The sequence below is a fragment of the Martes martes genome, assembly GCF_963455335.1.
Source record: "Martes martes genome assembly, chromosome: 16".
NCBI classification, from domain to species: domain Eukaryota; kingdom Metazoa; phylum Chordata; class Mammalia; order Carnivora; family Mustelidae; genus Martes; species Martes martes.
Window position 1 is genome coordinate 43,039,563 of NC_137904.1, and position 220,373 is coordinate 43,259,935.

The 220,373-nt window shown below is 45.2% G+C and overlaps 9 protein-coding genes across 13 annotated transcripts; 4 read left to right on the forward strand and 5 right to left on the reverse strand.

The window, feature by feature from the left end:
- Positions 1-7,744: 7,744 nt before the first annotated feature.
- ERBB2 (erb-b2 receptor tyrosine kinase 2) lies at positions 7,745-32,105 on the forward strand. The gene is made up of 27 exons (XM_080826429.1): positions 7,745-7,999; positions 14,423-14,574; positions 15,432-15,645; positions 16,433-16,567; positions 16,858-16,926; positions 17,105-17,220; positions 17,367-17,508; positions 18,889-19,008; positions 19,317-19,443; positions 21,050-21,123; positions 21,212-21,302; positions 21,493-21,692; positions 22,075-22,207; positions 22,296-22,386; positions 23,059-23,219; positions 25,625-25,672; positions 27,367-27,505; positions 27,589-27,711; positions 27,994-28,092; positions 28,374-28,559; positions 28,693-28,848; positions 28,963-29,038; positions 29,364-29,510; positions 29,920-30,017; positions 30,219-30,407; positions 30,685-30,937; positions 31,069-32,105. Exons 1-27 carry the CDS (start codon positions 7,927-7,929, stop codon positions 31,437-31,439), a joined length of 3,783 nt encoding a protein of 1,260 aa, XP_080682555.1. The 5' UTR covers positions 7,745-7,926; the 3' UTR covers positions 31,440-32,105.
- A 428-nt stretch (positions 32,106-32,533) lies between these two features.
- MIEN1 (migration and invasion enhancer 1) lies at positions 32,534-33,946 on the reverse strand. 2 transcript variants are annotated; one of them, XR_013968164.1, is made up of 5 exons: positions 33,792-33,917; positions 33,592-33,689; positions 33,072-33,148; positions 32,804-32,992; positions 32,534-32,669 (listed from the first exon to the last, which is right to left on the reverse strand). XR_013968164.1 is itself a non-coding variant. In XM_080826430.1 (4 exons), the coding sequence occupies exons 1-4, from the start codon at positions 33,878-33,880 to the stop codon at positions 32,909-32,911; spliced, it is 348 nt and encodes a 115-aa protein (XP_080682556.1). In that variant the 5' UTR covers positions 33,881-33,946; the 3' UTR covers positions 32,534-32,908. The 2 variants fall into 2 exon arrangements, 1 of the variants encoding a protein (XP_080682556.1); XM_080826430.1 differs by having other exon boundaries at positions 32,534-32,992; positions 33,792-33,946.
- A 5,533-nt stretch (positions 33,947-39,479) lies between these two features.
- GRB7 (growth factor receptor bound protein 7) lies at positions 39,480-48,183 on the forward strand. The gene is made up of 15 exons (XM_080826532.1): positions 39,480-39,649; positions 43,757-43,910; positions 44,034-44,187; positions 44,370-44,526; positions 44,639-44,760; positions 44,852-44,929; positions 45,247-45,384; positions 45,716-45,826; positions 46,010-46,108; positions 46,358-46,438; positions 46,540-46,656; positions 47,049-47,103; positions 47,234-47,321; positions 47,427-47,520; positions 47,669-48,183. Exons 2-15 carry the CDS (start codon positions 43,762-43,764, stop codon positions 47,813-47,815), a joined length of 1,590 nt encoding a protein of 529 aa, XP_080682658.1. The 5' UTR covers positions 39,480-39,649; positions 43,757-43,761; the 3' UTR covers positions 47,816-48,183.
- A 14,467-nt stretch (positions 48,184-62,650) lies between these two features.
- IKZF3 (IKAROS family zinc finger 3) lies at positions 62,651-146,895 on the reverse strand (the record flags this gene model as incomplete). The annotated part of the gene is given in 11 exon segments (XM_080826858.1): positions 62,651-64,021; positions 76,094-76,210; positions 85,394-85,510; positions 87,371-87,538; positions 88,723-88,983; positions 119,854-119,955; positions 122,331-122,384; positions 146,563-146,593; positions 146,596-146,715; positions 146,717-146,874; positions 146,877-146,895. Coding segments are annotated over 11 exon segments (1,851 nt in total). The 3' UTR covers positions 62,651-63,317.
- LOC308357053 (ATP synthase subunit ATP5MJ, mitochondrial-like) lies at positions 136,359-136,541 on the reverse strand (the record flags this gene model as incomplete). The annotated part of the gene is made up of 1 exon (XM_080826533.1): positions 136,359-136,541. One exon carries the CDS (start codon positions 136,539-136,541, stop codon positions 136,359-136,361), a length of 183 nt encoding a protein of 60 aa, XP_080682659.1.
- A 2,509-nt stretch (positions 146,896-149,404) lies between the features above and the next one.
- LOC308357025 (ubiquitin-conjugating enzyme E2 variant 2-like) lies at positions 149,405-149,892 on the reverse strand (the record flags this gene model as incomplete). Its single annotated transcript, XM_080826498.1, has 2 exons — positions 149,405-149,600; positions 149,688-149,892. The coding sequence occupies 2 exons, from the start codon at positions 149,890-149,892 to the stop codon at positions 149,455-149,457; spliced, it is 351 nt and encodes a 116-aa protein (XP_080682624.1). The 3' UTR covers positions 149,405-149,454.
- A 2,250-nt stretch (positions 149,893-152,142) lies between these two features.
- ZPBP2 (zona pellucida binding protein 2) lies at positions 152,143-159,699 on the forward strand (the record flags this gene model as incomplete). The annotated part of the gene is made up of 8 exons (XM_080826581.1): positions 152,143-152,191; positions 152,348-152,413; positions 153,512-153,637; positions 154,676-154,837; positions 156,748-156,966; positions 157,810-157,892; positions 158,844-159,024; positions 159,605-159,699. 8 exons carry the CDS (start codon positions 152,143-152,145, stop codon positions 159,697-159,699), a joined length of 981 nt encoding a protein of 326 aa, XP_080682707.1.
- A 35,619-nt stretch (positions 159,700-195,318) lies between these two features.
- Positions 195,319-201,817, reverse strand: ORMDL3 (ORMDL sphingolipid biosynthesis regulator 3). 4 transcript variants are annotated; one of them, XM_080826431.1, is made up of 4 exons: positions 201,661-201,817; positions 198,211-198,410; positions 197,365-197,516; positions 195,319-196,941 (listed from the first exon to the last, which is right to left on the reverse strand). In XM_080826431.1, exons 2-4 carry the CDS (start codon positions 198,382-198,384, stop codon positions 196,806-196,808), a joined length of 462 nt encoding a protein of 153 aa, XP_080682557.1. In that variant the 5' UTR covers positions 198,385-198,410; positions 201,661-201,817; the 3' UTR covers positions 195,319-196,805. The 4 variants fall into 4 exon arrangements, with proteins under 4 accessions (XP_080682557.1, XP_080682560.1, XP_080682559.1 ...); XM_080826434.1 differs by having other exon boundaries at positions 198,211-198,405; positions 201,661-201,765; XM_080826433.1 differs by lacking the exon at positions 201,661-201,817 and adding an exon at positions 201,253-201,289.
- Positions 201,818-212,009: 10,192 nt separating this feature from the next.
- On the forward strand, positions 212,010-212,834 carry LRRC3C (leucine rich repeat containing 3C; the record flags this gene model as incomplete). The annotated part of the gene is made up of 1 exon (XM_080827428.1): positions 212,010-212,834. The coding sequence occupies one exon, from the start codon at positions 212,010-212,012 to the stop codon at positions 212,832-212,834; it is 825 nt and encodes a 274-aa protein (XP_080683554.1).
- Positions 212,835-220,373: the final 7,539 nt, after the last annotated feature.

The window sequence follows — 220,373 nt, forward strand, 5'->3', positions numbered from 1 at the left end:
GCACAGACATACCCATCTCATTGAAGCATTGAAGCCTTGTAGCTAGATGCCTAATTAGTGTGTGTAGATTAATGACAGCCTTTCCTCCTCTCCCACTCTCCAACCGGGTCAACTTTTCCTTTTTATATTGAGAAGTGGAATGAACCAGAAGTAAAATTGGATTCCATTTACTTACTCATTTAGCAAACATTTCCTGAGTACTTAGCTCTAGCACCATGCTAGGCAAGACACAACTCCAGGAGGCACCATTCATATTGTATTTTCTGTGAATAGCGCTCAGGGGTGCACCATCCACACTGTATTTTTTGTGAATGGTTCCTTTTCAAGTTAAGTATAACTTGAATAGTATCCCCTGGAGTTGAACACCCAGTTGATAATGATTGGGAAGCTGAAAGGAACAAAACAACCACTCAGCCCTCCAGGAACTGACCAGAAGCAATCTAGTGCTAATACTACTTTGCATCTGATAGATCAGTCCTTTTCTACTACATTATTTCATTTTGTCCTTACTATAATGCTGGGTTCACATTTTTAAAAAGATTTTTATTTATTTATTTATTTGACAGAGAGGTAGAGAGGCACAAGTAGGGAGAGCGAGAGGTAGAAGCAGGCTCTCTGCTGAGCAGGGAGCCCCATGCGGGGCTCAATTCCAGGACTCTGGGATCATGACCTGAGCTGAAGGCAGAGGCTTTAACCCACTGAGCCACCCAGGTGCCCCGGGATCAAATTTTTAATGCGCATCCTCATTTTTAAAAAAGATTTAATTAATTAATTGATTAATTTGAGAGAGAGAGAGAAAGAGAGCATGAGCACAAGCCAGGGAGTGGGGGGAAGCAGAAGGGAGAAGCAGACTCCCTACTGAGCAGGGAGCCGCTGCTCATGACGGGAGCTGAAGACAGATGTTCAACGGACTAAGCCACCCAGAAACCCCATTGAGAATTTTCATTTAAAGATGAGGAAATTTAAGGGTGCCTGGCTGGCTCAGTCGGTACAGTTCAAGACTCTCTCTCTCTATTAAAGATCTTATTTTATTATTTTTAAAATATTTTATTATTTATCTATTTGACAAAGAGATAGGGAGAGAGGGAACACAAGCACAGGGGAGCTGGAGAGGGAGAAGCAGGTTCCCCGCTGAGCAGGGAGCCAGATGCAGGGCTGGATCCCAGGACCCTGGGATCATGACCTGAACCGAAGGCAGCCACTTAATCAACTGAGTCACCCAGGTGCCTCGAAGATTTTATTCTTAAGTAATCTCTACACCCAACATTGGTCTTGAACTCACAACTGAGATCAGAAGTTACAGGCTTGATCTCTGGGTTATAAGTTTGAGATCCACTTTGGGTATAGAGATTACTTAAAAATAATTTTTTAAAAAGATTTTATTTGTTTATTTCAGAGAGAGAGAGAGAGAGAGAGAGGGCAAGCAAGCAAGGGGAATGGCAGAGGGAGAAGCAGACTCCCTGCTGAGCAGGGAGCCAGACATCGGGCTCAATCCCAGGCCCATGCGATCATGACCTGAGCAGAAGGCAGAGGCTTAACTGACTGAGCCACACAGGCACCCCCAAAATAAAATCTTTCTAAAAAAATGAAGAAATTTAGAATAAAAGAGGATAAAATCCTAACAAAACAGATTCTCCCTTTGAGAGAACTCTGGAGTAGAGATAGGGCTCTTTTAAAACCTTTAAATTTCTGATTTCGGAGGCTTCATCCTATATTACATATTACATCAAACATTAAAAAGGGAGGGAAGGGGCCTCTGGGTAGCTTAGTCTGCCTTAGAGACTCAGCTCATGATCCCAGGGGCCTGGGATTAAGCCTGGAATCCAGCTCCTTGCTCAGCAGGGAGCCTGCTTCTCCCTCTCCAACTCCCCCTCTTTTTTTTTTTTTTTTTTTTTAAGATTTCACAGACAGAGATCACAAGTAGGCAGAGAGGCAGGCAGAGAGAGAGGGGAAAGCAGGCTCCCTGCTGATCATGACCTGAGCCGAAGGCAGAGGCTTTAACCCACTGAGCCACCCAGGCACCCCTCCCACTCCCCCTGGTTGTGTTCCCTCTCTCGCTGTCTCTCTCTCTGTCAAATAAATAAATAAAATCTTAAAAAAATAAAAAGGAACGGGAAATGTAAAAAGAACAATTTCAGGTAGTCACACATGTGGAGTTATATAATTGGATAATGTAAATAGGGAGAGGGGGTAAGGGAATGGAAAGGGAGGAGAAGGCTACTTTGGATTGGGTGGTCTGAGAAGGCCTTTTTGAGAATGTGACATTTGAGCTGAAACCTATGTGACCAAAAGGAACCAGTCCTGTGAACACCTGGGGGCAGATTGTTCTAGGCTGAAGGAACAGTCCTTGCAAAGGCCCTAAGGCAGGAACAAATATGACATCTTTGGAAAACAGAAAAGAAGCTTGTGTGTTTGGAAGGCTATGAGCTTGAAGTGAGAGCCAGAGACTAGATTCTGTCAGGTCTCAGGTCACAGTTAAGAGTTTAGGGCGCCTGGGTGGCTCAGTGGGTTAAGCCTCTGCCTTCAGCTCAGGTCATGATCTCAGGGTCCTGGGATCGAGCCCCGCATCGGGCTCTCTGCTCAGCAGGGAGCCTGCTTCTCCCACCCCCTGCCTGCCTCTCTGCCTACTTGTGATCTCTGTCCGTCAAATAAATAAAATCTTGGGAAAAAAAAAAAAAGAGTTTAGGCAATGGGAAGTCATTGTGAGATATTTTAGGACTCGAACAAATAAAACTTATGTTTCAAACATTTACTTTGGGACACCTGGCTCAGTTGGTTAAGCGTCTGCCTTTGGCTCAGGTCATGATCTCAGGGTCCTGGGATGGAGACCTACATGGGGGGGAGGGTCCCTGCTCAGTGGGGAGTCTGCTTCTCCCTCTCTCTCTGCCTCTGTGTTCTTTCTCTGTCTGTCTGTCTCTCAAATAAATAAATAAAATCCTTAAAAACAACAATAACAACAAAACATTTACTTTGGCTGTTTTAGGAAAAGAAGGGGTGTAGGATTGAAAGAGGGCAAGAGCGACACGTAGGAGATCAGAGGGAAGTGCTTTCACCCAGAGAAGACCTGATAGAGGCTTGGATGGGCTGGCGGTAGAGGGAGGAAAAGCACAGATGTATCAGAAGAGGAATCGGTAGATCTGAGAATGACTAGATGTAAAAGGCCAGAAGAAGAATCATTAACATGGATCCCGTGAATGAAACCATCTGAAACTGGAATTGTCTCCCCAAATCAGGACTTTGTGATTGCCACAGTTTTATGCTTCTGGAAACTTCCTAGCCTTCTCCTCCCCAGATTAAAAGCCAGAGGCAAGAGTGTCCTCATTCACATCCCAGGAGTCTGCATCTTCAGCAGCAAGCCAGGGGAGTCTGGAATCCTGAGGGCTGAGTAGAGCAGGAAAACTCAGTGTTTGTGAAACAGAGACTCTGGAATCTGGCAGAGGGATGGCTCAGTGGGGCTTTCAAAGGATAAGCCTGGGTTTGAAGGAGTCACTGCTCCCACACTTAAGTCTAAAACAGCGACCAGGAACTATTCAGTTCTTTCATATTTCAGTCAGCAAAATGAAGCCTTGTTCAAGGTCACAGAACCCAGCTACTGTCTGAGGAGAGATCCCTAGATAAACTGAGGGTGCGTGTTAAATGGCTAGCCTAAACACTCAGCACCGGACACAGGAACACAGACCATGACAGTCTTGCATGTACGGGCCAGGAGGGAAGCCCTGTGTACTTCATGCGTTAAAGCCAGGTAAGGCTGGAAATGCTTTTTGTCTTGGCAAAGCAGCCTAGAGAGGGAAAGAGATAGACAAAACTCCCTAAGCCTTGGGTCTGCATTCCTGAGATGGGGTGAGAAGGGCTGAGGGAAGTGATCATCAGGCCTGGGGTCAGCATGTCTGGTATGTTGGCTTGGGCTCTGCTCTTTGCTACCCAGGGACTAAGCCAACCACCCCCCTGCCCAGAGAGCAGCCTCCTGTTGGCTGGGTAGCAAGTGTCCTTAAAAGGCCACCTTCAGAAGAACAGATTTTCTTTCTTTCTTTTTCTTTCTCTCTTTCTTTGTTTTTCAAATTTTATTTATTTATTTGACAGAAAGAAAGAACTGCACAAGCAGGGGGAGCAGCAGAGGGAGAGGGAGCAGCAGGTTCTCCACCAAGCAGAGAGCCTGATGCGGGCCTCGTTCCCAGAACCCCGAGATTATGACCTGAGCAGAAGGCAGATGCTTAACCACCTGAGCCACCCAGGCGCTCCTAGAAAGGCGGATTTTCTGCTCAGAAGCTTCCAAATTCTACTCTCCTATGGCTCCAGGGAGGCGTTGTACAAGCCTACTCTTGGGGGACTCCTTCCATGTAACTAATTCGCACAGATCCTTCCCCAGCAACTACTGCCCCAGACTCAAGGCCCTGTGGAGTAGGCCCCAGTCTGTGGCCCGGACCTCGGACTGTGGACCGTCTCCTCCCTTTATCTGTTTGCTTTCAGTCCTCTGACCCCAGGTTGGCTGGTGAGGTAGGCAGAAGTGAGGAGACAAACGCGCGCGCACACACACACACACACACACACACACACACACACACACACGTGGTCTCCTGTGTCCCCTAGTCTGAAAGGCTGGTCAATGATTGACTGGCATTTCACAGGCTGCTGGTTTCAGACTCCAGCCTGTTGACCCTCAGAGGTCACCTCCTTAAGCCAGAGCCCTGTCCTGCCTCTTCAGTACCAGTGGTCTGGCCCTACACCTCCAGCACTCACAGGCCCAGTACCTCCTCAGGGGGATCTCAGGCATCTGCCCTCTGTCCCTCCTTGGCTCTCCTCTCCCCTGCAGTTGCCCCTCTCCTCCTGCCTCCCTCTCCACAGGCCCCTCACCGGACCCTTCTGGCAAACTCTCAGGCTCCTCCTCCCTCCCCCCCTGAGGCCCCCTCAACCACTGTCCCTTAGACATCCTCTTTCCTTGGCTCTCCTGCCAGGCCCTGCTGGAGAGGCAGTGGAGGGGAGAAACGAATCAGCAGCGTCCACCCCTGCCCCCCTTCCTCTCCTCTTGTCAAACACCAGACAAGGTTTTCCCCTTCCTTCCCGGCTCTGAATGGGCTCATTCTCTTTGGCAGACTGGCCCCTCTCGAGCCTCCTCCCCGGGCTTGAGTTCTGACCCCGCTCCTCCCCCATCCCCACTCCGGCCGCCCCGCTCCTGCTGGCCCCGCCTTCTCTGGGCAGCCCACTGGGACTGAGCATTGTCTCCAGTCCGGGGTGGTGGGGGTGGGGGGGCGCGGTTCCTGGGATCTGGGTTGCGGAGAGGGTGTGCTTGTTGCCTGGGTGGGGGTTAGGCAGGAGGACATAGGATCTTTGTGGAGGAAGGAGTGGTAGTTACCAGGATACCTTGGAGAGCCCTTCTCAAGCTCCACTATGGGGGGGAGGAGTATTGGGGGAGGGTGGGTTCATGGTACCCTCGACTGGGGACTCTGGAGCAGAACGCATGAAGCTAAAGCCTTCTGGTTCAGTTTCCCTTAGTTCCCTTGGAATTTCAAGGCTCCTTTTATGCAAAGTGGGAAAAGATACCAGGCGCCTCATTTGACATCCCAGGACTCAGCGTGATGAGAGGAGCGTGGCTCCTAGGACAGCTGGGGGCGTGGAGGATGGGCCCAGTAAAGGACGTTCCACAGCAGCTTTCCTGGCTGGACAGACCCTCCTAACACCAGAGCAGGGGAGTGTAGGACCTGGGGAGAGAAGGGACATCTCTAACACTGACCCTAACACCACCCCATGAAGAGTGACACTCGAGTGTGAGCGTGATCAGCAAGTGACTCTTGGAGCTAGGTCCAGTGCCTCCTCTCCCTCAGGGCTGAGAGACACCTTGACTAGGTCCCTGGGTTTGGGTTTATGATGGCTGAGGGTGAGGGACTGGTTTGGGCTAGCTGTTCCCCTTTTCCCTCATTAGCCCTGAGACAGATGCTCCTGGGGAAACTGGTTAACTCATGTGAGCATCTTTTCCTTGACCCCATCCTCACACTAATTAACTCCAACTCTAAGGACAAAGAAAATAGGGGTGTTGATGCCCATCCTGAAGGACGGCCATGGTGTCCCCCCACCCCAGCAATATTTCTTGAACGTGTGTGACTACTATCCAAGGAATAAATCCGTTGTGTATCATCACCCAGGATATACACAACCTTACCCACACTAACATGTGATGAGCACAATCATTGCTATTCCATTCTATTTCTTACCAATAATTAAAAAAAAAAGACTTGTATTGATCATCTAAATTGGCTCAATGACTGACCTTCCAAGAGAACCTAACCTGCAGTTTGCACATTGCTAGTTCAAGCCAGAGGCGGACTGTTCCTGTGGTGTTAAAGAAGGGTAAGCCCCAGGCCCCTTATTTGTATACACGTATATAATGTATATAATTTTGTGCTCACAACTTTGTATTCCTTATCTTGAAGGGAGCCCCCCAAATTTCAAATTTCAGGCACCGCAAAACCTGCATCTTTCCCAGTATAAGTAAACCTGCGACTTTAGTGAGCAATTACCTTGTGCTCCATACTGTTTTGAGCGCTTCGCGAACACTGTCTCCTTTAATCCCTGGGACAGTATGCCAGATGCTGTTTTACGAGTGAGCAAACTTGGTCACTTGCCTAAGGTCATACCGCTAATATGTGGCCGATCTGGAGATTTGAACCCAGGTGGTTCTGATCCCAACCCCCACTCTCACCCCCACACCTGCCTATAACGCTGCTAGGAATATGAAAACAGTTTAAGAAATGCTGGTGTCCTTCATTCTCCAGTCCTCACTAGATGCCTCTGATCCCCTCTTGACCAGCACAGGCATGCTCTGCTCTTGGCGGAGGCATTCCAACTAGAGTTGCCAGACATAGGAAGTAAAAAATAAGGATGCCCCGTTAAATTTAAATTTGAATTTCAGCTAAACAACGATTAATGTGTTAATTAATTATGTCCCATGCATTTTTGGTTGGAATTTCCAACGGAAACACACCTTCCTTCTGTCAACCCATCCTATCCCCCACTGGGCCTTAAGAGCAGGATCTGGGGCTCCAGATGGAATACAGAGTGGGGAGGCAGAATTGGACACACTAGTAAAATGCAAGGGACAGAAAAAGAACTTTGCATGAATTGGGTGCAAAATTAGTGCATGAGTTAGTGTCCCCCTAAAACCAACAGAGGGATGTTCTTCGAAAGATTAAGTTGGATGCGCCTCCAATTGGACTCTCCTCAAAACTTGTAGACCCCGTATTAAAACTGTGCTTTTCAGTCTGGAAGAGATGCCCAAAAGATTCGAGAAGGTATGCCAGAGAGTGCCGGAGGCCACGAGTTAAACACAACCCACCCATCCCCTTTACTATCAATTTGATTTGAGGATGTGGTGGGAGAACCATTACTGGATATATTTTTTTAAAAATAGGCACAGGATGGAGTAGGATGCGAACTAGCCGGGAACGTCTGCGGTGAAACCTGCGACTTCAAGGAACGTTAAGGATAGCAGGCTGAAGCATTTGCCCTGGACTCTCCCCGGGGTGTGTGTGTCGTGGGAGGTGGGGGCGGCGATTGCCGTCCCCCGCTTTAGGGTTCTCCGTGGGAACGCGCGAGAAGTGCGCAGGCGACCCCGGCGTCCAGGCGCCGGGAGGGGCGCACCCCAGGCCTGCGCGCCGAGGGAGAAAGTGAAGCTGGGAGTTGCCACTCCCAGGGACTCGCTGGAATGCGGTGGCGGGGGTGGGGGGGGCGAGCCGGGAGCGCGCTCGCTCCCAATCACGGGAGGCGGAGGAGGTGGAGGAGGAGGGCTGCCTTGAGGAAGTACAAGAATGAAGTTGTGGAGCTGAGAGTGCCCTGCGTCGAGCCCCGGGAGCCGAGCAGAGCCCCCAGGCAGCCGCCCGGCCCTTCGCCGCCCGGTCCAGCCCGAGCCATGGGGCCGGAGCCGCAGTGAGCACCATGGAGCTGGCGGCCTGGTGCCGCTGGGGGCTCCTGCTCGCCCTCCTGCCCTCCGGAGTCGTGGGCACCCAAGGTGGGTCTGGTGAGGGGAGGGCGCGGAGCGGAGACGCGACCCTGCAGCCCGGGGCTCCACGCCGAAGTCTCCGGGCAGAGGGGGGCCACGCGAGCTCGCCGATCGGCGGTTTCGGACGGTCCCGGCGCGGCGGGCAGCCGGCCGGGGCGGGGAGGGGGGCCCCGGGGAAGGTGGGGCAGGGGGCGAGGACGCCCGAGGGGCGTCCCGGTCCAGAGACTGGCGCTTTCCAGACTCCGCCAAGGCTCTGGGAACTTGTCAGAAAAGTTCTCTGAAATTGTTCAGAAAGTTTGCCCTCAAAGGGTTGTACTGCATGGGGCGTGCGTGTGTGTGTTTTTCCCCTTTCTGGAGCCCCTTCAAACTTTCTCAAAGCCTTTCCAGTTGGCAGCCTCCGCCTCCAGACTGGACTGGGCTGGATTCCTCGGGGGTCCCTGCGGCTGCCCCTCCCCCTGCCCCCTCCCCGCCCCCCGCCCCCTGCCCGCAGCGGGTAGGGTTTAGTTGCTCCAGCTTCAGGCAGGATCGGGGTGTGGAGGGGGGGGGGTGGTGGGGAAAACAACCTGTCCGGCCGGAGCCGGGCCGGAGAGGGTGGCCGGTCCGACTGCAGGGTTGCCTCACGCTGGAGTCTGAGGTGGGGGGAGGGGGAGACGTTTGTTTGGAGCGAGTTTCTTTAGGGCCAGCTCGGGGACTGTGCGCTTTGTGACTTTTGGAGAGCATGGACCACGGAGAGGTGGTGGTGGGTTTCCTGGTCTGGGGCATAAGAGTGCCAGAGTTCCAAGCGAGGGATTCCTGGGCAGTTGTGGGGGGTGGGGTGGAGAAGGAAAGTTGAAGAAATCCAGCCAGACGCGGTTAAGCCCGGCGCTCGGTCGTCCTTCATGCTGCGTGTGGGGAAGGGCGGTGGTGGGGGCTGTGTGGGTTTTGCCCCACTCTGTCCGTCTAGATGCACTGACAGGTAAAGCTAAGGTGGGCTGGAAAGACATTTTATGCCAGGCGTGGTGCATGGCGGTTGGCGTGCATTCCTTCCTTGAAATCGTCAGAGCGACCCTACAAGAGGAGACCTGCTGGTATTCCGGTTTCCAGGTGAAAACCCGGGCTTAAAGAGGTTAAATAGCATCAAGGAAGTGGCGGATCCAAGACTGGATCCCAGACAGTGTGACCCGCAAGCATGCATCGGAAGTCCCTGTATGGGTCAACCTTGAACAATGGTGGAGACTGCTCCCTGCATCCCTGGGTTGCAGCAGGCAAAACAAAATGAGAGTGTTCTGGGAGTAGTGGGTGGTCTCCATTGGTCAGGGAGTCTGGAGAAGGGGTGGGTGTCATCCTGTCTGTGTGTTGCCCCGGGGCGCTGAGCACTGCTGTGTTATCTGAGGGGTTTAGTCCCAGGGTGTTCGTGAGTTGTGTGGCCTGTGTGTTTGTGTGTCTGGGCTTTTGTGTTGCCAAACAGTAGCCTCCCTGCTGGCTTGGGGACTTAGCTGAACTCTGCCCTCACGAGGAACTCCCTCAAGGTGCTGGGCCAGATCTGCTGTAAACAAGGGGAGGTGGCCCCACACCTTCTCTCTCAGGAAGGAGGCTCCGCTTTCCTGGGAGCCCATCCTTCTCCCTGTTTCCCAGGCTGGTGTCTTCAAGCCCTGACCTTCTGCTGGGATGGGTGAGGCCGGGCTGCGTGGTCAGACCGAGCTGCTGCCTCCCTCCCCTGGGCCTGTGCGTTGAGCACGTGGGGGTGGCCTGGGTTGCTGCCGATCTGAGGGCTCGGTTCTCCCACGGACGACTGGGGCCTCCTCAGGTCGATCTCACCCCTCCATCTGCGCTGCTGGGTGCAAAGACAGATGTTGGGCGTGTCGGGCAGAAAATGGTGGCAGCAGCAGCGCTATGCCCAGCTGCCTTCTGTTGTATGGCAGGGCTGAGGGCTAGGGCAGGAATTTGAAGGAAAGGAGATGGAGAGGACCAGAGGGTCAGGATTTTGCTGGGATACATTTCTAAATATTTATTTCTGAGAAAGTGGGGGAGAGGGAGAGGCAGAGGGAGAGAGAGAGAGAGAGAGAGACTCTCAAGCAGACGCCCCGCTGAGTGCCATCCCCCCCCCTCACCCCCATGTGGAGGCTCAGTCTGACAACCCTGAGATCATGACCTGAGCCGAAATCAAGAGTCAGGCACTTGACTGACTGACTGAGCCATCCAGGTGCCCGTAGGATCCATTCTTAGAGGTCAAAGTTTTGTCAAGTGTAGTAAACACATACTTCTTTTCTTGCAGAGCTCGTATTTTTAATTCCCAAACGATTCTTCCGGCAACTTCCTTTTTACTATACTTGGGGAAAGTAACTTCATTTTAATATTCAAGGAGGAAAAAAAAACCCAAAAGCTAGAATGAAGCGGGAAAGGGGAAAATACAGGGCGATCAAATACAAAGGCACCTTTTATTTTCTCTTGGTTTGGAATTACCCATACTCCTGCTATATGAACTTCTCTTGCCTTAAATTAAAAAAAAAGAAAAAGGAAAAGTGCAGTGTGCTACCTCTGTGCCAGGTTCTTTTCCATGGATGGTTTCATTTCATCTCTGCAACAATCCCATGAAGTGGGTACACATGGTTCAAAAAAAAATTGAAGTGACTTATCCATGGCTTCTGAGAGACCCAGACATGTCTAGACCCAATAATAATGTCTAACGAGGAAGCATTAAGAGTTGGGTGAAGTTTTATCCTATTCCACAGGAATGGGGTGAGTAAAGCCTCAGGGGCTGCCGGGTAGCCAGACTAGGGTAGAGGTGCTACTCTGTAATTCAGGCGAATGACCTCCTTTATCTAGGCTATAGAAAGGGGACTGAGCTGGGCCCCACCGAGGTCTTCTCCCTCCCTGTCCTGCCCACGCCTGCCTTCCTCTCGCGCCCCCCAGGCATGGCAAGGGGCTGAGAGCAGGGACAGGGCAGAAGCCGGGGGGCCCGCAGGGTTATGGGACAGCTGGAGTGGAAGCATGAGGAGCCAGTAGGGGGCTAGAGTGGGGGGCTGGAGGAGGGCCCAGGTAGTTGTGCGTACCCCTGGGTGCTGAAATGATCTGGAAAGATATTCCCGCCCCCCCCCCCCACACTGTCTCTGCCGGTGGGAAGACCTCCTTCTCTTGTTGGAGCCACCTTTCTTTCCCACCCCTGGGCACGAGGGGAGTGTGCTCTCCAGGAGTGGGAGAATTATGATAGCCAATGTTTGTGTTGTCTCAGTTCTGTTTACAAAGCCTTGTTGTGTTTACAGACTGCTTTTTGATTCATTATCTCATTTAACTCTTCATTTAACTTCTCTGCAGAGAGTTGTTATTGTTTTATTATCCCAAACTTACAGCCAAGTTCAGGTCACTAAATATTCATTGAGAGTGCCTGCAAAGTCACAGGCACTGCTGGGCCTAGAGATGAACCTGATGTGGACTCTGCCCCAGAGGTCCAGGGACTTGCTCGCCCCAGAGGTCCAGGGACTTGCTCAGGGTCACACATGGGTGGCCCAGCTAGGGTTCTGGTTTAATGACCCTGAGCCCAGGCCCTCGTCTGATACCGGCCTTGATACACCAGGTGTGTCTGGTGGGTGAGTTCTGGGCATCTGTAGAATGGGCTCTTACCCTTTGGGTCTGGGGGAGGTGAGCTTTGGGGGTGCAGGTAGTGTCATGGAAACCAAAGGAAGCTTCTCTTGCTGGTGAGCAAGAGAAGCATCTGGGGCTGAAGTGTGGTGGAGAGGAAAGAAACCTCTTGAGAGCATCCCCACAGTGCAGACCGAACCTTGACACTGAGGTCCAGCCGGAGGGGATATGAAGGACCCTGAACGGCCTTTGAGCAGAGGGATGGACACCACTGCTTCAACTGATCCTTTTGGTTTGGAAGTTCTTGATTGGATTCCTTCCTTCCATCCATCCATCCATCGTCCATCCAGCAAACTCTAACCTGGTGTTGGGCTGGTCCTGCCTCATTGTGCTGCACCAGAGAGCTGGAGATCGGGGCTCCTGAAGGTCAGGTGTCCTGGAGACACAGAGCCCCTCTGTAGAACAGGACTTCCCACCCCCTCCTCCAGAAAGTCAGTGGAGGCTGGGTGGATATGGGGACTGGTGAGGACTGGAGAGGAGGAGATTGGTGAGGAGAAGGGGAGTGGGTGGGAGGGGCTGAGCTTCCTGGTGAAGGGGAAGGAGTCAGAGAGGTAGGGGAGGTGACAAGAGGCCCTTCTTGGCTTCATGTCAGCTTGGTGGGGGAATTTGCCCGCCAGCCTCCAGCTCCCTGGGAGAGTAGGTCTCTGTACCAATTTTACCACCTGTTGCAAACACTTAAAGAATCTTAGACTCAAATCAGCCACAAACAAACTCACTGGCGGGGCGGGGCTACCACTCTTTGGTCCTCAGCTCAGCCCAGCCCCCCTTCTCTTCCCAGAGCCTATCGTGTTTATCAGTGGCATCAACTGAATTGGTGTGTCTTTCCCTTTGCACCAGGCATTGGGGGGGGGGGGGTTTGTCCGTGTCCAGTGAAGAATGTAGGATCTAAAGTCAGACTCAAGTTCAAATCCTGCCTATATTGCTTACAAGCTTGATGATCTCAGGAGAGTTAGCCCTGTCTGCCTCAGCTTTCTTTGGGAGATAGAGTTTGCAGTCCCAGCCTCTGGAGGACGTTATGAAACTCCGCCCAGAGGGCCTGCCCGCATACAGTAGGTGCTCAGTTAATGTCCCTGCCCTGGGTGTTCCCATTGTTGATGTTTTCCTATTGCCTGGTTGCCACAGCTGGTGTCCCTCAGAGGTGGCAGAGGGCCTCAGAGGGTGGAGACAGCCTCTGCCCCAGCTCTGTTTGTCCCTGTCCCGGGCTTGGGCCAGAGCTTTGGGGTCTGGGCCTAAAGACAGCTGTGCCTACAGAGCAGCTGAGGCTGCTGAGGCCGCGGGAGGTCCTCGCAGCGGGCGTTATTTTGGGCCTGTTCTGCCATCCCCAGCTCCTGTTTCTCTTAGGAGTCTGGAGGGAGGGACCCTTGAGTTCTATTTCTGGGCCCTCCCCTTCCTCCTCCTTCTGCTTCCTTCCCTCTCCGTCCCAGGGGTGGGAGAAGAGACCACACTGGCTTTTACTGGTAGACTGTCGGCTCATAGCCCGCAGGCCCAGGCGGGAACCCCAGGGGCTTGCCCCACCAGCCTCTTCCCAGCTTTTGGGAGGCAGAGGGATCTTTTGTTATGCCCAGGTCCCCAGGACTGGACTTCAGGCTCCACGTTGCTGGGAGAGCAGGAGCCCTGCTGTCAGACCTTGGAGTCCGCCACCACTGTCCCCTGTAGGCTGGGGGAGGTGGGGTGGCAGCCCACAGGAATTGAGGTGGCTCAGGCACCTGTGGGCTGTGTCTCTGAGGGTGCCCTCCGCCCACCCCCCCCCCCAACCAGGCACACCCTCCTGGGCAAGACGAGCTAGGTGATTCATCTTCTCACCAGAGCAGAAAAACGAGTTCAACTGGGCACTTTACTCTCCCCCCTGCTGGCAGGCACGGAGCCAGCTGTTGTCCACAGTAGCCCCTCACCAGGGGTGGCTTTCCTTCTAGATCCCTGGGCTTCGTAGGCCCTCCTGGGCTCAGGGACACCCTGTGGGGGGCCCAGGGGGGCTGGGGAGGCAGTTCGGCTGGATGCCCCTTGGCTGGTGGCTGGCACCGGGCAGGTAGGCAGGGCTGACGTAGTGCCCTTGCGGCAGGCGTTTCGTGGCATAGACTCTGCCAGCTGGTTCTGGAGCCTTGCCCTGAGGAGGTGGCAAGGATGAAGTGCCAGCACGGGAGCCGTCAGAGGAAACCTCGTCCAGGCCCAAGGTCTGTGGCCTGGGTCCGGATGCCCATTGTTGGGGGTCTGATACTCCTTTTTGTTTGCCTGGGGGAATTCCAGAGGTCCCTGCAGTGACCAGGCCCCTAGGGGTCCCCATGCCCCAGCTGTGACTCTACCCGACTTCCTGGGTGGCATTGTGGGGGTGGATATCCCTTGCCAAGAGGTTGGCATGTGGGTGGTATTGGAATGGGGTGCGGAGAGTGCCCTGAGTTTGTTTGCTTGGGAGAGGGGCAGGGGGTACCCAGAAGATGCATGATTCATCATGGCCTCTCTAGGGGGATTTTTACCCCTTGGCCATGGGTCGGGCCTTTGGGACAAAGGGAGGCTTTCTTTGCCAGCCACCACCCTGGATCAGGCAGGAGGCTCCCCAGGCCTGGCACAGTGGGGGCCCCCTCTGGATGGGCCACATTAGAAGGGGCCTCTCCTTGGATTTCCCTCCTCTTCCCAAACTTGCAAACCTTCTTTTGCATTTGTGCCTCCTGCAGGTGCAAAGGACATGGGAAAGAGGGGTCCTTCGCTCGTGCTTTCTCACCGTCCGAGATGGCACAACTGGGGGTGGGTATAGAGGAGGGGCCAGGCCGCAGAAGGCCCTGGGCAGCGCCCTCTGACCCATGCCCTCCCTCCTGCCAGTGTGCACCGGCACAGACATGAAGCTGCGGCTCCCAGCCAGTCCCGAGACCCACCTGGATATGCTCCGCCATCTCTACCAGGCCTGTCAAGTGGTGCAGGGTAACCTGGAGCTCACCTACCTGCCTGCCAATGCCAGCCTGTCCTTCCTGCAGGTGAGGCCCCTGGGTGACCCAGCCAGGCCCTGCCTCCAGCTGAGCGGAGCCCTATGCCAATAAGTGGCTGGGAGAAGAGGGTGCGTCTGTTTCCGTTCTCGTTGAGGTTCCTCAACTGGGAAGTCCTTTCTGATGTCTGCCCCCTGTCTCTTCTGCTGCAAGACTGGTTGTTGACTCCCTCTCTATGACGTGGCAGGCCACGGACATCTCGGGGTGGAATGGACTCGCTTCTGTGCTAAATTTTTTTTGCTCTCTTGCCAGTATGATCCCTTCCCCCTGTTCCCCCTGCCCCAGCCACTGTCCCTGCCCTGCCTGGAGTGGCGAGCGGGCAGCTGGGAGATGTGGGTTCTAGGTCCCTGTTCTGCTACTGACAAGCTATGCAAGTGTGGTCTTGGCCCTTGGCTTTGGAAGCAGTAAGAGGAGTAGACTCCCCTTTGGGAAACCATCAAATGGGAAATGTGTGTGAAAGCGTCACGAACAGGGGAGAGAGCGGGAACCAGCCTGCTGGGTTGTGGGCAGTGTGACCTGGAGTGGGGCCATGTGCGTGATGCGGGATCAAATCACAGTCATCCTCTCACGCAGTCTTTTCCTTTCATGGCTGAGGAAGCTGAGATGCGGAGAGGGTGGGACGCTTGCTCTCAATTCAAAAGTGCTCCACCCACCATCTTGACCAGAGAATCTGACTTGGGGGGGTGGAGAGGGGCCTTGGTCTTTATGCTTGAGAGAGCTGGACTTCTGAGTGGAGGGGGGCTTGGCCCCAGATCCCAAGCCCTTGGTAACCCTGGGGGGGTCTTGGGGGACTGGTAGTGTTCCAGGGCCAAGGCCTGCCTCAGCCCCGAGACCCTCTTCCCTCCCAGGATATCCAGGAGGTGCAGGGCTACGTGCTCATCGCTCACAGCCAAGTGAGACAGGTCCCGCTGCAGAGGCTCCGAATCGTGCGAGGCACCCAGCTCTTTGAGGACCACTACGCCCTGGCCGTGCTGGACAATGGAGAGCCGCCCGAGGGGGGCACCTCTGTGGCAGGGGCTGCCCCAGGAGGGCTGCGGGAGCTGCAGCTTCGAAGCCTCACAGGTGGTCATCACTGTCACCAACACCTTCTCCTCGCTGTTGGGAGCTGGCGGGGGCCACCGCTAGCCATGGGAGCCTGTGGGTGAATTAGAACTTGAATCCCTTCAGGATGGATGCAGGTAGAGCTAAGGAAGGTGCCTTGGTGAAGATTAGGAAAAGGTTTCCCTTCTTCCCGGGAAGCACGGCTTGTACGAGGCTGCACAGTTTGGTAATGAGGATACAGGCTAGGGTTTCACCACTTCTTGGCCAAGTACCCACATGCAGTGAACAACCTGTGTAACTGTATGTGGCAGCCTTGGAGCTGACAGTATCCCAGACTCTGTGGCTGGGATATTTTGCAAGCAGGATCCCATCTTGGTGCTATCATCTTGTAAGGAAGCATCAATATTAGGCTCTTTTTACAGATGAGAAAACAGAAAGGTTTACAGTGGATGAGTGACTTGCTCAAGGTTACATAGCTAGTTAGTGATGAGGCTGGTTTTCAGGCTCCAGAGTCTCTCTTAACCATGATGCAGTGTGCCCAGGGTGTAGAGGCGGGAGGATAGGAGAGAGTGACATGGACATCTGGACCAGGTCGTGGACAGCTCACCCCTCCCTGGATCTCGGGTTGTTCATGTGTATGCGGAGCAGGGGTGGGGTGGGGTGCTGGTAGAGCTAGAGGATGCTGGTGTCTTCTCTGTGGGGCGGGTTTAAGATGCGTGCTCCCCTCTAAAGAAGCCAGGAGGGCCCCTCCGGAAGGCAGAAGGTGGCCAGCAGGAAAGGAAGGTGCTAATTATTGCTCACCCTGCAGAGATCCTGAAGGGCGGGGTCTTGATTCAGCGGAACCCACAGCTCTGCCACCAGGACACGATCCTGTGGAAGGACATCTTCCACAAGAACAACCAGCTGGCCCTCACGATGATAGACACCAACCGCTCTCGGGCCTGTAAGCCATGTTCCTCCCTCCCTGCCTGCCACTTCCGCTCTTTCTCGGGCAGCCCGGAGACCCCAGACTCCTGGCTTGCACCCCACCATCTGAGCCCTGCACTAACACTGCCCATTTCCTCTTTCTGCCCCATTCCCCTCTTACCGTCTCTCCGTGTCTCTTCGTCTCTGTGGCCCTCTGTCCTGCCTCCCTCTGCTTTTAGAGTGCGCCTCGGGTCCTTGATTCCTGCCGAGTCTTCCCTTGTTGTGTATTTTACCTTCTGATCTCTGTCTCTCTGTTTCTCTCCCTAGGCCAGCCCTGTTCTCCAGCTTGTAAAGACCCCCACTGCTGGGGAGCAAGTTCGGGGGACTGTCAGAGCTGTGAGTCTTAGGCCCAGAATCTGGGGGGCAGGGGGCTGAGTGGAGTAAAGGGGACATGGGGCGGGGTGGGGGTTACCAGGCCTCGGTGTCTTCCCTGGAGTGGGAGGTCGTGATGCCGGGGAGGGTTTGGTGCCCGGGGTGGGACTGCCCAGGCTTCATCCTGCCCCTTGTCTGACAGTGACACGAACTGTCTGTGCTGGCGGCTGTGCCCGCTGCAAGGGCCCCAAACCCACGGACTGCTGCCACGAGCAGTGTGCGGCTGGCTGCACAGGCCCCAAGCACTCGGACTGCCTGGTACGTGCCCGGGGACCCCAGGGTGGGCACAAGGCAAGGGGCGCCCCAGCGGTTACAGCCCTGTTGCCCCTTGAACACCAGGGAAGAGCAGCCCAGTGACCACCAGCTGCCTGTCCCTCTTGTCCCCCCACCCCCAACCCCTCCAGGCATGCCTTCACTTCAACCACAGTGGCATCTGTGAACTGCACTGTCCAGCCCTGGTCACCTACAACACAGACACCTTCGAATCCATGCCCAACCCTGAGGGCCGGTATACCTTTGGAGCCAGCTGTGTGACCGCCTGTCCCTGTGAGTGCCAGGGAGAAATGTCATTTCATAATTTTGCTGGGAGGGGGGCTGGTTTATATAAATGGGAGCTCAGGTGCAACCAAGAGCCCAGGCTGAGGAGCCGGGCCGCTAGGGTTTAAAACCTGGCTCTCCTGTATTCTAGTCATGTGACCTGCCCGCCGAACCTTCATGTTCTCATCTGTGAAATGGGAACGATAGCCCCACCCTCGTAAGGTGGTTATAATGTTTGGATGAGTTCTTATATTTTTATTATTTTTTTATTTTTTTTAAAGATTTTATTTATTTATTTGACAGAGATCACAAGTTAGGCAGAGAGGCAGGCAGAGAGAGGAGGAAGCAGACTCCCTGCTGAGCAGAGAGCCCGATGTGGGGCTCGATCCCAGAACCCTGGGATCATGACCTGAGCCGAAGGCAGAGGCTCCAACCCACTGAGCCACCCAGGCGCCCCATTTTTATTATTTTTTTAAAAGATTTTATTTTTATTTATTTATTTGACAGAGCGAGAGAGAGCACAAGTAGGCAGAGAGACAGAAAGAGGGGGAGGGGGAAGCAGGCTCCCTGCTGAGCAGGGAGCCCGATGCGGGGCCCGATCCTAGGACCCTGAGATCATGACCCGAGCCAAAGGCAGAGGCCTAACCCACTGAGCCACCCAGACGCCCATTTCTTGTATTTTTAAAAGATTCATTTATTTATTTTTAGAGAGAGCACGCACAAGGGGAGGGGCAGAGGGAGAGAATCTCAAGCGGACTCCTTACTGAGTGCAGAGCCTAATGAGGGCTGATCTCAGGACCCAGAGATCATGACCTGAGCAGAAATGAAGAGTTGGACGCTTAACCGACTGAGCCACCCCGGTGCCCCTGAATAAGTTAATATTTATAAAGCTCTTACAACAGGGCCTGGCACATACTAAGCACTCCTAAATCCTGATTTTTATTCAATAGTCTAGATTGGTCAGAGTTTCTTTTAACAGCTCGCCTATTTATTGGCGTGCATTCAGGGACTGACCTTGGACATAGGGCCCTCTTTCTTCCCATCATGGGCGACAGGAGTGGGCTCTCGGGTCCTGGTCGTGCCCTCCCCGTGGTAGGTCAGAGTGAATGCAGAGCCGGACTATGCTCAAGTCATGGCTTCTCCACTTAATAGCACGAAGACCTTGAGTAATTTATATAAAACTCTTTTGGTTCCCTCTTGGCAAAAGGGGAGTCTAAGTACCCATCACATTGGGTTGCTGTGAGGTGTAAATGAAGGTCAAGTGCACAGACACATAGTAAGGGCATTTCAGTATTGGTCGATCCTGTTTACTCTGTGGGCACGGGGACATTGCTCATGGTGCGGCGTGAAGGGCCAGGGCACCTGGACCCATGGTCTCCTTCTCCTCAGACAATTACCTGTCTACGGACGTGGGATCCTGCACCCTGGTCTGTCCCCTGAACAACCAAGAGGTGACGGCTGAGGACGGAACGCAGCGGTGTGAGAAATGCAGCAAGCCCTGTGCCCGAGGTGACTGCTGGCCATACCCTGAGCCAGGCTGCGCTTCCTGTCCTGCACACCCAGCTTGGTGTCACCCGCCATCCCGACCCTCTTCAGACCCTCCTGGGACCCAGTCCTTTCCTTCTACTGCTTCTGTCCTGGCCCTCCCTGGATCAGTCCCACACGTTCCCCCATATCTCCTGTCAGTGTGTGAGGGGTATATGGCCCCAGGGCCAGGGGGTGGGGTGCAGACTATGGGCGGGGCCCTGCAGGTGGAGGCCCTGATGCTCTGTGTGGGGGCCAAGATGGCCCCCCCTCACCCTTGCCCCTCCCCACAGTGTGCTACGGCCTGGGCATGGAGCACCTGCGGGAGGTGAGGGCGGTCACCAGCGCCAACATCCAAGAGTTTGCTGGCTGCAAGAAGATCTTTGGGAGCCTGGCGTTTCTGCCAGAGAGCTTTGAGGGGTAAGGATCTGCGAAGTGCAGGGCGGGCACAGTGGTCTGAGGACGGTCACCAAATCCTGAGTGCCCAGAAGTGGCAGCCTCTCTGGGAGATGCTGGGAGACAGAGGCGGGAGGCCAGAGGGTGCGGGGACTGGGCGGCGGTGGTGGGGGGTGGGGAGGCTTGTTCTCATCCGTGACATGTCTTCCACGAACATGCACTTGTATGGCGGTCCAGCCATTCAAAGTAAAATTCTCCCTGAGTTCATAGTGGCTTTAGTCATATAGCCCCCAGCTGGGAATAATGCAAATGGCTCTCAGAAGGTGAAGAAGTCAGTAGATGGTGGTATAGCTAAACACTGGAATTCTCAGCGATAAAAAGAGACAAACCACACACTGGTAGATATGACAGCATGGACGGACCTCAGGACCCTTATGTCCCACGAAATAAGTCAGGCAAAAGAGAGGCCCCACGGCACAATTCCTCCACGTGAGGCTCTAGAATACGCAGAACCGCCCTGTGATGATAGAAATCAGAACAGTGGTCGTCCCCGGGGCCGAGAGGGGGCCCTGGAAAGGGAACACGAGAGAAATTTCTGGGGTGATGGCAGCATTCCATGTATCTGTTGGGGTCATGGATACATGAGTGAATGCACTTGTCGGAACTTCTCCAAGTGTACATTAAAATTGTGCATTTTACTGCGTGTGAATGAGACCTCCTTAAGAGTATGTGTTAAAAAAAGAGAAAAAAAAATTCCCTTTAACCTTTCCTGCAGCTCTGTTCCCCGTTCCAGAGGAAACCACTGCTGACAGCTTGCGTGGGTTCTCCTAGACCAATCCATCTGTGGACACACGCAGAGGAACATAGCTGTAGTAATTTTGTTGAGGAGGTTGACTTAAAGTGGGAGCTCACTGTGGGCCTTGTCTGCCTCTTGCCCTGGAGAGTTGGCTGTGGCCCTTCGTGTCTGGCTGCCTCATGCTTTCGATACCTGGGGAGCAGGCGCAGGCGAGAGCCTAGGCTGGGCGAGAGCCAAGTGGCCTGGGTTTGGAACCTGGCTCTCCCGTAGTCTGGTCATATGACCTGTCTGCTGTACCTCATGTTCTCATCTGTAAAATGGGGGCAAGGATAGCCCCACCCTTGTAAGGTGGTTATAACGTGTGAATGAGTTAGTAATATTCATGTGCTATTAGAACAGTACCTGGCAGATACTAAGTGCTTTTTTTTTTTTAAGTGCTTTTAAATGTTAGTTTTCGTCTCTAGTCAGGGTGGATGGGGTTTATATTTAACAGCTCCCCTATTTCCTGATGAGTATTTAGGTCGTTTTCAGTTTTGGCTCTTACAAACAGTTCTCTGCTGTACGTGTCTCTGGAACAGGAGCCAATGTCTGTCTAGGCCACATTCCTAGAAGTAGGATTTCTAGATCAAAGCATATAAATACTGTTTTGACAGACCCTGCCAAACTAGGGCCTGGGCTTTGAAACTCGGGATGAAAACAGCCGGGCTTGATGGGCAAAGGGTTTAAGTGAAGTCATTAATGGAGGGAGGTAGGGGAGGGGGGCTGGGCCAGCTCCGGGGGTCATGCCCACCCACTTCCTGGCCATGCTGACTCCTCTCCTAATCCTCCTTCTAGAGACCCAGCCTCCAACACTGCCCCCCTCCAGCCTGAGCAGCTCAGAGTGTTTGAGGCTCTGGAGGAGATCACAGGTGGGCTTTGCCTCTCGGCATGCTGCTCGGATGGGGTTGGGGGTCCTCCTCCTGTCCCCACACCCCTAGCCTCCCCCTGTGCCTGCAGGTTACCTGTACATCTCAGCGTGGCCAGACAGCCTGCCTGACCTCAGTGTCTTCCAGAACCTGCGAGTCATCCGGGGACGAGTTCTGCATGAGTGAGCACCGGGGAAGCAGGGCTCCGAGGAGAGGCTTGGGTGTGGTGGGCACTCCCATTCCCCAGGGGACTCCAGCAGTAAAGCTTCCACGGGAGTTTGTCGAGTGTGCTGGGGACGGGAGGGAGGTGAGGGCCACCCTTGCTGACGAGGGAGGGTCAGTGGTTGGTACAGCCAAACTGTCCTCCCACAGCGGCGCCTACTCGCTGACCCTGCGAGGGCTCGGCATCAGCTCGCTGGGGCTGCGCTCGCTGCGGGAACTGGGCAGCGGGCTGGCCCTCATCCACCGCAACGCCCACTTGTGCTTCATACACACGGTGCCCTGGGACCAGCTCTTCCGGAACCCGCACCAGGCCCTGCTCCACAGCGCCAACCGGCCAGAGGCCGAGTGTGGTAAGACAGGGAGCCTGGCACCGTGCGCTCCCCGTCTGCCAGCACCCAAGGGTGACCTGGCGGGTGGGGGGAGCCTAGCAGCACCAATCTCGGGCTCATGCAGATTGCCTGTCCCTGCTGCACCATTCCTGACCGGCTCTGGCTGGCTTGACCTCTGGGCATGGCTTCTGGCTGGGTCCTGCCACACCACCTTGGTGTCCCTGCCTTTCCTCTCTGGTCCTGGAACCTCCGCTCTTTGTGTCCCCTCACCACCCCCTGCATTTCCCAGTACCTGTCCCCACCACTCCGGGCCACGGCCACCACCCCCAGCCTCCTCCCCTGGGTCACTTGGACCTGGAACCTCCCTTGAGCGTCACCTCTGACCCCTTCCTCCTCACTGCAGTGGGCGAGGGCCTAGCCTGCTACCCGCTGTGCGCCCATGGGCACTGCTGGGGTCCGGGGCCCACCCAGTGCGTCAACTGCAGCCAATTCCTTCGGGGCCAGGAGTGCGTGGAGGAATGCCGAGTACTGCAGGGGTATGCGGGGTGGGGCAGGGGGGCGGCCAGGGAGAGGGCACAGGGGCTCCTTCCAGACACCCCCCTCATCAGCCACCCCCTCTGTCAGGCTACCCCGGGAGTATGTGAAGGACAGGTACTGTCTCCCGTGCCACTCCGAGTGTCGGCCCCAGAACGGCTCAGTGACCTGCCTTGGGTCGGTGAGTTGCCAGTGGGCTTGAGCTGGTGGGGAGGGAAGTGAGGACAGGAGGGAAGCAAGGCCAAGTCTGCTCAATTGTCCCAGGAGAGGGCTCGGAGTTCAGACCTGGATGGGGGGAGGGTGGAAAAGTGGGAGGATGGAGGGGACTGGGGACGCTGGGGACTGCAGGAGTTGTGTGGCAGACCCTGTGACCCTTCGGACCACGTAGGGGGCCTAGGGAGGCCCATGTGCTTGGCTGTGGTTGTGCCATGGCAGTCAGACCCATGTGCTTAGGCATGAGACTATCTGGATTCAAATCCAGGCCCTGCTTCCAGCCTTGGTTTTTTCATTTGTAAGATGAGTATCACTTGAGGAGCTACCTCCCTGGAAAATAGTAGGCATGAATTTAAAATAGGGCTTGGTGCCCTGCTCAAGCGCCAGAAGGATTTGCTACATATTAGTTACTGTTACTTGATGTTTTATCTCAGTAATAGGCTCTTCTATGGGGCTGAAGCCTGGGACCTGGGGTGGGAGACCCAGCAGGTCTGCAGCAGGTCTGGGCTGTCCCAGGAGCGGGGGGTGGGGGGGGGCACATGCTGTTGAGTGGGAAACGTGAAGGGGACACACGGGCCAGGTCCTGCTGCCCTGGGAGGTGTTGGTGCCAGCCCCCTACAAATCCTTCCTCCCCTCCCAGGAAGCTGACCAGTGTGTGGCCTGTGCCCACTATAAGGACACTCCCTTCTGCGTGGCTCGCTGCCCCAGTGGCGTGAAACCCGACCTCTCCTTCATGCCCATTTGGAAGTTCGCCGATGAGGAGGGCACGTGCCAGCCGTGCCCCATCAACTGCACCCACTCGTGAGTCTGAGGCCCTTCCTGCAGGAAGGAGCACTTTGTCCCAGGAGCCTTTCTGGGGGGCTCTTATTGTAAAAGGGGGATAACTCTGCCTTTGCTTATCCTGAGACTCTTAGTTTGTTTTGTTCTCTTCTAATCCCCAAAGTAACACTTGTAAAAAAAAAATTTTTTTTTAATATTTTATTTATTTATTTGACAGAGAGAGAGCACAATTAAGCAGAGCAGCAGGCAGAGGGAGAGAGAGAATAGGCTCTCTGCTAAGCAGGGAGCCTGATGCGGGGCTCGATCCCAGGACCCTGCAATCATGACCTGAGCCGAAAGCAGCCGCTTAACCAGCTAAGCCACCCAGGCTACCCTCCCCCCCAAATTTTTTTTTAAGATTTTATTTACTCATTTGAGAGAGACAGACAGAGCGAGAGGAGAGTACTAGCAGGGGGGAGAGGCAGAGGGAGAAGGAGACTCCCTGCAGATCTAGGAATGCGATGCGGGGCTCTATCCCAGGACCCCGGGTTGTGACCTGAGCTGAAGGCAGACTGACTGGGCCACCCGGGCGCCCCTGTTAAAAATTTTTTAATGAGGGGCGCCTGGGTGGCTCAGTGCATTAAAGCCTCTGCCTTCGGCTCAGGTCATGATCCACAGGTCCTGGGATCGAACCCCGCATCAGGCTCTCTGCTCAGCAGGGAGCCTGCTTCCCTTCCTCTCTCTCTATGCCTGCCTCTCTGCCTACTTGTGATCTCTGACTGTCAAATAAATGAATAAAATCTTTAAAAAAATTTTTTTAATGAAAGCATGAAATATAAATGAATGTTGTTGGCAGTTGTATCCCCACTGTTAATAATTTGTAATATTTTTTCTCCAGTTTTTACCTGTGCACATGCTAACATAATTATTATTATAACATGTAAAATGAGTTTGAATATATATAATTACTCTTAGTTGTTTTTATCTATTCACATTCTAACATGTTATTATAATAGATAAACTGTTAATATACATTATTATTCTCTTACTGTTTTATCTGTGCACATTCTAACATACTATTTTTTACCAAAATGGGATCATAGACCATACATATTGTTTGCAAATTGCTTTCCTTTCTTTTTCTTTTTTAAGATTTTTATTTATTTTATTTTTGAGAGAGAGAGCAGATGCAGGAAGGACAGAGGGAGAGGGAGAAGCACGCTTTCTGCGGAGCAGGGAGCCCGATGCGGGGCTCAATCCTAGGACCCTGGGATCATGATGTGAGCTGAAGGCAGATGCTTAACTGACTGAGCCACCCAGGCGCCCCTGCTTTTTTTTTTCCTCACTTAACAGAATCTTGCAATGTTTTTCCATGTCCTAACATGGTGATTTACCCTATTCTATTTTTTTTTTTCATTTAGTTCTTTAGTTACACGTGAGACCCATAAATACATCCTTATGTTGAACGTGTTCGGCAATATAAATGTATAAATACTGCAAAGCAAATGTGCCCTTTTGTTCTACTACCCCGGGAAGAACCATCAGATTCACTCCAGTTTGTCATCCTTCCAGGCTTTTCCCTACACATTCACGGAAACGTGTATTACATTTATAGTAGGTTGAGTCCTGTAAGAGTGCTGTTTTTGTAGGTCAGAAATGGTCAAGGAACCGCAGTTTCGTATAGTTCCTCTGCTACACCGTCAGGTTTGTGTGCACGCATCTGTTAATGCAAATGGAGTCATGCTCTATACACTGTTCTGTACTTTGCTTCCCTCCTGCCTACCTCCCCCCCAGTTTATGTATCTTGGGGTCCGTTCGTGTGAAATGCACACAGATCTACCCCCCATTTTTTTTTTTTACTGCATCTGCAGCACAGATGTAGTAGTAGTTAACTATGTTCGTGTTGGGAGGGATATTGTTGTTTTTTTTTTTTTCTTTCTTTTTCTTGCTCGCTCTTTTCTTTTTCTTTCTATTGTAGTTCATTACACTTGAGTTCCGTGTACTGGTGAGCATCTTGTACGTGCCCCCTGGCGTACAGGTGTTGGCATATTTAGGGTCTCTCCCGAGAAGTGGAACCACTGGGTCACAAACAGGATTTCCTAGGTGTCGCCAAACTGTCCCCTGCAGAAGTTGGGCCAGTTTACTCCCCTGGCATTCTTTGGCAGAAGAAGTGGCCGTACTTTCGGACTTGATGCTCCTTGGGGTGCCCCTCAATTCCTGCCCTCCCAATTCCAGGGAGGTGGAGGGGAGCAGGAAGTTCGAGTTCAAGGCCGGAGAAAGAATCAACTTGTGGGGTGGTAGGAACAGCACTGGTGACCTTGAGTCCAGTTTCTGCCTTCGTCAGATGGGTTAATAGCCCAGCCACTGCCGTCCCAAGATGGTTGTGAGACTGGAGTGAGCACAGGAGGTGGTGTCCAGCCTGGCTGATAGAACTGTCTTTCCTGCAGCTGTGCGGATCTGGACGAGAGGGGCTGCCCCGCCGAGCAGAGAGCCAGGTCAGCCCAGTCCCCGGGACCTGCCCTATGCTGCCCCTCAACCCCTTACCAGTCCATGGGTGGTTGCTGCTTGGGGGGGGGGTCTCCTGACTTGACACCTGTCCCTTCCTAGCCTAGTCTCCCACTGTTGATTCCCCTTTCAGTTTGTTTCAACGAGTGGATGGAGGACCTCCTTAGGATGCCTAGGGGGCGGGGAACAGGAAAAGATGGCGAAGAGCCCCCAGTGTATCCTTACCCTTGAGTAGCTAGATGTCTCGTAAGGGACACAGGCAGCATTCAACCCCCTGGGATAAAAGGTAGATTGAGAAGAGAGTGTAGCTGCCCTGGAGCGGATGATGAAGTCTTAACCGGGTTGTGGGAGGCTTCAAGGAGAAGGTGGCATTCGAGCCAGGCCTTGAAACAGGGGCAGGTAGGTCACTTGCATTAGGCAGAAGGCAATCAGGTGTCACGGTGGGGGAGGGGCCAGGAACATCTAGGATGTGTTCAGTTCGAAGGTTCTGGTATGGTGGGCCACTGAGTGAGCACAGAGAAGGGAGGAAGGGATGAAGTCGAGTCGGGTTAGGGCGTAGACCCTCCTTCACTACTGGGCCACAGGGTTGGACTTGATTTCTGGGCAGTGGGGAGCTTTGGGAAAGACTCTGGGGACAAAAACAGATCGGAGTGTGTCCTCAGCGATTGTTTGTCCGTGAAACAAGCGTTCACGAGAGGTCTGTGATGTGCCAGGCTTTGGCCAAGCAAGGGAGGGGGGCACGCATGGCGATGGTGTGGGGTCTACCCCCAGGAGCTTCATCTGTCCCAGGATGAGCTGAGTCTGGAACGATGACCCTATGGAGAGATGGTGGTCCAGGCAGAAGTAATGGAATGCACCAAGGCTGGGGGGATGTGGAAAATCATGACCTATGGGTGAAAAATTTGGCTCAAACACCAGAATCACTGGGTGTGCATTCCTGGGCCTCGCCCCATACCACAGTCAGAGTTGCCGGGAGTGGGGCTCCAGACTTGGGCACATTAACCAGCTCCCTGGTGATTTTTGTCAGGAAGTTTCAGAGTCCTAGGCTAGAGCCATGGGCAGGCACATAGTTTGGAGATGGGGTTAAAGAGGGCTAGCAGTGTCCACCACTCCAAGGTGGTTGGAGCCAAGGGAGGTTTTTGAGTGAGAAAGAGAGGATGGAGTCCATGGGTCGTCCCTCCAAAACCCCCCCACTTTTTAATTTTTAATTTATTTTTTAAAGGTTTTTATTTATTTGACAGATCACAAGTAGGCAGAGAGGCAGGCAGAGAGAGAGAGGGAAGCAGGCTCCTGCTGAGGAGAGAGCCTGATGCGGGGCTCGATCCAGGACCCTGAGATCATGACCTGAGCTGAAGGCAGAGGCTTAACCCACTGAGCCCCCCAGGCCCACCCCAGCACCCCCAGCCTTTTTAAAAGATTTTCATTTATTTGAGAGGGAGAGAATGAGCAGAAGAGATGTAGAAGAACAAGCTGATTCCTGACATTGGGCTTGGAGCCCGGCAGGGGGCTTGGTCCCAGGACCCTGAGACCATGACCTGAGCCACCCTGGTGCCCCCCAGCTTCCCTTTCTAAAAACAGTGACCTGCATCTCCTTCACCCCTCCTTGAAGAATGCCCCTCCATCATCCCTGCACGGCCCAGCCTATTCCTCGCTCCCTAACACTATCCTTGGCTTCCGCCCCCAGTCCTGTGACGTCCATTATTGCCGCTGTGGTGGGCATTCTGCTGGCCGTGCTTGTGGGGCTGGTCCTCGGCATCCTAATCAAGCGAAGGCGGCAGAAGATCCGCAAGTACACGATGCGGAGGCTGCTGCAGGAAACCGAGGTGAGGCTGGCTGAGGGCCTCCCTGTTGGCTTGGGGTCTGCGGTCCAGCCTCTGTCACTGACGCGCCACCCCCCTCACCCCAGCTGGTGGAGCCGCTGACGCCTAGCGGAGCCATGCCCAACCAGGCTCAGATGCGTATCCTGAAAGAGACAGAACTGAGGAAGGTGAAAGTGCTTGGATCCGGAGCCTTTGGCACTGTCTACAAGGTCAGGGGTGGGGCCAAAGTTCCGAGGGGGCGGTCCCAGAGGTGGGCGGTCCCAGCGGCTATGTGGGGGGTGTGGCCAGGAGAGCGGGGAGCAGGGTGGAGGAGGGGTGCTGTTTGGTAGGAGGCTGGAACAAGGGGAAAGGGAGTGCGGAGCGGGATTTAAGTCGTGGGGTTGGCCCCAGGGTGGAGAGGGCATTGGGAACACAAGTAAGGACCTTCTGGATGACTGCAGGTTGGATCTGGTGTGCCCTCTTCCTTCTCACATCCTCCTCTCTCTGCGCAGGGCATCTGGATCCCTGATGGGGAAAATGTGAAGATCCCAGTGGCCATTAAAGTGTTGAGGGAAAACACATCTCCCAAAGCCAACAAAGAAATCTTGGACGTAAGCCCCTCCACCCTCTCCAGCCGGGAATACAGGAGGGAACCCCAGGCTGCAGGTCTGGGCTCTGGTCTCTCTCTCTTCACTGGGGTTTGGGGAAACATGTTGTGGTCATCCAAACCTCGACTCTTAACCTCCTGCCTGTGGGCCACGGTTCTGGTTTGTGACAGATGGGGCTGGATTGACTGAGGGTCCCCAGTGATGCCTTGGCCCTCAAGAGGGGTGTGTGGTTGTTGGGGGGTTCTGGTCTCCCACCCCCTCTCAGTGTGTATCCTTGCCACCAGGAAGCATATGTGATGGCTGGCGTGGGCTCCCCATATGTGTCCCGCCTTCTGGGCATCTGCCTGACATCCACGGTGCAGCTGGTGACACAGCTTATGCCCTATGGCTGCCTCTTAGACCACGTCCGAGAGCACCGTGGGCGCCTGGGCTCCCAGGACCTGCTGAACTGGTGTGTGCAGATCGCCAAGGTACGTGCTTAGAGGGCCTGGGCTCTGCGGGCGTCTTTGAGAGCAAGCCTCTCTCTCCATGCAGGGCCAGGATGGGAGGTTTCTTGGGAGAATATAGCCAAAGCGGGGTCCACAGCGATGTCTCTGATCTCAGGGGATGAGCTACTTGGAGGACGTTCGGCTGGTGCACAGGGACCTGGCTGCCCGGAACGTGCTGGTCAAGAGTCCCAACCATGTCAAGATAACAGACTTTGGGCTGGCTCGGTTGCTGGACATTGACGAGACCGAGTACCACGCGGATGGGGGCAAGGTTAGAGGAGGGAGCAGAGTGAGGCAAGGTGGGGTGGGGTCTGGCCCCTGGGAGAACTCTAAGAATAGCCATGTCCCCACCACACCTAGTTTGAGAACTTCTTTGCTCTCCCAGGTGCCCATCAAGTGGATGGCGCTGGAGTCCATTCTCCGCCGGCGGTTTACCCACCAGAGTGACGTGTGGAGCTACGGTGTGTGGCCGGGAGGGTTGGGAGGAGAGGTGGACAAGGATCCATGGACCTGGGGTGGAGGGCACGGAGGGAGGAAGAGAGCACCAATGGGAGAATGAATGGAGACATCTTAGCATGAATGTGGGAGGGAAGAAAGGGATTGCCAGGGTCTATGCACTTCCCTGAGACTAGGGAAAGGCTGGGTGGCTTCTGCCCCTTGGCAGTACCCCCCTCCCTTCTTTCCCCCGTGGTGCCAGGCTCTTGGGTAAAGCCTCTGGGGCTCAGTGCACTGAAGGGCTCTCCTGCCCCCCCCCCATCTCTAACCCTACCCCCATCTCTGCCCCAGGTGTGACTGTGTGGGAACTGATGACTTTTGGGGCCAAACCTTACGATGGGATCCCAGCCCGGGAGATCCCTGACCTGCTGGAAAAGGGGGAACGGCTGCCCCAGCCCCCCATCTGCACCATTGACGTCTACATGATCATGGTCAAATGTGCGTGGTTGAGCTGTGCCAGCTGCCTGGAGGAGGGATGAGAGGTCCTGGGTGGAGGGGCCTCCAAGGGGAATGGGGGGGGGGACCAAGTGCAGGGTCCCTAGTATGGTTAAAGGAGCCCTTGGAAGGGTCTCACTTCTCTTTTATAGTACCAGGCCAGAGGAGCTCTAGAAGACCAGCTAGTTAGAGACTTACATGCAACATAGAAAGGGGAAACTAGTAGAGATTCTCAGAGGATCTAGTTCAGGACCTGAGTCTGAGACCTCTTCTCTACCACCCGAGGGCTCAGCCTCTAAGGGGGTGGGGTGGTGGTGGTGTGTCTAGATCAGACTGGAGAGGGAAGGAGTGGGGCTGGGCCACACACAGGCTGCAGCCAGCACTGAGATGCTGACCCCCGTGCTGTCTCCAGGTTGGATGATAGACTCTGAATGTCGACCACGGTTCCGGGAGTTGGTGGCCGAATTCTCCCGCATGGCCAGGGACCCCCAGCGCTTCGTGGTCATCCAGGTACTGGGCCTTTCCCCTTGGTCCCTGCCTGTGAGTGAAGAGCATTCACCCGCAGAGGGTGGGAAGGGAGAGGATTCCGGTCCCAGGCCTCCGAGCCCAGCCCTTGCTGGATCTGTCAGACCTTGTCCTCCCCCAGCCTTCCCGGGGAGGCTGTGCACGGGGTTGGGGAGAGGCCGCCACACTGTCTCTCTCCCTCCCCAGAATGAAGACTTGGGCCCCGCCAGCCCGCTGGACAGCACCTTCTACCGCTCGCTGCTGGAAGATGATGACATGGGGGACCTGGTGGATGCTGAGGAGTACCTGGTGCCCCAGCAGGGGTTCTTCTGCCCAGACCCTGCCCCAGGTGCTGGGGGCCCGGCCTACCGCAGGCACCGCAGCTCGTCCACGAGGGTCAGTGCGCTCGGTCACACTGTGGTGGGTGGGTGTACTTACCTCCCCCACGGACTAGGGTCCCTTTCTCCTGTGTCACCCCCCATCACCTCTCATGGAGACCCCACCATTCCTGAGGACTCCTACTGCCTTCCAGCCCTTGACCTCTTCCTCTCCACGGTGACTGTTTCAAACTCCAGTGGTGACCTGTTTATCTCCTGTGACCTTTTATCACTTCCCTTGGAGTCTCCATTCCAGGTCCATGAATAACCCCATCACAACCCCCTCTCATCTCCAGAGTGGCGGTGGTGAGCTGACACTGGGACTGGAGCCCTCCGAGGAGGAGCCCCCCAAGTCTCCACGGGCACCCTCAGAGGGGGCTGGCTCTGACGTGTTTGATGGTGACTTGGGAATGGGGGCAGCCAAGGGGCTGCAGAGCCTTCCCCCACAGGACCCCAGCCCTCTACAGCGGTACAGCGAGGACCCTACTGCACCCCTGCCCTCAGAGACTGATGGCTATGTTGCCCCCCTGACCTGCAGCCCCCAGCCTGGTATGGAATCCAGGCCCAACCTGAGAGATTGGGAGGGAAGTGCGGGAGGAAGTTGGGAGTGTGGCTGTCAGTGGTAGCAACGGGGACTCATGGGTTCCTTCCCCTAACAAGCCCCCCCCTTGCCCTTTCAGAATACGTGAACCAGCCAGAGGTTTGGCCACAGCCCCCCTCGCCCCTAGAAGGCCCTTTGCCGCCTCCTCGACCTGCCGGTGCCACTCTGGAAAGGCCCAAGACTCTGTCCCCCAAGACTCTCTCCCCTGGCAAGAATGGGGTTGTCAAAGATGTTTTTGCCTTTGGGAGTGCTGTGGAGAACCCTGAGTACTTGGTACCCCGGGGCAGGGCTGCCCCTCAGCCCCACCCTCCTCCAGCCTTCAGTCCAGCATTTGACAACCTCTATTACTGGGACCAGGACCCATCAGAGCGGGGCTCTCCACCCAGCACCTTTGAAGGGACTCCTACAGCAGAGAACCCTGAGTACCTGGGCCTGGATGTGCCAGTGTGAGCCAGAAGTCCAAGTCTGCCGAGGCCCTGCTGAACCCTCAGGGAGTAGGGAAGGCCTGACTTCTGGCCCGAGTTGGGGTGAGATAGGAAATGGGCCCTTGGCCCTGGATCCAGGGCATCCTGCTGCACTGGGAACCAACCTTCCTCCTCCAAATCTCAGAGAGGGTCTCAGCTTGGTTGGTCGAGGGGACAGCACTGGGGAGTCTTGAGCGACGTTGGAGCCCTGCCCGGCCAACTCTTTGGTCCCGTGGATGCCACAGCCAGTTTCCTCACCTGAGGGAGCAGCTCGCTTATTCCAGATCTTTGACATTGAAGGACATGGGGAAGCTGGGCCTAGAAGGGGAGGAGGCTCTGAGGGAGAGTCTTAAGCAAGAGCAGCCCATTCAGAGACTGTCCCTGAGACCTAGCTCTGCGCCCTGGAAGACGGGAGCAGCAAAGCCGCCAGATCGGTCCTTGTACAGAGTGCTTTTCTTGTTTTGTTTTTACATTTTTTTAAAAAGATGAAATAAGGACTCCAGGAGAGCGGGTGTTGTGGAGAGGGGTGGGACCCTGGGGTGGGGGTAAGAGGGTCCTTTCTCCACACCCACTTTCTCCATTTGCAAATATATTTTGGAAAACAGCTGGGCATCAGCCTATGTCTGGGGTGGCTCTGTGCCAACCCTTGCCCCCCACCTAACTTACACTCAAGTCGTCTTTTCTGGAGGGAGTGGCTAGGAATCCAGAAAGCTTGAATGAGGAGCCTATCCTCCTGTTTCTTGGCTTTTGGGTTGGGGGGGATGGGATCTTCAAGTTGGGATTTTGATCTGAGAGCCCTTTGACAACCAGATCATTCTGGTTTAGAAATAATGAATTCCTAAGGCCACTCACGGGAATGGGGGTTATTTCCTCCCCTTGGGGGTGGGGGGGAAGAGGCAATGTGTACTGTGTGACTCATTTTCCTTGCCTTGGCTATGAGTGAGGAAATCATTGAACTAGAAGTAACTACCCCAAAAAAGTGCACCCACTCAGCAGAGCCCCCCTGGTGGTATAAAGGCTGGGCTGGTCTCTATGCTACCAACGCCCCCCCCCCCAACAAACAAAAACACACACTAGTTTGGTACAGGTGTTTGCAGTGCCACTTTATTGCCAATAGCTGACATTGCCCAGGGCTAGTGGAAGGTAGAGTTAGAACTGTGGTGGCATTTGACTGGTACAGCTGAGCTGGAGTGGGGAGCAGACTTGGGCACTGATCCTGGGAAGGGGGTATAAGGCGGCTGTGGAAATGTCCATGGAGGAGGTCTCTCTCCCATCCCCAAGACCACCGCAGCTTCTATTCCCTCTTGGTACCCAAAGGGACAAAGTGGAGGCCAGAGTCTTTTAGCTTACCAGGACCCAGGTGAGGGGAAAGAGGCAGTGGGGAGCCCTCAGCAGGACCAGACAGGAGACCAAGGCTTGGGTCCCAAAACAGCAGGAACCCAGAATCACGTGTAGTTACAGGATGACGCAGGGAGGACGGCTGTTGGTGATCTTTTCTAGGGGTTCTCCATTACTGGCTCTTCGGATGGCCTCAATGAGCTAGAGGGCAGAGGTGGAATGGAATGATCCATTGCAGGGGAAGGGTGAACCGGGGCATCCCGACATTGTAAATACTCACATCTTTCTCATAAGGGAAGCCCCCGTTCTCCAGCTTGGAGAACACCAGCTGTCCATTGATTTCGATCTCAAAGGCCCCTGGTATTAAATAAATCAAAGAATGAACTGTATGCTGACAACAGGCAAGTAAGGAGAGGCTCTCACACTCCTTGGACTCTTCGCAGGCTCCTGTCTCCACCGACCCCACTAGAGACTAGTTCTCTGAACCATTTCCCAAACCCGGCTCAAGCCAAAGGAACCCCAGGGAGGAGTTACCTGTGTGTCCTCTGAACTCTGGGTTCATAATTCAAAGAAGGGCTCCCTCCCCTCCAACCCTACACTTCTGCAGTCTCACCCGTTTTTCCCTATAGGCTTCATCTGTGTCCCCCGCCCTCACCTTTGGAAGGGGCCTCGAGTTGGCTGAACGTTTTACTCTGTGCCAGACACTGCTGGACACTATATAAAACAGCCAGTTCCAGGGCTAGAAAGTGGTAGAGTTGAGATTTAGAACACTGACTCAGCAGGTGTTCTGCGGGCCTCACCTGTGCCCCCCAGGCGCGACTCGATCTCAATGCCAGGATACTGCTCCTTCACGGCACTCGCCAGCTCCAGGTAGGTCGCCTCAAAACCGCAGGGTTCACTAGGGACAAGATGCTTGGGCTCTGCCTGGGTTTCGGAGGAGGGGCCTCCCGTGGACCCACCCCCGTTCGGTCCGGACACCCCACGGGCTGGAGACGCTCACCAGTACTCCACCACGATGCGTACCCCACTACCCGGTTCAATTTCCCCGGGAGGGGGCGCTTCAGACGTCGGCCCCGGCTCCCCGCTCATTGCTCCCGACTCTGCTTCAGCCGCTGCTTCCGGGTGTGACGCGACGCCGCGAGCACGTGACGGGGCGGGGCCTCTGGGCGGAGCGGGCCGCGCGTTACGTCCGGGCGCCCCCTGCAGGCCGCGATTGCTGCTGCGTTTTGACCCTATCCCCAGTCAGAGGGCTGTGGGCTGGGTGGACTGACTGGTCCTGACCACCTTACCCGGCCAGGGTTCTCAGAGCGCCGGACTTGCCCGGCATCTCGTGTCTGCTGGACGTCACGGCTTCATATAATCTCATGAAATATCTTAGACTGCAAGTGCTTTCCAGTTTACAAAAGGAAGCGAAAGTGATGGGTCAAGTGGATCCAGGGCCTGGGGTTGGCTGGTGTTATGGGATAGTTGCTGTTTCTTGCTAACATACTGATGGCGTTTTAAACCACCCCATAGTTCAACACTCAGGTGCTCCAGACTCGAGCTCCAAAGTTGTAGGTACAATCGGGGGCAGTGACTGCTTCTCCCCTGCAGTCTGGAAGCTAAGGCTTTGGGGCTCCCACTCCTTAGGCTCTGCACTCCTGTCACACTTGCCCGGTTTCTGCACCTCCCCCATCTCATCCTGGCCTGGGCTAGCATTTTTCTCTTTCGGAACTCTGAAAATGGAGGCTGTCTTGCTGCCTTTTTTCTCCCAGGAGTGCCTGGGATATACCATAATATCCTAACAGGTCACCTACATTATTACCATCCCTTCAAATCATGCATTTTTGGGGGCTCCTGGGTGGCACAGTCAGTTCAGCTACCAACTCTTGCTTTCCTCTCAGGTTGTGATCTCAGGGCCCTGAGATCTGGGTCTTGAGATCGAGCCCCTCGGCAGGACCCGTGCTCTGCGAGGAGTCTGCTTAAGACTCTCTCTCTCTCTGCCCCTCCCCACCTAAAATAAATAAATAATTTTTTTAAAAAATGCAATTCTTTAAAAATTCAGTGATTTCCAGAGTTGTGCCACCATCACTACAGTCAGTTCCGGAACTTTTGCATCAGTCTAGAAAGGTCCCTCCTGCTTGTTTGCAGTCCAGCCTCCAACTCCAACCCTAGGCAGCCATTGGTCTGCTTTCTGTCTATAAATTTGCCTTTTCTGGACATTTTTTAAAAAATTTTATTTATTTATTTGACAGACAGAGATCACAAGTAGGCAGAGGGACAGGCAGAGAGAAAGGCAGAGAGAGTGGAAGGGAAGCAGGCTCCCAGCCAAGCAGAGAGCCCAATGCGGGGCTCACTCCCAGGACCCTAGGATCATGACCTGAGCCGAAGGCAGAGGCTTTAACCCACTGAGCCACCCAGGCGCCCCATTTCTGGACATTTTATATAAATGCTATAATATGTGGTCTTTCGCTTCTGGCTTTTTTCATTCATTCTAAACCTTTTGAGGTTCATCCATGCTGTAGCAATGGGGCTGTTTGCTCCCTTTGGTTGCTGAACAGTATCCCATTGTACAGATATACCATCTTTTTTCTGATCTATTCAATACCAGCTGATGGTCATTTGTGTTTCCAGTTCTTAGCTATTTCGGATAATGCTGCTATGAATGTTCATGTAAGTGTCTTTGTATGTTATGTGTGTTGTCATTTCTCTAGGAGTAGAATTGCTAGGTTGTATGGTAAGTTTATGTTTAACTTTTTGAGAAACGGCCAAACTGTTATTCCAAAATGTCTGTACCATTTTACATTCCCACCAGCAATATATGAGGATTTGTTTACCCATATCCCTGTCAACACTTATTGTCTGTCTCTGATTATAGCTATCCTGGTGGGTGTGAGGTGGTATATCATTGTGGTTTTAATTTGCATTTCTCTAATGACTAATGATGTTGAGCATCTTTTCGTATGCTTATTAGCCATCCATGGCTCTCATTTAGAAAAACATCTATTCAAATCTTTTGCCCATTTTTAAACATTTTTTTTAAACATTTTCTTTATTAGGTGCCTGGGTGGCTCAGTTGGTTAAGCAACTGCCTTCGGCTCAGGTCATGATCCTGGAGTCCTGGGATGGAGTCCTGCATCAGGCTCCCTGCTCAGCAGGAAGTCTGCTTCTCCCTCTGACCCTGCCCCTTCTCATGCTCTCTCTCTCTCTGTCTCTCTCATTCAAATAAATAAGTAAAATCTTAAAAAAATTTTTTTCTTTATTTATTTGAGAGAGAAAGAGTGAGAGAGAGCATGAGAGTGGAGAAACAGACTCCCCATGGAGCTGGGGGCCCAACACAGGACTCGATCCAGGGACTCTGGGATCATCATGTGAGCTGAAGGCAGTTGCTTAATCAACTGAGCCACCCAGGCGCCCTCTTTTGCCATTTTTAAAAAGATTTTTATTTATTTATTTGAGAAAGAGAGTGCGTAGGAGAGAGAGGGAGAGATCACGAGCAGGGGAGATGTGCAGATGGAGAAGCAGACTCCACGCTGAGTGGGGAGCCCCATACAGAACTCAATCCCAGAACCCCGGGATCATGACCTGAGCGGAAGTCAGACATTTAACCAACTGAGCCCCCCAGGCATCCCAACAAGTTGTGTGTGGTTTTTTTTTTTTTAAATTAATTTTCTTAGTGATGTCTTTTGAAGTGCAAAAAACTTAAATTTTGATGACGTCCAATTTGCTGATTTTTTTGTCAGTTGTGTTTTTGCTGTTGTATCTAAGATCGCTGCCTAACTTAAGGTCAAGAAGATTTTTTTCCCATAGTTTCTTCAGACGTTTCATTTTTGCTCTTACATTTAAGTCTATGATCTATCTTGAGTTAATCTTTGTAGATTGTGAGGTAAAGATCTAAGCTCATCTTCTGGCACGTGGAGAGTTGATTGTCCCAGAACCATTTATTGAAAAGACTAATCTGGGGTGACTGGGTGGCTCAGTTGTTGGGCGTCTGCCTTCGGCTCAGGTCATGACCCCGGGGTCCTGGGATTTGAGTCCCACATGGGGCTCCCTGCTCAGCGGGTTGTCTGCTTTTCTCTCAAACCCTGCCCCCCGCACCCCCCCCCTTGTGATCTTTCTCTCTCATGCTCTCTCTCTCTCTCAAAAAAATAAATAAAATCTTTTTAAAAGTTCAGATATAACTTATACACAGTAAAATTTGCCCTCTTGAATGTACCTTTCTGTGAGTCCTAACCGAGTTGTATACCCACCACCACGACCAAGATATAGAACAGCTCCATTACCTCCTCACAAGTCCCCTTCCCCTTTGCTGTCAACCCGTCTCCCTCCTTCCTGACCCCAGATCTCTCTTCTGTCCTTATAGTCCCACCCCCTCCCAAAAGCCATATAAATAGAATCCTACAGCGCTCAGCCTTCTGAGTCCGGCTTCCCTCTCTAACCCTGTCCTTCAACATCCAGCGTGATCTTTTCAAAATATAAGTCTGCCAGCTTTTCTGTGCCTGGAGAGCCACTGCAGGGTCTGGCCTCGACCCACAGTTCCTGCCGGTCTGGACAGACAGGATGTATGGCTCTTAAACCTGGTTTAACCACCTGAGGGCTTGTCAATACCACACATTCCTGGGCTTTGGCCCTGGAGACTGAGATTCAGTAGATGGGGAGGGGCCCAGGGATCTGTTTTTTACACAAGCCCAAGGAGATGTGGAGGCAGGTGGTCCCTGGCCACACTTTGAGAAACACAGCTGAGTCCAAAGCACTTGCCTTTCTCCTCCCCAGCCCAAGCTCAGCTGTGTGGCCTCCTCTCTTTCCTTCTCCTCAACCCCACTGTGCCTTTTCATGCCATGTCCCCTCCCGATAAGGGCTTTGGCACTTGTTTCCTCATGGTGAATGGAACACCCCCCGTTCCCACCCACCCTGCTCCCTGCTCCAGTTTCCCCTCTGCTTGCTTGTCACTTCCACAGACAAGGCTTCCCCAACTCATCAGGTGAGTCATTCTCCCAGCATACTGGTCACCTGTCATTTCTTATTTGTGTGTGATTTTTTTTTTTTTTAGAGAGGGGGAAGGGCAGAAGGAAAGGGAGAATGAGAGAATTTTTTTTTTTGAAGATTTTATTTATTTATTTGACAGAGAGAGACACAGTGAGAGAGGGAGAACAAGATTCCCTTAGAGCGGGGAGCTCGACGTGGGGCTTGATCCCAGGACCCTGGGACCTTGACCCAAGCTGAAGGCAAACGCTTATCAACTGAGCTACCCAGGCGTCCCGAGAATGAGAGGATCTTAAGCAGGCTCCACACCCAGCATGGAGCCCAACACAGGGCTTGATCTCACAACTCTTGAGATCATGACCTGAGTCGGTCATTTCAAGAATCGGTCACGTAACTGACTGAATCACCCAGGAGCCCCTTATGGAATTTTTCTATTAACATCAGTCTCCCCAACTGGGCTGCACGAGGATAAGGGCAGGGTCTGTTTTTGCTGATTCCCGCTTTTTCCCCAGTACCATGCCTGGGGTTTGCCTATAGTAGGTACTTAGCAAATATTATTGAATGAAGGAAGGAATCTTTGAGTGAGTGGTCTACTGTGCTTTGCACAAGCTGCTGCTCCAAGGCCCAGGTGACCTCGCCCCCTCCCCCACTTCTTTGCTTAGTCCACTCATACTGGTTTTTCTAGGAAAACCCCATTTGGGGAAAGTTGAGGCTCGAGCCACTCCTTGATGGTACCTCAGGGCAGACTGCTTATCACTCTTAGGACTGTTTGTTTACCCAGCTGTCACCCACTTGAGGCTGGGAGGTGGCCACTGCCTTTGATCTGCGCCCTTCCAGGCCCTCTCCCTGACCCTTCTGTTTGCCTAATGCTGGAGGAGAGAGCTAAAGTGATCGCTCAAAGGGGAGTCCCCTGGCACCTGGCCAGAGCTTTCCCTAGATCATTCCTCCTACCATGAGACCCTGTATAACCCCTTGGATTTCGGAAGAAGCTGAGACCCTGGACTTCGCAAAGAAGGGAGAACTTCAGGGCACCTGGGTGGCTCAGTTGTTAAGCGTGTGCCTTCGGCTAGGGTCGTGGACCCAGGGTCCTGGGATCGGGCCCCACATCAGGCTCTCTGCTTGGCGGGAAGCCTGCTTCTCCCTCTCCCACTCCCCCCTGCTTGTGTTCACTCTCTCGCTGTGTTTCTCTCTGTAAAAAAAAAAAAAAAAAAAAGTCAAGAAGGGAGAACATCTCCCTGGGTGCCTCTGAGGGCCAGGGTGCAGGCTGGGTGGCCAGACTGTGGTTGGAGGTCAAGGAGCAGCCCCTGTTCCTGGACACCCTTCTGGCAGGCTTCGCTCTTTGGCTGAGTGCTCTTTGCCCCATCAGGTGGGACCCAGAGGCCCAGACAGGCCCCCTGGCTTGGCCAATGAGCAGACCTGATTTGGTGAGGGGTATGGGGAAGGGTGAGCGCCGTTTCCCCTACCCTCCAGCCCCCAGTCCCTCCCTCCCACATCACGAGGACTCTGGATCTTCACTCTGAGGCTGCTCAGCTCCACCGTCTTCCCCGCTTCTCCCCTGGCACCTGCCGCCACCGGGCTAAGAAGGGCAAAAACAATCCCGGCCAGCGTGGAGTGTCAGGGAGTCCCGCCCCTCCTCCTCTGGTTCCTCCTCCCGTGATTCTTCCCCAGGCCCCGCCCCCACCTGCCCAAGATAATTTTAGTTTCCTTGGGCCAGGAGCTTGGACACACAGGGCTCTCCCTATCCCCCAACGTTCACTCTACGTCCAAAGTCGGGACACCCTCCTGCCACCTGTAGAGAAGAAGGAGTGGACTTGAAAGCAAGTCCAGGTGTCTGGGGTCCCAAGACAGAACCGGACTTTGTACCCGTGTCCTGCTGCTTCTGCTGGGGCCCTCCAGGTAAGGTGACCAAAATCGGTCCCAGGCGACAACCTGCTCCCACCCCCGGCCGCCCCAGCGTCCCAGGCTGTGACCGTGCCAGGGTCAGGAGCTGGCAGGTTGCCCAGGTGGGCGGTCGGGCGGCCGCCTGATTCCCCCCACCCTTTCCCCCCATCAATGATGTCAGGCCAAGGGCGGGGGCAGGAGGGGGACAGGTAGTTAAGGGCCTGGCGTCTCCCTCCCTAAACCGGTGGCCCCAGCCAAGTGTTCCGACGCCCAGGGTCCAGGTAAGGACCCAGCGGGCACTTCGTCTTGAGGGTGGGAGCAGCGGCAGGTCCGAGGTCAATGTTTAAAGATTCAGCCTCCTGCTGTGTTGCTCTGGCCGCCTCGCTTTCTCTTTTTCTCCAATCGCCCATATCCCGCCCCTTCCTCACCATCTGCCCTCAATCTTTCCCTATTCTCATTTCCTGTCCTCCTTATTCCTTCCCTTCCTCCCTGTAGCCCGCCTCTGTCCGGCGCCCGGACAAAGCAGCTGATGGGGATAGGGAAGAAAGATCTCCGATCCTCTCCTCGGGGAGACGCGGCTTTCCCGCTGAAACTAGTCCCTCCCCCACCTTCCCAGAAAAAGAGCTAGGAAGGGGCCTGAGCACCCAGGGCTGCCTAGAGGCATTCCTGGCTCAGCCTGAGGTTACCCGTTTGAGGTTTTCCCAAGACTCTACCAAAGATTGACGTCTCCGCGCAGGGGCGGGGGGCACCCTCCAATTTGGAGGGCGGCCGAGGAGAGGGATCTCCTAAATTGTTAGAGCTCGGTCTCGGGATTGTTTGCCTGCTCAGAGTACAGGGTCCTGCCCTAGGAAGGGGAGGTGGGGGCGGGGCAGGCCCCGGGGTCCTTCCTGGCGTCGGAATGAAGGCTGGAAGGCTAGAGGTCTGGATGCTGGGGGTCTGCGGCGGAGCGGGGACTAGGGAAAGTGTGTGTGTGCGTGTTTGGGGGCAGGGGGCAGTGTTTGGAGAAAGACCCGAGTCTGGATCTCCCTGATACGGCGGGGGTGGAGAATGCACCTGTCCGCCCTTGGAAGGCCTCCCAACCTTACTGCCCCTCAAGAATGGCCCCTCTTGGTCGGCCTGTCCTAGACTGCTTTCCCTTCTCCGCCCCCTCCGCTCTCGGATCGTGCTGGGGGAGCCCTCCAAGAAGGCAAGCAGCCTGTAATGATTAACTCAACAGACACAATCTAGCATTCTTCCCAAATTAAACTTTAAGAAAGTTTACCTCCCGTCCCCCCCCCCCCCCGCCTTTCCCATTGGGCGTTTTTTTCCAGAGTTAGGGAGTGGGCGGGGCCTCAGGGTCCTGGGCCCTCCTCCCAACTCCGGGTCATCTAGGGGTTTCCCGCCTCCTGACCTGGGCCCTGCAAACTCAGAACTCCCGCAAGGTTGGACCTTCCAACCACCCCCCCGCCTCCATAAATCCCGGTGGGGGCGGACGTGGAGTGCTGGGCTGGACCGGGGCCTTCCCGCCACCTGCTGGTCCCCCGCCTAGGCCTCGGCCCTGCCAGCCCCTCCCCCCTCCCCTGGCTAGCGACGGAGGTGGCCTTGTTTTCCAAGGGCTCTTAATACTGGGCCCCGCCGCCCGCCCTTGGGGCCAGCCAGGTGGGGCGAGATTCAGGAAGTAAACAAGGCGGCAGGAGGCTGGGAGGGCGGGAAAGAGGGTGGGGCTGGAGCCGCGGGGCAGGAGAGGCCGTTGGGGAAGCCAGGACTTGGAGTCCTAGTGTTGAGGGGACTGAGATCTTGGGGGTCGGTTCCTTCCACAGAAGCTTTCCTAGGGCCCCCGTTTGAAAGGTTCAGGTCTCTTGGGAGAGTGTCCCCCGGGCCCCAGAGCCAGGACCAGGTTCTCCTCCCATCCCATCTGTTTGGTTCTAACTGCCCCACTCTTCTCTTGCCTTAGAAGGGTCTGGAAGGCAAGGTGGGATCAAAAGGCCAAACCCAAGTCTTCAGTGGCCCTCCAGCCCTCGGAGGCCAGATTCTAATCTGATTCTGATTTAAATCTCCCATTTCCCTGCCCAAACACTGCCCTGATTCCTTTTCCCTCTGGGATGGAGTAGGACCCCACTTTTGGTCTCTGGGTTCCTCTCTGGCTTCCCTGCAGCCCCCAGTCTCCCTGGAGCGAAGTTACCAGGGCTGGTGACCCCAGGGTAGAGGGGATGAGAGCTGGGACATTGTGCCTTGATGTCCTGGAGACTTGTTGATGTTTGCTGATGGGTGTGTCTTGCATCCCCCCCCCCCCCCGCAGGACCCTGAGCCCCCTAAGCCCCCTCCCTGCCTCACCTTGCTGGCCTTTTCCTCATCTGCCTGTCTGTGTCTGTCTCTTGGGTGTCTTGCTACTTCTTCTCGGGTAGTACCCCTCTGGCTGGGACATCCCAGAGAGTGTAATGGGAGGACCTCACCCCACCCACGGTTGATGTAGATGAGTCCTCTGGGCCCACTTGTGGCCTGGGTGCTAGGAGTGGGCGGCAGCAGAATGAAAGCCTGGTAGGCCCCAGACAGGATAGGGAGCACTAAAAGGCTTCTTTGGGTGAGTGAGGGCATCACTGGGAGGTTGGCTCTGCTCCAGCTGGGCCTTTGAATCCAGGCCAGGCCTTTTTTCTCTCCTTGGGTGAGGGGGCTCCCGGTCTGGGAGGTGACTTGGTGACTATGGGACCCTGAAAGGCAGATTGCAGGTCCCACCTGGACGGGAGGTGGGCCAGGGCTGGGGAGGCAAAAACGATGTCAGAGGAGCTGCAGGGCCCACCATCCTCCTCCTCCTCCTCCTTCCCTAGCCCATCCCTGCCTTGCGCCTTCCCCTCCCCCCCCTGTTCTTTCCAGCCTGGTCGGTTGGGGGTGGGAGGGGATAGTGGTGGGTAGAGAGGCAGGGCTGTTTGTGTTTCTCCTAAGTCAGGAAGTCGTGCAGATGAGTCAAGGTTGAATAGAGAGCCCCAGGCAGTGGTGTCCCGCCCCACCCTGACTCACCTGTCCCCCAAATCCCCTCACTTAATGGTCAGGGGCCTGCCCCGTCCTGGAGGGTCAGTGCCAGGTGCTGCAGGCAGCCTAACAGCCCTGGCCTAGGTCTCCAGTTCTTCCAGGTCCTCCCAGGTTCTAGCCAGGCAGAGGGGTCCTGCTTCCTGTGGAGGAGGGGCCTGTGCTGCCTCTGTCCCCAGTGGGCATCTTTGTCCCAGCACTCCTGTCCTTACTTGTTGTAGGTGCCTGTGCAGTACCTGTGGGCGATAGGATGTGGGTAGGACCCCGGCCCTGCCTGGGGGTGCTGGGTGGCTCCAGACCAGTGGGGTGGATAAGACAGGTGCATGGAATTGGCGCGGAGGCCCCAGGGCAGTATAGAGCGGGAGCCCTTCCGTCTGGAAGTGGAAAATCCAGGAAGGCTGCTTGGAGGAGGTGGCCTTGGCATTGGGGCTTTAAGAAAACTGGGCAGGAGGAATCTGGAGAGGGTACCCAAAGTTTGGGGGCTGCTGGGAGACGGCCCCCCCAGGCTAGTCCTGTCCTTCTCCCTGCAGCTGAGCCTGCCTCCTGCGCTCCTGATTCCTGTCCTTTCCCACCTCCTTCTCCCCTTCTGCGCATCACTCAGCACTTGGGCAGGCGTTGCCACAACAGGCTCTGGCAGCTAGGTCTGGCAACGAAGCACTGGAAAAACCCGGGGCAGAGCCCAGAGGAGTGAATGCCCCATGCTTAGGGCATGCTCGGAGACTGAGAGTCACACAGTTTGTGGCACATGGAGTCTGTTGCCGCTGCTGGGCTTGCGGTGGGTGGACCCTCTTAGCTCTTCCCCTGGGCAATGTGGCACTGACAGAAGAGCACTGGACTCGGAGTCCAAACACCGAGTTTCATTCCCTGACTCACCTGTGACGGGGGGCAAGAATGCTTCCTTCTCAGGAACTTGGTGTCCCCTTTTGCAAATGGGCTCACGCTACCCTTCCCCAAAAGCTCCAGGGAAATTCCAATTAGAGGGGGAGCGATAAGGTGCTGTGTCAGCTCCGAGGGGCACCTTGGCAGCTGTGTGAAGTCAGGACATCTGGGTCCTCTTGGCCCCTCTCTGTGGGACAAGGGCACAGGCGCGGCTGCTTTCAGCCCCCTCTTCTCCCTCAGATGTTATGGAGCTGGGTCTGTCTCCACCTCAGCTCAGCAGCTCCCCAGAAGACCTGTACCTGGCCCCTGGGACCCCTCCTGGGACTCCCCCGCCTCCCGATGCCCCTCTTCCTGGGGAGGTGAAGAGGTCCCAGCCTCTGCCCATTCCGACCAGGTACAATGGGTGGATGGAGCTGAGGAGGGGCTGGTGGTGGTCGGGGTTGGGGGGGGTGGTCAGTGCTGGGTAAGGCAGAAGCTTGCAGTCTGCAAATTCTCTACCCGCTTCCTTGGGCCCCAGGAATCTTCTTCGCGAGGAGGAGCTGCGGGCAACCTCTCTGCCCTCCATCCCCAACCCCTTCCCTGAGCTCTGCAGTCCTCCTTCACAGACCCCCATTCTTGGGGGGTCCTCCAGTGCAAGGGGGCTGCCCCCTCGAGACGCCAGCTGCCCCCATGTGAGTTGTCTTGGGGGAGAGAAGGCAGGGATATGGGGGTGCTGTGGGACTGGGGTGGATACGGTGCCACTCCCATAGAGGTGGGCGGATTTGGTCAGGGGTCCCTGTGGGTATAGCAGGCAGGGGAAGGGAAGGAACCACCCTCGCCCTTCCTCGAGTCGTTGGCGATTCCTGGGTTGCAGGTAGTAAAGGTGTACAGCGAGGATGGGGCCTGCCGGTCTGTGGAGGTGGCGGCGGGTGCTACAGCCCGCTACGTCTGTGAGATGCTGGTGCAGCGAGCTCGTGCCCTGAGTGATGAAAACTGGGGGCTGGTGGAGTGCCACCCCCACCTAGCACTGGGTGAGCTGGGGTGCCAGGGGCTGTCTGGACAGGGAGGCGATGCTTCGTACCTTGGGCTAGGCAGGTGCCCGCCTGGTCTCCGCCGACCCCTGCTGTTTGCCCTTGACCCCAGAGCGGGGCTTGGAGGACCATGAGTCCGTGGTGGAAGTGCAAGCTGCCTGGCCCATTGGTGGAGATAGCCGCTTTGTTTTCCGGAAGAACTTCGCCAAGTATGAACTGTTCAAGAGCTCTCCAGTGAGTGTGTGGGAGGGGGCTCTGGGCACTGGGACACCCTGATCCCCACCCTGGTTCCTCGACCCCTGACTCCTGACTCCTTTCCCCCCAGCACACCCTGTTCCCAGAAAAGATGGTCTCCAGCTGTGTGGATGCACACACAGGCATATCCCACGAAGACCTCATCCAGGTAAAGGGACACCCCCATCCCGTGGCATACTCATGATTGCCCAGGACCCTCTATTGGTTTTTTGGCCCTTAAGCATTTTGCCTCCCCTTTGTGTGGTGGAGAGTCTAGCGCAGTGCTCAGTGACTGGACAAGTCACTTTTTTCCTGGGTGACCGTCAGTTTCTTTGTCCGTGAAATGGGACAATAAATGTATGTGGCACAGCTTCTCTCCTGAAGGCCTGTGCGTGTGTGTGCGTGTGCACGTGTGTCCGTGTGCATGTGTGTGTCCCTCTTGGCCTTTAACCCTCTCACCCTCTTCCTGCTCTCTTCCGGCCCCAGAACTTCCTGAATGCAGGCAGCTTCCCAGAGATCCAGGGCTTCCTGCAGCTCCGGGGATCAGGACGGAAGCTTTGGAAACGCTTCTTCTGCTTCCTGCGCCGGTCTGGCCTCTACTACTCCACCAAGGGCACCTCCAAGGTGAAGTCTTGAGGGTTGACAGCCTCAGCCCCTGGGATAATATCCATTCCCGGTCCTTCTAGGAGCTGTCTCTTTCCTTACTGGAACACCTAGATCTTTCTCCCCCTGCGCCCCGAGACCCTCCGCTGCTCCTCTTTGCTCACCTACCCCAGGAGGTAGTAGTGGGAAAGGCAGGTGAAGACTGAGTTTGAATCCTGGCTCTCCTTCTGTTTGCTGTGTGACCTGGGGTACTTCTCTGCTCCTCTCAGAAATCTCCCCAGCTGGCTTACGGGGACAGCAATAGGGGGACAGGGGCTGCCTGTAACAGGTCCCGCCTACCCATGCTGCTTAGGATCCAAGGCACCTGCAGTATATAGCAGATGTGAACGAGTCCAACGTGTATGTGGTGACCCAGGGCCGCAAGCTCTATGGGATGCCCACTGACTTCGGCTTCTGTATCAAGGTAAAGACCCCAGCCGGGCCTTGGAGGGAATGGGAGCTGCTCAGGCCCCAGGATCCCACCTAGGGCTTCTGAGCTCCATCTGGGACACCCAGACGCCTCTCCCTGCACCCTGCCCTGCCCCTCGGAGACAGACATCTGGTCCTAATGGCAGATACGGGACCGGCTGGTTTCCCCTTCCTACAGCCCAACAAGCTTCGAAATGGCCACAAGGGGCTTCGGGTCTTCTGCAGTGAGGATGAGCAGAGCCGTGGCTGCTGGTTAGCAGCTTTCCGCCTCTTCAAGGTGGGCCTCACTCTCCGGATCCCCCTGCACGAGTATCTCTGCCCTCGGGGACGAGGGAGCGCTGTAGCCTTTTTCTCTCAGTATTCCCCGGGCCAGGGCCGAATCCTGGCTCTGGCCTCAGAAAGCTCCTAATACACGGCAGAGATAGTCTTGCTCTTGGGGCATTCTGGTGGCAGGGGGGTGGGTGTTCACAGCCCGGTCCCCAGCACCTGCTTGACCTCAAGCTCTTTTTCTCCCTCTGCCCCGCAGTATGGGGCACAGCTGTATAAGAATTACCAGCAGACCCAGTCCCGCCACCTGCGCCCGTCCTGTGTGGGTTCTCCACCTTTGGTGAGTGTGCATGGGGGCATTAGCTGGGCCTGGGCACCCAGGCCCATCCTGGGGAGACATGGGCGCTCTTCTGACTCCTCCACATCCTGTCCCATCTACAGAGGAGTGTCTCTGATAACACCCTGGTGGCCATGGACTTCTCTGGCCATGCTGGGCGTGTCATCGAGAACCCCCGGGAAGCTCTGAGTGCAGCCCTGGAGGAGGCCCAGGCCTGGAGGGTGAGGGGCCCACAGCCATCTGCATGTTTGTCCTGGGGACCGTGTGTGTGTGTGTGTGTGTGTGTGTGTGTGTGTGTGTGTGTGTTTAAGAAGGGGGAGGGGCAGAGGAAGCAGGAGAGAGAGAGACTCTTAAGCAAGCTCTATACTCCGCATGGAGCCCAACTCGGGGCTCGATCTCACCACCCTGAGATCATGACCTGAGCTGAAATTAAGAGTCGGATGCTGAACTGGCTGAGCCACCCAGGGGCCCCTCTCCTTGTGGGTTTCCATGGCATGGGAGGAAGAAGGGCGTAAGGGAGTTCCCCAGGTGCGGATAGGGTCTCTGTATTCTCGAGGTGCCAGGTAATACCTCAGTCACGCCCTGATCCCCTGTGTTCCCCACTGCTCTACAGAAGAACCACCGTCTCAGCCTGCCCACCCCAGGCTCGGGCACGAGCCTCAGTGCAGGTGGGTGAGCACCCAGTGTCCTCAGGGGCGGGGGCTGCCGTGGCTTCTTTGAGCATTCCTGATGGGGGTGGCTAAAGTGGGGGGGGTCTCCTCCCCAGAGTGACTGCCCTTCTGCGTTCCCCAACTCCAGCCATCCACCGCACCCAGCCCTGGTTCCACGGACGCATTTCCCGAGAGGAGAGCCAGCGGCTCATCGGGCAGCAGGGCCTGGTAGACGGGTAAGGGGCAGGGCTGAGCAGGAAAACAGACCTAGGGATAGGAGGGACCCTGTATCGGGGTGGCAGCTCTGGGTCTTCGGGTGACATTGCCCTGTCTCCTGGCAGCCTGTTCCTGGTCCGAGAGAGTCAGCGGAACCCACAGGGCTTTGTCCTCTCCTTGTGCCACCTGCAAAAGGTCAAACATTATCTTATCCTCCCGGTGAGTCATCCCCATCCTCCTCCTCAAGCCCCTGGAGCAGCTCCCCAGCTCCTCCCCCCCGCCCCCACCGTGTGTCTGGGGTCTCTCAGGGAGATGCCTGCGCCCCCGCGCCTCCCCCGACCTGCTGTCCCCTCTGGCTGTCCCCCAGAGCGAGGAGGAGGGCCGCCTCTACTTCAGCATGGACGACGGCCAGACTCGCTTCACCGACCTGCTGCAGCTTGTGGAGTTCCACCAGCTGAACCGCGGCATCCTGCCCTGCGTGCTCCGCCACTGCTGCACCCGCGTGGCGCTGTGACCCGGCTCTGGCCCCCCGGGTGCGCGTGGAGCGGACTCCAGGGCACAGGAGCTCAAGCTCGGGCTCCCAGAGCTCGGGAGGGTTCCCCTCCCCCGGAGAGCACCGTCTGCCTTGCTCCGCCTTGCTCCGTTGCCTCTCCCTCAGGCAGCAAGCACCCCCGCCTCACCCCCCACCTCTCTTCTCAAGAAAAGGCACTGGGGGTGGGGGCTCCCCTCCAAGGAGCTCCTGGGTGCGGCCCTGGGGCTGGGCGTTATGGGAGAAATGGGGGCAGCCCAGGTGGTCTTAGGCCCCCCACACTTTGTACAGACTGAGAGGCCAGTTGATCTGCTTTGTTTTATATGAGTGACAATAAAGCTTATTTTTTGATACACCCGTGAGTTCTGTCCGGCAAGACCTGGCTAGTGGAGTGGAGCAGGGGAGTGGGAGAGGCGGGCACCAGGTCTTGGCAAATGTGTCGGATGGCTGGGGCCACGCGTCCTCCAGCCTGGACGTTTCTTGAGAGCAGGGTGGTCTTGGTCATCGGAGTCTCCAGTGAGTGAAAGCATGTATGAGGGACTGTCATCCAGGTGCCATCTCCTGACAGGCCCTAAAGCAAGTCCTGTGGGCTGACTGTTCAGATGAGTCCTGACAAACACGCAGTTAGGAATCTCTCACCCCCATCCGGATATGTGGCCCAACACTTCTCCCAAGTCCTCATGACCCCCACTGTCAACCCCTCTCCCTCCTGCTTTCTTTTCTTTTTTTTTTTTTTTTTTCAAAGATTTTATTTTTTTAATTAGAGCATGAGAGCGGGGTGAGGGGAAGAGGGAGAAGCAGACTCAGCTGAGCCAGGAGCCCAATGTGGGGCTCGATCCTGGGACTCAAGAGATCATGACCAGAGCTAAAGGCAGATGCTTAACTGACAGAGCCACCCAGGTGCCCCTCCCTCCTACTTTCTGTCCTTATAGTTTGCTCCCTCTAGAAGGCCATATAAATGGGACCCCACAACACTCAGTCCTCTAAGTCTCGCTTCCCTCTCCAACCCACCCTCCAGCATCCAGAGATCTTTCCAAAATACAAGCCCAGATGGACCCTGTAGGGTCTGGACTCTCCCCACTGCCCATGTTGGTCTGTTACGATCTAAAGAGTTTTGTCAAAACATTTTACAGGTTTTGCTTTTAGGTGACAAGAGAGCTTTAAAATGACTCCAACTGGCAACACCTGGACCTGCCATTTGATCTTTAAGTCACAGAGGAAGACCTCTCCAGACACGTGAACTCCAACTAGGCATTATTTTTGCCAAGAAATAGAACCTCAGTCTCATCCCTTGGCTCTAGCGGCTAGTTTACCAGAAATACAGGGGGGAGAGGAACATGTGAAATGACACACAGGGATACGATTACCCAAATCCAGACTAGGAAACTACAGAGCAGAGAACCCAGCTTTGACAACAAAATTACAAGAAAAGATGGGGAATCTCTAGATCTCAAGAAATTCAGCCATACGTGTAATGTGTCGACCTTGTTTGATTCAAATCTGAACTAGCTAACTGTAAAAAACATTTATGAGCAATTGGGGGAAATTTGAACTCTGATGAGATATTTGATGATATTAAGGAATTATGGTTAACTTTTCAAGGGGTGATAATGGTATTTGTGTGTGCATGTGTATGTGTTTAAGTCTTCATCCTTGAGAGATTGATTCTGAGGTATTTATAGGTGAAATGATGTCTTTGCTTTGCTTTTAAAATAACCCCAAGATTAGGAATGCGAGTATGGTCATAGGCTGGCCGTAAGTTGATAATGGTTGAAGCTGGGTGATGGGTACATAGGGATTCGTTAAATTCTTTAAATTTGTGTCAGCTTGAAAATTCTATAATACAAAAAATTTTTAATGGAGACATCTCTCCCCAAATCTTTGAGATTGGGCATGAGGTGGTGGGATCCTGTTTTGTTGGTGAGGAAAATGATGGCTCAGCGAGACCTGCCCCAAATTACGGTTAGTGGGAGAGCCAGGATTTCAACCCAGGTCTGAATACAGGTCTGGGCTGTTCTGCTGCCCCTGCATGGCTGACTTCCAGGTGGAATTCCTAAGTGGCCTGCAGGGGTGGGGATGGGGAGGAGGGGTGGGGGTGTTTTCCCTTGGAGAGCCCCTCCCTTCTCTGCAGCCCTGGTCTCTGGCTGGGGGGGAGGGGGTTGTCCCGAGGTGACCCTGAGAAGGACCAGCCACCACAGCCAGCCCTTGGGCCAGGCTTGTCACCCCCAACATTTGGGGCTGGGGAGCCAGGCCTGTCAGACAGAGGGGGGAAGATAGGCCTCGTCCACTCTCTAGCTTAGAACCTTCTGGGGACTTACCCTGAAGAAATTACTGCAGCCAGGCATGAGAGAGGTACAGGTTTTGTTTCTTGTTAGCAGGACTCCCTCAGGCAGCAGGGACCAGAGCAACCTGTTGCCTGCTGCCTGCCACGGTTTCCAGAACCATCCCATCACCAGCTTCTCCTTGGGCCTGAGCTGACTGGTGCTGGCTATGTGACTGGCCAGGGATGCCCAGGTCCCCTTTTAAGGTGTGGGTGCTAGGGGTCCATGCTGGGGTGGGAGAAAAGGGGCCAGAATGAGTCATGTCCAGGGATTTAAGCTGTATAAAAACAGAGCCCAGTGTCTCCCCATAGCCTGAGGCACCAGTCAGGGGACAATGGCCTTCTATGTCAATCAGCTAATTAGAGTATGTGGCACAGATATCGTTTTCACTTCATGCACAGGAAACTGAGGCTCAAAAAGAGTGACCCACCAGAGGTCTTATATGGAGTTAGAGGCAGAGGTCAGGCTCTGCCCAGCTTTAGGTGGTAGAACGTAGCCCTTCTCTGCCCTTCATTCTCTGCCCCCTCTGTTCTTTTTTTTTTTTTTTTTTTAAGATTTTATTTATTTATTTGACAGAGAGATCACAAGTAGGCAGAGAGGCAGGGAGAGAGAGAGGGGGAAGCAGGCTCCCTGCTGAGCAGAGAGCCAGATGCGGGGCTCGATCCCAGGAACCTGAAATCATGACCTGAGCCAAAGGCAGAGGCTTAGCCCCACCGAGCCACCCAGGTGCCCCTACCACCTCTGTTCTTAGTGCTGGCTACTGTGAAGGACCTGGACCACTGGGGACCCTTTGAGGAGGCAGCTGGCTTGACCCTGAGCAGCATACTGACAATCAACAGATGAACGTCCTCGCTGGGTGGCTGAGATCTCTGACTTCTTGGAGGAGAGGCAGCCGCTGAGAATGTGGGGGACAAGGACCCCTCAAGATCAGCTTGCAGAGGGACCCAGGACAAGACTCCCCAGCTCTGAAGACATGGGAAGGCTGCTGTTCTACTGCCGAAGAGGCTGAAGCATGACCCACAGAGGCCAGACGGCAGAAGGGACTTCCAAGGACAGCTGCAGTGTGGCCAGTGGAGGCTTGTGGTTATGATGGAATCTGGGCTGCCGGGAGGGCAGCAGGGGCCTTGTGGAGAACGTACAGACCAGCACCCAACAAACTGTCTTTTCAGTATCAAGTTATTAGGTTCGATTATTAAAAGTATATGTATTTTTTTTTTTTTTAAGATTTTAGTTGAGGGGTGCCTGGGTGGCTCAGTGGGTTAAAGCCTCTGCCTTCCGCTCAGGTCATGATCCCAGGGTCCTGGGATCGAGCCCCGCATCAGGCTCTCTGCTCAGCGGGGAGCCTGCTTCCCTTCCTCTCTCTCTTGGCGTGCCTCTCTGCCTACTTGTGATCTCTGTCTGTCAAATAAATAAACAAAATCTTAAAAAAAAAAGAAAAAAGAAAAGGATTTTATTTGAAAGAGAGAGCAGGGGGAGGAGCAGCGGGAGAGGGAGAGAGAGAATCTCAAGAAGACTCAGCCCAGAGTTCAGAGCCTGCCTAATGTGGGGCTTGATCTCACGACCCTGAGATCATGACCTGAGCCAAAATCAAGAGTCAAATGCTTAACCCACTGAGCCACCCCAGCACCCGAAAAGTATATGTACTTATTAAAGAACATTTCAGAAATCAGAAAAAGACTTTGGAAAAGAAAAAAGAAGATTCCCTGTCATCTCCCTGAGGGGGAGCCAGGCTTTGACAGGGGGTGACACAGGGCCCCTATCCAGGGGCCAGCCCGAAATGGTCTGTAGCACATCCTGGACACCAGCTCTTAGGGCTATTATGACTGGTGTGAGCCTGGAGCTGGGGTATGTGGCTCACCCCGGGCCTGTAGGAAGACGCGGCCACAGGACTGACTTCCCTGCCTGGTCAAGTGTGGAGGGCAGGGAGGGCTGCTGGCAACTTTCTGGACTTTGAGAACAGGTGAGCATGATTCTAGGGAAGCCCACCTCCCCCAGGATGCCCTAGGTGGGACATCCAGACAGGCAAAGCTCTGGACAATTGATGCTTTCACTGATCCCCAGATATCATGTTCAGTGAAATCTACACAGACTCCAAGTTCATGGGTGGAGGGCATCCTGGTGCCAGCGGTGGGTTCAACATTGGGTCAGTGATCCTGCCTGGCTTCTCCCCTGTGCCCAGTGCCAGGCACCCTGAGGAGGGAGGGAGGAAAGAAGAAAAGGAGATAGGCAAGAGAGACCAAGCCTATTCAGAAGGATCCTTTCTTCCAAAACGTCTACATAAGCAGTTTTCTACTGCCTTTCTGCAGTCCAAGGGTTCCAGCAGGAGTTGGGAGGCAGGTTGGGGTGGGGATGGGGAGAGCACTGCCTTTGTATATAGTAGTTCGGCTTCATGGTATAGTTGGAAAAAAGGCTTCCATGACTATAGGACTGGTCTGGTCTAGCAGACAGAAAAGAGGGCCCAATTGCACAGAGGTGGGTCTGTGGCAGAGTCTGCTTTCCTGTCCCATGCTGTTGGCAGAACCTTAGCTTTGGGGCTTGGGAGTGAGGTGCACAGTGTGGCTTCTTAGGACAGAGGATTCTCAGCTTCCAGCTGGGGCAGGGAGTTGAGCAAGGAGAGAAAAGACATCAGGATCTTGAGGAAGTTGGTGTTGCAGACTGGAGTCTAGAGCCACAGAATGGGTGTCCCTGGGGGCTGAGGCTGGTCCCCAGGGGTCCTCCATGATCTCCATATGGGTAGGGGTGTTAGGAAGTGGGGGTACTATCTGGGCTGAGATGGATTGTGCCCTACCGGGCCTTAAGGAAGTCTGAAATTCAGTCCCTTGTGGGGTGAGCTGTGATGGTAGCTAGCGCCCTATGGGAGGGCTGCATCTGGTCCCAGGAAGAGGCAGGTTTTTCTTTGCTGGGTACCTGGAGTGGTGTTAGCTGGAGCTGCGTTTTCATGGTGGGAAGTTTGTTTTTATTTGGATCAGGTTTATCTTGGAGTGGTTTAGGGGAGATTGAGGGAGACGGGGAGGTCGCCTGCACCTCCACAGAACTGCCGCCAAGACCGTATTCCTCTACGTTTACCTGCACACCCCGGGCCCCGAGGTAGACCCAGGACGTGATAGAAGTTGGTATTCCTACCAGACACGAGCGCGATTTTTCCAAGGATGCCAGGGCATCTCCTCTCTCCCAGCCCTCTTAGACCCATCAGTCCCGATACAGGTTCCCACCTTTTGGTTTTCTTCTTCCCAGCTCAGCTACCACGTCCCACAACAGCTAAGGAATGAGCTGGCGGTGGTGATGGGAAGGGCAGCGGCACGAGTAAGGCGAGACCTGAGTCGGACGAGGCCGGAGTCGGAGTGGGGATCCCGCCGTCGCTCTGATCCCCCAGCACGTGCGGAACTGGCCCTGCCCCTGCTGCCCGCCCCTGGGCTCCCTGCTCCCCGCGGCCTGCACGCGGTTGCTGGACGGAAGGGCGCCGAGCGTCTAGGGGCTGGGGGCGCTGGGTAAGTCCCGCCCGCTTCTCCAGGGGGCGCGCTCGGGGGCCGCAGAGTACGCGCTTCGGTCCCCGGTCCCCAAGGAAGGAGGCTCGCGTGGCGCCACAGCCGTGGGCCGGTTCGTCGCGGGTCACGGAGTTAGGTTGTTCTTCACTCGAGTTGGTGGGCTGAGTGGGGGCCTCCGGACGCCAGGCGGGGAGGGAAGCCTGAGCGCCTCAGCCAAGCATCACGGGGCCTCAACGGCGAAGGCCGGGCAGGAGCTGGTGGGCGCCGCGGGCCGGGCGCTCTGGTTCCCCGGGACCCGCGCCCCCGCCTCCTGACGGCGCCCGAGCCTCTCAGCCGCGCGGCGGCAGTGACACCCAGTGGCCGTGGCGGGAAGTGCAGGCGCCTCCCCTTGGCTCCCGCTGCGCAGGTCGACGCCTCTCGAGGTTCCCACTCGTGGTTACGCGCGGGCACCCCCAGGAGAGAAGGCCGCGCTCTGCAGACTGCCCCGCGGGGCACTTCCCCTTCCCCTCCCCCAGTTTCCTCCCCAGCAGTCGCCCGAGCCCTGGGAGATCCTGCGGGGCTGCAGTGCCCGGAAGGGCGGGGCGGGGCGCAGCGGCGGCGCTGGGCTGTGACCCGGAGCAGTTTCACTTCTGGATCCTACCCCGGTGTGAAGGGACAGCATCTGGGGTGGGGGTGGAGGTGGGGGGGGACACACAGGCGTGCGGAGGGCTGGCGCTCAGGACCCCGGAGGAGGGATGGCTTTTTACCCCCCGGGTGTCACGCGCCCCATGCCTCCCTGCATTTTCCACCCCCACCCTCCAACGCCACGGGTTCCACCACGCTGTCCCCGGAGCTGCCGCTCCTCCCCAGCAGCCGCCTCCGCGGGGGCTGTCGACCCCCGGAGAGGCCCCGAGCGGCGTGGGCGGCAGGAGGAGCGAGCTGTGAAGCCGCAGGCAGGGGGTTAGGCTGCGGGCTGCTGAGACGCCGAGCTGTTTCTCAGAAGTGCAGCTGCCCCTCCCCTCACACCCCCCTCAGCTCCCACCTCGCACCGCACCCCTTCCCCCTCCGCCTGGCCTTCTCTATCCTCGCCTGGGCACTCCGACCCAGGAATCTGGTGTCTGAGTCCATGCAGAATTCAGAGAACCTGAGAGAGGCCAGAGCCGGGAGTTCAGACCCAGGCTCCGCGCCCATATTCGGAGGCCACAATTCCAGTGTCACCTCCCCGTCCCCCACACTCCTGTGGGCCAGGATTGGAATTTCATAGAATGGTTTAGAACGTGGCCACTTGGGGAGATCATAGGCCGCCATAACCCTTGCTTCCAGGGCCTCACCTCCCTCAGTGCCTGAGTGTGATGGGGAGAGAAGGAAGAGGGCACAGGACCCTCTTTCTCTTCTTTCTGGAGTTAGAGGAAAGGCCTGGCTGGAGCCTTGGGGTTGAGGCTAGGCTTAGTCTCCGTTGGAAGGAACTTCAGAGATCCAGTTCCAGGGAAAAATTAAGGCCGGGAGAGGGAAATGGAAGCGTCCAGGGTCACCGAGAGAGTGCCAAGGCTGGGGTTGGAAGCCAGGAGTCCAGACACTGAGCTGGAGTCTGCACCAGGTTGTCATTTGCTTTATTCGTTGACCCTCTCCGTACCCTTCTGCCCAACCCCAAGAATCTAGGGACAGTGGCCAGGGCCTGTGAGTGACAGGGAGGTCGAGGTGCTGAGACTAATCCAGTGGGGGTGGGATGGGGATTGACCTGGTGGAAGGACAAGCCTGGGGAGGAGGTGGCATCTGCCCCCCTAGTTCCCACCAGCCGCCCCCAGGGCTGTGGTTTATTTGACTAGGCAGCTCTTCTAGGGGGCCTGAGGGGTGGGGCGGTGATGGGAAAGACTGCTGGAGGGCTTCCTGCCCCATCAGTCCTGGGGAAGGGGGGCAGCCTACATCACCCACAGGTCCTCTAACCTCCATACTTTCCACTGCAGTGCTCTTTCCTTGGGTAAATTCATGTTCTTCTGGGGGAAAATCTGTTATTTGGGGGGCAGGGAGGCAGCTGCCTACTTCACAGGTCAGGACAGAGTTAAAAACAAAACCGCAGCAAATTCAACACCCCGTGTCCTTCAGGGACTTTCCATGACACCTTCCTTCCCCCTCTCCCCCAAGCCAGGGAGTACCTCCCCAGAGGGCCTCCCCACCCCAGGTGCAGTGGCTTTTGGCTTTTATGCAAACAACTGTCTGACCGGGAATGCTCGCAGCCAGAACTGGTATCCCCAGCCCCGCTCACTCCCCCACCAGCCCTCAGCATTCCTGGCCTTCCCTGAGCTCTCTTCTCCACTTTTCCTCAAACTCTGGGCGCTAGGGAATGGGAGGTGAGGGAAGGGACAGAGGTCCTTGTCCCCCTGCTTGCCCTTGGATGGCAGTTGCCTGCAGGTGGAGGTTTGGGCCCCGCAGCCTGTGTGATTGGCCTGGTTGTGTTGAGGGATGGGGGAGGGGGAGGAAGAATGTGCAGGTGTCGGGTGGCCTCCCCTGCCAGGCCCACTACCCTCTGAAGTGTCACATGAGTTCCCAAGAATTAGGAAAGGAAACTGTCCTTAGGCTGGAAGCCCAGCCAGCCCCAGAGCTGTCTCCATTGCTCACTGGCAACTAGGATCAGGTCTCCTGGTCTCCCTTACTCTTGGAGCTGCTTTTGCTTTGGAAAGGGAGTGGGGAGGAGGAGGGCCACATAGCACTCTCTCTAAGGCTGGGACTTAGCCACCCATAGGCCACTCCGCAATGTATTTAGTGTTACACTAAAAAGGCAGGCGATGGCACAATTCCTCTCTCCCTGCCCTGAGCGCTGGGACTGCAAAACCTGCTGGAGGGCCTCCCAACAATCTGGCCCTGTGGGAGGGAGGCGGTGCTGACCCCACCTTTGTTAATCCTAAACTTCAGAAATGGCTTCTTCCTGCCTCGCTCACAAAGTAGGGGAAAGGGAAGATGTTTTGGAAGAGGCTGAGCTGAAGGCCAGATCATCTCCTAGACTCTTTACTGACATGTTCTAAGAGAGAACAGAAGACGGCAAGTCAGGGAGAAAGCTGAATAATTTCTATGTCATTCTCCTAGGACTTTGTCTTCAGCGCCTTAGGTTTGGGCCTCCAAGTATCTTAAGAGTATATTTAAATGCAGCTGGGGCCCCTGGCTGGCTCATTCAGTAGAGCATGTGACTCCTGATCTTGGGGTTGTAAGTTTGAGCCCCACATTGGGTGTAGAGATTACTTAAAATCTTCTTAAAAAAAAAAAAAAAGTAAAAAGGCAAGTGTGGCTGAGTTTAGTGATGGCACTTGAATTTTCCAAATTCCCAAGAAATTTGGATGTTTCTGAGACCCCAGAGATGAAAAAGCCAGGACTTGTCTGTCTTCTAGAAACAGCCTCTGCTGGGAGCAAGGGCAGAGCTGTGTCTTGGAACTGGGAGACACTGCAGTGTTGATCCTGCCAAATCCAGTTCCCAAATTTCTCGGGCCCCCTTAGAGAGCTAAGGGCCCGTGGAACCAGTACCCCACTCTGGGGGGCTGGGAGCCAGCAACAGGATGCCAATGGCAGGCTCAGCAAGGCTTCGGAACAGATGCCTTATTTTGGTGGTAATTTGTTTACCTTGGTACTTGGACTAAGAAAAAGCCAGAGGGGCTAAATTAAGAAAATAGTCCTAGGGGTGCCTGGGTGGCTCAGTAATTAAGCATCTGCCTTTGGCTCAGTTCATGATCCCAGGGTCCTGGGATAGAGCCCTGCATCCGGCCAAGCACCTGCTTGGCAGGAAGCTTGCTTCTCCCTCTCCTGCTCCCCTGCTTGTGTTCCTGCTCTCGCTGTCTCTGTCAAATAAATAAATAAATAAATAAAATCTTAAAAAAAAAAAAAAGTCTTAGAGGCAAAATTAAACCCTTCCATTTTCTGACAACTACAAATGATAGGCATGCACGATGACTAATTTTAAACACACCAGTATTTTTTATTTCTCAGTGTAAAAATCAAACATGATACAGAAACCTTGAAAACTATCAGCAGGGTTTTTTTTTTTTTTCTTTTTTTTTAATGTGACGATGCACTCATTATGGTTCTGGCAAGGTTAGTTAGCATTGCTACATTTCAGAAGCTGACTTTCTTTAATCAGTCTTTACAGAGGAGTAGGACACCTTATAGTGCTCCCAGTGGTTGGACTCTGGGTAAAACTCAAGAGGAGGTAAGAGGGAAGGTCACTGCTGGGCAGGGAGGGCATTTCTGAGAAACCCAGATGAGAATGTTATGAGCACAGGCCGTGTCAAAACCACTCGGCAAGGCCTCCCTCCCTTCCTCCTGGCGGAAGGCCACCCTGAGCCCCTTTGAACCCCCAAACCAGGTTCCCTTCTTCCTCCGTCATTCTGCAGACAAGGGTCATCCACAGACCACACGTGTGGTGGCTTTGGCAACCAGAAATTAAAAATAACCTATGGTTTTTCCAGTAGCCAAAATGATCCCTCACCAAAGCTCATAGACTGAGAACCTGAACATGCAAAACCACAGTCTGGGTGAAGAGATGTCTGCTTTTCAAATGACCTGCTAATTCTTTGCAACCCACAGTAATTTGGTTTCTGTGAACCCACAGAAGCAGGCCCACCAAAAAGGGTTTTTGTTTGCTAACCTGGAAAAGTCCTTGTGTAAATGAATCACTGGCAGTGGGATCATTTTTAAGGCTGCCCCATTTTCCTAAAGTGTTAAAATGTCTGTTCTCAGTCTTTTTAGGAGAGGAAGAAGCAAAGTAACTTCAGAAGCTAGGTCCCACAGGCTTGAGAGGAGGTGGGTGACATTTTGGGATGCTCTCCAGGCTTTCTAGAGTAGGGTCAACAGGGAGATGGAGAATGAGGACCATTTGAGGAAACTCTAAGTTACTTGGAGAGTTGATAGTCGAGAGCTCATGAGACAGGGAGGGAGCAAAGCCATTCTACTTCCCTGGCTACAATGTCATGAAGTATCTTTAGCATGAAGTTCACTTACATGGGTTCTAATTGTCAGCATATTCTTTACTCTCACACATTAAAATAACATGAAGGAAACTCTGTGTTAGAGATTAAAGGCCTCCACTGGCTACTGAATTACTGAATTATGGTCCTAGTATGGCCTTTGAATATCTCCATGTCTTTCAATTCACATACAGTGCATACAGTAGAAAACTTGTAACCATCCCAAACAGCCCCCCACCCAGTAACATCATTCCCTAGACAAAATTACTAAGAGCTCATAACATCCTCGGGAGGTAGATACTACGTCCTTACATTTTTTAATCAAAACATTAACATTCCATTTTCAAATGTCATCTCAATCAGCATCCATGTATACAATAGTCCAGTCTTGTAATATTCAGAGGAAACTTGCATTCAGCTTTTTCAAAGTGCAAAGACCTGGTTATCATGTTGACGGCATGGTGGGGTACACACTATCTACAGCTTGGGTGAATGGAGCTACAGTCTTGTGTTCTGAGCTCACGCAAGTCTGAAGCCTACACTTCTCTTGAGGGCTCTTCTGAGTCCACCGTCCTTAGAGACAGCAGTGTCCAGCCCTGGCTTCGCGGATCATTCGCAGAACCATTCAGTTCTTCAGCTTTAGAGAACAGAATCCTTTTCCTAGGGTGGCCCAGGTCTAGCATTTGGTTTCAGGCCAAAATCTTTACAGGCACTTAAGTCCCAAATCCATTGTTTTTCTGAACTCTGCCTACAGAGAGAAGTTTTCTGATCTATACTCTCTGAGCATAAAAATAGCTCCCAATTCTTTAAAAGAGAAGCGACATCATTGTGGATCTCTTATCTTCCTCTGCAAAGCCTGATGGTATTTTCTAGGACAAAATTTTCCTCACTCCACTTTCTTTTTATTTTTTATTTTTTAAGATATTTATTTATTTATTTGACAGACAGAGATCACAAGTAGGCAGAGAGGCAGGCAGAGAGAGAGGAAGGGGAAGCAGGCTTCCCTGCTGAGCAGAGAGCCCAATGCAGGGCTCAATCCCAGGACCTGGGATCATGACCTGAGCTGAAGGCAGAGGTTTCAACCCAAAGAGCCACGCAGGTGCCCTATTCACTCCACTTTCTTTTCTTGAGCTTATGAATCTCAATTCCAAGTTATTGTGAAAGAGCTTGGCTGTCTCTGAAGGTTCAAATCTTGAGAGGTCTGGAGTTTCTAGATCTCCACTAGAGACCAATGGACCTGTTATCTGTAGGGTACACTTTAAAGTTAGGACACTAACCATTTAATATTTCCATTACGGTCTTACTGCCTGTGTTGGGCTTTTTCCTTTAAAACATGCTAAACCTCACATTTGGCAGAGGGGAAAAAGCAGAGGAGGAGAGTAAGAACAGTGATACAGAGACTACTTGGAAAAATTTTATGTTGGTGTGAGATTTGTTCATAACACAGTGTTTCAACTAAGCAAAATTTTGTGCTTTTTTTCTTTGCAAAAGAAATCTGAGGTCACTTTATATCTGGGCCACTGTGAATATGGGCCTAGCAAAATGTTAAGCACTGCATTTAAAAGGTGAGGAATGTTGTCACTGACAAAGTCAGAAGCTGAGTCAGGAACAGCTCAGAATGGGTAATAAGGCAAAAGATTAGTTAGCTTATCTGTGTCAAGGCAAGTATCTTTTAGGGAGAATGACTTAAGGAATCTAAAGGCTGGTGGAGTTATCTATATCTTTTTTCCCCCTGGTAGTGGTGGTGGAAGGTAATGGGGAAGACACTTCTGTTTAGTTCTTGCCAGTAGGAAGTACCTGTGCAACAATTCAAGAGGGGTGACGAGGAACATCTGGAGAGCCAGTTCCCTTCCCTCCCCCCCCCCCCCATCCAGTTCTGTCACGTTGGCTGCAAGGGAACTTTTCGTGTGGTTGGTTGTTCCCTGGATTGTGGCCCCCTGGGTGTGTGGTGGGAAGTGACGGACAGCTCAGATCTACAGGGCGCATGTCAGAGGGACTCTGAGAAAGGAAAGGTACTATCTGAAGCTGCTGCAGGACCTCACTGTCTAATGTGGTTGGATGTGAATCCTGACTCTGCCCTTCTCTCTAAGTGACCATGCTAAGATTGTCCTTCACCCTCTCCCCCACCCCCAGCATGGGGAAAGGGCATTTATTGGTATAAGCGGTGCCTACAGAAGGACATGTTTACCAGTGTGGTGATAGCCACTACATACTACCTGGTTCAACTTGATGGTTTACAAACGTGGAGTTTGCAAATACAAATTTTCTCTGCGCTCGGTGTGCCCCAGCTAGGCCCAGAATGCTACAGTGAAAGTAGCATTTGTGAGTGGTCACCGCACTTAGAAAACTGACCTCAGAAGAATGGAAATCATTCAGAAAATCTGTTAGTCACAGGGAAAATGAGGCATGTCTTCAAAAAAAAAGTCCCCAGCTTAGCGGGATGGGCCTCTTTCACTATCTTAAGGGGCCAACACTGGTTTCTTCAGAAAGACTTTCCCACTAATCTGTTGGAAATGCTTGCTTTCCCCAGTTTTCTCTCTGACCAATTCTTGCTTCCAATTTCTCTTTCTTTTGTCCCCTGAAGAGTCAACAGGACGTGTGGCATTTCAAGAGTATAACAAGCAGCTCTTCCGCCACAACACGTGTCAATAACCTGGCGTAGCTTGGAGTCTAGGATTACGGAAATACAGTGAAATGCTGAGGACTACGAACTGAAATACATCCAGTCTTTTAGCCGAAATCTCAAACATGTTGGGACTGTTACCATGGAATTTCACAAAATCTGTTTTCCTGAGACAGACACCATGCTACAAAGAAGGCTAAGCCATTTGTGCAGTCTGAGGTGGAACATTTTAATTACTGGCAGCACATAAGTTAGTTGAGTTTGAGTCTAATGCCTAAGCCCTTTTGAAATACCAAGGCAGATACGTAAAATGCAAATCTAACAGGAATTGGGGATTCTTGACTCTGGTAGAAGTGTGCACAAAACTACTCTCAATTTGTAAATAGATTCCATGAAGTTGTCCCTGGAAGCAGAATTTATTCTAACACCAGTTCTTAAAAAAGGAAAAAAAAAAAAAAAAGGCTTTGGCAAGCAGCTGCAGGTGCCACTTTGTGTGTACACTTTGGGGCAAGATCAAAATACCTTCCTGTTTTTTGTTCCTCCCCACCATCCTCTTCACATTCACAACTCAGTAGTTAAAGGAAAAATTTAACACTACCATTTTCACACCAAAGAAATGTGAAACAGGTATTCATATACATATTCTCCTGCTTAATACCCATACATGAAAAGGTTTAAAAGATAACTGGGATTACAGCATAATCACATAAATTTAAAGCTGGAAGGGACCTTAGAGAGCATCTAAGCCCAACTCTTATTTTATTGTTGAAGAAACTTAGTTTCAAGAGTTTAGTGATTTGCCCAAAGTCATATAGCTAATTAGCAGCCAATATGGAACTTGCAACAGATTTTGGGACCTCTACTGCAGTACTAATTTTACAATTATCCCTGCACTTTTCCTTGATAGCATATCTCTCATATAATTAACGACAAAGCTGGCCAATAGATCTGCAGAACCAAGAGCAGACTTTCAGGAATCTTCCTGGCATACAGCAGCTTAAAACAGGGAGAAAACCCTATCCGCCTTGACGAAGGAGAACCTGCCAGCAGAGGTACGCTTCTCTTCACTTCTTCAGGAAGCTTAGCACTGAACCAATAACACTCATGATATCTGTCCCTGATTCCTCTCCTGTGGGGAGGGGGAGACTAAGTCATGCTTTTTGGATTGTCTGTTTTCTGTCAAAAAAAAAAAAAAATCATCGGCAAGTTTGCCTTAGGTCTGTATACTAATGCTCCATGAAGGAGACCAAGAACGTTCACATAGCTGCCCCCCTCCTCCTGGGGTGCTGCTAAACTATTTCCCCCTCAGAGTCCAGTTCTGCCAATCTCGATCACAGGAAATGGATGCCTTAACAGAGAACTTCGTGAAGTTTCAATGATAGTCTATGTTTAAAACCATTAGTTCTTCCGGTATAGCATTTCTCTTATACAGGACTGGTTTAACCCAAAGCAGCTTTTTAATTGGTATGGGAGGGCAGAAGCAGAAGTATCATCAAATAACTTGATTTTTTCTTCCCCTGTGTGATAAGAAATGGGTCTGCTGCTTGGAGACTGGGGTCTTCAGTAACTGGTAACAGATACTTATTTTATCGCTGTTCTTTTCCTTACTATTAGACTCTAATTTGGGATGAGGAGATTATATCCTAGACTTTCAGCCTCTGTTAAGTGCAGAAGGGCATGTCTTCCCACCGAGGTTAGCTGGTGAGCTCTTCTTGTGGACCTGGGTGTATGACTTTTCCACGTATGGCATTGTATCTCAGAAAGAACATCTCATGCAGCACAGCTGGGGGACTCTTCTGACTGGCAACAAACTCCAAGGACTGCTTGTTCTATTGCTGCAAAAGGTAATGACCAAATACTTCACTGGCTTTTAAATGTCATAAAAACTCAAGGCCCCGATGAGAAAACAAAGGTCTCACAAGAATGATAACATGATATATCTGCCAACAATTTCTGAATGAAGACAGCATTTCTCTGTTGCCCATGTGAACTTGACCCTTTGGACACTAAAAGTGGTATGGAAAGGGGTTTGGAACTGAGTTTGTTTGGAGAATAACTTGTTAGGCGGGGTGTCGGTTTTTACAAATGATGTCGAATGCTCAGGCATAAATCATCTCTGGGACCAGATGTTCACTTTAGCATGGCTCTGTGCTCTCCTCTGGCTATGTGAGACGAGAACTCATACCGATCATGGCTTCGGTATCCGCACATGTTACACTCAAAAGGGTCACGAAAGCCGTGGCAACCCATGTGAATAGTGAACATCACGTAATCCAGGAAGAGGACTCGACAGTGGTCACACCGATACACATCCATCACCTCCCCTTCTTTGCTGATCACTTTGATGGAGTCTCTCGGACAGATGGGTGGGGGCTTGAGGAGTTCATAAGAGCGGGGGACCTCCTTCAGAAGTGGTATCCCATTGCGGGCCCTAGGGGGGACCATGTGATTTTGCTGGTAGATGTGATTCTGGCGTTCTTCGTGGTTGCTGTCAGTGTCCGTGGAGTCATGGCCACTATTGTTGGGGGAGAGGCCTCTTTCAGAGGGCAAGCTCTTCTCTGGCAGGTGGATATTCTTCTTTTCTAGGTCTTGGGGGGCACCATTTGGCATTTCGGCACGGGTGAGGGCTATGGGATACATACTGCTAATAACTGGAACCATCTCTGAGGTGGGAGCAGGTGGGGTCTGGACCAAGGGGCGCAGGGCTTCGGCACCAAGGTAGCTGATGGCATTATTGATGGCTTGGTCCATCATCCGGGTCTGGATTATCTCACTCTCTTTCTCGTACATATAGCTAGGATTATAGTTGACGTCAAAGCAGTGGCGCTTCTCACCTAGAAGTGAAAGAAAGAATTACAAGAGGAAGAACACAAAGGCTGAGTTTGTTAAATAATCTTCCAGAGTCCTTGAAAAGGGAGGAAAGACGTGCGGCTTGCTTAAGAACACCCAGCCCAGGCAGGATGCTTCCATTCGGAGCTGGGGACAATCTCAAGGGACAGTGGCCGACAGCACACATTTGGATAGTCAAAATAAACTAAGCCAGTAGGCAAAAGGGGGAGTCAGACATGTTGTTAAGCTGAAGCTACAATGTGAGCTGTTTCTACCGCTCACATCAGAGGAGAGTGCTGGAGAAAAGCAGAGAAAAAGAAACAAGAGGACAACAGGGCAGGGTGCCAGGGAGCCAGGGAGCTGCCCCTGTGCAGGAGCGTGGCCACCTGTGCACCCTGACTGTCCATGGCCTCTCAGCACCCAGTCAATTCCCAAACTATTATTGTGCTTGTTATTTTCTGCTTGTAATACAAGGGAGCTCGGGGGACGGAAGTGCTGCAAGAAGTGGAGACACTCAGCAACTGGCCTCTGCAGCTTTTTAAATAGCTATAGAGGCAGAAAAAATAGCCCCCAAACCTCCAACTTATCACTCCCCAAACACATCGTCACCAGACTGAGATTTAAGAAAAAGAACTTCAAATGTAGAAAGTTTTAGAAAAGTTTTCTTGAAAGATCATGGTCTTTGTCCCTTTCATAAAGTATATTATTCTTTTGCTTAAAGAAACGGTATCATTGATACACATGTGATCATTAGGGCCCATCTCACATTTAACTGAAAAATTTATTTGTGGTCACCCTCTCCTACTGCTCATGTCAAACTGCTGAGAAATTCTGAAAACAGAGTTTAGCCACCTTTGGGGCGTGTGGGTGTTGTGTGTTAGAAAACAGAGGCTCTCTGGCCACAGGGAAGGCAGGAGCAGGGTCTGCCGTGATGGCAGATGTGCTCGGTGGTGAGTGGCTGGTAGAAGGCAGAGAAAGCAGGGAGGATGTGTCAGGTACTGAAAGTGAGGCTACTGTATCGCTGATGCTTTTCCATTCTGCAGACACTAGATTCTGGAGAGATTTGCTGAACCATATCCTCTCTTCTGCAACACTCCCTAGGCATGTTACGGTTCCCAGACCTGTCACTGCCACACAGTAAAGGGTCCAATAATGAAAGAACACAAGAAAACAAAATAATTGGAAAAACCAATTCCTGTTCTTGAGGAATCTCCAACTTAGTGGGAGAGAAATAAGACCTGTATCCATGGAATTGGAAAAAAATAAATGTTAGAAGTTGTGAAAGAGTTGTCCTGCTCTGTGGGTGCCTTTGATTTTATTCATTTTTTAAAAGACTTTATTTATTTATTTTGAGAGGCGGGGAGGAGAGCACTCATGTGTGCAAGCGGGGAGAGGGACAGAGGAAGAGAGAGAATCTCAAGCAGACTCCACACTGAGGGCAGAGCCTGACAAGGGGCTCAATCTCATGACCCTGAGGATCACAGCCTGAGCCGAAATCAAGAGTTGGACCCTCAACCAACTGAGCCACCCAGGAACCCCTGATTTTATTCTAAATGCCATGTTTGAGGCACTTAAGCAGGGGAGTAACATGTCTTCTGTAAAAAGAATTATAAGGTAAGATTACACCAGGATGGTGTAAATTGCATATTTAAGTGTTAAGGAAGGGCAAAAAATTCAGGAGTACCTGGGACAGGGAAAGCATTTCTTAGAAAACCCAGATTTTGAGAAGAGTCCTTATGTACTGGTACATACTTAGATTTTCAGAGAGGTACAACTTAGATTTTCAGAGAGGTCGACAAGACATCCAAATTGAGGGAGGAGCATGACTGAAGGCAGGGAAGTGGGACTACACAGGACATGACCAGGGAAGAGTAAGAGAGTCTGGCTGTAGCTGTATCCGGAAGTATGAAATACAGAATTTTCAAACTTCACTTATTCCTTCTCATTCTGCAATACTGACACCTCAGGGTAGTGTGGTGGTTGAATGCCTGGGTTCTTGGATCACGTGGACTGGATCTGACATTGGCTCATCAGTTACTCATTGGATGACCTTGGGCTAGTTATTTGACATGTCTGTGGCTCCGCGTCCTCATGTGTAATGGTATAATAACTGTATCTACCTCCCACGGTCACTGGGAAGTGCGTGGAACAATGCCTGACACATAGAGAGCACCTGGTAAATGTGACGGTGTTTTGTTTTGTTGCAGTGAGCTCACATTTTTTATTTCTTTCTTTCCTTCTTTCTCTTTCTTTTTTCTTCTTCCTTCCTTCCTTTCTTCCTTTCTTCCTTCCTCTCTTTCTGCCCCTCTCTCTTCCTTCCTTCCTTCCTTTCTTTCTGGCTAAAATGAATTTGCTTTTTTTAAAAAACATTTTAAAATTTATTTTTGAGAGGGAGCACGTGTGAGATCACAAACAGCGGGGAGGGGCAGAGGGAGAAACAGACTTCCTGCTGAGCAGGGTTCCTGATGTAGGACTTGACCTCTGGACTCTCAGACCATGACCTGAGCTGAAGGCAGACGCTTAACCAACTGAGCCACCCAGGAGCCCAAAATAAATAAAATCTTTTTTTTAAATTTTATTTATTTATTTTGACAGAGAGAGATCACAAGTAGGCAGAGAGGCAGGTAGAGAGAGAAGGGGAAGCAGACTCCCTGCCGAGCAGAGAGCCCGATGCAGGGCTCGATCCCAGGATCCTGAGACCACGACCCGAGCTGAAGGCAGAGGCTTTAACCCACTGAGCCACCCAGGTGCCCCTAAATAAAATCTTAAAAAAAAAAAAAAAAAGAAAAAAGAAAGGCAAGGAAACAGAGAGATTTATTTAAGTTTTGATCATATATTGTGAATACCTGGACACAAAGAACCCCTCTCCTTGTTAAAAACAGAGATTACCAATTGTGAGATTAGTTTGAAAGAAGACTAACATCAAATTAAGTCTAAATCTTTTTCCTTGGTATAATCAGGGAGATTGAGAGAGAACTTAAAAACAAAATAATTTTCTTGCCCTGTGGGCTTCCTGGCACTTTGCATCCCAGATTTAGGGAGATATTGAAAAAAGTTAACACGTGGTAGAACCAAAAGATGGGCATTCTGAATGACCAACCATATGATTTAGATTTGAACAAAGAGCAAACTGCTTCACGCCCTTAAGCAAGGTAGGCTTGCGTCAAAATGTTATTTTCAGAATATTACTGGAAGAGCCAAGTGTAAGACCAGAACAATGAGGAACTGGAGCCAGAAAGAACAGCTAAAAGATCGAATCAAATAAGATGGATTTGTCCTGTGTCCACACTACCTTAAGGCCAACCTGACAGTTTCTAGAGAAATACCTGAGAGAAAAAATCTGCAAAGAAAAACACCCTGCCTTAGCAACTCAATGAAAAACAACAGGAAAGTAGACCTTTTCCAAGGTCATCAGTGGTTCCTATTTTCAATTTCCAGATTGCATATATCTTTGATCAAAAGTGTTTGAAAGAGTGAGGCTGAGGGGCGCCTGGGTGGCTCAGTGGGTTAAGTCGCTGCCTTCGGCCCAGGTCATGATCTCAGGGTCCTGGAATTGAGTCCCACATCAGGCTCTCTGCTCAGTGGGGAGCCTGCTTTCCTCTCTCTCTCTCTCTGCCTGCCTCTCTGCCTACTTGTGATCTCTGTCAAATAAATAAAATCTTAAATAAATAAATAAATAAATAAATAAGATAAAAAAAAAAAAAAAGAAAGAGTGAGGCTGAGAACATGAAAGCCTGCTAAGGTCACAAATATTCATTCCCCTGAAAGTGACAAGAAATAATGAACTTTGGTTTCTTGGCCTTTTCGAGGTCATTGATGATTTCCCAGTGTGGCTGGCTCTACTCTGCTCTTCAAATACCAGGGTCCCTGAGAATCTTTTTATCTTTTTGTCTAACGGAGAGGTTCCAGAAAGTTTCCGGGGTGGGGCAGGCACATCACAAACTCTGCTTTTATCCTTTCTCCCAAGAGTTTGCTTTACTGAACTAGACCTACAGTTTCACAGTCTCTCCCACCTGCAGCACATGTCAGAAGACAGCTGAGTGCTCAAGTTGTAAGAGGCAAAACAGTAAGAGGAAAATACACCCCTGGATGAGTGGAAATATGTGACTGAGTTCTGTGGTTAAGGCAGACCATTGTTCATTGTGAAGACAGGAGAGCCTCAGATCTTCACGTGCATGCAACCTGCAATCATCAGATCCCCTCATCTCCGAGTTACGGTAACTTGAGTAGTGCAGATGATTATCAGTCACCTGTAGACACGATGACTCAATGTGTATGAAACCCAGAAGGGGTAAGCTACAGTAATTGAAAAGCCAACAGCTCACGTTTCTTTAGTAACACACTCATAAAAAAGGTTAGTCAAACCACAAGAGTGTAACTTCTCCCAAACCTGCACAGAGCCTCTAGTCCAGCTTGTAGTCAGAATCATACCACACCTTTGAATGATTAATGATCGCAGCTTCAGGCTGAATTAGAGGTTTCCTTCTGATCAAAGCACAACTGGCAACAGCAAGTCCTGACTTTAAGAACCAGGACCATTCCTTACCTGTGCTATTTTTTTTTTTTAAGGTGTCCATCCCTACCATCTAGGCTTTAGTAAAGATTTAAAAGATTTTATTTATTTATTTGACAGACAGAGATCACAAGTAGGCAGAGAGGCAGGCAAAGAGAGAGGGGGAAGCAGGCTCCCCGCTGAGCAGAGAACCCAATATGGGGCCTAACCAGGACCCTGGGATCATGACCTGAGCCGAAGGCAGAGGCTTTAACCCATTGAGCCACCCAGGCGCCCCACCTCTGGTTTTTATACTTCACGCTATCTAGCACTCTGCCTTATGTATACTACTACCAAGAATAGCTATGATTTATTGAGCATTTACTATATATCCAGTATTGTCCTAGGTACTTTTTGCATATTCTCTCATTTGCCTAAGATGAATTAGCATCTCTTAGTCAGATGAAGAGCCTAACCTACAAACAGATTAAATTGCCAAGGTCACTTAGTCGGTAAATGGAGAACTAGGATGCAGCCTAAGGGCCCATATATATAATCTGTCTGTGTCTGACCACTTTTATTAAGATTTAACTTAATTTATTTTATTTTTTTTGGAGGGGAAAGGGAGAGGAGCACAGGGAGAGGGAGAGAGAGGATCTTAAGCAGGTTCCATGCCCAGTGTGGAGCCCGACGTGGGGCTCGATCTCACATCTCTTGAGATCATGACCTGAACAGAAATCAAGAGTCAGATGCTTAACTGACTGAGCCACCTGGGCGCCCCTGTGTTTGAGCTTTAAGTGATGTTTCCTGGCTGCTACCATGGCTGCACAATCTCATCACTGGCAGTGGCTTCAGATTCTCTGCTGGGATCGTCCCATAAGCAGTGGACAAGCAATTGTGCTTTGTTCCATGTGAACCAGCACCGAGCATTCAAGAAATATCTATGACACACAGAGTTGCTGTGGTGTTTTTAAGTGCTTAACAGAGTGCCTGGCATATGTAAGCACTCAGTAAGTGCTAGATCTTTTATTATTACTATTGTTATTATTAGCCTCACACCATGTTAGGTGCTTTGAGGAGTACAAACAGAATTGCAGTCCAACAGGAGATACAGCATTTACACAATTTCATTACAAATTGGTACCCCTAAAACTATGTGGTGGAACAAAGTATAGAGTAGTCAACAAAGTGAAGAGAGAAAAATACAGCTTCTCAAATATGCCAAGTAATGTGGGACAAATATTACGCCTATTTTTAAAAGTCTCCTTGTAATCTGAGGAGGTGGCAGTGGTGGTGGTGGAGACAGTTCTGTATATCACAACAAGCTGTTAAACTCATCCTGAGTACAGTGGGAGAACAGAGCAGAAAGAGAACTCAGGAGACTATGGGAATGTAGACCACGTGCACTTTTTTTTTTTTTTTTAAGATTTTAGATTTTATTTATTTATTTGTCAGAGAGAGTGAGCACAGGCAGAGTGGCAGGCAGAGGCAGAGGGAGAAGCAGGCTCCCTGCTGAGCAAGGAGCCCCATGTGGGACTCAATCCCAGGACGCTGGGATCATGACCTGAGCCAAAGGCAGCCACTTAACCAACTGAGCCACCTAGGCATCCTTTTTTTTTTTTAAAGAGATTTGGGATGTCTGGGTGGCTCAGTCGGTTAAGCCACTGCGCTTGGTTCCAGTCCTCCATGGGGCTCCTTGCTCAGTGGGGAGCCTGCTTCTCTCTCTGCCCATGCCTGCCACTCTACCTGCTTATTCTCTCTCTCTCTCACAAATAAATAAATAAAATCTTTAAAAAAAGATTTATTTATTGGGACTCCTGGGTGGCTCAGTCAGCTAAAGGTCTGCTTTCAGTTCAGGTCATGATCTCAGGGCCCTGGGATTGAGCCCCATGTCGAGCTCCCTGCTCAGTGGGGAGTCTGCCTCTGCCTCTGCCCCTCCCCCTGCTCTCTCTCTCTCTCAAAATAAATAAAATCTTTTAAAAAAGAAAACAAATAAAGATTTATTTATTTGTTTTAGAGAGAGAGAAAAAGAGCAGGGGGGAGGGGCAGAGGGAGAAGGAGAGAGAGTCCCAGGCAGACTTGTCACCAAGCGTGGAGCCTCAAGCAGGGCTCGATCGATCCCAGGACCCAAGATCACCACCTAAGCCGAAACCAAGAGCTGGATGCCTAACAGGCACTCCAACCACATGTACTTTTTTTTTCTTTTTTTCCATGTGTACTTTTAAGGGGAGATGGGAGGGAGGGCATTCCAGACAGACAGCCTGGACAGAACCATTACATACAAAAGGGAAAGTATTACACAGAAGTGCAAGTAGTTCACTGTGGCTGAATTAAAAGATTAGTTGGATGAAATGATAAATTTATAAAAGGTAACTTGGAAACAGATTATGCAAGGCTCAGAACACCTGGGTGGTTCAGATTTTATTCCAATGGGAAGCCATTGAAAGGTTTTTTGAAGGGGAGGGGGATGATTTGAACTTTAGAAATATAACACATTCCCACTATTATAGGCACCATGAGGGATGATGGGAAATACTCGGGTTTTCTTTTTAAGTTTCTTCAAGTCACTGAACTGTACCTTCTTTTTCTTTTTCTTTCTTTTTAAAGATTTTATTTATTTATTTGACAGAGAGAGAGATCACAAGTAGACAGAGGCAGGCAGGGGGGCGGGGATCAGGCTCCCCGCCAAGCAGAGAGCCTGACACAGGGCTCGCTCCCAGGACCCTGAGACCATGACCCGAGCTGAAGGCAGGGGGCCTTAACCCACTGAGCCACACAGGCACCCCTGAACTGTACCTTCATACCATATCCCATGTGCATTATTGCTTACTCTTACTATAAGCTCATGCCCCAAAAGAGTTGGGGGCCAGGCAGGAGGGTAAATGGAATATCTGTGAGGTGATGGCTCTACTCTCAAGCTAAATGAGAGTAAAGTGACTAACATTTCTTCCAGGAGGAGGAAAGTAGAGGGGAGCCACAGAATAGGCAGGAAGGAGAGCAAACACAGAGAGAGCTGTGGGGTGGGGGGTGAGGAAAACTGAGGTGAAGACCATGTTCTGTTGCGGCAAAAGCCTTGTCCTCTGTGAGACGAGCTATTTGGATGTCCCTGGTCCCGACGGAGTCACCAGGGGAAAACTATTTTTCTCAAGAAAACACACCCTCTGGGCGGGAAATGACCGCCCTTCTTCAGGGGCTTTTTCTTCCACCAGCTTTCAGTGACTACATTCCTCTCTGTCCAGAGCCTTGACACACACTGCTCAGGGTGACCTCCCAGGGAAGGAAGGCCTTGAACTGTAGCACGTCGTGGGCCTTGGTCCTTGCCCTGCTCTGTCACCCACTAGCTGCATCTCTCCATCTCTTCAATCCTCCCTCCTTCCCTGGGAAAAGACCTCTGCTGGGTGTTCCTGGTATCCCTTCAAGCTCTAAAACGTTATATGATTCTGTAGTACTTATAGGATTATAATTGCAGCCCTTCGGGAAGGAGTAGTAGAAGATACTTTTTGCTGTTAGAAACGGGTATTCAAACTGCTTCCTGTTGCTCTGTTAACCAAAGCAGACAATTTCTCATTAGTTACTTCACAGGGAGAATCGATGGTGTTTGTTGAAGTGTCAAAACCTCACTAACATGTTTACCGCGGGTGAGTGAGATCTTTTTTCATGTTCTTTTCAACATGAAAACTTCCTTTAATAAAATAATACATAAAATTAAAAATAATAAGGAGATGCTATGGTAACCACTTTGGTCGGAATAACACATCTGTTTTTGGAGAAAGAATGAAAATCAGAAAAAGAAATATGCAGAAATGTAGTCATTTTCCTCCTCCCTCCAGGAGAGAAATCTGGCCTCTATTTTGAGCCAAGTATTTGAAGATGGCCTAGTTAGAAGTCTAGTCAAACAAGTTTATAACAGGAGAATAAGATGCAGAGAAAGGACAACTCTTAAAAAGGTTAGGTGCTAAAAGTGAGCCATTGTGTCCTTCGAAAAGAGCAATGAATAATTATTTTGATAATGTAAAGATGCTGATTTCTAATGAAGGTATGTCAATTCATGTCCTAAACACAGAGAATGAAACAAAATTTCTTGGAGAATTAGGAAAGAAAGGATTTTATTTTTTGTCTACATGGGCAATTTAATTTTACTTTTACTCTTCAATAGAGGCGTGTTTTTGTGTTTCTAAATGCACTTAGACTTAACCCAATCTGTCTCTCTTCCTCAGTTCACTTCTAACGCGTGAAAAATGCTACCTACTGGTAATTCTCTTGAGCTTGCTGAAAAAGTAGCAGGCTGCCCTGAAGGCATAATTTCACCTTTACCCTCACAGTTCAAGAGGTCAGGGAAGCCAAGGTTGGTCTGAATGCTGTGCAACTGTCAGCAAGGATTAAAGGGAGTGACTCATTCTTCCTTCACACTTTACTTTTTGCCATTTCTCTGGCAGCTGAATCTTTTCAGAAGACGGCACCGTGGAGAGGAAATACAGGAGACAGATGAGAAGAGGAGTGAAAACGTTAGCGCTGTATGCTCTGCAGCTCTTCATCCCATTCAGGGTCAAAATGCTCCTCTCTCCCCAGTATTACTGTTTTCTATCAAAAAGGTTGATTCTATTAAATGACTCAAGGGGTTTCCTTTATTTGGAAATGAACTCTAAAAGGAAGGTTCAGGTTATAAGCTAATTCCAAAAGATTAGAACAGGGCTCAGGAACAAGAACATCGTGGATATGGCAGGAGTGCTGTCGCCACTTCCTGAAGGGAATGAATGGGTGGGTGAGAGAGCAAATGAACAAGCAGTAATGCCCTCAGTAAAACAGATGAATGTTGGGCTAATGCAGCTGTTTTATAGATTCCCAGATTTAACCACACCTTCCTAAAAAAAAAAAAAACCAAAAACAAAAACCCCAAACCTAAAGTATATGACATGGTTCATAACATAAACATCTTGCCTGTATAACCTTGAGAAAACAGTTACCTGAATCTACACATACGGGCTTAGAAACACAAAATGGTATTCATAATTGCAGCCTTTGCTAATTCATCTTGCAGACTTGTAGAATGATAGAGCTGGGAGGGACCTTCCCGATCACCTCATCACCTATTCGGTCTCCTCATTTCACAGATGAGTAAACAGAGGCCCAGAAAGGTTATGTGATTTGTCTAAACACACACAGTTAAGAAATGACTGAGCTAGAATCGGAACCTGGGTCATTTGGCTTCAAATCCAGTGTTCTTCCTACTGTGCAATACCACAATTTACCAAACAAAATTTCCCCTGGTTACTCAGGGCCCTGAAGCCCTGAAGTTGCTACCTCAGCTTAAATCAAGAGCTAACTCTTACTGAGTTTCCTGATTCCAGCATAGAGAGAACATAATGATTCTGAAGATGAGAGACATCAGTACCTGTAAGCATCTCTCCTGAGTCTGGAAATGAAGGAGTAAAAATCCTCTGGTTACAAGGGTAACAAATAGAACAGATCCCTGATGCAACAAGCAGAATGACATGGACTTGGACATAGGAAATGTGTTTTCTTAAACCCATGAAAATACCGCACAGCAACTTTTATTATATTAAGAAGCTTTCAGCTCAACTATAGGTTAGGACAGGGGCATCTGGGTGGCTCAGGTGGTTAAATGTCTGCCTTTGGCTCAAGTCATGATCTCTTTCCCTCTGCCTGCTGCTCCCCCTGCTTGTGCTCTCTATCAAATAAATAGATATATCTTAAAGCAAAACAAAACAAAACAGGGGTGCCTGGGTGGCTTAGTTGTTAAGTGTCTGCCTTCCGCTCAGGTCATGATCCCCGGGTCCTGGGATGGAGCCCCACACTGGGCTCCCTGCTCAGCGGGAAGCCTGCTTCTCCCTCTCCCACTTCCCCTGCTTGTGTTCCCTCTCTCGCTGCATCTCTGTCAAGTAAATAAAATCTTTAAAAAACAAAACAACAACAACAACAACAAAGCAACTATAGGTGTAGGACAGCTACAGGAACCAAGCATCTTCTTTCATATGTTAGTTCTCTTAGACCAAAGAGCCTTGACCATAATTCCATTGAAATTGAGTCACTTCACATTTTTTTTCCTTGCCCATGTCTCCCCACGTCCCTCTCCACATCAAATACAGCCATTTCTAGAGTCAAAACTTTCCCCAAATCAAATTACAAAGTAAATTACACTCATAGAGTAAAAACCTCTACTTTCCTTTGTTCTAACTCCAGTCAGAACCTCTTCACAGAAGTGGAAATCAAAAGATGTATGAGCAATGTCTTAAGATCATGTCTTGGAATCACAATTGACCCACTTGATCCACTGCTCCTAAACCCCAAGTGAAGGTCACTACACGCCCCCTGACATGCCTTACAAAGGAGAGGGAAGATGGTAACAGGGTGGGGGGTGGAGGGATGTGTCTCTCTAAACTGAAATGCACCAACTTTATTTAGTCTGACACAATTCTTTAAGTGATTAAAAGGATACAAAACTCCCCAGCTAATCACAATAAAATAAATAAGGCATAAGCACTTAAATAAGCATAAATATTTACCTAGGTAATTTAAAAATATATTAGTTCTTTCAATATGTCTCTATAATGCATATAAAATATCTGCCTGTAAAAAAAAAGATCTAGACCAGAATAAAATTTAACCAGATTTAAAAACTAGGCAGGTACTTAGTATCTATAAAAGCTACTGAAAAGAATTAAGCACAAAAGGACTGTAGTAAGACATCAACAGCACCAAATAGCTTTGGAAAAAGAGATTGACAGGTTTCTAAAATTCTGGTTTTGAGGGAGATCTATTTTCGTGTGATAACTATTTTTGTTCGATATCACCAAATTTCAATTTATAGCAAAACTGATACATTCAATTCAGCTGCCCCCTTCACAAATACAAATCTATTTTAAATACCATGGTCACATTTATGTAAACATCTGGGAGAGCTGGGCAAAACATCTCTGCCGTTCAGCAGCCCGAACACTTTAAAGAATATAATTCTTTCTTTGCCATTTCATTCTGCTGTATTGTTTGACAATGTGAAAACCGGTGGCAAAAAAATTAACTCCAGTGAGACAAATGATTGAATCCAGACTTGTTATTTAAATCTATGTCTTCCCAACTTTCTCTTAAAGCCAATCCTCAATTAAATTCAAGAAAGTATGAAAAAAAAAAAAAGGAAAGTATGGCAATTAGTTTTAGAACATGAAAAAAGTTGGGGCATGATTACGGAACCCACTTGTAAAATATAATTACAAAAGATTACAAAAATGCTATCTCAAACATCTTACTGGTGTCAATTGCCTAAACTCTCTCATGCAACATATGTCATTCAGAATAAAGAGGAAGGAACAGCATTTTTAACACCAACTCCATTTAGGAAATTGGATGTCAAATAATCCTACCATCAGGAGTTAAGATTATTCAGTTAAAATATTTTGTTCTATTTGCCCTAGTTATCAAAATGAAGCACGAAGAGTAAATGTGTACAATGGAAAACCGATTATCTTATTTTAACAGAGATTAAGGGCCTGTGTAGTATATAAGCATCCTACGTTATCTCATTTAAACTATCTACTAACAACAGCAGGAAAAAGGGTCGTATTCTTACCAATGAATTTCTGAGGCATTGAGCTTTTTCGTTTTGCCACATTGCTTGCTAATCTGTCCAGAACGAGAGCTCTTTCACTTCCCATCTCTGCTTTGATGTGTCTTGCCTCCGCACTTGCTGGTTTGGAAAAATGTAAAAAGAAGAGGGAAAAGAACACGGTGGTAAATGAGGGAGAAAAAGGAAATAAACTGGAAGGAAAAGTGTCAGAGGTCTGATGCACACTCTGTTGTTACCTGTTATTACTGCTCAGATTCTTGCCTGGGGTACCTGCTGTGGTCAGTGAAGCCAGCACCAGGGCACGTTCAAATCTTGCAGTCTTATGCTGAGATGGGAAAGCCCGACCCATCCCCAACGAGTATCTTCATTAGCAAGAGGAAGTATTAAATAAACAGCCTGGACGTGGTTGGTTGCAAAAAGATAGATAGATGGAGATCTTCTAACCCCCGATCAGCCTTCTTTCTGATTCTGAGTAACTGCGTGTGACACCTGCAGACTGATATAATTCTTCTTAACAACTTAAAAAAAAAAAAAGTATGGTGCCCCAGATTTACTGCTCTGTTTATGTTAATAGCACTTTTGAAAATAGATACACTTACCCAGACAGCAAGAAATCTACTCAGTGATTTGTGTATTGAGATTCTGAGTGGTTTTTTTCTTTTCTTTTCTTTTTTTCCGGCATGTTCCTTTCAGTTCCTATCTTTTAAATTCTATTTCTCTGGGCTCTGCATTATCTGTTTCATATGCTCCTCACATTTCAAAGTTGTCTCAGCTAAAATTTCCCTGAGCAACACTTCTGTTTTGAAATTAGAGAGCAATTTGTATAATTCATCTTTATTATATTTCTAATGAACAATGTGAATAAAAACTGCCTAAGAATATGGTCTAGTTGTTAATCCATGAATAGACCCTTAAGTGGTTTAGGCCTGTGGTTCTCAGACCTGCTTGAACATTAGAATCAATCTTTCTGAAGAGAATGTAGGAAAACACCTATGCCCAGGTTCTCCTTCAAATCCTGAAATCAGGATCTCTGGGGTAGGCGCCTAGGCAACAGTATTTTTAAAGCTCTCCAGATGACTTTAAAATGCAGCCAAAATTGGAAACCACTAGATTATATAAATAGTACTAACATCTAGTCAACTAAATAGTACACTAGAATAAATAGAGTATAATTTACCCTGGTACAGCAGGCAGTAGTCCATAAGAGTCCAAGCCTAAAGTTCAAAGAGATACCAGCAGCTCTAAATGTTAAGGCTTTAAACTTGAACACATGATGCCAGCCCAAGCTGCAGATCTGCAAACTTTTCTGTAAAGGGCCAGATAGTAAATATTTTAAATTTTGTGGGACACATATAGTCTCTGTTCCATATTCTTTGGTTTTTCCCCCAACCCACTACCCTTTAAAAATGTAAAAACCTCTGTACACTGTCTGCTGGCTACATTTGGCCCAAGGGTCACAGTTTGCTCACTCCTGTCCTACACATTCATATTGTGTTACTACAAACATTTTTTTCTGTTTTAACATAAACATTTCAGCAGAACCAAACTAAAATGATGTATCCATACATTTCTAACATCTCTAAGGAGGAAGAAATTGAAATTAGCTTAAGAGACCAGAATAAAAAGAAGTGATAGTTGCAGAACAGATTTTTCCCCCCAAACATATGCACAGATTTAGGAATGGTCAGTGATCATTCTGTAGTTGAAGAGTTTGCTGTGTGAAGAGATTTTAGTATACAGAAATAATGTCACGAATTCTATGGTCCTCTCAGACATTCAGTACCACAAACTGACATGTCCAGAGAGAAAAAAAAAACAGTCACCTCTGCAAGTAAACAAGCGAAAACCCTCCAGGGCAAGACTGTCAAGTAAAAAAACTGTCAGGGAAAGAAAACTAAAACCAAATTAAAGAAAGAGAATTCAAAATATTAAATATGTTTCATTTTATTATTAGCATGTTTTTGTTTGTGTTGCCAGTCATTGCACAATAAATTAAAAAGCTGATGGTTTTTAAATTCAGGAATAAAATGAAATCTGGCTCCAAAAAGGATTAAAAGGACAATGACCATATTTCCTAGACTTTGGGAGTTTCTTGTCAAACGTAATTATATGCTTCAAAGAAATAAGTCCCAGGTTCCGGGTTCAGTTACTAACAATACTATTTGTGTAGATGAAAACAATAAAGGTTAGAATAGGGGGCCTGGGCAGCTTTGGGGCTGGTGGTAAAGCACTATCACTTTGGCTGACCCGCTGTTGCAAATAATGGGCACTTTAGAGACAGGACATTTTGTTACTGAATGAAGTGGGTCAAATTCTGTCCAGCACAGGGATAGGTTTAAATGACCAAACAGGAAACTATTATATATATATTATTTCCTTTCACACAAACCACCACCAGATGTGGCACTACCCAGAGCCCCAAGAGCAGAGAGATGAAAGACAAAGGCCTGGGATTTGAAATCAGTTCCTGAGGCTGTTACAAAGACACTTTTTCTTAGAATCATCTGAGAGGGAGTTAAGTGGTGCTTTGACTGAGAACAGTCATTCTGGTTTGAGCAACTTCAAGGGGACTAAATCCAGGTTAGCCCCACTTTCCCCCTCCCACCTCCCCTTCCAACCCTGTATTATTATCAGAAAGCTTTACAGCGAAACAAGAATGAAAAACAGTCCTGTGGGAATTTTTAAGTCCACCCCCATTTTACCACTATTCATACTGGTGTCTTTAGTCACTCCTCTAATGGGCTAATCATCCCCCAGAAATCTGTCCCTTCAAGCCCCAGGACTCACCCCAAGCATTATGTCACCAGCCTACTTTTCCTGTTCAGCTCTCCGCAGTCACTGTCTACATTTTACCAAGTCACTATCAATTACCACTAGCAGCTTTCTGAGGACACATACTCAATATCTTCTATATTCGGGAGGATGCTAGAGCGGGGATGCATGACCTAAATAACATAATGAGGGCATGTCACTAAATGGCAGCCTTCCGAGATAACATCACCTTTTATCCCTGGTTACTCACCAAGCTTGTCTTGACAAGTCATTTCTAGATAAATCTTACTCTGTAGAACAGTGGCCAAATGCCTGACATTTAAAAAGATAACATTCTGAAGTGTTTGGATGGACAGATAATTGGGGGCATGGGTGGAGACTTTCCCATCTCCACAACTCTGATTAGAGCCAACAAAGCCCTCCGAGGTGAATTGAGAGGGCTTCCCCCCATCCCACCCCCACTCCCTGGTTTGTTCACTCAAAATATCAACTCCAAGATCCCAACTGTCACTGAACATGTAAACACACTCTAGAGATTAAGTTCATCTTTACCAAGTTAACTGTTTTCTAATTGGCAAGTTAGGCAAAGGTTCCAACTTTAACAGAATGTGCTGCACTCTTTTTTTTCCCCCGAACTGCTGGTCTTTTGCCTTGCAGTCGGTTGGACAGCTTGCTGTGTACTACTACTACTTGGGCACGCTTTAAAACAAAAGGAAATGCTCTGGAATTAGAGGATTTTTTGGGATTATAAGCTTAGGTGGTACTCTTTTCAGCAAACGAAGAGGACCACTGCCTTTTGGTCCTCTGCTTCCACTTGAAGACCCAACTGTCTATTTATATAGTCTAGACTTGTTATCTTGCCACATCATGTCTCAAAAATGTAAGTGGAGGGAAACCAGTTTGGCAAGATAGTAAGGGAACAAGATAATGGGTTTAAATGATGAAATAGGAAATCCGTTCCTGGGTGGTGTTTGGCAGTTTAATGTTGCAAGGGGTGGGTGTGGAATACATATAGTGGCAAGGAGCACAATTTACATAGTTGGTTCGTGAGAGCCTTGGAGGAGGGTTGTAATTCTGGATCAATTCCCCCTCATGTCACTTGCCTACTACATAGTGGATGTACCAATTTTCATTAGCAAAATGATTTTAAACACACATTGAAGATATAAATAATAAAACTAATATGAAGCCATAATTACAGAACCGGTTTCTATCTTTCATCTCCACATAAGTCTTAATTGTCTGGTTTTCAGTTAACTATTTCCATGATGCAATTCCTATCTCAAAGTGACTGCAGATTTAACCATGTAATTGGTTGTGTTTTTGTGTTTGTTCAGAATCTTTCATTTGATCTTGAAGTGTTAAATGGAGCTCAACTAAGAGGCATTGCTTCCTGTCTCTTCTCTGGTGTGGTCAGTAGGTAGCTGATGGACAGTGGAACAAAGGGGTGTTATTGTGTAACAAGAATTGTCTAACAAGATTGCTATCAAAGATTGAGGCAGGTTTGAACAAAAAAGTTACATAAAATTGTTGCCTTTTTGAGCAAGTAGAATAAATACTACCTGTCAGATGGTAGCACTTTTTAAGAAGAAAAATCAGTTGGGAAAATCAACTTTTAAAACATTTAAAAGTTTTTCATTGGTCTCTTACTGCGCAAAAAATGTAAGTTTATTTGAAAATTCTCATGCTTGTATTGGCTCAGCTGAAAAAATGAGCATGAAGATAAGAGGCTGTGACTCAAAGATTCATAAAGAAATATAATTATTCCATTACTTTAAAAAATCTTTTTTTTAAAGATTTTATTTATTTATTTATTTGACAGAGAGAGAGAGAGATCACAAGTAGGCAGAGAGGCAGGCAGAGAGAGAAGGGTAAGCAGGCTCCCCGCTGAGCAGAGATCCCTATGTGGGGCTTGATCCCAGGACCCTGAGATCATGACCTGAGCCGAAGGCAGAGGCCTAACCCACTGAGCCACCGAGGCGCCCCAATTACTTAAAAAAATCTTGTTATTGCTAGAACTCACTGTCAAAAAACGTCCCACTCCAAGTACTCATAATTTGTGTGAAATGAGGCTAAATGAATCTCTATTCCAGTCCCTTTCTGGAATAAGAATCAAGCTAATGAGAAAATGAAATTCATGCTCATCTCTATTTATTCTTCTTTTCGTATGTACTCCATTAAGACCGCAGAATTGGAGTATCTTGATGACATCATCCGTGAGGTCTGGAGTAGAAACTTGGACCGACGTAGCAATATCACATGTGCCTCTACTAGACCTTTGTAGTTTATTAACAGATCAAGCACCCATTGCCTTGTTGGATTGTGAGTTGTCCAAGGGCAGGGGCTAAACTTTCACTCATTTTTTTTTCTTTCACTCATTTTTATGAACAGCTCTGGCACACAGAGAATCCAACAACTGCTATCTGAATGAAATAAAAATTATTAGGAAGGCCAGAAGTCCTGTTACCTAACACAGCATTCTTTTGTAGACTGGTGTCCAGTCCAGGGCTTTTTTTCTGTTTTGCTTCCATAAAGACCTGCTTACTCAAAGCTAGGGATTTATACTAGGCTGCACTTCAATTGACAATAAGCACTTGATGAATAAAGTGCCATAGCCACAAGTAGCTATGGAGTATCATCTCTTTAAAAGCAAGGGAGGAAGGGGTAAGATGTACCACTGGTCAGGTTGGTCAGGTTCAGAATGGAACATGATATCCAGACTGGGATTCCCAATTTAAAGAAGAAAACAGAAATGAAAACCACATAGGGAGTAGTGGCAATAATGAAAGGATTGGCTTGTGTGAATTGAACATTCTTTACATTTTAGGGGCACCTGGCTGGCTCACTCAGAAGAGCCCATGACTCTTGGTCTTGGAGTCATGGGTTGGAGCCCCACGTTGGGTGTAGAGATGACTAAAAAAAATAATAAACTAAAAAAAACACATTCTTTACGTTTTAGATTTCAGGAAAAATCATGGGAACTATCTGAAATACAAAAGAGTAATACATTGACTGACATGCTGTTTTTATTATACTTGATTAAACTGTGACTTTATACATTTTATAATATGAAACCAACATTACAAAATATTTGTTTTAAACAAAGAAATCAAAACTTGCTGACTTAGTTAACCCTTTATTTTTTGCTGAGACTTAAAGAATGTTGCACGCATCCATCAAACCACCCTATGAAATGCAAATTAACTCAACCTCTGTATTTCAGCATTTCCTGAATCACCGTAAACCACTGAAGATAGCTAAAATATTTCTTTGATACTTTCCTAATTTGACATTCCTAAAAAAAACCAAAAACGTTATGGGGATGGGAAATAAGGTGGTAACCTTACTTTAAAATCAGTATTTTGAACTTACTACTCATAGAGGATAGTATACTGGTTTTCTCCCTAACTCCAAGAGACTCAAGATACACATACACGCATATGTGTGTGTCTACTAGTGTGTGTGCTTCTATATTTCTTTCACAAACTAGATAATATATAACCTTAAAAAACAGCTAATCAAGCCATATTTTCCCAAAGTGGAAAAAACCCCAGATGTGTATTTTTTTAAAGATTTTATTTATTTAGGGATGCTTGGGTGGCTTAGTTGGTTAAGCCACTGCTTTCGGTTCAGATCATGATCCCAGGGTCCTGGGATCGAGTCCCACCTGGGGCTCCTTGCTCAGTGGGGAGCCTGCTTCTCTCTCTGCCTCTGCCTGCCTCTCTGACTGCTTGTGCTCTCTCTCTCTCTCTCTCTGATAAATAAATAAATAAATAAATAAATAAAATCTTTTAAAAAATTGTCAAAAGAAAGATTTTATTTATTTATTTGACAGAGAGAGACAGCAAGAGAGGGAATACAAACAGAGGGAGAGAGAGGGAGAAACAGGCTTCCTGCTGAGTGGGGAGCCCCATATGGGGCTCGATCCCAGGTCCCTGGGATCATGACCTGAGCCAAAGGCAGACACTTAACGACTGAGCCACCCAGGTACCCCCCAGATGTCTGTTAACTGATGTACAGATTTTTTAAAACAATACAGTAATCCATACAATGGAATATTATTAGGCCATAAAAAATAATGAAGTGCTTATATGGGATACAACATGGATGACCTTGAAAACATTATGCTAAGTAAAAGAAGCCAAACATAAAAGGCCATGTATTGTATGATTCTATGTACGTGAAATGTTCAGAATAAGTAAATCCACAGAGACAGAGAGTAGATCAGTGGCTGCCAGGGGCTAAAGAGAGGGGGAATGGAGAATGACTGCTAATGGGTACAAGGTTTCTTTTGAGGGTGATGAAAATGTTGTGGAATTAGTGGTGATAGTTGTATAACTTTGTGGATATATTAAAAACTACTGAATTATACACTTTTTAAAAAGGTGAATGTTATGGTAAGTGCATTATATTGCAGTGAATTTTTTTTAAAGATTTTATTTATTTATTTGACAGAGAGAGAGATCACAAGTAGGCAGAGAGGCAGGCAGAGAGAGGGGGAGAAGCAGGCTCCCTGCTGGGCAGAGAGCCCGATGCGGGGCTCCATCCCAGGACTCTGAGATCATGACCTGAGCCGAAAACAGAGGCTTTAACCCACTGAGCCACCCAGGTGCCCCTTGCAGTGAATTTTTGAAAATAAATAGAGCTAACCATGAAAAAAACAAAACTTCCAGTGATTTTGAAGCAAGTCACTCAATTTTTTATGAGTTTCAATTTCCTCACCTCTAAAATGAGGTGGTAGGATTAGATGCTGTCTTTAACCTTCTAGCTTTAAACATTAATAATTCTATTTGGAATATAATAGATTTTTATAACCTGGGAATGTCTCACAGAAAGAGCTCTGTCCGTTGCAAACATTTCTCTTTAGAAATAAGGAGGAAATCCAACTCTTTGATAAAACCCAAGATGCCATCAGGATAAAAAGCAGAAGCAGTGCAAACAACAGAATTCAGTTGGCCAGCTCCTAACACCGTAAAATAGGCTTTATCTAAAACAAAAGTTTCCTCTCACTCAAAATAAGTACAGCTAGGCTACTAATGATTTCCACTCCATTTTCCCTGAGTTTCACATTATTTCTTTCATATTTTTGTAATCTTTCTGCTTTACAATATTCAAACCATTCAACGGCACCTACTGCTGGCAAACACCACATCCCGTAAGGATTCAATACTCGGAATACACAACTTGTCCAATTAACCAAATAAAAATGTCAGGCAACCCAATCTATGGAACCAGAATAATGGTCACCTGCATGGGACAAAGGACAACTGCAAAGATGTGACACAAAGACGTTTCGTGCTGTTTCAACTGTAGAGTGAGAAGGAAATAAAACCACAATTGATATATGAAAAGCATCTAGTGTTTCAACCAATTGCCCCTAGGCATATAATTCAAAACACTGAATAAAATATGATATTCCTGAAGCCAAAGACAGACATCACAATAAATCATATGAGTAGACAAGTATATGATTTGAGGGCTTTGGGCAAAGAAAATCCTTGTAGTGTTGTTGTTGTCAGTTTTTAAAGATATTTATTTATTTATTTATTTATGAGAGAGATGGGGGAGGGGGAAAACAGGTGCTTGGGGAGGGTCAGAGGGAGAGGGAGGAGACTCCCTGCTGAGCAGGGAGCCCAATGTGGGGCTTGATCCCAGGACCCCAAAATCATGACCTGAGCCAAAGGTGGACACTTAGCTGACTGAGCCACCCAGGCATCCTGAAAATCCTTGTAGTTTTAACTGACTCTGCCTTAGCCAGCCCTCAACCTGCTCTACTCTTAATTGCTCTTTCAGGGAATGGCAACTGCATTCTTCATCACATCCTGCAACAATCTGTTAGGAAATCCTGTCGGCTCTACCTTTAAAATGTTTAGAGAATTAGAACATTTCTCATCACCTCTACCACTACCCCAGACACAGTCTTCTCCCACTTGAATTACTGTAATGGCTTTCTAACTAGACTCTCCAAATCCCAATCTTGCTGCAAATAAAAATATCTTCTCAATAGCAAGTAGAGTGATTCTTCTAAAATGAAAAGCCAATCATGTTACCTCTCAATTCAAAACCCTTTGAAGATCTTCAGTTTCACTCAGTAAAAGCCACCCTTTATAATGGCCAACAAGGCTTGATAAGATCTGGTTTCCCATTTCCTTTCTGGCCTCATGTTCCCTTCCCCACTCTGCTCCAGCCACACAGGACTACTTATACTTCTTCAAACTCAAGCCGCAGGGCCTTTGCACTTGCTATTTCCTAGTTCTCTGCAGGGTTTTCTCCTCATCCCTTTAAGTCTGTTCAAATGTCGCCTCCCTGACTTACCTTCTTGCCCCCCGGGACGTACTTCATTTTGCTTAATAGTACTTACTACCTTCTAATATACTGTATATGTTACTTATTTACTTTGCTTATGGTCTGCCTTTCCCCATTAAAATATAAACTGCAAGGACAGACTTTTTTTGTTTGTTTGTTTACTACGTCTCCCACCACCTAGAAGAGTAGATGCTCACTACATGTGTGTAGAACGAATGAACTCACCAGTCTCACCCAGGTCCGTGCTCTGAAGAAATGTACGGCAGCGCTCCTTATGCTCCTCGAGGGAACTTCTCTGCTTGTAACTCCTTCCACAAAACTCACATTTATAGGGTTTCTCAACTATAAGGAGAGCACAAGGGGGCACTCAGTTACCCTTAGGGGTTACAGAACAAGTGGTGTCGTGGGGCTCTGTGCAAACTGTCCTTTAGGAATGAGGCTGCCGAAAGAAGCCAGGGTATTTGGATACTTATGCAGATATATTATTTTTAAATTTAGTAAACTGAAATAAGGTGATAATCTTCGATTGACTGTTATATTTAAGTTTTCTTTAAAAGAATATCCTCCTTTCACATGTGGAAGGATTTGGATTTAATGATTATCACTGAGCACAGTGTTTTGGTTCCAGATGAAACGTTATTTCTTTAGGAAAAAATATAAGGCTGTTTTTTTTTTTTTCCCCTCAAGGAGGTTAGTGTGGCTTAAAAATGAAAGAGAAAGAGATCCCTTATTTTGTGACATCCATCTGGTTGTAAGGAAAGAATGCTGGGAGTTAGACATTCAGCCAGAAACTGATGGATTTTTCAGAGTTCTGACATATTTGGATAAATTTAGTTTATCCTTGCTAAGTGGTTATAGTGAAGTCTGGGCTTGGAAAAAACTGAGCTAATTATAAGTAATAACTTCAACTCTGTGTCCAGGGCTGGCCTTTCTGATTTGTTGATAAATATACCCTATGAATATGTCAGAGTTTTAGGAACTGAGATTTTTATTTCCTAATCCTGCTGCTCTGGTTAAAAAAGAGTTTTGGGACTTAAAGTACTAAAAGATCCCTCTCGAATCCCAAATTAAAATAAATGCAGGTTTGCTAGGGCTAAAAATGTTGTTATCTGCATAGTGGGGTCCTCGAGAATCTACCTAAAAAGTGACCACTATGTTTGGATCTTACTTGAAAAAGCAACAGAAGAGAACTATTCTAATTTTTTGGACTAAATTCATCCTTAATTCATTACTTTGAACAATAAACTATAAAAGAAACCTTTCTCTTACCACTTATGGTCTCTCGTGGTGGGTTTTGCTGGGGCTGACTTGTTTAATCCTTAGTCTCTGAATTGTGACCAGTTGTGGGTTTGGGGCTGGGTTTTAGTCAAAGCAGTACGTGGATTGACATAAAAACAAACCTTTTTTTTTTTCTTCAATTAAAAACTTTGTCAGATAACATCAAGAACATGAGGTCCCAAATTTGAAAATAAACTCAGTTTTATTTTTCTATGAGGGAAATTCTAAATGTCGAGAAAAAATTTATTATCTTGCTTGGTTAAAATAAAGAGTGAAAACATCAAAACAGAACATAGTTGGGTTTTTTTTTATGAATTCTTTTGCTGCTCATCTTCTAGAGATTAAAAATAAATAGGCTGATCAAGAAGAAAGTCAGGTTTAAGAGTTGCACACCTAAAACCAATACAATGTTATACTGTCAATTATATCCCAGTTTAAAAATTTTTATCCCAGAATGGCCAAAAGGAACCCTCTGACAATGATTTATACTCCATTTACACTTTTATGTAACTTACAGACTGTATGTACATCATTTGCTTGTCCAGACTTCTGAATGAAAAGTGTGTCTGTGTGTTTTTTAGGAAAGTAATCTCTTAATAAAGTTTACCATAAGAAAATACTGATGACCATAATTTTTTCACAAAAATTTAAAAGGCATTTTTATAGAGCAGACTTTTCCTGTCTCACTGTCTTGTTCTCTAGGGGAGCAAGGATGGTAAGGAGATGATCATCCCCATTGAGCCAGACGGAGAGCAATTAATGCCTTAATGGAAGTGTAATTAGCCCTAGAGGTCTCTGCTGTTGTAACCCTTCAGAACAGGAATGACAGATTAAAACCTCCATACTTAACTCTTTCTAGTTTCCTCAATGGGCACCAAGGAACACATATTTACTAGATATGGAACGCTCATTGCTCTCACTTACCAGAATGTGTCCTAAGATGACCTGTGAGTGCGTCTCTTCTCTGGCATGCATAGTTGCAGAGGTGACACTTAAAAGGTTTTTCCCCTGTGTGCAGTTTAATGTGGCGGAGGAGGTTACCTTTCTGAGTAAAAGATGCCCCACACTGATTACACTGGAATGGGCGTTCACCTTTAAAAAGGACAAGAAGGAGACTTCTGATCACCCAGCAAGCAAGTGGCAAAGCATATGCACAGATTAGACGCCTATGGCAAAAGCTCATCTTTTAGATAGTATCTGTTCATATCATATTGGGATCAGCTGGAGCTATATTTCAAGGCAAGTGTACAACTTACTTCTGGAGTCTTCCCCGTAGGAGAGAAAAAGCATTCCCCTTCTTCAGTCCTCCATTCCCAAATAGCAAGGCTATTTTACTTATTGTCTTGGATTAGAGCAAAAAAAAAAAAAAAAAGGAAAGAAAGAAAGAAACAACATCCACCCCCCTCAAAAAAACAAGAGTAGCTCTGGAAGTGATTTCCAGATGTGTTTGTAACACTACTTACCATTCTTTTTTTTTTTTTTTTAAGATTTATTTATTTATTTATTTGACAGAGATCACAAGTAGGCAGAGAGGCAGGCAGAGAGAGAGGAGGAAGCAGGCTCCCTGCTGAGCAGAGAGCCTCTGCGGGGCTCCATCCCAGGACCCTGGGATCATGACCTGAGCTGAAGGCAGAGGCTTTAACCCACTGAGCCACCCAGGCGCCCCTTACCATAATTTTTTAATATAATCTCAATCTGAGAAAAAAAGAATCACAGACTCAAATCTTAATAAGGTGTGGAGGGCCAGAAGTGCTTCTTTTTTAAAGTTTCCATATCAGATGTCAGATGGAGTCTATTGGGCTCAGTGGGACTGTTGTGTTTGTATGCATTTCTACAGGCTGGCTGTTTATTGTCTGAAGATAAAATTTTTAAACTGGTAATAAAAACTATATCCTTTCATCTATCAAATTTGAACCCAATATAATAAGGAGGTCTGCTTTTTAAAAAGTTATGCAAAAATGTATGAATGATGCTTAAGAAGCATATCCACACAATTCAACTTCTACTTATTAAGTGAAGAAAAATATTTGGCTGACCTAGAACACTCCGCTTACTACAGTATTTTTATTCATGACATTTGCAATGTTTGCCAAAGGGATAGTAAAGCAGGAATAAAAATCACTGGGTAAATGAAAAGGCAGAGAGGGAGCAATACATCAGAATTACAGCAAAAATCAATGAAAGTAATCAAAAGTCATCCCAAATTCCACCATTTCATTTCTCACATGGTTGCATTAGGACAGTTTTCAGAAGAATGGATAAAGAAAACTATTTACCAGTATGGCTCCGCTTGTGAACCATTAAGACATTGAAGCTAATGCAGGATAATCCACACACATCGCAGTTCATCTTGCCACTGGTTGGCCTGCTACTATCATATGAGACAACATGTCTTTCCAACTTAATGTTTTCATATTCATTATATTCTCTTGAATAGCTGTATGGAATTTCAGGCTCTTCCACATTTCCCATGGGCTCTGGCTTTAAAATATTCTCATCCCTTTCAGTGTATTCATCTTTCACTTTCATGGAATCATCTGCAGGGAAGAAAATGCAAGAAATGAACAATGATTGTATTTGGAGTTATCAAAGCGGCTCAAAGAGAGAGACCCACAACTGACAATTAAATACCAAATGAAGCTAATATAATATTGTATATCTACAAAACAAGAAACCACCATTAGGATGAGCATTCATTATTTGAATTCATTATTCATTATCTGAATTCAGAACGACAGTAGGTGGAAAACACACACACACACACACACACACACACACACACAAATAGATAAGAGTTTTAGATCATCCAGAAAATGAGAGAGAATGGATTTAGCTGTCACTGCTTAAAGCGACCATGAAAAAAACATTCTGAGCAACTCTTCTCCAGTACTGGGGGAGAAGAAAGGTTCTCAGATTTAGTACCTTTTCTGGTGGCTGCAGTTAAAAGGCAAGGTGGTGGAGCTCTTCAGTTTCAAGAAGAAAATACTGTTTTAATCCTTCAAATGCATTCAATTTAAGCAACTAAGAGTGAGATTTGAATAGTTAAAATGGTTTTTCTGATTTTAAGAGCCATGCTTTGCCTCTTCCCCTTCCATGTATATGCACTGCTAAAATGAGTCTTATCTCTCTGTTTCTCTTGGAACTGATAATGAGACAACCTTGTATATAGAGGAAGCTGCTGTACTAGTGAAATACTGTTGAGAAATATAAAAAGAGAAGTAATTCTTTAACATGCTCTTCTAAGGAGTCACTTTCATTGACATAGGTAAATGGAGCTCAGCCTAAGCAAGGGGAAGCACACCTACACCCATGGTAGGGCGGGTGGAACTCAAAATCCTAGAACTGTAGGACTAGACAGGAGAGGAGGGCCTGGCCCGCGTGATTCAGCTGACCAGGCACTGTCTTACAAAGAGTTGCAACACTCTTAAGCTGAAGAATAAGAAGTGAAGAAGGCAAATTTATGTAGTGACACTAATAACACCTAAGTAATTGCCTGATAAAATCATAATAAATACTTGCCAGGGATTTTCATATATAAAATAAGCTGTATAAATGCTTACTTTTCCCAACATTTATTCTTAGAAATTGGAAGTTATGCTTCCTCATGAGGAATCATAAATCAGTGGAATCTTAGGGCTGGAAGGGATCATCTAATCCAACCCTTTGGTGTTTCAGGTAAGAAAATCTGGCACTAGAGATCTTTTCAGTGACTTGCCCAAGGTTACACAGTCAGTTAACAGCCAGTGTGTGATTAGAATGCTCAACTTGGATCTGACCTCACACACTAGATGTAGAAAGACTAGGTGGCTTCTTACTAACATATTCCACTCTCCCATCAGTGGTGTAGACATTAAAAACCAAAACACTCTGAAGAAAAGATACTTTAAAAAACTGCATCCCTTCCAAAAAACACCAGTAAGTGCAGCTCCTGTTGCCACATAGGAGGAAGTACAACTGCAGCTGTGCCTGGCTTGCTACCTTCAACTCAAGTTTCAATTTTCACTTCTATCAAGGTTACCTTTTATCTATATTAACTGTGTTTGCTTAATAGAGCAAGACAGGGCCTAACCACCAACCGAGGAGCCATTGCTGCAACACTGTTCCTCTGCTTCTCACCACGGTTCATGGTTCATAGCCTTTCACTCTTTGATTAGAAGAGATGTAGGGCTGTAGGATCAATCCAGTATGTTTAAAATTTGCCCATTTAATGCATCTGGGTCACATATGAATTCATATCCATTTCCTACATGGAAAGAGGTTCATTCCCTTCTTTTTCTGGATAGGTCTCGCCTGCTTTCAGATAGAATTTGTTTGCTTAAGAGGTTTTGTTTAAGAAAAAAAATTTAAGAGAAGGATGCACCTGAGGCTTGTACCCTCCTCCCTTCCTTCATCACTCCAGCTGTGGGTGATATCCCACCAAAGCTTGAGTGCTCTTCAGTTTGCATGTAGGCGTTTAAAAGAACCTCAACGGAAAACTTCAGCTACTGAAAACCAAAAACAGCAGATAGGGGCCAGCAGAAAGAAAATCCTTTTCATTTTGGTTATAAAATGTTAATATGAACAGACCCAGGCCAATCCATGGACAATGACAATTAAAAACTAGGAAGATAAATGTGTGAGGTCTTTCTGAAAACACAGGACAAAAGAGAGTTGCTCCTTCCCTCAGGATTTGGTATTTAATGGGTTTGACATCAAATTGAAATACTACACCAACCCGGCTCAAGAGAAAATCTTGGATTTTGTCCCTTAGGATTTAGCTGTAGAACAAAAAAGATGGTATTTGAGACACAGACCTCTGAGGGAAAGATAAGAGACACATGGATATGATATAGGAAAAGTCCCTTGTACTTAATGGACCAAGAGTTCTTCGGACAGTTGTTGGTTTGTCTTTGGAATTGTACTACTTTTAGATGAAAGAACTGAATGGCCTCTCTGTATGGTTACTGGAGATGAACAATTCATCATGCTTTACCATGTAGAGATACACAGAATTGAATATTAGAATACATTAGTACTGAGATACAAATGAGATTACTGCGTTTAGCACTTAGCCTCCAAATAGAGCCCACCAAAAAGATCAGCAAAGATACTAATCTTCTCTTGGGAAGAAGATTTATTGGAACGAAAGGGGAGCATTCTACTACTTAGTATCCCTTGAAAATATTAAAAGTATGTCTAAAATCAAACATGTCATCTTTGAACCCAAGCTTGTTTCTAATTTATGACTTCATTATATTTCCAAGTGGCATCTTCCTTCTTCCAGTTCCAAGTCTTAAAAGTGGAATCCTTTTCCTTTAAATCTCCACATCAAATCAGTCTTCAAAACCTATAGATTCAGGGTGCCTGAGTGGCTCAGTTGTTAAGCATCTGCCTTCGGCTGGGGTCATGATCCCGGGGTGCTGGGGTCGTGATCCTGGGGTCCTGGGATCGAGCCCCGTGTTGGGCTCTCTGTTCTGAGGCAGAAAGCCACTTCTCCCTCTCCCACTCCCCGTGCTTGTGCTCCTCTCTCACTGTGTCTCTGTCAAATAAATAAATAAAATCTTAAAAAAAAAAGACCTATAAATTCTATTTCCTCAGGCTCTCTGGTGACAATTCCTCTTTTCTATTTCCTATTGCAGTTTGGTCTAGCCTCTCATCCCATCATACCCAAACTCATCCAGTCTCAACACTCCTTTCCAGACAGATCTACTACAAAAGTAAGCTATGCTTTCTACATCTATATCCTCAAATCTCATGTAAAATTCCCTCTAACTGGGCTCCCACTTCCACAATTCACTGAATTTACTGAATCTGCTCCCCTGAAGATCATCAGTCATCTCCCGATTCCTAAATCCAATGGCCTTTTGTGTGCTATTCTCCCCAACTTCTCTGTAGCCCTTTATACTACTGACCATCATTCCTTCCTCTTCTATACTCCTATTTGTTCAGTGAAACTGTAACTTCTTTCCTTACCTCTCTGATTGCTTCTTTCTAGCTCTTTTTCCTCCATCTGCCTCCTAAACACTACCTGTAATGCTCTTTTTCCTTCCCTTGACATCTTATCCCCTGTGACAATTTCATCTACTCTTCAGGCTTCAACTACTGTTATATGATTAATATAACATATATAATATATATGATTAATTCCTAAATGTGTGTGTGTGTGTATACACATACACACACACACATCCAGAGATATATATATATATATATATATATATATATATATACACACACACACACACACACACACACACACACACACATATACAGGTGTAATCTCTCTCCCCTTCTTCAGTCCTCCATTCCCAAAGGACTCCTTAGGTATCTCCCCAGTTACTCAGGCTAGACTCCTTACAAGAATCTTTCCTTCATCTTATTTTTGCCCCCCACTTAATCACCCATTGGTTCTATTTTTGTATCCTCTCTCCAATCTGTTTCTCCTCCCCACTACTTTGTATTCCCAGTATCCTGAATCTCAGGCCCTGATTACCCTCCACATTGTTCTCCCTGCTTCCTTTCTCTCTCCTTCCCAGTTCATCCTATACTGTACCACCACACTATCCTTCCTCTACCATAGCTCTGGTCGTATCATGACCCTGTCAGAATTCTTCAGTATTCTCTATTGCCAACAAAATAAAGTCTGAACTCAGAAAGAAGGAATTTAAAAGGCCTTTCAGCATCTGGCCCCAACCTGTCTTTGTAATGTTTATTTTGAATACTCATATATCTTTAACCAAACTAAACAACTTCTAAATATTCTTGCTTTTATTTATTTATTTAAGATTTTATTTATTTATGACAGAGACGGTAAGAGAGGGAATACAAGCAAGGGGGAGTGGGAGAGGGAGAAGCAGGCTGTCCACTGAGCAGGGAGCCCAGATCCCAAGCACTGGGATCATGACCACAGGCAGACGCTTAATGACTGAGCCACCCAGGGGCCCCTATTCTTGCTTTTATTATTTCCACTGCCTATAAGGTCTTTCCCCAATGTTGCCACAGGTGGGTCCAAAACCTACAGATTCTTTAAAGCCAATACTAGTATGTTACTTCCTCCCCACCCCCATCCCCTCCAGGTGCAAAATAATCTGTTTCTTGTTTCTCTGAGTTACTCATAAATTCACCTCATCTCCCATATGATCATATAAGCTATCTGAGGTCAGAAGCTACACAGGTTGGTTTTTTTTTTTTTTAAACTCAGTATCCCCTGTGACACTACTTGACCTGTATCTGTAGAGACCAGAGGCTTTGTGGTTTGAAGATAGAAATGTGGGGGGTCTCATCATAGACCTACTAATTTGGATGTGGAGACTGGAATTATGCATTAAAATTATGCTCTGTAGGTAAATCTTAGGCACAATGGACTTTAAGAACTGCCACTCCAGGGGGATGGGATGGGGGCAGAAAAAAGTACAGCCACTCTACAGTTTGAGGCAGTGCTCTGTATAAACTACACACACAGTAAATACTTAGTACGTGAATATACCACTGCATTAGCCTCCTAACTGGCCCACAGTGTATGTGACCTCTACTTTATACTACATTTTATTTCCAGATTAATCATCCTGTAACACTAAAAGTCCTTTTCAGAAACTTTCAATGATTTCATTTTGCTTATAGAACAAAATCCAAACTCCTCAGCAAGACCTTCAAGGGCCTGTCCAGAACCTGCCCTGTGCCTACCCAGCCATCTCATTCCTCCTCAATCAACCTTTTCTCTATACTAGAACCTTGCTACTCGAAATGGGGGCCTTGGATCAGCAGTTCCAGCATCCCCTGGGAGCTTGTTAGAAACACAGACTCTCAAGTCTCACCCCAGACCTACTTGATCAGAATTTGCATTTAACAAGATCCTCAAGGATTTCTATGCACATTAAAGTTTGAGAAGTTACAGCAGCAATCTAATGGCAGTTTTCCAAGCCTGTTTTCCAGTCTTTCAACACCCAAATGCCCTTCCCCCACATCAATATTCTATTCAAACTTCCAGATGTTATTTAAATGCCATTTCCTCCATGCAGTCTTCCTCGATATCCTAACATAGAAAAAAATTCTCATTTCTATTCTTTCTCCTATACCCACTTCACTCAACTTTATGTATGTAGCATGATATCATTAACCTCTACAGATTCACCTTAATGTAGTTGATGTGTTCATAAAATGTTACATGTAAAACTGATAATATTGTTCCACTGATTTACATTATACGTTCAGAGATGTTTCTCTTCATTTTTCTTTGGTTTTCAGTTGTCAGTGACTAGCAACATTTGAACTGTTAATAAAGGCCAAAAATCTTAAAAGATCTGGCAAGAAATACTTGAATATAGTGAACTGCTCCAAAATACCCTAAAGTTTTTATGAAGCGAATACAACTTTTGTGATGTGAATAATCTCCCATTCTAGTTTTGTAAATTCCAGTTTCCTATAATATGTGTCATGTTTTTTAGACACTTAAATTGCCACTTAAAATACTATCAAGAATCTTCACAGGCACTGGCAATATTTTATTTCTTAAGCCAGGTGGTGGGTCCATGGATGCTTGTTTTGTTGTTTTATTCTTTAGACTATACATGTAATTATATCTGCCTTTTTGCATGTATGATGTATGTCATACTAAAAAATGTTAAAGGATTCCTGAGTAAATTTTTTATAAGTGGACTTGTGGAGAAAAGAACATAACAAACCACAAATTGCTGATAAAGGTAATTGCTAAACATTCCCAGAGGGGGGAAAAAGATGTCTAAATTGAATCTAACCCATAGAAAATTAGATTAAACTGAACTTCTTCCTAAAGGAGCTACTCTGGGGTATAATTGCTCCCATCTTTGTCTATGTTCTGGAGGCCTCTTAGGAAGATGACACACACTAACACACACACACCCCCCAGAGAGAATTTTGTAGGCTGAAGAGAACAAAGGCTTGGCTCACTGGGGCTGATGCACATGGTTTCATTTCCTGGGGTGATGGTTATCACATGAAAGGCTTGCACTCCAGAGTAGACATTTTTGGTTTCACCTGAGACATTGCAAAAACAATGGGTCTTGGAAAGGATCCAACATCTAAATCCTTCAGGGGCAATAGCAGTCTCAGCCAACTGTGCCTCAGTTTGTTTTTACAGGCACATAAAATGCTCAGTTGGAGAAAAGAACCTATCAAAGATGGCAAATGGAACAGACAACTTGGGTGTCTTGGATAACATGTTAGTAGGAATTTCCCAGTGTAAAGAGGGGATTCTGAATTTCCACTCTGAATTATGGGCTCTCAGAATCCAACTCAAAGAATGACAAAGTTTGGAGTAATAGCCTTAAGTTTGCCAGAGATACTGTGAGAAGAGGCAAAACAAGATAGAGGCTGTTAGACAAGGAAGACACAAAAGGGTGATGTTGTTTAAGTGTTTTACAAGGATTAGGGGTCATAACCATGAAATCCTCAGCACATGCAAAAGTCAACTGGATAACAAAGAAGCTTAATCATCTTAATGTGGCATTTTAATGATGCCACTGATTTGCTATGCCAATTCAGAGATAATGAGGCCCTAATGCTACAGATGTTCAGCCAGGCTAAAAGAAAGGGGGGGTAGGGTGGGTGGGCTTTTCTAGCATGCCATTTTCTAACTATCCAATTAAACAAATTGTGAAAGCATCTAAATAGTTTACCAGGTTTTGACAGCTGTTAATAGGATTTAGAAGCTCGAAGCACTAAAGAGCAAAATGGGAGATATATGTATGGTAGGTATTTAGTCTACAGAATTTGTTGCTATCATCCAATACCTCAGAAATAGATCAACTAAAACAGTCTTCCTTATAAAATTAATATCTCTAATCCTTTCCCACAATGGCCTCTTTGTATTAGGAATAAGAACACTGAAATCATGGGTCATTTTCATTTTCTAATTTACATTTTTATTTGTAAAGTGAGGAGGGGGGAAAACCAATGATATTTTGCCAACTAAAGAATACAAAGTTCTAGTATTTGTTAACCAGTAAAATTATAAAGCTTCAACAAAAGCAAAACTTCTGGGCATTGATTTACAGGATCCATTGTGTTGTTATGTTTCTCTTCTTTTAAAATCTAAAATGATAGGTATCCATTAATTTTTAAAACATGTATTTAAAAATTAGGGGAAAAAACTGGAAAGGGTGAATCAGACCACTAAGAGATTAAATATTAATATCTCAGTAGTGAAATAAGAGATAAGCAGTTTGGATAATACTTGGTTTAGTTAAAGTTTGCATTAAAACATATTCTCATCAGACTTTCAAATTTGCCCTTAAAAAATCTAAACTGGTAATTACTAAATCATGTCACTTCAAATTCAAGAACATTAGCATGAAAACATGAAGAAAGTTTCAGTTGCAAAGGAAGCACCCTCCGTTTTACTAATAACATTAATCTTCGTGTTATCTGACTATCAAATAGCTCATTCATTGTCATAATAATAAAAATAATTTTGTTTAATAATTTCAGTATAATGCTTTACTTCCCCATTAGAACAAGAGGATATTTATTGCTTTTAATGACAGGAATATACTACACATCAGCAGTAGGTGAGGTTCCCGCTGCTCAGTTGGCCTAACTTTACTCTTCAGATATCATGTGGTTAGGTGAACTCTTCATCTGCAGTTGTGAGGACTGAAGAACATGATGTGTGGAAGTTCCTTCTAAACTATAAAATAGTATACAAATGTAGTGACTTTTTCATTTCTGTCCATTGTAACTATGAACTCTTCCTATTGATCATGTAACCTATATATTATATTATTTTATATTTGTATTTCTGAGAAATAACAGCAATCCATTAGAAAATAATGAATGAAAATCTAAAGAAGATGCAGTTTTAGATGCTGCCCAAACTTACTAGAGATAGATTAAAAGTATTTACGTGGTAGACGTTTCATTTATAAATCCAGAGGAAAAATATTACTTTTCTTTTATAATTCCTTTGTATAGAATATTCCATCTATTTTTGACAGAGTTCAATAAAAAAATTTAAAACACATTAAAATATGCTACTTAGAAAAACTAAAAAATTAACACCCAAATACAGTTAAATTGGCTAAAAACATTCTGATTGTCACAACACCAACCTCAGGATATATGTTAGGGAAGGAATGAAAATGCCTCCATATCTACAACATAACTTCCTGGTATGCATAGTATGTGTTGTGTTACATGACAGTTAATTTATTCCCCACATAGATTAGGAGTATCTTCAAACCATGGGCTAGGTTTTAATAATATTTTGTGTCCCCAGAACCTTTCAGAGGGCTGGCTTATAATGGATGTTGAATGAATGAATGAATGAATGAATGAACGAACTCTTTGATCAGCCTGAATCAACTTAAGAAGAAGGTGGCCAGGCAGGGAAGAAGGAATAAGGTGCTTTTCTGTACCACTCTCTAACTTGTCTACAATATTCTGAGGCTGATACATAGTATGCAGAATTTCTCCTCACGATATATCAGAAAAAGACACAAGCCCCATAGTGATAACCAGTCCTCTAGCTTACATCTTTGCCCATGGTGGTCAGCTTTTATCTCCACTATTCCCTGCTTTGGAATAGGATGCCATCCTTTGGAATAGGTTGACCAGTTCCTGCTTCTTGAACCTCTTCCCTCAGTTCTGTTCCTGCCTGATTCTATTTCTACCTTATTTCCTCTGTCTACTCCTCTTTTTCTTTCTACTAAGTGTCAATGGTCTCCTCAGGTCTGTTTCTTCAACCTTTTGATTTCTCACTTTACATATTCTCCTGATCCAACCTTCTGTGGCTGATGACTCCCACATCTATATTTCCAGCCTAGTCCTCCCTGTTCAGCCCAATAGATATTTCCAATCACTTCTTAGATTTCTTACACTTGTTCCACACTCAACGAGTTGCAACCTAGCTCATTATTTCTCTCCCTTTGACTTCTCTTCCAAATATGCTCTTTCTGATAGTCCCTGTTTTCCCCCTCTACATATGGCTGCTTGATATCAATGTCTGTATATTATTCCACTCACACCCTTAACATGTAGTAGCACTGAGCTAGGCACACAGTTTAGCAATTGCTTACCAAATGAACAGAAGGAAGGAAGGAAAGAGGGCAAGAAGGAAGGATGGGGTGAATGATTATCCTGTTCTTTGCTTCAAATACAAAATTAAGCTTGGAGATGTTTTTAAAAATTGCACAGATTGTAATTTTGCCCAAGGCTAGCATATTAGGCCACAGCAACAACAAATCATATTTCTAACTTAAGGTATACCAACCAGACCTGAAGGGCATAAAGGGTTCTTGAAAGAGAGGAAAATTAATATTAGGATCAATAATGAAAAGATTCTTGCTCTTTTTAACATTAAATCAATTAAAACAAAATACATAAAAAATAATATAAAATTTACTATTTGCTACATAATATTAATACTTTTCCTCCTCTATGCTTCCTCCATTCTCTTCTCTCTGGCTAAGAAACATGGAAGAACTCAGCACTGATTTGTCCTAGGTGAATGTATAACACTAAAAGCCCATAAGGGAATAAGCTATCTTGTCACTGGAACAGGCTTGTCCCTGGGGGTAAAGTATAACAACTGCTTAACAGCTGCCCAGTAACACACTTCAAGGCTGCAAGCAAAGATGCATCCTTGCTCCACTAGAAACAGTGGAGGGAATATTGTCTGGCAGAATATAACTAGAAGGAATCTAGCCAGTAAACTGGAGTATAAGTTTTTCTTCATTTCAAAAGGCAACTTCCAATGATCATGAATAGAGAGGTTTGTACTAACTGTATTCAAATAGCACCAGAATGGGTACTGATAATTACAAGGAAAAGACAGTATGGTATCTCTTATTTTGCCCACTGAAAATGGATTTGAAATTTTTTTTTAAGTTCTGATGAAAGAGCACAGACTTTGGAGTAAGATGACATCTAGGTTCACGTTGTACTCTGCCTGTATGATCTCAGCAAGTCACTTGATTTCTGTGAATTTTCTCACTTGTGCAATGATGATATTATCTACCCTTAACAGGGTTGTTACTGTAATTACATTAGGCAAAATAATGTACAGAAATATAGCATAGTAGCTGACACATATTATCTTCATGACCTTGAATTAGGCAAAGATTTCTTAGATATGATATCAAAAACATGAATCATAAATGAAAACATCTTATAATTCAATAGTAAGTCATATAATTCAATTAAAAACGTGAAAAATATTTGAATTGACATTTTACCATAGAAATTATACAAATGAGCAATCGGCGAATGAAATTATGTTCAACATCATTAGTAACTAGAGAAATGCAAATTAAAACCACAATGAAATGCCACTTCACACCCACTGGAATGGCTATCATCAAAAAGACAGACAACAATGAGTGTTGGTAAGGAGGTGGAGAAAATGGAACTGTAATCTGCTGCTGGTGGGGATGTAAAATGGTATAGTCATTTGGAAAAAAAATTTGGCTGTGTAATGGATAGCCTTCTGAAACCGTTCATAACAATCCCTGACTCCTAGTATCTGTATCCTTGTACAACTCTGCCCCTTGAATGTGGGTTGGACCTGGATGATTTGCGTCTAATTAAAAGACCATGGTGGGGCGCCTGGGTGGCTCAGTCAGTTAAGCATCTGCCTTCAGCTCTGGTCATGATCCCAGAGTCCTAGGATCGAGCCCTGCATTGTGCTTCCTGCTCATTGTGCTTCCTGCTTCCTCTCCCTCTGCCTGCTGCTCCCCACTTGTGCTCTCTCTCCTTTTCTCTGTGTCAAATAAATAAATAAATAAAATCTTAAAAAAAAAAAAAAAGAACATGGCCAGAGTGATGGGAAATCACTCCTGTTGTTAGATTATAACTACGACTTCCATTTTGTTCTCACTCTTTCCCTGGTGCTTCTCGTGCGCTTCTCTGACAAAGTACGCTAGGGAATCCACATGGCAAAGAAGTGAAGGCTGTCCTGGCCAACCTACAGTGAGGAAACGAAGTCTAGTCCAATAACCTTCAAGGAACTGAATCCTGACAATGACATGAGTGAGTTTGGAATTTGATCCTTCCCTAGTCAAACCTTCAGATGAGACCACAGTCCGGGTCAATACCTTGACTGCAGCTTCATAAGAAGCTGAGGACCCAAACAAGTTGTGCCTGTATTCCTGAGATAATAAATTTGTATTGTTTTAAACTGCTAAGGTTTGTTATATAGCAATCAATGACAATATAGATGTTTCTTATAAAATTAGACATAAATTTACCATACAACCCAGCAGTTTGACTTCTAGGTATCTACCCAAAAGAAATGAAAACTTATGTCCACACAAAGACTTGTACACAAATATTCATGGCAGGATCATAAAAGCCAAGAAAATGGAAATAGAAGGTCTACCATTTCATAAATTAATAAACAAAATGTATTTTATCAATACAGTAGGATACTGTTCAGAAATAAAGAGAAATGAAGTACTGAAACATGCAACAACATGGACAAAGTTAAAAAAAAGAAATATGCTATGCAAGTGAAAGAAGCCATAAGCAAAAGACTATATACTATATCATTCCTTTTGGGGTGCCTGGGTGGCTCAGTGGGTCAAGCCTCTGCCTTCAGCTCTGGTCATGATCCCAGGGTCCTGGGATCGAGCCCCATATCAGGCTTTCTGCTCAGCGGGAAGCCTGCTTCTCCCTCTCTACCTGCCTGCCTCTCTGCCTACTTCTGCCTACTTGTGATTTCTCTATCTGTCAAATAAATAAATAAAAAATCTTAAAAACAAACAAACAACAACAACAAAAACTATATCATTCCTTTTATATGAGATGTCCAGAAATGGTAAATCTAAAGAGACAGAAGTCAGATTAGAGGTTGCCTGGGGCTGGGAGTAAGAATGGGGATTCACAGCAGACCAGAGATTTTTTTAGGATGATAGAAATGTTCCAAAACAGTGCTAGTTGCACAATTCTGTAAATTTACAAAAAAATCCTTGACTTGAACACTTAAAGGTATGTGAATTAAAGCTGTTAAGGGAAAAAACTCAATAAGTATTAAAAAAAAACAAAAACAAAAACGGGGCACCTGGGTGGCTCAGTGGGTTAAGCCTCTGCCTTCGGCTCAGGTCACGATCTCAGGGTCCTGGGATCCAGCCCTGCATAGGGCTCTCTGCTCAGCAGGGAGCCTGCTTCCCTCCCCCCACCCCCCCACTTGCTTCTCTGCCTTACATGTGATTGCTCTCTCTGTCAAATAAATAAATAAAAATATTTAAAAAAACCCAACAACTGATATTTAGCTACACTGATACCGACTCTGTCTTAAGAGGGTAGAGTTTAGTTACTCATTTACCAACTATTACAAGAAGCATTGTGACAAGTGTAGCTTTTGATCTATGATTGAGCCTTTATGACAAATCCTCATGAGACTATCTTTAACCCCTTTTGTTCCCATGTAACTAAAATCATGTCCTTTTCACAGAAATTAATAAGTGTTGTGTTAAAAAAAAAAAAACAAGGTGCATCTGTTACTTGGCAGTAGGGAAGACTTCTAAACCAACTCGAAGAGTTGGCCTCATAGGACATTTCTCATACTTAATTATTTTATTATCAACTTCAGAGAACACCTAAGTAACTACTGATTTTGCTATTTTCCTAAGTTGTGCTAGAATCCATAAAGATCCAGATTTTCTAATTACATTATTTATCATATTTTGTACTTTTATGTCTTTTTATGTTTTCATGTCTCACTTTCTATTCTGTTAATAATTTAGTGCCTTACTAGGCTATGATTATTAATCAATGAGCACTATTCCTGACCTACAAGTCAGCAGTAGTATAAAATCAAATGGGGAACTTCTCTGAGGGTTTACTCAGTGATACGAGAGTTTAGTTCTCCCATGAGAAAAGAAAAAATAAAGAAATATCTCTTTTATATCCTCTCAGAGACAGAACTAGTACAATCTGAAGTATTAGATCCAGAAAATCAAGATAATTGTAAGGAACAGTTCATAACAAAATGCCAGAAATAGTCCCGGGCTCCAAGCAATTAAGGGACATAATAAAGGGACAGTAAATTGTGTCCAAATTTTGGTGAATGAGAAGTATGGCCATAAGCTTAGACTGACTTAGGAGAAGCTAATAAAGAGCCTTTCCTGTTTTCTCTAGGGCTGCTATGAACTTCCTTAAGGGTAACAAAGGCATGACTAGGATTTCTGCTTCTGTAGACGCAGGTGCAAGAAAGCCTGGTTCTAACAAATCTTGTCAATGTTTTTAATGCCACCAGACTGACTAATATAGTGAAATATCTACCACTATCCCATTTTTACTTATTCACTTGACATAATTAACTAATCTATTAAGGGTAAGGTCACAAATTATTTTTAATTATTAAACCATCGGTCTCCATATGTTACTGTTTAGACAGCATCACCCCCTGCAGAATAGAGTTTTCAAGACTGTCATTTCTACAGCCTCAAATCTAGATCCAATTGCAGTCAGTTAAAAAGCAGATTTCAACCACACAGCTGAATGAGAAAACATCTGGACCTAACCAGTCAGAATGAGAAAGGTCACATGTTAAATCCAGATAATCTTGTTTATTGGTGTTTGAAGGTTATACACCAAGGGCTGGATTACCAGGGTCCTCCTTTAGGCTTGGCTCTGACATCTTCACTCATCTGCTCTGTGTGTGACACTTTAAAATCCAAAGCTTTCAAACTACTGTGCTGTCAGTCACCTCCAAATATAATCTTCCTAATTCTAAGCCTGAATACTACATCAACCTATTATTAGACTGCTGAGTATTAGGCGCTAAATTAGATGCCATATAACAGAATCATCAGGGGTAATGCTGTCTATCTATTCTTTTAAAAACTGTTTTCAGAATTTCCATCTGGAATTTTTCTATGGATGAAGCATCTGTAACTTTCTTTATCAAAATTAAGAAAAAGGCCTTTGACTTACCCAGAAATAAAATTAAAAGTTTTCCCTACAATAGCTTTCAGGTTAGTGAAGAAAGGAGGATTATGCCTATTTCATGATTTTTTATAATAAGTATATGTTATTTTATATATATACAGAGCTGACCCAAAATTCTTTATGTTGGAAGCCATTCTATAGACCATTACATATGGAACTATTATAAAAACAACAAAGTCTAGAAGCTGTAAGACCTTATACACTTTGGTCAGAGCTTTTTAATCTTTTGAGTTATGGACTTCTATGAGAACTGTACTCTTGGCCCAGATAAAATGCACACATGCCCATAAACACAAAATTTCATACAGCTTTGAGAGATTTCCCAAACCTTGAGATTTCAGGTTGAGAATCTTTGTATTAGGCCTTTAAATAGGCTGAGGCTTAAACTGAAGGCTCATCTGTGCTACACTGTCTATACTTTATATGACAGGGATTGGTCTTCAAATTATTGGCTCAAGTACCCTAAAAAGAATTTTTGAAAAGTTATGTTTCTCCCCTATACACAGCAGACATTAAGTGGAAATCAAGTTGACATCTGCAATTTTTCATCATAGTTTTAAACATTTTCTAAACAAATACAAATTTTGTTTACTATAAATAATAATGATTTAAACTGTTAAGGCTCTCTTTGAAATGTATCCAATGAAATATAAGTATTAGTAATTTGATTTACTCCATCATAAATTTAAAAATATATAAACAATCTTTTTTAAAAAAATTAGAAAATTTCTCCCTGAACTTCTATATCCATTTCACTTTCCCTATAGAACTTCATCCTTAGGTACTGTTCTTTAAAGATTTATTTATGAGAGAAAGAGAGAGAGTGCATGCACACACATGCACATACACCCCGCTGCACTTATGTGCATGCAACTAGGGGGAGAAAGAGATTCTCAAGCAGACTCCCTGAAGAGAACCAACCCCTACATGGGGCTCCATCTCACAACCCTGAGACCATGACCGGAGCCGAAATCAAGAATTGGATATTTAACTGATTGAGTCACCCAGGAGCCCCCTTATGTACTGTTCTTTTATTTTTATTTTTATTTATTTATTTTTAAAGATTTTATTTATTTGTTTGACAGACAGAGATGACAAGCAGGCAGAGAGGTGGGAAGCAGGCTCCCTGCTGAGCAGAGAGCCCAATGCGGGGCTCAATCCCAGGACCCCGGGATCATGACCCGAGCTGAAGGCAGAGGTTTTAACCCTCTCAGCCACCCAAGCACCCCACATACTGTTCTTTTACGCCTGAATCTTTATTGCTCATCCTATCATACTTTTCTACAGCAACAACAATATATGTATGTATAATTAAAAATATTTGTTAGTATGAAGTGCTAGGGGTAGAAAAATTTCTTCTGGATTGAGTTATTATAATTATTAACATATAATTGATTAAAACCATATAGGTATGTTACAAATCTTTATCAATAATTATTAAATATAAAAAGTAAAATTTGTTGGGAATGTATCTTTTCAAAATTTTACTTTATTTATTTGAGAGACAGAGAGAGAAATGAGAGAGAGAGCATGAGAGGAGAGAAGTCAGAGGGAGAAGCAGACTCCCTGCTGGGCAGGGAGCCCAATATGGGACTCGATCCTGGGACTCCAGTATCATGACCTGAGCCAAAGCCAGTTGCCCAACCAACTGAGCCACCCAGGTGCCCCGGGGATGTATCTTTTAATGAGACAGATGGAGGAGGAAGGATTTACAAAAGTTTGATTAAAGAAGTTATCTAATTGATCCTTTATGTGGCATCTTGGAAGTATTTACACATTAGGGCAAAGAGTAAGATTTGGGATGGGTGAGTGATGTGTCCTTCTTTTATAAGACGGATAATTGTGAAGGTTAATGAGAAGGATCATTGTGAATGGGGAGATGGGGAAGAAGAACCTTAACTATAGCAGTCTTACAAGGCAGATCAGATTTAGGAAAGAGAACATTCTGAAGTTGAAACCCTGGAAACTGATTCACTTAAAATTATCCACACCCACTTAATCCTTGAAAAGTCTTCCCATATCTCAGTTTGATGGCTAAAAGAGACTCAATGCCAAAATGTATTCACATGTGCTTCCTTACTCTGCTTAACTGACTGACAGTTATTTAGTGAGCACTTAGAACAATGCAGGGGATGAATGGATAAATGGATGGCTGGATGGTAAGGCAGAAAGAAAAATGGATAAATACTGAGTATTAACTATATACCCCCAAATTCTGACATAAAAGAATATTAACACTGAAAAAGATTCTACCCTCACCATGTTGTCAACTCTTTGGTAGACAAAGTGTACTTTGTCTACTTTGTCTACTTTTACTACCAGTAAGACCCTGTCACAATGCAATATGTATAAAATTGGATATAACAGGATTGGTGATGAACTTGCACTTACAGGAGCAAGTTAAAATTCTTATGTTATGGAATTCAGAAAGAAGTAACTGACTCATGATTACTTGGGACATTTTAAGTTTAAGGTATGGTCAGTTGTGTCTAGTCTAAACCTCACTGTTGTTGCTTTGTGCTTTTTGTAACCGTATCTACCAAAAAACTCCTATTATTTCATTAGCTTTACAGTAATGTGATCCTCATACTTTAAAGATAAAATGTATTTTTCTCATCTTCAACACTGTTTTCCTTCACGCAATTTACCAAAGAAAAAAGAAAAAGATCCCCTCTGACAAATTATGAAAAATGATGAGCTAGGAAGGTAGAACAGGATTTCATTCAGTCCTCAGTCCGGTGGTGTGCTGGTAAGTGCTCAAAACCAACTCAGAGTTGGGGGAAGGGCTTATTTGTAGCATTTGCGGATGTCAGTGGTATATATACCATGGCTGAATTCAAGCTACCAACTTGAAGCCAGTCGGCTGACAAAATTCCTGAAAGTTTAATAAGCGATTATGAGCTGACTCTGGCACACCACTGGGATTCCTCACTTATTCCTCAGCAGGGTGCCTTCGTGTGATTACCAAATTGCACCAGAGTACACAATGGCCCAGGTCACCATGCCTGGTGCCAAACTTAGTTTGAGAAGCTGAACTTGCAAGGCAAGATCAGATGCTATGAGAATTAGCAGGCACACATGGGTGTTTCATGCACACAGCTAAACAAATGGACCGGAATTTACATTTTATTTCACACTCACCTTGTTTCTACTCCAAGGAGGTACAAACACTATTGCTCCACAGTTAAAAAAAAAACACAAAAGAAAAGGGGAAAGAGTCTTCAAGGACCCACTAAGGACAGTGAGTAGATCCATTTTTCTGTCAACCATTACAATTACCCATTCCTCCTTCACAGATGCCAAATATTTTCCTATTAAGTTCCTTTTAGGTCACTGTGCTACACAGCTTGGTTTAAAAAAAAAAAAAGAATCCAGAGATGTTTTTTGTTAAAAAGATTCACAGAGGTGTTCTGTCACCAAAAGAATGTACCCGTTTGACACAGTAGAAACGGTAAAGCCTCTGCCCATTGTGAGCACTTACAGAAATCCCCTGTGAGTGAACTTCTGCAGCAAAGCACTGCTGATTTTGTAAGATAACCCCTGCATCCCATGAGCGACAGGTCTTGATCTGGGCTTGAGAGATGTAATATTTTGATAAAAAACGGCACTTCCTTTTGAAGCATATATTTGCGTGTGCTGAGCAGTACCACTGGAACCTCAGTGAGCGCCTAGGCGAGGCTCACTTGGTCTCTCCCAGCTCGCTCCAGCCATAGACCCCTCCTTCACACATCTAAATGTAGCAGTAATTAGCATCCATAAACCACAAATGTGGCTTGGGTTTTCTGCCCCCCCTTTCAGAAGCATCAAAGTAGTTTTTATTTCTCATGAGCGCAAAAATGTTGTACACCTCTGAAGAGACTGAGACTTTGACATGGAAAGCTACTGAAGACAGGAGCTGTATCTCCTGAGGTGGGAAGAATTTTTTTTCAGCAGACTTTCTAATTAAATGTTTTATCTTTGATCTAAGGTATCACAATAGAAAATAACACTGTACAAATAATTAAAAAGAAATCTACTTCATCTATTTTATTTCAGGCATATTTGATAGTTGTAAAGATTAGAGAGAGAAAAAGTATAGTCTGTTGAAGTGTCTCCCCAAAATTCATGTTTGCCAGGAAATTGAGAATGACTTTTGTAGATGTTATTAGGTAAGATGAGATCACACTGGATTAGGGTGGGCCCTTAATCTAATGACTGCTGTCTGTATAAGAAAAGGAGAAGGCGCCCCATGAAGGAGATGGAGGTTGGAGTCACACTGCCACAAGCCAAGAACACCAGGGGTTGCTGGGAGCCAGCAGAAGCTAGACAGAAGCAAGGCAGGATCCTCCTAGAGCCCTTAGAGGGAGCATGGTCATGCTGACATCCTGATTTGAGACTTCTGACCTCTAGCCCTGATGTTCAGTGGCTTTTATTTTATTGTGTTCCTTGGGGAACATGGGGCCCACACAAGCAATAGGGATATTCTTTCTTACAGTATGTTATAAATATTTCTTTAACTTCTGCTTTTGACCTTACGGTATCTCAGTGACATTTTAGGTCCAACACAAAGGTCCCAATGTCCTTTGTATTCAGTGAAGTGCCTATGGTACCCCTGCCCTCATCAAATTGCTAAAGAAAACCAAAAGACTTGGAGATCCCTGGTTATTTCCTACTGTTCAAGATTAGTCTGATGAGGGCTGTGGTTGGTCACCACTGAGAAGAGAAATAATAATAGTTCATAGGAGTCAATGGCCAGGCTTGAAAAAGAACTCTGAACCTCTTCATTTCTTGTGTTTTTAATCCACTTAGATTATATCACTTTATAGGGTAGGTATTTTTACAAAGATATAAATGTAGGCTATTAGGGCTCTTTTTTTCAAAAAGCTTATAATGTAATGGGGTGAAAGTTTGTCATGCACAGTTTCAAACACAGTATAATTAGGTGCTTAAGCAAGTACTAATTAAACACACTCCAAAAACTCAGCCCTAAGACTACACTTGAGGGAGTTGAGATAGTACAAGGAGGTCTCATGGAGGAAATAAACTTGAATTGATGTAAATATCTCCAGTGTATTAGTCTATTAGATTTAAATTTTCAAGAAGAAAGGATGAACCAACTAAAACTAAGAGGTAACACATTTAATCCACATATCATTTTATTTGTGACCAATTAATTTACATAAGGAGCTAATCTATGTATAAGATAAACAAAGCTGTTAGTGATATATATTTTTTCTCTTTACAAAATAATAGCGTTAGAATCCCCATTGATGTTCTTTTGAAATATTTACGTGATCATTGTTCTTTCAAGGAGCAAAAACATTCTTAACTCATCACACAATAAATGTGTACATCAGGCCAAGAGTCAGCAAACTATGATCTAAAGGACAAATCTGACTCACTGCCTGCTTTTGTACATAAAGTTACTGGTATACATATGGCCATGCACACTCATTTATATATCTTCTATGCTGTTTTACACTACAATAGCAGAGTTGAGATGCTGCAACAGAGATCATTTGGTCACAAAGCCCAAGATATTTGCCATCTGGCCCGTTACAGAAAAAAATTGCCAACTCCTGCACTAAGCTCATAGGAATATATAGTTTAAAAAAAATCATCTCTGGGTCGTGAGTTGGAGCCCCACATTAGGCCTGGGGATTACTTAACACAACAAAAACTCTAAAAAATGGTCAATATCCGGATGGTAGGAAACAAGTGAATTTATGTTAAATGTTAATATCTTTTAGAAGTCTTTTTTTCTGCATATGTTTTGTTTCTCAGGCAATACTTCTAGTTGGGTAAACACTTTTTCCCCCTAAAAAATTTAGTTTTCTTTCCATAAGAGAAAAATAAAGTGAGCACTTTTAATCTTCTATAAACAATTTTCTAAAAGCTGGAAACTTAGAAAGATACAGATGACATTTCATTTTCTTTAACATATAAATCAGACATGATTACAATTATTCTGAGTTTAAAACATTCTAGGACAGATCTTAATTTCTAAAACTTTTTGGAGAACTTAAAAAAATGCTTTCATTAAACTTAAATAGAATAGGATCCTCTAAAGCATGCTTTTAGATAGCTAAATTTCCTTTAAAGGTATAATTCTAATTATCTTTTCTTAAAAGATTTTTATTTATTTGAGAGAGAGAGAGAATGAGTAGTAGGGAGGGGTCCAAAAAAGGAGAGAGAAAGAGAGAGAAAAGCAGACTCTCTGCTGAGCAGGAAGCCCAATGAAGGGCTTGATTCCAGGATCTGGAAATCATGACCTGAGCTGTTTAACCGACTGAGCCACCCAGGCACCGCTAAGTCTAATTATCTTTGAAATTATAATCCTAACTAGTTTTAATGTTTCCCTATGCTGAATGTGACAGTAGTACCTTTTTATGCAACAGACATAACTTCTTCCAGGCAATGCTACTTTCCTTTTTTTAAAAAAAAAATATTTATTTGAGAGAGAGAGAGCGAGAGTGTGAGAAGGGGGAGGATCAGAGGGAGAAGCACACTCCTCACTGAGCAGGGAGCCTGAGTCAGGACTGGATCCCAGGATTCCAGGATCATGACCTGAGCTGAAAGCCGTTGCTTAACCAACTGAGTCACCCAGGTGCCCCAATGCTACTTTTCAGTTCTACTATTTTACAGTTTAGCATGTATAATTTGTATCTACTGATCATATTTTATCTTTTTAAAAAGTAGAGTCCTGGTAACAATCTTTTCAAAGGTATATGACCCAGATTAAGTGCCAACATTAATAGTAATCAGTTTGGAGCTTAATTGTGAAATAAAGGATTAATCTTTTAATGCTAAAGTCAGCCTGTTCAGTTTTTTTTGTTTGTTTTTGTTTTTTTAAGATTTATTTAATTTAGAGAGAGAGTGTAAGTGTGGGGAGGGAAAAAGGGAAAGGGAGAGAATCTCAAGCAGACTCCCAACTGACCACAGAGATGGAGCCCAACTTGGGGCCTGACCTCGCAACCCTGAGATAATGACCTGAGTAGAAATCAAGAGTTGGATGCTTAACCAACCGAGCCCCGCAGGCGCTCCTCATTTCTTTTTAAATCAGGGTTAGTGGAAAAAGCCATTTCTTCTGTTTTTCCCAAATTACTTAGAATGACTGATTATACCTTCTAGTCTCTACCAAGAAATGTTACAACACTCTTAGATCCCTAACAACTGGGAAAAATACACTGATACTCCATTCATCAACTGACATAGAATTGGAGGTAAGGAGATAGAAATGACTTTGGAAGCTACAACAGTCAAAGATGATCCAAAACAAGTGGACCACAGAGGCTGAATGTCTCTTTTTTCTCCTTGGATGTACTCCTGGAACAGGGTCAAAATGCAGAGGCCTGGAATCTATTGTATGGATTCCTATGGAAGTGCTATATCACATGGGTTTTTACAATATTTCTTTTAAATTCCTATTATTGAATGGAGATGTTTGGTTTTTTGTTGTTATTGTTTATATTTGAGTATTTATTTATTTATTTATTTTAAAGATTTTATTTATTGATTTGAGAAAGAGAAAGAGTGTACAAGCCAGGGCAGGGGGTGTGGGGCAGAGGCAGAGGGAGAGATGAAGCAGACTCCCCACCAAGAAGGAAACCCAATGTGGGACTTAATTCCAGGACCCTGGGATCATGATCTGAGCCGAAGGTAGATGCTCAACCAACTGAGCCACCCAGGCATCCCAATATATTCATTTGAGTATTTAATCTGGTGCTCACTTCAGCAGCAAATATACTAAAATTGGAATGATTGAGTATTTAATTTGTTGTGGTTTTTTTCTGATCACCTGAAAACATAAAATGCATAGGCTACTTCTGAATCCAGAGTGACTTCTAACATAATTATAAATTTCCAGACCAAAGGTCCAAACATAAACTTAATGGCATCACCTATCAAAACTCAGAAAATCTAACTCAGAAAAATGCAAGCTAAAGGCACAGTTATCATTTGCTTCATTATGAGTGTGACTCCATGGATAGCATCTTCAAGAGGTTGCATGAAGCTGGTAGAACATTGTATGCCTTTCCTCAGCACAAATGACCACATCCTGTGCCAGGCAGCATTTTTCGTCTCTGTGGTTAAGAACTGGTACAAATGAATGTATAGCTAGGCAGAGCTGGAATGTTAGTTGAAGCTGTGATTTGAATCTCAGAGGTTTTAGACATAGAACTATATTTCTTAGTCCCTTAAGAATCTAAAACAAAAGAAGGCCAAGTACTATTCTAGGTGCTATAAATACCTAGCAGTGAAAAAGCCCAAGATCCTGGCTCATAAAAGATAGAGAAAGACAATAAAGAAATAAATAAAACTCCAAAATTATCCATGGTAAGTGCCATGCAGAGAATTAAAATAGGGAATGTGTTAAAATAGTGATTGGGTTGTCAGGGAAAATCTTTTGAAAAAATGACATCTAAGATGAGAGCTGAGTGACATTCATAAAGTAATAGTGATCAGATTTATCAACATAAATATTAGCATAAAATGTGTGCAATGTTAATATAAATATAGTGCTCAGAATTCACAAAAAAGCCTAAAAGTATTCCACAGTGCTGACAAAGACTATCTTTGGGTGGTAGGGAGAGAGGTAAGTTTTTCTTTTTTCATTCTATGAACTTTCTAAAAGGTGGTAAAATATTAAACCATACTTAGTCTTTGTCCCCTGTTCCTGACAGAGTTCCTAAAACCCTTGGAATTTCCTAAGGGATAGGAGTGTCTTTTGTTATTCATAACGAGCTCCATTCAATCACACCCGAGTTTATGCAATGAACTTAGGGTGGGGCTTCTAGATAACCTCAGGATGGGATGATCACCGATCACCTGATCACCTATCACCTGATCACCAGGAAGACAAAGTGATTAAGGGTTAAGGATTTCAGCTCCAACCACCAACCTCTGGGAGGGGGAACAGGGACTGGAGATTGAGCTCTATGAAAACTCTTGAACAATGAGATTCAGAGAGTTTCTGGATTGGTGAACACATCAAGAGGATGGAGGGTTGTGTGCCCAGAGAGGGCATGGAGCTCCCATGAAGTTGTATCCTTTATAATAAACTAGTAATAGTAAGAAAAATGCTTTCCTAGATTCTGTGAGTCGTTCTAGCAACTTATCAAACCTGAGGTGGGTGGTGGTGGAAAACCCTGCATATATAGCCAAGCAGGACAGAAGCGCTGGTAATGTGGAGACCTGGTAGCTTCAACTGGTGTCTAAAGTGAGGGCCATCTGGGGCACCTGGGTGGCTCAGTTGGTTGAATGTCTGCCTTTGGCTCAGGTTGTGGTCCCAAGGTCCTGGAATGGAGCCCCCATCAGGCTCCCGGCTTAGTGGGGAGTCTGCTTGTCCCTCTCCCTCTGCCCTCCCCTCTCCCCTGCCTATGCTTTCTTCCTCTCTCTCTCTCTCAAATAAATAAAATTTAAAAAATAAAATAAAGTTAAAAAAATAAATAAATAAATAAATAAAAATAAAATAAAGTGAGGGCACTTGTGGGACTGAGCCCTTCAACTGTGGGTTCTGTGCTAACTCCAGGAGTTATTATTACAAGAATTGAATTGAATTTTTGGATGCCCAGTTGGTGTCTGGAGAAATTACTGGTTTTGGAAAATAAATCCCAGAATTGGTGTCAGGGGTGGGATTTGCTAAAACAATCTTGGCTCATGGAAACATGTGGTTTGGGAAGAGAAAAGAAGAAAGAGCAAGGAAGGAGGAACCTCTGATTCCTGGCCTCATGGTCACCCATGTTATGGAAAAGCAGCTGTGTTGTGATCAGTGACTAAAGGTAAAATTACCAAAGGTTTTCAGAGATGGATCTCCTTCCTGTGGAGCTGGAACACTGGCTGCATAAGGAAACGCAAACTAACAGGAAAAAAGTGAAATTGGTTACTGTAATCTGAATTAACTAAAATGAAATGAAAAAAGAGTGTTAGATCAAATCTTGATGTTGGACCAAGCTCAGACTTCAGTCACTTTAAGCTTCAGATACTAAGCTCAAAGCTGCCCCAAAAGGTAAAATTTTGAGGGAACAATAGAGAGTACCTCTAAGGCCTCTGGTCACCAAAAAGACAGTTTACGCAGTTGGAGGGCAAAACCAAGAAACTACTGAAACCAGGGGATATAGTGTGAAAGGGCTGGGCTGTCTCATTTTGTGAATCAGTATCATTAGCTCCTAAAGAACCATTACTAAAATGGACAGTAAGAGTGACTAATTTAGGGGAAGTGTATTTGGTTTTGATTCTACAGAGAAGAAAAGCATGTTTGGGTTGATATCCAACCCACAGCACGCTATGGAATAATCGGATGGCTGTATGTGATCCAGACACACAGCGGCCTTGTGGACCAGATAAAAGCCACTGTTAGAGTCAGTTTACTCTGAGAAGAGGACTATCTGACTCCCTCTATAAACGCCAGTGGAACATCCAGATGAAACAGCTGATAAACTTTGTATGTAAGCCATATGGGACTGGCTTTATGATAACAGAGATATTCATTCATTAAATATGCCTGTTCTCAAGGTCATGATAAATGCTGTGGTTTAAAGGGGTGTTATAAAAATGTGCATATTGGATATGGTATGGTAAAGTTAGTAAAGCCATAGGAGGAGATGAGGACAAAGATTGGAAGGAAGAAGTTCATTATATTCACAGGACCTATAGAGGGGTAGTGCCCTCACAGGGCCACAGAGGAAAGCACCAGTGTCAGTCAGGAGGCAGAAAAGAGCAGTTAAGGAAATCCTAGGCCAGAGTTTTTACTGGAGTTTCTGAGAAAAGGCAAGGTAGGCAGAGTAAACGGTATAGGATTGGCTGCTTTGAATAATCCTGGAAGACTTTGGGACACAGAATGGTCTTTAGTTACCTGATATACTTGGCTGTGGGATGATTTGGGGCAGGGGAAATATTAGCTTGGTATATGAGAATTAGGTAAGGAGATAGTTCGGAGGTACAGGCTCTGGACTGATTGGTTTGTATATGAAAAGCATGATCCTGGTTAACTCTTCTGCTATCTGTAAGAATTGGCTACCCCTGGGAGAAGCAGTCTTCCCAGGTCTATAAAAGCCTCAAATATCAAAGCGTACAAAAATAAGACAATACAATTAATAAAACTGGTCCTATGATGAATGGATTCCAAAGAGACAAACACAGAATCTAAGAAAACACAGAATAGAGAGCTCCTTCTGTATGGGTACCCCATGTAACCTTCCTACTCCAAAATCGAGCAACAGTAGAAGAAACCAGAGTGAATCTACAGTCTTAGCCTCCCCTCTTGGGTTTTACAGAGGCTAATGAAAACATAAAGTTAATTAATGAGAAAATGAGGAAAGGCAGAAGGGAGAATCAAGGGACTTGTCCCAACAAGGTGGAAAATTGTAAATGGTTACTAAGAAATAAGAAGAATAAAGGAAACATTGGTTAAGGCCAAAACAAAAAGAAAGAAAGGGGAGCGTCAAAGGACTCATCTCAGCAGGGTGAAAATCTTTAGATTTTTATTAAGAAACAGGATAAAGGAAACAGACATTGAAGGGTTTGAAACAAAGCTCTTAAGACAACACTGTGCAAGACTGGGTGGACCAAACAGACTTCCTCCATTAAAGGGCACTCTATTCATTCCAGTGTAGAGGAACTTACAAAGCCAAAAGACAAAGAGTACAAACAGAAATCTGATCTGAAATTAGCTAAGGCAATAGGCAGATTAATCTTTGTCATGACAAAGGGGACAGGGCTCAGCCTCTCACTAGGGATGGAAAGCCTTCTGCACATGAAAGGGTAAAATGGTCAGGGGGTAGAGAAGAAAATTTTCTGGGACTCCCTGACATGGCAACCTCATTCGCTGTGGTATCAAAACTTGTTAGTGGGGTGCCTGGGTGGCTCAGTTGGTTGAACGACTGCCTTCGGCTCAGGTCATGATCCTGGAGTCCCAGGATCGAGTCCCACATGGGGCTCCCAACTCCATGGGGAGTCTGCTTCTCCCTCTGACCTTCTCCTCACTCATGCCCTCTCTCACTGTCTCTCTCTCAAAAAATAAAAAATAAAAATTAAAAACAAAACAAAACAAAACAACTTGTTAGTGAAGCCCATCAGGAATATTCACTTTGAGAGAATATAGAAATGTTTAAGGGTTGATAGGATTAAGGTGGAAGCTTAGATGGAAATAGGAATGTTTAAATAGGCTCTATGTGAAGAAATTGTGTCTCCTTTACCTGAAAGTATTATGGGAATGGATATTATGTCTGACTGGGGAACATCTCCCTTACCTCATTTTATAAAATCAAAACCTGTTGATAGGTCACAGTTAGGAATGGAAGGGTTGAAGGATTAAGGCAAAAGTCTGAAGGAAAGCTAGTATGTTTGAAGCGGCTGCATCTCTTACCTGAATGTCTTATGGCCATGGATATTGTGTGTGACTAGGGAATTAACTGTTTCTATAAAACAGAAGGCATGTAAATCTGTCCTATTAATTCAAAATGCTAAATGGGGATAGATGAGATTGCCCAAGTCCACAGTGTAGATGAGAAGTGGCAGTGCTGGGTGGGGACAGAGTCTGTGTGGTAGCTCTATGTGGAGCATAAACTGGGGTTTATGGCAAAAGCCTGAAATTGCTTCCCAGCAGCTGTTAGGACTATGGAGTGGAGAATTCCATTCGAAGGGCAATTAGCAGCCTGCTATTGGACATTAACTGAAACTGCCCCTATGACTGCAGTACAAAAACAGTCTTAACATCTGAAATACACATACTGTCTTAGGTGATGTCACAGAAATGCTCTAAGGCTTTTGGGAGAGCAATGCCCAGGAGAGTTCCATAATAAGACAGAAATGGTTTATACAGGATTATGCTACCTGAGGCATGCAAGCAGGAGGTACTCACAAGCCGAGAGTCTTTTCCCCTAGGGACCAACTTCGGAACAATGTGAAGCTATATCATTACTTGGATGGTGCATGATAAACAGCTGTGACTGAACAACAAAGAGCTGCTTGGTTTATGGGTGGCAGTTCCAAGGTAAATGAAAAATGTCCTGTTTGGAAGACCACCACTCCGACTGAAGATGTAAAAACAAATCAACTCAGTGGATGAATTCCATACTGTTTTCCTAGCAGTGATGGAGGAATGGAACAATGACAAAAGCCTCTATCTACATTTTGGGTTTTACCTGAGTCATGGGTGATGGCCAGTGGCCTGGCCATAGGGATAGGCAGAAGGAAAACTGGTCTTCTAAAGGGATGCCCATTGAAAGCATGACCATACAGAAATCAGTATAGAAATTTGAGGGGTACATTAAAGTAGGACATGTTGATGCCCATCAGAAGAATCCCCTTCCAGGCTTGGAAGGTAATTAGAACCAAGTGGATATCACACTGTACTTATTTGAAGTGACTACCTGGGTTCATGAAAGGAGGAGACATTTGGGGACCACGGCAATACAGAAGGCTGAATCTGGACACATTCCCTTTGCACTCAAAATGCCAATTAGAGAGACAGAGGCTGCCTATGGCTATGGGAAAGAGTCCTCAGAGGGAAGGCGCCTCCCACTAGCAAGTAAATTATACTGAACCAATGCCAGTAACCAGAGTAGAAGGGCTACAAATGGGTTTTAGACATTGATTCTGGACTGTGCATTGCTTACCTGGTGGTAGATGCAAATGGTCAGAGTATTAACAAAAAAATTGATTGGAAGATACTGTACCAATTTGGGCCACCAAATCACATTTCTTTAGGACAAGAAATACACTTTACAGCCTATAATATTAAATGACAGGCAGAGAGATATTGTCCTCAGAAGAATAGTTTCATAGAGAATTGGAATAGGCAACTGAAACGTTTAAAACAGGAGAACTTGTAGGCATGAAGGGCTGGTGTATATGTCTTTAAGAATGTGTGCTCACACTCAACGTGAGCAGGGCTAAGGGAGTATCCTCACTGATGGATTCCTGTTTTTCTAGTGGATCTGGGGAAGAGGGTTGGGGGAGGGCGCTAATGTGACTATACAATTTCTTTCCATGGGGGGAATATATTGGTATGACTATAATTCTTCCCAAGGGGAGAGGACACTGGTTTGATGACCATACTTTTTTCTTTCACTCAACTTTTTTTTCTTCATCACCTCAACTTTCTCTTTCCTACTTGATGGAGTAGTCATGGGATAGGGCTGCAACAAGTGCTCGAAACAGAATGATTCTGAAGCAAGAAACCATAACTACAGTTTTAAATCTTTATGTTGGAATAGCTAAAGGCCTGATAGGGCAGGTTATGCCTTCACTCCATTTGCCCAAACTGAAGGTAACAGTGAAACCAGCTCTGCTGCTAGTGGTATAAAGAGTCAGCTGGTTTTGTACCTGAGTACCTCTACCCTGTAGGAATAAGAATGGATTGAGGGGGAGGCACTTGCTAGACTAGTATTGCTGCCTGCAATCTAGACCAGCACAGGCATTAAACCTAAAGTTCCTTCCAAACATGGAAAGGTTCAGGTAGAAATGAAGACGGAATAGTAGCTGAGGGTAAAGAAATGAATCAAACGGTTACGTAATGAAGGAAATCCAGTATTACATTAAAATCTCAAGAGAGGCTCAGAGCAAGAGGATAATATATATTGTCTCTCAGTTCAATTATACCAGATGCTGAAAAGGGGAACCCATATATTGCGGAGACCAGTCCTGTTTTTGGAACCTGACAAAATCAAATGGAAGCCTTCAAATCTAAGTGGTCTCACCCTGGGAGATATTTTCATATGATATAATGATGGGCTGGAATAATTATTAAAGACTGAATGTGACTGTAGTAATGTGTCAGTTACTTGATTTTATTTATTTTTAAAAGATTTTATCTATCTATCTATCTAATCTATCCATTCATCCATCTATTCATTTATTTAAAGGCCACGAACAGGGGGACGGGCAGAGGAAGAGGGAGAGAGAGAATCTCAAGCAGACTCTGCACTGAGCATAGAGCCAGACACAGGGCTCAACAGGGGCTCAATCTCATGACTTTGAGATCATGATCCTGATAATGTGACCTGATAACCCACTGAGCCACCCAGGCACCCTACCAGTACCTTGACTTTTACAATCCTTTTGCTATAAGAGATTCATGGTCAAAGACCAGTGGGTAGCTTATGGTAAAATACAAAAATGTATTTGGTCTTTGTCCTAGGTTCCTGGCACAGGAGTTCCCCAAACCCTTGGAATTTCCTGAGTGATAGGAATATCTTTTATTTTTTATTTTTTATTTTTTTTAAAGATTTTATTTATTTATTTGTCAGAGAGAGAGAGAGAGAGAGAGAGAGAGCGCGAGCACAGGCAGACAGAGTGGCAGAGGGAGAAGCAGGCTCCCTGCAGAGCAAGGAGCCCGATGTGGGACTCGATCCCAGGACGCTGGGATCATGACCTGAGCCAAAGGCAGCCGCTTAACCAACTGAGCCACCCAGGCGTCCCAGGAATATCTTTTATTTATAACAATCTCCTTTTGATCGCATCTGAGTTTATGCTAATGAGATGACTTAGGGTAAGGACCTTAGATTATTTTAGGATAGGATGGTCACCAGAAAGACAAAGTGATGGGGTGGGGTGGGACTGAAGACTGAGCTCTATAAAAATTCTTGAACAATAAGTTTCAGAGAGTTTCTGGGTTGGTGAACACATCAAGATGATGGGAGGGCGGTGTGCCCAGAGAGGGTATGGAAGCTCCATCCCCTCCTACTCCATACCTTGCCCTATGTATCTCTTCCATCTGAGTTTTATCCTTTATAATAAACTCATAATAGTAAGTAAAGTGCTTTCCTAGATTCTAGCACCTTATTAAAATTGAGGGTAGTAGTTGTGAAAAACCCTGCATATGTAACCAAGCTGGACAGAAGTGCAGGTAATGTGGAGACCTGGTAGTTTCAACTGGTGTCTAAAGTGAGGGCAGTCTTGTGGGACTGAGCCCTTAACTTGTGGGTTCTGTGCTAACTCCAGGAGTTAGTAAGAGAATTGAATTGGATTGTTGGATGCCTAGTTACCATATGAAGAATTGGAGAACTGGTTGTTGGTGTTGGGAAATACCCCAAACTTTCTCTAATGAACATTCCTTATTTTTATAATGGAAAAGAGTCAAATACACATTTTAAAAATGAAGTTGGTATAACTTGAGCTCTGAATAAGCACCTCAAATTCTCAAAGTTTGCTGATATCCTTTGGCAAATAATTAAATATTAATTTTTAAAAAATATTTTATTTATTTATTTGAGAGAGAGACAGAGTGGGTGAGAAAGCACAAGCAGGGGGAATGGCAGAGGGAGTGGGAGAAGCAGACTCCCCGCTGAGCAGGGAGCCTGATGCAGGGCTCCATCCCAGGACCCTGAGATCATGACCCGAGCCAAAGGCAGACACTTAACCAACTGAGCTACCCAGGATCCCCTAAATACTAAGTTTATAAAATGAAGAAAACTTAATATTCAGTCCATAAATCCAAGTTTTCCTTGGGAGATCCTGATTTCTTCTATATATTGAGCCTCAACCTTATCTATAACTATGTTTAGTCCATAACAATGACTCACCTCCTAGATCTTCATCTTCATTGGTTGGGCCTTCTGCACTGTCCACATTTTCTGTTTCATGCGGTTTGGTTAAATCGTAGTCATTCAAAATCACTGGGCCTTCTAGGAGATAAAAAGAATTTTAACTGTGCAGGCCAACTTTAAAGGATTTTTACAATATAAAATTTTTTATATGTAAAAATGTAATATTTTTATTAAGTAGAATCCATTTTAGTATAATCTCTTAATGACCCAGTATCCCTTTCATATATACCCCAGGTGGAATATATGTGAAAACTCTTGAGGTTCAGAAATATGCCCAGGGTGCATCTGACTTAAAATGCATTCACATTCTTTCCTGGCAGAAATCCTCTCTCTTTTGGTATGTCTCACAATATTCAGTAGGACACTATTGCTATTTATGAACAAGAAGCATTTATGTAGTGTTGAGAAATACTGAGCTCAACAACACTGGCATAACCCAATTTGGGAAACATGTTTTCCTGAGAGAAAACCCATAAGCAACAGTATATCAAATCTTATTTTCCTTTTCTGTTCACATTATAAATGTGATTCTGAGGAAGATGTATTGACCCTCATGTTCCTTTATTTCTTTGAACATTTACTAAATGCAGACAAGGCTACAGATATGAGTAAGTCATAATTCCTGTCCTTTAGGAGCTTATAATTTACAGATGTAGATAAGACAAGATCATAACTATAATGCAAGACTCAGACAAGAGATAATACAGGTCTATAATGTAGATTCAGACAAAAGAGTAAGGGAAATATAACGTATTACAGGAGTTCATAAGTGAAAGAGAACAGACATAATAAAAGCATGCTTAAACAAATAGCAAAGATATTAAAAATCAAGTTTAATAGAAATATATTTAAATATATTTGTATATTATATAAATACTGATAATATTAGGTGTTAGAAAAAAGGAATATGTAGCTGGTATTATTTCATATTCAAGCATGGTAGCTTAAAAAGATGTTAACAAAAGAAATAAACTAAAAGCTCATTCACTTTCTATCAAACTCCTAATGTCCTTCCTAATGTTCAATGAAATATTTATTGAGTAACAATTTCATACAACAAATAGTCAAAGATACGGAATCCTATGGCACTTGAAGCTAGGTGAAGTAGGAGAAGTGACTAGAAACTCTGGGGTGGCATTCCTTTCAGCTGCACCCATGACTGAACACATGGAGCAAGACTTTTGCTGGAATCCAGTAGTAAAATGGAAACATATTTCATAAAATCTATGATGAAGAAGTGCTAAAAACATGGTTATCATGGACTCATGTTTTTATTTATAAACACATTAAATTGCTCATTTCTGCGTGTTGTAATATATACTCTGTGAACTCTAAAACACTGTTCTAAATAGTAGCTCACTTTTCTCAAGCTCAGAATGACTAAGATAAAGTGCACACCTGAACAACTAACATGAGGTACAGGTTCAATTAAAATATAAGGTTATAATTGACAATATAATAGACAAAAAGATACTTGAGTGATAAATTTTGTAATATAGCATAAATTTTGATCCAAAGTGAGTTAATCAATCCAGAAAACATAGAAGTTATTTTTAGGAAAATATTTTAAATGTTTATAATTTATTCTGGAGCAGGAGTCAGCAAACCATGGCCTGAGACCCAAATCTAGCCGTGACTTGTTTTTGTATGGGCCCAGGAGGTAGGAATGGTTTTTACATTTTTAAAGGGTTATTTAAAAAGTAATATGATAATTGACTCTCTTCTTGACTTATTTCACTCAGCATAATCTCCTCCAGTTATCACATGGTTTCACTTACTTGTGGAGCATAAGGAATAACATAGAGGACATTAGGAGAAAGAAAGGAAAAGTGATTTGGGGGAAATCAGAGGGGAAGATGAATCATGAAATACTGTGGACTTTGAGAAACAAACTGAGGGTTTTGGAGGCAAGGGGTGTAAGGGGTTAGGTGAGCCTGGCAGTGGGTATTAAGGAGAGCACTTATTGCATGGAGCACTGGGGATGGTGCATAAACAATGAATCTTGGAACACTGAAAAAATAAAATAAAATTTTAAAAAATAAATAAAAAGGAATAGGAAACAGACTATGGCCCACACAAAGTCTAAAAATGTACTAACTTTCCCTTTACACAAAAAGGTTTGCTGACCTCTATCTATAGTGAAAAGCACAAGTAGATAAAACAGAAGCTACTACACCATTCAACAAAAACTGTCTTTATTTAAACTAGTCCATTAAAAAACATTTTTAAGGGAAAAAAAAAAAACAACAGTGATCAACATTAAGTAGGGTGTGATTTGGCCCAATAATGCCAAAGAATTTATGTAATCTAAATGGGATGAGTTATTTTTGTGTCAGAAAGAGACAACCAAATTTTTTCCAACATACTTCCATTGCATTTTTACTGTGATCAGAATATTCTTCTTCCTTTGGTAATTTCAGTAAAGATATATTTCTAGAAAGACCTGATGTTACCTGTGGACACAGACTGTTCCTGAGTGCTTTTCAGTTCCACATTTGGTTTTGTATCTGAAAAGAAAAAGGATTACAAATATTAGCTACTTAGAGTAAATTTTTTTCAGATTTGGAGCATTTAATAAGGATACCATTTTGGAAGCTTTAGCAGATTTCCTCTTCAGAGCAGGACTGTTCTTTCCTCCCTCTACCCTCCCTAAAAAGTACCACAAGGAGAATAAAATGAATTATCTATACAGTAATTGTAAGAGGAAAAAAATATTACTTTGTACTTAACATTTCTAGTACTTTTCCATTTTTTCCTGAAGACGTGAGTTCTCATCTGATATCATGTTTCTTTAGTCAAAAGAGCTTCTATTAGCATTTCTAATCATGGAACTATGTGAGTGACAATTTTTCTTGGTTTTTCATTTATTTGTAAATATCTTTATTTTGCCTTCAATTTTAAAGATTTTTATTTATTTATTTATTTGGGACAGAGAGAGAGACAGCAAGTGAGGAGTGGGGGCAGGGACAAAGACAGAGGAAGAGGGACAAGCAGACTCCACACTGAGTGTGGAGTCCAACGTGGGGCTTGATCTCAGGACTGTGAGATCATGACCTGAGCCAATATGAAGAGGTGGATGCTCAACAGACTGAGCCACCCAGGCATTGCCCCCACCCCTTTTTAAAGATTTTTACTTAATTTTGCTTTTAATTTTATTTATTTATTTATTTTTAAAAGATTTTATTTATTTATTTCACAGACAGAGATCACGAGTAGGCAGAGAGGCAGGCAGAGAGGCAGGCAGAGAGAGAGGGAGAAGCAGGCTCCCCGCCGAGCAGAGAGCCTGATGCGGGGCTCGATCCCAGGACCCTGGGATCATGACCTGAGTCGAAGGCAGAGGCTTTAACCCACTGAGCCACCCAGGCGCCCCTGCTTTTAATTTTAAAGGCTATTTTTACTTGATACAGAATTCTAGGTTGACAGTTTAAAGTTCCAGCACTTTAAAGATGGCATTCTACTACTTACTAGGCTCTATTGTTTCTGATGAGAAGTCAGTGATATTTGTATTATTTTTTTCCTCTATATAATGTATTCTTTTTCTCTGAATGCTTCAAGATTTTCTCTTTACCTTTGATTTTCAGCAGTTTGACTATGATATACCTAGGTGTGATTTTATTTAAATTTATCCCACTTAGGATCACTAAACTTCTGTAAAATTATGTTTTCCACTAAACTTGAGACATTTTCAGCCATTGTTTCTTCAAATATTTTTCCTCTTCCATCCTCTTGCTCCTTTCCTTCTAGGACTCCAACTGCATGTATGTTAGATTTTTTAATATTTTCCCACAGTTCCCTGAGTGTCTGTTTTCCCCCCACCCCAATGGCTTTTCTTTCCTCTGTGTTGTTCGGATTGAATACTTTCATTGATATGTCTTCAAGTGCACTTCCTATTTCTCCTGTCATCTTAATTTGTTAAGTTTGTCCACTGAGTTTTCTATTTCAGATATTATAAGTTTTAGTTCTAGAATTTCCATTTTGTTCTTTTATCATAGTTTCCTTGCCAAGATTTCCTATCTGTTAATTCATTACGAGCATACTTTCCTTTACATCTTTGGGTATAATTAGCATAGCTGTTTAAGATCCTTTCTTCCAGTTCCAATATCTGTGTCATCTTGAGGTCAGTCACCATTGATTTCCTTTTATCTTGAGTATGGGTCCCGTTTTCCTACTTCTTCATATGACTTAATGATTTTGGATTGTACCCTGGACATTATAAATGAAATGTTACAGAATTTCTGGATTCTGTTAAATTCCTCTGGAGAGTATAGGAGTTTTTCTTTGTTTATTTTACTTTTTAAAGCATGCAGTTAACTTGCCTAGACTCAAACTCGAATTCTGTCTCTAGTGAGCAGCAACTAGAGTAACCAAATGTTCTAGCATGCCTGGAATTGAGGATTTTTCTAGATGAGAGAATTTTCATAGTCCCAGGGAAACTGGCACAAGCTGGTATCTTGCAGAGGCATTAATCTCTGTTCAATAATTTAGTCTCAGATGGGCTGCTCAGAGTGTGACCCCATATATGTGTGGTTCAGTGATCAGCTAGAGATCTGGAGCAGCCAGAGAATTTACAGATAAAAAAGCCATCTGCCTTTTTCATACCAAGATTTCCCTCCTTACTTCCCAGGCTGATATGGTTGCTATGGCTTCTTAAGCTAGTGTAACTGCAGATTATCTACCCAAGTTTTGGTCACCCTGAGGCTAAAATTGGTGCCTACCCTTGGGTTAAAACAAGCAAACATAAAAGCAGTTTGGTTCTGACATTTTCCAATGTCTTCAGGTAATAGATTTTTTCATATTTTGTCCAGAATCTATCATTGTTATCTGTTGGAAGGCTGGGTCAATAGGAGGTACTCCTCCATTGCTGGAAAATCTTCTTTGTTCTTTATTTTAATGATGATCATATACCCAAAACTGTTCAGGACAGTATTAATTTCAAATATTCAATACTGTTGTCTGGTCATATTTTAATTTTTGTTTTGAAAAATATAGTCACTGTATTTATATTCTATTTTAATTTTAAAATTTTAACAGATTATCCATTAGATGATAGCAGCAAAGCATAAAGGCAGGGAAAATACACATATTTTTAAAATAAGCAAAGGAACAGCCTGGTATGGGGTGTCAAAACCCAAGATGGGAGAGAGCAATATCTATACAAGGAAGGGACAGAGCCCAAGGCAGGCTGCTGGAGACCAACTACCCTGAAGAGTATGACATATGGAATGGGCAGTCTGAATGAGGTAAGGACGGATTCTATATGGAAAGCAGACAAATGGGAAATCAGAGACTGAGTAGGCTAAAGAGAGCATTCAGGCAGGAGAATTGCCTGACCTAGAATGCTAGAGTTGAAGAAGGATAAAGAACGTATCCAAGATAAGGGACAGCTTAGCATGAGTCAGAGCCTAAGCATGATACATAGGATATCTATGCATAGAGGTGGTCTGGTGTGGGTTTTAAGAGCCTAAGTGGGTTAAGCAATGCACCTACATGGGGACAGTGGGCAGAGCTTCCATGCATAGGGGTGCTCCAGTGTAAAATACCAGAACTTGAGTGGAATGAAGAGGGCATTTACATATTAGGGACAGTCTTGCATGAAGATGTCATAGCCTGAGCAGTTGAAAAGAATGTCCACATAACACCATACCTATTGTACAGGATGTCAGAACCCAAATGAGGTAAGAAAAGCATCTGTGCTAAGGAAGGGATGATAGAGGCAATGGATGATTGATTGTATAAAGAGGCTTGATCAAATAAGTAAATATAGCAAGGATAAGAGCCAGATTTTTCTCTGTCAGAGAAGGGAGTTACAAATACAAAAAACCCTGTGGTACTATATTGGAAATGAAGGTACTGGTGTGAATGCGTGACTTCTACTCTATGTAACAGATATAAAATACAGATGTAAATGTGTGTATATGTATATGGATATATATACATATAGTCCCTAGCCCTGTCCACTGAGAGCACCTGGGAGCAATGACACCACAACAACTTCTGGCATCCAGATATTCACTTCTAAATATCATTCTCCACTCAAAGGAACCAGCTCCTTGGAGAAATGGCTTGGAGAAACGGCAGGAAAAAGTATACGATGGGTCTGGAACATTTTGTTGTGTCACAAAGCAAGGAAGTGCTTCCAGAATGAAGAGGATATGTTAAAGGACACAGAAATCATCTTGAAGGGGTTTCCATTGGCCAAATCTGAGACAGGGGAAGTATCAAAATAATAATGATACTACTGGATTATAACTTATTGAAAAAAACAAATTCATGAGTCCATACTGACATTAATAAGTAAGTAAACTGAAAGTCAGATGATGAATGGAATATTTATATAGTTTCAAGGTGCTTCTCCCAAATTAATTATTATTACAAAGATGAAAAGAGCACTACTGTAACTAAACAAAGTGATCATCATCAATAATGGGACAAATGAAAGTTATGTGCCATCTGATAACAAAAGGCAGCATCACTTCTGTGATATTTCTGCCAACACATATAAGATGAATCTAACCATGAGAAAATGAACTCTAACTGAGGAATATTTGACATGATAACTAGCTTTGTGATACCCAAAATTGTCAAGGTCATGAAAGATTGAGGAACCAAGAAATTGTTCCAGACTGAAGGAGAGTGAAGAGACTTGACAACTAAATACAATGTGTGATTCTGAGCTGACTCCTCCTGCAGTAAATTAACACTGTAGAAACAAATGGAGAAATCTGAATGGGGTCTGAGGATTAAATGGTAGTAATGTATCAGTGTTTATTTCCTGATTTGGACGTTGTTTTACGTTATGTAGAAGTAGTACACTTTAGTACATTAAAGTTTTCAAGCGTGATAGGGCATCATGTCAGCAACCTAGCCTCAAAATTCTTGAAAAAATAGTTTTTGTACTGCACTGCAACTTTTCTGTAAGTTTGATAGCGTTTAAAAAAAGTTAAAAAAAAAACTAAATGTGAAACTTTTAACTGCACACGAAAGGGATTCGTAACAGGAAAAAAAAGAAAGAAAACTAGCTCAAAGGTTTCACATAAACAACCTTCATGTGAAAATATCTTTTAGTTACTATAGAGCAAGGTGGCTTTTGATTTGGCGACCTAAAGGAAAAAGGTCCCAGTCCCCTGAACCTTTTAAGGTCTCTGACAATGGCATTTAAATAGCTCTCAATATTTTTTCAAGCAGCCTTTGTGTGCTGTAAGTAACACCAGAAACAACTTAGTACAGTTTCTAAGAGAAAAAGGAGATTCTGACTACCTTAGTATTCAGAAGTTAAAGGAAACATTAATAGCATTTATAATCAGGCTACATGGATGTTCTCCTTAGGCACTAAAAAAACAAAACAAAACAAAACATAAAGACAAAAGAGATTGAAGTACATTTTTTCCACCTAAACTTAAAGGTCCTCATATAAACATGAAGCCCGGTAGTGGGTAGTGAAGGAATTTCCAACTGAAGACTAGAAACCTGTTAAATATTTCTAAGCACAGCAAAAACTTTTTAGTTTTTAATGGATCATTTTGTAATTTCTTTAACTTCAGTCCAAACCCTCAGAAATGTTCTATTTGATGGGGTCTGCTAGGGTCTTTTTAATATGTTGGCCATCAACATAGCTTTAAAATATTTTCCAAAAGAACCCTCTAGAATGTGAAGAACGAAGGGTCCTTGTATTTCTTTTGAAATAAATATAATTTCCTGTGCTGATGTTTACACATAAATGGTGCCCATGATGGAAGAATTCCAAAATGGGTTAATTGTGTTTAAGTATAAATCTCCTCAAAAAAAAAAAAATCTCCTCTATTTTCTACATCTCTTCTCTTACTTGATAAGTAAATCATACTCCTGCCTCAAGACCTTTATATTTACCTTTCCTTCTAGCCAGAATGCTCTTTCCCTAGATCACCATGGGGCCCACTTCCTCTCTTCATTCAGGTGTGTGCTCAAAATTCACCTTACCAAACAAGCTTTACCTAACTACCTTATATAAAACATCATCTTCTATGGGTGGGGGAAATGGGGGGGATGGGGGAGGGCGGGTAGGTGAAACAGGTGATGGAGATCAAAGAGTACTCCTATCATGGTAAGCACTGAGTAATGTAGAGAATTGCCGCATCACTATATTGTTACACCTGAAACTACTATAACACTGCATGTTAACTCTAGTGGAATTAAAATTAAAAACTTAACAAAAATGTCATCCTCCATTATCATGTTCTTTTCTTTTACCCTCCTTTATTTATCTTCATAAAATCTCTTCATTGTCACCACCTGGCACACATACACACATATTTGGGAGGGGTTGGGCAGAGGGAGAGGGAAAGAGAGAATCCCAAGCAGCTTCACACCTAGCACAGAGCCCAAAGTGGGCCTTGATCTCACAACCCTGAGAAAATTACCTGAGCAGAAACCAAGAGTTGGACACTTAACCAACTGAGCCACCATGCACTCCAACCAACTGAGCCACCATGCACTCCTTGTCTATATTTTTTATGACTATTTTGCTGTATCTTCAGGTCCCAGAAGAGTGTTTACTCATGATCGACACTCCATAAGTATTTATCGAATGCACACATGAATTTTTGCACCTCTATCATTTATCCTTATGGACACTCTAGATCAAAGTTCTGCAAACTACAACTTACCACCTATTTCTGCATGGCATGTGAAATAAGAATGGATTTTTACCTTTTTTTCCTCCTCTCCTCTGCTGGTTTTTACATTTTTATTTTATCCTACTTTATTTTATTTTGGTTTTTACATTTTTAAATGGATAAAAAAATTAGGATACTGTTTTATGCCACTTGAAAATTATGAAATTCAAATTTCATTATCCAAAAATAAAGTTTTATTGGAACACAGCCAAACTCCTTCATTTATGAGCTGTCTATAGCTGCTTCTGTACTCCAACGGCAGTTAAACAGTTGTGACAAAGACTATATGAGTCAAAAAGCCTAAAACAATCACTGTCTGGTCCTTTACAGGAGCCCTGCTCTAGATCTGTTATTAATACTAATACCATATCATCCAATACAGTAGCCATGTGTGGTAATTTAACTTTAAATGTAAATTAATTAAAATATAAAATTTAGTTTCTCAGTCACACCTGCCACATTTCAGGTACTTAACAGAACATGTGGCTAGTAGTTACTATATTGGACAGCACAGGAAAGGAACATTTCGATCATCACAGAAAGTTCTACTGAATGGCTCTGCTCTAGATTTTAGAATACCCTGCCATTTCTTGGGATACCACTGTAAAGGTATTTCTTTAAAACAAACAGTAAATCTCTGGATCGGGAAAAATTAAATCAAACCACATATAAAAATTATGGATGCCTGGGTGGCTCGGTCGGTTAAGTGTCCGCCTTTGACTCAGGTCGTGATCTCAGGGTGCTGGGATTGAGTCCCGCATCAGGCTCCCCGCTCAGCGGAGCTCCTGCTTCTCCCTCTGCTTGCCTCTCCCTCTGCTTGCCTCTCACTCTGCCTGCTGCTCCCCCTGCTTGTGCTCTCTCTTTGACAAATAAATAAATAAAATCTTTAAAAAAACACATATAAAGCAAAATTTTAAAGATACTATGTCAGGAAACAACAATGACCATCTTCTCAGTATTTCCAAAATTCCTGCAATTGGAATTTCAAGAAAAAGTTATGGTTTCCAGTAATGGAGTAATCAAAGATATAAAGCACTGAGACAGCACCTTTCATACTCTTTGAAATATTAATGTTACTTTTTGGAGGGTAAAAAAACAAAAATGAAGCAAAAACAAAATACTACATGATGCCAAACACCCAGACACAATATTTTAAAAATATACTTATATGTATGTGTACAAATAAATATCTGGCATCATATTACCATTAGGGTTATTTTGCTATCATTAGATAAAACTATTTTTCTTATCTTATTTATTTATTTTTAAGATTTTATTTATCTGAAAGAGAGAGAATGAGAGAGACCGAGCATGAGAAGGTTGAGGGTCAGAGGGAGAAGTAGACTCCCTGCTGACTGAGCAGGGAACCTGATGTGGGACTAGATCCCAGGACTCCGGGATCATGATCTGAGCTGAAGGCAGTCGTTTAACCAACTGAGCCACTCAGGCGCCCTTCTTATCTCATTTAAAATCCAGAATTATAATCTAGCAGAAAATCCTAGCAAACACTCTTTTCCAATTATTTGCCCTCTTGCCCTTCCCACAACTAAATAACTAATCTCCTGATAAGGTTTAATTAAATCATCAGTGTTATCCATTGACACCTTATGTCTTAAATAACAAATCTTATAAAAGGTATAACCATTCTATTACTGAGATAGCTGACAAATGTATTGGACTGTCTTCTGAAGCTTTCCAAGTACTCCAGAATTTCAAAGCTTTACTAGCAATCCCAAACGGTTTTCCACCAGTATTGAAAACCACCCTTCATCATGTTTACTGAGAGATGACAATTTCGAATTTGTTTTTATTCTTCAGACTCTCTTCTCATTGACAAAGATGCCTTTGAAAACAATTTCACTTGTTAGAATTTTTTGTTAAGATACTGAGATTTTTCTCAGAGATTCTAGCATTTTACGTACTGCTAAATGAAAGGAGATAGATTACAAATAAAATTTAAACTTGGAAATGACAGCAGTCCGGTTAATTGAGAATTCATCAAAGTTCCTGGGTGAAAGTTTTTACCTCTTAGCTCTATTATAAATTATCTATGAACAAAACCAAATATTTATATTGGCAACAAAATTTGTAATCATTTTTAACTCAAATGGTTGTAAACTTGCATTTATTTTAATACTATTCTAATTACCATTCAATTGAGAATACCAGCTAACAAAATTCTGTTCTTAGTTTCAGAAATCAGATTTCTATTCACTGGTCTGTTCTCCTGGTAGAAAGTGTAGGTGCTAAAGAAGAGCCAGATGGTAAATCTTAGAGAAACTCCTGTGCTGAGTTTGCCAGCTGCCAGCGACACTGATGCCTGACAGCTGCCAGAAAGCTATCTCTCAGTGTTGACACTCCTTTTAATCTTTATAACGGTAAACTGACTGCCCTATCCCCATGCATCTTTTGAAAAAAATATTCTCTCTTACATAAAATGTTCACTTTTACTTTTTTACTAAAACCTTTGGAAATTGAATCACTGACTACAAAAATGTGTTCAATCGCAACAGTAACAGTCAGTACAGTAAATGTGGCAATGCAACAGAAGTATGAGTTACTATTTCTGAAAGGTCTTTCACCAGTTCGCTTAATACTACCACTTAAAATCATTCCTGGACTCTTAACACCACAGAATAATATTATGTATAATGTATAGTATAATATTATAATGTATAATGAAAAATGATCTCTATAAATAATGAAATTAGAATATCAGCATTAGAGTGGTTATCTTAGCTATCTCGCCTCTTCTTCCCCTGAATTTCCTCAAATATCCCATTTGGGATATTTGAGACTTCCAATAATACAGAATGTTATTCCTTTCCACTTCAGAAAAACTCAAATGGTTAAAAAAAGTTCCTCCTTAAATATAGCTGAACTCGAATTTCCTGAAATGTCCATTTCAGGTCCTAGTTCAGCTCTCTGGAAACATACAGGATAAATTATCATTCAGATGCTACCACTCAGTTCCTAACAATGTTGTGAGAGCTTTCTTCTGAACTTGGTTTTGTTTCTGGCTCTCCAAAAATGGGACATCCAGCACATAGTCCAGTGGTGCAAATGAGATTTCATATTATCTCACAGTATTTCTGCAAGATAAACAGGTGCAGTGGCATTTATTATTCTCCTGATTATACACACCAAATTCAAGACACAAAGAAAGACAAAAAAATACAAAGTCACATAATTGTCTAGAGGTATGATGTCAGAGACACATTAAGAAGAGAAGCAGGATTCATGTCTTTAATTACACCTTAGTTTCAAATAATTTAAACAATGTTTTAAAGTATTCTATATAAATTATACATTTTAGAAGTAGGTCAGATATTGCAAACACTTCAGTTGACTATGATCGAGGAGAAAGGAAGATATAAAATGAGAGTAATTCCTCTAACCCCAAAATACTTCCTTCCTTTCTACCTTGGGCTAAGGTAAAAGTTAAGAAATAGCAAGGTTACTTCTGTAGGGACACCAGATCAAATACAACCCACATCACCATTCCAGTTTTTCCTACCTTATTCTTTTTAAAGAAAATATGCTATTTTCTCCCTAGATTAAATGTCTAATGAGGAAATTAAAGACTGTTGGGCACAGGGCTAAAATAAGCAATGCAACATCTAGTGTTATTTTCTTTAAAAGGCCAATTACTCTAAAATTGTAGAAAAATAAATATGCTTTTATTTTACCATGGATATCATGTGCCATCAAACAAACATGTAGAGAGAAAAGGAAGAATGGGCATTTCATGTCATTGCTTCTTAAAAAGAAAAGTGCTAAAATGATTGACTCCAACATATTCCAAGTAAGATTTTCATCTTATAACCACAAAATATATAGTTTCTGTTATAAAATAACTGGGGTCAAAAACAATCATTCATTTGGACGCCTGGGTGGTTCAATCAGTTAAGCGTCTGCCAGCGGCTCAAGTCACAATCTTAGGGTCCTGGGATCGAGTTCTGCACTGGCTCCTTGATCAGCAGGAGGCTGCTTCTCCCTTTGCCTGCCTCTGTCTCTCTGACAAGTAAATAAATAAAATCTTTTTTAAAAAAATCATTATTTTGACGTGGGTAATAAAGCTAAATGTGAAAGTTAAAACAATCAAATTTCTAGAGGAGAATATTTTTATGGTCTTTGAGTAGGTAAAAATTTCTTAAACAGGATGTAAGAGGCACTCAATTCCAAAAGAAAAAAAAATTTGATATATTTGTCTTAATTACAGTTAAGAATTCTACTTATCAAATAGATTAAGAAAACAAGCAAGTTGCAGGCCAGAAGAAAAAAATTGCAATACACATCTGATAAAGTACATATTTCTTTTCTTTTTCTTTTTGGTGGTTGTTTTTAAAGATTTTATTTATTTACTTGACACAGAGAGAGAGATCACAAGTAGGCAGAGAGGCAGGCAGAGAGAGAGGGAGAAGTAGGCTCTCCGCTGAGCAGAGAGCCTGATGCAGGGCTTGATCCCAGGATCCTGGGATCATGACCCAAGCCGAAGGCAGAGGCCTAACCCACTGAGCCACCCAGGCACCCCTGTTTTGTTTTGTTTTTTTTTTTTAAGATTTTATTTATTTCTTTGACAGAAAGACAGATCACAAGTAGGCAGAGAGGCAGGCAGAGAGAGAGGGTGAAGCAGGCTCCCTGCTGAGCAAAGAACCCGACGTGGGGCTTGATCCCAGGGCCCTGAGATCATGACCCAAGCCAAAGGCAGAGGTCCAACCCACTGAGCCACTCAGGTGCCCCCAAAGTACATATTTCTAAAATATTTTTTAAATGTCTACAAAATCAATAAGAAAAAATACAAACAACCCAACTTAAAAAATTGTACAGAAGACTTAACAGAACTTTAGAAAAGAGGATATCCAAATGGCCAATAAACATGAAGAGGTATTAAATATCATTATTTATCAGGAAAATGCTAACTAAAACCACAATGAAATACCACTACAGACACACCAGAATGGCTAAAATTTAAAAAGATCGACTGACAATAACAAGTGTTGGCAAGATGTGGAACAATTGGAACTCTCCAATATTGCTAGCGGGAGGGTAAACTGTCCAACCACTTTAGAAACTATATGGCAGTATGTATCAAAGCTAAATATATACCTAGCCTATGACCCAGAAATGCTATCCCTAAATCTATATCCAAGAGAAATGAATGTAGGGGCGCCTGGGTGGCTCAGTGGATTAAAGCCTCTGCCTTCAGCTCAGGTCATGATCTCGGGTCCTGGGATCCAGCCCCGCATCGGGCTCTCTGCTCAGCAGGGAGCCTGCTTCCTTCCCTCTCTCTGCCTGCTTCTCTGCCTACTTGTGATCTCTCTCTCTCTCTCTGTGTCAAATAAATAAATAAAATCTTAAAAAAAAAAAGAGAGAAATGAATGTATATGTCCATCAAAAGACATGCATATGAAGGTTCATAATACAGACAAACACTGGAAACAATCAAATGTCCACCAAGAGTAGAATAAATATACAAATTGTGGTATATTCATACCTTTTAATAACAAAAGAAAATTAACTACCAACAAATGTAACAATGTGGGTAGATCTCAAAAGTATGTTGAGCAGAAGAAGCCAGACAACAAAAAAAGCACATACTGTATGATTCCATTTATATGGAACTCAAGAACAGGAAAATTGATCTATGATGGTAGAAGTCTGAATAACATTTAACTTAGGGCAAAGGGGGCATACAAATTATAAATGAACACAATGGAACTTTCTGGGGTGATGTAAATGTCCCATAACTTGATCAGAAAGGTGTGTATATAAGTAAAAATTAATAAAGCTATATAATGTAAGATGTGCACTTCATTGCATAAATTATTCCTTAATTTTAAAAAATCTGTTGAACACTCAAACATATTCAAATATCTAAAATCACATACCTTAGAATTGCCATTATAGCACTATCTTCCCACTTTCGAAAAAAGTGAATTTCAAGGTTTTCTCATGCTTCTTTGTAGAAGAGTACAGATTATACCAACCATTTACTAAATGCACAGCATACATCTTAAAAAATTCTCACAGTGAGGAAATGTATTTACATGACATGTGTTCAAGTAGATATGAAGATATATTCAGTGATAGCTAATACTGCAATCAAACTTCCCTGAGAATTGAGATTTCAAGATTTGTGTCAATTTTGCTCCTGGAGTAGTTGTTATTGTTGTTGTTGTTGGTGGTGGTGGCGGTGGTGGTGGTGGTGGTGGTGGTGGTGGTGGTGGTGGTGTGTGTGTGTGTTTGTTTGATAAACTTAGGCTACAGATAGTTTAACTGTCATTCATCTTTGGAAAACAAAAACAAAATCTCTTGATCCACATTTCTCTCCAACAACAGCTCCACTTACTTCTCTGCTTCTTTCCTAGCTAAACTTTTGGGGGAAATGGTCTGTACCACATTTCTACTTCCTCTATTCCCATCTTTCCTTTAACCACTTTAAATTTGGTATCCACCCCCCACCACTCCACAGAAACCACTTTTGTTAAGGTCACTAGCAAGTTTTATGTTGCTAAAACCAATTTGCACTTTTTCCTCCTTATATTCCTTGATTTTTCAGCAACACTCAACATAGCTTACCACCTACTCCTTCATGAAACACTCCTATCTCTTGATTCCATTACACCACACTCTGCTGGTTTTCCTCCTGTCTTTCTTCTCTTTCTCTTTTGCTGGCTCTTCGTTTTTTACCTGACCACCTAAATTAGATGTTTCTCAGAGCCCAATCCGAGCCCCCTTCTTATGATACATTCTCTCTTTAGGTGATCCCATCTACTCTCATGGCATTAAATATCACCTATGTGCTGCAGATGACCAAATTTCTATCTCTAACCAAACCTCTTATTTAGAGGAGAGGTTCACCAACCATGTCCCTGACCATTAATCTCCATGTTAGCACTCTTTCTATTTCCTTCATAGCACTTACGCAATTTTAATTATTTTGTTGGTTACTTACTTATTGGGAGGTGTCTGTCTTTCTTACCCAACTATAAATTCAACAGCAGCAAAAGCACTGCCTATCTTGCTTACCATTGTATTGTCAATATTTTGTATACATGGCATATAATAGGCATTCAATAAATATTTTTTAAATGAATAATGAATGAAGATTTCTGATTTTTGGGTTAGATTGTGTTATAAATATTGTATTACAAAACAAAAAATAAATGTTATAATGCTTTTTGTTACTCAACTATCTTTTAAAATCAGCATTTAAATAAAAAATATATGCTAAATACATATATAAAGATGATCCACCACTACTAATCCAACATGTGCTATGAGACTGATGATAGGCTGCACTGATACTTTTCAAACTGTGGGCAATGTTTATAAGACTTCAACATGCACAAGAATTCCCCAAAAACCTTGTTAAAATGCAGATTCTAATTCATCACGTCTGGCCTAAAATTCTGCATTTGTAACAACTGCCAGATGTTGCTAATGCTGCTGGTCCACAGACTATATTTCTATTAGCAAGGGTCTAAAGGATCTTTTAAATGGTTTATGAACTGAAATAAACATTTGCTGGGTCTCACCTTTGTGTCTAGTACTATGCAAGGTGATTTTCATACGCATTGTCTTACTTAGGCTGTGGCTATTCTCTTGTAGTAAACTCAGAGCGGTTTTCAACCTTACCAAGGCCAAGTATCCCCCTTTTGTTTTTTATTTTATTTTTTTGCACCTCATGGTTATATTTATTTGCACCACAAAGGAAACAACACGTCTACAAGTGTATAGCGATACTCCATGTTCCCATCTAACAGAGCTTCTGAGATTTACAGCCAGACTAATGTGCCATCTGACGTGTACTCCAAGTAAAGCTGGTTAATGGTGACCATGAGCAGGTGCAGGACTCAAAGCTTTTAAGGTTTTACTTCTTTTATCAGCACTCCTGATTTTATAAATGATGAAGCCCATCAACCCCATTCCTACCCAAATCTCCTGGCAAACTTGGGTATAGTAGGGCTTCAAGGGGACCCAAATATTTTTAACAAGGCTTTGAGGCATCTCAGCACAGAACCCCTAGTTTAGGCCACCCTCACCCACATAGCCAATGATCTGGAAAGAAGTGTCCCCCTTTTAGAAAAATATTTTATAATATCTCTTTTATCATCATGAATTAAATACAACCTATCCATACATGTAAGCTTTTTCCTTTTCTTAAAGAATTATTTATTTATTTAAGAGAGAGAGAGCGAGAGAGAGAGAGCACGCGCGCATGAGTGGGAGAGGCAGAGGAAGAGGGAGAGAAAATCCCAAGCAGATTCTACCCTGAGTGTGAAGCGCGACAGGAGGCTTGATCCCAGGATCCTGAGATCATGACCTGAGCCAAAGCCAAGAGTTGGAGGTTCAACCAATTGTGCCACCCAGGCACCCCTTTAAGCTTTTAATAAAGCCACATTTGTCAAGCAAAGGTGAAAAACAATAATAAAGTAATCTGTATTTCAATAGATAAGTATACCAGCACAATTATTTTAGAACAGATAATAAAGTAGTCATATATATTTGTAGAATCACCATGAATGCAAGACCTAAAAATACAGAAGGATACAGGTTCCATCAATAATGGCAAAAGAGCCTTGGCTCTGAACATAATAAAGAATCATCTTCCCTTCATTTATATAGTAATTGCATTCTTAGACAATTTAGACTGTATTGAAACCATGCAAAGATACTATTTATCCATAAAATGGAGTTAGATTCTGACAGTCATTAGACATAAAAAGTTACTGAGTTTCAGAAAAAGGGAAAAACTCCAACCTGGAATGAAGGATGGCTTCCTAAAAGGGATGGCATTTGCAATAGAACATAATGAATGAACAAAGATTTCAATGGGATTGTGGTGCTATTAACAGTGATGGGAAGTCAGGAGAAGTTGGTTTGGGTTGAAGAGATGAATTCATTTTTGGACTTGCTGGATTTGAACAGCATTAAAAAAATGAGAGATTAGGAAAAGTAATGCATGTTCAGGGACCACTAACCAGCCCACTAACAGTAGAGGACAGAGGACACCACTGGCAAGGTATATTGAAGCTACATTGTGGATTTTCTTAAATGCCCTACTAAGAAATCCTTAAAATGGTTTTTCAGTAGGGGAGTAACTTGATATTTTAGGATGATCATTTTGGCAGCAATCCTCAAAATGGATTGAAGAAAGTAAGTCTAGATACAGGGTTACCAGTAGAAAAAAAACATGTTAACAGTCTGAATCCATAGTTTTCAAAATGTGTTCTATGGAACTCTGCGAATATGGAACTCCACGGCAGAGGGCTCCCACAGGTGTCACTCTGTTCAGGAGAAGGAAAGGGCTAAGAGTAGTCTGTTGCTCTCTCCTTCATCTCAACTGGAACATCACCCTTGCATCTGTCCCACAAAAGATTTTTGTATAAAAGCGTGTTCTGTTGATAAAAATAAATTTTTGTCATTTTTTCTGTGTGTCTCATTCAATTCTTTTTTTAATATAATTTTTTATTTTTTTAATTAACATATAATGTATTATTAGCCCCAGGGGTACAAGTCTGTGAATCGCCAGGTTTACACACTTCACAGCACTCGCCATAGCACATACTATCCCCAATGTCCATAACCCCACCATCCCCTCCCTACCCCCCTCCCCCAGCAACCCTCAGTTTGTTTTGTGAGATTAAGAGTCTCTTATGGTTTGTCTCCCTCCCGGTCTCATTCAATTCTTGTTGAATGGACCATGGCATACCTCAAGGAGTCATCATATAATATCAGTGTCTTTGTATAGAGTACTTGCCACAAGATCTATAAGCATTACACTAATTTTTACTATAAAATTTTTAAGTCATTATTGTTCCATTATACAGAGTGTGTCTCCATCCCTAAGTTAGATTACCTGTAAAAATTACCTAGGTTTGCTTAGGTTTGGGACAAATAGGACCACATTAAGTCATTGATGTTTGCAATGGAAAACCGTGGAGCCCTTTGAGAAACTCCAAATTTCTTTGATTAAGATGTGCGTGGATACTGTTGCTTAGGCTAGCATAGAAGCTATATACTTGTGTACTCTGGTTTCTCAGTACTACTAATTCAAATTTGTGGTAGGACTCCTATATACATTATCCTATTTATTTATTTATTTATTTATTTATTTTACATTATCCTATTTAAATCTTTACAAAATCTTTACAAATTTCCATGTTCCTTCAGGCCACTCACAGACTCAAAACAGAAAGTTATATTCATAAATGCCAATGGCCTATCTTGCTGAAGTATTGTTTACCAAACAAGCTCACAATCTTCTTTCTAGAATGCATGAAAAATGTTAAAATGGTGATATATCCTAGTTCTTTTACCCATTAATTCTGGGGAATTTTGTTTTTATGGTGGCAAGCACAAGTGTGTTGGTCAGGATGGTCCATGAAGTCTTTTGTCCTACTGAAATGATTCTCAAACCAAGAGAGGAAGAGTATTAGTGGCTTACACCAGTTATAAATAATCTCTCTCACCTGGTCCCCTTGAATCTGCTGGCATACAATTGCTTTAGACAACTATTTCTTGAAGGCCAATGGGCCAGCTATTTCTCAAGGACTGAATGATACAGCAAAATATTCACAGTACCAAAATGAAGTTAGGAACCTTAGTCTTAACAAAGAAAGTTGTAGAGCCAAAGGGAAGGGGTTTAATTTCTAACACTCATAATTTCTACAGAACTTGCTGAATCTTGGACAACAGTGGCTTCCAGAGACTACTTAGTTAAAAAGTATCTGTTTCTATCCCAGTAGTTTTTAAACTTTTTTTGAAGAAGCACTTCATTTTTCAAATAAAATATTTTACTATACATAAAACAGATAAAGTGGTATCTTAGTAGTATACAATACAGTAAGTTCAAATATATAATAATTACTGAAAGGTGAAACAATGAGAACAATAAGCTGTTTTAATAAACAAAACCCAAAAATCTATAGATACAGATGAAACCTGCAGCTTTATATCAGCTTCAAATAAATACATTATTTTTTTAAAGATTTTATTTATTTATTTGACAGACAGAGATCACAAGTAGGCAGAGAAGCAGGCAGAGAGAGAGAGAGGAGGAAGCAGGCTCCCCGCGGAGCAGAGAGCCCGATGCGGGGCTCGATCCCAGGACCCTGGGATCATGACCTGAGCCGAAGGCAGAGGCTTAACCCACTGAGCCACCCAGGTGCCCCAAATAAATACATTATTACTGTGTTTTTTTAAATTTGTCAATATGAAAAGAAATGAAGATGCTTATATATAAAAACTGTTACCACTTGCAAGTGTTTCACCTTATAATTTCAGAATAGTTTTTAAACTATTCCCTGAAATTTGAAAGAAGATGGAAAAATAACCTTTCTTTCAAAGTTGAGTCACTAAAAATATCTAATCTTTACATTTAAAAATTATGAACATAAAAATCAGCAAGAAATAACCAACCTTACAATAAGTATTTTAAAAATTTATAATATAGAATCATGATGTACCATGCCCACATTCTTATTATTGAGCAGTTGGTTACTACACTGTGGTAAAAGCATGTTCCAAGCACATTAGCCTGAGCCTTTATGGGCACTTAGTTAAATAGAGGGAATAGGAGAGTTAGTGATGTTCTTACTTACATAATTTTACATGAGCAATTATGCACAGGAAAAAAAATACAGGTGCTGAACCATAATCTTACTCGTCACATTTATAAAATGTTTATATTTCAAAGAGTTTCAAAGAGTTGGTAAAAAAAAAGTTTTATTTTGAGGTCAGGGCATAAATTTATACATTGATAATCTTCAATGCATTAAAATTTGGTAAATGATACTCATGAAAGTCAAATAAAATTTAAATCAAGTTAGCTTCTGATGCACATCTGTGGTACTGTCTACATCGTATGCAAGCATAAAATCAACTATTAATGGCTATTAGTGAGTGATTTCCTAATTACAGAGATAAAAGGCAGATGATAACAAATATGATTAATTGTTAGGCATAAAAATTAGTAACTTTCAGTTTTCAGACCAGAGCTATTATATATAGCTGTGATGTAACTCCACATCTATAAACTATTTACAGGTTTATGAGCATGATCTTTTTTTCATATTCACTGACTCTATATGACTACTATTTTAGGAAACTATTTTGATGTGCCAAATATTCTGATAAGTTAATAGTCTTTCAAATAGGTATCACTTTGCAAGTGAGCTGATAGTGCTGTAATAGAAAACTCAAATTAAGAGAAATATGTTGTCAATTTTAAGAATCAAAACATTTGTTATAAAGAAATAGTTTATTGTGGAAAGTACAGTGCTTCACTGAAATAAAGAATGTAGCAAAAATTTTTTTAAATCCAAAAGTTAGAAGACACTCTATTATTCTGCCCAAAGTAGAGCCAATATTGGATTAGAAAAAGATGGTAGTATTCATACTGTTGGATTTAGCCAACATTCTAAACTCTTCTACCAAATCTTTAACAGCTCCACTGACAAATTAGCCAGCAAAATTAGTTTCAATGTCACTCTTCTCCTTATTTTCTTTACCCTAAAAGCTGAACAAATAATCAAATGACCAAACACACAGGCAACTCATTCATTAATTTATTCAATTAATATGACTGTAGTTGTACTATGTGCTAAGGAATGGACTGATGATAAAAAGATGCTTACACTTTGGAACCTGACAGTCTAGAAGGAGCTACAGTTATATTAATAACCAAAATAAGCAAGAAATCTAGTTAAATAATCTTTAGATAATTAAGAGTTACAAGTAGAAAATATAGCTTTATATTGCTTCATCAGTGATGCTATGGAAATATTTTCAGTTTTGTTTATTTTTAAAAAGTTTCTGTATAAACCCACAAATAATCTGATGTGCCAAAAATTTCAGCTCTAAGAACATATATTAATAAACACAATTTGTGATATGTTGCTAATTCTATTGGTATAAAAAGTGGGGAGATAAACTGATTTTGAATTTTTGACAGTGAGTAAAGAGTATTGTTTCATAAACACATTTTATTCTATTTCAGATCCATTATTAAACACCTACTTTTTTTTAATCTCTTCTAAGAGGTACACATATACACATATCTACTATAATCCAGTATCAACTCCATATTATTTTGATTTACTCTACACTACTTTGGACTCTAAGAATTTTAATTTTGGATGCAGAAAGTAGATTTCCATTAATGCTGAAAAATTATCTCATTCAAAATCATGGGAATTAAAGTGTTTTGATAATTATATAGTAATAATAACCAGAAGGTATACATTGGTCATATTTAAAATAATCTACATATAATAGAAATGTAATTATTGTTTCTTTTTTTTTTTAGAGATTCAAAAGACCTTAGAGTCATCCTTATGGTTTTTAATTTTTATAAATATACCAGTTAGGGGGCGTCTGGGTGGTTCAGTGGGTTAAAGCCTCTGCCTTCGGCTTAAGTCATGATCCCAGGGTACTGGGATTGAGCCCCGCATCAGGCTCTCTGCTCAGCACGGACCCTGCTTCCTCCTCTCTCTCTGCCTGCCTCTCTGCCTACTTGTGATCTCTGTCTGTCAAATAAATAAATAAAATCTTTTAAAAAAATAATAAATACACCAGTTAGTAAAAATTTGTATTTTTAAAAAGCTAGATAGCAGAATGATCTCTATGTCCTTGTGATGTTTAGGATCTCTTTTCAAAATAATTAATGAATTCTTAATACAAAAAATCCTTTTATTGAGCACCTACTACAGGCAGGTTTCTGTATTAATCTCTCAGTTCTTCTCATACATGATCTAGAACTACAGCTTGAGTCAGGTGCCAATTAACACTGGATGTCTAATAAAAGATGTATGAATCATCTTTTAGTCCTAAATAAGTGAATATATACAGTTAATATATTGACAAGTTTATAATAATGTATTAAAAAGGTATTACTGGAAAGTTGTATGCTAATTTTATGGTATCATCTATATCTTACTGACTGAGAAAGCAAATTTCTGTTGCTATTTGATCCATATTTTAATGGACTAATAAGTGATCCTGAAATCTGTCAATATAAAGTTAATAGATTACATTTGATTTTAGGGATAGTTTAGCCAAAAACCCCAATAACATTTTTGTTTTCTTGGCTTTCTTTTCTGTTATACTGTTTAATTGAGTACTTTAAAAATTTTCTGAGTTCTATCAAAAAATTGTTAGCACCAATAAACTACTACTCATAAAAATTAATCAAATAAAAGGCATCATAATAAATATAACAAAAGTTGTTTTTCAGCACTATTTTCTTTTTTTTTCTTTTAAAGGTTTTATTTATTTATTTGACAGAGAGAGAGAGATCACAAGTAGGCAGAGAGGCAGGCAGAGAGAGAGGGGGGAAGGCAGGCTCCTTGCTGAGCAGAGAGCCTGATGTGGGGCTCGATCCCAGGACTCTGGGATCATGACCTGAGCCGAAGGCAAAGGCTTTAACCCACTGAGCCACCCAGGCGCCCCTCAGCACTATTTTCTTAATTGAATGCAACAAACTCTGAGGTTCTTTTATGAACCAAGAACTATTCTAGGAACTAAGTACACAAAAATAAGACATATTCTCTGCCCTCTAGAAGGAAAGACCAGGGGGAATAAATATTTACATCAATAAATAATTTCAATACAATTGGCAGAAATAGGCACAGAAAGGAAAGGCTCTTAGCTTAGGTGGAAGAAGGTGAGGGACCAGTAGGGTGACCACCAGAAGGCACCAGAGAAGGTCGTCAGAAGGAGGGTATCTGCAGAACCTTCAGGGTGATGATGCCTGAGCAGAATCTTGAAGGACGAATAAGCATAATCAAGTATAGAATGGGTTGAAGACTTCAGTGAAGAAAGTGTGAAATCCCATGTTGGATCATAGAAAGCACGAACAGGAATCTTATAAAATTATGTTCTAACAGGATCATGTGGCCTTTCTGCAGCTTTTGTTCTTTTGAACTTTACCATTTCATCCTTCATATGTTCATAATGGAGGGCTCAGTAAACTCCACCATTTGGAGGCTATATCTCTGTAAACGCAACCATCCAGATCATAGAAAGGGAATTAGAAATGAAAAATGGCTTCCACAAAAGCCATGTGGTAAGAAGCAGAAGCTGACATCAAGAAGACGACAAAATTTGTTCAATAACCCTGGAATATTTAGTGTGGGGGCATTCAACTCTACAGTTCAAAACGCCTGCGAGTTTATATTATAGAATAATAATACACCACCTGATGGTCAGAATAGTAACCCAGGGTCACCAAGATAAAGTTATCTCTTGTGTACCTTGTTTATAAGACAGGGGGTTGTGTAATAAATACACTTAGATCTCTATCCAATATAGTTTAAATAGAAAAGTTTTATATTAAATAAGAAACATGTCAATACCTATGAAATTTATATTTGTGAACAACCTCATTTCCCAACCATAACAGATAGAAGAACTACTGTTATTACAACACAAATAACAAAATTTAGCAACATCAAGAGTCTTTGGATAGAAAATATTTCAGATCACAGATTGTGAGAAAAGAAAAAAGTTATAGTTTCTGAGTTATTTATTATATGTACTAAACTTTTCATTATTACATGACAAAATTTCAATTTCAAAAGCTTGTCATCTGACATCTTCACAGATAGAATGTCTCAATAAATGTTTGCTGAAGAATGAATTTTTTTTTAAAGATTTTATTTATTTATTTGACAGACAGATTACAAGTAGGCAAGAGAGGCAGGCAGGGAGAGAGAGGAGGAAGCAGGCTCTCCACGGAGCAGAGAGCCCAATGTGGGGCTCGATCCCAGGACCCTGGGATCATGACCTGCGCCGAAAGCAGAGGCTTTAACCCATTGAGCCACCCAGGCACCCCTGAAGAATGAATTTTTTAAAAATTTTATATGCTGAGGGAATGACTGACTAAACAGCTTTACATTTCACAATAAACTGTAGCATGTTAATTTGATCACCAAATTAGGCAGAAAATAAAAGTATTCCATAAAGTATTCTACTTTCTTAAACTGCCAAGAAATGAGAGGTATACATTGTAGTTCAAATCTCTGTATTTTGAGTCTAAAATGTCAAGATAATATAAAAATATTTTAAATATCAAGCACATGGGCCAGATTAGTCAATCTCAGTTAGCTATAATGAACTAGATATTTTACTACATCAACTACTCCATCTTCAAAGACCTGATGATAGAAAAGCCAAATTCACATCATTAATCATTTTTAAATTTTATTTTTTTATTTAAGTGTTGAAGTTTTTGCATTAAGCATACTATATACTATCCATCTCTATGGACCTATGAATTTAATCTAGACATCTAAACACACAACTGATCACTGCCTATATACTATATCCCATCTTTCCCCCTTTATAGTTTGTACATTCTAACTCAAATTCTATACAAGTGTTCATTCCTTTCTTATTTAGACAGTCTTTATTCAGGCTTATCTAAAAGTTTGTTAGGGACACTACTATCCCAAATTATGCTATTAAGCTAGTAATTTCTTTATTTCACATTAAATGAATTCAGGAGTATTAACATTTACTGGGAAATACTCTCCTTCCCACAGATTTACACTATTCTGTATGTTAGTCTGGAGAAGCGAAAGGACTAAGAAAAATAATGTTGAATACTGATTTATAACTTCACAAAAACAAATTTGGCAACTCATCTATAATAATGAAAGCATGAGAGTTTTTAAAATTATTTTTTCATAATGTATAGTGACCTAATTTTTTCCTGTTCTTGGCCAACCAGACCTTTACATATTAACAATTACACTTCATAAACCATTTTTAAATATTCACAATGTCAAATTTTAGAGTTACTTTAAAACCCCAATAATTTAAAATTTAATAGCATAGTTTTTCATATGAGAAAACACCTGAAGCATTATTCATAATGGCCATTTAAAAGTTTCCATATCCATACTAAACACATTGACTTGTTTGGCATTCTATAAGAAAAAAAAATTATATGGGCCACAGCAGTTAGAAAAACTGTAAGCATACTCCATGTAAATACTTCAGGATCATAATATTGCATTCAGTTATATTATCTGTGTGTGTGGAGGAAGCTCTACCTCCTATATCTTGTATCCCAAAATATTTAATCAAATTTAAATAACTTCATATATTCTAGATTTAGAGTTGTCAAACATCAAGGTTAATTGACAACAGAAAATCCTTCGATTATTATGAAAAAATCCATGCTATTCATAATATTTATCAAGTTAACATTTTTATTAGGTGTCAGTATCTCATTTATTAATACAATGAATATGTTTCTCACAAACTCTGATCTTCGAAATATCATTACCTTCCCCAACTTGAAATGCATCTGCCATTTTCAAGGTTTTACAAACACTTGTTGAAAAGACCACTGAGAAGTTTACAATAGTAGTGTGAAATTTTAGTTACCCAAGTAAGTATATACTGTAAAATTTTTGAGAAACGAGAAGTTTCACGGCTTTCAAAATTAATTTAAATGAAATTTTTTAATTGAGCTTGATTTTTGCTTTGGGTAAAGAAAGATCTTTAGAAGATAGAGTTTCAAGGGAGCCACCAGTGCCAACCACATAAAAATTTACCTTTTCCCACATGATAGCATTTACTCTTAGAAGAAAAAAACTGTCCCGTTTCATTCTAAAAAGGTCACTCAGATTAGCATAATTCCAATGGACACTAAGGCCATGGAGAAAAAAAGCATCCAAAAAGATCAGTGATTCCAACCCAGTTTGCTGCCATTTCAGGGACGCCCCATAAGTACTCTTCCTCTGCACGATTCGAGTTGACCCCTCATGTCTGACAACCCTTAAGACATAAAACTGAGGAGAAGTTATCACTTTCCAAAGTTAGGTGGGAGCTGGGGGGGGGGGCAGTATGAGAGATGTATGAGAACCGACACGCTTTGCCTTCTGAAATACCTCATATTTACTTTTGACAAAAGAAATAAATAGAATCAAAACCGAGATTCAGAAGGAACTCTCTCTGCTGCGTGCACCGGTCGAACTTTTCAAAGACCCCTTAGAAAAGAAGCGGGCTGGAGGCTCACCTTCCATCTCGACGCCGGGCTGGGCTGGGCTGGGCTGGATTGGATTGGAGTTGCGCTCTGGCTCCCCGGCCGCTCCACGTGCTCCTGCCGTCGCCAGGACGCAGCGCGCAGCTGGCGGGAGATTCCCGGCGTGGGGAGTCCCCGGGATCCGGCAGCCGCGTCGGCGCAGATTGAAAGCGGCAGGAGCCGGCGACCGGCCGGTGCGCGGGGTTACAGCGGCGCTGGCTGGCGGCGGCTTTAAAGTACGCTCGCCAAGGAGAGCCCGAGGTTCCGCACCTCCAGCCCCCTTTTGAATGTCAAACCTGAGAACCAGACAGGATGGAAATGGCGCATCAGTAAATTGTCCCAAAGTATCTATTTAAGAAGGATAATGGATGGGACGGTAATATATGGGGGGAGGGACGATCTGGATTGTTTTCTTAAGTTCAAAGTTTAAGTTCAAAAGAGGTTTGTCTTAAATTCAACAAGATCTGGAACTTTTGGTCTAGATTCGGGGATGATAGCAATGAATATCGTCAAAGAGAACTCACTCCGTTTGAAGTCTTATGTTTTTCTTCCTGTTTTTCTTTTCACATGATAATTCTTGGTCCAAGTTTTCAGAAAACTCTAAGACAGTTCAAAGGGATTTGGGCACTTTTATCAACTTTTTCATTTCGGGAAGCAAAAATTCTCTCACTTTTGTTTTCACTTACTATGTACTCTATGTGTTTATTTTCTACTACTCTGCTTTCTTCCAAGTAGGATCTGAGACAGCTTACAAAAAACATATACATATACATACATACAATGTATCAGAAAAGTAAGTAAAGAAAATAGAGCTAAGGGGAGGGTGTGATAAGATAGTAAAATTAATTAAAGGATGTTACCGCACAGAAACATACCAGTCAACATCTTTCCCTAGTATCCTTCTTGCTTTATAGAGGTAAAGCACAAATTTGACTATAGGAAAAGGAAAGGGGAAGTGCCCGTATGACAATTTTTCAAAAGCAGAACTTTTCTTCACATTGAAGTCTAAGGGACATTGTTCCCGTGAATCCTTATAAAGATATCCATTGCATTGAATTAGACAACATGTGAATGATTCTCAAAAAGGTCACTTCCACCCTTGTTAGAAAATTGCATTGTTGGGGCGCCTGAGTGGCTCAGTGGGTTAAAGCCTCTGCCTTCGGCTCAGGTCATGATCCCAGGGTCCTGGGACCGAGCCCCGCATCAGGCTCTCTGCTCAGCAGGGAGCCTGCTTCCTCCTCTCTCTCTACCTGCCTCTCTACTTGTGATCTGTCAAATAAATAAATAAAATCTTTAAAAAAAATTGCATTGTTACTGTATACAAATCTACTTCAGACTTAAGGTTGGGGGATTGTGCATCAGCAGACCATATCAGAAGAAACCCACAATTACAAACTAAAGTGTCCATATTGTAATTTATGAATTTTAGTTTATTTTAAATATGCCTTGGTATAGAAGGTCAACATACATGTGTGTGTATCAATACACATACACATTTATGTGTGGTGGGTGATTTTTTTTTTTCCCTGAGTAAACAGCTTTCATTTTCTTTGTTTTAAGATCATGACACCATGGAGGTATCTCTGTAGATTGTTAGAGTTCTATGGGATTATTATTTTGGAGAATTTTGGAGAAATACTCTAAATACCAGGTCTAATTATAGTATTGAAAGGGGAAATTTGTTGTTTGTTAGTTTCTAAAAGCAAAAATAGCACATCAAAAGTAGCAGAAGAGGAACTGTAAAATTTCACAGGGATGGTTTAAGGATGAAGAGTTATTTGGTTATTAAAAGGATGTAAAACTGTTATTATACTTAGCAGTGGAACGTGTTACTACTCTGTAAATAATTAGTTCAAAATGAAGTATTTCAGACTCCAGAGAATGGTACTTAGGGGAATAAATAAAAAGTAGGTGGGTGAAATAATTTATGTAGCTACTCCACCCTCAAGGAGGTGGAGCATAATCCCCACTCCTTAGTGTGGGCTTCCTATAGTGACTTCCTTCCAAACAGTATGGTACGAAAGGGAGGGAAAAGAGTAATTTTGAAGAAGAGAAATCTGACAAACACTACCTTAGCCAGGTGATCAAGGTAACATCAACAGTGATAAAATACATTGATAGTATGTACCCTTTTTTTTCCCCCTGAGGACATGCTCCACATTTTATTTACATTTTAAGACTAACTTTAATCTCAAAATCACATACCCATACACCTATTTCCTTTTTGTTGATTTCACTTAAATGCATGGTTTGTCAAACAAAGACTGTAAACAAATATTTACCATGTCTGTTACATGTAACACACAGGAACGGCTTTTAACAGAAATTCATCGACCTCCCCCACAACATTTTTTATTATAAATACAGGTATCAAAACAATCCTGAACATTTTTTTGATACTAGTAGTAGTCAGCACCCACACCGCTTCAAAAATTAACACAATTTGTGACAATAGTCATTGTATCTGCTACTTCAGACAATTTCAACTGAAGCTCTTTCACTAAGTAAGATGGACAAAGCATGCCATTTCTGTTTTTCCTCTTGAAATTTGTTTTTACTTTTCAGAAACACACATACTTCCACAGCATCTGATTCTTCTCTCCATGCTTTCATCTTGTAAACCTGAATTCTATTTTGAGTACTCCAGGTTTATGCTTAAATGATAGTGCCTTAACAAGAGAAAAAAATTGTGCTGCATTTTTCCTCCTGTAACCTGAAAACATAATGGTGTACATATATTAAATATATTCTTACAAATGTCCAGGTCATGTTTACCAACTGGAATTCTTTTACTTAATGGTGGGTATTTTGCATTGTGATATTTAATCAAGACATTAACATGAGTAGAAGGTTGTTGATTTAAGACAAGTTTTAGATCCACTAAAATTAATTGTTGTATGTTTGTCCTTCTGGTGGCTGTGGAAGCTTCATATTTTCTTTGGACATCATTAGACGTCTTAGCTCTTGAAGTACAACTTTAATGCTATATGAATTTTGCCATTTTGCTAACACTGGTATGCTCCGTGCATCCACTATTCCACTGGAATTATTAATTCCATTCATATTAATTTTGGCTACAAATCTAACTGATGGAGGAGCTTCTGGTTATTTAGGTCCACATTCTACTTTCAGGCTATATATTCTGTTTTCATAATTTGTCCTTGGTGGCCCAATAATCATGCCTGTCCACCTTCTAAGTGTCATATCTTCATCATCTTCAAGGCCCCAGCTAACCATACCATCTCCTACTCCTTTTTGTCCTTCTTCAAGTTCTTCCAACAAGCGAAAATTACGAGGAACTTTAACTCCTGTGGAGACCGCCATCTTCTCCTGCAGCCCCGATAGTATGTATCTTTAATACAATGTTATGGGAATGGCACTTATCTCTATAGTCTTCTACGCAAAAATCTATGCCCTTAGTAAAATAATGAGAAAATGTCAGACAAATTCCAGTAGAGAGGCATTCTGCAAAGTACCTAACTAGTTAAGGTCAGGTAATGGCATCAAAATTGTCATTAACTTTCAAGGTTGTCAAAAACAAGAAATGTCTGAGAAACTGTCACAGCCAAGAAGAACCTAAGGAAACATGATGACTTAATGTAGTGTGGGAGTCTGGGTGGGATTCTGGAGCAGAAAAAGGACATTTAAGTAAAAGCTAAGAAATCTAAATAAAGTAGATGCCTTATTTAATAGTAATGTATCGATGCTAGTTCATTAATTGTGAGAAATGTACAATACTAATGTAAGATGTCATTAGTAGGGAAAACTAGGTGGGAGTACACAAGAATTCTCTACTACATTCACAATTTTTCTGTAGATCTAAAACTGTTTTTTTTTTAAAGACTTTATTCATTAATTTGACAGAGAGAGACACAGCGAGAGAGGGAACACAAGCAGAGGGAATGGGAGATGGAGAAGTAGGCTTCCCACTGAGCAGGGAGCCCCATGCCGGACTCTCTCCCAGAACCCTGGGATCATGACCTGAGCCCAAAGCAGATGCTTAAGGACTGAGCCACCCAACTGTTCTAAAATTAGAAGTTTATTTTAAAAGAGTGGAGGGATACATTCAACAAACTACTACTACTACTCACTTTGTTAAGTCTCAGCTTACAGTATTCAAAGTTTATTACACAGTATTAATAAGAATTGATTGCTTCTAATAACTGGGAAACTAATAAAAAAAAAAACCACTGTGGACTTATAATGTACTTTGACTAAAACTGAAATGTCAAACTGCTAGGGAATGAAAGATAATCCCTAAATTTGTCTTCATTATCACCACCTCAAGAAGGAAGAGAACAGTTGAGACTAAACCATGAATCTAGACACAGTAACTGACATGGGTGGATCTGACTCACTGAATCACATCTCATGGCTTAAGCTACGTAGGTATAATTAACAGTGACTAAAAATGAAATCACTGACAAAGTTTGCTCCTGGACCATCTGAGATAGTCCAAGTACTGACTTGGCTCAAAGGAAATAAAACTGAAAACTCTTGATCTCACCCAAAATAATCATTCTGCACCCTGTCTGAACCTTGGTTTCTTTACCCACCAGCCTACTCAAAACCACCCCTGAGGGTGTCCCGCTGCTAAGAAATAGACAACAAACAGGCCGCCAAACTGGTCGCCAAGAAAGAACCATGGTCTCTTTCCGATCTCTGTGATCTTTACTCATCTGTCATCCGTCTCCACAGGAAAAGCAGACTTGGGGGAATCTTGCCTTTCGATTGGGCCCGTTTTCAAAAGCAAGGTTACTTCACGACCCTAGGTAAATTTGCATGGGGTGGGGGTCTCCCAACGCCATCTCATACTCGCTGTGGAAATTAAAGGTTAAATGTTCCTCCAGCGTGGGAAAGGGTGGGGAGGCCTTGTTGGCGCACGAGTGGTTCTTCAGGTTCTTCGTTTGGGGGGGCTAGAAAATGCAGTTACATAAAAATTGGGTGGAAGAGTTTGGAAAAGTTGTTGCACACAACTTCAGGCAGAATTCACGAGAAGCAAGGCGCCAGAAATTCCCACAGGCTCTTTGCTTCCTGTAAGAAGTAAATTCTTAACACGCTTCTCCCTCCCTCCAGTCCTAATGTAATTGCATCCTTACGCGCCTTACCCCATTGTCCTATATGGGATCCACACTGTTCCTCTCCTGGACGTCTTCAGCCTCCAAAAAAGGAAATAATCCAATCGCGAAGGGTTGGCTTCCTTAACATTACTCTTTCCTTCTCTCGGGACTAGGGGGTGCTGCTCAAAGAACGAAGTCACAGAGAGCGCGGGAAAATGGCGCCAGGCGCGAGGCACTCGCACGAGGGCGGGCGCATGCGCGCTGGGGGGGCGGGGCGCTCGCCTCCCGTGATCGGGCCCAGCACGCGCCCGCCCCGCCCCCGCCCTCGAGGCCGCGGAGCGCGCACGCGCTCTCCTGCGCGTCCGCTCCCGCTGTAGCGACGGACGGGTAGGGGAGCTGACCCCGGCGGTTTGCTCCGCTCTGTGGAGGAGAGATGGGGAGGCGCTGGGCCTGGGCTGAGGTAGGAAGGAGCCCGACCCTCGACGCCTCCCGCGAAGCTAGCCCCTGAGCCGTGATGCGAGCGTGGGTCCTACTCTCCGCGGTGCTCTGGTACCTCACTGGAGGTGGGGCTCCTCCCGCCTGCCCGGTCCCCCTCCGCCCGCCTGGCCCCTCTTCCCAGTCCTGCCCCCTCCGCTTCGCCGCGCCCTGCCCTTCTCTGAGCCCCCCCCCCCCCCCGCTCCTCTTCTACCTAAAAAGTCAGTGGTTTCTTTTTCCAACAGTTGGATGGCAGCGTTCTTCTGAACGTACCGGGAAAGGCCTCGTTTATGGCAAGCCGGGACATCCAGGTACTCAGGACCTCTTCACCCGCAGAGTCTTGTCAGAAGAGCCGGGTGTGCAGTGGACCTGCTTAATGTTCTTCCAGCGAAGGGAAAGGGAGAGAGAGCTCGCTGACCGTCCACCTGGTGCTTGGCCCTCGCATCATTTCATCCTTACAGCGACGCCTTAGTGTGTCACACGGCTCATAAGGAGCTAGGATTCAATGCAGATCTTTCTCTGATGCCACCTCACTTCCAGGTGTCTCTGCTGCTTTGCAACGCGCGGGGCCCGCTCAGAGTGATTTCCAGGGCTGCAAGTCCCTCTGTTTGGAGCTCCTACACATCCTTTAAGGCTCAGCTCAAATGTCGTTTATCACTGTGATGACACTAAGTGGCATTCCCCAAGGAAAATTTGTCACGCGGCCAACTTTAGATAATTTGGGGCCAGTTCACAGCATTTGTCATGTTTGGGATCTCTCCATGTTTGGAGCCCTTCCCCTTTTTCCCACCCCCACCCCCGCAAATCGTGGGACTGTATTGTAGGTTTAGGGCCTGGTATTCAGTAGACTTAAAATCAGTATCTTGTGGGACTGCGTGGGTTCGAAGTAGAGTATGCTGCCTCTACCAGATCCGAAACATAGAATAGGTAACTGCAGAAAATCTTTCTAGTATGCCCCCACATAGGTTTAATTATTGTTCCCAAAAGAGGACATTTATAGTTAAATATCAAGTTCCTCTTAGGGATGACAGTGATTATTTTGAGAATAGTTTCCTTTTCTGATCTCTAAATCAATTCCACTAATCCTTCAAAGAATTGTGATTCAAGTGAGTTCTGAATCTGTACATTAAAACGAATTAAATATATGTACATTTTTATAAGCAAAACTATAATTATGTACATTTTATAAGCAAAACTATAGTTATAATATAACTATAAAGAATACTAGCGGTCTAGAGTTTTAAAAACTTACAGAAGAAAAAATTTATATTAGCATTCTAAGTGTTATAATGGTATGCTGATTTTTAAAATACTGAAATCCAAAAAGAACTAATCAGTATGTCTTTGGGACAAAATGGCAGGAAGTGTATTTCTTAATTTTGTTTTATATTGTTTTTTTTTGGTCGCAGTGAAAATATATGTAAAATTACATCACAGTAGCCCAATCCTTGCCTGTATGGATTTTAAACGTGCTAAAAAAGAAACAGTGGACCCCACCTACTCATGGATTGGGCCTAATGAAAAGCCATTAACAGGTAACTTATTTGATCTTAGTTATTTTCTTAAATGATAGGGACTTTTTTAAATTTCAATTTTTTAAAAGATTTTATTTATTTATTTGACAGAGAGAGATCACAAGTAGGCAGAGAAAGAGAGAGAGAGGAGGAAGCAGGCTCCCTGCCGAACAGAAAGCCCGATGCGGGACTCGATCCCAGGACCCTGGGATTGTGACCTGAGTCGAAGGCAGAGGCTTAACCCACTGAGCCACCCAGGCGCCCAAGGGACTTTTTTTATTTAAAGAAAAGCACTGTGACTTATTGGGATGAACAAATTGAAATTTAATTTTAACTGCAGTTTCACCTGCTCCATACTTAGAGCAAATCCTGTTATATTTTGGTCTGTGCCTTATTTTCTCTTTATTAAAAAAACTGAAGCAATAATTTTATTAATCCTACTTCCCAGAGCTATATTATTTCAAAAGTTTTTATAAAACCTAAAATTTGGGAAACTTGGGTGTCTCAGTCAGTTAACTGTCTGCCTTCTGCTCAGGTCATGATCCCAGTGTCCCAAGTCCAGCTCCCTGCTCAGCAGGGAGCCTGCTTCTCCCTCTTGCACTTCCCCTGTTTGTGCTCTCTCACTCTCTCTGTCAAATAAATTTTAAAAAATCTTTAAAAAAAATTATCTTTGTAGCATCTATCTTGGAGATGAAGTATTTAATGTGGAATTTTTCATGATGTTAGAAGAGTGTATTGGAGTATTAGCATTATTAATTTCTGTCTTATATGAGGAAATTGTGTAGTACTACAGAGCAGTGTAATCTCACTTATTACATTACCATCATAAAGCAAATGAAATTAGAGGCCAAGAAATGAATTAAAGAAAACCAAAATGTATTTTAAAAGTGTACTTATGTGGTTTTCCATAGAGATAACAGAATTAAGATTTTTTTAAATTCTTGAAGTTAAGTAGTCCATTAATTTTTTAAGTTTTGTATTTATTTATAACTCCATTTACTAAATAATGTTTGAATTGTTATATGTTAAATAACCAAGTAATTTACTATTTCTGTTTAGAAAATCATCAAATAAATATAACTAAAACAGGAAAGCTGAAGATGGAAGATTTTCAGGAGGCTTTGTCTGGACTTTATACATGTACTCTTTCTTATAAGACTGTCAAAGCAGAAACCCAAGAAGAAACGGTAGTAAAGCAGAGATACGACTTTATGATCTTTGGTAAGAATATGGGCACGTTTTAACTTACATATTTAGTTTGGATAAGAATTAAGTGTATGGTCTCTTAATTTAGTGAAAGTGAGTCTGTTATATTTAATTATTATGACTTATGGAATATTTTGGCATATTTGACCATGCAAACTCATAAATTGACATCTAGATAGTGTGTCCTAAATATCCTCTTTTAGCCTTTCACTTCCCGCCATCTAGGCATGCAAGTACAATCTACTTTACCACAATTTTGCCAGGTCATTTAAAACTGATGTTTAATTCTATAAAAGCAAATTGATCATCCTTTTCACTGGACTATACTGACAATAACACTTTCTGCAAATTAAGACATTCCCCCCATCTTATTGTTTCTGATACTGTTAACTTATCTATATATCCAGCCATTTCTTCTCTTGTACTGAGTGGACAATGTATCAGATGAAAACAACCTTTTTTCCTTTTTACATATTCCTTACTGCTTTGTCAAAATTGACCGTATAGTTGTGGGTTTATTTCTGGGTTTTCTTTTCTTTTCTGTTCTATTGATCTCTGTGTATATTTTTGTGGCAGTACCATACTGGTTTTTTAAATTATTTTTATTAGCATATAATGTATTATTTCCCCCAGGGGTACAGGTTTGTGAATCGTCAGGCTTACACACTTCATACACTCACCATATCACATACCCTCCCCAATGTCCATATCCCATCCACCCTCTCCACACCCCTCCTCCCCCCAGCAACCCTCAGCTTGTTTTGTAAGATTAAGAGTCTCTTATGGTTTGTCTCCCTCCCACTCCCATCTTGTTTCATTTTTTCCTTCCCTACCTCCCAACCCCCCCACTCTGCCTCTCAAATTCCTCATATCAGGGAGATCATATGATAATTGACTTTCTCTGATTAACTTATTTTGCTCAGCATGATACCCTCTAGTTCCATCCACATTGTTGCAAATTGCAAGATTTAATTTCTTTTGATAGCTGCATAGTATTCCATTGTATATGTATATACCACACCTCCTTTATCCATTCATCTGTTGGTGGACATCTAGGTTCTTTCCATAGTTTGGCTCTTGTGGACATTGCTGCTGTAAACATTAGGGTGCACATGCCCCTTCGGATCTTGTATCTTTAGGGTAAATACCCAGTAGCGCAATTTCTGGGTCGTAGGGTAGCTCTATTTTCAACTTTTTGAGGAACCTCCATGCTGTTTTCCAGAGTGGCTGCACCAGCTTGCATTCCCACCAACAGTGTAGGAGAGTTCCCCTTTCTCCGCATCCTCATCAACATCTGTCCTTTCCTGACTTGTTAATTTTAGCCATTCTGACTAGTGTGAGGTGATATCTCATTGTGGTTTTGATTTGTATTTCCCTGATGTTGAACACTTTTTCATGTGTCTGTTGGCCATCTGGATGTCTTCTTTGCAGAGATGTCTGTTCATGTCTTCTGGCCATTTCTTGATTGGATTATTTGTTCTTTGGGTGTTGAGTTTGATAAGTTCTTTATAGATTTTGGATACTAGCCCTTTATCTGATATATCATTTGCAAATATCTTCTCCCATTCTGTCAGTTGTCTTTTGGTTTTGTTGACTGTTTCCTTTGCTGTGCAAAAGCTTTTGATAATGATGAAGTCCCAGTAGTTGCTTTTTGCCCTTGTTTCCCTTGCCTTTAGCAATGTTTCTGGGAAGAAGTTGCTGCAGCTGAGGTCCGAGAGGTTGCTGCCTGTGTTCTCAGAAAACAACCTTTTTTCATTAAAGTTATTAGTTTTGTATATATTTTTAGGACAAACTGATAAAACTTATTAGATAAGTTTCTATGCTAATTTGCAAGATTAATGAGATTTAATATTACATGTTATTTGCAAATTGTTTAGTAGCACAATGGTAAGCACAATTGTTTTTATTCTCATCATTTTTTACAGCCTATCGAGAACCTGATTATTCATATCAGATGGCTGTACGTTTTACCACAAAGTCTTGTGAAGGAAGATACAATGACCTGCTTTTTAGAGTGCTGAAGAAAATCTTGGATAATTTAATCTCTGATTTGTCATGCCATGTCGTAGAACCATCATATAAATGCCATTTTGTTAAAATTCCAAAACATGGCCTCGTACATGAGCTATTTATAGCCTTTCAAGGTAAGAAAAAAATTTAACATTTCTTTAATGTGAGATACCTTACAAAATAGGCCTTAAATATTTGTGGGTTTTTTTTAGATTTTATTTATTTATTTGACAGACAGAGATCACAAGTAGGCAGAGAAGCAGGCAGAGAGAGAGGGGGAAGCAGGCTCCTCGCTGAGCAGAGAGACTGATTTGGGGCTCAATCCCAGAACCCCGGGATCATGACCTGATCCGAAGGCAGAGGCCTTAACCCACTGAGCCACCCAGGCGCCCCGGCCTTAAATATTTGTTAAGCACTAAAGTATACTGTTGGTTCTAGCCTGGTTAAGTTTTTAAAATTTAATATATTAACTATTTACTTTAAACAATGATATATTGTTACTTACCTTTTTTTTTTTAAACTTATTTTTTTAAGTAGGCTCCACGCTCACTGTGAGGCTTGAATTCACAACCTTAAGATCAAGAATTACATGCTGTACAGACTGAGCCAAACAGGCACCCCGATATTGTTGTTTATCTTTTAGAAGTCAGTATCATTTCATAAATTCTATGCAGCTAATATTTAATTTATAAATTCCTGAAAACTTAAATTGTATTTTTGAGAAGAACTTAATAAAAGAGAGGAACCAAACAAAATTGATTTCCATTTATTTTAAAGCCTTGTAGTTACTTTGATTAGCCCCCAGATGGAGTGAAATCATAATGTATAAGTTATTCAAATTGTGCACTTTACTACTAGGATTAGATAGATTAAACACATGCATGCATACATACTGAATTCAGTATTCAAAGTTTTATTGGAATGGATGGAACTTTTTAGAATTCTTTTGTAAAGATACCATTTTTTTCCCTCTCCAGTTAATCCTTTTGCACCAGGGTGGAAAGGTGCATGCAATGATTCTGCTGACTGTGAAGATATCACTAATCATAATATCCTCCAGGTGAGAATTTCAATGTAGGGTGTAAGTATTTAAATAATTAATAAACTATGTAAAAATTTTTGTAAATACTTTCTTATTAATTTAAACATTTCTTCAAAAATCAATTTTTCCATGTTGTGACTATTAATAGTAGACATTCTAAACAAGTAGATTTAAATTATTGTTTTTAAAAATATAGAGTATTATTGATTTTTGATTTCAGTTTTTTAAGCTGAGGGTCTTGGCTTTATCAAGATGTTTTGTTTTGGAATAATACATCTAGAATAATATATAGCTCCCCAGGTTAATAGTATGTATTTTTTCTATGTTGGAAGGATGGATCTCTGGTTTTTGTTTCCCAGAGGGTAACTAAGCAGCAGCTTGAAGAACAGCCCCACAACCATGTAATCCTAGGTTAAACCAGTAGTTTTTCCAAAATTGTATCTCTGCTGGTCATAATAGTTGCTTCCCCTCTACCATTCTCAGAGGCTAATGACATAGTCTAAAAAATCCCTTTACTCTCCTGACCTAGTTCCTGAGCCCATGCCCTTAATATTGTGCATGACTTATGGAAAGCACTAAGTTAGTATTAGTTATTATTAAACTCTGTGTTCAAAAAATAAAATTTACATCACTGGTTTGTAATGCTGATTAGAGAATAGTTTTGGTTTCCATTTGGCTTGCCTCTTTGGAATTAGAAATAATGAACTCTCTGTTATCCACACATGAAATAGACGTGCTGCAAATAATTTAAACCTCTATTTAATTTTTCTTAACTATTGTACATATGAATTGACAATAATTGATAAGGTCAAGACTAGACTAATTTTAGTATTAACACACAACTTTTCAGGAATTCATCTGTTGGATAAAGCATGACATGCTTATTACTATGTTTCATTGCCTCTGATACTGGAGGATAAATCTGGTTCACAATTCAGTAATTGTACTTCTGGTATTTTAAAATCTTAGGCAAGAGATCGGATAGAAGAATTTTTCCGGAGCCAAGCATATATTTACTACCACGACTTTAATAAAACTATACCAGCTATGCATTTTGTGGACCACAGTTTTCAAGTAGTACGTATGGATAGCTGTCGTCCAGGCTTTGGAAAAAATGAAGGTCTACACAGTAATTGCGCTAGCTGTTGCGGTAATTATAAAATTTAAACATCTAAATATTTAGGTTACATAGTCAAGAATAGATTATTAATTCCTTTAAGATAATTGAATATAGTGATTCTTTCACAATACGTTATACTTAGTTAAAGGGAAGTAAAACTCCAAAGCCCAAATTTCTAAATATAATCATTCTCATGTGTATTAATTCTTCCTAATGCACTCTTCTGTGTTATAAAACATTTTTATAGTGTTCTGAGATAAGCTGCTATGCTACGAAGGAAAAAAACAGAATAGTCCTATCTAGAAAACAGAATTGGAAATAGAAACTAGAAAACTAGAAATAGGAACTCATAAATGGGACATTGCAGAAGATACTGTAAAATGCTGATATTAAAGGAGAAAATAAGATTCCAACTTTCTCCTACCTTTAAGATCATCAAATTAAAATGTTTCAAACTCACAAATAATCTTCCACAACTTAATTGGCTGAATATTACTCAGTATAACATAGGTATAGAAACAATGTGATACTGAAGGCAGATTTATATTACTGATATAAAATACCTCTAACCGAAATGATAATAATGTACTCCATGTTTTTTCCTCTGCAGTGGTTTGTAGTCCTGGGACTTTTAGTCCTGATGTTGATGTTACTTGTCAGAGCTGTGTTTCCATCCGTGTTTATGGAGCTAAATCTTGCACATAAACTTCAAACAAAAATCGTATTATGAAGACTAGAGGTGAAAGTATTATTACTTGCTTGTGGAGGTGGGGAACATAACATAATTTGTTCACATCCCGGAGCATCAAAGATCCATTAAGTAAGACCAATAAGACCAAAACATTGGAAAACATACATTTTAGAAACTTTAAAAAGATAGTTGATGTGGCATTTCTAAGAAGGAATTTAATATCTCCAATGGACAAAGGAAAGTGTATTAGTGGATGATTTTCAATGAAATATGTTTTGCTGTTTACAAACTGAATCTATTGCTCTGTACTTAAGACTATATTAAGGTCAAGAAGAGTAGCAAAGTATAATATAATAAAAACTTTATATTTTCCATATATTAATTTGTTTGAAATCACTCTGATATGATATAAAGGCATATATACTACCTTTGTAATTAGGACCAAAAAAGTTGTTTCTTTTGGTCCCTTTGCTATTAGTTTGTTTTTTAAATTAGTTTTAAAAGTATAGTTTCAGATTTATAGAATAATTGAGCACATATTACATAGAGTTTAGTATACCCTCACCCTCCCCAATATACCCCTACTATTACCCTATTGTATCAGTGTGATACATTTGTTACAATTAATGAAAAAAGTTGATACTGTTATTAACTATAGTTCATAGTTTATATTAAGTCATTCTTTGTGTTATACAGTTCTATGGGTTTTCACAAATGCATAATGCCTTGTGTTTACCGTTACAGTTTCATACAGAATAGTTGCACTACCATAAAAATCCCTTGTGCTTTACCTATTCATCTCTCACTCTTGCTTCAGAACTCTTGACACCACTGATTTTTTTAAATGTCTCTATGGTTTTGCCTTTGCCAAAATGTTATGTACTTGCAATTATACAATATGTAGACTTTTCAGGCTGGCTTCTTTCACTTAGCAATATACATTTAAGGTTTCTCCACGTCTTTTTGTGACTTGATCATTTTTTATTGCTGAATAATATTCCATTGTATGGATATATGAAGGACATCGTGGTTGTTTCCAGGTTTTGGTGATTATGAATAAAGCTGCTGTAAACATTTGTGTGCAGGTTTTTGTGTGGACTTAAGTTTTCAACTCAGTTGCATAAATATCTAGGAGTGTGATTGCTGGATTGTATGGTAAGATTATGTATCGTAAGAAACTGCCAAACCATCTCCCAAATTGGTTTACCATTTTGCATTCTCACCAGCAAGGAATATGTTCTTGTTGCCTCTCATCCTCACCAGTGTTTGGTATTTTCTGTTTTTTAGATTTTGCCATTCTAATAGGTATGTAGTAAAATTTCATTGTTGTTTTAATTTGAAATTCTCTAATGACATCTGATGCTGAGCATCTTTCATATGCTTATTTGTATATCTTCTTTGGCTAGGTGTCCAGATCTTTGTTCATTTTTTTATTGGATTATTTATTCTCTTATTGCTGAGTTCTAAGAGTTCTTTATGTAGTTTAGCTACAAATTCCTTCTCAGATACATGTTTTGCAAATATTTTCTCCCAGTCTTTCTCCTCACTCTTTTAACAGTTTCTTTCATCAAACAGAAGTTTCTGATTTTAGTAAACCCCAACTTACCAGTTTTTCTTTCACAGATCATGCTTTTGGCATCATACCTAAAAACTCTTCACCAAACCCACAGTCATCTAGATTTTCTCCTCTTATATTCTAGAAGTTACATAGTCTCATGTTTACATTTAAGTGTAACATTAATTAGTTTTTTGTGAAGAGTATAATTTGTGTGTCTAGATTCCTTTTTTTTGCATATGGATATCCAGTTCTAGCATCGTTTGTTGAAAAGACTATACTTCCTCCATTGAATTGCCTTTGCTCCTTTGTCAATGATCAGTTGACTACATTTGTGTGGGTCTATGCTTGGGTTCTCTCTTCTGCTCTACTTACCAATTTGTCTATCCTTTCATCAGTACCATGGTCTCTTGATTGCTGTATAGTAAATCTTAAATTTGGTTAGTATCAGTCCTCTGACTTTGTTCTTCTTTAGTATTGTGTTATTCTGGATCTTTGGCTTTCCACATAAACTTTAGAATCAGTTTGTTGATAACCACCAAATAACTTGCTGGGAGTTTGGTTGGAATCTATAGGTTAAGTTGGGGAAGACTGACATCTTAAATAGATCAAGTCCTCCTATCCAGGAACCTGGAATAGCTGTATATTTAGATCTTCTTTGATTTATTTAATCAGAGTTTTGTAGTTCTCCTCGCATAGATCTTGTACATATTTTCTTAGATTTATGTCTAAATATTTAAGGTTTGGGGTGCAAATATAAATTACATTGTATTTTTTGCATTTCAAATTCCAGATATTCATTGCTGGTATTTAGGAAGGCAATTGGCTTTTGTATATTGACTTCATATCTTGTGATCTTAATGTAATTGCTTATTAATTCCAAGATGCTTTTTGTTGATTCTTTGGGATTTTCGTTTTTAAAAAAAGATTTATTTATTTGTGAGAGAGAGGAAAGGTACATGATGCATGTGCACATGTGTGTACATGGGGGAAGGACAGAGGGAGAGGGGGAGAGAATCTTAAGCAGACTCTGTGCTGAGCATGGAGCCTGATTCTGGGCTCTGTCCCATAACCCCCAAGATTACAACCAGATTGGAAACTGACTGGAGTGGAAACCAAGAGTCAGACACTCAACTGACAGCCCTACCCAGGTGCACTGATTCTTTGGGATTTTCTATGTAAACAATCATATTATCTATGAACAAAGACAGTTTTGTTTCTTCCTTCCCAGTCTGTATATTTTTCACTTTCTTGTCTTGTCTTACTACATTAAATAGAACTTCCAGTATGGTATTGAATAGGAGTAGTAAGAGAGGACATCTTTGCCTTGTTCTGGATCTTAGAGAGAAAGCATCCTATTTCTCAGCTAGCTATAGTTTTTTTAATAGATATTCTTTATGAAGTTGAGGAAGTTCTGTTCTATTCCAAGTTTTGCTAAGAGTTTTTATCATGAATGGGTATTGGATTTTGCCAAATGCTTTTTCTGCATTTATTGGTGTGATCATATGATTTTTCTTCTTCAACCTGTTGATGAGATGGATTGCATTAATTGATTTTCAAATATTGAAGAATACCAGCATATTTAGAATAAATCCCTTTTAGTCATGGTATATAATTTTTTTAAAAGATTTTATTTATTTATTTGATAGAGATTACAAGTAGGCAGAGAGGCAGGCAGAGAGAGAGGAGGAAGCAGGCTTCCCACTGAGCAGAGAGCCCAATGCGGGGCTCGATCCCAGGACCCTGGGATCATGACCTGAGCCAAAGGCAGAGGCTTAACCCACTGAGCCATCCAGGTGCCCCGGTATATAATTATTTTTATACACTGTTGGATTTGATTTGTTAATCGTCTATTGAGGATTCTTGCTTTTATGTTCATGAGACATACTGGTCTGCAGTTTTCCTTTCTTGTAATATCATTATCTGGTTTTAATAATAGGGTTATTTAGTATTAGTATTAACATTGTAGATATGTGAGTCAGTCAGAATCCTCTTAGGAGACAGAAAACACAAAGTAATTTGAACAGGAAAAGTTTAAAGAGGTATTAATTATAACAGAGGATTAGAATAGCAAGGAATTGATTAGGAAGATATAAAGAGAACCCTAAAGAATATAGGAATAGCAGATATAAAGAGCAGCTACTGCCACTAGGACTGAGATAGAGTGTCCAAGAATGAGCCACCATCTCCCAGAGCAGATATCCAGACTTTATTGAAGAGGGCACAACCATGGGTCACTGAATGGCAGAAGTCACTGATGCTGGAAATTCACTCTGTGTAACTTCCCAGAGAACCACCCTCCAGGGTGCCAAGGAAAGTTGTTCATGGGGTAATTTCTCACTCAACTACAAAACCACGCAAGGAGGAGAGGTTTTTGCCAAACTGCTAGCCACCATGCTCTGTGGGATATGAACACTGGAAATGTCTCGGGAGGCTGCCAAGGCAACAATCTAGAACCAGAAAGAAAATTCCTTTCCTCCTCTAGGATCTCCCCAGCATCATCTCTGACAAAATTTAATGCTGTGCCAGCTGGTAAAGGAAAACATTTACAAGACCCAAATCCAGTTTCATAAAACAGACAAGAAAGATATATTTGGAGCTAAGAGGCAATCAATTAATAACTGAGAAGGTGCAACCCTTTGATTATTCAGCTTCCATATGTACCTTTCTATATACCTTTGAACACTTGTACATTGACAAAGAACTTTTATATTTCTACCTAAGAAGGTCCATCATACAAGTACTCACCATTTCCTAAAAATACAATGAAACATAGTTCCAACAGTCATTGTTTCTATTGATGACTATATTAATTATTCCTCAAGTTCATTCATGGTCCCATTCATTTCCTAAGGACTAAATTGTAAAATTCACAACCAACAACTTGAATATAAACTAAAAATCAGGAAGAAGAAAATGGGTAGTGAATATAATATAATAATAATAACCATGAATATAACAAGCAAAGAGAATATGTGCAAAGTTTCTGTAACTGGTCATGAGGTTGTAATTGTTATCTGTGCCTTCCTTTTTCAACTACTCATTCCATCTTTTTCTTGGCCTCAGCCAGAATTTCAGTTGCTCTGGGTTTTTTATCTTGTGGAATGACCAAAACCTTCACATCCAAAGGGTATGGGTCCTTATGTTCTGCCTTTTTAAATTACTGTTGTTGCTATGTAGTTTTCTGTTAACCCTTATTATTGGGGAAGGAAGAACTAAGAAGTACCCCAGAACATCTAAGTCCTAGAAAAGTTCCTCCTTGCTGCCATCATGTAGTAGTAACTCAGTTCTCCCTTGGTAATCAGGATAATCACTCCAGTTAGTAAGTTAACACACCACTTACCTTTTATCTGGCCTGTTGGTTCCATAGTGTATGGAACTTAGATGTCCAGGTGGCGATCTCATCTTCCAGTTCAGGAAAGAAGAACCACTGTTGTTTTTCCTGGTAGAAGCATTCCCCCACTTGAGGACAATGATCTCCAAACCAGTAGAGCTCACAGTTGCCAGGATAGAGAGTAAAAATTCTGCAAGTGGGTTACTAAGTGTAATTTTGAGAGGGTCCACTTCTACGTCCACTTCTGATTTCTAGACTATTCTGGCTATGAAGGAGACAGTGCCATATATATTAATCTCTGATTCAAAGCATATAATACCCCTTTGTTTCAGGGTATTATCTCTCAACTGACACTGTAACTGAGATTTTGGTAAGCCATTTCACTTTTCAGTTATGCCAGTTGCTTCTAGGTGATGGGGTATATAGTAAGACCATTTAATTCTTTGGTTATGAGCCCATTGCTTTACTTCCTTTGTTTAGAAGTGAATTCCTTGATCAGACAAGTGTGGTGTGGTATGTCACGATGGTAGATAAGGCACCCTATGAGTCCACTGGTGCTGGCAGAAGCATTCTGAGCACAGAAGGCAAATCCACGCCCAGAATTTGTGTCTATTCCAGTAAGGATGAATCTCTGTTGTTTGGACAGTTTTACTTCATCAGTGTAAAAAGAATTAGTCACATAGGTTAATGAATATAATGCTGTCCTGAGACAGACTAATGCATTATTCTTTTTTATTTGTAATAATCTGTCTCATTTTGAAACAGAATTTTATAAAAGTGAGAAACAGAATGTGAACTTTTAAAAAAATTAACATATAATGTATTATTTGCTTCAGGGGTACAGGTCTGTGAATCATCAGTCTTACACAATTCACAGCACTAACTATAGCACATACCCTCCCCAATGTCCATAATCCAGCCATCAGCAACCCTCAGTTTGTTTCCTAAGGTTAAGAGTCTCTTATGGTTTGTTGCCCTCCCTGGTCCCATCTTGTTTCATTTTTTCCCCCTACCCCCCAAATCCCCTGCCCTGCCTCTCAAATTCCTCATATCGGAGAGATCACATGATAAATGTCTGTCTCTGATTGACTTATTTCGCTCAGCATAATACTCTCTAGTTCCATCCATGTCATTACAAATGGCAGGATTTCGGGGGTTTTGATGGCTTCATAGTATTCCATCATATATAGATACCATATCTTTATCCGTTCATCTGTTGATGGACTTTTGGTTCTTTCCATAGTTTGGCTATTGTGGACATTGCTGTATAAACATTAGGGTGCACGTGCCCCTTTGGATAACTACATTTGTATCTCTAGGGTAAATACCCAGTAATGTGATTGCTGGGTCGTAGGGTAGCTCTATTTTCAACTTTTTGAGGAACCTCCATGCTGTTTTCTAGAGTGCACCAGCTTGCATTCCCACCAACAGTGTAAGAGGGTTCCCCTTTCTCCACATCCTCATCAACATCTGTCCTTTCCTGACTTGTTAATTTTAGCCATTCTGACTGGTGTGAGCTGGTAACTTACTGTGGTTTTGATTTGCATTTCCCTGATGGCGAGTGATGTTGAGCACTTTTTCATGTGTTGTTGGCCATTTGGATGTCTTTTTTCCAGAAATGTCTGTTCATGTCTTCTGGCCATTTCTTCTTCCTTTTTTTTTTTTTTTTTAAGATTTTATTTATTTGTTTGACACATAAAGAGAGTGAGAGAAGGAACACAAGCAGGGGGAGTGGAAGAGGGAGAAGCAGGGAGCCTGATGTGGAGCTTGATCCCAAGACTCTGGGATCATGACCTGAGCTGAAGGCAGACACTTCTTAACAATTGAGCCACCCAGGGTCCCCCCCTCCCCACGCCATATCTTGAATGGATTATTTGTTCTTTGGGTGTTGAGTTTGATAAGTTGTTTTGTTTTGTTTTTTAAAGATTTTTATTTATTTATTTGACAGAGATCACAGGTAGGCAGAGAGAGAGGAAGGGAAGCAGGCTCCCCGCTGAGCAGAGAGCCCAATGTGGGGCTCGATCCCAGGACCCTGGGATCATGACCTGAGCCGAAGGCAGAGGCTTTAACCCACTGAGCCACCCAGGTGCCCCAAGTTCGATAAGTTTTTAAGTTTTTTAAAGATTTTGGATACTAGCCCTTTATCTGATATGTCATTTGCAAATATCGTCTCCCATTCTGTCCTTTGTCTTTTGGTTTTGTTGACTGTTTCCTTTGCTGTACAGAAGCTTTTGATCTTGATTAAGTCCCAGTAATTCCTTTTGCCTTTGTTTCCCTTGCCTTTGGTGATGTTTCTGGGAAGAAGTTGCAGCAGCTGAGGTTGAAGAGGTTGCCATCTGTGTTCTCAAGGATTTTGAGAACACAGAGTGTCTTGAGTGTAAACACTTTAATGACTGAATTCTAAAGGGAAACTTCTGTCCCCTTAAGAATTAAAGTCTCGGGGCACATGGATGGCTCAGTCAGTTAAGGGTCCTCTGAGTCTTGTTTTGCTCAAGTCATGATCTCGGGGTCATGACGTCAAGACCTATGTTAGACTCTACCCTCAGTGGGGAGTCTGCTTCAGATTCTTTCTCTCTCCCTCTGCCCTCCCCACCCCCACTCACTTGTGCTCTCTCTCAAATAAATAAATACATCTTTAAAAGAAAAAAAAAGGAATTAAATGTCTACTTCTTGAAGGTGGAACTACTACCAAAACCATCCTTGAGAGGGGTGCCTGGGTGGCTCAGTGGGTTAAAGCCTCTGCCTTGGGCTCGGATCGTGATCTCAGAGTCCTGGGATCGAGCCCCACGTTGGGCTCTCTGCTTGGCAGGGAGCCTGCCTCCCCCTCTCTCTGCCTGTTTCTCTGCCTACTTGTAATTTCTGTCTGTCAGATAAATAAATAAAAATCTTAGGAAAAAAACAACAACAAACCATCCTTGAGAGACTGATGCCTAGGGAACCGAAGAGGGGAGTTCCATGTGCTCGGAAAGAACAGCTAACACATACATAGCACTATGTGCCAGGTGCTGTTCTAAATGCTTTTGATGTAGTTATTCAATAGTCCTCATGTTCATCATAGTAGGTACATACTCATTATTCACATTTTATAGAGAGCAAGCAGAAGGACATAATTGTTAAGTAATTCGCCCAAAGTTACACAGCTAGTAAGTAGAAGAGTTGGCATGGGAAGTCTCCAGAATCTTATTTACTAGCTACTCTGTCTTTCTTAGCAAGCTTTATCTTAACAAGTAATTAATGATTCCTAACATATTTTTTAAGGATTTTATTTATTTATTAGAGAGAGAGAGACAGCGGGAGAGGGAACACAAGCAGGGGGAGTGGGAGAGGGAGAAGCAGGCCTCCACACTGAGCAGGGAGCCCCACACGGGGCTCGATCCCAGAACCCAAGGATCACAACCGTGCCAAAGGGAGATGCTTAATGACTGAGCCACCCAGTCACCCCATTCCTAACATTTTGTATGAGCTCTTCAAATAAAGCGGTGTAATGAGAAAGTGCCCATTAGGCAAATAAGATATGAACAAAATATAAATTTTAACCAACCCTAGTGAGGGAAAAATGGGGAAAAAAAAACCAGTACAGGTTAAAGGGAGAACTAGTGATGCTACTGAATATCTAAGATTGCCACCTGTTGCTTTCTTTCTTTTTTTTTTTTTTAAGATTTTATTTTATTTATTTGACAGAGAGAGGCACAACCAGAGAGGGAACACAAGCAGGGAGAGTGGGAGAGAATGAAGCAAGCTTCCCGCTGAGCAAGGAGCCCAATGCGGGGCTCAATTCCAGGACCCTGAGATCATGACTCTAGCCAAAAGCAGATGCTTAACAACTGAGCCACCCAGGCGCCCCTCCACCTTCTGCTTTCTAATGGTATGAGCTGTGACTTGACTTTTCTTCCCCAGCTCTTTTAGATAATCCCACAGAATGTAGGCACTGCTCTTGAGTTTGTGAATTTCTTTTTTCCTGAGCCAGGAAACTATTTTCTCCTTTTACATTTTGTTTTTCATCCTCCAGTATCCTTTTGCATTTTAGATTGTTGCCATATTTGCATCTTAACTGTGTTCATCCTTGGCAAGCTCTTCTTACCCCACAGCCCATGCATGTGATAAATGTTTCTCAGGGCCCTTCTTGCCTTCCTCCTTCGGTTTTGTAAGCTTCTTCATTCCCTCAGAAGGAAGAATGTAGATAAACTGACAGATTAGTATGATTACCTTTAGTTTTATGAGTAGAAGTAGTTTTACAGTCAAACAAAACCTGATCTCAAGAAAAAAATTCTAAGTTACAATAATGGATAAAAAACAGAAGATTGCCAGCTTTGTGCAGGTGTCAGTGGCTTAGAATTGAAACTATTTTCTTACTGTAGCAGGCTTATTATTTCACCAGTAACCCATTCCTCAGAACAGAAAATTCAGTAGCCAAGAAAGAACAAATTGTAACTGTTAGGAGGTAACATAACTTCAGACAGCTATGGCACAATAATGAATTATGCAGGCCTGAAACCCCCTGAGGTTGCAGAAACATGACTGGTGCCAGAGTGTAGTCTCAGAATGTCAGTGTTTTTTATGAAGACTGCTAGAACAGTGAGGTGGAGTTTGGATAAACAGATAGTATGCTATCGGTTTGGATCCTCCCAAGGTAACACATTGATATCTGGTATCTGAATCCAGAAACAAATAGAGAACAATGAAGGTGTTTGGAAAACAAAAGAGATAAGGAAACAGGAAGCAAAAAAGAGAAAAAGTGGTTTTAACCACCAACCACTGATTAGAAGATGTTGCATAACAACTCAGAGGGTAGGGGAAGTACACCTCAGTCCAAAGGAGTTTGAAGTCTGTGTCTTGCAGACAGAGATCACATAGCTTTTGATTGAAAAAGCTCTTGGACCCTCCCTCATATCTGTGGAAGTTTTCTGGTATGTAGGTCACTTAGAAGAAAGTCAACCAAATTAAAATGCAGAGGATGACTAAATTGAGGGTAGAGATGTGTGCCTGTGCCTCTCTCTTCTTTCCTTCTGACCAAGCTCTGTTTGAATCTAATATTCAGTGGTCCTCAAAGCATCTTCCAAGACATGTCTGTCCTGAATGACGGAAAAAAGTGAGGAAGAACCTGCAGTCTACAGTAGGAAGACCCTGGCTTTCTGATTCTAGTCCTGACTCTCTCAGTTTCTAGTAATATCTTTGGCAAAGACCATTTTCTCATCTCAGCTGTGGGGAAACTAATCCCAGTTTCAACCTGTCTTAGAATGTAACTTTGTGTAGTCGTATAATTTATAAGAAAGAACTTTGTAAACCATAAAACACCAACAATTTCAAGGTTCTGTATTAGATTGCGGAACCTGTGATAGATAAAGAAATGATTGTGTGCAGCGAGGAATCCATGGCTTTCACCATAATGTGTATACATCGATCAATAATCTTTCATTTACTATCACCCTCAATAGCCTGTCTCTGTCACCAGGAGGGCACAGACTAGTGTCTGAGACAGATTACTACAGTACTGTTTGGTAAAGTGCTATTGTAAACTAGATGGTGGCTGAGAACCCTTCGTCCCTTGATTATTTCAGTGGTAGACTCTAGGGAAGATTTCAGAAGGCAGATGGAGGAAGGGTTTACACTGCTGCAACACACACAAAAAGCTTCAAGTAGAATGGTAAACATCACCATTCTTCTACCACTTTTACTGTGAATTCTAATGTGCATACAGAAATATGCGTTACACACAAAAGTATAGCTTAACAAATAATTATCAAATAAACATCTGAACTACCTACCACCCAAGTGAAAAAATACATCTAGCATCCTAGAAACCCATCACTTTCCCATGCACCTCTTCCTCCTCCAAAAACAATGATTCATAATAATTATTTTCTTCTTCTTAAGACTTTTACCACCCAAGTGTGGATTATTTATTATTATTATTATTAAATTATTTTCTTACCGTATATTTACCGTATTATTTCAACGGTAACCCGTTCCTCAGGACAGAAAATTCAGTAGCCAAGAAAGAACAAATTGTAACTGTTAGGAGGTAATATAACTTCAGACAGCTATGGCACAATAATGAATTATGCAGGCCTAAAAGCCCCTGAGGTTGCAGAAACATGACTGGTGCCAAAGTATAGTTCCAGAGTCAGCGTTTCTTATGAAGACTGCTAGAAATGTGAGGTGGAGTTTGGATAAACAGATACTATACTATCGCTTTGGATCTCTCTATTTTTTAACATTATGTGGAGAGAATCAAATATATTCTTTTATGCCTTGATTCTTTCTAAAGATTAATCTCATATAGCATTAATTCATTTGTATCCATTGCTAATTAGTATTCCATTATATAGATACACAGTAATCCCCCCTCATCTGTGAGGGATACATTCCAAGACCCCCAGTGGATACCTGCAATTGTAGATAGTACCGAACATATCCATTAGGATTTCTCTTTTATTTATGTATTTATTTATGTATGTATGTATTTATTTATTTATTTTAGGCTTTTTCTCTCTTTTTTAAGATTTTATTTATTTATTTGACAGAGAGAGAGATCACAAGTAGTCAGAGAGGCAGGCAAAGAAAGAGGGGGAAGCAGGCTCCCTGCTGAGCAGAGGGCCTGATTCGGGGCTTGATCCCAGGACTCTGAGATCATGACCTAGGCCAAAGGCAGAGGCTTAACCCAGTTGAGCCACCCAGGCGACCCAGGATTTTCTCTTTTAAAAAGTTCTGTAGAAGACTTTTGTCTATTTTTCTGTTGAGTCATCTTTTTAAATTGATTTTTACAATCTCCCTATACTGTATACTGGATACTATTGCTTTATGAGTTACATGTGTTTTAAATATCTTCTCCCACTCTGTGGCTTATCTTTTCACATCTTGATGATACCTTTTGGTGAATACAAGTTTTTAATGTTAATATAAGGGTAGTTTAACTTTCACATTTAGATCCAAAATCCACCTGGAATTAATTTTATATACTGTGAGGTAGGGATCAATTTTCCTTTTTTAATCCATGTGGTTACCCAACTGTCCTGGCACCATTTCTTGAAAAGTCTAGTCTTTCCCCACTAATCTACAATACTTCTCTCATATACGAAATGTTCATTTATGCATGAGGATCTACGTCTGAACAGTCTCTTCTGTTTTTCTATCCCTGCTCTAATGCTAAACTAAAATTATAGCTTTTATAATCCATCTTGATATCTGATAGAGCAAGTATTTTACCTCATTCTTCAAGAGTATCATAGCTCTTTTTGTCCCTTTCCATTTCTATATTAAATTTTAGAATCAGCTTAAGTTACACACTCACACAGAACTGTTGAAATTTTGTTGGGATTGCATTGTACCCATAAATTAATTTGAAAGAATTGAAATTTTCACAATATTGTGTCTTGTAATGCTTCAACATAGTATCTCTTATTTTAGTCTTCTCAGGTCTCTCAATAAGATATTTTTTAAAGATTTTATTTATGTATTTATTTGAAATATAAAGTGAGAGAGAGAGAGGGAGAGAGCACAAGCAGGGGGAGCGGCAGAGGGAGAGGGAGAAGCAGGTTCCTCAGTGAGCAGGGAGCCCCACTAGGGGCTCAATTCTAGGACCCTGAGATCAGGACCTGAGCAGAAAGTAGACACTTAACCAACTGAGCCAAGCAGGTGCCCTTCTCAATAAGATTTTAAAATTTAATATGTTAGAACTCTTCAAGACCTTTTGTTAGATAGATTCCCACGTATTCTCGGTGCTATTACAATGAATATTTTTCAAATTTCGTTTTTTCATTGCTGATATATATAAGAATATGATTTCTTTGTGTATTTTGATTTTAGCAAATTGCTAAGTTATTATTCACTTTAATAATTTATCTGTAGATTTTTTTGGACTTTCTTTTTTTAATAATTTTTTAAATTTTTTTATAAACATATAATGTATTATTAGCCCCAGGGGTACAGGTCTGTGAATCGCCAGGTTTACACACTTCACAGCACTCACCATATCACATACCCTCCCCAATGTCCATAATTGGACTTTCTATATATATATTAGATCAGCTGCAAGTAATGCTGTTTTTTTAATCCATATACATATATATATATATATATATATATATATATTTTTTTTTTAACTTACAGACCTATACAATGTCAAATAGATACACAGTGAGAGCAGGCATCCTTTTCTTGTTTCTCATCTCAGAAAACTTATAATATTTTACCATTAAATATGATGTTTACTACAGATATTTTGTAATATGTTTATCAGGTTAGGGAAATTCCCTTCTATTCCTAGTTTTCTAAGAATTTTCATCATGAATGGAAATTGAATTTTATCAAGTGCGTTTTCTGCATCTATTGAGATTATCATGTTATACTTCTTTCTTAAACTGTTAACATGGTAAATTACATAAATTGATTTTTCAATTTTAAACCAACCTTGAAATGCTAGATAAATCTAATCTTGTCCTAACGTATTATTTTTTTTTTATTGTTTGATTTGGTTGGCTAATTTATTTTCTTATTTTTACATGTAAGTTCATGGGTAAAACTGGCCTGCATTTTAGGGTTTTTTTGTTCTTGTTAGGTTTTACTACCACCATAAATAGGTTGGGAAGTGTTCCCTCTTTTTCTGTTCCTTGGAAGAGTTTGTATAGATTGGAACTATTTATTCTTGAACACTGAATTTACCAGAGAAACCATTGGGCTTAGATTTTCTTTGTGGGAAAGTATTTTACTATTGATATAATGTCATTTGTGTTCATAGGAGTTTTCATATTTTCTGTTTTTTCTTGATTTAGTTTTGGCGAATTATAGTTTCCTAGGAGAGTGCCCATTTCATCTAAAATCTCAAATTTATTGGTATAACATTGTTCAACATTGGTATAACATTGGTATAACATTTCATCTAAAATCTCAAATTTATTGGTATAACATTGTTCTCTTATATTCTAATATTCTTTTAATACCTGCAGCATTTATAGGAGTGTCCACTTTACGTATGTGCTTACTTTTTCTTTTCTATCACTCTTGTCAGAGATGTGTCCATTTTATTAATCATTTCAAAGATCCAATGTCTGTCTTTATTGTATTTGTTTCCTGTTTTATAAACGTGTGCTCTTTATTTTCTTTCCTTCCATTTGTTTGGATTTATTTTGCCAGCTTTTTTTTCTAGCTTCTTGACATACTTAACTCTTTGACTTTTTTTTTCCCTTGGTCTTCTTTTCTAAATGACTAAATGAAGGTGACACATATTTTTACCTCTAAAAAATAGTTTAATCACACAAGTTTGATATGTATATTTTTTTATTGTTAAATACCCCCAAAAAGTCTGATTTTCATTAAGCTTTCTCCCTTGACTCATGAGTTATTTATAAATGTGTGCCTTAGTTTCCTAAGATATGGTGATATTTAGTAATGTTTTGTTATTGATTTCCATGTTGTTTTTATTGTGGCCAGAGGAGATGCTATGTATGATTTCATTTTTCTTTTTAAACAATTCTTTTTTTTTTTTTAAGATTTATTTATCTATTTGTCAGAGAGAGAGAGAGAGAGCACAGGCAGACAGAGTGGCAGAGGGAGAAGCAGGCTCCCTGCAGAGCAAGGAGCCCAATGTGGGACTCGATCCCAGGATGCTGGGATCACGACCTGAGCCGAAGGCAGCCGTTTAACCAACTGAGCCACCCAGGCGTCCCTGATTTCATTTTTTTGATGTTGAAACTTATTTTATGGCTCAAGATATGGACAATGTTTTTAAATATTCCAGGCATATATTCTACACTTGTTGTTAAGTATAGTTTTCTAAATATGTCCACTAGGTAAAGTTTACTAATCATATTGTTCAAAACATCTGTATTCTTACTGATATTTTTAGCTGCTTATTCTATCAATTACTAAGGGAAGTGATTGTGTATTTGACTATTTTGTCTTCTGATCTGTCAATGTTTGCCTTGTCTATTTTAAGGCATCTTATTATATGTATAGCAATTCAAAATTGTTATATCTTCCTGGTAAATTGAAACTTTTATCATTATGAAGTGACCTTCCTTGCCACTAATAATGTTTTATGCCTTAAATTTATTTTGTCTAATATTAATATAGACTCACCCATTTCCCTTTGGCTAGTATTTGCATATTCAATATATTTCTATCCTTTTATTTTTAATGTTTTATATCCTTACATTTTAGATGTCTCATAAACATCAAATAGATAAAATTTATCCATTCTGACAATATTGGCATTTTTACTGGTTCATTTAGCCCATGTATATGGAATGTAGTTTCTAATACATTGGATTTCATTCCATATTTTCTTTTGGGTTTTTTATTTGTTTCACCTGTTCTAGGTTTCTCTTTCATTCATTTCTTGTATTTTTGTTGATATGTTTTTTATCATTACACCTTTTTTCCCTCCATTGTTTTTTTCTATTTTATTAATGGTTATCTTAAAATTACAGCACACATACTAAATGATCAAAGTCCAAAATTAAACAATATCTTTTCCTTTTTCCCAGATAAAATGTAACATTTTAATAGAAACTTTTAATAAATTCATTATATTATTATGTTACTGTTACTTAACCCCACAAGATACTATTAGTATTTTAAAATTATTTTTCTATGCAATTACTGTTCATTTACTTTTAAGTAATCTCTACAGCCCATATGGGGCTTGAACTCATGACCCTAAGATCAAGAGTCACAAGATCCATTGACTAAGCCAGCCAGGTGCCCCACAATTACTGTTCATTTGGATTTAACCATATGTTTACCAGGTTTTCTATAATTATTCTTCATTATTTCATGTACTTCTTAATTACTCCTCAGACCTTTCATCTGGGGTCTCTTCCCTTTTGCAAGAATTTACTTTATTGAGAACCTACTGGTGGAAAACTCTTCCAATTTTTGCTTGTCTAAAAATAACTTTTTTTTAACCTTCATTTTTTTTTTTTTTTTAAGATTCTATTTATTTATTTGACAGAGAGAGAGCACAAACAGGGGAAGCAGCAGGCGGAGGGAGAGGTAGGAGTGGGATCCCTGCAGAGCAGGGAGTCCTATGTGGGGCTCAATCCCAGGACCCCCGGATCATGACCCAAGCCGAAGGCAGAAGCTTAACTGACTAAGCCACCCAGACGCCCCTATTACCTTCATTCTAAAAAGATAGTTTTGCTAGTATAAAATTTTAGGTTGACAGTTATTTCAACACATGTTAGATATAACTTCATCATCAAATGAATTCCATTAAAGTCAGTTTTAGTTAAACTATAACTCCTTTGAAAGTAAGTTATCTTTTTCTCTGGCTGTTTTTAACATTTTATCTTTGCTGCTGTTCTGCAATTTTACTATGATTTGTCTAGATGCGGATTTCCTTTTATGGATCCTGCTGTTATTCACTGAGCTTCTTGGATCTGTGGCTTGGTATCTTTGATTAGTTCTGCAAAATTCTTAATCATTAACTCTTCAAATATTGTCCTCACCTTAATCTCATTTCCTCCTCTTTTGGAACTCCGATTAAATATTTAATACCTATTGTGCTATCCTCCATGTCTCTTGACCTCACTCCATATTTTCCATCTTTTGTCTCTCTGTATTTGAGTATTTTTTTCTGATTTCAATTTCACTCTCTCCTCAGTTACATCCAATATATTCTTTTATCTAGTATGTTTTTAATGTAGGATCAAATTTCTCATTTCTAAAAGTTATATTTGGTTCTTTTACAAACATGATAGGTGACTTTTTAATGGTTTCTTCTTGCCATTGGTATTATCAAGCTCATTTTAAAATTTCTTTAAATGTAATGAGCATATATTTGTAATCTAGTCTAATAATTCCAATAATGATATCTTTATAAGCCTCTTTCTGCTGTTTGTTGTTTCTGCTTATTCTCATCATTTCCTTATATGCTTTGGTATTTTTACTGGGAACCCCTCATTGTCCTTAAAAAATTCTTTGTGGAAATGAAGATGACTTCTTCCAGAAAAGACTTATGTTTAATTCTGACTGACATCTAGGGACACAACCAATCCTGGACTCTTGCAAACTAAGTTTGCAATTTGAGATTCTCCGAAATACCCAGATGATGCAAATTCAGGTTGAGTTCTCTGAAAACAAAAGTCTCTGGCCATAATATTTCAGACATTTTTGTTCTTTCTTTTTCTTTCTTTCTCTCTTTATTTTTCTTTCTTTCTTTCATCCTTCCTTCCTTCCTTTCTTCCTTCCTTTCTTTCTTTCAACCTCTTCTTCACTCAGTACTGAGAGTCTTCTCTTTATTCCATGCAGATGAGGCAAGAGTATGGGTTTCCTTACTCTGATTCACCTACCTCAATGATGTAGCCCCTTGAGATTCCAGTTTAATCTGAGGAAGATCGCCTTTAATTAGATTTTCCACCTGAGTGGGTCCCTGGCCTTGGCTTCTGGATTAATCAATCCACAAGGCTAGCCAAACTGAAGCCCCAGCTTGCCTGGATTTGCAAATCTCAGTCTCTTTCATGTGGGGCAAAATTATATTAGTGTTCTAATACTTCACTTACCTCTCTGGGTCTCCTTTTTACTTACATTTTGGCTTGAGCTTCTTGTCAGCAATTAGATGCTTTTTATGGTATTAAATGATCTTATTCAGGGGCACCTGGCTGGCTCAGGCAGAAGAGCATGCAACACTTGATCATGGGGTCATGAGTTTGAACCCATGGTGGGTGTAAAGATTACTTAAACAAATAAAACTTTAAAAAGATAAATTATCCAGCATTTTAAATTTTTTTGCATGGGAGAGCTAGAGCAAATAATCTAGCTGGATTTAAACCCTGTTCTCCAGAAACAAGTTTGGTATCACCATTCTTGAATGTTCTTCACCTATCTCATGTCTAGAAGTTATTACTACCTCACATAGTTGCAACCTCTATCTTGCTTGTGCTTCTCTCCCTCCTTCTCTATCCTTTCACTGTCCCTCATCTCCATTTTAGGGGCAAAATCAATAAATTCTTTGACTTGTCTCCTACAAAGTAGTTTTCCCCTTTATCCAAGACATCCAACTCCATAGGATAAGCTGGCATAGTTAAGCTGGCTTACTAGCATTTCTCCAAAAGGGTTTCCTTCCCAAAAGCATAAGCACAGTGTGTTTAGAGGTCTCTAACTCAGCCTGGAGAGATATAGAAACTATCAGAAGTGGTATTGCTTGAGCTAAGAGTTCTGAAGAATGAGTAAGAGTTGGTGGAATCTCCCACATCTCTCCCAGCTCAAATAATGACTATCCCAACTGCCCCCCACCTTCAAAGCCATCTCTATCACAGTTTCAGCTGCTAGAACAGGAAATTCCTTACAGACATGGGCAGTTAATGTATTGAATTTCTTTTTTTTTTTTAGATTTTATTTATTTATTTGACAGACAGAGATCACAAGTAGGCAGAGAGGCAAGCAGAGAGAGAGGGGGAAGCAGGCTTCCCACTGAGCAGAGAGCCCGATGCGGGACTCGATCCCAGGACTCTGAGATCATGACCTGAGCTGAAGGCAGAGGCTTAACCCACTGAGCCACCCAGGCGCCCCACCCCTAATGTATTGAATTTCATACTGGAATCAGGAATGTGAGTTAAGGGAAATCAGCAGATTAAATATGAACCTCAAGTTTCTGGGTCAGTCTAATCTCCCTTAGACGAGTAGTCCCTTGCTGAGACTCTGAGAGGACAGAATAAAAATTTTTAGTGGAAACTGGTGGTTCTGAGGTTGAGCCAGCCTCATGAAATTCTGGATATGTCTCCCAAACTTTCCCCAACTCAAGGGTACTTCTGAAGAAAATTGTTTACAGAACCCTAGCAAAGAAAAGTTAGATTTAAACCCTGTTCTCCAGAAACATTCACATTAGTGAAACAGACATATGTACTAATAATTTCAGTCCAATAATGATGAATGCCATAGTAGAGATGTATTCAACGTGTTATGGGCCATACAGAAGTAACCCAATTCTTTCAGTAACGGGACGACTACTGAAGAAGAGATATTTGAACTGTAGCTTAAAGGATGGATAAGGTGGGAAAATGCGAGGACACCTGGCTGGCTGTCAGAAGAGCATGCAACTCTTGATCTCGGGGTCATGGCTTTCAGCCCCACATTGGGCATAGAGATTACTTAAATAAATAAATAACTTACAATTTTTTTTCAAAAATATAAATAAATAAATAAGCAAGCAAATATGTCATTGTACAAGTAGATGTTCAAATAGAAGGCCAACAGTTTGGTGTAGCTGGAATCAGAATTTAAGGAAGCAGGAAGGGGACAATGTCAGAGTTAAGAGGGGATCATCATATTGTCTTTCAGTAAACACTTCCATTAGTACCCTGCATTTTTAAAATAACATTCTTCCTATTGTGTACTTCTTGTTCAATGTCTGTTCTTCCCAATATTCTTCTTCAATAAATACTATCTAAAATTAATAACTCAAGGAAACAGTTAACAAAACCAAAAGACAACTGACAGAATGGGAGAAGATACTTGCAAATGACATATCAGATAAAGGGCTAGTATCCAAAATCTGTAAAGAGCTTAGCAAACTCAACACCCAAAGAACAAATAATCCAATCAAGAAATGGGCAGAGGACATGAACAGACATTTCTGCAAAGAAGACATCCAGATGGCCAACAGACACATGAAAAAGTGCTCCACATCACTCAGCATCAGGGAAATACAAATCAAAACGACTATGAGATGCCACCTCACACCAGTCAGAATGGCTAAAATTAACAAGTCAGGAAAGGACAGATGTTGCCGAGGATGCGGAGAAAGGGGAACCCTCCTACACTGTTGGTGGGAATGCAAGCTGGTGCAACTACTCTGGAAAACAGCATGGAGGTTCCTCAAAAAGTTGAAAATAGAGCTACTCTGCGACCCAGCAATTGCACTACTGGGTATTTACCCTAAAGATACAAACGTAGTGATCCAAAGGGGCACGTGCACCCGAATGTTTATAGCAGCAATGTCCACAACAGCCAAACTATGGAAAGAACCTAGATGTCCATCAACAGATGAATGGATAAAGAAGATGTGGTACACACACACACACACACACACACACACACACACACAGGAATACTATGCAGCCATCAAAAAGATGAAATCTTGCCATTTGCAATGACGTAGATGGAACTAGAGGGTATTATGCTTAGCGAAATAAGTCAGTCAAAGACAGACAACTATCATATGATCTCCCTGATATGAGGAAGTGGAGATGCAACGTGGGGGGTTTGGGGGGTAGGAAAAGAATAAATGAAACAAGATGGGATTGGGAGGAAGACAAACCATTAGAGACTCTTAATCTCACAAAACAAACTGAGGGTTGCCAGGGGGGAGGGGAGTAGGGAGAGGGTGGTGGGGTTATAGACGTTGGGGGAGGGTATGTGTTATGGTGAGTGCTGTGAAGTGTGTAAACCTGGCGATTCACAGACCTGTACCCCTGGGGCTAATAATACATTATATGTTTATTTAAAAAATTTTAAATTATAAATAAATAAATAAAATTAATAACTCAAGAACAAATATAAGAATATCATTTTTAGTTGTAACAATAACAAAAACTAAAACTAAATAATAACAAAAACTAAAGTTTAGTGACTATCTAAAGAAAGTGGGACTATGTCAAAGGGTAAAGGGATTTGATAGGAAATTTTTAATTTTTTCTATTATTGTTTTGTTCAAGTATGTTTTCATGTGTAATCAATATTTTTAAATTCAATTTTTTATTGAGGTTTAAAATAAACTTGCAGTAAGATGAAGTTAAAAACAAACTTAAAGTGCCCAGATCTTAAATGTATGTCTTATTAGATTTATATACATGTAAACATCCACATAACCACTATCTTGATCAAGTCATAAAATATTTCCAATGCCCCAGAAGATTCCTTTATGCCCCTTCCAAGCCAATACTGCCCCCACTATTCTGACTTCTACCACTATCATTTAGTTTTGCTCGGTTTTCACTTCATTTACATGGAATTATATACTATGTACTTTTTTTTTTTTTCAAGATTTTATATGACACACAGAGATCACAAGTAGGCAGAGAGAGAGAGAGGAGGAAGCAGGCTCCCCGCTGAGCAGAAAGCCCGATGCAGGACTTGATCCCAGGATCCTGGGATCATGACCTGAGCCGAAGGCAGAGGCCTTAACCCACTGAGCCACCCAGGCGCCCTACCATGTACTTTTTTTTTTTTTTACTTTTTTTTATTGATGTAAAATATAGTGAAGTATACTGATCATAAATGTTAGCACAACGAATCTTTAGATATTTCCAGCACCCTAGAAGATTCCCTCATGCCTCTTCTCAGTTAAGACTATTCCACTAAGAGGGCGCCTGGGTGGCTCAATGATCTGCCTTCAGATCAGGTCATGATCCCGGAGTCCTGGGGTTGAGCCCCACATCGGGCTCTCTGCTCAGCAGGGAGCTTGCTTCCCCCTCTCTCTCTCTGCCTACTTGTGATCTCTGTGTGTCAAATAAATAAATAAATAAATCTTAAAAAAAAAACAAAACAAAAAACTATTCCACTAAGATAACCACTATTTGGAGTTCTACCACCATTGCTTAGTTTTCCCTGCTCTTGAGCCTCACGTAATGGGATCATACAGTATTGTGGTGGCCAGGGAGGATTTTCTTTAGGAGAACCTGCTGCAGGAAGCATAGCTAACAAGCTCTGTCTGCTCCCTTGTACATCTCCCTCCTGAGACCAGGCTTCCCTGGGCTGCTTCCAGCCAAAGGCTGAGCTTGGGGTGGATATTACAGCCTGGCCAGTCCTGCCTGATGGGGTACTCAGGACTGATCAAAGAGACTCTCGGAACTGCCGGCAGTCTGAGACTCTTCTTACTCAATCCTTCCCTCCTTCTCTCCTTTCTTAGGTTTCAGATCTTCGTCGAAGGCTTGCCATTCCTCCTCCCTCTCGCTTTATTCTTCACAGTTGCTTCCATTACTATGACATTTCACATCCAATTCTATTTTGTCATCTGCTCCTCAGAGAACTCAAGTATGTTCTTTTGTGTCTAGAGTGATTTGCTCAGCACTGTGTCTGTGAAAGTCATCTATATTGTTATGTGTAGCAGTAATTTGCTCTCTCTTCTTGCATAAATATGCCACAATATATGTATCCATCCTAAAGTCACCGGACATTTGAGTGGTGTTCAGCTTGGGGCTCTTACGCTCATGTTTTTGTATATGCGTGTCTTTAGGCGGAGACACACACTCCTTCTTTGGTATGTGCCTAGGAAGTGGAGGGGCTGGCTCGCAGGCATGGGGGGGGGGCCGGCTCGCAGGCTTGTGGGGGGCCAGCTCGCGGGCATGTGTTTAGACACCGTCAAACAATTCGCTAAAGCAGTTCACTCCCACCAGCATTTATGAGAATTCCTGTTGCATATAATATTTTTACCAATCTAAAAGAAAAAACAACTCAAGTACCAAAGATAGAAATCAAATTTGTTATATCATCCTAGCTTCATGTTTAATTACCATTGTAGACACTGCTTCACAGAAAGACTGTTAACATAGCCCAAAAATGTCAGCAGTGGTTATATTAGAAGAAGAAGGGGAGATCACCTGAGCAATATTTGAAATACTTTACAACAAGCATATATTTCTTTTACTTTTAATTACCTCGTCTTAAAAAATATTAAAGATAAAAGTTTCATGATGAGGGAACAGCAGTCTCCTCCTACACTCCTGCTCCTCTCAGGCCCACACCTCCTTGTTTGTATGCCTTTAATTGCCTTCTAGTTTCCAAAGATGTGTCAGAATGTCTTATCTGCTGCCTCATTCTCTTTATCATTGTGGATTTACATCTTTTCTATTGCTTTACTTTATTTAGTGAGGTTTCAAGAGGGAGAGAAAATTAATATGACCAATCTGCCACTTTTAGTCAGAAGCTCATGCATACAATCCAGGTTGATTTTTAGACATTCTCATGTAGGGAATGTGATGTATTGAAGAATAGTCCGCTGTTTGTTATAAAGACAGTATTCCAGTGACTGGGGGTGGGGGGCGGGGATGGCCTGGGAGGGGAGCCCCCAGAGGCTTATGAGGAGAATGGTTTAAGGGCTAACATACAGTTAGGAAGGCACGGAGGTCGGCTTCTCACCCAGCTGCAGCAGGAGGGAGAGAGCAACACAGAGGGCACAGAGAAGTCATGTGTCACGGTCTCAGCCCACATCACAGGGCTGCTCATTTCAGTTCTGCTCCAGGACAGATTCTACCTGGAAAGAAGCACACCAGACTGCAAAGCTAGGAACAAGGAATCATACTAGAAATGGCAAATACTTGGCCACACTTCTTAATCCTGGGCCCTGGCAGATGTAGTAATCCATTATGCCACTTTTTCCTGCAGATCCTGGAGAGTCTCATATTCTCTCAATATAGTGACAGGCACTGCTAATCAGTGTTGGCACTGCCATCCTGGGACAACAGTTTTCTGCGCGCCCCCTCACCCCGCCCCCTGCCCATAGGCTAGCAACAGAGTCTAAAAAGCCCACCCCAACTTGTCTTGGAAACCAAGTGTTCCAGAGAATTGCCACAGACCAGCTGAATAGATGCAAATTAACAGAGAACTACGAAGTAGGAAAGACTGTACCTGGGTCTTCTGAGTCCCTTGAGAGCACAGGTATTCACTTCTACTGGCCCTGGCCCTCAGCCCAGGCTGTCTTACCTGGTCCTTCCAACAGGGGCAGGGTCCCCCTCTCTAGGGCCTCAGCCACACGATGCTGCTCCTCAGACAGCTCTGGAGGCAAAAAAGGTGAAGAGGGTGGCTGGCAGAGAGCACACAGTGGGGCAGGGCTTCAGTGTCTCATCAGCCCCGGGACAAGCATCAGAAGGAGGTTCCAGAGGGCCCCTGGCAGTGACAGAGGAGCGCGATTCCAAATGCGCTCTTGCTGTGGCTCCTGCTCCCCTCTTAGCCTGCAGGAGGTCAGACTGTGCCAGGAGGTAGAGTAGACACCCCCTAATCCCTGGCCTGGGGAAAATGGCAACGTTCTAAAATGTGAGGGTCCATCCTGCACAAAATGTAAAAGGCAATGCATGCCCCCTTCCTCCTAGGATTTGAATACCCACAGACCCGTCTGCTCGGCAATTCCTCCATCAGCATACAGCCACATCCCTCCTCACTAATCAAAGCATCCAAGATATCCAGAATGGATTCCGTATGTGCCTTTACCAAGAACCCAGCAGCATTGAAAAATCTACTCATGAGAAGACCTGCTAGACCCTCCATCTGTAGGTCACCAGAGATCAGGACCTCCAACGCCTAGGGGCAGGAAATGGGGGAGAGGACACTAGTCCCACTCTAGTAGAGTGGCAACTGCCCTCTGAGGCAGCTTAGCACATCTTTTTGTTCCTTCTCAGTCAGATCCTAGAGGCCCCTCACCATGTCCTCCTCCTTCACGTTTCTGAAATCCTCTAAACTCAAGGACTTCCCTGTAGAGACAGCAATTAAGAGCTCTACTTACCTTGGGGTGCCTGGGTGGCTCAGGCAGTTAAGCAGCTGCCTTTGGCTCAGGTCATGATCTCCAGCCCTGCATCAGGCTCCCTGCTCAATACAGAGTCTGCTTCTCCCTCTGCCTCTGCTCCCCCTGTTTGTGTTCTGTCTCCCTCTCTCTCAAATAAATAAATAAATATCTTAAAACAAAACACAAAAAAACAAAAAACTCGACCTACCCAGCCAACAAGTTCCATTATCACCAAGGCCCCATTCTTCATGAGACCACTTTTCTGTCTCTTTCCTTCTTCTAATATTTTCCTGTTAAAAGCATCCTTCTTCCTAGACACCCACCATCACTGCCTCCTGCTAACCCCCCTCCATCTTCCCAGCTCACCCCCAGTCTAGTACCAACCCCAAATTCTTTTCCATCTCCAGGAAATCAAAACTCATTTAGTCCTTGCCATTCAAAGTGCATGCTGCAGCTTCTGGGAGTTTCTTGAATTTTCTAACATATCTAGACCTCCCTCAACCCCTACTGAAGGCCTCTTAGGCAGTACAGCTCTTTTGGGATCCAGGGGAAGACTCTGAAATTCCAGAGGAAGCCACATTCAGAATCACAGGAATCATCTTGTGTGAAAGTCAGGATAACCAAGGCTTAGGAGGTTACAGAGTGTGAGTGGCAGAGCCACAACTAGACCCTGAATCTCTCTGACTCCCAGTTCCAATGGTCTCTTCACAGCCAGTGCTATGTGAGAACTGGACTTTAATTGTGCTTCCCAGGCCTCTCAGCCTTCAGTAAGGGCTGGGACCCCAGGACCCAGCATACTGACCTACACAAACCAAGTCAAAGTTGTCAGAGCCTGGAAACCCAAGGCCAACATGCAATCCAACCTGCTTCTCCAACACGCAGGGGTTTTTTCCTGCCCATACTATGGTTCCCACCCCTGGGTGCACCCTATTCCATGCTCAACCCTAAGAACCGTATAATTCCGGGCCATTTGTTACCCTCTTTTTAAAAACAGTATCCTTACCCATTCTGGAACGATGAACAGAAGGCCTTGAAGCCACTCACCTTCTGGAAAGGATTTTGTGGTGCCCAAGAAAAAATATCTAAACTAGTGCCAGAGAGAGAGAAACAGTTCTCAGAAAGACAAGTTCTTTCTCTGTAAGTTCCTCTTTCACGTCTCTCCCCAGTCCTCACACCCTGCCCCTCACCAAAACAAAAAATGAAAACAAACTCAGAAAGAGACAGGTGTTAACACCTCTAGCTAGGGAAGGATTAGGGTTATGGTGGGGCAAATCCTGGATATCTGAACAAGAAGCCTCAGTCCTCCTACCCAGCCCTGAACCCTCCCCCTTCCCTGGAACTTCCCCCCACCTTCAAGCTCACCAGGGTCCCTCCAGGCTGAGGTAGAGCCTAGCTGAACCTATCCTCACCTACCCTGCCCCCACCACGTCTTGCTTACTCATTCTCCTCAAGTCGAGGAAGACGAGCTGCTTTGCTGACAGCCCAGGACCCCCTTTAGGGGGTTGGTCACTGACCTTTGGTGTTAGAAAAAAAAAGCTCATACTGATTAATCCTTGGGTGCTTTGTAGGTTATCTTGCTAGATCTCCCAAACAATTCCACTTTTACAGATGAGAAAACTGAAAATCAAAACAGATCAATGGGGGCGCCTGGGTGGCTCAGGGGGATGAGATCTGACTTTGGCTCAGGTCATGATCCCAGGGTCCTGGGATCATCCACAGTTGGGCCCCCTTCTCAGCTGGGAGTCTGCTCCTCCCTTTCTCTCTGTCCCTTCCCCCGTTCAAGTGCACAGGGCAGTCACTCGCACTCTCTGTCAAATAAATAAAATCTTTAAAAGGGGGGGGGGGCACCTGGGTGGCTCAGTGGGTTAAGCCTCTGCCTTCGGCTCAGGTCATGATCTCAGGGTCCTGGGATCGAGCCCCACATCGGGCTCTCTGCTCAGCCAGGGAGCCTGCTTCCTCCTCTCTCTCTCTCTCTACCTGCCTCTCTGCCTACTTGTGATCTCTATCTGTTAAATAAATAAATAAAATCTTTAAAAAAAAAAAAAAAAGGACCAGTAGGTAAGCCAGTTTCACAGCTAAAACAGGAGCAGAGCTGAAATATGAACCCGCACCTAACCCCAAACTCATGTTGTTTCCACTGTTGATTCAATAAATGGTTATTAAGGACCTTTTTATTCCAGGAACTGTGGCTCCTGCCTTTCTGTCTCTCAGAAAGGGAGGCAGACAATAAGCAAAAATCCCTATGTAATTATGAACCGTGAGAAACTCTGAGAAGCAAATGAAAACAGGGCATCACAGGAGAGTGACAGTGGATGGACTTAGCAATGCCACACATGCTCTCTTGGGCCGAGAAGAGAAGGCCTAAGGCAGCCAAGGAGCAGTTGAGATTGCTCAGGGAAGTCTGGAAGAAGACCTGAAGAGCCGGGGGTCTGGGCTGGCACCCCCTGGCCTACCACAGGTGGGCCAAGGCTTGGTTCTCTCATAGGCCCTGCCTCCCAGGATCCTAACCTTCCATTCCTCCGGCTCTGCTGGGTACACTGCCGTTCCCTTTTCAGGGCTTCCTTCCTTGCCATCTCCAGAGTCTCCTGTCACCAGGTACAGGTCTGCTCTCCTTTTCCGGACTGATTGCAACAAAGTAGGTAATCTTCTTCTCTGCTTCCTGGAGGGAGTGGAGGGGGGGATTAGAGCTCAGGATCCCAGGAGCCCCACCTGCCAGTGCCATTGCTCTCTCTCCATCAGCTAGTTCCTATTTGAGATTGAGGGTCTCTGAAGCCAGAAAACCAAGCCGCATGGCACCCCATCATAGTTCACTGTCCCCACAGTGGGGGCAAGGAGGTGGGAAGTGGGAAGGGAACTCACGAGCATCTCTGGAAGATTACGGTGTGCCAGCACCAGGAGAGACTTCCCACGTCATTTCATTGCCCCCTCACCGCAGTCCTATGATGCAGGCAGAACTGCACCCATTTCTTATAAAGAAATTGAGACAGGTCTAGAGACAGGTTGTGAATGGCCCAGGGCCACATAGCTAATAAGTGCTAAGTTGGAATTCAAACCCTAGTCTGTATGAGTCCAAAGCATGGCCCTTCCCATGGCACTGAGACAGGCATTTTCCCAGGTTGTAACACCCACTTCTCTGAGATGGGGCTCTAATTCCTCACACTGGTCCCTGGGACCTGGCCACATTGTCCACAGCCTTGGGCTCCAGAAAACATCCTTGATCCCCTACGGCTATAAAAATAGCTTGATGGAACTTCATCCAAATTTGCAACCAAAAGACCCTCCAGGAAGACCTACATCCTTGCCTCTGCTAAACACCCTCTACCTAATAGTCTCCTCCCAATTCTATATACACACCCCACAGAGCCTCATTCTAGAAACAACAAGCATTCTAGAAAGAAACTGAGCTCCCTTAGAAAAACTCCAAAGGCCCCTCCCCAGCAACACTTTGAAAGCGGGGGGAGTTCAAAGGACCAGTGAAATTTCAGTGTAAGCCTTTCACTTTTGAACTAAAAAGGGAAAACAAAAGGCATCACCATACTGGCGAGGGCAGCCCTGGAGCAAGGTTGAGTCTCCTCCACTGAGCTCTTCACACTTTCTGACATCTTCAGCTAGGAAAGAAAACACCCACACCAACAAAATCCCTGCTGCCGGGGAAGGCTGGCCATGTCCCTATAAGTCCCTGGGAAGCACCATGCCCTCAACCATCAGAACCTCTGTGGCACTTGGTCAGCGCCTGGGGTGGGGTGCTGGCACTTTCTGTGCAGGAAATGTTCTGTGCAGGGGGGGCTTTGATTTCCGCTGTCTTACTGAGCACCTACTGTGTGCTGGGGATAAACACAGAGAGGCTGATAAAGCCAGTCCCGCCCGGTCAAGGTCACAAGCTGTTCCTACGCCACCAAAGGAGGGGGCTTGGCTGGCCACAAGGCAGAGTGAAGCTGTACAAAACATGGATCTGGGCAACTCGGTAGGAGAACAAAGGAGAGTGGCCTCATGAAACCAGCAGGTTTTGGTCCAAGTCAGAGGCATTAGTCACCCTGGAGGGTAGCAGGATGCGAGTGAGTTGGGGGTGTCAGAAGGTTTCCTGGAGGCTGATCCAGATAGAATGAGAAGGTTTTCTGAAGGGGGAAGAAGAGAGCAGGCTTGAGTGAGGAGCGAGCTCTGGGAGGTGTTGGGGGTACGGCGTGAGGGGCTGCACCAGCCAGGACACCTCCACCTCAAATGCCCTTGGTGCCTAAAAACGGGTATTCCCCCTCTCCCTCCCCATGCTGCCCAACTCCAGCCCCCTTGTGCTCAAGGGAATCCAGATATTGTTAGGGTATGCAGGTCTCCAGTATCTTGACTCAGGAAGGCCCCTACAATTGTTATTTCTTTGGGTAATTTCACTGTCAACATTCCCTTTGAGTCTACCATGTCCAGAACTTGGAACTCAGCCTTTGGAGTTCTCTGGAAAGAGAAGGGTAAAGGTCATGCTGAGGCTGACACAAAAGATCTCTCCAGAAAAGCCTCCCTAGAGCAGCCCCACCCTGGGCTCCCCTCCACAATCCCCTTCCCTTCTGAGGAGGCCCTCCAGTTGAGGCTCCCAGGAAACACTGCGGTCACCAGGAGTCATCAAGGGGTCACACAATCCCGGGTTTAAACCCATTCTGCCACCTTCTTACCAAATGACCTCGGATAACTCACTCTCACTCTTTGAATCTGTTTCTTCATCCATAGAAGGAGAATGCTAATAGTACCTACTTCCTGAACTTGAGAAAACTATTTTTTTAAAGATTTTATTTATTTATTTGATAGACAGAGATCACACGTAGGCAGAGGCAGGCAGAGAGAGAGAGAGGGAAGCAGGCTCCCTGCTGAGCAGAGAGCCTGATGCTGGGCTCCATCCCATGACCCTGAGATCACAGCCTGAGTCAAAGGCAGAGGCTTAACCCACTGAGCCACCCAGGGGGCTCAGTTTCCCCATGAACTTGAGGAAATTAAATAAAACAACAAGGGAAATTAAATAAAACACAAAACACAAGTTCATTCCCCATGAACCTGAGGAAATTAAAACAAAGCAATCAAGTGCTTATTAGCGAAATGCCTTGCACACATACTAAAAGCTCAGTAAGTGTGAGCTAGTCCTATTTATTTATGAGGCTGAGATGAGACAAGGAAAACTAAAGCTAAAGAATTAGGAGTTGGGAAATAAAAACTAAGCAGAGTCTAGTCTCTGGCATTTGTATGAACCCGTGCAAGTATAAAGTCAAGCAATTCTGGAAAGTCGCCCATCTGTGTGGACTCTGCCCAGACTGACAAGGCGCCTCCATAAGGGCCTGGCTTCCAGGTCAGCTGCTGCACTGGGGTTAGGGGAGCCTGTGTGGAGGTCCTGCCAGGCCAAGTGCCTTTCTCTCAGACCTTCCAGATGTGTTTTTAATTTCCTTTGTTTTAATTTCCTCAAGTTCATGGGGAATGAACTTGTGTTTTGTGTTTTATTTAATTTCCCTTGTTGTTTTATTTAATTTCCTCAAGTTCATGGGGAAACTGAGCCCCCTGGGTGGCTCAGTGGGTTAAGCCTCTGCCTTTGACTCAGGCTGTGATCTCAGGGTCATGGGATGGAGCCCAGCATCAGGCTCTCTGCTCAGCAGGGAGCCTGCTTCCCTCTCTCTCTCTCTGCCTGCCTCTTCCTCCTATAGAGGAGAAGGACCTTCCACTGCTAGGTTGGGGACATGGGGGTGGGCTGGATCTCCACAGAAAAATGCATTTTGGAACTAGTGGAAACATGACAAAATTGGAAATAGTGCCTCAAATCTGTCCTTTATGTGCGACATTAACATTTGGGGCCCTTTTGTTTCTTGAGCAATGTACAAGACTGCACATACTTTGTCCAAGAGGAAAGAAAAATGAAACCTTGTACACAAAAACAGTATAGTATGGGGAAGGGGGAAAAAGGCTAACTTTACAGAAGAGAAACTTGATAAACACCCCATCAGCCAGGTGACCAAGGTCAACACCAACAGTGCTAAGTCATGTTGATGGCACATCCCCTTGCTATGACGCAGTGAGAACGGCACTTTACCTCTATGGTCTCCCTCTCCAAAACTCATTGCCTCAGTGTAGCCGTGAGAAAGAAACATCAAGCAAATTCAGGTAGACACGCATCCTACAATATGCCTGACCAGTACTCCCCAAAACTGTCAAGGTCATCAAAAAGAAGGAAAGCCTGAGAAGTTGTCAGAGCCAAGAGAAGCCTCAGGAGATAAGATAACTAAAGGTAATATGGATGAGATCTTGGTGTAGAAAAAGGATCTTAGGTAAGCACAAAGATAATCAGAGTGAAGTATGTGGACTTTAGTTAACAGGAAACAAAACAAACCAAAAACCTATGCACACTTTAACCATACATCAGCACCATATAGTTAAAAAATAAATAATCTTTCATTTGTAAGGACTTTTTTTTAAAGTTTGGTTTCACCTCTGCCTCTGAATTTTTTTTTAAAGAAATCTTTATTTCATGGTTTTGTGGGGTTTTTTTGAAAAAAAAAAAAAAGAAAGAAAGAAAGAAATCTTGCCTCTGAATTTTTTATGCAAATAGACTTTCCCTTATAGGAAGTTAACTGACTTAGTCGATTTTTTTCTGTACTTAACACTTTCCCCTGTCCCTGGAGAATAACACAATCATGGCAAAACATCTGAATCCTAGTTTAAAGGGTTTTTTTTTTTTGTTTTTGTTTTTGTTTTCTGTTTTCCTTGAACTGGTCATTTAGCAAACTGTTTTGGGTTTTTTTATTTTGTTTTATTGAGAATCAGCTTTTAGTAAATTGCCTCTTGGCAATTTGCTTCTCAGAGAGTTAACTCAGAGTCTTTGAACAAGGATACCCTATAACCATAACCGTGAAATTTGCCTGAAGCCCCTCACTTGTTTAACGAAACTCCACTTGTGGAAAAACCCACCGCCTCCCAAGTAATTGGGGCCCTGCTCTTGGTCGCATAGCGGCAGTTATGGCACAGGGCACGGGCTCTCAGAGGTACAGTGGAATCCTCAGGTTCTTTTCCATCACTTGGTGAGATCCAAAAGGGCTGCCGCAGAGATGTCTGAGCCAGGAAAGTCCTCACCCTCGGGTGTGAGACACTGAAATAAGTCTCCCAGTGAAGGTTCAACAGCACTTACCCTGTGGCTTCCGAAATCCAAAAAAAAACTGAGTTTGGAGGCAAGGGAATGGAACAGACTTCTCTATAAATCCTGCAAGCCCTTAGGGAGTTCTGGTCACCCACTCGGTCATGATCTCCGGGGAACCGGAAGGGTAACAGCCCACAGCAGAAGGATGGGGCTGAACTTTGACTGAATGCTCCTTCTGCATGGCCACTGTGACAAATGATTCACCTAATTTACCTCATTGGATTTTTGCAACAGTCTTCTCAAGTTGACACAGGAGGAAACAGACCTGGAGGGAGAAAGCAACTTGTCCAGGGGTCACCCAGCTGGCAGGAGGCAGAGCCAGGCTTAGAAACCAGGTGCCCTCGGCTCTAAGGTCCATATCTTTCCTTAACCACTAAGCAAACTGCCTCCGTTTATTTATCCATGGAAATGATAAACATATAAACACACCAGAAGACCTCAGCTAATTTAAGAGTGAATTATTTACAAAGCGGAAACGTGGGAAAGGAAGACAAGTTAGGAATAATTTCCAATAAAAATAAATTTCCACTCCCCCCCCCATTCCTTTCTCCCTGTGCATTTCTTTTTGTGCATTTTCTTTTGTGCATTTTTTCCAGTTAATTTAAATTCCAGTTAGTTAACATCTTTTGTGCATTTCTTAAACTGAGGGGTATGGACATGTGCATACAGGTTCTAGTACATGCAAGTTCTCTGTTGACTGGCTGCCATGCTTGCTGGCAATGGAGAGGTGACAGCGTGGCAGAGCAGGAGTGGGCAAAGTCTCCTGGCTGCCATTTCTTACCCCCTCACGCTAAACTTGGGGCCCAGGACCCAGTTTATCAAACAGACCTTCACCCTCCCCTCTCTCCAGTATGTCGTCCTGGGTGAGGGCTATCCTGTGGTACTGGTATCCCCAGAAATTTCTCCTCCCCCTCACCAGAGAATAGCAGTGAAATCTGTCAGCGTCGAGGACGCTTCCAACAGCAATCACATTCCCTCCAGGATCCACCTCTTAGACCACAACTCTTGTGACTTCCTCAAATCTGCTGGACATTGTGCCTGGACCAACTGGAGAAAAAGAAGCTAATATTAGTTTGGGAGAGGGGTATATTGGTTCAGATTTTTAAATCTACCTTTGGCATCCTGGGGTCCGAAAGTTCTAGAATGATCAGGACTTGAATTATTTAACTTCCCTGTTTCTAGAAGGCGAGGTGGTCACTACACACTAAGGAGGGTGACCATCACAAATGCTAGATTCTCCTCTGTCCTTTATAGAATGCTTCTGGAGGAAAGATGGGGCACTGATTACCCCTAATGGAAAGGAGAGCGAGACCTATTTTCTACATCTCCCACAGCCAAGTTGCCCCTTTGCTCAGAGGGGCCTGAGGGGTAAGAAGGCAGGCTGACCATCTTCCAGCCAGAGCCCCACCAGTGTTGATGAACAGAGGACCCAGGAAGGGATGAGGGGCATGGCTGCCAGACCTCACATTGCCAACCCCAATGATTACTTCTTCCCTTGGCTCTGCCTTCTGGGTCTCCATACTCTGCAAGGCAGTGGGATGGGTGCTCCTACCAACCATTTCCCAATGAGACAGTGGTTAAGTCGGCCTCAGAAAGAAATAAGAGAGAAAGGATGGCGTGGAAGAGTGGCGTGGGGGTGGGTGCCCTGGATAGCCCCCCATCCTTAGGCCCTATCTCTTCAGTTAACGGTCAGCCTGTGAAGGGTCCCCCTACTCTGGGTAAAATAAAATGAATCCCAAAACCGCACCTGGGGTATCTCCCCCACCCACTCTCCCCTTCACCCACTCCTGGTCTACAATTGGCCCCTGTTCCTCTCTAGCTCCCCTGAAGGACCCTCCATAGGCCCATTACCAATGCAACCTGATACACACGGCTGGTCCTTCCCTGTTTCTACTCAGCGGCGGCTCTTTGTCCCCGGCACACTGGACCCTTCAGGTGCTCTTACCTCCAAATCCTTTTTTTTTTTTTTCATGTATAAACAGGTTTTATTCCCATCACTATGTGCACCCCTCAGAAAGATCACTAGAGACATTCAAACTGTAAGACAGGATACTGTCAGATTACCACTGCCTGTCCTCACTCATCTGAAGATGTTTTCCACCATGATGTCTAGAAATCCTTTTTTTTAAGATGTATTTATTTGAGAGAGAGACAGAGGGAGAGGGAGAGTGGGAGAGAGAATCTCAAGCAGACTCCCTGCTGAGTGCAGAGCCCGACGCAAGGAACAATCTCACAACCCTAGCCCGACGCAAGGAACAATCTCACAACCCTAAGATCATGACCTGAGCCAAAATCAAGAGTCAGATGCTTAATCAACTGAGCCACCCAGGCACCCCTGCCAAATCCTTCTCTTTCTCTCCCCTTCTGTCCCTCTGTGACCTCTTCCTCTTGAGATCTGTTTCCCTTTCTTCAGGCTCCTCTGCCTTCCTCCCGGGGCCAGGACTCACCTCACAAGCTTTCTGGGCTTCACCTCCCCATCCTACCTCTAAGTCCCTTTCCTCTGGCCACTTTCCTCTAAGTCCCTTCTGGCTGGCCCAGGCACCTACTCACCCATCATGGTGGCCAGCTCTCAGCTCACTCCCAACCTGGGAGTTCTTCTGGGTGCCCAGAAAGGCAGTGCCCGGGACCCACAGGCCCATCCCAGGGTTCCACTCACCTCAGCTGCTCACCAGGAATGATGGCTGTGGAAATCCCCTGTAAGATCTCTGCACAGGTGCTGGCCCGGTGTGTCTCAGGAACCCCTGAGAGGAAGGGAACAGAAAGAACTGGAAAGCTGGGGTAGGGCTAGGCGCCCCACCTCTCAGGCCTTCAGATAAGCCACGATCTGGCCAGAGGCAAGTCAAGCCAGAGGGAAGAGTCTTTCCCCTTCCTGGACTCAGGGAGCTGGAGGGAGAGATACCTATATATTCACCTGGTATGTACTCGAGGTGCGTTTGGGCCAGAGGATGGTGCACCAGAGATGCTGCCACTTGTCCTCTCTCCTACCTTCTTCTCCAGGAAGAAGCTTTGGGCCCCCACCCCTCAGTCCTCAGAGATAACCACCTGAGTGAGCCTGCCTGTCTTCTGGGCCCCCTCAAAGCAACACCTAAGGAGAGGATCGTGGCAGTGACAACAGGAATAGTACTAATGTGACTGCCCTGTACTAAGTACTTACCCAGTGCCAGGTGTTGTGCTAATCCTCACAACAGCCCTGACCCAGATTATCCTCCCACCACAGAGGAAGAAACTGAAGCTCAGAGAAGCAGGGCCTCGAGGCTGGGAAGGGGCAGAGCAGGATTTGAGCACCAGCCCCTCACCCTGACAGTGCTCCTGCGAGTGCACGGAAGCTCCCAGGGCTCCCCCACCCTCAGTCGGCCAGGTGGCCGACTGGCTACCCCCAGCACTGTGTAGGCCTCACTTGGTGGACTTGGGCAAAGACACTGAACTCTTCCCAACACCCACTCCAAGCACGCTGCCGCTGGCAGTGCCAGACAGGGCCCCAACTGCCAGGGGTGGCTCCTCCCTTCTACCTGGGGCTTCACACCTGTCTCAGGACTAGCACAGGACACTGCAGAGTGCACAATGAAAGGTCCAGAACCTCAAAGACCAGAGCTCCTTCACTAAAGGACTCCCTCCTTTCCTGGACCCATGAGCCTAAACAAGACCTGGAGGCTTACATCTTCCCTGCCCCACGGATGCTTCCAGAAGAGGAGAGGAAGCACGGATTCCCCTGAAGACAGAAAGGCCGGGAGGAAATGCAGAACTCCCAGGGAAGAGAAGTGAGAACAGGGGAGGGCATCCTGAGGAAAGGACTGGGCACCCCTCGGGACTCGGGCTTCATTCACGAATCACTGACCCCCTTCCTGGCCAAGCACGAGCCATCCCTCTGCCAGCACGGCCCATCTCAGCCAGCCCCAGGAGACCAGAGGTGTAAGTTCAGACAGAGGAATGGCCATGCCAGGTCACAAAGAACTCTGCCCTCTGGCCTGCTGTTGCCTCTGCCAGTTCCCTCCCAGCCCCTCAGGCTGGCGCTGCCAGGGGAGGGCACCAGGAAGAGGGGCAGTCCCAGAGCCTAGGCAGAGGGTCCCCTTTGCTCCCACACTGCCCTCAGTGGGAGCCTCGGCCCAAATCCCTGCCCCTTCCCCCGGGGCCCTCCAGGAAGCAGAGGCCAGACTCAGGGGAAACAGGAACACATTGTCCTTTATTTGCATTTCTCAGAATACTGTACAAAGGGAGTAAAAATCCTATTCACACATTGCTTAGAAAGATTTTGAGGTGAAAGTTCCCTATGATACATGGGGTGGGGAGCAGGGGAACCAGGAGGCAGGAAACAGGACCAATGAGCTTCCCTCCTCCCTCAAGGGACTGAGAGGGGGCATGGGCACCCACTCCTTTTCAAAAGTAACATAGACCCTGGCCAGATTGGAAAGGGTGAAAGGCAGCTCCTCTCCAGCCCACACTCAGGCTCCTGCCCCGCATCTCCCGCCCCCAGGCTGAGGAGACAGCGCCCGTGGGTCACTCCGGACTCCTACTATTCTGCTTGGGCAGGGACCACTCTGTGGCACGCCCACCCCATGTGGGGGTGGCCCCAAAGCCCCACAGGTACTGCATGAGGAGGTTACGAGGTGGAGGCTGCAGAAGGGCCTGTCCACTCACATGTCCCAGTTCCCCCATGCCCCTCACACCACTGCATAAGGCAGTGTCTAACTGGACCCGTGCTGACCATGACTCACAGGCCTCTTCCACCCCTCCCCACCCCTCACGCTAACTCAGGAGCTCTAGACCCCCCATAACCTCCCAGCCTATTATCACCACCAGGCCATGGGGAAATTAACTCTCTGAGCCTGCTCCCAACCTGACCACTTCCCAAAGACCAACGTTAGGTCTGGCTTCTATCCCCATCCTCCTCCCTGACACCGGTCTCTGCTGCTATGTGGCCCCTTCTTCCAAGTCTCAATTCACCATCCCCACCCCTGCCCCAAACACCCTCCCCACCTCCACCAGGGCCAAGATGAGAGCGGCCACGGCCCCCTCACCTCTAGGACGAGGCCAGCCACAACCAGCCACACCTGCCTTCTCCTGACCCTCCCCACTCCAATCCAGTACCCAGGGTGGGTTGTAGGGGAGCTGCCAAAAGCACAAGACTCAATAGACAGTTCTCCACCCGGAGGGATGGGGCACCATCACGCGCTTGCTTTTACATATATGAGCACGCACTGAGTGTCATCCTAAAGACTTAAGAATTAAAGTAAAACCATCTAGAAGCTGTACCGTCCCCCCTGCTCCCCTTGCAGGGGTTAAAGTGCTTTAGCAGTCTGAGGATGAGCAAGTGAGCAGGGGTTTCTCTTGTCCCAACCTCACAGGTCTGCATTCAGCCGGGAGCCCAGCCCATTCCATGACTGCCCCCATGAAGTCTCTATCCAAAAGGCAAAAAGAAAAGATCAAAAATATCAGAAAGGGTCAGAGACCTGGGGGGGGGGCCCACCCAAAACCCACTACAAGCTACTTCAAGTCGGCTACCAAGGGAAGTGAGGGGGCAAACTAGGGCCCAGAGGCTCAACCCCCATCTCTAGCAGGATCCAGAGGCTCCGTCTGTCTTCAGCGTCACAGCACAGGCTTCTACCCTCCCCCGCCAGCCAGGCAGGGGATGGGGCTGTGCCCTCAGTACTTATTGATTCCAAAAATCCGGACTCCATGGAGCTGGGGCAGCTTGGGGATGAGCACACTCATCAGGGACACGGTGTTGAGGATGAAATGGATCTGGTCATACTTGGTATAGAAGCTGGTGAGGAAGTACCTGGGTGGGAAGGTTGGGAAGAGGCATAAGACTCTGTTTGGAGGAGCCCTTCTTCCCTCACTCCTGGGTGGGGAGTGGCAGATCCCTGATAGCTAAGGAGTTATGGGAAAGACCCCCCAGAACAGAAGCAGGATGGCAAGATCGCCCCAGTTAAAGAGGTCCCTCCCAACCCAATCCCCTTGCTTGACCCCAGCTCTGTGGGCTGACATCACTCCAGGCAGGAAGACCCATTTGGTGAAAGACAGGGCCAGGGAGGTGCAAGACCCGAGCCCAGCAGAGGACCCAGGGATACTCCAACTTCCCGTCCTCTGCTCACTCTCATGCCAAAAGCCAGATCCGGGGGCACGTTTAAGCCTGGCAGGGCCCAGGTTTCCCCAGGCCTTGGCCCGCCTGCTGGCGTCCTTCTCTACTCAAGGCACTCACAGCACGATGGGGGTGATGGTTAAGAACTTCCGAGACGCTGTGAACTGGACCCCATAGTCCATCTGCTCCCAGTGGGTTAGCAACCTCGCCTTGCCCTGGTCCGGAGTCTCGAAGGGTGTCCCCTTCACCGTGTGCAAGAAGATGTACATGCCCTGGGGGGAGGGGCCTTCGTTAGAGGACACAAAAAGCAAAAGGCCCTCCACCTCAGCTCCGCTACCCCAGTCAAAGAAGTGGGATCTGGATTATGTGGAGCTGCCCTCTGCAGGGCAGAGGGCTGTGGGCTGGAGGTCAGGATGGAGCAGCTGGGAGCCTGGCAGGAGACAAAGGGGACCCACTGGGTGAGAGGGCAGGCCTGGCATGAGGATAAGGCATGAGAAGAACTTAGCTGCAGAAATGCCCGTCTGGCCCAGTGCGAGAGAGGAGGGGACGAGCTGATGGCCCCTGCTTGGTTGCCAGAGCACAAGCTAGCAAGCAGGGGCTGCGGGAGCGGAGGGGCGGGAGTGGAAAATGGCTGGAGATCTGGGCTTGGGAGAGGGGCATTTCTGTGCCAGGCTGGGCACCTGGGTCCTGGGGACTCTCTGGAGCCCTTAGTTCCGTTCCCAGTGGCCCTCCCTCCAGGTCCACAAGCCACCCAGTCCTGGGGATGTGCACAGATCCGCAGGTTTTCATCCTCAGTGTGCACACGGCTGGAACCCAGAAATTGGGGGGAGGCTGAGAGGAGAGTTGCGTCTGGGGTCCGGGGACAGATGTTGTCAGCACATCACCCTGACATCTGGCCCACGGCTGAGGGGGCTCCTCCCCCTCCACAGCCCCCAGAGCCTGGGTAGGCAGCAGGCAGGCCCTCACCATGTTGTGGATGAGGTTGGTGAGGGTCCAGACCACAGGGACACTGACGAAGGGGATGCTGAGCAGCACGACATGCAGAAGCCCGATGGCCAGCACGTAGGACAGCCAGATGCCACGGCTGTTCATCACCCGCGTGTTGGGGTTCACCTCACTGTGCGCCGTACCCACGTTCATCCTGCCGCCCCTCTCCTGCCACTGCTCTGTGAACAAGCAGCACAGGTGAGACAGGTCACACCGCTTTCCCTGCCCCCTCACACCGTCCACATCCTGCAGGGAGGGAGGCTCTGCTCTTCCCAAGAACTCCAGGTGTTCTGCTGCTTTGACTCTCCAGCAAAGAGGCCCAAGAAGGGCCGTGTGGACTTAACTCCATTCATTTCCCACTGCTTGGCTAGGATAAGCACCAGGCCGCCCCACATGTCGGCAGATCTGGACGGTGCCCCTCCAGGCACTGGGACTGCCTGGGTGGATAGGTCATCAAAAGGCATCCAGCCCAGGGCAAAGAAACCACTGCCTGTTCCCCAATCTCATCTTCCAGAGCATTCCCATAAGGGGCCTCTTCCCACAAGGTCTGGGGGAGAGGAGAAGAGGCCTGGCCCCTCAGAATCACGCAACATAAGCGCTCTGGACAGTCTTCTGAGGGCCTGATATGGGGCATCTCCTACTTCTGAGCTCCCCAAACCATGAGAATGAACAAAAGGGGGTGGGGCCCGCGAGAACAGGCAGCAGCAGGTGCAATTTATAGGGGTCATTGCTTCTATCCTCTCCCCTAATTCTCCCATCCTGGAGTTCTCCCAACCCTGATCCCGGAGAACTGACAGAGTGGAAAGAGGGAGAGAAGGAAGAAAAGTGAAGACAACAGACTAGGGACAACCTCTGCCCAGACTTGGAGGCCTCTTTCTTGGTGACACAAAACAACCCATGCAAGATGTTTTATCCATTTGGCAGCCACTCAGGCCAACCCTTGTGATGCCACCCAATCTGCTGCCAAACCACCAGGGCCCTTTTCCCACCATAGGAGGGGCGAGGATGGAGAACGTAGCCAACATCTACGGCACTCTAGTCCCTGAAACCCATATCAACACACCCCTCCCTAGGACACAAACACCATACCTGCGGCCTGCCTCCTTTCCCCCTTCCTCCCTGCCCAGCCCAGCCTCACCTCGGCCTCTTTTCCCAGCACCTGCCTTCCCTTGCCCAGCTCCAGTGGCAGATGCCCTGCAGCACAAGGAACCAGGAGGGCTGCTCGTGATGCTCCAGAAACAATACAACCCAGTTGCATTCCTGGATGCACATAAGGAGGGGAACAAGCAGCCCCTTGTCTAGAACTCGGCTGTCCCCAGATCCCCAAGGGCCCAGGAACCAGCAGGAGGCGGGAAAAGACTCACCTCCCTAGGTGAGGGAGGGTCCTGCCTGATAAAGGCCTTAGGTCATCACCATGGTAACAACCCCACCTTTCCTGGGGGTGCAGAAAGGGGTCCTGGAAGGCGGTATCCAGAAAGTACCCAGAAGGCCATATCCCTCATCCTGCTGCAACAACCCCCCTCAGATTCAGCTGCTATCTATCTCTGGCTAGGATCACAGCCAAGCCTGTGTGGGAGCCAGGATTCTCAAGAATCAGTTCCTTACTTCCAGAATAATGAGAACAAGTTTCCTCTTCTCAGAGAGCTCCAAGCTAAGAGACCTCAGGGGAAATGGGACCCACAACACACCTTCCCCACATGCAAACATGCATGAGATGGCCCAGGGTGCATCCTAGAAGTAATGCTCCTGGGGCCCATCAGCTCAGCCCATTAGGCTGGATAATTGGGCCTAAGGAGAAACCCAAGGAACTAGAAAACCAGAACTAGCTTGGTTGTTTACCGTCGCAGGGCCTTGGAGCTTTAGTTGCCCCAACACGGCTCCTGGGACGCTTACTATGCAAAAGCCTGGGGCAGTGGGGGAGCTGGCTAAGTAAGGCCTCTGAAGCATTTTGACTAAGGAGAGACATAGAGTTCCCCAAGTCTGATCAGAAACTGCTGTCCCGCTCCACTTCTCCCTAACCTAGATAGACAAAGGTGTAGGAGTGCAGAGACCTGTAGCTGTCCCTCATATTTTGTGCAGCAGTACCAATGGCTTTGTTGAATCCCAGATCACCCCACACTTCTTTCTTGCTGAGACAGGGCATTCAGTGAAGATCAAAGAGTTTAGGAGGGGCCTAGACTTAGAACCTAACTGGTACCCTCAGAAGTGTATTCCTGAAGACCGAACACCAGCTGCCCCCGCAGCAGAAATCCCAGAAGACCCCCCAAAAGACAGAAGAAATCAAGAAACTAAGGAAACGACTGGCAGCCAGAAAGCACTCCTAAGAGGTTTGTGTGACTAAGGGTACATACCACTTCTATTCATAAAAAACAACCAAACAAAAAATTGCCCCTCACCCAGAGGGAAGAGATAGGGAGAAGAACCTGGCAGAGGAAGAGTAAGTCTACAGCAGCTGAGGCCGAAAAGTTCTGTTGCCCCAGCTGGCAGGTGGCTGCCGTGGCAGTGCCTGATGTGGTTTCATAACCTGTCTCAAACCAAAGCCTGCAGCAACTCTGTACTGTTAACTACTTTCTTGCTGGTAGCTCTTTTCTACTCCTTCCCCCCACCCCGCCCCCGCTCGGCTCCGCACACAAATATCCCGGCCCAGCCTGTCAGTCTGGCACCTAAGCCCGGGCCACAGTGCTCCCCAGGACAGCTGCCAGGTGAGCGCTTCCCATTCTTTCCCTCAAGTAAAGGCAGCCCTTTAAGCAGCAAGCCTTTCGCCTTCTAGATGAGGAGCACAAAACATCCAAGTCCAACGGGGAGACCCTGGCAGCACTCCACAATGCCATTCTCAGTCTGCCCACCGCCCAACCCGCAGGGCCACAGTCGCACACCTCTCAGCTCTGGCCCAGCCTCCCAGAATGGCGAGGGCCCTGGGAGTGGAAAGACGGCGAGTACCGGGGCGAACCCCCACTAGCTAGGAAGGGGGTGAAACGAGGAGGTGGAGTCTATGCTATTGTTGGGATTTCGGAGCGGTACCTCACGCCAGAGGGGCCTCCCGCTCCGCTCCCCTGCCTGGGACCTCGCACTCGGAGCCCGGCCCGGCCCGGCCCGTAGCCCCACCCCCACCTCCACGCGTTCACCCAGCCCCGGAGGCAGCCAAACCTTTATCCCCGAAGCCCAGCCTCTCCCCGCCCCCTCCCCCAGCCCAAGCACTCCTCCCGATACCCCAGACTCGGTCTTCCGCCCCCACTCTCCCTTGTGGGCATCCCTTGGGCTGATGCAGCCCCTCGGCTGATGCACCCCCTTCCACCTCCGCTCACCCTGCCCGGGTTCCCTCTAGCCCGGGCGCTTCCCCAGCAGCCCCCACCTTCTTTACCGCCCCGCCTCTGGCCCCAAGAAGAGGTTCCCGGTTCGGCCACCCCGAAGCCGCTCGCCCGGACTCACCGTACAGGGCCGGCCGTCTAGGGCCCAGGAGGGGTGCCCGGGGCCGGGGCCGGGGCCGGTGCTGCTCCAGCAGCTGTAACAACCCACCGCAGCAGCCACTCCGCTGGCAGCTCCGGCCGAATCAGCGCCCCGCGCCGGCCCCGCAACGTCACCACCCAGAGCCGGCCCGCCGGGTGCCTCTTGGGAGTTGTAGTTTCTCCTTTTGCCCGCATACGGGTCCGCCCGGTGCCTCCTGGGAGTTGTAGTCTCCCCCTACCTCGCTGCAGTCTTGGCCTTACTGGGGCGACGGGGCCAAACGTTTCAGTAGCACGCGAAACTAGTATCAGATGGTATTGCTTTGGCGGGTAGCAATTCCCGCTTTTGCATCCGCGCGCTTTAAGCGCGGTTTATTCTTGCCTGGTTTTGAGATCAGGAAATTCAGAGTTTTAAGTGACTTGGTATAGGTTCTTGCTGGGTCCCAGAGATTCTGACCCCATGTCAGAGTTTTTTCACTACGCCTCGCTGGCTCTGTCCTGGCCATATATTGGCTTCACGAGAAACAGACTACCCGGGTCCATTGCCCTTCCAGGCCCTCATGGAAGCTGGCTTCTCATGACATTGGTTAGAAACAGAGCTTGGAGGGCCGAGAATGCAGCCTATGGACACCCAGCATTTGTCCCGAGCCTGGTCGCCTTTCAGTTAACTTGAGCCAGCCCGCCAGCCCACATCCTCGGCCTCCCCACATTAGGCATCAGAAGAGGCCACATGTCTTGCGAAGACTCCATGATAAATAGTTAGGAGCCCGAGTTCTAGTCTCTGGTTAGCTTGTGTGGCTTTGGGTGGAAGGCTCCACCTCTCTGGGCCACAATTTTCTTGGCCACACGCCCCAAAGGCAACGGCACAGATTTTATTGCCAGACTAGCCTAACATAGGCTCTCTTTCGCCAGCAGCATGACCCCTGCAAATAACTTATCTTGACCTTCAGTGCTACCTCTGTGAAACCCCACCTCCAAGGTTGCTCGAATTCAAAAGAATGTAGGTAAAGCACCTGTTGCATTGTAGGAAGCTATACCGTAGGAGGTGGAACTAAATGGCCTTGAGGTCTCCTGGGTCAGTCCCACTCTTCACGTCACCAAAAAGGCCTTGTTTGAGTCATTTACACTGCCTCCACCCGCTTCTAAGTCCACTCTGAATGGCAGGGCTCAAAGAGAAGGGTCAGATGACGTCATGACATGCCAACTGACCGGCTGTAACCACACCCTGAATGAATGAGAGGGGCCAGAAGGGAGAATGCTGGCCCAGGAAGACTGGGGAGCACTTCCCTGAGACCTCACCTGCCCTTCTCCAGGCGACAGCCAGGAAACAGTCATCACAAACCTGGGGTGGGCTCCCAGAGGCACCTAGTAGGAAGCACGTGGAAACCTGAACCACTCAGAGCAGGAGAACAGGAAGCTTCTCAAATATTTCCAGGGCCAGTGGCTGAAGAGCGCTCATCCCAAGACTTAAATAACCACCCCAGAGTCTGAAAAACTTCTACCTTATATGAAGGTTTCTCCTGCTTCATGGGAGCCCCTTTTTGTAGTCAGCCTTCTAAAGCCATAAGCAAACAACTGAGTATTGGTCTTTCTACAGAAACCTCCCAGCATTGAGGCAAAAAAGATCTTATTTTTTCCTAACTGAGCCTGCTTAGTTCCTTCGACTCTTCTCTGGAATTCTTCTATCGGCCCTCAAGTTGATCGAGCTCTCTGGATCCATGTCTCGAATAAGGGCCTGACTAATGCATAGTCTAACGGAAAGATTACCCGACATGCCATGCCCTATTAATAACTCCTGTTATCGAGTTGTTGTTTTTTTTCCACAATGGGAATGAACAGAGTTCTGACTCACTCTAGGTCTGTGGTAAACTGTAGATCACTTTCGGCTTAATTTAGCCTGAGTCCCTGTCATCATCTTACTCCTTCTCTAGCTCTCTGCCCTCCTAATTACCCTGTCTTTACCAAACATCCTTCAGCCATGAATAGGCCTAAGTACTATTCAGAATGAGTGACAGCACTCTTATGTGGTGCTGGGGAATGCACAACCCTGTGGACAAACAGTTGGTAATATGTGCCAAGAGGATGAGAAATCACTCCGGCTTTAGAGCCATGACTACATTTCTCGTAGCATATTCTAAGGAGGTACACCCTATGTACTCTGTAAGAGAATGTTCATTCCTGTGTTGTTGTTTTTTATAATAGTGGAAAACAGAAAGCAACCTAAATGCCTAAGAAAAATATTATGGAGGGGCACCTGAGTGGCTCAGTCAGTTAAGCGTCTGCCTTTGGCTCAGGTCATGATCCCAGGGTCCTGGGATGGAGCCCTGAATCGGGCTCCTTGTTCAGTGGGGAGCCTGCTTCTCCCTCTCCCTCTGCTGTTCCGCCTGTTTGTGCTGTCTCTCTCCCTTTCTCTGTCAAATAAATAAATCAATAAAATAATTTTTTAAAAAAGAAAAATATTATAGTATATCCATTGGACGGCATAGCTTGGTTATGGCACAGCGGTTTGGGAAAATGTTTGCTGGGTTATATGAAAAGATTACGGGGAAAAAATAGCATGAGTATTCCCTGGGGATATAGTCAGCAAAATCTAGGAAAAGGGAAACTAGAACAAACATCCAATCCCTTAACAAATAAGTTAAAAGGGGGAAAGGAGAGGGAAAGACTTACAGATTAAAACGAATTAAGCAACGTATCTACCAAAGACCATATTTGAATCCTGATTCAAGCAAGATAACTTAAAAAAAAAAAAGTGTTAAGTTATCGGTTAAATCTGAATGCTGGCTATTCAAATCGATGATATTAAGGAATAATACTTTTCAAGGCATGATATGGTCTTATGGTGATTTTTAAAAATAAAACGTCTTCCTTTTCTTTTGGAGATATATATTAAAATATATGTGATGGAAATGATGTGCTGACTGGATTTGCTTCAAAATAACCTGGGCTTAGGGACTTCAGGGAATAAAGTGGGCCATGAGGTGGTAATTACTGGCACTGAGAGATGGGGACATGAGATTCCTTATGTTATTTTTTCTACCTTTCTATGTTTGAAACTGTCTGTAATAAAAGCTTTTATAAGCCTGCATATTCAGTGACAGTGATGATAAGAAAAATCCCAGCACCAGCTGCCATCAGCAGCTGTGTGACCTTAGACAAGTCACTGAACCTCCCTGTGTTTGAGTTACCACATTTCTTTTTCTTTTTCTTTTTCTTTTTTTTTTTTTAGTTACTACGTTTCTAAGTGGAGATGGGGATGATCATGATCACGCCCACCTCATTAAAGATTAAATGTGAAGCACTTAGAGCAATTCCTAGTAAGTCCTCTGTGTTACCTGTTACTCATCCAGTCTACATCTGAATGGTGTTTGAGCATCTACATCACCAGGCTGTGGAAATTCAACAAAATAAAAACAGACCTTGTGTTTGGATGGAGGGGTTGCGGGCGAACTTCTTCACGCTCTAGTTTCAGACTTCGTGTAATGTGAGATTATGTGTTTTCAGTTTTTTATGAACTGTGTTTTGAAAACAGAGGGAGCCACTCTCACAGGCTCTCCTGCCCTCTGGGAGCTCCTTAGTCGGCTGAGATAGACACATTCCCCAGCCTTGGCGTTTCCATCTGGCGGGGTGGCGAGGCCTCTGTTTGCCGCAGATACAAACCGTGTGGGCAGAGATAGCAAACATGGGCGGGGTCATAAACTGGGAACACATTCCCGAGATGATGGCAGTGGTGGGAAGTGAGGAGGTGGAGCGTCCAGAAACGGAGACCCTTTCCCTGACCACGGGTGGGGGGCGGTGGGGGGGCTGGAGCAGGGTCCCTACTCCCCTCCAATTCATTCTTTTACCCGCCTGCTGCCCCTACCTCACCTCCCTCCTTCCTGAAGGAAGGGCACGCCCAGGCCAAGTGCAAAGAAGAAAAGAGCTGTTGATTTCGTTGGCAATGGGGTTTGGGTTTGGGTGGAGGGCACCCCCAGGCCTGCGGTGGCAGCGGTGGGGAGGGGGCGTTGACGTTGAGCAGACAAAGAGGCACTGAGTAAGAGCTACTGAGCTGGTAAGAAACAGAGAGCACTGCCAGGGGGCCCTCGCTCTCCGCCCCTCACCCAGCCCTGTGGCTGGCTATTTGGGGCTGCAGAGGGAAAGGGCTGAGCCGGCCAGGGGCCCAGTGCCAAGGCCTGGGAACCAGAACCTCCTTCTGGGAACCAAGAGCAGCGCTGTTCTGTAGCCACCCCTCAATCTGCATATTCTTTGACAGGGACTGTTGGCATTTTCTCCCGTGGAAAAAAAACAGGCTAGAAAACTGCGAATATTACAGATCAAAAGGGCACCAACTATGAAAACGGTGGCTTTAAGAAAAACTCCTCTGGTGCCCGTCCAATGGCATTACTACCCCTAGCAGGTCCCACCTCTCTAGAAATCCTGAGGGGGCCACTGCCCCAGATCACCTTCCTCCCCGACCTAATGCCCCCTCCTCCACAGCTAATAACAGCCGCTAACTTACACAGTGTCTGCTGTGTTCCAGGTATTGGGGTAAGGGCTTCACATGTATAAGCTCTTTTAATCTTTAAAACGGCCCTGTGTGGTAGGTATTTTTATCATCCTGATTTTAAAATGGGAAAATTGCAGCGCAGAAAGTTTAGATATTCTGCCCGAGGTCCCACAGCTAAGGTAGTGGCATTTCTCCGCAGATCCTTTCCCGGCCACACCCCCTGTCTAGTGTGGACCTCATGTTCCCACAGGTGCCTTGTAAAGACTTCTGTCTGCACCAAGGGTACTATATTTATGTGCTACCCACCCACTTCCCCTGCTAGGCTGCTTGCTCTGTGTCTCACTCAGGCATTTCCTCCGCACAGTGGATTCCCAGTGAATGTTAGCGGAAGGATAGAATTGACCTGCACATCCCAGATATACCCTCTCTGAGCTCCTAACCATTCTCAGAACACATCTTTCTCTTTCTGGCTCTTAGCTTAGTCTACAGTGCTTTTCCCCCTAGCCTTTTCCATTTGGTCGACTCCTATTCATCCTGCAAGGCCATCCCTCACCTGTGACCTGCTCTGTGACGCCTTCCCCAACCGCCCAGGCAGAGTCTACTGCTCCGACCTCCGGGTTCCTCTGCCCTCTGCAAACACTGCAGCTAGAGCCCACACCTCAGCTATCAGGTGCACAAGTCTGGCTTCCTCTATTGTCTGGGAGACATTTACCTCTCTCTGCATCCCCAATGTCTAAGAGGCCCAGGAGGTGTGTTTTGAACAAATGAGAGATGGATGGGTGTACGCCCCCTTTGCCATTTCCCACGAGGAACTTTCCAGCAAAGGCTTTTGTTGCTCACCCCCGCCCCCACCACCTAAACTGCCCAGTAAACTGGTATTAGATGAGTCCCCGGCTGACATACTGGGTAAAGTAGCTAACCCTCCTCCTTTCCTTTCAATTATCCCTCTCTATGTGGGTGCTTTCCACATCAGGGTGGTAGGGATCTGGAGGCCTACTTTCTCTCCTCCAGTGTCACATCTTAGAGGCATGGAGTTACTGCCCTTGGAGGGAGGAGCTGGGACTCAGCCCAGCCAGGGTGGGCATCTCTCCTAGGTCCTGCACTTGGAAGCCCAGGCCCTGCCATGGCTCAACCTCTTCCCTGCCCCACCATCACAGACACACTGAACATCAGGCTGGAAGGGATTTCAGAGAACATGAGGTCCCGAGAATCAAGGGTCCAAGGGGATTGGAGAGGGAGGTACCCAATGGCAAAAGTGGTCCTGGGCCCGGCCCAGGGGTTTTCCCATGCACCCCATAAGCCACCGCAAGGAATGGAACACTCCAGTCATAGCTCCTTTGGTCCTGCACCATAGCTTCCACTCAGGCCTTGACCACGTCCCACCTGGACTGTCCCAGGAACTGGATTTTTTTCCACCAATGCACCCTCCACACAACCAGAAAGTGATTGAAACATCAAAGCTAATCTTAAAACCCTTTACCGCTAAATCAAGTCCCAGTTTAACAATCCACAAGGATCTGGTCTCCTTCCACGTCAACCATAGCCTTTCTCCACCCCTCCGTTCTACAGTCTAGGAGAACCAAACCCTCTCATGCTCCCCTCCTCTTGCTCATACTCTGTTCCTCCACCTGATGCACTCAGCCTTGAAGACTCAGCACAGATGTCACCCCTTAGGATAGCTTTCCTGATATCCTGGGGAAGTGAGTATATCAGGTAAGAATGCTCCCAGCTGAAAGCAACAGAAAACCCAAGCAAAGGAGTGATCCTGAGAGGAGATTTCTGCGAGGAGCGTCACCTAAGGAGCTTTTAAAAGTCCCCACCCACTGGACACAGGCCAGGCCAAGGTTAATCAGAATCTCTGTGGTGGGCGTGGCACCAAAAGCTTTCAAAACCTCCCCTCGTCTAACGTGAAGCCGAGTTGAAAATCACTGAAGCAGGGGTTTATTTTTCTCACATAAGGAAAGAAGCAGGTGGTTGCTCGTGTTGGTTGAGTGGCTCAGTGATATTCAGGCCGATTTCTCAGTGATACTCTTGATCTTTCCTTCCTCCTTTGTTGCCTCATGGTCACAGGATAGCTATTGTTGACCTTCCATGTTCAAAGCAGGGAAAAAGCAGTAGGGAGAAGGAGAGGGCTTAGTCCATCCTCGTTTATAAAGAAACCAAAGACGGTCCCAGAAACCCCTTCAGCAGACTTCCCCTTAGATGTCCTTGAACTGGGCCACCCCCGGCCACAAAGGAGGCTGGGAAAATGGGCAACAGGATTCCTGATAGATGGAGAGGACTGATCAGGCTCTATCAGGAGGGATCGAGTACATTGTTCCTCCCAAATCGGCGGGTGGTATAAAAGAAGGAAATCAGGAACAGATATTGAAGGGGGCAGAATACGCCGCCCCAAAATATGCCACTTTGGCGTTAAGATTATTTTGAGCTCGGTTCACATAAAAAAACAACAGATGCAAGAAGGGTATTCTAGTCTCCCCCCGCCCTTTTCTTTCCCCTGAAAACAGGAGACAAAACTCCCATGTGAAAAATGTCCTCTCAGCACCAGGGGAAAAGGAACATTCAATGGGGAGTCAAAGCTGAGAGACTTCTGTACCAACAGACTTTGTTAAAAATAATTTTTATCCTTCTTGAGCCTCTCCATATATTGCCTCTCTTTATTCAACCTGGCATGAAAGTATTCACAACTTGCCACTTTTGGGGGTCTTCGTTTCCTTACCGGGCTCCTGGGTTGCATAAAGCTTACATAAATATGTGTGCGCTCTTCTCCCCTTGATCTGTGTTACGAGTTCAGTTCTCAGGCCCCGCTGAAAGGCCCTAAGGGGGACGAGAGAAAATGGCAACGCGGACTTGACAGCCAGCAGATCCTGCTCTCTCTGGGTCTGAAAGCTCCTTGGACACACAGCAGACATCACAGGAACGCCTGTAGAAACACGTATCAACATGTCCGCATCTTCCTTCCAGACTGGCTGTTCCCAGCTGAACATGAGAACCACCTCGGGAGCTTTTGAAAAATACCGGTGTTTAGACACCCCCCCACCCAAGCCACAGAGAGTTGAATTTAATGGATCCAGGTGAAGAACAGGGCCTGTGTCCCCTTCAATGAGCACAGTTCTTGGAACACGAGGCCCACAGGAAATCCTCGCTGAACGGAGGAAGGAATGGCAGAGAAGAAATGCTGCCCCAACCTCGTCGACCCCCAGCCTGCACTGAGCACCTCCCCCGTGGTTCCCCCTTCCTCTCCATTCCTTCACTGCTGAGCACGGCCCTTGGCCACCCTCCATTAGCCACATGTATGCTCCAGGGGGACTCTCCTGTCTACGCACACTGCCTGCTTCTCCTCCCGCCGCCATGCTGGGCGCCCCAGGCCCGCTCGCTCTCTATAGCTGCCCTCGTCTGAGAAGGACATCACTCTGTCAACAGCCAGGCTCACTTCTTGCGTCTTATTTAGCTAAACTCCTGCCTGGCGTGAGAGGAGAACAGCGTGAGGGGTAGGCTTCCAAACGTTTGCTCTTCCACGTTCAGCCACAATCCCAAAATGGACGCCCTAGTTTTCAGTGGCAGCGGGCCTAGCGAGCAACTTAACAAGGAACCCACAGACAAAATTTTCGCTGCTTCTGCCCATGTGTAGGACATGCATCTTATCTGATTTCTTGGACAAGTGTGAGTCTGAGAAATGCCTCTGCTGATGTCACAGCATGAGTCAGTGGTGACTGTCTCCAGAGATGATATCATCCAATAGCAGATTCGGGCCCCATGGCACTTCTGAAACTGCTTGATCAAAGGTCACCTCCAGGGCCAGCTTCACGGGCGCGGGGCCTCCACAGTCCCACAGAGCCCCGGGCCCTGTGCTGAGGAGGGTCCTATGCTTGGTTTTACAATCTGCTTTTGCCATCTTGAAATTCTGAACAGTTTTTGAACAAGGGCCCTATGTTTTCATCTTGCACTGGGCCCTGAAATTACGTGTCGGCTTCTGGTCACTCATCGTCTCTTACAAAATCCAGGGAGGTTTTCCTTCTTAGAAGGGTCTCCACAGCATATGACCTCAGCCTCCTGGGACGCCTGGGTGGCTCAGTGGGTTGGGCATCTCCCTTTGGCTCGGGTCATGATCCTGAGGTCCTGGGATCAAGTCCTGCATCGGGCTCCTTGCTCAGTGAGAGCCTGCCTCTCTCTCTGCCCCTCCCCCTGCTCACACTCATGTGCGCGCTTGCGCTCTCTCTCTCTGATAAATAAATAAATAAAATCTTAAAAAAAAAAAAAAAAAGAAAGGAGGGAACACCCCACTCCCCCATTCTCTTTCCCTGCTTTAGGAGAGGGCACTGAAACAGGGTTGCTTGGGCTGCAAATGATGGTTGAGATCAAGAGGCCAGGGGAACAAGCCCGCCCCAGCTCCCAGACGTGAGCGAGACTTAAAAGGACCAACTTGGGAGCCCAGGGCTCCAGCAAACAAAGACAACCAGAGTCAGCTCCAGACCAAAACAGAAAATCAACAGGAAAACTTGAGGGGACCATATCAGACTTCAGACACCTGGAAGAAGCCCTTCCAAGCCCTGAAGGGGCCAGCCACCATCTGTGCAGATAAATGAAAACTGAGCCACAGCGCCCTCTACTAGGCCAGAGCGTTGGGAGGAGCCTGGAGATGAGATCCTCCGGAGAAAGACAAGTTTTCCAAGGAAAACGCTGAGGGAAGTTCATTTACCACCGAAGAAGGTGGCTCAGGGCACAGTAGAAGGACAGAAAAGGAGAGTGGGGGCGGGATGGAATTGGGGGAGACAGCTGCTGGAGGCAGTGGATGTGAGATGGGGCCCACACCAATTCTGTCCCCCTACCCCCACCCCAGGCCTGCCAAGCCGGGATCTGCTGGACCAGGCTCTTTGTAAGCAGCAGAGGTTCTAGAAGGCAGAGTCTCAGCCCTGGCTCAGAGAAGAGGGACAGAAAATGACGATGTCAAGGCCTTGGGAGGGGAGCCCGAGACAGAGAAAGGAATTGGGGCCTGGCCTCCCCATGGCAGTGTTCATCAGGGTCCAGGATCTGCCCTGTCTTGGCATCTCCTGGCCAGGCCATGGCTCAGGTATCTGACACCTGGGGCCCGGAGTCACATGCCAGGAAACCGAACACTCTTGGGCCCCAGCCCCCGATTTCCAGCAGCTACAAGAACATAGGGTTTCTGGAGGAGGAAGCAGGTCTCCGGAGTCGGGCAGCAGGGAGACAGACTACTTCCGGGGAGAGGACACTCAGGAGAAGGCTCTCCCACCAGCAGGGGTGAGAGGTTGAGAGGAGGTGGAAGCAGGTGGGGTGGGGGGGAGAAGAGCGGGGTGGAGAGGACAAAGCTGGGGCAGGCGGAGGGGTGGGTGCTCCAGGAAAAGGGGGAGACGGGCAGAGAAAGCAGGTCTTAGTCACCTAGCCTAGCTGAACACCCTGAAATCCGATCGCTGGTCTGTCTTCCTTGTCCCCTTCATATGAGTGACAACCTGGCCCTCTGGTGCCTACGGGGCCCACCCAGCTGGGCTGGCAGAGAAAGACTTTATTCCAACAAGAAAAATTAGTACATGGGTGGAAGTAGAGACGTGGAAGCCCCCAGACCCAGAGTGACCAACAGGGTCTTGGACCAAGAGACTTAGAGATTAACCTTCCAGAAACAAAGAGATGCTAGGAGAATCTCGGGCCCAGGGGACCTCTTACCCAAAGGGCCTGAAAAATGAGACTTAAACCCCAAAGGAGAAGCAAAAGTCACCCAGACCTGAGTGAACCCCCGAAGGGAGGTCCCAGCCCTCAGAGCCCCCATGGGAGACCTCCAGAAGAGAGAGCTGACAGTGGGGAATGGAGTTCTCTTGACTCATTCTTCCTTTATGGGGCTTCTCTTCCCCAGCTCCTCCTACTCCACTCCGGGACTATGCCAATCTTTAGCCATGCTCCTGCCAGCTGGTCACCTGCTGTCTCTCCTGTTGGTGATAGGCCCAGGTGGCACGGAGTCTGGTCCCCGCGCACCTCCACAGGGCTGTTATGCGGCCGAAGAAGCCGGTGAGCGGACGTTCCGTTGCAGCCAGGCAGGCCTGAGCGCGGTGCCCACCGGCATCCCCAACGACACACGCAAGCTCTACCTGGATGCCAACCGGCTGGCCTCGGTGCCAGCTGGAGCCTTCCAGCACCTGCCTGTCCTGGAGGAGCTGGATCTGTCCCATAATGTCCTTGCCCACCTCTCGGGGGCCGCGTTCCGGGGCCTGGCGGGCACACTGCGCCACCTTGACCTCTCTGCCAACCGGCTGGCCTCGGTGCCCATAGAGGCCTTCGTGGGCCTGCAGATCCAAGTGAATCTGTCCGCCAACCCCTGGCACTGTGACTGTGCCCTCCAGGAGGTGCTCAGGCAGGTGAGGCTGGCCCCGGGCACCGGAACAGGCATCGTGTGTGGCTCCGGAGCCCGCCCGGACCTCGTGGGGCAGGAGTTCCTGCCGCTGGCGGGGCGGGAAGAGCTGTGTGGGCCGGGGCGGGGCGGGGCCCAGCGGAGCACCGATGTGGCCCTGCTGGTCACCATGGGGGGCTGGCTGGCGCTGGTTGGGGCTTATCTGGCGCACTACGTGTGGCAGAACCGGGAGGAGACCCGACGTCCCCTCAAGCAGGCCCCGGGGCTGCCCGTGCGCTCAGAGGACTCCTCCACGCTCAGCACGATGGTCTGAGGACCGGGGCCACCCCTTTAGGCCCCTCTGACGACCTGGCCTACCCTCCACCCCCTCTGCCCTCTCTTTTCCTCTGACCCTCTCTGCCTCCTCCACAGTCCCGTCCCATCCCCCAAATCCCATCCCCCTTCCTCTTCCCTCTCTCCTAAAAACCCAATCTCTCACTCTCTCAACCCACACCCTCTGTGGTGCCTGGAGTCTTTGGTGGCTACCCTGTGTCTGAATTGTGCTAGACTCAGAGACCCAAAGCTCCCAAGTCTTCATTGGGGGGGTGGGGGGCAGCGGAACAGAGAATGGCAGTGCCCGCTCAGAGCTGGGGGCAGGCGGCTGTAGGAACACCGCGGAGGAAGTGATGGCCAAGCTTCACTGTGTGGATGTTTGAACCGACTCTTCAAGAATGAGAAGGGCTTCGGGCAGAAGACAGAGGACGCCGGGTACCAGGTGGTGGACAAAGGCAAAGAGGGTGCAAACAACTTGGAAAGCATGGGCAGCAATCAAGACAATTCGGGGTCGGGGGGGCTGGAGTAGAGGGTGCACAGAGAGGCAAGGAGAGGCCGGGCCCTGTGGGTTCCTGCTCTCCTCTCTCTACCTCTCCTGAGAAGCTCCCCCCTCACTTTCTGCCTCTCTCTCAGCCCGGCTCGTCTCCCTCTGTCCTCTGTTGGGGACCCTCCCGCCTTAGGGGGCCCTGCTTCCTTTTCCAGAGATGCTCCACGCTCTCTCCTTTATACACTGACAGGCTTTCTGAACCCTTTCCCTTGGGAGAAGAGTGGTCTCTTCTATCTCTGAGCTAAAGATGGGTCACTGGGAACTAGAGGGGGATGGGGATTAGGAGGTCTCCCACCCCAAAAATATCCCTGGACAACTCAATAAAGTCACTTTTATGAAGGCCGCGATCTCTTCCTTATTGTCCATCTCATTGAACGCGTGTGGCCTGACAATGAGGAGTGGGAGGGTGTTGAGCTCTTTACCTGGTGGTGGACACTCCCACTGGGCTGGATGCCATCTCCTCTCTCCCCTCCTACCTCCCAGCTCCTGACACCAGAGTCTATCTGCTAGGGATGCCAGGGCCTATGAATTAATGATGATGGAACCAGAATGGAGGATGGGAGGAGGCTGGAGGGGGGACGAAGGGGGGAGGGGGAAGAGGGCAATGCCCAAGCATCAGTCATCAGCTGGCAGCCTCCAACCTGTTATGGGGCATAGGAAGCAAAGGGAGAGAGAGCTGTTCCCCTCTTAGCAATCTGTCTTTTCTCTCAGTGGGAGTCTGAGCAGGGGGTACAGAGAAACTAGATGTGCTCAAAGTTAATGAAAGAATTCCTGGGGTGGCAGAGACCAAGTTGGCTAAAGGAGGGGGACCCTATGAGATATCCCTATCACCAAATGGGCTTCTCAAGGGACCAAAGAGGTCAACACACCCCATCCCTTGCCCCCGTGTAGGATTATCTTCCCAAGGGGAAGCTCATGGGAACCCCAATAGAGGCTGAAGATAAAACCACTGAACCAGGGTTCCACCTAGTTTGGGGCAGAGCCTGGAGTAGATGGGGCGGAGAAGCACAGAGGAACCCATCACCTCCCCATTCCTCTGACCCACCCTGACTTCCCTGTCTCCTCTCCAACAACCCCACCCCTCCTCTTGCCATCTCCAAGGCTCCCTCCACCCCTCCAAGGCTGAGCTCCCTCATATCATCCAGAGAGCTTCAATCTGACTCATCTCAGAAACACCTGGGACCCCCCACCCCACCCTCTTTTCTCAGGAGACGTGGGCCTCCCCAGTTCCAGGGATGCACTGGGGTGGGGAACGAACGAGGGTGTGGAAAGTTTCAGGCTGCAGTTCAACCTGCACCCCAGCCACACCCTGGCCTGGGCCTTGGAATCTTGGCCCCAACCCCATCAAACCCTCCATCAGTTTCTCCCCTGCCACTGTCTGCCTCTGCTCACTTACCCATTCCTGAAACCAGGCTGGGACACGTCTCACTGGATGCTGGGAAACAGACCGTGTAGACCCTCGGGAGTGAGAGGCTGGGGGACAGATGAAGCCCTGAGACTTTGTCATCTATGCCCATCTCTGGAGCCTCATTTGACTTTCTGTCATCCTAAGCAGCAGAAACGGCATCTTTAAGATCTGCAGAGAATTGGTTCCCTCATCTGGACACTTAACACCAATTCCCTGAGGTAAGCTCAGGATAGGAAAAGATCCAGGGAGGAAAGTTTGCCTGGAACCCAGGTCGGGAAGGGTCCTAGATCTCTGGATAGCAAAAGCGATCTACTAGTTCTCCCCGTGGCCCCCTCTGGCTCAAATTCCTTTCCCTCTTGGGATCTAGGGCAGGAGAGGGAGGACAAGAGGGGGCAAAGATGGGGGATTGGGGAGGTGCCAGGGAGAGACCCCTTCACCCTGTCAGTTGGGGTCCCTGAGTTGGAAATTGGTGGGAGGGGACATGAGAGGCTATGTGCATGAGAGCTCAGTGCCTTACAGGACACCGGACAGATCGGGGGCTCCACATACTCGGAAATGCTCCCACCTGGAGCAACAGTGGCTGAACCCCTAAGCCCTTCCCTCTGAACGCTGACCTCTGGGTCGTACTTGTCCACTGGGCCAGCAGGAAGGAGTGGCATAACCGGCTTCTCCCCCATCCTTCTCTCTACCGGGAACCAAGGATCATAGAACCTGTGTTCTGAGATGCCAAGCAGGCAGCTGGACAGTTTCATATTTGCTGGCTGCTTCTCGCCCTTCTGGCTGGTACAGATGCACTCTGTCAAAACCAACACTCCCACCAGGATGTGCGGGAACCAGGAACAAAGCTGCCAGGAACCAAGAGAGCCCAGCCACATATTTGATGCAGAAGAACCGGGTAGGTTTGGGGCAGGACGAAGCTTGGCACCCACGTGCAGGCTTCTGGAGCCGGCGGGCTGTAGGTAGGGGTGGGAGAAGAGAAGTCCCTCACTCAGCCCTCGCACCACCAACTTTTTCTGGCCCTGTGGAGCAGGAGCCTGGAGAGGCCCTGAGGGAGCTCCCAGTCTCAGGGGGAGAGACATTAACCTAACTCTCAGGGAACCCCCAGACTAATGGAAGAAACAGATCTTTTCTCTTTGGGCAGCTCTGAACCTGGGGACACCAAGACCTACCCCAGACACAGAGACTTGAGCGTCTACAAAGCCTCATTATCTACAAGAGGAAGTGAACAGGGAGCCAACTGTGGGTACCCGGGAGCACCAGGTGGGGCCCAGCCCTCACCCTTCCTGTCCTGGGCTCACACTCGGACATTTCAAGTGCAACACTGAGCTCTCCTACAGAGGGAGGGCATACCAGCCTCAAAATCAGAAGCAACCCAACAGCTTGTTCCAACAGGAGGGCTACAGTTCCCCCATCAGACAAGAGGAGCTCCAACTACAAGGGGTTTCACCTCATCTTGCAGGGACTTTGTCACCAGCATCCTCACTGCCTGTGAGGATCCGTGTCCTAAACCAGGAAGGCAGAAAACCAAGCAGAGTGAGGCCCCAAGCTGCCAAAAGAGATGCCACCACAAGCCCATTCATTCATTCGACATTTATTGAGTTACTACTATGTGCCAGATACAAAGATGAGGCTTTCCCTCCCAGCTCCATCCTCTGCCCAGTTCCCCTATCTTCAGCTGTTCCCCAACCACCCGTGGGGCTCTCCTGGTCCTCTATCACAGCCACTCATGGTGACAGGAGGTGCCCCTTTGCCCCCCCCACCTCAGGATCCTCAGTGCCCACTGGAAACTAAGGAGCTGAGCCCCCCAGGCATCCCCACACCAGACCTGCCCTGATCATCTTCCCCTGGAGAAGGGTACCTGAGGGAGGGCACAGGACGCCAAGACCCAGAAGGGAGCCTCTGTGCCTGGGGGTGGGGGACCCGCTGAGTGAAGTCGTGTCCAAGCAGGCGGAGCGGGGTCCTGGTCACCACTGTCCTGCACCCAGTCTGGGCCTGAGCCGAGAGCACACGGAGTTTCAGGCGCTGCAGGTCGCGGGGGAGGAAGAGCGTGGAGTAGCGGCTGGTGCTGAAAGGCCTGACCGGGGACAACTGCCGCCCAGCTAAGGTGTAGTGCTGCGGGAGAGGGGACCCGGCAGGGGCGGGGCGGAGGCGCGGGGGGCGGGGCGGAGGCGCGGGGGGCGGGTCCGGGCCGGGTTCGGGCCGGTTCAGGGCCGGGGCGGGGCGAGCGGACTTTCTCAGGCGGGGGGCGGGGTGGTAAGGGAGATCTGCTCGGGGCTGGAGTGGTGGGGCCAGACTGTGAGATCCGGGGGTGGGACCCGGGTGGAGATGACGGGAGGAGGGGCGGGGCTTGTAGGGCAGGGGCGGGGCTCGCTGGCCTGGGCGGGGCTAAAGGAGGCTGGGGCGCACGTCGGCTGGATAGGGGTGACGAGCCTGCCGCTCCAGGAAGATCTCAGCGCACTGGAGGGAGGCTTCTTTAAGCTAAGCGAGACCCTGAGGCCCTGCTCTGAAGGCGTCTTCTCTCTGAACCGGGAGAACACTTCCCCTCAGGGATTTTCCTGTCTCCAACTGCATGAGTACCTAGCTGATCACTTCCCATACTCTGCCAGGTGGATGGGCCCCTGGATCTTAGTGAACCAGAGATTCTGGGGATCTGAGGGGCAGGAATGGGGACTCAGTCCTCTGAATGACTGCAGGAGACTTCTAGTAAACCCAACCCCATACTGGCTGGGTACATGGTCTACCTACTAAGGGCTCTGCCTGGTGAGGGTCTGGAGCAGGGTTGGTGTCCCTCCCTGATGTGACTGACAGGTCTCCTAGCTTAGACCAAATGATACCAAGCCAGACCTGCAATGTAATTTACAGGTCTCAGTGCAAAATGGAAACTACAAGAGTTCTTGCTTAACATTATTAAGAATTTTATTCTGCCAGCTGTGTCTGTGCAGAAAGAGTTCCTTCCTGACAGAGCAGGTGAGAGACCTGGGGGCTGCAGGACAGGTGTGAGGGCTGACAACTAGTAGGGATGCAAGAGCTCATGCAGTTCCAGCCCATCAGTCACAGATGATGTCTCCAGTCAAGAGAAGGAAAGGTACTTCTCCAGGACCACACAGCAGGCTCCTAGCGGAGCTCTCTATGGAATTCAGGTCTCCAGACTCTTAATCTGTGTCCATTTCCTCTCAACTCTGGCACTAATGGGCAGAGGGAGTCAAGGGTGGGGGCAGGGGCAGAAATTTAAAACTTTACTGCAGACCACCTCTGAGACTGGGGCTTCCCCAAATTCAAATCATCCCATGGTATTTATTCTCTATTGTGCAGGTGGAGACCTCCCTGGACTAGAATTTCATCTAGGGGGAGGTAGGGCTCTTCTGTCTCCACTTCAGGCTGCTCAGGGACTTTCAGATCAGAGCTGAAGGTGACCCAGGCCCTGGTAGGATTCTGCAGCCTTGGCATACCAAGGGATGGACCCCTCTATACCAGGGAGCACAACATCTTGTCATCACTCTGTGCCCCCTCTGCCAACCCCTCCAACCTTCAGGTGCATGCCAAGAACACCTGGCTTTCCCTGACCAGGACAAGGGAAAGCAGAGTGGGTCTTGCACAGACCCAAGGCTGCTGGTGAAATGAGAGGCACTTTGTCTCCAAGTTCTCTTGGAGGCAGACCTACCTGGGACCCAGTATCTTTTACAAAGATCTAGGGGCTCTGTCCCATCAGGAGGGGCCTAACAATCATAGCTGAGGAGGAAAGCTTCCCTTTCATCAACCATGAAGTGGACAGGAGCTCCAACACCTGCTCCAGCTGCATCTCCAGGGGCTCAGGAAGAGCTGGGGTTCTTGTGGGGGGGGGGTGCGGAATCAGCTGGCAGAGGAGGCATCTGGATTTGGGCTGGAACTGGCTGTGGTCTCCTTACCCATACCAGCCTCGTGGGTAGAGGCATTGGCAGTGGAGGGCTGGGGACAGCGAGGGCTGACATCTTGAAGTTTGACACACTTCTTTAGTTCTTCAGCATGACTTTGAGTTGAACAAGTGTCACAAGACTTGTCTACTCAGCCAGGAGTTTGGAGGTCTCTGGGCCCCAAAGCTGATTTGGTAATTTGGGAAGAAATCTCAAAGTATTTTAGAGAATAAGAAAGGATTCTGTGGGGGGGGACACCTGGGTGTGTCTCAGTCGGTTAAGCGTCTGCCTTCGGCTTAGGTCATGATCCTGAAGTCCTGGGATCAAGTCCCTGCTCAGCAGGGAGCCTGCTTCTCCCTTTCCCTCTGCCTCTTCCCTCTGCACATGCCCTCTCTCTCGCTCTCTCTCAAATAAATAAATCTTAAAAGAAAAGAAACGAAAGGATTCTGGGGGGTTTATTTTGTTCAGAAAGGAGAATTTATAGAAGTATAGCTCACAATCTGCAATCTGCACCCCAAAACTTCCAACCTCCAGTAGGCGATATAAACTGCAATGCCGCTGGGACCTGTTCTTCCCGCCCCTCCATCCGACAGTCACGCTTCCGCTCCAGCCCATCTTCCTCCCTAGTCGGTTTTTACTCAGAGAAGGTCTGGCAGTATGTCTGTGCCAGCTGTTTCCCATTCTTGCCAGGATCAGTACCTTACACCCTTCTGAACTCCACTAGCCTATTCCCTTTCTATCCTCTTTGGCCCCTTCCTAAGGAGAAAATTACCAACAGTAAAAGGAAAATGGATAAGGAAATAACAGCCTGTCCCAATGTCCGCGTTTGCAGTGCACTCTGTGGGTCAGAGAGACAGTCAGGTTCCCAGAGAACAGATGGCTTCCTCCCCTAGATCAGCTCCTTTCCCTGATCCCCATTTTCTAGCAACTACGCACAAATCACAAGCTTAGCGCCCACATTAGAAGTGATTATCGCATTACCTCCCCGGAGTGACCACCAGAGGGAGATAGAGAGCAGAGCCTGCTGCCTACAGAGCCTGCAACACCACGCACCACCCGGCCTCCTGTTTTCAATAAGGCACTTTTAATCGACCCGAAGAGTTCTTAAGAATTAGTCTAAATTAAATCTCTTCCAGCACAATTTAAATTACATCCCCCAAACCAAGACTCCTAGGAGAAGGAGCCTCTGAACTCTAAAGGGATTCTCTGGCCTATCCCTAAGACCACGAGGAAGGGGGACAGGAAAAGTAACAAAAAGACGCGGTATCCTGGGTGGGTGGGAGGAGCAGCACAGGGACAAGACTGACATGGATATTTTTATTCCAAAAGCACAAGATCTTCAACTTGGCTGATCCCGCAAACCCTTATTTCTTCTTTGCCTTGAACCCTCCAAGCCGCCCTCTTGGAACGTCATTAGGCCCCTTGCGGGATGGTGCAATGGGACAGAGGTGGGATAGGGTGGCACAAAGAGAACGAGTACAGGCCTGGTAGAGTCCAGAGTGAATGAAGGAGGGTGAGAGAAATGAAGGGAGCAAAACTCCCGGGTCAGAAGTGAGGAAGCTGGCTAAATGGACTTTTGAGGTCCTCAAAGACAACAGATACACATGGGGCTTCTCAAAATTACCAGTCTCCAGGTCTTTGGAGGATGACCTGGGCTGGAAACTTTGGCCTGCAGCCAGTGGAAAGAGGGTAGAC

Coding starts and splice junctions, on each gene's coding strand:
- ERBB2 (XM_080826429.1), top strand. CDS start 7,927: ATGGAGCTGGCGGCCTGGTGCCGCTGGGGGCTCCTGCTCGCCCTCCTG. Junction 15,646..16,432: donor GCAGCTTCGAAGCCTCACAG/GTGGTCATCACT, acceptor CTCACCCTGCAG/AGATCCTGAAGGGCGGGGTC. Junction 27,506..27,588: donor GGCTGCTGCAGGAAACCGAG/GTGAGGCTGGCT, acceptor CCCTCACCCCAG/CTGGTGGAGCCGCTGACGCC.
- MIEN1 (XM_080826430.1), bottom strand. CDS start 33,880: ATGAGCGGGGAGCCGGGGCCGACGTCTGAAGCGCCCCCTCCCGGGGAA. Junction 33,149..33,591: donor GTCGCGCCTGGGGGGCACAG/GTGAGGCCCGCA, acceptor ATTTAATACCAG/GGGCCTTTGAGATCGAAATC. Junction 32,993..33,071: donor GCTTCCCTTATGAGAAAGAT/GTGAGTATTTAC, acceptor TCTGCCCTCTAG/CTCATTGAGGCCATCCGAAG.
- GRB7 (XM_080826532.1), top strand. CDS start 43,762: ATGGAGCTGGGTCTGTCTCCACCTCAGCTCAGCAGCTCCCCAGAAGAC. Junction 43,911..44,033: donor CCTCTGCCCATTCCGACCAG/GTACAATGGGTG, acceptor CTTGGGCCCCAG/GAATCTTCTTCGCGAGGAGG. Junction 45,385..45,715: donor CCACCAAGGGCACCTCCAAG/GTGAAGTCTTGA, acceptor CATGCTGCTTAG/GATCCAAGGCACCTGCAGTA.
- ORMDL3 (XM_080826431.1), bottom strand. CDS start 198,384: ATGAACGTGGGTACGGCGCACAGTGAGGTGAACCCCAACACGCGGGTG. Junction 197,517..198,210: donor CCAACCTCATCCACAACATG/GTGAGGGCCTGC, acceptor CCCTCCCCCCAG/GGCATGTACATCTTCTTGCA. Junction 196,942..197,364: donor ACCATCACCCCCATCGTGCT/GTGAGTGCCTTG, acceptor CTTCCCACCCAG/GTACTTCCTCACCAGCTTCT.